The sequence below is a fragment of the Mus musculus genome, chromosome 10 (assembly GCF_000001635.26).
Source record: "Mus musculus strain C57BL/6J chromosome 10, GRCm38.p6 C57BL/6J".
Lineage (NCBI taxonomy): Eukaryota > Metazoa > Chordata > Mammalia > Rodentia > Muridae > Mus > Mus musculus.
This window is the reverse complement of record NC_000076.6, coordinates 26,160,157-26,448,514: the sequence shown is the minus strand read 5'-3', so window position 1 is coordinate 26,448,514 and position 288,358 is coordinate 26,160,157. Positions and strand designations below refer to the sequence as shown.

General features: G+C 40.8%; 2 protein-coding genes, 1 long non-coding RNA gene and 1 pseudogene across 26 annotated transcripts in view; 2 read left to right on the top strand and 2 right to left on the bottom strand.

Annotated features, from left to right (window-relative positions):
* The window catches only part of Gm30034, a 67,451-nt gene extending 53,798 nt beyond the window's left edge, over nt 1-13,653 (bottom strand). For 2 of the 5 annotated variants that reach the window (XR_871558.3, XR_871557.3), the window contains exons 1-4: nt 13,495-13,653; nt 10,974-11,019; nt 9,450-9,603; nt 6,236-6,305 (exon numbers count right to left, since the gene is read on the bottom strand). This is a non-coding gene — a long non-coding RNA (predicted gene, 30034). The remainder of the gene's footprint in view (nt 1-6,235; nt 6,306-9,449; nt 9,604-10,973; nt 11,020-13,494) is intronic. The other 3 variants (XR_871559.3, XR_871560.2, XR_871561.2) reach the window with 3 other exon arrangements.
* Gm5649 (predicted gene 5649) lies at nt 64,393-65,637 on the top strand (annotated as a pseudogene).
* On the top strand, nt 72,479-174,054 carry L3mbtl3 (L3MBTL3 histone methyl-lysine binding protein). Of its 11 annotated transcripts, XM_030245082.1 has the most exons (23): nt 72,479-72,604; nt 96,140-96,256; nt 100,621-100,770; nt 103,792-103,903; nt 104,264-104,338; nt 105,848-106,007; nt 107,475-107,607; nt 109,212-109,296; nt 110,656-110,747; nt 112,178-112,282; nt 116,560-116,695; nt 118,249-118,340; nt 120,677-120,828; nt 130,062-130,138; nt 132,938-133,023; nt 134,558-134,668; nt 144,778-144,892; nt 145,760-145,862; nt 155,722-155,874; nt 165,656-165,735; nt 168,102-168,577; nt 168,836-168,898; nt 172,252-174,054. In XM_030245082.1, exons 4-23 carry the CDS (start codon nt 103,843-103,845, stop codon nt 172,393-172,395), a joined length of 2,499 nt encoding a protein of 832 aa, XP_030100942.1. In that variant the 5' UTR covers nt 72,479-72,604; nt 96,140-96,256; nt 100,621-100,770; nt 103,792-103,842; the 3' UTR covers nt 172,396-174,054. The 11 variants fall into 11 exon arrangements, with proteins under 11 accessions (XP_030100942.1, XP_006512795.1, XP_006512798.1 ...); XM_006512732.4 differs by lacking the exon at nt 100,621-100,770 and having other exon boundaries at nt 72,481-72,604; XM_006512733.3 differs by lacking the exons at nt 72,479-72,604; nt 100,621-100,770 and adding an exon at nt 72,652-72,686.
* A 1,544-nt stretch (nt 174,055-175,598) lies between these two features.
* Nucleotides 175,599-218,899, bottom strand: Samd3 (sterile alpha motif domain containing 3). 10 transcript variants are annotated; one of them, XM_030245093.1, is made up of 12 exons: nt 218,701-218,757; nt 218,311-218,411; nt 217,498-217,687; nt 214,888-214,989; nt 210,229-210,304; nt 203,849-204,034; nt 202,887-202,971; nt 196,599-196,766; nt 184,533-184,733; nt 178,254-178,425; nt 177,027-177,109; nt 175,599-176,820 (listed from the first exon to the last, which is right to left on the bottom strand). In XM_030245093.1, the coding sequence occupies exons 6-12, from the start codon at nt 203,941-203,943 to the stop codon at nt 176,542-176,544; spliced, it is 1,083 nt and encodes a 360-aa protein (XP_030100953.1). In that variant the 5' UTR covers nt 203,944-204,034; nt 210,229-210,304; nt 214,888-214,989; nt 217,498-217,687; nt 218,311-218,411; nt 218,701-218,757; the 3' UTR covers nt 175,599-176,541. The 10 variants fall into 10 exon arrangements, with proteins under 10 accessions (XP_030100953.1, XP_006512805.1, XP_006512806.1 ...); XM_006512742.3 differs by lacking the exon at nt 210,229-210,304 and having other exon boundaries at nt 218,711-218,897; NM_001115154.1 differs by lacking the exon at nt 210,229-210,304 and having other exon boundaries at nt 176,343-176,820; nt 218,701-218,808.
* Between the last annotated feature and the right edge of the window lie 69,459 nt (nt 218,900-288,358).

Genomic DNA, 288,358 nt, shown 5'->3' with positions numbered 1-288,358 from the left:
ACAGCTCTCCATACCCAAATTCCTCCCGGAGAGAACTGGTCTTCCAGGAGTACTGACACACTGGCTTGCAGGAAGGACAAGCCACAGTTAGGGACAGCAAGAGCAGCTAACACCAGAGATAACCAAATGGTGAGAGACAAGGCAAGAAGATAAGGAACAGAAACCAAGGCTACTTGGCATGATCATAACCCAGATCTCCCACCACAGTGAGCCCTGGATAACCCAACATACCAGAAAAGCGAGACTCTGACTTAAAATCACATCTCATGATGATAATAGAAGACTTTAAGAAGGACATAAATAATTCCCTTAAAGAAATACAGGAGGGGGGCTGGTGGAGACATGGCTCAGAGGTTAAGAACACTGATTGCTCTTCTAGAGGTCCTGAGTTCAATTCCAAGCAACCACTCGGTGGCCCACAACCATGTGTAATGGGATCCAGTACAGTCTTCTAATGTGTGTCTGAAAACAGCTGCAGTTTATGCAAATAAATAAAAAATAAATATATCTTAAGAAATACAGGAGAACACAGGTAAAAAGCTAGAAGCCCTTAAAAAGGAAACACAAAAATCCCTTAAAGAATTACAGGAAAACACAATAAAATAGATGAAAGAATTGAACAAAACCTTTCAGGATCTAAAAACAGAAATAGAAACAATAAAGACATCACAAAGGGAGACAACCCTGGAGATAGAAAACCCAGGAAAGTTTTATTTCCAGCAAGAACTCTCAATTCTGAACATCTATGCCCCAAATGCAAGGGCAGATCATTGAAACACAAACTAAACAGAGACACCGTGAAACTTACAGAAGTTATGGACCAAATGGATTTAACAGATATCTATAGAACAATTCACAAACCACATGAAACTCAAGAAGAAGGAAGACCATAGTGTGGATACTTCTATCCATCTTTGAAGGGGGGGGGAACAAAACACCCATGGAAGGAGTTAAAGAGACAAAGTGTGGAATAGAAACTGAAGAAATGACCATCTAGATACTGACTCACCCAGGGATGCATCCCATTTACAATCATGCCAAAATGTGCTTGCTGACAGGAGCCTGATATAGCTCTCTCCTGAGAGGCTCTGCCAGTGCCTCACAAATACAGAGGTGGATGCTCATAGCCAACCATTGGACTGAGCGTAGAATCTCCCAATGAAGGAGTTAGAGAAAGGACCCAAAGAGCCGAAGGGGTTTGTAGCCCCTTAGGAGGAACAACAATATGAACCAACCAGTACTCCCAGAGCTCCCTGGGACTAAACCACCAACCAAAGAGCACACATGGTGGGAATCATGGCTTCAGCTACATATGCAGCAGAGGATGGCTTAGTCAGACATCAATGAGAGGAGAGGCCCTTTGTCCTATGAATGTTATATGCCCCAGTGTGGGGGAATTCTAGGGTCAGGAAGCAGGAGTAGGTGGGTTGGTGAGCACGGGGAGAGGGAAAGGGACAGGGGAGGGTGTTTTTCTGATGGGAAACCAGGAAAGGGGATAACATTTGAAATGTAAGTAAAGAAAATATCCAATAAAAATTTTAAATTAAAAATAAAAGAAAACAGCTATCTAGAGAACATTTCATCCTAAAATGAAAGAATATGACTGCTTCTCAACACCTCAGGGTACCTTCTCCAAAACTGACTATATAATTGGTCACAAAACAGGCCTCAACAGATACAAGAAGATTGAAGTAATCGCATGCATCCTATCAGATCACCACAGACTAAGGCTGGCCTTCATTCGCAACAAAAGCAAGAGAAAGCCCACATATACATGAAAGCTGAACAACACCCTACTTATTGATAACTTGGTCAAGGAAGAAATGAAGAAATTAAAGACTTTTTAGAATTTAATGAAAATGAAGGCACAACATACTCAAACTTACGGGAAACAGCAAAAGCAGTGATAAGAGGAAAACTCATAGTTCTGACTGCATCCAAAAAGAAACTAGAGAGAACATACAAGGCTGAAATCAACCAAGTAGAAACAAAAAGAAGTATACAAAGAATCAAAACCAGGAGCTGGTTCTTTGAAAAAATCAACAAGATGAATATACCCTTAGCCAGAGTAACCAGAGAGCACAAAGACAGTATCCAAAGTAACAAAATCAGAAATGAAAAGGGAGACATAACAACAGAAACTGGGGAAATTCAAAAAATAATCAGATCCTATTACAAAACTATATATATATATATATATATATATATATATATATATATATAATAAAACTATAAAACTATTCAACAAAACTGTAAACTTGGATGAAATGGGCAAATTTCTCGAAAGATATCAGGTACCAAAGTTAAATCAGGGTCAGATAACCCATCTAAACCATCCCATATTCCCTAAAGAAATAGAAACAGCCATTAACAGTCTCCCAACCAATAGAAGCCCAGGACCAGATGGGTTTAGTGCAGAGTTCTATCAGACCGTCAAAGAAGACCTAGAACCAATACTCCTCAAACTATTGCACAAGATAGAGACCGAAGGAACACTACCCAATTCTTTCTATGAAACTACAGTTACACTGTGTATTCTCATTTGGAGATGGAACTGATTCTGTCTAATCAGGAACCTGTCACAATTTACTTTCACAGAAGACTTCATAAGAGATTTTTTTTCTACTTTTATCATGTTTAATGTTCCAAATAGATATTTAAAACTGGTTGAGTGCATATTACTTTTAGCTTCAGAATACAGCATGTATACTTAAGAGGCATTTAACTATTATAAATTATTTTGATGACTTTAAAAAAAGAAAAGAAAAGTTCTCAGTCCAAATGTGATTCCACATGATGATCTTCACCTTCTTATGGCCTCCACTTACAAAACCCATTCAATTACTTTTGGCCTTTTCTCCTACAACTTTTAAAGTGCAAACAGTCTCTACACATGTCTATGTATATTGTGTATGCTAAAATGGATCTCTATGAATACAGACATACATATTTTATTAATATTTTTAGAATCACTTAAGAGAAATATGCCATGCCCTGTTTCACATAGACATTTCAATGTGCAGAGCTTCTGAGCCAGAACAATGTCTCATCTTATAACAATGCAGTTAGTTTATTTACAAACGACAGGAAACCTAACGTTAATGTTGTCATGTAGTACAAGCCAGCATTTAAATTCTCCTATTTCCCCCAGTCCAGGATCTCATAAGAGCAGAATTGCATTTAATTATTTTGCTTTCATATCCTATAATTCAGAGGACTTTCTTGGCCTCTGTGTTCTATGACTTTCATACCTTTTGATAATACAAGGCAGTTGATTTCTTGAGTGTGTGCAATGGCTCCTTATGAGCAGATGTAGGTTTTGCTTCTTCTTTTTTTTTTTTTTTTAGAATGTCATAGAAAGGATGCTGTGTGCTTTTGGGGACTTTGCATCATAAGGAATGAGAATATCATTTTGTGTGGAATTGATGGTGTTGACTTTAAACTCTTACGTAAGGGGGTGTCTGCCAGTTTATCTCTGGAAAGTCATCACTACCTTCTTTTGAATTAATAAGGCATATGTGGGGGAATATTATGGTAGTATTTACTTATTATTCTGATCCTCCCCTTTCACAATAGCATCTTTACCTCTGACTTCCCCAACAATGAGAACCCTGGCTCCCCCCCCCCCAAAAAAAAACAATGTATTTGCTCTCTGGCTCTGTCCTTCAAAACGAGCAATACATTATCACAAGTACCACCCTATTGTCACTTGTGGCAAACCACTAGTTACTGAGTAAAATTTAAGACTTCATAGTTCTTTCTTCTCTACTCTCCATTCTACTGAAAACACAGAGCATTGCATCTAAAGCTTGCTAAGCTATGCTTTTTGTGTTATTCTTTTATTTTGAAGCATATTTAGATTTAATTTTTTTTCTCCTACAATTATTATGTCATATAAATAACATCAAACCACACTTTCTGAATAATTATGTTTCGTAGAACTCTTTTAAGGTTCATATAGATCTCATCATTTTTTATAGCATCACATTTTTCCATTGCCATTGTGTGGCTGTGTACTAGTGTGTTCAACGCATTTCCTATATGAGGGCATTATCTCATTTCAATATTTTGCAAATAAGACAATGTTGTAATAAATATTGCATGTATCATTTTTTTAATTTTCGGCTACATCTTCAGGATAAATTTCTAAAATGTTATTTTTTATTAAAATACAAATGCAGAAGTAGTTTTTAAAGTTGTACTGAAGCTTCTATTACAAAGTTAGCACTATATTGAATTCTCATGAGCATATATGAATATCTTAGGCCAATATTTAAGGCAAGTTTTCCCCCATACTAAGCAACTAGTCTATAGAATAATGGGAAGGAATTAAGGATAGAAGGAAAGAAGGAAGAAAAGATAAAGAGAATAGATTGTAAATGTTTTGTGTGGGGATTTCTAACCAATACTTCCTACTGTATATAATGAGAAAGAAGTAGAACACCACAGAAGCTCAGAAACACATCAGTGTATTTATTGAGACATAAGTGTGGCATTACAAACCTGGGTGGGGAGCATGCATTTTTTTTTTTTTTAGCAAAGGTTGATAGGCAAATGGTTCATCATTTTCTCTGTGGGGTAAAATGGATCCTTGATAACAACTGTAGAACGGGCAGTTCAGATCAATTCTTGATGGAAAAAAACTGAAGAGCTTAGGCAAAACTGAGAAATACCTTTTTTAAAATACAATGTAGGACTGGAAGTGGTATTGCATGGCTTTATTGCCAGCACTCAGAATCCAGCATGGGCAAGGGGCTCATGGTGCCCTACCCCTAGCTCAGACATTATTGATAATTGGTGGCTACTGGAAGATAGAGTCAGTTCCCTTCAGGAATACAGCCCCTGAGAAGTTACTCAAAAGGACAGTTGACATGATGAAATATAGCTAAATAGTGAACTTAAAATTCGAGACCTATAAAAGTATATACACATTAAAGGAAATTCATGCCATACTAAGGAATAAAGAATGACAGAAATCATAATCATGTCAACAAATAAAAAGAATTTAAAATTTTAAATCCTTTAAAATAATAAACTAATAAATTTTAAAATAATCATAAATAATAAACAAGCTAAGAATAGATTATAAAGTTTCTAAAATAGGTAAAAATCTAACTGCATTGGAATAGAAAAATGATCTTAGATTAAGGGGATGATATTTAGTATTTGAAAGGAGACAAAACATAAAGGTTCATGTGATATTTCTATACAAAAATAAAAGCAGTGATAAATTACTATTCCATGTTTTAAAAAAAGCACATAGAAATGAAAAAGAAAAAGGCAAAGAACTAAGGAAACAAACAAACAAAAAACTATGTACTTATAGAGTTACTCTATGTTATTACTTTAAATGTAAATAGAATAAGAATTTCATTTAGAAAGCAGAAACTATAGCCTGGCGTGGTGGTGCACGCCTTTAATCCCAGGATTCAGGAGGCAGAGGCAGGCGGATTTCTGAGTTAGAGGCCAGCCTGGTCTACAAAGTGAGTTCCAGGACAGCCAGAGCTATACAGAGAAACCCTGCCTCGAAAAACAAAACAACAACAACAAAAAATAAATAAATAAAAATAGAAAGCAGGAACTGTCAAACACAAGAAAGTGAGACTGTCTGTAAAAGAAAATACTTACTATAACAAAGCTGGAGTAACAATATTACCACCAGATAAAGGTCAGATGACAAAGAGTATTAAGAAAGATAAAGGATAGTTCATAATGAGAAGGCAAAAATATGTGCACCTGGCATTCAAGAAGCTAAAGTAAGAGAGTCATAAATTCAAGGTCACTACAGGCCACACAGTAAAATTCTTTAAAAAATCAAAATGAAAAGAATAAATAAAGCTCAATTGTGTATGTAAGGCTGGAAATCTAGGATGTTCAATCTTACTGAGTGATCAAAAACAAAAATAATGGATTCTGATGTTCTCAGCTTAAGACTAAAAAAAAAAAAATCAAGAGTTCAAGGTCAGCTTTAGCTACAGTGGTGAAATTTGATAATTAGATAAAATGAACAAATTCTAGTGCAAAGTACCAAATTTCACTCAAGAATATCAAGTATAAAGAAATTTAGCCAGAATGCAGAGGGCTATTATCAACAGACTCATACTACTTGGTATTGATGGAGTACTGTATCAGATCAGTGCAGAACAACATTCTTTTGCAGAGTCCACAGAACATTTACCACATTCCCTGCCCCAGATGAAACCACTGGGTTTAAATAGATTGAAAACATACATACCATTCCCACTTTCCTTATTAGCTGGTGGGTTTGCGCTCTGATTTTTCAGTTGCCCTCAGACAACCATGGTCTAAAGATATCAAATGAAAAGCTTCAGAAGTAAGCAATTCATCAGTTTTAAATCCCATACTGTTCTGGATGCTGCGGTAAAACATGCCTCTGCCCTACTCTATCCATCCTGAGTAGGAAGCATCATGAGCCCAATGCATCCACACCATATATGATACGTACTATGTACTTGTTGGTCACTTGGTGTTTCTCTCTGCTTCCAGAACAACTGTCATGGTACCACAACTCTTGTGTTCGAGCAATCCTTGTTTTAGTTAATAAGGGTTCAGAAGTGCAGGAATAGCAAGGCTGGCAATTCAGATATGCCCAGGGGTCTAAAAGTGTGGCTTCTCAGTGAAAAGGTAAATGCTCTCAACTTGCTAAGGGAGAAAACTACAATGTATGCAGGGACTGCTGAGATCTATGGTAAATTTATCTTCATAGGCAACAATAAAGAAAAGGGGAAATTTGTTAGTCTTTCCAGAGTCCAAGGCCACAGAGCTTGATAAGCATTTAAGACAAAGCAGTGCAGCATTGTCTGTGGAGTCAGACAGCCACTTGGTAGGGACCCTCCATAGAATTAAAGAAGGTAAATGTTGTTTGCGATAGACTTGGGGATACAGAACTGTAATCCCAGCATTTGGTTAATGGAGTCAGGAGGATCAAAAGTTCAAAATGCCTTTAGCTACATAGTAAAAATTCAGTAATTAGGTAAGATGAAGAAATGCCATGAAAGATATAAAGTACATAAGTAGAGGAGCTAGGTATGGTGGGGCATACCTTTAATCTCAGCAATAGGGTAGCAGGGGCAGATGGGTCTCTGTGAGTCTGAAGCCAGCCTTGACTACGTAGTGAGTCCCTGTCTCAAATAAGTTAGTAAGTAGTTAGTAACTAAGTAGTTAGTATATAATTAAGTAAATAATTCGTATGTAGGTAGGTAGTGAGTGCATAGTCAGTAAGCAAGTAGGTGTATAATGTAAGTAGTAAGTAAATAAGTGAGTGGTAAGTAGTTAGTAAGTAGCAAATAAGTAGTTAGTAAGTCAGTCAGTAAGTAGGTTAGTAAGAAGTTAATAAGTAGCAAACAAGTATGTTAGTAAGTCGTAAGTATGATGGTAAGTAGTAAACTAGTAAGTAGTTAGGAAGTATGTTAGTAAGCGGTAAGTATGTTAGTAATCAGTAAGTAAGTAGTCAGTCAATAAGTAAGTTAGTTAGTAAAATGAAAGACTGGGGAGAGAGTTTAGTTTCTAAGCTGTTGCTGCACAAGGAACAAGTATGAGAACTGGAGCTCAAAGTCCAGAACTCATGCAAATAGCAAAGAGGCATGATCATTTGCCTGTGATTCAAGTGCTGAGAATAAAAGAGAGAGAAGGGGAGTCCCCAAGAGTAAGCTTAGTAGTGAGACTCACAAGCTAGATTCAGGGAACCCAGGTTTAACTGAGAGACCCTGACTCAAACAATAAGATGAAGAGAGATCAGGGAAGACATCCAACACCAACCTAGGGCCTACACACACACACACACACACACACACACACACACACACACACGTACAATTGTGAACACACACAGGGATACCAAGAGCTGCAAATATACAGACATACCATACATATACATACATAGAAAATTAGGAAAAGGTAGATACTTTAAACAAAGCTGTATGTGTGAACAAAGTGAATGAATAATTTCAAATTTCCCACAAAAGAACTCTGGCTACAGTAGCTGCAGCTACAGTAACTACTGCAAAATATCCCCCAAGAACAATAATTTTAACAGATTTAAATGGCTGAATGAACTATTAGCAGATATATGTAAAATTCCAGTTACTTGTAAATCAACTTATGAAAATGAAACCTATGTGCAAATATGAATCACAGGGAAATGAAAATGTTAAAACAACAAGTACAACTTACATGATGCTGCCAGATCAACAGTAGGATTGCCTTTAAATAATTATGCTGGAAAGAAAACCTCCACTAGGAAGCTACAAAAATGGGTCATCTTAAAAAAAAAAAAAGAAGAAGCCAATTCATAGGACAAGGAAGAGAGGAGTAGGGATGAGCAAATAAACTTGTAGATATCAATTAAATAGAAATGGTCAAACTACCAGGAAAATTAGCCACGTAACAGCTAGATCTGTGAAAATATGAATTAAATTTGTAAACTACTATCTAAGCTGAATAAGAAAAAGAAATTCAACAAAAGGTTAGATTACTAAAACTATAAATAACAGAAATAAAATAAGAAAACACTATAAAACCAACAGGTTATAAAGAACCATAATGTACTATGGTCAACTTTATATTTAATTTGATAATTAGACAAAATTAACAGCTTCCATAGAAGAGGCCAAAGTAAGAAATCACTCCAGAGTAAATAAAAATTCTAAGCAACACTATATGTCTTAACATACTTTATGTGTGGTTTAAATTTTTCTACAAAATAATACTGACTAAAACAGCTTCCCTGGTAAATTCTACCCAGCTACATTAATAATGATGATGTTGAGGGACCCTAAGGGTTTTTTCCAGTCCTACACCCTCCTTACAGCTTCTTACCTGGGGTCATGGCAAGTCCAAGTTTTATTCTCCACCCACTAGAACATTCTTGACTAAATAATTCTCAGGATGTACTGACTGATAATGACCTAACCCAGGTAGAGTTCAAAATTATGTCATGCTTGCTAGTGAATAGATTTAAAGTTAATATGCTTAGCCATTAAGTTTGAACTGTAACCTTACGATGTAACTTGTGACCCTAAAAAGTGTAAAAACTGTTTGTAATAGCCATTGGGGGGGGGTTGCTTTCTAGTCACTCGCCCTGAGGGACTAATTGAAGGTCGACCCTATGCCCTGGAAAATGAACCTCTTGGTTTTACATTGGTCTGCGTCTTGGTGTCTCACTCAGGGGCGCCTTGAAGTAAGTACCAATGACCAAGGGTTGGGTCTTACAATATGGTTCTAGACAAACTCAGAGATAAGAGAAGGGACACCACCAATTCATATTATAAAGACAGTGTTCTCCCCATACAAAAGTAAAAATAGTATCAGAAAAGAAGAGCACACATTAAAAAATGTTAATGAAATACTATAAAATAAGAAAGTGATGTTTATTAATAACATATCTTTCTATCAGGTATGTAAGGCTGGTTGAAGTTGTGAACACTTACCAAAAGAGAGGCTGATGAAGTGGCCCATTGCAAAGGCACTTGGTACCAAGTTTAACAACCTGAGTTGGTTGTGTGTGTTCCACATGGTAAGAGGAAAAAACTCTCATGAACTGTCCACTGACCTGAACAGGTACATGGGGCACATGTGTGAGCCCTCAAACAAATAACAAAGTATAATAAATTAGTCAAAATCAACTTATCAGGTTAACAGAAAAAGCAAAAAACCCTACCCTAATTCATCTCCACAGGCAGAAAAATATTCAAAAAGGTTAAAAAAAAACCCTCCTTAGCCTAGCAAATGAGAAATAAGTGGGAACCTTTTTAAACCCATAAAGGGTTCCTGTAAAAATTATCTGACCATAACACAGATTGTGCTGAAAGTCTTAGTCTCCTCTTCTCTAAAATTAAAGATAAGGCAAGCATGTACTCTTTTTGTAATTGTTATTCAATTCAATTAAACTGCTATTGTTCTCCAGTAATAAATTGTAAATGCAATTAGACAATAAAAATGCATACAACTTAGAAAGATGCAACTGTTCAAATATGTAGATGATATAATTATTCATGCCAAAATGGCAAGGAAACTATAATTCAAAGCAAAATACTAAGATAATATATTTTAATAATAAGAGTATGGCAGGATACTACACAAATATGATAAAATTGATAAAATATATTTCAGTAAGAATGTTGGAAAGTACATTTTAAAAAATATTATTTAGAGTTGGTGTGGAGGTGTTTGCTTTTAATCCTAGCACATGGAAGGATAAGGGAGGAAAAAGAAGAGTTTAAAACCAGTGACAGCTCTATGAGACCCTGTCCTCCCATCTTAGTTAGGGTTTTACCTCTGTGAACAGACACCATGACCAATGCTGTCTTATAAAGGACAACATTTAATTGGGGCTGGCTTACAGGTTCAGAGGCTCAGTCCTTTACCATCAAGGTGGTCGCATGGCAACATCCAGGCAGTCCTGGTGTAGACAGAGCTGAGTTCTATATCTTCATCTGAAGACTGCTAGCAGAATACTGACTTCCAGGCAGCTAGGATTAGGGTCTTAAAGCCCACACCCACAGCAACACATCTATTTCAACAAGGCCACACCTACTCCAACAGGGCCACATCTTCTAATAGTGCCACTCCCTGGACTGATCATATACAAACCATAACACCTCCCTCCAGAAAAAGATTGAGAATATAGGTCAATGTTAGGATACTGTCCAGCAAATACAAGTTACTGAATTCAGATAGCAATACTGTAGATAGATAGATAGATAGATAGATAGATAGATAGATAGATAGATAGATAGATAAATGATAGATAGATATTTGATAGATTAGATATATAGACACCTATATGATTGATGATAGTAGATAAATACATAAAATGATACAATAGTAGAAATATTAAAATGCATCCAATAAAATGCTGCAGAAATTATATGCACTAAAGAAAGAAATGAAAAATTTCTAAATATTTAGAGATAATACCATGGCAATGACTTGAAAGACCAAAACTTACTTACCTTGGTATCAATCTGTAAGCTTAGTTCCATAATAGCTCAGGAGTTTCTGAAAAAGAATATGGTGAGCTAATTCTAAAATTTAATTAAAAGGTTCGGCATGTAGATTGATAGGATACTCCATAGCATGTGTTACACCCTTGGGTTTGATCCCCATACCCAAAATCAATAAACAAAGCAAAATTCAGATAGCAATGCAAAGACATCAAATGGCCAAAATGATTTTGAAAAGGAAAATCAGCAAGGTTTTATTTCATGGTTCTATGATTTAGTAACTGCATTACTTGAAGTGAGAGGAACTGGTTAAAAATTAACTGAATGGGTTGATGAAATAAGAGAGAATATGAAGAAGAAAATCTCGCACATGCCATCAATAGATTTTCAAGCAAATGTCAGGGTGGCTCAGTGGAGAAGAAAAACTTTTCGAGAAATAGTATTGGTGAGAAGGAATGTCTACGTGAAACCAAAAATAAGGTTTCATCTCTACCTTGCTTTTATACAGAAATTAACTTAAAATAGATCATGGGAGAACCCAAACAATAGAACACACAACTAATTCCTCAAGATCCTTAGACAGTCAAAGACAACATTCAATAACTAAAGCCACAAAACTGGATGACTTAGACTTCATTGATGCCAAAAATCTTCTTCATCTTCCTATTGATGACAAGAATAAAATGCAATAAAATAGAGATTAAAATAAATCAAGATGTGAACTCTTAACAGTAAAAGAAAAACGAGTAAACCAGAAAAAATAATCAGTCTAGAAGAAGGGACTAGTCTAGGGGAAGCTCACTAGTGTCTACTGTGACTGCGCTTGTTTGGTAGTCCTTCCCACAGTTAGATAAGACCATGATGATCATAGTGCATAGCTTTGTGCACTGTGAATTCTGATGCTGACTGTTGTGCCCAGAGATGTGATTGCAGTTCAAACATTGGCATCGTCATGATATTTGAACCATCTCCCGTCTTGATGAACAAAAACTCTTTTCTAGCACCTCTGACTGGTTAATAAAGAGCTGATTCGGCCTATGGCTGGGCAGAAGAGCCATGCAAGAGAAAGAGCTAAGGAAGCCAGCCACCTAAAGTGCTGTCAGTCCTCAGAGTTGTGCATTTATGGCATAGATACAAAGTTGCAAAGCAAAAGCCCAAAGAAATTAATTGAGACACCACTTAAAGAAAGGAAGAAGGCAGCTGACCTCACCAAGGTTAATCGCCTACTAAAATGGAACGTCAGTAGTCTCAGGATGGTAACAGAATCCCAAATCTATAAATCCGAAAGTCACGATGTCCAGGATACAAAACCAAACTACTCAGAAAAAAATAGTAGAGGAGTATATAATCCATTTTCAAGAAAAATGAGAATTAGTAGATGCTGGCTCTATGGGTATCACAATAATGGTTATGAGACAAGATATTCACCATGGCTTTTGTAACTCACAGACATGAAATAGTGCATGTGGATATGAGTGAAGAAGGAAGACGGTCTCATTATACAAATACATCACACTTTAAAAGCACATAAAATATTAGAATTAAAGCATATAGGGGCTAGAGGTATGGATTGATGGTATAATATGCAATTAGCATTTCTGAAGTCTTAGGTTCAATTTCTGGAACCCCAAAATATGCAAAAAAAATAAACAAAATATCTACTGGATAGATCAAAATCAAAGTACAGATGGCAGAATAAACAGTTAGTGGACTTTGATGTAGGTAAAAAGGAAGAGAAATTTTGATTTTAAAGAAGTAGAAGAAGGAAGAAGAGGAAGAGGAGAAAGAGAAAAGGGGACTAAGGAGGTGGTTTAGCAGATATAAGCACTTGCCAAGTGTGGCCCTTGAGTAAGAATGGGCCCCATAGACTCCTATATTTGAATACTTGGTCCCTAGTTAATGGAACTGTTTGGGAAGGGTTAGGAGTTATGGCTTTTTTGGATAAGGTTTTTCACTGTGGGGTGGACTTTGAGGTTTCAAAAGTCTCTCCTTGTTGTGCTGCATGTTTGTAGATCAGAGTGTAAGCTCTCAGCTACTGCTCCAGGTCCGTGTCTGTCTGCCTGCTGCCGAGCTCCGTCATATGATGGTCATGGACTCTAATCCTCTGAAATCCTAAGGCCCCAGTAAACTCTTTCTTGTCTAAGTTATCTTGGTCATGAGGACTTGTCACAGCAATTGAGAGGTGACTAAGATACCATGTAAGCATGAAAACCTGAATTAGAAATAGAATCCCCACAATTTCTACATGAAATGGAACACAGACAGGAGAATCCACGTAAATTCATGGAGCAGCTATCCTGATGTACACAATGGAAACATAACAACGAAGCCTTGTGTCGCAAATTGTCGTGAATCGAGCTTAATGACAGAGGTGGAAAGTAAATTCTCGAACTCGGTAGAAAGGTTCTAACAGCTTTTTATTTATTCATAAACAGCAATAAGCAAATAAATGGAGAAATGGGCCCGCACTTGTTCACACACACACACACACACACACACACACACACACACACACACACACTTCACTAACCTTTCGGTCTGGCTGGCGTAGCCTGTCTGAGTGGCAACGTTTCAGGTGATCTTCAACTCTCCTGCTTTTGGGTCCTCTGGAGCTGAACCACAGCGGTTCAGGCTTGTCGGCTGCGAGCGGGAGTCTATGTGGGGTCCAGACTGGAGGCTTTTAAACTGAATTCAGCCAATTACAACTAGGGCATTTCATACATCACTTCATGGGTTTTCCTTATCATTTGCATGCACACATGTTCTCTATGGCTTGGTTTTCATAGCTATCTGGTGCCGCGGGCTCCCGTGGCGCTGCCCCACAGTGGACCTACCCTTACAGCATGAGCTACCCTTATCACTTGCACCCACTCTCTATGGCTTACTTTCCATGGCTATCTGGGGCTGCAGCCTCCACAGCGTGCTCAGGCTTGGGGGCTGCAGCAGCGTGCAGCTTTCCAGCACCTGGAAAAAGAAAATGCCTTCTCAGGCCATGTGTTCCTTACACCTTGTCTCAAACAAAATACAGGTCGAGGGCTGACATCTAAAGTGTCCCTGATCTCCATGACCACACTGCTCCCACGCACATGAATGTGCACACACAAAGACACTTTTAAAAGAATGGGCTGGGAGATGGATCATTGGCTGAAGTGTTTGTACAGGACCTTTAAATCTCTACTCTGCCCACCCCCCAGGGGCATTGTAGCACCCATCTGTAATGCAGTGCTAGGGAATGGAGACATGCAGCTAGTGTAAATGAAATGGTCAACAAGAGACCGATTCTAATAATAAAAAAATAACAATAATACTTATAAGGTGAAGAAGCCATCGAGAACGAAGAAAGACATCCCAATGTCAAATCTGACCCCCACACATGCCCTCAGAAATAAACACACCAGCACACAGGTGTGTGCACACATACTACACACCTCACCACGCACATACCACTGTACCTTATACGTGTTATCAAGATAGTCCATGACAAAAATAAATACATACATACACACACACACACACATACGTGAAAGATAACGCCTAGGAGACCTGTGGGGAAATACTGAAGGTCTAGTGTACATGTACATGTAATTAGAATCTGAGTTTATGAAAGATGAAGTTAGAAAAAAACTTAAAGCAAGTAATGATCAAAAGCATTATGAATCTTGGAAAGGACATAAATTAACAAATTCAAATTCAAGAGGCTCACAGAATCCAAGCAAGATAAATTTAAAGAAAAACTATGTCCAGACATATGATAATCTAAGTGATAAAAGGCCATTTTGTCCCATTAGATATGGTCATTAAAATGACATATTCACATGAAACAGCAGTGATTTACACAGCTGCAGACCTGTCATTATGAAGGACTGGAGCCAGATGACATGGACCAACATCTTTAAAGTGATGAATGAAAAAATTAATATCAGCCGAGTTTACATGACCGACTGAACATTTTCAAATAAATAAACTGTAAAAGAATTCACTGCCATCAGTCCTGAACTATAAAACATGGTCAGAAAGACGAACTGTAGACCAAAATATGTGATCGTATGGGGAAATTTGAATTTAAAAATCAAAGAGCAAACACCAAAAATAATAAAGAGCAAAATGAAAGTATTTTTTTTCTTCTTGGGTACTGTGGAATATTTTTTAATTCTTTTAAAAACATCTTTTATTCTATTGATCCATTTACTGATTTCTCTCTCTCTCTCTCTCTCTGTGTGTGTGTGTGTGTGTGTGTGTGTGTGTGTATACCTGAATGTATACAGTTCACTGCACAAGTTGCTTCTCTCCTTTATCATTTGGGTCCCAGGGCTTGAACCCAAGACATAAGTCTTGGCAAGTGCTTTTATCCACTGAACCATCTCAGCAGCCTTGTTTAGTTTTTGTTGTTGTTGTTGTTGTTTTGTTTTGTTTTTTTAAGATTACTCACAGCCATCCATTGGACGAAGCACAAGTTCCCCAATGAAAGAGCTAGAGAAAGTACCCAGGGAGCTGAAGGGGTTTGCAGCCCCATAGGAGGAACAACAATATGAACTAACCAGTACCCCCAGAGCTCCCTGGGACTAAACCACCAATCAAAGAAAACACATGGTGGAACTCATGACTTTAGCTGCATATGTAGCAGAGGATGGCCTAGTCGGTCATCAATGGGAGGAGAAGCCCTTGATCCTGTGAAGGTTCTATGCCTCAGTATAGGGGAATTTCAGGGCCAGGAAGCAGGAGTGGGTGGATTGGGGAGCAGGGGGATGGGGGAGGGGATAGGGGAATTTTGGAGGGGAAACTTGGAAAGGGGATAACTTAGTACTGGTTAGTTCATATTGTTGTATGTTGTTTTCACTGTATGTGCTGATAGCACATATGACATCTGCAACATAAAAAGTAGTATAGGACATATCCTACCCTGTTGAAAGTTTCCATGTTTTATATTAAATAGTTGTTATGATTTGGACACGAAGGGTCCTGTATCTCAGGCTTTGTCCCCAGCTGGCAGTGCTATTTTGGCGGTGCTTAGCCAGATGAAGTGAGTCACTGTGGCTTGCCCCAAGTCCCCTTCAGTCTTCCCCTCTCTTTGCCTTCTTTCCTCCAGTCATATACTCTTGACTCCACAATGCTCTGCCTCATTAGGGGTCCAGAATCAACAGATCTGGAAACTATAGCCCAGAACACTAAAAAGAAGAGCCAAAATAAAATGTTCCTCCTTTTATGTCTATCTGTTTTGTCAGGGAATTTGTCACAGATGAAAAGTCTTACACAGTAGGTAACACACTATCACCTTTATGTAGTAAAAAATAAGTAATTATTATTTAAAGACTTCATATGCAGTAGTCCTTAAATATGCAATATCCCTAAAGCAATCACTTAAAATACGAAAAGGAATTTATCTTAATATACTGCATTAAGGCTTGATGGTACATGCATGGAGTCCTACTTCTCAAAAATCTGAGGTATGGAACCATGTCTCAAGTGGAGGTGGGGGAGGAATCTTGAAGCCAATAGACTTGTTAAAATAAAATTGTAAGAAATGTTGAAATAATCCAAAGGTGAATAAGAAAGGGATGTCGGGAAGAAAAGAATGGGGCAGAAGACAAATAATAAACTGGCTTAATAAACTCAACCATATGAAACATGGTTAGGTGAAGCATAAACACTTCAATTCATACGCTGCCTTTAGGGGATCCATCTTCAATATAAAACACAGTCAGATTGAAGGGGGAGATTCTCTATTCAAATAATAAGCAAAACATGGGTAGCTGTCATGGTGCCAGAGGGTGCTATGCAGTCCACTGTGGGAGGAACTTCTAGGGTCTTACCCAGTGTTACATGGAATGTGCTACAATACTCTCCTTCTAAACAAGGAGCTCAGCAGTGCTATACCAGCATGAACATCATGGGGGTAACTACTTTCTAATCGCATTTGAGACCTGCTCCACAGGAAGGAAATCATACCTTCTGCTACAACCCTAGTCAAAAGTGTTTGGTTTCAGACCCTGAACCAGGGACTGAGGTGAGTATTTTACACACCAAAGCAGACCTGACCTCCAGGTTCTCCAGCATTCCTCAGTCCCTACCTTGCCCCAGAGGCAGAAATTCTTCCCTATATAATCCAGACATCTCTCTCTCTCTCTCATTCTCTCTCTCTCTCTGTGTGTGTGTGTGTGTGTGCGCGCGCGCGTGTGTCTGTCTGTCTGTCTCTCTGACTCTCCTCCTCTTCTCTGTCTCTGCATATGTCCTTTGTCTCTTTCTTCCCAAGCCCCCTCCCATCCCCAATGCCAACTTGCCTGGCCTCCTTCCTTGCTCCAAAGCGGCTTCCCAATAAACCTGCCTTTAATATGGTCTAATCTGGTTTCAGTTGGCTCATTTCATCGGAGGAGAGATAAGCTATCAAAAGCCCTAACAGTTCAGGAGGTCATAGGTTCTATGGGGGGACTTATTTCTATTGGTTTGCTAAAAATTATCAAGCTGCCTTCTAAATGTTTATGTTTACATTCTATACTAATAAACATTAGTGCTGCTCTCAGCCTTCATCTGAGATGTTTCTTTCTGCACTGGGCAGCAGTTAACAAGTCAAAACCAGTGATGAGCACTTAATCCACAATTGGTCCAGGTGCTCGGTTCTGAATGGGGCATTTATTATCCCGACTAAACACCCTGGCACATCAAGGCAAAGGAGAGCAGAATAAATGTGAAAGCTGGAAGACAGAGAAGAGTGCCTGTGAAATGCTGTCTTCTAGATGTGGTCATTGATGCTGCACACAATCAGCAGCTATAGACATGTACATCATCAATCAACATTCCAAAGAGCTGCATTGATTGGACTCAATGGGGTATAAATATGTATTTGGGAGAATTTGGAAGTAGTGGGGGGTGGGAAGAACAGGTTGCAGGGGCACTGGGGGAAGTTGAGAATAGATATGATCAAGACACAGTGCATACATGTATGTAACAAATAATGTTTCTTAAAGCAAGGAATAGCTAAAATAATATTGTATTAGTCAAGGTTTTATTGCTATGAAGAAACACCATGACCAAGACAACTCTCATAAGGACAACATTTAATTGGAGCTGGCTTACAGGTTCAGAGGCTCAGTCCATTATTATCAAAGTGGGAACATGACAGTGTGCAGGCAGGCATGGTGCAGGAGGAGCTGAGAGTACTGCATCTTCTTCACCTGAAGGCTGGTATGGAGAAGACTGGCTTCCAAACAGGTAGGCCAAGGGTCTTAAAGCCCACACCCACAGTGACACATCTACTGCAACAAGGCCACAACTCCGAATAGTGGCCCATTTCCTGGGCCAATCATAAATCAAACCACAACAAATGTTGAAATGGTTCTATTAATATGAGATAATCTTTAAGGAAAAATTTACTATCAACAACTAATAAGGGCATTTTATAATGGCAAAGGGGGGCAATTAGTTAGAAACAAACATGTATGCCCATAATAACAGAGCTTTAAAATACATCATCACAGAAAAACTTATGGTATAGACTCTTAGCAATAAAAATGTTCAGATGGAAGATAAGCATATGAAATGCTTGCAGTCATCAGCCATTGGGGAAATACAAACTAATCTATAATACAATACCATAGCCATTCACTCTGTAGCAGCTAAAGTGATGGTGGCTGATCACACAAAGCATTAAGAAGATGTGGCAATTAGAATGCTCATGCAAAATGGTATAGCCACAATAAAGAGTCATTTTATATTTTCTTACAAAATTAAATATGTAGCTGCTGTATAATCAAACAATTTCACTCCTAGATATTTGACAATAAGAAATAAAATAAAATACCTTCACAGCATTACATATGAATGATCATAAGCATTTATTTGTAAGTCCTCAAAATCTCAAGCTGAATCAAATGGTTGCGAATGAGCAAGTGGGTGGGACAATTAAGATATATTTATTAAACATAAAACTCTTGAGCAATGCAGAGAAAATGGCTGAAATTTGCACCATATATAAGTCTCAAAAACATTATCCTGAATAAGTTTAACAAGACAGACACACACACACAAAAAAAAATGCCATATGATCGCATTTGTGTGGAATTTTACAATAGGTAAAACTAATTTAAATTGACCGAAAGCCCATTCATGATTGCCTGGAGCTAAAAAGTACGACAAAATGGAACTTTCTATACAATAGAAATGTTGTATTTCCTGTTTGGAATGATGTACAAGAGATGTACATTTGTCAAAACTCATTAAATTATAGACTTCAGATAAGCACATTTGTTTTATGTAAATCGTCTTCTATAAAGTTGACTCAAGCATGGAGAATTAGATCAGAGTGTGGTTCTTACGAACACTCCTTGTCACTTTTTTTTTTTTTTTTAAGAAGCAGGCATAATTCCCTTTTCCTCCTCCCCAACCCATCCTAAATTCCTTGGAAGTCATTGTATACGATACAGAAAATAAGGCTTTCTTGCTACAGGTCTGAAAATGACCGTCCATGAGAGGCAGAAAGGCCTTTGTTAGGACTCCATGATTGATGTTAAATTTCACCTCTGATTCATTTCTTATAAAGTGTTGAACAAATTCTTTAACCTTTTAGTGTTTCCTGTTTCTTGCAGGTAAAATGGTTAGCATACTTATTTTCTTTGACTGCTAGGATCTAATGTCCCTGCTTGTGAAATACCTGTACAGAGGGGAAAGCTGGAGGGTATATTTTGTCCCTTTTTGAGAAGAATGGCAGGCCCTAAAGTTTTGGCATAAACGGAATTCCAAACGGCTCACCAACTCTCTCCCAGGATTGCTACTTGTTGTACATTACATTCTGTTTGTTAAAAGAAAATATGTGAACTATTGTTATTTTAAAAAGAACTTCAATGTGTGTTTTAATAATATTCACTTTAGTATCTGTAGGTTCTATGCAGTAATACTGAGGGTACTCATTAAGCCGTAGGAATGTTGGTAGGTGTAAGAACCCTCTTGCAGAGTTGAAAGAAGATACTACACTGTAATTAGAAACTCAGTACAGAAATAAAATGTATATGTGTCTGTGTGTCTTGTGAAGACACATTTACATAAACCTATATACATTATAGCATTTTGTAAGACACTGCGGTCCTGTTGCTCCAACAAGAGATAATGTTCATTATACATGTAAATTAGCATTCTCTTACCTATAAAACATGAGATCAGAACTATCATTCTTTCCAAATCTAAGACGTTATATTCTTTTCTCTTTTCTTTTTTTTCTTTTCTTTGTTTGTTTGTTTGTTTGTTTGTTTGTTTGTTTTAGACAGGATCATACCATGCAACTCTAACCGACTTGCTATTTACTATGTAGATTAGTCTGGTCTCAAACTCATAGAGATCTGTCTACCTCTGCTTCCTTAGTGCTAGGATTAAAGATATATACCATGTCACCTGACTATCTAAGATCTTATATTCTAAACACTGTTTAAAGTCCTTTTCTAATTTTCAAGATCATTCATTATATATATTACTTCTACCTCTGATTTTAGTTGTTCATTATTCTGTGTATAGTGTCTGTGTGTGTGTGTGTGTGTGTGTGTGTGTGAGAGAGAGAGAGAGAGAGAGAGAGAGAAAGAGAGAGAGAGAGAGAGTGCAGGGAGGGGTGTGAGGGGTGTGGATGGAATGTGGGTGGGTATGTGGGTATGGGTAGGTGTGTGTGGGTGTGTGTGTGTTTGTGGGTGTGGGGTGGGGGTGGTATGTGGATGTGGGGGTCTGGGGGGGTTGCAAGTGTGTAGGGGGGTAGGGGTGAACACAATCACACATCTCCTGTGAACATGTGAGAAAGTCAGAAACAACTTCTGGTTTAGGTCCTCCACCTCCACCTCCACCTCCTCCTTGTTTGGTTCATAGTCTTTTGGATTTCTGTACCAGGCTACTTAGCCTACCAGCTTCTGTGCATGCTCCTGTCTCTGTCTCCAATCTCTCTGTAGTAAATCTGGGATTGTTGATGCCTGTGCTCTGGGTCTAGCTTTATTTATTTATTTATTTATTTATTTATTTATTTATATTTTTTTATTTTTTATTTATTTTTGGTTTTTGGTTTTTGGTATTTTCAAGACAAAGTTTCTCTGTTTAGCCCTGGCTGTTCTAGAACTCACTCTGTAGACCAGGCTGGCCTCAAACTCAAAATCCATCTGCCTCTGCCTCCCAACTGCTGGGATCGAAGTTGTACACCGCCACTGCCTGGCTGGGTCTAGCTTTTTAATCTCAAGTCCTTATTTTCCTACTGAGCCATCTCCTTAGGACAATGGCACATCATTAAACAGTTATAAGTCCACAGATGAACAACAGTTTAGAATTCTGAATGATTATCTCAAACAAAAATGCATGAGTCATCACTCATCATTGTCTTAAATACTGAGCACTGTGCTAGGTCGAGTACAGCATCAAAGCCACTGTATTGTTTCTACACGGGGAGAAGGCAAACAATACAACTTACTGCTCAAATCTGAAGTGACTTGGGGAAGCCCAGTGGGACCAGGTTATATTGATAAATGAAAAATATAATTGGTAATATTTAGAACAATGAGCTTGAATGTAGTCAGTCTGAAAGGGTGGGACAAAAGAGATCATGGGCCTAGATTTTTAGGGATTTAAGATTTGGAAGTTAGGCACAAGAAGAGGAGCTAATGACAGAACTAAGATGAGATACGAGCAGAGCATGAAACCCAGGAGTGTAGAGCACCACAAACAGAAAACAGTCAACTCCATGGAATTAAAGAAGGAGCCACACAATCTGAAAAAGGCTGAAGCTATTGACATACTTGGCAGATGCAGTTGAGGGTTCATGGAAGCAGAGGTAAGGCTGTAACAATCGCAGAAGTAATTAAAGCACAAAGAAATGGAACATGTGGGGCCATGACTGGTTCAGCAAATAAAGATGTCTGCCACGAAGCCCAAGGACCTGAGTTCTATCCCTAGAACCCACTCACATTGTGAGAGAGAACTGTCTTCCAAAAGTTTCCCCTGACCCCTACACATGCGCACACACATTGTGGCACACATCTGTCCCAACACACATATAAATACGTGTAATTGAAAAATGAAAAAAAAAATGAAGAAGTTTAGACAATAGAACAGAAAACTTTAAGGCGATGGGGGAGATATTGATGTGACTATATCTATATATCTTGTTTCTTGGTTTTTTTGTTTTTTGTTTTTTGTTTTTGTTTTGTTTTGTTTTTTTGTTTGTTTGTTTTTTTCGAGACTGGGATTCTCTGTGTAGCCCTGGCTGTCCTGGAACTTACTTTGTAGACCTGGCTGGCCTTGAACTCAGAAATCCGCCTGCCTGAGTGCTGAGATTAAAGGCGTGCGCCACCATTGCCCGTATATTTTGTTTCTTGTTTTACTGAGATTTTTATTTTTAAGCTGTCTGATGCTAATGATGAGAGAGCTCTTTGAGAATGGACAACAAAGCTATTCGAAGAACAAGAGGGATGGACTTTGATTCTCGCAGGAGCCTGGACACAGTAGAAGACTGTGTGTGTGGGTCGGTTGGCACAGGAGGGTGAAGTTTAGGAACATCGGCTCAAAACCAGCAGCAAATCTAACTTGTGTCCACTTTAAGCATGGCCCAACAAGGCGATCTATGACATGCTAGAAGAGTATTACCCAGGTCATAGATTCACTATGTGGATTGTTAGGTTAATGTTTATATAAGAGTAGTTAGAATAAGCCCCAAACAGTAGCACATTCCTAGAATCCCTGTCCTTGGGACACTGAGGTAAAAGGATCTTAAGTTCAAAGCCATCCAGAACTATACAGCAAGATCTTGTCTAGCACATTCCATATGCTGTATAAAATGCCATATCAGTACGGCTCAGTAAAGAAGGTCCTGTGAGATGCTACTTGGTCAGAAGTCATATGAAAATTTTAAAATCAAAAACCTTTCTAAACCTTAAGAGCCATACCAGTAAACTGTGAAGACATTCCCATTAAACTGCTAAAGACTTAAAAACTATGACATCCCAGTATCGGTGATGGTGAGGTAAGTCAGGCCCCAGGCTCACACGGCTGAGAGCTTCAGTGTGTATACCCCCTGTGAACAACCAACCACCCCTGAGCAAGCTGCTTAGCAACTGATTCCATCCCTAGTTTCTTGATTGGTGAACTCTAACCTTCTCCGGACTTCTAATTCCCAGGTTTACAGTGGAATTAGCCCCAGGATTCATTTTGCTTATTGTCTTTGTGTCTTTTCTCTACAGTTCAGCTCCTTTACCAGTCTCTGATAGAAATCCTCCCCCTCCACATTGCCTCTGGGCACATAAAATCTTTCCCTATTTGCAAGGCATTCTGGTTCCTCAAAATAGCTAATTGCAGAGTTGCAGACAAAATTCTTAGAGACACCCTGGAGAGTACTCTAAGACCACCTGCTTCTAGAAACGTTGTCAGAAAAAAAAAAAAAAACAGCTTGAAAATGTTCATGTCCAGAACTTATCTAAAGAAATAAATATTCATTTCAGTATTGTAACCATGAAAACATTGTAAATTTAAATAATCTTCAAAGGGATAATAATTCACATGTATTATCTCACATATATTTTACAACTATAAAAATGGCATATTAAGTATATATATATATATATATATATATATATATATATATATATATGGTTACAATTGCTATGATGAAACACTGTGACCAAAGTAAGTTGAGGAGGAAAGGGTTTGTTTGACTTACATGCCCACATCGCTGTTCATCATCAAAGAAAGTCAGGACAGGAACTCAAACAGGGCAGGAACCTGGAAGCAGGAACTGATGCAGAGGCTACTGAGGGTGCTGCTTAATGGCTTCTTATATATTTCATGCCTGGAAACACCATGACTGGTGTGCTAGTACCAAAGATCTACGTAAGTCATGCCACCATCAAAATCACTTTGCCTGTGCTGACTGTTGCGGGTTAGGCTACTATGGACATTGCTTTGTCTATACTGACTGTTATGATAACCACAATCACCTTGCCTTTTGTGATTCAGTGCTGCTACCTGGTTCCTGCTGCTTCAGAGCCCTGCTAAGCCCACTGCATTTAATTCATCCAACTGAGTAGCAGTCCCTCCAACCCTAAAGTCTTGCATATGGAGACAGCGCACAAAATACCTAAAGGGTGTCAATGACCTTCTCACCATTTTTTATCCTATAGGATTAGTAAAGGGTGTGTCTTCTGGGCCTTTCCATTGTGGAGGTTCAGGTGTTACATCTACTCCAGCATTGCAATTTCCCTGAGTCTTAAAATACTTTTCAGTAGACCATCTTTTCACAAATGCTTCAGCCAACAAAATTTTCATTCCAACAAACTTTTCACACATTTTTAAGTGTATAAGCTTCCATCTTAAATCTAGAATCTCCAGTCGGTGTGCCCCTCTCAATAAACTCAGCCTGATCCAGTTTTAAGTTCTATCCAATATTATCCCAAACCCTTAAATTCCATTCTCATTCATATTCCCCAGATTTCTGCTTGAATAAACTATCAAATGCATTCAGCTCTTTATACGTGCAGTGCATTGCCTCATGGACCACACTTTCTATCTCCCCTCTAAGAACCTGCTCAGCCTTAAGTCTTGCTATTGATCTAGAGGCAACTATTGGTGGGCCCAGAAGAACATCAATATTGTCTTGCCTGGCATCTCCTTCTGAGAAAGTCACTGCTGATTTAGGAGAAAATGAAAGATTAATTTCCCCAGTCAATAGTGGAATATTTCAGTGGGTTGTGGGCAGGAATACATCTGCTGGTAGTGGAAAGACTACTTCCACCCGTGAGATAATCCACTGAGAAGCTGAGAGTTCAAGGATCTCAGCTTCAGTAGGGACTTCCCACACATTTCCATGCCAAGTTATAGGATCCCATTCTTTGCCAGCTAATGCCCTCACTTTATCTGCCAACAGCCTCTGAAGCTTGGACTTGAATTTTCACTGTGGTTCTGCCAACATTATAATGAGGGTTTCAGTATGATTGTTATGCTACTTGAGCTCTGTGACTGCTGGAGACAAGATTCTCTTCCAGGGCACCCTTAGGAACCTTTGTACTGTTTATTTGCATCTAAAGCTGGTCAATTTTATTGCTGAGATTATTGCTATCCCTCACTGAATTCTGAGACGCTAGAAGTGGGTTAATTTTATCACAGAGCTTATTCTTTCTCTCTGTCAGTTCATCCAATGGTGCTAGGAGCGACCAACCACAACCTCCTGTTTTGTTTTGTTTTGTTTTGTTTTTGTTTTTACCCAAACTGTCAAAAGTATTGTATACAGTCACCAAATCTGTTGCCTCTCACAGTCAGTGAGTCAAGATAATCACATGCATCTGTCTCCTTATGTTTGTAAAATAGTTTGTGCCCTGAGCTTTCAGTACTCTCTAAGTTCAACCTTATACTTTTGTTGCTCTAGAACCACTTCTGCAACCAACATCTGAATTAGTCAGCGTTCTTCAGAGTAGGAGGTTCTCAACTTGTGGGTCGTGACCCCTTAGGGGATTAAATGACCCTTTCACAGAGCTCACGTATCAGATATCCTGCATTACGACCCATAACTAGCAATATTACAGTTATGAAGTAGCAACGACAATAATTTTATGGCTGAGGCAACTGTATTCAAGGATCAAGGTTAAGAACCATGGCTATAAAGGAACAGAACTTATAGAATATATATATATATATATATATATATATATATATATATATATATCAGATTGTGGTCCACCTATTCCAATAATCTAACAACAGAAATCCAGTAGTTGTTCAGTCCTTGAGGCTGGATGTCTCAGCTGGTCTTCACTATACTGCAAAATCTAAAAGAAGAAGGCTCTAATGTCAGTATAGGAATTGACTTTCCAGTAAGAGCTAGAACAAGCAGGCTAAGAAAAGAACAAGATTTTTTTTTGTATGTCCTTTATATAAGCTATCAGAAGAAGATGTGGCCTGGACTAAGGGTAGATCAACTCATCTCAAAAAATATGAATCAAAGGTGTATCTTTCCTACCTCATAAGATCCAAATTAAAAAAAAAAAATCCCTCACCTTGTGCACTCTGTCACTTGGGTGTTAGCTAATTTTAGTGTCATCAAGTTTACAACCAAGAATCAGCATCACAGTATGAGTGTGTGTGTGTGTGTGTGGGGGGGGTTAAGGTCACGAATTTAGGGGGGTATGGGAGGAATTGGAAGGGAAAGGAAGAGAAATGATATAAATTCAGTACTAATCTATGAGATTTTCAAAGGAAATAATTCTTTTTAAAATGTGATCTCAAAACACTTAAAGTGAGCAGTTTATAAATACTTTAAGAAAAAAAAAATATATATATATATACATACCCAGAGAGGCTAGTGAACACAGCTCAAGAGGAGAACACTTGCCTAGCCTGTGTAATACCCTGGATTGAATCCTGAGCATTGTCAAAATAACTAAATAAATGAGTATCATACCAAGGTTTTAATAATAATAATAATAATAATAATAATAATAAGCTTTAATCTTACTTCACACCATAAATGAATTAGAAATGATAAAACATAGTGCAGAGTGTTACAAAGAGAATATGAGCTGTATTTCTCTCCTTCCTTACCACTTTCTTTTCCACATGCACAATTGCTTATTATACTTCCTAATTTAAAAAAGCATAAATCTGCATAAACTCATAGCTATCTTTAATTTCACACAAAAAGAAACATTTACACTTGCAAGAAAGACATTTACATTGCTTTATATTTCTACTCACTTAGGATCAGTTTTAGGGTTCTTTCAATATTAATATAATATTACATATATATACAGGTAGTGTCTAGTATGGAATATGTATTATATGTAATATTCATCATGTCCATATGCCCCAATTTATTTAACTAGTCCTCTATCTTTGGACACTCTGCTTACTATATTTTCTTTCAAACAATTGCTCCAATTCACACTTCAGCCTACAATTCTTCCACATTCTCATCCATGTTGAGCATTATCCAAAGTCATAATGTAAACTTAAAAGAAATAAAGCTTGATATAAAAATATAAACAAAGGAATTCCATTACCAACTGATGAGAACCTTCTATGTACACTTAAAAAATATTCCAGCACAGTTCTAGACTATGTGAGTTAACTTACTATAATGATTCTCTGTCTTCAACAAAATAATGTAGACCAGAAGATAAAGTTGTGAGCAACTCTAAATGAAGGGAGAGGAAGTGGATGTTGCAAGACATTTGATCACATTGTAAACTCCGAGACTGTGCTATTTACTGGAAAAAAAAAAAAAAACCAAAAACCTCAAACATCTGTTTCTAGTGGTTTCACTCGGTGCTTTGTACACACCCTTAATCCCAAACAATGAAGATAAAGTTAGTTTGTAGAAGGAAGCACCATGTTTAAAAGTGATGTCTAATTGAGTGGCAAAGTGACAAATTAAAATAAGATTTGACACCATAGGATATGCCCAATTCTCACAGGAACAGAGAGAAAAGAGGCTACCTGAGGGAGAGCAGTCCAAAGGAGAGAAGAGCAGTCCAAAGGAGAGGAGAGCAGTCCAAAGGAGAGGAGAGCAGTCCAAAGGAGAGGAGAGGAGGCAGTTTTTCTGAGAGTTTTACAGAGGCAGGTTGAAGAGAGAATAAGGTAGACACAGGTGAAGTCAGAACAAGCCACAAAATGAGAAGAAGCCAGAAGATCAGAATAGATTGACAAAGTTAGTATCAGGCCAAGCAGAGCAATTCAGTCAGAGGCCAAACGAGAAGCCAGATTGAAGAAGTCAGTTTGCAGATGAGTTGGAGCAGAACAGCTGAGTTGAACCAGCCAGCCAGAGTTCAGAAAGAACAAGAAAGGGTGAGCTTATTCACTAGTAAGCCTCAGAGGCTAAACACATTCTCGGCCTAGACAAGGTTGTACGTAGACTAGAAGCTTCCAGGACTAGGTCTAGGTTAGCAGACTGAAGCAGTAAGCCTCAGAGACAACAATTATATCAGAAGAATAAAAGTTACTTCAACAAGTAGAAGCGGAGGCTAATGCCCCTGGGAAGGTTGAGACAGGAGAACCACCATCAGTTCAGACCAGCTGAGGGTACCTTGCAAGAACCTGTCTAAAAAATAAGTAGAGAAAAGAATTAGGAAAATAATGTCTGCACTAAAATGGACTTGAAGAGCAGAGAGCAGAATAAGAAAATATTCATGTCGGGCACGCCCTTAATCCCAGCACTTGGGAGGCAGAGGCAGGCAGATTTCTGAGTTCGAGGCCAGCCTGGTTTACAGAGTGAGTTCTAGGACAGCCTAGGCTACACAGAGAAACCCTGTCTTGAAAAAAAGAGAAGAAAAAGAAGAGGAGGAGGAGGAGGAGGAGGAGAGAAGAAGAAGAAGAAGAAGAAGAAGAAGAAGAAGAAGAAGAAGAAGAAGAAGAAGAAGAAGAAGAAGAAGAAGAAGAAGAAGAGAAGAAAGAGAGGGGGAGGGAGGGAGGAAGGAAGGAAGGAAGGAAGGAAGGAAGGAAGGAAGGAAGGAAGGAAGGAAAAGAAAGAAAGAAAGAAAAGAAAGAAAAGAAAAGAAAAGAAAAGAAAAAAGAAAAGAAAAGAAAAGAAAAGAAAAGAAAAGAAAAGAAAAGAAAATATCCATTTAGGCAAGAAAGCCTTCAGAGTACAGACTATTTTACTTGGAATTACAACAGCTACCATTTGTCACTATTTAGCATATCCTAGGTATGGGGCTGGTAGACTTCAGGTGCATTCTCTAATTTAATCTCCATAACTTTTAGAGGTAGATGTGTTTCTTGGGCAGTTTATAGAAGACCAAACCTGTGTAAGATAGATTGCTTAATACTGCAGTTCTCCTCCACAGCCCTTTCCAAAGCTGAATTAATTATTCATCCCTGAAATGTTCCTAGGAAGTAAGCATTCCTACTGCCACCTTTTCAGGTGTTACAATTAAGGCACACGGGGCTTACATTCTGTGCTCAATGTCACACAACTAGAGGCTGACCGAATGAGAACACAGACCCACAACATTCAACTCAAAGCCCAGCAAGCATTCAGTGCATTAGTTGACTGGCCACAAGAGGGAACAGGATGCAGTCAGAGAGCCGCAGAAGCCCCGCTGAGAGATGGGCTGAAGGAGCAGGGCTCAGAGTACAGGAGAAGTGACCAGTGGGATGAGAACAGAATACAGTGAACGGATTGCTGCAGAGGTAGATAGATGGCTGACTGAACCGTTTCCCTCTCCAAAGCATTTCTCAGTCTCACAGCAAAGCCTTTATTCTTTCTCTTTTGATTATTTTAGGGGCCGTTTTCTGGATGCTACTGCTAGGGGAGTGATCATTCCTGTGTAATGTGGACTTGAGAAAGGGTGATGCTAACCCATTTTGAACTCTACAAAGTACTTCTCCATTCCTCAATAATGTATCAATCAAATAAGAACAAGATAGTGGTGATCAGGCAGATTGCCAGAGAGGAGCACCTACCCTCTGGGTTTTTCCCACGTGAACGAAGAGAGAAATGCAATTGATATGTCCCAGCCACCTTGCCATTTCCTTTTCCATCATCGCCATAGCTGATTGTTCCCGCCTGTAATTCCCTGCCGTTCACTTGTAACCGCGCCCTCACTTATTCGCGCCCTCGCTGATTTTCTTGTTCTCCTCTAAAGTGCCTTTCCATTCCACTTGAACGGCATCTCTTCCTTTGGTGCTCTTAGATGATCGTGGACCCGGGGATTTACTCGTCATCTTCTAAGTCTCCACCCCCGACCCCCACCCCCACCCCACCCCCACCCCGTTTGCTTCTAGTTCAATTTCAAATGTTCTTAGAAGCTTTCAGATGTCAAGTCTGCAAAAGTAAGAGGACCTTGTCCTTTTACTTTACAGTATTTCCATTTAGGAGGATATTGTTAAACTTATAACAATCTGACGTGCTTCTGAGAAGGTAGAGTGGGTCAGATCTACCTGCTTCCTCTTCTCTGCAGACCTGCAGCTTCATGCTGTCGCCTCTGCTCTGATCTGGGCTTTGGTCTCTACTGGTTTCATGCCTAACCAACCCTTCCTTGAACTACGTATGATACGTTCAGTTGCTATGTGGGAAATTCTCACTTAGCCCTATCTAGCCTGTGTCAGCAGTTCCTAATTTTAGTACACACTTGATTACACTGGGGTTCTTTAGAAAATACTGATACCTAGTTCCCACTCACCCTAGGCTTGATGTGAGATTGGTATGAGATAGAACATTGGGACATTAAATTTCCTTTAATTTTATTTGGGTTTTCAAGATAGAGCCTTGCTGGGTAGCCCAGGCAGGTCTTGACCAGGTATTTCGTTTTGTTTTGTTTGTTTTTGAGACAGGTTTTTCTCTGTGTTGCACCCTTGGCTATCCTGGAACTCACTTTGTAAGCCAGGCTGGCCTTGAACTCAGAGATCAGAGGCCTCTTCCTCCCAAAGGCTGGGATTAAAGGCATGTGCCACCACCTCCTGGCTTGACCATCATGCCCAGGCTGACTTTGAATTTTTCAAGAGCTGTAGTGTCCAGGTTGTAGCAAATGTGACACGTGGAGGAACTCCATTCCACATTGCAGTTATCAATAAAAACAGTTTTTATACAGAATTCTAGGTTCTCTCTTAGATGTCAACCAGTTGTTTCTTAGAAGTATCCTTTTCCTAATCTCAAGGCAAAAAGAGCTCCAGCTCGGGGTGGGCCTTCTTGGCTCGGTCACTACGGCCCAACCTCCTGCTCTTTGACTAGCTCTTGCAGCGTCGTCCCCTTGCCTCTGAAGGACAGTTCACAGCTTTTATGTAGACCCATGTTCTGAGCTCCAGATTCAAGTGCAAAGGACCTCACAAGGTTTTGGATTATTTTTTGGCTCAATATCAACATAGCCAAAGCAGAATGCATCACTGGAAGGTTTTATTCCCCGCCTCTCAACGGTGAGCACCAGCCTTATCCATCTAAACCCCTGAGAGAAGTTCCTCTTCCCGACTCCTCTGGACCTCCCAGCCGTGCTGGTACCAGATGGCTAGCCTTAAACGCCATCCTGCTGACCTTTTCTGCTCTGTGGACTGCAGTAATAGATCGAACATGTGGCCTTCCCCAAGATTAGCATTCCTAGTAAGCCAACTGATCTTCCACTGCCAAGATTTGTTTTCTCAAATCTGTTACTGTTGCCTGTAAACTTTCTTTATCTTTTATTTTTTTTTTTTAAGATTTATTTATTTATTTTATGTATTGAATTTTAGGACCTCTGCTCTCTCTGGTCAACTCTGACCACTCAGTCCAGCCCAAAGATTTATTTATTATCATTTTTACTATTTTTAATTTATTTATTATATTTATTTATTTATTTATTTTTGGTTTTTTGAGACAGGGTTTCTCTGTGTAGTCCTGGCTGTCCTGGAACTCACTTTGTAGACCAGGCTAGCCTCGAACTCAGAAATCTGCCTGCCTCTCCCTCCAAAGTGCTGGGATTAAAGGTGTGCGCCACCACGCCCGGCAGATTTATTTATTATTATACATAAGTACATTGTAGCGGTCTTCTGACACACCAGAAGAGTGTGTCAGATCTCATTATGGGTGGTTGTGAGCCACCATGTGGTTGCTGGGACTTGAACTCAGGACCTTTGGAAGAGCAGTCAGTGCTCTTACCCACTGAGCCATTTCTCCAGCCCGCCTGTAAATTTTCTAAGATGCAAATGTGATCTAGTTGTTACTTGTCTTTAGATCCTTGAATGGCAGCATTTTGCCTTTAGGATAAATATTGACATGTCTTAACCCTTCCTGAGTTCTAGGTTCATCTCTAGTCAGTTTCTCAGGACGTGAGTCCTCCTGGGACCTCGGTTTAAAAGAATGAAATCAAATTCCCTTGAGCTAAAATTTAACGAGCCCAGGATGGTTCTGTTATCTCACAAGTTTGAGAAACACAGCCCTCAGACACGCCCACAGTACTTAATTAGAGAGCCTTCTGGCATGCCAGAGAGTTACACTGCTCTGACTTGGTAGCAATGGTGGCCTGAGCCCTTCTGCCAGCCTTATTTCTCGTCAGCTTATAAGGTCCCCTTCAGCTCTTAAGGTGCCTAGCTTTTGTGTTCTCCCTTTCTATTCATGAATAGAAAAACAAAAAACAAAAAACAAAAAAATCCTCTTAGTTGCCATCCTTCTTCTCGATCTACTGATTAACCTCCCCTTATCTTTCTTCCCTGTGGAATTTGAATTCTTGCTGGGAGCTACACAGTCTTTTTTCTTTCATTGTTTTGTTTTGTTTTTGTGTTATTTTGAGATACTGTCTCAAGTAGCCCAGGTTGGCCTCAAACTATCCACATACTCTAGGCTGTCCTTGATCCTCCTGTTTTACCTCCTAAGTCCAGGGACTACGGGTGTGTGTTACAATACCAATCTTTCCTTTCCTCATGACCCTCATACATTGGTTATTAGAATAAATGTTTGTTGATCAAATTGCTACTAGAAAGCAAAAATGGAGGAGTCCATTATTAAGTTAGCAAAGAAAACAGGCAACTAGGCAGAATAAACGATATAGACAACTACAGGAATTTAAATTTAAGGCTTGAGGTTTTGTACCAATTATTTAAAATGCAAGTAGATATACAGAGAATATAAGCACATGATCAGTCAGTTTGAATATAAACAATAGACACTGATGTATGCAAATTGAAACAAATAAGAAATTTATTAAGGATGTCAGTTAGGCCCAGAATTACTGGGAACATCCAACAGGCAGGAACATAGCTAGAATCACAACCTTAGCTAAACAAAGGAGGCCATAGCTCTGCTTCTCAACCTTCCTAATGCTGTGACCCTTTGATACAGTTCCTCACGTTGTGATGACCCCCCAACTACAAAATTACTTCATTACTACTTCTTAACTATAATTTTGCTACTGTTAAGCATTGTAATGTAAATATCTGATATGGAGGATACCTGATATGCAACCCTAAGGGGTTGTGACTCACAAGTTGAGAAGCTATTGTAATTCTTCTGAGCTATCTCCACCACCACAGAACAAGAGTGTTGCCAGTACCACTGTGGATGCCACGACGAGAGTGGGTGTTCAGCTCGCACTCTTGATCTATCTCCCTCAACCTTTCCAGGCCAAATCAGACTGGTTCAGGTGGGCATGTTGAGGTCTGATTATCTGTGAATCCACAATGTACCATTCTGGGTTTCTATGTACTCTCCTTCATCCACAGAGCCAAGAATCATCTTTCAGTGAATTTTATAAACAAAGGCAAACTATGAGTGGTGGAGTGCCATTAAAAATCATCTCTAGTATTTTTCAGTATTATATGTAACATTATTAAAATAGTGAAGTTAACTAAAGTCTTGGAACCAAAACAGGAAACCAGAATACATATATCATCTCTCGGTGATTAAAAAGTCAATTATAAACAAACCCTAGGGTTCTGTTACTTCCTGGGGAGAATGTCAATATTCAGTATATACTAAGACATCAGGGGCAAAGACAAAAGGTGGTATAGGAGTATAAAGGCATCTTTTTACTGATGTGATTGTTGTCTTCGAGGCTTACTGCCCCTATCTGCTGCCCTAGGCCTACTTCTGGAAACTTCTGGTTCTCATACAATCTTATCTAGGCCTAGAATGTTTTCAGCCTCTGAGACTTGCTGCTGAGTGAGCTCATCCCTTCCTAGTTCTTTCTCATCTCTGACTGGCCCATTCAACTCAGCCATTCCGGTTCAAACGCCAAGCTGACTGATTACATCTGGCTTCTCTCTCAGCTTCTCCTAAATTGTTCTGCTTGGCCTCATACTATCATTGACAATATGTTCTAATCGTCTGTCTCCTTCTCATGTCTGTGGTTCATCCTGTCTTTACCCGTGTCTGGCTTGTTCTCTTTGCAGCCTCTCTCTATACAACTGTTCCAGTAAAACTGCCTCCTTTCTCTGCACTGCTCTCTTTTAAGTCACCTCTTCCCTCCCTCTTCTCAGGAGAGTTAGGCGCATACTATTCTACTATATCTTTCCCAGATTCATCACTCTGTCTGCCACTCAATTAGACATCACTTTTAAACATGGGGCTTCCTTCTGCAAACTTTGCCTTCTTTGTTTGGGATTAAAGGTGTGTGCTAAGGCTGTGTATGTGTATTCCAGCCAGATCATACTGGAATCCAGGGCTTTTCTGCATTCCAGCCAAGTAGCCACATTGCCATATTAAAATCCCTCTGCACAGTGGTCCTTGGTACTTTTGCAATATACCTGGAGAATGGAAAAAGAGGGTTCCGAATACTGGGGAAAGAAGGGACAGGCTTCCAGCTACAGGTTTGGACTACAGCATCAAGAGTTTGTCATCACTGCAGAGACAGAATTGAAGCAAAAAACAGTGTGAAAATAAGAGCAGCTTCTGAGTATCTGGCTTACGTTTGGAGAAGAGTCAGGGATAAGCAATTCAGATGAAATGCCACTTCTCTGTTCTTGATTTAAAGAGAAGTATTTCTTTTAAGAAGAAAAATAATATATAACTAAGATTTTCAGGCAATATAAGAAATACAAAGATAAGAAAGACAAAATACCACCTGACCACAAAGTAAACAATAGCAATCAGCATCTCCCTAAACACCCTTATCCACATGGGCAAGCAACACTGGAGCAAGGTGCTCCCTCCAGCAAAGGCTATGTATGAGACAGAAGCATGGAGAGAGGAGCTCTTTCATGGACTCATTTCTTATTATTATATCTAAGTACACTGTAGCTGTCTTCAGACATACCAGAAGAGGGCATCAGATTTTATTATGGGTGCTTGTGAGCTACCATGTAGATGCTGGGATTTGAACTCAGGACCTTCAGAAGACCAGTCAGTGCTCTTACCCGCTGAGCCATCTTGCCAGCCCCTCATTTCTTAAAGTAATGTTAAATGTGTATAATAGGATAAGAAAAAAAAAATAAAGGCCTTTCATGGTTTTTCACGTTGTTTTCTTACAAACACAACAAACAAAATCTCTCTACATTTAAAAGCTTATTAAGGGGATAAGGGAAAGGAGTAACCAACAGTAATTATACTGAAAATATATGGAAGCCACTATTTTATAAGCTTTGTGTGTGTGTGTGTCTGTCTGTCTGTCTGTCTTTGTGTATTTGGAGATGGGGGCAGGGAGAGAGAACATTTAATTGGAGTTTCCTTATATAGAGGATTTTCCTCCTCTTAAAAGTCAGAGATTGGGCTGGTGAGATGGCTCAGCTGTTAAGAAAACTGACTGTTCCTCTGAAGGCCGAGTTCAAATCCCAGCAACCACATGGTGGCTTACAACCATCTGTAATCAACAGCTACAATGTGCTTACATATAATAATAAATAAATAAATATTTTTTTAAAAAGTCAGAGATTGGGAAAGAATGAAAAAGAGAAAGAAAGAAAGAAAGAAAGAAAGAAAGAAAGAAAGAAAGAAAGAAAGAAAGAAAGGAAGGAAGGAAGGAAGGAAGAAGAAAGAGAAAGGGAGGGAGGGAGGGACGGAGGGAGGGACGGAGGAAAAGAAAAAGAGAAAGGATAGATATGAATGGAGAGATATGGATGGAGAGATATATAGATACATGGATGCAGATAGATAGATAGATAGATAGATAGATAGATAGATAGATAGATAGGAGACAGATGATGGATGGTCGGTCAGACAGACAGACAGACAGAGGGCCAGGTGTGAGATTCTCCCCTAGAGCTGGTGAGAGGCATCCTGGAGGCTATTGTTACTGTTCTTGATTGCTCACAAGAACTTGATGGTAAGACTCCATTTCTGAAGACATCATAAACATCTGTCATGGGACATAACAAATCAAGTTAATGTTGACAAGGAAGCTTCCTCCGTGTCCCTGCACTGCTTGCTAGTCCTCATAGAACTGGAAAGTGCTATGTAGGCTGCTAGGGAGAGAGGACGGTTATCAACAGCTTTCCCAGCCATGAACCCTGTGTTAGGAGTGTAAGCAAGTACTTTCTGATTATATTTAAGGACAGACCCAAAGTAGAAAACACATGCCTGGTATTATAAATCTGGCCAAGAGAACACGGTTGGAACATGTACAGACTCTAAGGGTGAACTGCTCTCCTAAATGGACATGGTATCAAACTGTCATGTAAATTTGTACCTCTAGACTTAAATGAACACAGCTCTAAGACCTCATTAGAGAACTTTCTTTTTACAGTGAACGTCATCTAATACAAAAACACACAACTAGTCCGAGTGCAGAGAATACATGTCAATGGTGTATTTTGCCACAAATGGGACATCTATAATACTCATTACCACCATCATATGGCTCAGGGGCCATCAAGGAAGTATGTGTAGAAGAGGCTGAGGTTGGGGAGGGCTGCAGTGAAACAGTGACTTCTGGGCATGAGGGAAGTGCTACACTTATGAACTCACAATAGCTCTGGTAGTCTGGCCAATGGCCTAGATCAAGCCAGCCAACATCCTAGCATAAACGAGAAGAGGTTTTCGACTCTCCACCCTTAGCTATTGAACAGGAACAGATGATGTCTTCTGGGTCAGTTTTCTTTAAGGGTGTGGCACTTGGTAGATGAACCATACTTAGTGGATGGCCCCATTCTCAGAAGCACATTGGCAACACAGAATTTGATGGTCATTAAAAAAAGAAGTCACAGACTGGAGAGATGGCTCAGAAATTAAGAGCACTGACTGCTCTTCCAGAGGTCTTGAGTTCAATGCCCAGCAACCACATGGTGGCTCACTACCATCTGTAATGGGGTCTGATGCTCTCTTCTGGTATGTCTGAAAAGAGCTTTGATGTACTCATATACATAAAATAAATAAATAATTCCTTAAAAAACAACAGCAACAAAAAAACAAGAGAAGTCACACAAAGTTGGGGTGGACACAAACATGGGGGTGGACCTCAGAAGAGTTAAAAGGAGGAGTAGGAAGCACATATGGTTAAAATATACAGTCTGCAAGTCTCAGGAAATAACTAAAAGTTTTTAAGTTTATTGAAATGAAAAGGTCAACATATTTTTAAACTTTCAGCTAAACACTTTAGTTTTAGGCAGTGTCCACTTGTTCACGGCTCTGAGAGGCAATGATGTCAGCTCTTTGTGCCTCACCTCTCACATCACGCGTGTGATGACTGTGGTTTTATTTTTACATCATCAGCACTTTGCTGTGGTGATTTGACCTGTTTGCTTGTATTCTACAGAGAACTAGATAAGGACTCAGCATCTATTCTTCCACCAACTCTTCTCCAAGTTACACTTTTGTTGTTGGCATCTTCCCACGGTACTAGGAATTGAACCCAAGGCCTTGCATGAGCTGAACAAGGGCATTACAACTGTATCCCCAAGTCCTTTTCAGATTTTTAAAATTTAATTCATATCCTTTTTTTTGGGGGGGGGGGGGGGAGTTCGAGACAGGGTTCTTTCTCTGTATAGCCCTGGCTGTCCTGGAACTCAAGTTGTAGACCAGGTTGGTCTCAAACTCAGAAATCTGCCTGCCCCTGCCTCCCGAGTGCTGGGATTAAAGGCGTGCACCACCACACCTGGCTCTTAATTCATATCTGTCTTAGTCAGGGTTTCTATTCCTGCACAAACATCATGACCAAGAAGCAAGTTGGGGAGGAAAGGGTTTATTTGGCTTACATTTCCATACTGCTGTTCATCACTAAAGGAAGTCAGGACTGGAACTCAAGCAGGTCAGAAAGCAGGAACTGATGCAGAGACCATGGAGGGATGTTCCTTACTGGCTTGCTTGCTCCTGGCTTGCTCAGCATGCTCTCTTATAGAACCCAAGACTACCAGCCCCGAGATGGTCCAACCCACAAGGGGCCTTTCCTCCTTGATCACTAATTGAGAAAATGCCTTACAGTTGGATCTCATGGAGGCATTTCCTCAACTGAAGCTCCTTTCTCTGTGATAACTCCGGCTGTGTCAAGTTGACACACAAAACCAGCCAGTACAATATCTTAATCCACCGAATGTTGACAACAAATTTTCCTTTCTCTGCAAGAACTTGGTGTGTTTCATTCCCAGGGGTCTTTCTTGTTTGAGTATGTTCTTTTCTCATGCCTATGGAAAAAAATTCGTGGTTCTCCTTCTTAAGTTCAGAATTCTTTTCATATTTTATCATCATATCTGGCATTGGCGGTGCTCTAGAGAGAAGTGAGATGCCAACCTTTTCCTCTTTGAGGTGGTGGCTTTTCTGCCTAAATGATGAACTAACTCGTTTTTATATTCCTAAGGCCAGTAAGTTGATCAAAGGTACTCTGATGTTGAACATTTCATATGTAATTTTTACTGTAATTTAATGTTTGATTATTGCTCTCGAGATTCTGGTAGGGCTGAGTAACTGTCTTGTGGCAACTTTGAAAAGCTAGACAGTGTGAATGTGTCATTTAAAACTGCCAGATGATTTTTCTCATTCTTATCTTGACTTCTGGGTCTATTGCCTTTGATTTTTAGTCTGGTTACGATCCAGTCCAGTGACTAGTCTCGGACATCTTGGAGTGGTCCCATGCATTCAAATGTCTCTGTGAAGCTGATGATGTACAAAAATGACATCAGCAAAATTATTTGTCCCTCAAGGAGGAATGTGCTCAGTGGAGATTTGTAGTGTGATCTGCACAAAGCAAGCAAGGTTGACCAGTTAGTTGTACTTCCACCAGAATTAGTTTTCTACCGGCTGTCTTCCTGCTTTGTTTTACTAACAGATGGATGATAGAGTCTGAAGAGAACTTCTTTTCTAAAATGGGTAGATGAAGCAGTTTGGAATATTTGGATTCCAAATGCTTATAGTGGTGAATAAATGAGAGTTTGGTCCTGTAACACAGATACAGTGAAAGTAACCTGGATGAGCCATGTGATGACACCAAGATGATATTGCACCTTAGAAAAGACAAGGTCGGCAGTCAGTGGTGAAATGCATGGTGAAATTATCTTAAGAGCAATGCAAACTACGAGGGTCTTTGAGTCATTGCTTCTAACTCCCCCAGATCTTTGTATGAGTAGCACAGAACACCAAAGAACAGTTCATAGGTGACTCGTGGGAATGTGTCTCTCAGGTAAGTTTGGTTAAGTAGTCTCTTTTCTCAGCCCTGAACCACACAACTGGGAATGTATATGAGGTGGTCCTAGGTTTTAGTCTAGTGTTATACAGGGAGTGGTGGATACCTTCCCTTAGATTGCATTTCTTTATTTTAAAGTTTAAAAATCACAAAGTTTACACATTAGAATATATCTTGTAATGGGATGTTATTTTCCATAGAGCAATGTGTTAGTGGGATTTTTTTTTAAATAATTGTGTCGCTCACAGTGAAATGAAAAATAGTACCTTTTTTTTGAAGCAAGGCAAGTTTTCCTGTGCTGCTCACAGGTTGGAGTGCAGACCTGCTCCTGTTCTCTGAGTCCCCTCTAATTTCTGTACTGCCAAGATGTCTTTAATTGCAAGTAGTTCTTCTTCTACACACATTCACATGCACCCACCAGGGAAGTTAGCCTTGCCTGGATCAAGCTGCCCTGAGGAAGAGAAACAGGTCATCTGTTGTGGATCTTCTTTGAGCTCGGATGGTATTCACCATGGTGTTAGGAAGTTAACTTAGATACATGATGTGAAGATCATGGATACAGGCAAAGGTTAGCACTTTTGGGGGGGTAGGGGATAGAGCTGGTATGTGTTTGTTAGCGCACAGGCATTTTTAGAGGGAGGAGCTGCTATAGTGTTTGCCTACATACAAATGCCTCAGCCTCCTCAAGAATTTTTCTCAAATACTTGCCTGTTCTTAAAAGATGAAAAAAAAAATGTCCCATAATGATTGAGATAGCTATCTTTTCTTGTAAAATGAAATCCATTGTAATCATACCCGACACATGTTTCTTTATACAAGTATATATGGGTAGATTGTAACCCCCATACCCTGTTCCTCCTGTTTTTTGTTCTTTTGGTCTTCTCTAGTTTTCCATCCTCTTTGTTCCCCTAGGCAATTTTATTTCTATTTCCATTTAATATACAAGCACAGTTTTATGTGATTTATAAAATCTAGAAACCACAAATGAGAAAAAGTCTATGATATTTGGCTTTCTGAAACTGACTGATTTTGTTTAATGTAATTATGTCTCATTGCCTCCATTTTCCTGTCAACAACATAACTTCACTCTTCTTCATGGAGGAAAAAAGATCTACTATGCTATGCTATGTTGATGTGTAGCCCTTTGGGTAAATACCCAAAGGTGGTATAGCAAGGTCATAAGTTAAAACCATTTCTAGTTTTTGAGAAACCTTCATAATGATTTCTATAAAGGCTGGAGTGGTTTGCATATCTCACCAACAGTCTATAAAAGTTCCCTTTGTCCACATCAAGGCCACTGTTTATTGTTTTTCATTTCCTTAATGACTGACAGGGGTAAGATCTCTAATAGTATCACTAGCCCATAGGCTGCTGAAGAGAGCAGGAGTAGGTACCCTCTGGGGACATAAATGGGTCCTCCAGGTCACCAAGGTCCCTATCATGTCCAGTTACCTCATAGACAGAGGCCCACTTTTATCACACTTGAAATTTTGTTTACTTATGATAGAGTCAAGAGGAACATGACATATTTCCTATGCTTTATTTCTATTGCAAATGGATATATACAGGACACACAGAGGACTGCAGGAGGGTGTTGTTGTTTGTTTGTTTGTTTGTTTGTTTGTTTGTTTTCTTGGCCAGTTTTACACATTGGTATCACCTGCGTGAGGCTTGTGAGAATCTTGATTTGTGACTGGTTGCTTTAGTGATAAAGGCACAAGGCAAATCAGGTTGATCAAGGTCAGCACACAGGTAACCATGTTTGCTTGTTTAGAGGAAATCACAGTCTATTCCAAATGACATGTTTGTACAGTTATGTGAATTTAACACTTGGGAGCATGAGTGGGTCTTTGGAGGAAAGAAAAATCAGTAACACAATAGCAACCAGAGATGACTGGATGTTCTTAATTGTTTAAAATTACACACAGCTTTCTGATTTTTCTTTCCTGAGTTTTATTATCAAATTGAGATGCAGTATATTATAAGATGCCTGCTAATACTCCACCTGTAAACTTTTCTCATTGTCGTTCATGAATGACTCTAGGCTAAGTAGGCTTGAGAGCTATGGGCCAAGAATTGTCTCTCTTTTAATTAATTAATTAATTAATTAATTAATTTTTAAACTCCATATTTTACTCCCCCCGCCCCTGTACACTCTCTGACTGTTCCACATCCCACACCTCCTCCCCACCCTCACTGTCTCCATGTGGATGTCCCTACCCCCACCCCACCTGACCTCTAAACTCCCTGGGGTCTCTAGTTTCTTGAAGGATAGGTACATCATCTCTGAATGAACACAGATCTGGAAGTCCTCTACTATATGTGTGTTGGAGCCTCATATCAGCTTGTGAATGGTGCCTGTTTGGTGGTCCAGTTTTTGAGAAGACTTGGGGGTCCAGATTAATTGAGACTGCTGGTCCTCCTACAGGGTTACCCTCCTGGTTAGCTTCTTTCAGGCTTCCCTAATTCAACAACTGGGCTCAGCTGCTTCTGTCTTTGGTTGGGTGCAAATATCTGCATCTGACTCTTTCAGCTACTTGTTGAGTCTTCCAGAGTGCGGTCATGCTAGGTCTCTTTTTGTGAGTGCTCCATAGCCTCAGTAATAGTGTCAGGCCTTGGGACCTCCCCTTGAGCTGGTTCCCACTTTGGGCCTGTTGCTGGACCTTCTTTTTCTCAGGCTCTTCTCCATTTCCATCCCTGTAATTCTTTCAGACAGGAACAATTATGGGTCGAGTTGTGACTGTGGGATGTCCCCTCTCTCCTTCATTTGATGCCCTGTCTTCCTGCTGAAGGTTGGCTTTCTAAGTTCCTTCTCCCTACTGTCGGACATTTCATCTAAAGTCCTTCCCTTTGCGTCCCGAGAGCCTCTTACCTCCCAAGTCTTTGGTGCATTCTGGAGGGTCCCTTCAACCTCCTACTTCCCAAGGTTACCTGTTTCCATTCTTTCTGGTGGTCCTCAGGGCTTAAGTTCTTTTCCCTCACCCAATACCAGATCAGGTTCCCCTCTTTCCCCCACTCCTTCTCCCCTCCCCCATCCACTTTCACTCCAATGTCTCTCCCTCTCTCCCCACTTGTGATTTCCTTCTTCTCCCTCCCAAGTGGGACCGAGGTGTCCTCACTTAGGCACATCAGCTTGTTGACTTTTTTGCGTTTTTGTGGACTGTATCTTGGGTATTCTGTACTTTTTTTTTTTTTTTTTTTTTTTTTTTTTTTTTTGCTAACATCCACTTATTAGTGAGTACATACCATGCATGTTCTTTTGAATCTGAGTTACCTCACTCAAGATGATATTTTCTAGTTCTATCCATTTGCCTGCAAAATTCAGGATGTCCTGGTTCTTAATAGCTATGTATTATTCCATTGTGTAAATGAACCACATTTTCTGTATCCATTCTTCTGTCATAGGACATCTGGGTTATTTCCAGCTTCTGGCTATCACAAATAAGGCCTCTATGAACATAGTGGAACATGTGCCTTTGTGGCATGGTGAGGCATCTTTTGGGTATGTTCCCAAGAGGGGTAAGGCTGGGTCTTCAGGTAGATCTATTTCCAATTTTCTGAGGAACCTCCAGATTGATTTCCAGAGTGGCTGTACCAGTTTGCAATCCCACAAACAATGGAGGAATGTTCCTCTTTCTCCACAGCTTCTCCAACATGTGTTGTCACCTGTGGTTTTGACTTTAGCCATTCTGATTGGTGTAAGGTGGAATCTCAAGGTCATTTTAATTTGCATTTCTCTGATCACTAAGGGCTTTGAACATTTCTTTAGGTGCTTCTCAGCCATTTGAGATTCCTTAGTTGTGAAATCTCATTTTAGTTCTATACCACATTTTTTGATTGGGTTGTTTGGTTTTGTTTTTTTTTTTGGGGGGGGGTGTGATTAGCTTCTTGAGTTCTTTATATATTTTGGATATTAGCCCTCTATCGGATATGGAGTTAGTAAAGACTTTTTCCCAATCTGTAGGTTGCCAATTTGTCTTATTGACTATGTCCTTTGACTTACAGAAGCTTTCCACTTTCATGAGGTCCCATTTATCAATTCTTGAACTTAAAGCATGATCGAATGGAGATCTGTTTAGGAAATTTCCCCCTGTGCCAATGAGTTCAAGGCTCTTTCCCACTTTCTCTTCTATTAGATTCAGTGTATCTAGTTTTATGTTAACTTCCTTGATCTACTTGGACTTGAGCTTTGTGCAAGGTGACAAATATGGGACTATTTTCATTTTCCTACATACAGACATCCAGTTATACCAGCACCATTTATTGAATATGTTTTCTTTTTCCATTGTATATTTTTGGCATCTTTGTCAAAGATCAAGTGTCTGGACATGTGTGGTTTTATTTCTGGGTTGTCAGTTCTATTCCATTGATCAACATGTCTGTCTCTGAGCCAATACCTTGCAGTTTTTATCACTATTGCTCTGTAATAAATCTTAAGTTCAGGAATGATGATTCCCCCAGCTGTTCTTTTATTGTTAAGAATTGTTTTTGCTATTCTGGGATTTTTTTGCCTTTCCAGATGAATTAAGAATTGTTCTTCCCATGTCTTCGAAGAATTGTGCTGGGATTTTGATGGATGTTGCAATGAATCTATAGATTGCCTTTAGAAGGATGGTCATTTTTACTATGTTAATTCTGCCAATCCACGAGCTTGGAAAATCTCTCCATTTTCTGAGATCTCTTTTGATTTCTTTCTTGAGAGAATTGAAGTTATTGTCATACAGGTCTTTCACTTGTTTGGTGAGAGTTACCCCAAGATATTTTGTGCCTATTATGAAGGGAGTTGTTTCCCTAATTTTTTTCTCAGTCTGTTCATCATTTGGATAAAGGAAGGCTACTGATTTGAGTTAATTTTATATCTGGCCACTTTGCTGAAGTTGTTTATCAGCTGGAGAAGCTCTCTGGTAGAATTTTTGGGGTTGCTTATGTATACTATCATATCATCTGAAAATAGTGATACCTTTATTTTTTTTCTTTCCCAATTTGTATCCCTTTGATCTCTTTTTGCTATCTTATTGTTTTAGCTAGCACTTCAAATACATTATTAAATAGATATGGGGAGAGTGGGCATCCTTCACTTGTCCCCAATTTCAGTAGGATTGCTTCAAGTATGTCTCCATTTAATTTGATATTGACTGTCGGTTTGCAATAAATTGCTTTTATTATGTTTAGGTATGGGCCCTGAATTTCTGATCTTTCCAATACTTTTTTATTAGATATTTTCTTCATTTACATTTCAAATGCTATCTTGAAAGTCCCCTATACCCTCCCCCTGCCCTGCTCCCCAACCCACCCACTCCCACTTCCTAGCCTTGGCATTCCCCTGTACTGCAGCATATAAACTTCGCAAGACCAAGGGCCTCTCATCCCATTGATGGCTGACTACGCTATCCTGTGCTACATATGCAACTAGAGACACAACCTCTGGGGAGTACTGGTTAGAGCATATTATTGTTCCTCCTATTCCCTTTAGCTCCTTGAGTACTTTCTCTACCTCCTTCATTGAGGGCCCTGTGATCCATCCAATAGATAAGTGTGAGCATCCACTTCTGTATTTGCTAGGCACTGGCATAACTTCATAAGAGATAGCTATATCACGGTCCAGTCAGCAAAATCTTGCTGGCATATGCAATAATGTCTGGGTTTGGTGGTTGTTTCTGGGATGGATCCCAGGGTGGGGCCGTCTATGGATGGTCTTTCCTTCTCTCTCAGCTCCAAACTTTGTCTGTGTAACTCCTTCCATTGGTATTTTGTTCCCCATTCTAAGAAGGAATGAAGTATCCACACGTTGGTCTTTTCAATGTGTGCTTTGAGCTTTACTAAAGTTTCTTTAATGAATGTGGATGCCTTGCATTTGGAGCATAGATATTCAGAATTGAGAGTTCATCTTAGAAGATTTTACCTTTGATGAGTATGAAGTGCCCCTCCTTGTCTTTTTTTTGATAACTTTGGGTTGGAAGTAGATTTTATTTGATATTAGAATGGCTACTCCAGCTTGTTTCTTCAGACCATTTGCTTGGAAAATTGTTTTCCAACCTTTCACTCTGAGGTAGTGTCTGTCTTTTTCCCTGAGGTGGGTTTCATATAAGCAGCAAAATGTTGAGTCCTGTTTGTGTAGCCAGTCTGTTAGTCTATGTCTTTTTATTGGGGAATTGAGTCCATTGATATTAAGAGATATTAAGAAAAAGTAATTGTTGCTTTCTGGGTTTTTGTTGTTGTTGTTGTTGTTGTTAAAGTTGGGATTCTGTTCTTGCAGCTGTCTTCTTTTAGTTTTGTTGAAGGATTACGTTCTTGCTTTTTCTACAAGCAAAGAGGGCATAATTCCCCTCCTTGTGTTTGAGTTTACCCTTTATTATCCTTTGAAGGGCTTGATTCATGGAAAGATAATGTGTGAATTTGGATTTGTCATGGAATACTTTGGTTTCTCCATCTATGGTAATTGAGAGTTTGGCTGGGTATAGTAGCCTGGGCTGCATTTGTGTTCTCTCAGGATCTGTATAACATCTGTCCAGGATCTTCTGGCTTTCATAGTCTCTGGTGAGAAGACTGGTGTAATTCTAATGGGCCTGCCTTTATATGTTACTTGACCTTTTTCCCTTACTGCTTTTAATATTCTATCTTTATTTAGTGCATTTGTTGTTCTGATTATTATGTGTCAGGAGGAATTTCTTTTCGGGTCCAGTCTATTTGGAGTTCTATAGGCTCCTTGTATGTTCATAGGCATCTCTTTCTTTAGGTTAGGGAAGTTTTCTTCTATAATTTTCTTGAAGATATTTACTGGTCCTTTAAGTTGAAAATCTTCATCTCATCTATACCTATTAACCTTAGGTTTGGTTCTCATTGTGTCCTGGGTTTCCTGGATGTTTTGAGTTAGGATCTTTTTGCATTTTGCATTTTCTTTGATTGTTGTGTCTATGTTTTCTATGGAATCCTCTGGACCTGAGATTCTCTTCCATTACCTGTTTAATTGTGTTTTCCTGTAATTCTTTAAGGGATTTTTGTGTTTCCTCTTTAAGGATTTCTATCTGTTTAGCAGTGTTTTCCTGTAATTCTTTGAGGGATTTTTATGCTTCCTCTTTAAGGACTTCTACTTGTTTGGCAGTGTTCTCCTGTATTTCTTTCAGTGAGTTATTAATGCCCTTCTTAAAATCCTCTACCAGCATCATGAGATATGATTTTAAATCTGAATCTTGCTTTTCGGGTGTGTTGGGGTATCCAGGACTAGCTGTGTTGGGAGTACTGGGTTCTGATTATGCCAAGTTGTCTTGGCTTCTGTTAGTAAGATTCTGTTTGCCTTTCGCCATCTGGTAATCTTTGGTGTTAGATGTCTCTGGCTGGAGCATGTTCCTCCTATGATTCTGTTAGACTCTCTCAGCACTACTGAGAGTACAACTGTCTCCTGAGTCCCATTGGTCAGAGCCCTCCCTGGATGCTGACTCTCCTCTGGCGGGGAAGGTATGCAGAGGTCTGGGTCTCAGCACTGTCTCCTGGCTGAGGATGAAGGCCTGAAGGGACCCTGTCCAAGAAGCTCTGTTGCTTCTGCGGCCTGTGTGCTCTCCTCTGTGGTCTCTGAGAGACCTGGGATACAGGATCTCCCCAGTACTTTTAACATGAAGGGGTGTTGCATTTTGTCAAATGCTTTTCCTGCATGTAAGGAGATGATCAAGTGATTTTTTTTCTTTCAGTTTGTTTATATATTGGATTATGTTAATAGATTTTCATATATTAAACCAACCTTGCATCCCTTGGATGAAGCCTACTTGATAGTGGTAAATGATGGTTTGGATGTGTTCTTGGGTTCAGTTTATGACAATTTTATTGAGTAGTTTTGCATCCATATTGACAAGTGAGATTGGTCTGAAGTTCTCTTTTTTGGTGGGGTCCTTGTGTGGTTTAGGTATAGAGCAATTGTGGCTTAATAGAATGAGTTAGGTAGTGTTCCTTCTCTTTCTATTTTATGGAAGAGTTGAAGAAAATTGGTATCAGGTCTTCTTTGAAGGTCTGGTAGAATTCTGCACTAAATTCATCTGGCCCTGGGCTTTTTTTGGTTGGGAGGTTTTTAATAACTTCTTCTATTTCCTTGTATGATATGGATCTGTTTAGATAGTTTACCTGCTCTTGATTTAGCTTTGGTATGTGGTATCTGTCTAAAAATCCATCTATTTCAGCTATATTTTCCAATTTTGCTGAGTATAGGCTTTTATAGTCAGATTTGATGATTTTTTTAAATTTTCTCCATTTTTGTTGTTATGTCTTCCTTTTCATTTCTGATTTTGTTAATTTGGATACTGTCTCTTGACCCTTTAGTTAATTTGGCTAGGGGGTTATCTATCTTGCTGATTCTCTCAAAGAATCAACTTCTGGTTTTGTTGATTCTTTGTATTGTTTTCTTTGTTTCTATTTGGTTGATTTAGGCCCTGAGTTTGACTGTTTCCTGTCTTCTACTCCTCTTGGGTAAGTTTGCTTCCTTTTTGTTCTAGAGCTCTCAGGTGTGCTGTTAAGTTGTTAGTGTAAGATCTCTCCAGTTTCTTTATCAGGGCACTTAGTGCGATGAACTTTCCTCTTAGCACTACTTTCATTGTGTCCCACATGATGTGTCAACATTTTCACTAAATTCTAGGAAGTCTTTAATTTTTTTCTTTATTTCTTCCCTGACCAAGTTATCATTGAATAAAGAGTTGTTCAGTTTCCACATGTATGTGGGTTTTCTGTAGTTTTTGCTGTTCTTGAAGACCAGCCTAAGGCCATGGTGATCTGATAGGATGAATGGTATTATTTCAAGCTTCTTCTTTTTTTTTTAATTAGGTATTTATTTCAGTTACATTTCCAATGCTATCCCGAAAGTCCCCCACCCACTCCCCAACCCTCCCACTCCCACTTCTTGGCCCTGGTGTTCCCCTGTACTGAGACATATAAAGTTTGCATGACCAATGGGCCTCTCTTTCCACTGATGGCCGACTAGGCCATCTTCTGATATATATGCAGCTAGAGACACGAGCTCCAGGGGGTACTGGTTAGTTCATATTGTTGTTCCACCTATAGGGTTGCAGATCCCTTTAGCTCCTTGGTTGCTTTCTCTAGCTCCTCCATTTGGGGCCCTGTGATCCATCCAATAGCTGACTGTGAGCATCCACTTCTGTGTTTACTAGGCCCCGGCATAGTCTCACAAGAAACAGCTCTATCTGGGTCCTTTCAGCAAAATCTTGCTAGTGTATGCAATGGTGTCAGCGTTTGCAAGCTGATTATGGGATGGATCCCCGGATATGGCAGTCTCTAGATGGTCCATCCTTTCGTCTCAGCTCCAAACTTTGTCTCTATAACTCCTTCGATGGGTGTTTTGTTCCCAATTCTAAGAAGGGGCAAAGTATCCACACTTTGGTCTTCGTTCTTCTTGAGTTTCATGTGTTTTGCAAATTGTATCTTATATCTTGGGTATTCTAAGTTTCTGAGCTAATATCCACTTATCAGTGAGTACATATTGTGTGAGTTCTTTTGTGATTGGGCTTCTTATATCAGTTGAGAGTTGTTTTGTGACCAATTATATCATTGATTTTGGAGAAGGTACTTTGAGGTGTTGAGAAGAAAGTGTATTCTTTTGTTTTAGGGTGAAATGTTCAGTAGATATCTGTTAAATCCATTTGGTTCATAACTTTTCACTGTGTTGCTGTTTAGTTTCTGTTTCAATGACCAGTCCATTGGTGAGAGTGGGGTGGTGAAGTCTCCCACTATTATTGTGTGGGGTTCAATGTGTGTTTTGATCTTAAATAAAGTTTCTTTTATGAATGTGGGTGCTCTTTCATTTAGGGCATAGATATTCAGAATTGAGACTTTCTCTTAGTGGATTTTCCCCTTGATGAACGTGAAGTTTCCTTTTTCATCTCACTTGATAACTTTTGGTTGAAAGTCTAATTTATTGAAGATTAGGATGGCAACTCCTGCTTTTTTCCTGGGACCATTTGCTTGGACGACCTTTTCCCATCCTTTTATTCTGAGATAGTGCTTGTTTTTGTTTGTTTGTTTGTTTGTTTATCTCCTCCCAAGTGCTGGGATTAAAGTCATGCACCACCACTGCCTGGCCCTGTCTTTGTTTTTGAGGTGTGTTTCTTGTATGCAGCAAAATACTGGATCTTGTTTGTGTATCCAGTCTGTTAGCTTATGTCTCTTTATAGATGAGTTGAGTTCATTAATATTCAGAGATATTAAAGAAAGATTATCATTGGTTCCTAATATGTTTGTTTTTGTAGGTATCTTTATGTTCTTGTGGTTCTCTCCTTTTGGCTTTGTTGTAAGATGTTTAATATCTTGTCCTTTCTTTGTTGCAGGTACCTACCTTGTGTTGGAGTTTTCCTCCTAGGATCCTCTGTAGGGCTAGATTGGTATATAGATACTGTTTGAATTTGATTTCTCCTGGAATATTTTGGTTTCTCCATCTATGTTGATTGAGAGTTTTGCTGAACTCGTGAGGCAGAGGCAGTTGGATTTCTGAGTTCGAGGCCATCCTGGTCTACAAAGTGAGTTTCAGGACAGTCAGGGCTACACAGAGAAACCCTATCTTGAGAGAGAGAGAGAGAGAGAGAGAGAGAGAGAGAGAGAGAGAGAGAGAGAGAGTGTTTGTTTTGCTGGGTATAGTAGCCTGGGCTGGCATTTGTGTTCTCTTAGAGTCTTCATGACCTCTGACCATGCTCTTCTGGCTTTCATAGTCTCTGTTGAGAAATCTGGTATTCTCATAGGTCTAATCTTGACCCTTTATTTTGCAGCTTTTAATATTCTTTCTTTATTCTGTGTGTTTAGTGTTTTGATTATTATGTGATGAGAGGATTTTGTTTTCTGGTCTCATTTATTTGATGTTCTATAGGCATCTTGTACCTTTATGGCCATCTCTTTCTTTAGGTTGGGGAAGTTTTCTTCTATGATTTTGTTGAAGACATTTTCAGGTCCTTTGAGCTGGGAATCTTCATTCTCCTCTATTCCCATTATTCTTAGATTTGGTCTTTTCATTGTGTCCTGAATTTCTTGGATGCTTTAGGTTAGGAGGTTTTGTTTTGAATTTTCTTTTACAGTTGTATCAATCTCTTCTATGGTATTTTCTACACCTGAGATTCTTTCTTCTATCTCTTGTATTCTGTTGGTGATACTTACATCTGTAATTCCTTACCTCTTTCCTAGGTTTTCCATTTCCAGGTTTGCCTCCATTTGTGTTTTCTTTATTATTTCTACTTCCACTTTTAGGTCTTGGATCACTTTATTCAATTCCTTCACCTGTTTGCCTGTGTTTTCCTGTATTTCTTTCAGTGAGATATTGATATCCTCCTTAAAGGACTCTATTATTTCCATGAGATAGGATTTTAGGTCAACTTCCTGATTTTCAGGTGTGTTGGTATATTCAGGGCTTACTGTGATGGGAGAACTGGGTTCTGATGATGCCCACACATATTGGCTTCTGTTGCTTATGGTCTTGTGCTTGCCTTTCACCATCTGGATGTCCCTGGTATTTGTTGGTCTGGGTGACTGTCTGTCATCTGCATCTTTTGTACCTGAATTGCTTCAGGTCTCCTGATAAGCCGGCAGCCTTGGCTGTAGCAGACCAACTGTGGGGCCTTCCAACTGGGGTACTCTTCACAGGGGTAAAGAAGTTGCTGATCTGTTGCCCTGGCTGCAGTAGATCTCCTGGGAGGCCTTCAGACTTTTGGGTCTACAGTGCAGCAGTCAAGCTGTTGTCCAATTGCTGTGAGTGCAGCTGATCCTCAACTACTCTGAGTACAGAGGGTCCTGTACTGTTCTGAAGGCAGCAGGTCGTCTAGGATGGGTCAGGATATTTTGTCTTCACTAGAGCAGACCAGCCAAGAGTCTGCCCCAGCAGAAAGGACTGGGTAGAAGAGACAGAAGGGACAGAAGGGGAGTAGTATTCAGGTGGGAGGGGTGATGGATGATGGGTCACAGAGTCCACCAGACTCCCAGCAGCTGTGGAACTTTGGGGAGGGGTAGGGGGATGGGATGGGGGTGGTGGGGTTCTTACCAACTACTCTGAGTGTAGTGGGTTCTCTAGGATGGATCAGGATATGGTGTCTTCACTGGAGCAAACCAGCCAAAAGTCTGCCCAAGCAGAAAGAACCAGGAGGAACTACATGAATTTTCTTAATATTGTCCCAGAAAATCACTTTGAAACTTTGTAGCTATGCCGAACACTCTCCACATATAAAGAACTCTGTCATCCTATTTTCCTGTGTCCAGCTTTTGAATTTCTTATGCTTTTAAAAAATCATATTAAGGGCTGGAGAGATGGCTCAGTGGTTAAGAGCACTGAGTGCTCTTTCCAGAGGTCCTGAGTTCAATTCCCAGAAACCACATTGTGGCTCACAACCATCTGTAACGGGATTTGATCTCCTCTTCTAGTATGTTTGAAGAGAGTGGCACTGTAGTCACATACATAAAATAAATAAATCTAAAAATAATTTTTTAAAAATCATATTAAAATTAATTTTAGAATGCCTAGTATATTCTCTTGGATCAAATTTAAAAGTAAAAGAGTGTGGAGTGAAATCTCTTCCTCTGACGCCTGACCCCTATTATCCAGTGTTCTTTGGTGACAAATAACTTTACCAGTTTCCATTCTAGTACTCAGAAACATTTTTATGCAAATGTGTCTTAATTTGCAAGCTGTGGATGCCTGGGGTATCTTTAAGGTATTCTTAGTTAGTTCATGACATCAAAACTGCTTTCATAATGATATAAAATATCACTGGTCATTTTCACCCATGTTTTCTCCAGTGACACAAAGGTGGTGTTGGGAAATCTTAAATGATCAAGAGTCCAGCTTTCGATTCTTCCCTGTCACATACTCAGAGATTGACACGTTCTGATTTCGTTGCAGAATGTCCTCAACAGAACAGGAACCGTAATGATTCCATTGCATTTCTCACCTGGGTGCCTGTCTTCTGAGTGTTCTGTCTAGTGCAACAGGCAGGTCAATGAAGCCATTCCTCTACAAATTGTCTTAGTGCTGTATTCCAAGGAATAATGTGTGTGTGACTTGTGACAGACTGAGAACACAGCTAGTGAACCATCCATGAGACATCACATTTCTACTCAAAGGAATGACAGCTAATCTGTGGCTACTCCCATGGCTGAGAAATACCTTTTTTCAAGGATTTATTTATTTATTTTATGTATGTGAGTACACTGTAACTGTACAGATGCTTGTGAGCCTCCATGTGGTTGTTGGAAATTGAATTTTTAGGACCTCTGCTCGCTCCAGTCAGCCCACTCGCTCAGTCCCTGCTCACTCCAGCCCAAAGATTTATTATTATACATAAGTACACTGTAGCTGACTTCAGATGCACCAAAAGAGGGTGTTAGATCTCATTACAGATGGTTGTGAGCCACCATGTGGTTTCTGGGATTTGAACTCAGGACCTTCGGAAGAGCAGTCAGTGCTCTTAACCTCTGAGCCATTTTGTTAGCCCTGTGAAATATTTTTTTAAATAAACAAAATAAACTGTTACTTAAAATATGTATACAGTGAAACACCTATTATGATATTTGAGCTTTTAAGCAAAAATTAAAATTTTGTAAAACATGTAGCCACCACCATGATCTCAACTAATTTTCAAGTTCTCATACATTTTTTTATTATTCTTAAATAATAATAAAAAGTGGAGACACCAAAATGGACTCTTCATAGTGTGAGAGATTTGTACTAGCACTCTGAAAGGCTACATAACTGAGCAGACAAATATTTTTAGGTGAATAGTACATGTTTTAAGACATCACCAGACTTTAAAAAGTTCTCCAAAGTATAAGACAAACAGGATTTTGGGGGTCCAAAGGACAGAATGGTACACAAGAGAGTATGAAGAGAACTTTGATGTGGTTTCAGAAGCCACACTACAGTTAATCTTTAAGAGACCATATAGGGGCTGGCGAGATGGCTCAGTGGGTAAGAGCACTGACTGCTCTTCCAAAGGTCCTGAGTTCAAATCCCAGCAACCACATGGTGGCTCACAACCATCTGTAATGAGATCTGACGCCCTCTTCTGTTGTGTCTGAAGACAGCTACAGTGTACTTGCATATAATAAATAAATAAATCTTTAAAAAAAAAGAGAGAGACTATATAGCTGTCAATATAGGGGGGATTTTAGGGGGATTGCAATAATGAGCATCCCTGATTAGCTGAAAAGATATTTTTCTCTATTTTGGAGCATTTTAGCTCTTTTCATGCACTTCAACCACAGCAGCATGGCAAACAGAACAAATCACAAAGCCTTTCTCTGATAGACAAGCATGCTGGGTACACTTTAAAGTCCACATTGGCCATTTGTGCTTCTTGACAACTATCTGCTGATTTTGTTTGCGCATTTGCTGATGGGCAGATTGATTCTCCTGTTTAACTTTGCTGGGTTTTTTTCTCAATATTTTAGATATTTACCCCATCTGATGCAATGCCGCACAGCTCCTCCAGTTCTATAGGCTGCCTGGACACTCTGCCGGTACCCTCCATCTCTGTCAAAATTCCAGCTTTTTTACCATTTCACCAACTTTTCCCTCTGTGTGTCTGACTTTCCTCTCTAAGTCCCAGATTGAGTTCATTTGCTTGATAGTACTTTCTCTCAGATCAGTGATCATTTTTACTAGTGAACTGGACATGTTTACCAGTTGGCACACTCAGTGTCTTTGAACTCAGTCATAGAGGAGGAATTATAGCCTGTGGAGGTTTTGTGCTTCCTTGTCTTTTCACACATCTCAGCTTTGGTTTGTCCATCTGTTGGTCTGGTCATCCTTCTGGCTTTACTTGGGTGGCTTTGCACCAAGCACAGCACTCTTGAGACCTTCGCCTTCACTCACTGCCTCTCTGAGAGGTGAGAGCCTCCTGCTTTTACAACGGATTTCTGTTCCCACCATGCTTACACCAGAGACCATGGAGGCTAGGGTTGTGCTCAGCTTGACTTCTTGGCTGGTACTTGATACTTTCCCATCATTCTCTCACTAACTTCATTAAGTGTCTAAGGCTTTTCTTCTTTATGTCTTTGGTTCAGAGTCCATGTGTTTTTATATTGACTCTTCTTGATGACCAACTCATACAGAGGCATGTTCTTAAGCAGAGCGAGCCAAGCTTCAATTTCTCATTTAGAAAGTAATATGAAAGATGGCTCACGCAAGACTTTTTTGTGCAGTGATCCTGTCATCAAAAAATTAAATAAATTTGAATACTCTTAGTCTTACACCTATTGCCCTGCAACTATCTGTATCTGTATTTCTGCAATGTATTCTCCTTTGAAAATACAAAATACTCTGTATACACTTTCTGCTGCTCCAGTATATCTTCAGAATTGTGCCATGTCTCTCTCTCACAGTTTCACTAGTCTAATAATAGACAAACTTTATTTTCCCTGTAGAAAGTTACTCTCTATCTCTTTATATATATATACACGCATATATGTATGTATATATGATATATGTGTATGTATATATGTGTGTATATATGTGTGTGTGTATATATATATACCGGAAGTTATTTTTTGTAAATATGATCTTTTTTTAAGATTTATTTATTTTTATATATGTGAGTACATTGTTGCTGTCTTCAGACACACCAGAAGAGGGCATAGGATCCCATTATAGATGGTTGTGAGCCACCATGTGGTTGCTGGGAATTGAACTCAGGACCTCTGGATGAGTAGTCAGTGCTCTTAACCCCCCAGCCATCTCTCTAACCCCACCAGAAGTTATTGATTAATGACTTAAAGGTGTGTGTGTGTGTGTGTGTGTTATTGAGTGGTACTGAACTACTGAACTTAGGGCCTAATGAATGCTATATATGTTCTCTACCACTGAGCCATATCCACAGTCCAAAAAGTTATTTTTTTCTTATAGGCAATGCTACACTGAATACTTTATACCCATCTCATCTGTAAGGGCCATAGGATGAAGGTATAGATGTTAATAAAAACTAAGTACATTCGTAATTTGTTATATATGTTGCAAAGGCTAAGTTCTTGCTTTTTTCTTTATAGGAAGTTGAGGAATATATTATAGTCTTGTAAAAATAGTCCATATCATTATCATAGGCAAGATCTAATGAGCACAATGGAATTAACTGGTAAGCAAGTTTACATGTATGGAATTTGCATATCTGGAAAAAATGAAGGTAAAGATAAAATCAAGTCATAAATTGTGTTGCATGAACTATTTGATGACAACCCTGTATCATGTGTGTTTTGGGGCATTAGTCTGGCTTATAATTGAAGCCATTTTTGCTCAAGGTTTTGAGCTAGTGGCTCTGGTTATACCAAAGAATGTGGGGTCTCAGCGTTCTAAAATTCCAGAATCAGAGTGGACAGCAGAAGAGTGACACTTATCACGCCAGAAGGTTTCAGAGTTGGTGGGGGTGGCTTCCATGCAGTTTATGTCAGATAAGCAAGAGAAACACTTGAGTTCTTGCTTGGATGTTGGAGGAAAGTGACCCATCTTTTCCATTCTGGTTTTATAGCTCTACTTAAATGTCTCATCTGAAAAGCCTCATATCATTGCCTAAAAATGAAAGAAAATTCTTTGTCTTTTGATTCCCACAGAGCTTCTGTGATATTCTGTAACTGCCACTTTTTTGAAGATAGCACATTGCTTTCTAAGAGTGTATGTGCCTTATTTAATGCTTTACACTTGGAAGCTAATCTAGTTCCTGACATATAGAGGGTTCTCATGAATATGTGCTGAATTATTGAATAAATAAGAGGACAGTTTGTGCTAGGGTATGGATTCTGTATATCTGACAATATTATTTTAAAACATTGTATCTCTTAGCAACTACTTTAACATTACTACGATAATAGTTTCTTGACTCTATTATGTAAAAATTTAACACTTAATAAATCATATGCCCAGATATTTATTATAGTTGAAAGAGTATAAACTGCTATTTTCTATTTTGATTTGTTTTGTTCTTTGGTGACCTTTGTGCCATTTGCCTTACTGTCCACCAGTAACATCTTTGCCCAAGAGAAAGAATAGAGTCCACAGGTAACAATAGAAGACATCACCTAAGAAAATGAGCTGTCAATAAATTAGTACACCATTCAGATTGTACCTCAGTGAAAACATACTTTTGAGTTAGACAGTTCATTTGCTATAGGCAACCTAAACTTTACTTCTTTTCCTTGGCTTCTATATTCCAGTACTTCTCAACCTTCCTAAAGCGCAATGTAAATATCTTTGTTTTCTGATGACCTTAAGTGACCCTTGTGAAAAGGTCATTTGATACCCTAAGGGGTCACAGTCCACTGGATGAGAACTTCTGCCTGAAACTAACCAAGAAAACAGGGTATGAGGTAATTAATCCCAATATTTTAATTAAGAAAACTTACTATGTGTTCAGTTATAAATGGCAATGGCAAAGTGAGGAGAAATTCCCTACAGAAAGAGATTCGGTTGCAAGCGTTGGCTGAAAGGACCCTGATATAGCTGTCTCTTGTGAGACTAGGCCGGGGCCTAGCAAACACATAAGTGGATGCTCACAGTCAGCTATTGGATGGAGCACAGGGCCCCCAATGGAGGAGCTAGAGAAAGTATCCAAGGAGCCAAAGAGATCTGCAACCCTGTAGGTGCAACAACATTATGAACTAACCAGTACCCCGGAGCTCTTGACTCTAGCTGCATATGTATCAAAAGATGGCCTAGTCGGCCATCACTGGAAAGAGAGGCCCATTGGACACGCAAACTTTATATACCCCAGTACAGGGGAATGCCAGGGCCAAAAAATGGGAATGGGTGGATAGGGAAGTGGGGGGGAGGGTATGGGGGACTTTTGGGATAGCATTCTAAATGTAATTGAGGAAAATACGTAATAATAAAAAATATTAAAAAAAAAAAAGAAAGAGATTCGGGAAACCTCTCTGCTCACCGTTCTCTAAGGTCAAATCCTTATTTTCTCTTCAATTTCTCTCTCTCATTTTAACAAAAAATCACTTCACTACTTTCTGTGCTCTCCTTCCCTCTCCTCCCATGTGTAGCCATACCCTTGGGATCTGTCTGTGTTTTCTGATACAAAGCGAGCTTCTCGAGGGTGATCGTGGGCTCTGTCATGCTTCCCGGCATGGTGATTCACGCATGTTGATTCTTGACATATTTGTTGAAAGCCTTGATATCTCTCATGGAGTCTTGGGGAAAAAAATAGAGTGTTGTAAAATAACTCCAGATAGGGTTGGGTGGTAAGATAGAGAGATCTTTTAGACCTCTGAGCAGACAGCTGCAAGGGACAGCCCGAAGGGGAAAGGGGACTTTGGTATTGTAATTGGCAGGAATGGAGTTTTTCCAGTTACCAGGTGGGCTTAGAACAGGAATGTAGGCCTTAGGGGAGAGCTTGCCTCTGTGAAGTCGTCAGCAGGGACAGTAGGATAACTGTGCCCAGACCTCTGGCGACGACGTAAACAGTGAGATAACAAATGTGCTGCTGTAAACACATGCCTGCAAACCTGCAAGCCTGCTCAGACAGCAATCAGAACAGAAAACTATGGCGGCGAAGTTTTAGTTTATAAGCAAAGATAGAAAAAAAGCCGAATGTATTAGAACAAAACCTGATAGACCCTAAGGCTGAAGGCGATACTGAATGCTGGACTTTTCAAATCAAAAGCAAACAGCATTCAAGAGCTTGGCTTGTGTATGCCGTAGTGACCGATCTACATCTCTGCCCTGGTTGGTCGCTGAGTCTAGGATTCAGATTATTCCAACAGAGTCTAGTTGTCCTCATTTTATTTACCCCAAACTTCTTTGTGGAGAATCCTGAGAAAGGACAGGCCCCAGGACAATTTGAAATGGGAAGTACAGCTCCCCGAAAAGGAAAATGTTAAGGAAACAAAACAAAACAAAACAAAACAAAACAAAACAAAACAAACAACAACAACAAAACAAGCATTCAAATTCACAGATTCAAGTCACTGTTGACACGTAGGTGGGTATAATTAACATTATCCGAGATTAGGAAGTTACAGATTCCCAAATGGCATTATGTACTTCAGCCCACGTCCCCATGTGTAAAGCCTGGCTTTAGATGTGAAATCTGGAACATTCACGACATTTGGCCCTATCCATTAAGCTCATGATACTCAGGGATCCCCAGTCAGAGTGATATGGTCCTGGTGGGCTTTGTTTTGTTTGTGGTGTTGGGGGGTCCAACCGAACGCCTCACATATGCTAAGGTGACATTCTACCCTGGGTCACATCCCCAGCCCTTGATTTGTTTCTGAGGTAAGGCTTTTCTGTGATCATTTTTGTTGGAGCGTGCCACTCCTCGGTCCACCCTTTAGGAGGAAGGTGTCATTTCTGGCTCTGAGCATCATTGATGGCTAGAGTTAACTTCCACTCCATTCTGTTCAACTTTGCAAGTATTTATTGAACACCCATTATGTGCAATGAACTGCACTAAGTGCTTTGATAGATTACATGGTGCAGATACTATATGGAGCAGGGTATGGCAAGTGCTAAAATAATACAGAACAGAGGAAATCTTCATATCTCAAGTGTAGTTAACATGAGTCTTGTCGAAGCACGGGTACGCCCAGAACTGTGAATGTGGTTTTTGTTTCTGGTTTCCTGATGCCTGGCATAATCCTAAATTCTTATTCTCTACAATTAAAACTTAGTTTAAAACTGTTTTAACTGTGATAAAACTCCACATAACTGTTTCTATTTTAACTACCTTAAAGCACAATCTAGTGATCACTTTGTTCTGGACCACTAATTTATTGAATTTTTTTGTTCTTGTAAACTGAAAATCTTACTCATTAAACAATATTTCTGTATAGTCCCTCTCATAGCCCCTGACAACTGTCTTTCTGTTCCTTGCCTCTAGGAACTTTCCAACTCTAGTACTTCATTTGAGTAGAATCAAACTCTTTATCCTTTTCTGATTGGCTTATTTCACTTAGAATGATATCTTGAAGAATTGTTCACATTGTAGCAATTGCCCAAATCCCATTTGTCTTTAAGGATAGGTTATATTACATTTATATGTATGTGAATGTACTCATATACACACATACACGTACACATGTTTTCGCTTTGTGTGTGTGTTGGGTCGGGGTATGTGTATATCTCCCCCAACACCCTCTCACACACACAACCTTCTGTTAATAGATATTTGGGTAGATTGTTCTCACCTTTTAGCTATTTATTAGATGTAGGTACTCAATCTCTATCTTGCTATTTTAGTTTCTAGAAATATGAACCAGGGATGATGTACAAGTATCTGACTGAATGAGTTAACACCTTCTCTTTGTGGCTATGTTAAGAGAGCAAACCCAGGGCTTTATGCAAAAGGGGCAGATGTTCTACCATTGTGCTACACTCCCAGCCTGGGACATAGACATTCTGATAGCCTGACCCAGGGCAGAGAGAAGGCATGGAGGGCTTAGGAAACAAAGACAAAGTTGACAGCACACTGACTTATGACGGAAAGGTCTCAAGGACATGGAGTACTGTAACAAGATGATAGATTTCTTCTCAAGTTTGGAGGACTCATTTAAGGGCTGAGGCAGGGAGATGAGTAACATTACTGAGGAGAAGAGTTGTAACCAAAATATAGCTATAAAATATAAGGTCATAATTCTGGCAGGAGACAAAGTAGGGCAGTGACAGAGGAAATAGTAAAAGGGGAGGAAGGGTGGGGAGTCATTATAGAGGAACAATCAATGGGATTTGTTGACCACCTGGATGTGAGTGACAGGAAGAGGAAGCCATTGTTAAATCTAAGCCTGAGAGCTCAGTGCCACCATAAACAGGGATGAAGAATGCAGACAGAAAAAGCAAGCAAGAACTACAGTTACCATGTGATAAGCTCATACATATTACCTCATGTAAGCTGATAGTATCCCAGGAAAGCAGGATTTATTGTAAATGGGAGGAAACAGTTTACATAGATTGTTATGACCTAATATCTAGTTAGGAGCTAAAATGGAGACTACAACCTAGGTCTAACTACAAAGTTCAAACATTGTTTTTCGTCAAATGAACTATCTCATTGTTTCAAATACATAGATGACTCATGGGAATTTATCTCAAGAAATTGGGAACATAATACTAAAGGTTCCGTAGAGTAATCATGGCATCACAGTCCAGTCCACAAAGATAAACTTGGATTTCCTAAGGAGATGCAAGGGTTCACTTAGGACAATGTCTGTGGTGGTGTAAATGAACACAACCACCATAGGCTCATAGAGAGTGGCACTGTTAGGAAGTGTGGCCTTGTTGGAGGAAGTGTGACAATGGGGGTGGGCTTTGTGGATTCTGAAAAAGTTAGGCCCACTCTCTCTTCCTGTTGTCTTCAAATTGGCATGTAAAAGTCTCAGCTACTCTAGTTACTCTCCAACACCATGTCTGCCTATATGGTACCATGCTTCCCACATGATAATAATGGACTAAACAGTAAGCCAGCCCTAATTAAATGTTTCCCTTTATAAGAGTTCCTGTGGTCATGGTATCTCTTCATAGCAATAGAAAGTCTAAGGCAGATGCTCATACTTGAGACTGGTCTCCTGCTATGAAAGGCTAGACCATGTTTTTGTTTGAAGAAACGTGGACATTGAGCCCTTAGATTAGAAAAGCAGCTGAAGTTTTAAGCAGAATTGAATGGGCCATACTAGTATAAGCCTGGAAGACAGTGGTGCTGAGGGTGATTTGAACTGTTGGAGCCTGGCTCAACATGTTTCAGAGAAGAATATTAGTATGTGGCCTGGAGACCATTCTTGTGATATTATGCTAAAGACCATGATTGTTTTTGCCCTTGTTTCAGCCCAAACAACCTGCCGAAGGCTAAATTGAAGAACATGGGTTAATAGCTTTAGGAGAGGACATTTAAAAACAACTTAGTATTGACAATGTTGTACGGCTCTTAGTGGCCAGTCTTACTCAGATTTATCATGAAGAGGAGCTAGCTGAGCAAGGGAAACAGTTGGAAGAGAAAACAGAGCACCACAAAGTGTAAACAGAGTAAAGAAAAGCCTGAGGCCAAGTGACCAGGGAGTAGACCAGGCCCAAGAGAAAAGAGATATGCTGCAATCAACAAAGCTAAAATGAGTCGGAGATCTGAAGGGCATTTGGATATTAAACATGGGGATGTAGAGTTGGGAGTTTGACCAGCTGGTTTTGCTCTTGTTTTGGTTCAGTGCTTCCTCACTAAGCTCTCTCCCCAAACTCTTGCAACAGTAAGTGTATATTCTGTGCCTTTGCATGTTGGAAGGATGTGATCTGCTTTTCGATTTTGATTTTACTGGGGATTATAGTTAAGAGATTGCAAGAGTCTCAGGAGAGACTGAATTTTGGACTTTTAAACAAGGTTCAGAGTGATAGACTATGGGGACTTTTGAAGTTGGCCAGACTACATTTCTGTGTTATGATATGGCTACAAGCCTATGGGGTCCAGAGAATGGAATGTGGTTTGAATGAAAAGGGCCCTCATAGGCTCATAGACAGTGGCACACTCAAGAGGTGTGGCCTTGTAGGAGAAGGTGTGCTCTTTTTGGAGGAAGTGTGTCACTGGGGGAAGGCTTTCAGGTTTCAGATGCTTAAGCCAGGCCTAAAGTCATTCTCTCTTTCTGCTGCCTACAGATCCTGGTGTAGAACTCTCAGCTCCTTCTCCAGTACCTGTCTGGAAGTCCATCTGCATGCTGCCATGCCTCTTGCTAAGATAATAATGGATCAAAGCTCTGAACTATAAGGCAGCCCCGATTAAATGCTTTTTCTTTATAAGAAAACATACATGGTTATGGTATCTTTTGATGACACTAGAAACCCCAACTAAGGCAATGTCTTGGATACTTTTCTTATTGTGACAAAAATGCCAGAAAAGGCAACCTAAGGAAGAGAGTGAGGCAGCAGAGCAGCTCAGTGAGTGATCTGAGTTCAATCCCTGGAACCTGAATAAAAGATAAAGAAAACCAACTCCGCTCATCCCCATCCATACACACACACCACGGTACACACCCCATCATATACACTCAAAATTATATATATATATATATATATATATATATATACATATATATATATATATATATATATATATATATATATATATATGTGTGTGTGTGTGTGTGTGTGTATGTATATATATATATATATATTTGGTTTTTCAAGACAGGGTTTCTCTGTATAGTCCTGGCTGTCTTGGAACTCACTTTGTAGACCAGGCTGACCTCAAACTCAGAAATCCACCTGCCTCTGCCTCCCAAGTGCTGGGATTAAAGGCGTGCGCCACCATGCCCAGCTTAACAATATTTTTAAAGGAAAGACCAGTTTACTTTTGGCTCACAGTTTAAGAGAATACAGTTCACCCTGGGCTGGGGGCAGGAAGATGAAGCAGCTGGCCACATTAAATCTACAACCAGGAGGCCGAGATGAGGGAATGCTGGCAAATAGCCTCTATTTCTTCTTTTGATATAGTCCAGGACACTAGCTCATACGATGCTACTACCCACCTTTAAAGCGGGTCTTCCTACCTTAATTAACCAGGTCTACCAATTTTCTTAGGGAAATACCCAGAAATTAGATTCTAAGGTGAGTCTAGGATCTGTCAGGTTCTCAGTCAATATGAATTACTACAGAGTAATTAGAAAGGGTCAGAACTTGGTTTCAGAGGCACATTAGTTCAGAGTTCTTCATAGATACAACAAAGAGGAGGGATAGATGATATATGGAGGATTGATGGATGGGTAGATCAATAGACAGGGTAGGTTTATTAAAAAATGAACTCAAATGACTATGAAGAAGTTTCATAAGAGGACGCTGCTATGTGTATGAGAATAAGCTGTCAGTACAGGGAGGTCAGTGGTGTTCGGAGGGTGTGGAGTGGGGGTGGATTTGGAGTGCAAAGATAAAAAGTCCTGGAATTCTATTGTCTAAGAACAAGAGAAGAATCGTGCATCCCCTCCCCAGGAGAGAGACACAGGAAATCTTTCTATTCTCTCTGGGTTCCCAGAGAGTTGACAGTACTTTACAATGTTGCCCTCGGGTTGCCTGGCATAGATAATCTGTGGGTCTTCCAACTCATGATGCCTCTTCTCTGAAAATACCCTCACAGATATACTCAGAAATAATTATTTACAACTCCTTGGGAGAATTTCTCAGTCTAGTCAGAATGCTAATTTAGATACCAAACACCAGATGAGAAGGGAAAGAGGGGGCTGGGCCTGTGGAACCAGAGAACAACAAAGTGACAGGGAAGTTACAGGAGAAGACAGGTATACAAGAGATTAGTCAGCACTGTCAAGTGTTTCCAAAATCTTAAATAGGAAGTAGCCTGTGGGAGTGGATTTAACATGTAGGATGTTGCTGGGGACTTTCCTCAGAGGGAAGCACACACAGAAATGTCCATGGTTTTAAAAATGACTAAGAAATAGGGAAATGAAGAAAGTAAGAGTGAACTACTTGTTCAAAAAGCTCAAGATGGGTAAGGAGATGGCTCCGTGGTAAAGGTACCTGCGGTGCAAGCTTAGAGACCTGAGTTCAACCCCCTGAACCCACATAAAGGTGGATTAAGAGAGCCAACTCAGCAAAGTGGTCCTCTGACCTACATGGACACACCCACACAACAAACAAACAAATGGATGGCTTGATAGATAATAGTCAGGTAGGTAGGTAGATAAATAGACAGACAGACAGATGTTTGGGGGACAGGAGGGATGGCTCAGTACTTCAGAGCAGTTGTTATTACTGCAGAAAACAAGCATTTTCATGACATAGCTTATGCTTGGCTATTTCAATATAGTGTTTTACACACACACACACACACACACACACACACACACAGAGAGAGAGAGAGAGAGAGAGAGAGAGAGAGATATTTACTGTACTAACATGACAAAGTCAGCATTTTCAAAAACCAGATACAGAAATTAAAAACTGGAAGCATGCCTCAGTTATCTTCTCACAAAAGATAATGTGGGAATATTTTAAACAAATATTTCTTTAAAATCTGAACAGGCCTGGAGAGTATAAAAGTATAATATATATGCTAAATAAAGATAATATATTCTTACCAGCAGGCTCCTTTGAAGTAAGGCCTCTGAGTCATAAGGTGCTCTGTTACATGCTCTTACTTTCAAGGTGTTCTTACCCACAAAGACCCCTATGCCATGACACCCATGACCTTGTGACCAGTGAGAAAGAAAGGGGCGAGAGGGTGATACAATAATATTTATCATAGCATCTCTTCTAGCAGCTAAATCAGTGTTTATTGCACAGTCATTATGAGTTACTGAGATTTTGATTTGGCTCATGGTTCCAGAGGTTTCACTCCCGAATGATAGGCAGTACAGAAACAAACAGATAGAAGTCTGACAAGACGTCCACAAGTACTTCTCAAACAAAGATACACAGGCAAGGGATTTTTAAAACAGCAAATATTCAACACTACTAATCATTTGAGAGGTAAAATTAATATGGAAGCAAGTTGTCACTGCACTCATGTTAGGAAGACCATTATCAAAAACTGGAAGGGCAGACATAGGCATCTGTTCTTAGAAAGATTTCGGCAGCAACCGTGGAGTACCAAAGCCAAGATGCCTAGTGTGTGTCTGGGCACCTGGAAGTCTCCTTCAAACCAAGGCAAAGAAGCTGTGAAAGCGGCCATTGATGCTGGTTATCACCATATCGACTGTGCATATGCATATTGCAATGAGAATGAGGTGGAAAAAAACATCCAAGAGAAGATCAAAGATGAAGTGGGAGGATCTCTTCTTCATCGTCAGCAAGTTGTGGCCCACCTGCTTTGAGAAAAACCTGCTAAAGGAAGCCTTTCAGAAGACCTTCATGGATCTGAAGCTGGACTATTTGAACCTCTATCTTATTCACTGGCCACAAGGACTTCATCCGGGATAGGAGTTATTCTCCAAAGATGATCAAGGCAATATACTCACCAGTAAAAAAAACAAAAACAAAAACAAAATGTTCTTGGAAGTCTGGGAGGGCATGGAACAACTGGTGGACCAGGGCCTGGTGAAAGCTCTGAGCATCTCTAACTTCAACCACTTCCAGACTGAAAGGCTCCTGAACAAGCCTGGACTGAAACATACGCTAGTGACCAATCAGGTCAAACGTCACCCTTACCTCCAGGAAAAACGGATCCAGTACTGTCACTCCAAGGGCATCACAGTCATGGCCTACAGTTCCCTAAGCTCCCCAGACAGGCCTAGCATCAAGCCAGAGGACCCTTCACTATTAGAAGACCCCAAAATTAAAGAGATTGCCGCCAAGCACAAGAAAACTTCAGCCCAAGTTCTGATTCGGTTCCACATCCAGAGGAATGTGGTGGTGGTCCCAAAGTCTGTGACGCCAGGACTTACACAGAATATTTAGTTCTTTGACTTCCATTTGAGTGACGAGGAGATGGCCACTATCCTTAGCTTCAACAGAAACTGGAGGGCCTGCCTGAGACAGTAAACATGGAAGAATATTCCTATAATGCAGAATATTGAAGCTAAATCAGCTCTTTGCTGATGTACACCTTACTCCCAAAGTCCTGTTTAATCCTAGCCTGCCTGACATCGTGCTGTAGGCAAGGCTGTGTTCAAATCCCCATACTGAATCAGGGACAGACTGTTGCAAGCAAATGTGCCTCAGAGACGTGAATGGACAGCACCTTCACTAATTTGCTCTGACCAAATGTTTGTCAATAATCAGGAAGTCTGGTAACATTTGAGGGTATAAAGATAAAATAATAAAGAGTCATAACATTAACAAACATTAAAAATAAAACAAAACAAAACTGGAAGGGCAGTGTGGGCCATGATATGGAGCATATCCCTGGACGCCACAGGAATGTCACCAGTAAAGACATAGAAGACGACCAGCACAGAGCTGCAAAATACAAACAAGCACAAACAAACAAAACAGCAAACCCTGCAACTATAGCTACTCATGATCTATCCATGTGTGAAGGAGACACTCACTCCCATGTTTATTGTGGCACTATTCATAATAGTTGACTAGTGCCATCAACTTGCATCCCTCCACCAATAAACAGGTGAAGACAATAGGACTCTGGGTAGTGGAATGCTAGTCAGCCTTAAAAACTGGGAGCTTGCTTCATTTGAGACAATAGAATGACCCAGAACTTAAAGCAACTTGGCACAGAAAGATAAGCATCAAATGCTCTTTTAACAAAAACCTGACACAAAAGCAGAATTGAACCTTCATTATCAGCAGGAGTACCACAGAATGTGGAGATGGGGAGGGGGTGTCGGGTAAATGGATACAATGTTTCAGCTAGACAGCTGAGACCATTCATAAGTGTCTAAAGCGAGGGAAACGCTAATTAGCCTGACTCCATCATCCCAAGTTGATACCCCTATTAGAATAACTTTGTAACTCATTGTATTAGACAGCTTTTCATTTGTAACAAAAACACCTGAGACAACAACTAGGGGAGTAGGTGGAACTGCTTGTAGTTTCTGAGGGTTCAGCTTTTTCTTTCCCCCACTCAGAGCTAGCTTTATTGCTCTAGGCCAGAGATGAGATAGAATAGGATGGTAACAGAGGAAGCTGCTCCCATCAGTTTAGCCAGGACACAACTAGACAGAGGGAGGAAGAGTCAGGTTCAAGACTGCATCCCACAGTGTCCTTAACTTCCCCATTGTCTATTCAACTATGAATTCATAAAAAGGTTAGCTCACTGACCAGGTCAAACAGAAGCATCCTGAGATCCAGTCACTTCTGCAATCCCTTCCTCTGCATGTTACTCTGGACACCAAACCTTTACCATACAGTTTTTATTCGAAGCATAATATCTATATCTCATATATGTATGTATAGTTATCATTTCCTAATATCTGGTAAATATACTAAAATTGGGCAAATCTCTAACATTTATTCATTACAACTGAATACTGAGGATCCTTTCTTGCATTCATCTGGAAAATTTTTCTAACACTCTCCTGGACTAGGTATTATCAACCATTTTATTTTACAAATCTAGAAAGAGGAGCAAAGGAGGAAAGGTAATTGCTCCAAACTGCTTGTTTGAGAGAGGATTCTGCTATGTTGCCTCTTCTGTGACCTCAAACCTGGGCTTTTCTTGCCTGCACTTCCTACGTGCCTTATGATTACAGATGTATGCTATAGTGGTTCGTATCTTATCTTTCTCTGACTGTGAATGATCTACCATTGTCGTGCCTACCAGCTACCTTCATCTCCGCTAGCTCTTGTTCATGTGGCTAAGTGTTACTGGAGACTGACAGTGGAGAGAGGTCTCTGATGACTCTTAGGCTGCCTTCTCCTTGCTTAGTTCCAAGGCTTTGGCGTTTAGACTTCCTTTTAAACTTTTATTTATTTATTTATTTATTTATTTATTTATTTATTTTTATTTTATTTATTTATTGTTTTTACTTTTACCAGTGCCCGGGATTGGATGGATCTTTTGTGTGGCAGGCTTAAGAGAGAGAGAGAGCTCTACCACTAAGATACTTGAATTTCATTTTCTTAGCTTTCAGACAGTCTTAGAGGTAGTCCAGATGGGTCTTGATTGATTTCTTGATCCTCATGCCTTGGTGTGACACAAGTGGTGGAACATCTAGAATGCTCTCAGAATTTCAATTCTAGTTCACTATCACAAGCTCTGTGCCAGTAACACATGCAGATGTGCCACAAGGACAAGAATACGGACTGGACAAACCTTTCACGATTGTGTGGACCTCATCTTCTTAAGCTATGGATTGCAGCCCTACATTGGGTTATATATAGCTGAATATGGACGTCATGTATGCAAAACAATTGGTAACAGCAAAGGCCTCTTGATCATGCAACAACCAGAGGTTAATTCAAAATAAAGCATGCAGTGCATCTAAGCCACTTCTGGCAGCGTTCTCCTGGGTTGTGTCTTGACTTCACTGAAGCCTTGTTTCTGGTCATACAGCATGTGCAGGTTGTACTGACCATGTGGCTACACTGTGAAATGTCTGCAACATTGTACTGACCATGTGGCTACACTGTGAAATGTCTGCAACATTGTACTGACCATGTGGCTACACTATGAAATGTCTGCAAACGTCACTCAAAACATTGAGATTTAGACTTGAGACATTGTATGCTTTGGCCTACAGTGTTTGGATTATACTTACAAAACGTTTTCCTCTTAAATAAGCCTAGTGGTATAATTATAGCAAACAAGGACCTCCAATATTTTGCTACCATCCATCAGCATGTATCTTCTGATTGTATCTTGTTAGAATGATTTTAAAAGTGACTATTTGCATTGTTGACTTGAGTTCTAACTCAATAAATAAAAGATATCATCAAATACATTTTGCTTTGGAATTAGGACATTTTCAAAAATGTCTGAAATGGCCCTAAACATATGCCTGCCATTTTGTAGTATGTATTTATGTAAAGTGGCATTCTCAACATTTATTGACTATAAAATCTAAACATCAATATCCTCTGAAAAATCATGAAGTTGCTGTACAGCCTGCAATAATAAATATTCAGATGAAACCGGGCATGGTGGAGCACGCCTTTAATCCCAGCACTCGGGAGGCAGAGGCAGGCGGATTTCTGAGTTCGAGACCAGCCTGGTCTACAGAGTGAGTTCCAGGACAGCCAGGGGTATATAGAGAAACCCTGTCTAGAAAAAACAAAAAATAAATAAAAATAAATAAATAAATAAATATTCAGATGAGATTTAATTCTTCGTGGTACAGTATAGAAGGAATTCACCTCATTAGCATATAAATGGTATAGTTATAATACCAAAGAATTGTTCTAAAACGAAGTTCTTTATGGTTTACCATAAATAAATGCTTTATTTGTATATCTATTCTATATACTCATACACAAGGTCTTCTAAAAGAATTTTTTTGGAGCAAAAATGGTTTGCAAGTGGGAAAAGTTCAAGAAGTTCTAACAGAATATTGAGAGGAACATCAAACTGAGCTCTTATAAACATCAGTTGAAAGAACTGAGGTGAAACCAACATTTACATTCTTGGGATAAGATGGAGTACACAATTATGTAGGCAAAACAAAAAACAACCAAAAACAGCAAAACAACAAAACAACAGCACAAAAAACCAACACACACACAAAAGAAACAAAACAAAACAAAACAAAATCACAGAATCATTCAGTTCATACTTAAAAGTAAGAGGTTTTAAAATCTTTGTTCACTTATACAATTTTTCTAGAAATACTCACTTTACCTCAAGACTGGTGACCAATTACACATATTACAGCATGAGGCCTTGGATTAGGAAAAGCAGTTTGTGGTTATAAAACTGATCCAATCTAACCGGCCCTGGGAAAATGGAATCCATGACTTTATCTCACTAGTGAAGGCTTTAGCCCAGGGAAGGAGCTCTCACTGTTACTATTCTGTTACCTGGAAGGTGGGTGACTCCTCACTCCTGACATAAATCACTGTCTGGGTTTTATCTCCTTTGTATGAAATGTGATGTATTCCTGTTACATAGGGAGGAGCAGAGGGGTATGGCCTTTAAAGAGGCTCAGAAAGGGTCTGTTTTCATTGTCAAACAGAGGAGAGAATGGAAGCCCCAAAGTGTGAATGGGCCTGCACAGGGTTTTCTGGCAGTTGTAGTACAAGCAGGAGAGAACACACATCTATTGGATGTCACTCTTGGGCATCTTTAAACTTGGGGAGATGGGGACAGGCTCATGGCTGAGGTCATCCATCTACCAAAGGCCTGTGTCCTAAAAGGCTAAGTGTTTAGGGACAGGGAGTGAACGGATCTAACTTGGAAGTTCATGGAGAGAGGCAAGTACAGTATGCAAACTCAGATGCTTTGAGGGACCTTCACTTGGGAGCTCTTGAGAAGCCTCAAAATGTCTTTGATGAGTGAGTGCTACAGTTTGTTTAAAATGTCTCCCACGTAAACATTGCTTGGACTTCAAGATATCGAGGAGTGTATATTTGAAGGGTAGGTACATTTGATATAAAACTACAAAGACAAATAAGGAACTATGGTAATCCCCTTGTTTGGGATGTCAGGGAGCAGTAGGCCTATCTGAAGAATGTGTTGGGTATTTACATCTTGTGGGGTGAGGCAGGGAGAAAGACACAAGGGAGAGAGAGAGAGTTAAGCGGTGTTGACCAGAATCATAAATCATTCACCAGCTAATGGTAGGTAGAAGGTGGAAGGCAGGTAAAGAAGTTTCTATTACCACGTTATTTCTTTGAGGAACAAGGGGTCCAATGTACTGATGGCAGTAACGATTTACAAAATTGTTATCTAGAGTTTAACAGCCTTTTTGTCTGTGATGGTGGTATTTAAGGAAAAAAAAATAAATTATTTTTATAGCAGATTTTAAAGTCCTTAATCTTACAGGACTTCAAGATCTTTAGTATCTCCATCTTGGGCCACGTTTTAGCAACACCTGGAGATGAAGTTTTCATAGTGAGTTCTGAAGCAGAGGTACATTGTCTGTATTGTATCAAACCTCGAGTCACGGCTATTTCTGACAGACCCTTGTCCAGGGCAGTTTCTATGCAAGGCATGCTCTTTAAACCCTTAGCATTATTAGGCCTTCTCTGATTGGCTGTCCTCTGTAGACTCTTCTGGGATAGTGGGTCAGTGCACATCCTGCATGTGCATCCTTACTGCTACCGAAAGTCCTCAGTTCTTCTTGCTACAGTGGTATTTACTACTTAACATAGTTGTTCCTAATGTTACATTTGGTCATCTCTTCCTTTCAGGTATCTTGCAGGAGGTAGTGGGTGAGCATGACAGCAAATACTTACTATCCCAGCACTTAGGAAGCTGAGTTGGAAGGACTGTTGTGAATCTCAGGCCAATCTTGGTTGCAGTATAAGATCCTATACCAAAAACCAAAGAGAAACAACCCAAAAAAAACATAATTTTTAAAATTATGAATTAATGTCTATGAAAACACAAACACAATAGAAATCTCACCTAAAATATCTAGTAAATGACTGAGAGATTTTTTTAGAAAGAAGAATTTGAAGTTAATTTTGATTTTCTTAGGGCAGGGTCTTAGGTTAAAACAAAACTCGTGGCCTCTCTTTCTTTCTCCTGTAGCCTGCCTTTGGACATTTCACATTTTGTTATTCAAGAGTTGGGGAGAAAAGGCCGGAAGCTGAAATTACTGTCTGCTAATGAAGTCGTCCTGGCACAACCCGGAAGCAGGTTAAACATAATGCGTGAAATCAGTCCTGAGGTGGTGGTCTGAGCTTATCTGAGCTCTCACTAACTGGACCTTCTCTGTTGCACACCCCTAAGCTGCTTGCTGCCCAATGCACGAAGCTTATTTTATGAACTCATCTAAACTGCACTGTGAGTTAGCACCTGAGTTCTGAAACACATGGCAAGTCACATGCCTCGATTTGGGGTTTGAGAGCTGGCCTCTACAGTAATGGAAGCAATAGATGGTCTGCTTCTCTGCGGCAATTTCACGGGCCTGAAGAGAGAATTTAAGAGTCTATTTTCTGAAACTAGTGCAAGGACCATTCCTTAAGTGAAAAAAAAATTTTAATCAAGAATAATCTTACATTTTGGAGGAAGGCTTTTTAATATGGAATTTCCATCTGTGATATATATTTAAGTCCTAGGCCTCAGGCAACAGTAGCAGGGAAAGGCCCCTGTACCCTTTATTAGATGCAAAGCAAACAGTCCAGGCTGGGGGCGGATCCTCCTTTACTTCCCCACTGCTTTCCCTTTCGAAGAAGTGCAGGGCTTGCGTTAGTGCTTTTTTCCTTTCACAGCAAACTCTCCTGTTGGCCTGAAGTATTTATCACAAGTTTAATTACTTTGAATTATCTTGTCTGCCCCCTCCCTCCCCTGAACCTTGTAGAAAAGAGGAACTGTAAACTCCCCCGAAGTCAGCTTGCAGTCCGTAAACAGAAAACTGCCAATATCAAATACAATAATGGCTTGATTCAGATTTGACGAACTGACAAAGGCAGGGTTTGCTATTTAAGCAGCTCAGCCATCTTGACTGAGTACATTAAGCGGGCAGTCCTCTCTTATTGCCTAGGCACTCTACCAGGGATTTCTAAGTTGAGGTAGAACTCCCAGCATCCCTTACAACAGAGGCCTAACCCACAGAAGCTGTCAATACAAATCTCATTTAGGATGCGGAAAGAACGCGCAAGTTTCAGACTTTATTATGCATTCTTCCAGTCCCGAAAAGGGCAAATGAAACTCTGTACAAGCGAAGAACTTTATTTCCCATTTTATTCTTGACCTGTGGCATGGATCTAGCCCCTGGTAGCAGTGGTGTAAGTCCAGGGCCCACTCTTTAATGGCTGAATGCACACGTTTAAGCAGCACATGGTGGATTCGCTGCTCTGCAAATTGCTGTAGAAAAAAAGTAAAGTGCAAAAGCAGACAAAGAAATCTATAACCTTCTCGGTCTTTCACATTTGTTTGGGCCGTTCTTTGAAGCAGCTCGGAGCAGCGACAAGGATCGCGGAGAGATGCACCTGAAGCAGTTGTGTGCGGGCGGCCGAGGCGGCCGAGCCGCTCAATCGCGGCTTTCCAGCGGCGAAGGCGCAGCAGCAGTCAGAGGGAAGGCAGTGCGAGCCTCCTCGGCAGCGGCGGCGGCGGCGGCACCGGCACCAGCGCAGTTTCCCCTCTCCCCAGCCCTGACTCTACGCGCACATGCGCACTGCGCCCGCAGCCCTGGACCATTTGTCAGGACTACTCGTGAGACGGAGAAAAAAAAAAGAGAGAAAATTTGGGGGTAAGGAGCGCTTGATCAGATCTAATCTCTAATTAATCTGCAGATCAGCCTGCGCCAGAGCCATTCATTGATTTTTTTCTGGGTGAGGATGAAAGTTCTGAGACCTAGAGAGGGAAGGAAGCGCACCCTCGTCTTGGGAAAGAGATCAGGGGAGGGGAAGGAAAGAAGGGGTTTCTCCCCCACTTCTCTGCGCCTCTGGGAAAGAGGAGAAAACTTAATCCCGGGGAAAAAAAGTGGGCAAGTGACTCGGAAGCGGCTGGAGGGGGAGTCTGTGGGCATCTCACTCTGAAGTAGTGAGTGCGAGTGCGAAAGAGGAACAAAAGAGCGAGAAAAGAGAAAGGAAAAAATGGGGGGAGGAGAGACTTGTATTTTTTCCTCCTTTGCGCGCACACGGGGAAGGGTGTGGGGGGCCGTGCGGAAGGGAGCGGGCCAAGGCGGCCGCGTTCGGCCGTCGCCCGCGCGCAGGCAGCGGGATGCGTGTGGGCCCCCTCCCCCCGCCCGGAGCTTGTCACTTTGGTCGCTTTTTTGACACCGGGTGCTGGGTGGCGGCGCTGGGGGGGGGGGGGGGAGCGCGGCACCGCGGGGCTGCGAGTCCGGGGCGGCGGTGGGGGGGAAACGCGGCGGAGCCGCAGCCTCCCCGGGGGCGCCGAGCGCGGTCGGCCTGAGCCTAAGGGGGGGAGGGGGCGGCTTCGGGAGGGGACCGCGGGCACGATCGGTGCGGCGGCGGGAGGACGCGAGCCCCGGCGCGCCGCCCCTGCGGCCCCCTCCGCCCGTGTGGCCTTTGTGCCGAGCGCGCACCGGGTGAGCGAGCGGGCGGGCGGGCGAGCGAGCGGGCGGGCGGGCGAGCGCGACAAGTCCAAGTACGGGAGACCGAGGCAGTGGGAAAAGAGGCCGGGCCACTTTGCTCGCCAGCCAGCTCGGCTGCGGAGAACCGACTGGTTGAATGTGGCAGAGGCGCGTCTCGCTGGCGCGGCCGTGTGTGTGTGTGTGTGTGTGTGTGTGTGTGTGTGTGTATGTGTGTGAGTGTGTATGTGTGTGTGTGTGTATGTGTGTGTGAGTGTGTGTCTCTGTGGCTGTGTGTGTCTGTGTATGTGTCGGTGAGTGTGTGTCGGTGTGAGTGTGAGCGCGCGCCGAGAGGCCTCCCTCCGCGACTCGCACCGCGCACACGCACCCGCACCCGCACGCACACCCGAGCCGCGGCGGGGCCGGCGGCCGAGAGTTTGCGTGTGTGCTCTCCCCGCTCGCCACCTCCCCGCTCCCCGCCGCCGACTGTGGGAGAATTTCCTAGAGATCGCCTCCAATTTCCGCCATTTTGGGAAAGTTGCACGGAAAAAAAAAAAGAAGAAGAAGAAGAAGAAAGAAATAAAGCCTCCGCTGGATTTTTTTTTTTTTTTTCCTCCTGCTGGAAGCAGGAAAGTGCTTTTAGGGAACGCGGCGGCGCGGGCTCGACACTGCCGTCCCCGCGGGGTGGAGGACGCGGGGCCGGGCCGGGCACCCGCACCGTCGCGGCGATCTTCTCCGCGCAGCGCCGCCGGTGCGGGCGCGGGCGTGCGAGCGAGGCGAGGCGAGGCGGTGGCGGGCTGCGGCGGGGGCCGTGGAGCCTGCAACTTGTTTACCGCCGCCCCGGGTGGCCGAGGCCGGCGGCCGGGGTCCGCCTCGCCACCCGTGCGTGCGCCGATCTGCGCTCATGGGCTACTGTCTGGTCCACGCTCGCGTCCTGGGCCCGGCGGGGCCGGCCTCGCGCAGCGGCGGCGGGGCGGGGGAAGTAGAGGCCGGCGGGGGTGGGGATCGGGAAGCGCAGGAGCGGAGGCATCCGCCGCGCGCCCCGCCAGCCAGCCAGCCGCCGGCCGGAGGAGGAGGCAAACTTGAGAGCGGCGGGGCCAGGGGCGCACTGGCGGAGGGAAAACTTTAATCGCCTTCTTGGGAGAATAGAAAAAGGGAAAAAGAGAAAAGGAAAAAAAAATCCAAAAGGCAAAAAAGTGCATGTGTGTGGGGGTTTCTAGGACCCGAACCTCACGATCGGATCTGATCCGATCACGGCCCACCGCGGGGCCGTGAGAGAAAGTTGACCAGCGTGGCGGCTTTCTTCGCGTCCGGCCGTGGTGTCTGTCTGTCCGTCCGCGCTCCGACCAAACGGGTGGGAGATCCAGCCGCACTGCCGGGTCGCGTGGGTCAGGGCTCTTGCCCCACCCTTCCACGGGGACACGAAGGTAAACTCGCTTTGGTTTTTCCTTCTCTGTCCTCCTGCAGCCACCGCCCAGCTTCCTTTTCCTCTCCTTTCCCCGCTGATTTATTTTTCTTCTTTTTTTTGTTTTTTTAGGGGGGGGGGACCCGAAAAACGGAGTCTCTTTCCTTATGCAACTTTCTCGGGCGCAGTTTGCTGGGCCCATCCCCCCCGCCTTCTGCATCCCTTGGCCCGCTCCTTTGCCACCTTGGGGCTACCGCCAAAAGCATGCATTTAAGATCATCCAAAGTGCCCAGGAACAAAAATAGATGTTAAAGAATTGTTCTAAGTTAAGGGAAACTGAGACGAGAAATAAGAAACCGGTTTGAGTGTGTGTGTGTGTGGGGGGGGGGGGGAGGTGCGTCGCCTGGGATGAGTGAGTTGAATTTTCATTTCAATTTTCGTAGGTGGTTGGTTATGATGCCTTTATTGGTGTGGGGAGCCCGGGAAGCTCTGTACTGGCTACCTCGGTTGCGTGGATTTTTGCGCAAGTTTTTAGAAAAACACTGACTCGAGTAGAGAGCCGGAAAGTTTCAAGTGCAGCAAAATAGTGAGCCTGCAAAACTGGCCAAGGGGGGACCTCTAGTGGTTAAACGCATCTTAAGTTCGAGAGACAAGACCAAAGTTTGGCCTTTACTTGTAGCTACATGCAGTCCGTTTAGACGTGGAAGTAATTAGAAGACCTGAGTTGCAGCCAGATGTGAGAAAGGATGCTAGTCCGAAATAGAAGTTTTGTAAATCAGAGAACAATGACGTCTAAGCTTGCGGACCCTGTGATTTCCATCCTTTCTTGCATACAGTAAGAAAACCAAAGCTTTTTATTCTGAGATTTGAGATTGACACTCCCTAGATAAGAAAGTTTGTCTTCTGTTTACCATCATCTGTACCTCCGTTTTTTTTTTTTTTTATTTCCCCTCTTACGACTCATAGCAGGTAGCTTAATTCGGAATGTTAAGGAAAAGTCAAAATGAAACCTGTGCTTAGCACTTTGCAAAAAACTGAAAAAAAAACAAACCTGAAATTAGCTTTTATATGAACTGATCATTTTGTATGTGTCTCTGATGCATATAATCTCAGGCTAACAAATTATTCAACAATTTACGTATAAACTTACATAATATATACTCATAAAATACATAGTATCTTCTCGTAACGGTGTAATTTTGATTCACTGAGTAAAAACATTTATTTCAGTATACTTTGTATAATTTACGATTTAAACCACTTTATATATGCATGGGTTACATAACTATTTCCCAGTGTGTATTCTGTATTTAAAAAAAAAACATTGAATTTTAAGGATAAAAACAGGAGGGATTAAGGTTGTATAGAATCATTCTTGTAATTACCACCTGTCCGTCACAGTGAAAGAGACAGGGTCCATCCATCTATGTAGCTCAGGCTGGAGTTGAATTTGTATTTCCCTCCTGGTGCTTGGGTAACAGTCTTATTTACAATGGGAATTTTTATTATGTGGTTTAGAGTACGGGAATGATGTGAGTGATTAAAATTAATTTCACCTTACATGTACCTAGTTAATTTGAATACACAGTGCAGTGTGGTGTGATGGGTGTTGAGTTTGAATTGTATATTATGGATGCGAGGGCTTTATGAGAGTGCTTTGAGGGTGTTTGTTTGTTTGTTTGTTTGTTTTCCTTTTCCTCCAATATAATCAATGCTAGATCCTTAAAAGAAGTCTTGGGGGTACACAGCAGTTCTGAAGGTCACCAGACAGATGTCTTTCACTGGACACTTGGTTTCCAGTGCAGCTGGAAATTAAAGAGAGTGTGTGACAGGGTTAGTAGAAAGGAAAACAACAACAAAACTTAAGTTTGTGGGAACTGCTTTGAATGTTTGAACAAGTAGACAGTAGGCGTGCTTGAAAAGGTGAAAGAAGCATTGGGCAAAAAGGAGTGTCCCGTAGCGTATGTGTGCCTTTGGTATGGTTGCATGGGAGGCCAGAGACCAGCTTGAGTTGTTACAGTTACAAGCTTTCCTGCTCTGCTCCCAGTCATCCTTTTTTCCCCCCTCCCTCTCTCCAAACCTGGCTCACTGATTGGCTAGACTGGCTGGCCAGTGAGCTGCAGGCCCTCCCTCCAGTGCTCAGGTTACAGAGGAGAGCGCTCCGGGATTTAGGGATTTAGGGAAGTGCTGGGGAATCTGAACTCGGGTCTTTGTGCTTTCTTGGCTGTCTCTTTATTGACTTTGCCTTCTCCCAGTTCCTTGTTACTAGATTTTGGGGGAGGAGACGGGTAATGAAGGGTTTCTCTGTGTAGTCCTGGTTGTCCTAAAACTCTCCCTGTAGGCCAAGTTGGCCTCCAACTCACAGAGATGCACCCACCTCTGCCTCAGGCATTCTGGGATTAAAGGTGTGTGCCACTACCACTCAACCATTACTGTATTCTTTTTTTTGTTTTTGGTTTTGTGTGTGTGTGTGTGTGTGTGTGTGTGTGTAGCCATGGCTGTCCTGGAACCCACTTTGTAGACCAGGCTGGCCTCAAACTCAGCAATCCGCCTGCCTCTGCCTCCCGAGTGCTGGGATTAAAGGCATGCACCACCACGCCCGGCTCATTACTGAATTCTTACTGGCGGTTCAGTTCCTTTTTTTTTTTTTTTTTCTACTGAAAACAATTGATTGATCGATTGAAAAAGTGGGGAATCCAGAACAAAGCAGTAGTGAATCAATTAATACCTTCTATAGGTGGATATACAATGGTAGGGAAGAGACAGGAGCTTTAAATGCCTTTGCAGCCTGAGCTACAATTTTGTAGCTAAAATTTATGACAGTTTGGGGGGGGGGGGGTTAATTAACATGTAATTAACATTTAAGTGACTCCTATGAAGAAGCCCTTCTTCTGCCAGAGACCATGTCTTAGGGATGTAGCATAGACTTAGGAATTTTTGAAAACATTTCTATGGGAATATAGAAATGTTGTCTAATAAGTTCTTTTTGGTTATCCTGGAGGGTACTGGTTTACTCCCAACAAATAATCCAGGACCTTCCTTTAGGATCAAGGCCAGTCGCTGATGAGGGAAGCCAACTGCTGGGATAGAATATCTACATAGTGCTTTCTGTTCCTTATGCTGGTTCAACCCGTTAGTCTTCCTTTCTTCTTTTCCACTGACTTTCCTGCCCCCTCTGTCTTGAGATTTAAAGAGTTTGCTAATTCTTATTTGGCAGAAACAAAAAGGAATGAAGTTAACTTTCCTTTTAAATTTTATTGTTAGTATTTCTGTGTGTGTGTGTGTGTAAAGAGAAAGACAGACAGACAGACAGACAGACAGAGAGCAGAGAGGTTGTAAAAGTGGCACACCATATTACATGCATGACAGTTAGAAAACATCTTTGGAGTTACTTCTTCCTTTCCATCTTTATATGGGTCCTGGGGGTTGAAGTCAGCTTGTCAGGTACCTTTACCCTCTGAACAATCTCTCTGGACTCGGTTTTCTGAGCAGAACTAATTATCTTCTTCGAGTCAGGTGGATTACAAATGAAACTGAATGATGGCCAGAGTAAAAGTGATTGTGAACACTAGTTTATTGTCACTTCTGTTTGTGGATTGTCTTAAGTAGAGCAGCCGGTAGAATTCATAGATTTAGTTTTTGTCAGTGTGTGGATGGTGCTGCAGAGACAGTGGGCAGAAGCAGCTATAAGCCCATGCAAATAAGAGCATGGGCCTGGGGAGAGCGGGGTGGCCAGTGTAGTTTCTGTGTGCTGAATTCCAGACAGCACTTGTGAGTCTTTACTGGAAGAGACACCGTGCCCATGGACCCGGAATCAGATAAGTGAAGCCTGCAGTCTATCATCTTGTATGACTTACTGGGTCACCTTCACCTGGATTTCCCCTTCTGAAAAAATGGAAATACTGACATTTGCTCTTTGTGGAAGGAAGTTTCAAACTAAGATTTTGGGAATTGTGAAGAGGTATTCAAGTAGGTGATGGCCAGTTTACCCTCCCGGTGTGGCCAGGTTTGTGAAGTGCAGGACAGAATATACTTGTCAAAGATTTCTAGCAGTGTCCCTCCCTTCCTTCCTTCCTTCCTTCCTTCCTTCCTTCCTTCCTTCCTTCCTTCCTTCCTTCCCTCTTCCTTCTACTCTTCCCCATCCTCCCCTTCTTCTTTTTGAGACAGGATCTCAGATTGGTACCTCTAGCCTGGAACTCTATGTAGACCAGGCTGACCTGGAACTCACGGAAATCCTCCCACATTTGCTTCAGGGCACTGGGATTGAAGCTGTATGCCATCAAGCCTGCTTTGTCTGTCTTTTCCTTCTCTTCCTTTTTTTTTTTTTTTTTTTGTTTGTTTGTTTGTATGTTTGTTTTTAGATTTATTACTAATTTAAATGTGTACATACTTTGCCTGCATGTATGTCTGTGCATATTTGTGCTTGGTTCCTTCCAAAGTCAGAAGAAGCTGTTGGATCCCCTAGGACTGGAATTACAGATGGTTGCAAGCTGCCCAGTGGGAGTCGAACTCAGGTCCTCTGCTTAAGCAACAAGTACTCACTAACCACGGAGCACCATGGAGCACCACGGAGCACCACGGAGCACCACGGAGCACCATGGAGCCCACTCTCCAGATTGATTGTCTTTTGTTTCTTAAGAAAAAATATATTGGTAGAACCGAGCTTTACCATACTGCTGGTTACAAGGCATGAGCATTGTCCCAAATGAATAGAAGGGCTAAAAGAAAAAAAAATGTTTAAAAATAATGCCTACTCATTGACGTGGTAGTGTAAGGGGAGTATGGATTGATGCGTGGGAAATTGTTTGCCGTAGTTAACACTGTGATGGTATGCTTCAAGTCTCTCAGAAAAATAGGAGAAAACAGAAGACTGGGAGACAGTGATGGAAGGTCCTGAGGAGGACAGGAATTGATTTCTGAGAGTGGCTAGTTTTAAGGAAAAGCCCAAGTGAGACTTTCTTTCCCCCATATGTTTTCTAGCCATCTCTGTTGTCGTGTTTCTCATTATAGCCAATTCTAAAATCTAAATATGAAAAAAGAAATTCTATTATTATTTTTATCCTAACGATACTCAACCTGACAAAAGAAACCATCAGGCTTCAGTTTTGTTAGTTTTATTTCATCTCCCTTTTATAAATTATCCAATTAGTATCCTAAGGGTCTAGGAAGTGAGTAGTGGAGGAGGGAAGATGTACTTGTCCATTTAGTTAATCCTGGAGACATTGAGAGGTAGCTCTGGAGTAAACTCTGCTTTTTGGTTTTGCTTAATTTAAAATTTATGAATATGGATGTTTTGTCTGTACGTATGTCTGTGAACCACTTGTGTCTAGGAGGTCAGAAGAGATTTAGCATCTCCTGGATCTGGACTTACAGATGGTTGTGAATCAACATGTAGACACAGGGAATTAAACATGGGTCCCCTGCAAGAGCAGCAAGTGCTGTTAACCCCTGAACCATCTCTTCAATTCATGGTATTTTATTTTTAGCAATTATGTGTTGTCATAGATAAGACACCTGTGATTTATGATAGATAGAGCAGAAGAAAATTTATGAGAAGTAACTTTATATGGTATGTCACAGTGGAACCCTTGGAGTCTCATGGATAGATAGTCATGGGATCTTCATTCAAGCAGTGTCTTTGGTTTCTTAAGTAGTAGCTACTGGCTTTTAACAGTGTTGAAATGTGAAAGTCTAGGTTTTGTTCCAGGGGAGCTCCCAGGATCTTTAGCCTAGAAGGAGCGATAACTGAGAGCTCTGCTAATTGTAACAACTGCTGGAGTCAGTTCTAGTGTATACATAGCAATAGTGTAACAATTCCACTTTGGGTCCTGAAAGAGTACACAGGCTATAGGTGCCTTAAGAAGCCAGCAGAGTCAGGAAACATGAACTTGGGTGCTAGCTTGTGATGCTATGCTATTCCTGGTTGTCAACTTGGAATATAACTTGACTATATCCGGAATGAACTACAATCCAGAATTGGAGAGCTCACCTGTGATCCAGATCTTGAGGCTGGAAGATACAAGTTTGTGACCTGGATCTTGGCATGGAGATCTTGAGGCATAGTGGCCTTGAAAAGCTTAAGCCCAGCCAAGGTAGTATATGCCTTTAATCCCGGGAGACTAAGGCAAGGTCCCTGAGTTCAAGGTCAGCCTGGGACAAAGCAAGTCACACATTCTGCTGGAGCCCTTTATAAAGACATTGGAAGAAGGAAGATTCACTCTTCTGGTGGCATTTTCTTGCCAGCACATCTGTTGGAATCTGCTTCTACAGAAGACTGAAGGCTGAAACAACAGCCTCGTGGGACTGAGCAACCACTAGCCTCTTGGACTCTTCAGTATTAGGGTGTAGTTACATGATCCGAGTTTATTGTCCAATCATTGAATGTTGTGTCTACAAAAACCACCAAACATCAGTCTTTAGCCTCATAAAGTGAGTTCATAATCTAGAGAGATAAGCTGTACACAGATGGTGGTGCACAAACAAACCCATGATTAAGTGTGAGTGAATGGAGGAGATAAAGTCACAGATTCATGGTATATCGCGCTTGTTAGCCACATTGCTGTCCTAGAGATGGGTGAGAGAGCATGCCCTATTAATAGCGTGTTTGTTTCTATCAGATTCTTCTGTAATCTTGAATTTTCTGTATTATTACTTCTTGTTTGGAGACAGTGTTTTACTGTGTAGTTCAAGGCAGCTTCAAACACAAATGTAGCCTAGGTTGCCCTTGAACTCTCACTTCTCTTGCTTCAGCCTCCTCATGTGTACTCCCACATCCATTGGTTATGTTTCTTTCAAAGTAAACTAGCCCAAAGAGATACTTAGTAACTTGTCCAGAGATATCTCTTACTATTTGAAAAGGCGAGGGCCAGAGAAAATGATACTATAGGCTAACAGTCCTAAGACTTTTCTGCTTTGTTTAGATTTCTGATTTGCTTTGCTTTGCTTTTCCTTTTTTTTTTCTCTTTCCTCTTCTCTCTTCTTCTTTCCTCTTTTTCCTCCTCCTCCTCCTCCTCCTCCTCCTCTCCTTCCCTCCTCTTCCTTCTTCCACAGGCTTTCTCTGTGTAGCCCTGTGTATCCTAGAATTTACTCTGTAGATCATGCTGATCCCAAACTTGGAAAACCACTGCCTCCAACTGTAGGATTGGGATTAAAGGTGTGTGCCACTACTGCCTGGCTAGATCTCTGTTTTTCACACAGTAGTGCCTAGAGTTAAAGTAAAAACGTCTTTCCAGATTAGTGTATTTTCTTTAATATATTGGCTCATATTAAAGGGTTGGTGGGAAGAAAATATTGATCCTTTTTGGTTTGTTTGTTTGTTTGTTTGTTTCCAAGACAGGGTTTCTTTGTGTTGCCCTGGGTGTTCTGGGACTAGCTCTGTAGACCAAGCTGGCTTGGCACTCAACAGCGATCTGACTGCCTCTGCCTCTTGACTGCTGGGATTAAAGACACGCACATCCACCACCTGATTCTATCCTTTGTACAAATTGAGACTTGAGGAAAGTTCAGTTATTGAGCTTTGCTGAAAGTCCTTTCTGTCTCGAGATGACACAACGTATTAGCAAAATAGTAGAAAGGAATTGTGGCTGGGATTGTGACTCAGTGGTAGAGAAATCATTGTCCTAGCATGTGTGAGACTCTGTCTTCAAACCTCTTTAGCACAGAAACAAGTGGCATTCTAGTTTACTGATATAGACTGAAAAGATAATGGAATTTACTCAGCATCCAGGGTTGTAAAAGAAAGAAACTTAAAGGATATATATATACACAATCATATATCCTTTCTGATAAATAAATATATATATATTTATATATGTATATATGTATGTGTATATATATTATATATATATATTTTATATATGTATATATGTATGTGTATATATATACACACAATCATATATCCTTTCTGATAAATAAATATATATATATTTATATTTATTTATCAGAAAGGATATATGATTGTGTGTATATATGTATGTGTATATATATCAGACAGAGAGAATATATCAGGCGGGTGGGGTAGGTGGGGTAGTATCCTACAATAAAAATGTATTTAATAACCTGTATTAGAAATATTTCAGCAACCAATGCTATAATTATGGTGCTAAATTCAGATCAGGAGGCCATTTGTGTGATGAGGAAAGAGACTGTTTCTTTATTTGTGTGGCAGTGGCCGTGAATATCCGCTATGTGAGTTGTATCACATCAAACAAGTCTTTAGTGTGACGTAAAGTTGTCATTTCTTGTGTTGATTATAGGGCAGTCGATTGTTCAAATTCGATGCTGCTTTTCCTCCCACCTACTGTGTGCTAGCTGAGCTCTAAGTAGGGCTATACCTTTATATTGTATATTGTTATGTTTCTTTTAAATCAAAATAGTTTAGCTTCGACAGTGTTTTGAGTAAGGTTGTTTATCCTGCAAAATCAACAGAGTATTTTCTGCATCTGTTTCAATATTGACTTCTGAACACTGAATTGGAAGGTCTGCATGGCTAATTGCACTTGGGTGTTAAATAATCTAAATAATTCACCCTGTTGGTATGGTCTTACTTGGTGGATGTATCTTAGCTGCTCAATATGTTGATAAGGGAGGCTGGCTACAAATGGTTATTGAGATAAGCCTGGAGGCATGACTTCTGTGTGAAAAAGAAAATCTGGTCAAATCTAATTTATTACACGCAAAAAAAAAAAGGAATAGAGTGTAAATGCTTCCATTTTTGCTCCATGTTCTATAAAAATATGAAGCAGAATTAGAAGGTACCACACTTAGCATTTAAAAAAAACTTATGAAATGAAATAAAAGGAGCAAGACACCACTTTTAGCTTTCTTTCTTTTAAATTTAAATCCATGCATATGTAGCAAAAGCCTAGAAGTGTCTGTGTCAGACAGGTTCTTGTTCTTTTTCTGGCCGGTGGAGCTCTCTAATGGTGTAAAGTTTCTAGTGTAACCATTCTAGGGTAGTATGCTGATGAGATGATGTCATTTTTAAGAACATCGTTTCTTTGCTCTGAGATGCCTTCTATCGGTACACTGAGTGTGAGCTCAGAAGCATCTATAGGAACGTATTAAATAAATAGGCCATCATCCGTTGTCCGTTAATGTCAGTTAATGAGATTTCAGTTTCTCTGTACATTTTTTTTCTTGAAAGACATTTTTTCATTTTCTGTTCCTCCTTTAGAGGAAGTAAATACGTTTTGGCCACAGAACCTCATTCTTTACCTCTGACAGGAACAAACTGAGGGGGCAGGAAGTTGAGATTTTGTAAAGGTTGTCAGGAAGACCTGTGCATCCAGTCTTCATGACTGCACAGGCAGCAGGCCACAGAGACACACTTACACTGTAACTGAGACAGGTCTTACTGCAATATAGTCAGGCAGGCACATGGGCAGAGAACGATAGGGGCTGATCATTCTAATTACAGAGTTTGTATTTAAAAGTTTCATAGGTTTTAAAGCCTCTTGGGTTTCTGTTGCCCAGGGCCAGGGGAGAATAGAAGACTGATAGCCTTAAGGATTGGTTCTTGATTGTTCTTTGGTTTCTCACATCATCATAATAATCTTAACGTTTTGTCTGCTTGGAATATGTGAACCTGGACCCTCAGGGCAGAAGTTATCATCTCTCCACTACAGATCCCAATTCCAATATGTGTGTAACTCAGTTCTTATCAGGCCCGGCAAGTAGAGGATCAAAGCTTGTGTCTGTCATGCTTGATTTGAAAGGGAAATTCTTCTTTGTAGGCAATATGTGTTTGTTGAGAGATGCTTCAAGTGCGAGTTTAGATCTCTTGTGTCCTTATTGAATAAGCCCATTTAAGAGGTTTGAATTTAACTTCTTTTGATGTGTTCTTCACTGACGCTTAAGTGGGGGTCGTTTCTTGGAGCACCAATGCTATGCCTCTGCCAAGCAGAGAAATAAGTACTTAGCAGCTGAGTTGTCAGCTGGGAGTTTTCACTGGAGGACATGACATGGGTAGATAAGTGGATTTCTCTCCCTCTGGTCTGTTGTCTCTCCACTCCCATCCCCCCTTTTAATTTTTTCAGTATAGAGGCTTAAATGTGGAGCAAGCACTGAACCTCTGTTCTCCTTTTTGATCACTGTGTGTGTGTCTGTGTGTGTGTGTGTGTGTCTGTCTGTCTGTCTGCCTGTGTCTGTATGTGTCTGTGTATAGGTGCACATGGATGCGTGCAGACAACCTCATGTATGTTTACCAAAGTACCTCACATCTTTTAATTGAGACAAGGTCTCATTTGCCTGGAACTTTCAGCGAGTAGGCAAGGCATTTAAGTAGCCAACACACTCAAGGGATTCGCCTTCTCACTGTTGCTGGGACTCTGTGTGCACTTTGTGCTTTTTATGTGCATTCTAGGGCTCTGAACCTAGCTTCTTCCTCTAGTCACCAGGCATCACTTTACCAAGTGATCCATCTCCCTCTCCAGCCCTGGGTCAGTCAGTCGAGAAACTTTATTTATACCTATCATGAGGGTCAGTCAGTCAAGAAACTTTATTTATACCTATCATGAGTCTTTGTGAGGGATTTAAAAAATTACCAAATCAAGTTCTACTTAAAAGCTTTCCTTTCCTTTCCTTTCCTTTCCTTTCCTTTCCTTTCCTTTCCTTTCCTTTCCTTTCCTTTCCTTTCCTTTCCTTTCCTTCCCTCCCCTCCCCTCGCCCCCTCCCCTCGCCTCTCCTCTTTTCTTCCTCTTCCTCTTCCTCTTCCTCTCTTCTTCCTCCCCTTCCCCTTACCTTTTCTTTTCTTTCTTTTCTTTTCTTTTCTTTTCTTTTCTTTTCTTTTGGTTTTGTTTTATGTGCATTGGTGTTTTGTTTACATGCACGTCTGTAAGAGGGTGTCAGATCTCCTAGAACTGGAATTATAGACAGTTGGGAGCTGCCATGTAGGTGCTGGGAGTTGAATCCTGGTTCTTTGGAAGACCAGCCAACTCTCTTAATAGTGACATGTCTCCAGCCCCTTTAAAAGCTTTCTCATGTTGATCAGGATGCAGGTTCGGTCCTCCAGGCTCTTCTCTTGCATCTCCCTGAGATGCACACATCCCACTGCTCATGCAGAGACGCTCCTGTACAGCCAGAAGTCCTCTCTCGGAAGGGCCCCTCCTTTCTCTCTTTTCTGCTACCTCTCCCTATAATGCATCCCATGCTTTCTGTTGCCTCTCTACATGCTCTCTGGAAGGCAGGTCTTATAACCACTGCTGTTGGCATGTGAGACACTTTTAATGTTTTCTTAGCACAGATTTCACAGGAGGGTCACCAGCCAGCAGCCACGTTTACAGTAGTTGTTCAGAAATTAGGTTTTTGTTATATTGTCTACTCTTGAATTGTTAAACTATCTTCTTCCTTCCTGCCAGCCTGCCTGCCTTTCTTTCTTTCTTTCTTTCTTTCTTTCTTTCTTTCTTTCTTTCTTTCTTTCTTTCTTTCTTTCTTTCTTTCCTTCCTTCCTTCTTTCCTTCCTTCCTTCCTTCCTTCCTTCCTTCCTTCCTTCCTTCCTTCCTTCCTTCCTTCCTTCCTTTATTTTGGATAAAGAATTGGCAAAACTATGTTACTGACCATCTATTTGGGAGAACTTAGAAACTCAAATTTTCTTTGAAATGAAATCTACCTGTTTATGAAGTCTCAAGCCATTGTTAGCAACAGCCTCAAGCCCCAGTGTCTGGACCTCTGAGTAAGTACAGAGGGATTCATCCAGCTGTGGCACCAGCCTTGGCACGGGTACCCCTGCCCTGCCCTGCTCTGCTCACAGTGTGTGGGATCCTTGGGCTGGGAGGAGCATGGGAATCAACAAATAGATTGCTTCCCTTTCTGCAGGATGACAGACACATCCAACGAGTATGTTGTTGTTGTGGTGGTGACCCCAAACCATAAAATTGACTTCATTGCTGCATTGTTACAGTGCTGCTGTTACAAACTGTAATGTGAATATTTGTGCTTTCCAAGGGTCTTAGGTGACCCCTGTGAAAAGGCCTTTTGACTCAAAGGGGTTGAGACCCACAGATTGAGAACCACTGGTCTAGAGTGTAACCATAAGGACCTCTTATGTAAAGAGCTACTTTAAAACAATTTTTATATAAGAATTTCATTTATGAGAGCTTTATTTACATTGTTTCCCTTCTCCTTCCAACTCCTTTCCTGTCCCACCCCTGTCAAATTCATGACCCTTTTCTATATTTATTATTGTTACACACACATACGTAAGTATTAAATACAATTTGCTGAGTCCATTTAGTGTTGTTCATCTGTGTATGCTTTTAGGGTTAATGTCCTCATATTGGATAACCATTTAGGAGCCACATCCCTGGGGAAGACTGAGTCTCCTTCTCCAAGCAATCATTAGTTGTCTGTAGTTCATACTCTAGGGGTGGGGCCTGGTGAGATTTCCCTGATCCATGTTGACATGTCAACTGGAGGTATCATTTTGTATGTCACTATGGCTCAGGCACCCTTATCATATCGTTGTGATTTCATGACTGTAGCGTCCCTGTAATATAGAAAACATGCAATCTCACAGCAGACATCCTGGTCCTCTGGCTCTTAGTATGGTTCTGCCTCCTTTTCTATGACACTTTAGCCTTAGGTGTAGAAGTTGTGTTGTGGATGCATTACATGGGGGTGGGCACCACCCAGTCAAATATTTTCTCATTTGGCCAGTTCTATAATGGTCTGTGTTTGAAAAGAACTACTTTTAATGTAGCCATCTTAGCATCTTCTAATATAGGTTTGAACAAAAGTGGTTCATGATAGTAGTAGTTGAAATAAACTGCGGGGGGGGGGGGGGGAACACTGATTATTTAGGTTGATTGCTTTTGTTTTTCGTTTTACACAGGTTCTCCTACCTTAGCCCTGACTGTTCTGGAGCTCACTATGTAGTTCAAACTGGTCAAGGACTTTAGAATCTCTCCCACCTCAGAGTCCCTAGTGCTGACATCACGAGCATGAGCAACCACATCTGGCGGGCTGTCTCTAAGATCCCTGAACAATTTTCACATTCTCTCCAAAACCTTATAAACTAAACAGTTAGAATAGGCTTATATTGTGTTTGACTGTTTTCTTGGGGAGATAGAGACCTTGCTTTCTAGCATATTACATGGCTTGCCTAATCTTCATAGTTAGCTAAGAAAAATGAGGAGCTGGCAATGTAGGAAAGGTGAGAGAGGAGGAAGGGGAGGAGGAGGGGGAGGAGGAGGAGGAGGAGGAGGATGGTCATGGTGGGCAAACAGTGAAGGAAAGACAAGGTTCACCTGTGGGGCCTGGAGGAGGCCTAGCATTTTCATATACAGCCCTGCTAGGTGAGCAGCACAAACCAGTTGCTAAAGAATGATTTCTTTCTTTCTTTCTTTCTTTCTTTCTTTCTTTCTTTCTTTCTTTCTTTCTTTCTTTCTTTCTCTCTCTCTCTCTCTCTCTCTCTCTCTCTCTTTCTTTCTTTCTTTCTCACTCTCCCCCTCCCCTTCTCTCTCCCCCCTCCCCCTCTCCCCTCCTCCCCCTCCCTCTCTCTCTCTTGCGAATGGGTCTCATGAGGTAGCCCCGTCTATCCCAGAACCTTTATAACTCAGGCTAGCCTTGAACTCCCAAAGATCCAGCTTTCTCTGCCTCTGCCCTCCCAGTTCCAGGATTAAACGTGTGTTCCAGCAAGCATGTTCATTGATCTTAAGCAGGCCTTCCTACCTCTGATGTGGTTTTTTTTTTCCACTGTACTGTCACTCTTTTACACAATTGTCATTCTGTTTGGCTCATGGTAATGATTTTAGTGCCCCTGATTCACGATCACATAAGGGATTAAGGTGTGCTATCTTTGTAACCAAAGCCTAGGAAGATAAGTCGGTCTCCATCAGGCAGTAATACGTCAGGCCTCTCCTGTGAGTCACACACCTTTAGTCATGTTCTCTGAATTTTAATGTGATTCTGCTCTGAAGTAATGTATCCCCCATTGAATAACCTGGGCTTACAACCTTAGCATCGCTGTACCTTAATTTTGAAATTGCATCTGTTAAATGAAAAATGTAGCGTGGAGCTTCAAACAAAGAAGCTATAACATGATAGTGGTCATTTACCTGACTCTTTTTGGTTTGCTTTATCGTTTTGTGGTCCTAGGAACATATAATTTTAGCCAAGCACCATACTGCTGGACTACACCCTAACCCTTATTTAAGTTTTGTTTTTTTTGTTTGTTTTTAGTTATAAAAATCCTTTGGTTTTGATTGTGTGTGTGTGTGTGTGTGTGTGTGTGTGTGTGTGTGTATGTGTTTTGTGGGCTCATACCATATATATGGAGGTCAGCGGTTGACATCCAATGGCTTTCTTGATTATTCTCAGCATGGTCTCTTGCTCGAGGTCCCAGCTTCCTCTGCCGCTCTCCGCTTGCTGAGTGTTAGGATCAGGGGAAGCAGTGAGCAGTGTGGATGTTGTGGATCTGAATCTAGGCCTCAGTCCTTTGGGACATGGGTTTTTCACCGAGTCATGTCCCCAGCCTCTGTCTCTTTCTTTACTCTATCTGAGCACCATCTTAGCGTTCCTCTCACTATAACTTCTAGAGACATGCCTTGAGCATGACTGGCCAGATGACATGGCGTTGATGTCATCCTGGCTGGCTCCTTCCACCTGCTGTTCCAGACTTTGGGTGGGAGTTGGGCCTCTCTTTTCTTTTCTTTTGTGCTGAGCAGTTGTGTTCAGAGGACTCTTATCTTCTCTCCATCTCGTCTCTTTCCTTCAGAGTCGGCTCCAGAAACTTCTGCCTGTCTCGCAAAGCCTCTTTTATCTGCTCATGGCAGAAAACAAACAGGTGGCATGAAAGACTGTCTAGTCAAAGTGAGATGAGTCGATCTATGACATTTGTGAGGGCTAGGTCCCAAGCCACCTTCAATTCTCAAACTACGTTCTGTGAAATCACTAAAAGAAGACCAGAAATAATCTCTCTAGGCCCTCACTACGCATCTCTCTTGTTGAGTGATCTTTATGGTGTCGAGCACTAACTGAAATAAATTTGCACATCTTTTCTACTGGTATTCTTTGGAAGGCTTAGTGGCTGTGTTCACACGATGTGTCTGAGTCATTGCATTTGACATTTCTGTCTTCAGTTGATCTTGAAATGTCTATCTTGTGGCCAGGAACTATGGCTTTCATAAACATGTCCACGTTCCCTTTATTCTGTCGTCAACACTAGACTCCACTAGTAGTTAATTTTGCTTGTATGATTTCTCTTAAAAAAAAGTTTTATTTTAAAAATCATTTTATTTGCAGTGTTCATAGCAGTTAAGAATAAGCTCTCTGACTAAGAGCCCTACCTGGACGTAGGCCAGGCCTGGCAATGCGCGCCTGCCCCTCAGCTTATGAAGAATCATGTCTCTGAGGAAGCAATGATTAGGAAGTCTCACCACAACTTCAGGGGTTGATCAGGATGGTGGGGCTGTAAACACTGGGTCTGGGGGTGTATATGGTCTTTGCCATATGTTATACTGATAAGCATGCACTTAGAGTTAACTCCTCTCTCTCAGTAACCCAAGAGCTTCACAGGGCTAATTTTCCCATAGCGACTTCTACACCATTTTTTTCTCTTGTTGACATTAGTAGCAAATATTTTTGTGGGAAGACATGCCTCTTATAATATACTTTTAAATAAGCGTGAAGTAGGATTTAACATTTATATATTATATTTATATCATAACCTTTTTTTTAAAGCCTACAGCACCTGGTATTCCCAGGTGCTCCCCCATCCAAGTATTAACCTGGCCAGACCCTGCTTAGATATCATAACTTTTGAATGTATTGTTTTAACATTAGTTTTAATTTTAACATGGAGAAAGCTCAATGTGGCTGTTGTTGAACACTGTCTCCCCTCCTTTTGGACACAGCTGGAATTTCCAGTTGCTGACCGATCCTTCTAAACATAACTTATGTACATACAGGGGACATACTCCATATCTCCTTTGGTTTTATACAAATGGTAGCGCAGCATTTTTGTACTTTGCTTAAAATTAGTCATATTAATTCTATCTTGAATTATTTCTACATTAGAATGGAGTTTCCTCTTTGCCTTTCCCTGTGGCATTTTATGCCATGGCATTGAACTGTTGTAACTCTCTACCTACGAAGAACCCACACACACACACACACACACACACACACACACACACACACGAGTATCTAGTAGGATCATTTTCTAGAAGCAGACTTCCTGAGTTGGAGGATAAAGTCTGGGTTGTTAGTTCATAGTACTTTTAACTTACAATGATTATTAGAGGCCCAACCACCTTCAGCTTCATAACATAAAATATTTGTTGTTTGTTTGCTTTGTCTTGGGCTTTCTATGCCTGAGTTATCTCCTCAGTCTCCTCACATGGGTTTTCTGAGTGTGTGATGCTACTTGAAGACAGATTTGCCTACATAGAAGCACTGAACATACACTCCTCCCAAAATAATCAAAAACAAAGGAAAAACAATCTGGTCTTATTAACATCTAATGGGACAGTGCTATTAACATCATGTGGGGAGGGTTCATTAGTCAGGGCTACCAGAGACTTGGTTAACTTGAGAATGTGAGGTGGTCCATTTAATAGGGAGATGCTCTCAAGGGAGGGTCAAGTTGAATAGCTTTGGTTTGGAGAAAAGGAAGTGTGTATGTGTGTGTGTGGAGAGAGAGAGAGATATAGAGATAGAGAGAGAGAGAGAGAGAGAGAGAGAGAGAGAGAGAGAGAGTGTGTGTGTCTGAGGATAGTGCCCCATACCATTTGTTTGCTGTACCATTCTAGCTGGCAGGAGAGCACTGGGAGACAGTACCATTGGTGATTAACGGCCATGGTCAGTGAGGTCACATATACTTTCTTTCTTTCTTTCTTTCTTTCTTTTTTTTTTTTTTTTTGAGACAGGGTTTCTCTGTATAGCCCTGGCTGTCCTGGAACTCACTCTGTAGACCAGGCTGGCCTCGAACTCAGAAATTCACCTGCCTCTGCCTCCCGAGTGCTGGGATTAAAGGCGTGTGCTACCACTGCCCGTGGGCACGTATACTTTTGGGAATCAAAAGTTGCACTGGTTTACTTGTTGACCCTCTGATCACCCAAACTGCCCTATCTGACATCATTTGTGGCTGGAAAGCATGAAAAGGGACTGATTCGGGAGGAAATACTGCCTCTTTCCTGGTAGCATGATCATGGGTGCACCTTTATGGTACTTTCTTAGGGAATCTCAGCATTATTTGCCAAGAGATTTGAGACCGGCATTTTGGCACCATGAGATGCTGTTTGTGGCTTATATGGCTCTATGGTACCTTCTGACTCCTGACATACATGGCAGGAACAAGAAGTAAAGTCTTCTGTGTGTTTGTGTGTTTGTGTCCATGTGCACAGGGGAAGAATTAAACAAGAAAGACTTGGGTGCCATAAAATAAACAGCTTTCCATACAGTGTTGCTGCTGGTGGGAAAACACTTCATCTGTTGTAGCTCTTCAGACTTCTGTGACAAAGTAGCCAGTGATTTCAGATGGAGATGTTAGGAAAGACAGTGTAGTGAATGTCCTTTACTATAACGGCTCAGAGGACACATCCATGGACCTGAGCGTGAAGGCAGTGGATGGGAACAGTGTTTACCAGTTTTGCTGGGGCTTTACAGGCTGAGTTCACTGTGTAATATTGGTGTCTTAAAGCAGAAGCACATTTACGCATTTCATAAAGTCCACAGTGAACATTTGCCACAGCTCTTGGAGAGTGCCAAGCAGGTTCTAGTGCTGGGATGTTTGTGCCTGCCTGCCGGCCTTAGGTAGGGGAAGGCCAAACACCCTGGTTACTCACTGTTTACCCAGCAGGGGTGTCAAGTTCTATCAGTACCACTCTTCTACAACACTGCCAGTGTCATCGAGATCCAGTCCGTTTCATGAACGAGGATTCATTCACCACTGAAGTACCAGTCTCTCCTGGCTTGTTTATTGTCAGTAGGGCATTTTCTTGATTAATGATTGGTGTTGGAGGGCCTAGCCCTCTGGGAGCAGTATTCCCCCTGGGCCTGTGGTCCTATAATATATAGTATAAGAAAGCAGACCATGAGGCATAAGCTAGGCTAGGAAGCAGCAGTCTTGCGAGCTCTCTGCTTCAGTTTCCTGCCTTGAGTTCCTGCCGAGACTTCCCTCAGTGATGACTGTCCTGAGAGTTGTAAGATAAAATAAACTCTGCCCTCCATGAGTTGGTTTTGGTAATGGTGTTTTATTACAGCAGTAGAAACAAAATCTTAACTCATTTAATATTTTCAATTTCCCTCACATAATTGTCCCCTGACCTCTCCTGCTCTGAGGATTAAGTCTTAGTAATGTATAATTCGGTCCTTGTGATGGACACTTCACACACTGAGAAATATCTTTTGGTTGATATTTTATTTAAAGCAATGAGGGGGAGAAAGAACAATGGCACATCTGGAAATTCTCAAAGGAAGAAAGTTTCTCATTCAAAGAAGCACAGAGTTTCTACAGACTGTTTAGGAATGCGCATGACATTGAAAGACGAACTTGCGAAGTCTTGAGCCTGGCATCATGGTGTGAGCATGTAATTTCATCATTTGGGAGGCTGAGGCAGGAGGATAAAATCAAGGCCAGCCTAAGCTTCATTCCAAGTTTTGAACAGCATATTACACAACAATATTCTGTCTAAAGAAAAAAAAAAAAACAAAAACAACTTGAAAATATGTAAGATCAAGAACATACATGATTCACCAAAGATCTGACCTACAGTTGGACAGTTCCCAGCACACTAATTTTATCTGGCCACTTGAGTTCCACTGATTAGTTGAAGACAAATTTCTCATATGCCTTTTTACTTATCCATTTTTGTCTGAATCACTAAAATATAAAAAGAGCTTTCCATTTAGAAACAAAAAGCAAAAAACCACATACTCCCTAGCTTGGTGGAATGTCCCTGTAATCCTAGCACATCGGAAGTAGAGACAGAAGACTCATGAGTTTGAGGCTGGCATAGTTGCAGGACTCTGTCTCTTGACCAAATCAAAATGGGCCAGAGGTGGCTCAATACCTCTGCATCTGATATCCCGAGGTCAACCCTCAAACCCACATGATGAAAGGAGAGACCTGAGTCCCTTCAAGTTAATGTCTGACCTCCATATGTGCACTCTGGCATGCAGGTGCCTCAACAGATACACACACAATGCATGCACATAAAATATAAATAAAATAAAAATATTTACTATTGCCTATCATCCCACCTTTAAAAAAGAAAAGCAGTGTTCCTCTAATACTCTGTCCAGTAATGTTTTTCTTAATAATTTGTGATTTGCGAGTTGGTGCCCCGTGACTGGGTACCATGTCTTCTTGTAAATATGCTTAGATCTAATTTCCATGTGCAGCTCCCGGTTGTGAACTCCGCCCCCCATTTCTTCTCTATGGGGGAAGCAAACGATTGTTCTGGACAGCAGCCACTTTTAGGCTTTTTGGTCTCAAATCTTAGTTATTGAAAACCCAAGTAGTTATTTTTTCTAATATTCTATGCATATTGATACTTACTGTGTTAAAAATAGGCTGATTGATTACTTACTTAAAAATAATGATAGTAAACTTACTGTATGATAATATACATAAACAATTTTTTATGAAAGGTAGCAAATATACAATAATAGCAGTCGTAAACGGGAGAAGTTGTAGCCTCCCACAGCCTTGAGCAGACTGGCTCAGACCTTGCTCCACTGAGAATGAGACCACCTGAGGTAGAGCCTTCCCACCTAGATGGTTCTATTGTTCTGTCACTCTGGAGCCGTTCCTCAAGACACTGCTACCTGCTGAGAGGCTGAGAGATTCCTGCGATGGCAGGCTACCCAGAGATTCACACCTTCCTGCCAAACTAGTGCTGTATGATGATAACTTGCTGTATGATAATATACATAAACACAATTTTTATGAAAGGTAGCAAATATACAATAATAGTAGTTGTAAATGGGAGAAGTTGATGTAGTTTTGTACTTGGGCAAACCTTTCTAATGTCTGACTTTAAGAGCGATAGCTGGATTCTTACCACTTCGCCTGCCTTTCATCTATTCCAGGCTGTTGTTTTGGCTAAAGTATATGAAAAAGGTCTGGTTTTATGTAGAGACAGGGTTGGAAAAGAGAGAGAGATTTTGCTTCTCTTTCAGTAATGGTGGAAATCTTTGATGTCCCAGCAAAACTCCACAAGGGGCAGTCTACCCTAAAGGTGGGTTGGTGTGCAGTTAGAAACCTGATGACTGAGGTTTCGCCCTCTGTTAAAATTTATTCATCTGAGAGTTGGAACCAATCCCTCCCGGGCTTACTGTTGTAACGCTATACCTTAGTCATTTGGAGAACATTTTTCCAATGAACTATGTAAATCTTCCAACTGTTGTCATATTTCATTAAGTTTAAAACACTTCATTTTCATTCCTGTCACTAGTCCATGTCCTTGGCAAAGTCTTGGCTGTTAGGAACCTTGTTAGTATCATAGTAAGTGTTTCAGCTGGATCAAACAAACTTGATTTCGTTCTGAAAAATCACATTCACATTTGCTGTGCTAGTAGGTCAGACATGTAATTGGTAGGTTAATATAGATTAATACAATAGACTAATACAGAATAATAGATTCAAAAATGGTGTCTTTTAAATCCACATTTTATTTTGTAGTTCCTTTATCTCAGAAAATTCCATTTTCTGAGAGTATAGTTAGGACAGGACTCAGTTACTTGAGGTCAGCTGTTCAAAAATATTAAATGGAACTGTCCAGAAGCAAACAATCTGTGAGTTTTGACGTGGTCCCGAGTCGTGTGAAGTCACAGAGTGTTTCACTCAACTCTACTCAGGAGTGAGTCCACTTTGGATCTAGTGAGCCTGTAGTGTGTGCACAAGCCCCTCCCCGCCTGCTAGGTACTTGGTGACTGTCATCTCAGTTATCAGATTGACTGTCCAAGTTCACAATGCTTATTTTCAAGTAAACCTCGTTTACTTCACATTGGCCCAGCTGCAATAGCAATGCTGTTGGTGACTTGATTAATGCAAAACAGAATGTTAATTGTTTAAATGAAAAGGTGGAGATGCTCATGCTCTGGAAAAAAGTGGTATAGCTCTGGGGGTGGCGTGTAGAGTGAGTGCTTCTCTTAATGCTAGCTGCAGTTTCTAACACCACAAAGTAAAACAGAAATGTAATCTATAGAGGGTTTGGAGGGCCTGAAACCTGCTGGGCAAGTACTCTCCCAGGGTCTCTATCCTCAGCCCCATTCACGATGCTTTGGAGCGGTTGTTTTTAGATGGATGAATCAAGAAAGTGAAGAAAGTAAAGGAAGCAGACGTGATAATGATAACTAAATCAGTGTGCATGTGAAGTATTTATACTCTCTCTCCCTTCTTCCAGGTTACACAATAAATCATGACTGAATCTGCATCTAGCACAAGTGGTCAAGAGTTTGATGTGTTTAGTGTTATGGACTGGAAGGATGGCGTTGGTACCCTACCAGGGAGTGATTTAAAGGTAGGCTTTCTTTATCATACACAAGTGTGTGTGTGTGTATATATATAATAAAAGGTGTAAATAAGTACATTTATTTATTTATTTATTGTATCTGCAGTCAGCTTGTTTTACAACGAAATACATGAAACAATGTACTTCAACGTATATACATGAAACAAAAATTCAAAGCAGTAAATAGAGTGTTCTGGCTTCATACAGTATGTGGTATTCTGTAGTAAATTTGCAAGCTACCTTATAATACTGATGGATTGCCGGGTTTTACCCCTTGGGCTAGGGGTCTGAAGAATAGTTTCAGTATGCTCTTAATCTGAGGAAGCCATCAAGACCTTTGAGGAGGATCGTCTGGTTTTGTTCTATGATGATGATAGCCAATATATATGGCAGTGCCAGACCTAGAAAGTCTAGCTTTTTGTATATTTTAGTAATGGCTTTGGGGGACCACATTCCCTGGGTCCTAGTGTCCTTATATAGAAGCTGGATAAAAAAAAAATGAAAACTTTGAATCGATAGAACTATTTACTATGCTATAAATAAGAATTTTGTATAACCACTTGTTCACCAGCATACTCTTCATGGGGTCCAGTCTGCCCACTGTATGTCTCCACTCTTCATGGGTCAGTCTGCTCATTGTATATATACTAGCCTACAATGTGTCTCCAGCCTTTATGGCTCAGTGTACACACTGTCTATGTGCTAACCTACTGTGTGTCTCCACTCTTCACGGGTCAGTCTGCCAACTAGCCTGCTCACTGTATATGTGCTAGCCCCACTGTGAATCTCTACTTTTCATGGCGTTCAGTCTGCCCCGTTGTGTATGTGCTAGCCCACCGTGAGTCTCCTGCTCTACTGAGCCTGCGTTAGGGCCATCTCTGCTGCTCCATGGAACACAGTTGTGCAAGCTCCCATCGGCCCCTGCTTCTCATTTCTAGTGTGATTTTTGCTCTGATCCTGTCTTTGGGACCTTGAACCTGTCTGTGGCCTGTGGCCTTTTAAACTTTGTGTTTGTATGCAGTCTCTCAGGTGTTTGAACTTCCTGTATCTCTAACAGGCTGTCACTTGGCCTGTCTCTATAAGACTTGTTCTGTGCTGCCTCAAATCGAAAATTTTGCCCCTAACTTAGGCTTCTTGAAATCTAATCCTTTTGATGGCTGCCTGACAAATATCTTAGCCCAGTCCCTGCCCTCACTGATCCTCAAGGGTACAATTTAAACATCTGCCTGCCGTTGGAAAAATGTTTGAGATTTTGGTTGGCTTAGGCTTAATTGAGCCGAAGAGCCAGTGTATGCGATTAGGGAAACAAAACCATTCCAGTGAGGGTTAGGGAAATCTGGAGAAGCTATTTTTAAAAGAGTACCAACATATAGTTAGAACTATTAAATTCTGGCAGTCCTTTATACCATAGGGTAACAGGAGTCTAAAGTAATATATGATCTACTGTAAAATAACTAAGAAAGAAGATTTCAAAGGTTTTTATTATGTAGAAATAGAAATGTTTGAGGAGGTAGGAATGCTAATTCCCCCATCTGAACATTACATATTGTGTATGTATATGGGAATAGCATATGGCACTCATAAGTATGCACACACACTTTGTATCCACTCAAAATCATTAAAAAGAAGATGTTTCCAGTTTTGGTTTTGTGTGATGAGAAGTTATAGACTTAGTTAATTCTTCTGGGTCATGACAGCTCTGCAGTAAAGGAAGTAAATACAAGAACAAATGGGACTCAAGCTGTTCTGACATTCTGCAGGTGCCACCTGTGTGACTTGTGGTGGGCAAAGAAAGCTGATAGCATTTAAATAGAAAAAAAAAAAGCTATTTTTCAAGCTCCAATCATGTCAGCCATATGTTAGCATGTGACCTTTGTCCAGTTGCCTAACGTCAGGGACTGCAGAGGTAGCTCAGCAGTTAAGAGCATGTTCTGCTTTGGTAGGACCTGACTCTGGTTTGACTGGACAGCTCACATTTCCCTGTAAAGCCAGTGCCAGGGGATCTTTATGAACTCTAAGGGTAATTATACTCACAGCCCCTCCCTCCATCCTTGCCACATAGACACAATTAACAATAAAGTAAAACCTATGGAAGAGTCTCTAAAACCCTTACATGTTGTAAGCTTTATCTGAAAAAATGGGAGTCGACAGAATCCATAAACTCACAGGTGTGAGACAGCGGTGATGGTGAAAGACTGCAAACTGATACAAGTTGCGCATTCTCTGACTATATTATGAAAATTACTCTCCTGCATTTTCATACATGATATGTTTTATATGTCAGGTACACGATGAAATTTATAACTTTGTTTTAGTTAGCCTTTGGCAAAAGGGGAGTTCCCATCCCTAAGAAATCTGGATTGCTTTTTAAGTTTTCTAAGCAATGGATTTTAGAAATTAACCTATTATTTTTATTAAGATAATCAGGCAATTAAGTCATTTAGGGTTTTAGTATCAGGCTTGTTAGATATGACTTTTACACTCATGTAATTATAGGGTAATTACCATGTGTCCAATCTACCTATGGGCAGTAGACGGTTGGATACCTTACTTTAGTAATTTAAAGAGTAGAGGAAAGGCACAGAGGCACTAAGTCTGAACCCACAGCACCCATGGACAAAGTAGCCCAGTGGCAGAGAGGGCTGGAGACAGGAGGCTTTCCGAAACTTTGCGGCCACCAACCTAATTTTAGGTTTAGAGAGAGGACTTTTCTCAGTGAAATAATAAGGTGGAGGGTGACAGACAGAACACAGACATTTACTTGGCCTCTGTATCGTATAGATGGTGTATGTAGCAGCATGCATGTTCATACAACACTCACACATACCTCTCTCTTTTTCTGTGTCTTTCTCACATACAGAATATATTATTTATAACCCTTCTTTCAATTTATAGCCTATAGTGTGAAGAGCAAAGGCCAGGCTGCTGCTCTTTAATGGTTTGTGTGTTTAGTGGTGCATGTCATAATAGTTTCCTCTGAAATTTAAACAGTCTACTGTGCTCCTTAAGGAGGAAGGTAAACCACTCAAAATAACTTAAGGAAGTCCCTGAAACTAAACAGATTCACTAGGCTCCTCCCTGCCAGCGTAAACAATAAAAGTTGAGAGTCTCTCTCAGAAGGGAAGTGTCAGGCTGCAAAGACCACTCCCATTCTAGCTGAGCTACGGAGAATTAGGCTAGCAGAGCTGCCTGGAGGTGCTTTGGATCAACTGAGTTATTTGGATAGGACCATTTCTAACCTGTGTGAGTAACTTGCAGACTGTAATCTGGGCTCCCGGTCCCAGCTTTGTGAGGTCTCATCTATGATGGGGTGAACTTTGGTGATTCAACTGCCTTTGAGTCTTTTTGTGCTCCTGTAAGTATCCCCAATAATAAATTTGTTCAACAAGTTGAACTGTGGTAGTATCTGAACTTTGGCTTGTCGTGGGCTTAGTATTGTCGTTGAGTAGATACATGTGTTGTGACTTCCCAAGGAAAGCTTTGTGATACACCATCTCACTGACTGGGTTACATAGGACTCTGTACATCAAAAATCTTGGTTAAGTAGTTAAACAATTAATTTTTTACTAAACCAAAATGCTGACAATTAGCGTAATTCATAAAATCTGCTTCTCTGCCCTTGTCACATCCTGGGCTAATTAAACATGATTATTTGAAATAAAGTACAAACATCTTTTTGGATGCAGAAGTGAGAGGAATAGGAAATAAACCCTCCGAGGGAGCGCTTTACCTGCAGTGTATCTCATCTTTTTATTTAGCATCTTCTATCTTTTTTTACTTAGTTATTGCAGCTCTGGGCCAGAGGAGACTGCGATGATTATCAAAACGATGTCTCTTAACACTGCCACAGTGCTGTCTAAAGACAGAGCATGCCAAGATCAACAGGCATGGGGAAAGGGTACACATTTGGAGAGGTTGAAACGTCCTTCAGCTGCAGGAACCAGGAAGCCTTTAAACACCACCAGTTACCATTTGAGCTGAAAATGCTCTTTGGGAGGACTTCTGGGTGCATGGGAAGAGAGCAGGAGCAGGGCTTCCAGAAGCAGTCACTTACTTCAGCAGGTCAAGTGCCCACTGCTGGTCAGGGAAAGACCATGCTCATCACCGCAGCATTTCTGCATAAATAAGCTTCAGAGGTTTTATGCAAATTGTTCTTTGAAAATGCAAATACGATTTTGTAGAGTAAGGGCTCTGGGCTAGCCTTAGGAGAGTTGCCACTTCAGAAAGGTGCCTGACAGGGCTTCCCAAGGCCTGAGAACTTTCTTTACCTGAATTAATTTTTCTTCTTTCCTTTCTTTCTTTTTTTCTTTCTTTCTCTCCTTTTTTCCTCTCTTTCTTTCCCATCCTGATCCCACCTCCCCACCCCCATCCAGACCCCTCCTCTTATTCCCCCTCCCTTTCTCTGCTGAGGAGGAAGCTTCCCCCCTCCTCCCCCCACATCCATTCACTGCAGGACTAGGCATATCCTTTCCCACTGAGGCCAGACGAGGCAGCCTAGTGCGAGGAACGGGATCTGCAGGACGGTAGGCAAGTCTACCTGAATTTCTAAGGTTGTCTGAAATATTTCTCCAGAGAGAAATCCGTCGAGTCAGAAGTAGCTCAGTCTTTTGGAGTCCTTTGGTACAATGTGGCTCCTCCCCTGAGAGCGATACTGTCTTATCTAGTGAGAGTAATTGCTCCTCAGAGAGCAGACCTGCAATGGCCCACTGTAGAATCCAACACCATCTTCTTAATGCATGGCTTTGCCTTCTCAGTTAATGTTTAAACAGTGTAGTGACCAGACATCTTTGTCCTTAAAACACATTGGTAATTGGCATTTAGGTTTTTTAGGTTTTTTTTTTTTTTTAACACCAAAAGTAATAAAATGAAAATGGGAACCTTGATAGTTCCTTTTAGTTTTCTAATATTAAAGAGACCCCAAAGAAGGTCAAGAGCTTCTGCCCCTACATGCAAAAATAAAGGACAGCATCAGCAAAGGTGGCTCAGGGCAAGCCAGATAAACAAAGCCTTGTGGCTGTGCAGATATCTGAAGCGTCATTCTTTCATTACTGACCTGGATGGATTCATACGTAGAAAAAGCTGCCATGCCAACCTTATCTTTGTCTCACTTAATTAATTGCTTTTGTAAAAGTTTATAATTTGGCCGGGCAGTGGTGCTGCACGCCTTTAATCCCAGCACTTGGGAGGCAGAGGCAGACGGATTTCTGAGTTCGAGGCCAGCCTGGTCCACAGAGTGAGTTTCAGGACAGCCAGGGCTACACAGAGAAACCCTGTCTCAAAAAAAAAAAAAAAGTTTATCATTTGATATACTCAGTTGGAGAGTGGAGCACTTGAGAAATTTTATATCACTCCAAAGCCTTCATAAAAACTTAGAGAACCTGCGAGTTTAACTGGGGAAACAGAAGGAAATGCATTGGTCTTTCTGGAATCCTGTCATTGGTCATCTAGTTTCATTAGCACATCCAAAATCTAGGAAGAGAACGCCACCAGAAACTTCAATCTATCTGCCTTTTTACGTAGAGTGAGCTGAGCACACTTTGAGGGTTTCATACCCGAGCTGAAGAATCACAGGGAGGGCAGATGTTGTCTAAGTTTTGGGGTTTTAGGGTACCTTTGAGGTATGGTGAAGCCTACGGATCCTAGCCCTGCAAGTGTGCATATAGCTTCCTCTTACACCTGTTTCAGGCATCAGCCCTTGGTGTCCATCCTTGGTCTCTGGCTCGGGGCTGTGTCCCCAAGTGACACCGCATGTCTGCTTTGTACTTAGGCTGTCCGTTATGGCAGTAATGTTAGCAGAGGAGAAGATGGCTAAGGTTAAGTGTGTTCGTAGAGATATTATTACCTTTTAGCTTCAAGAGTATTTACCCTTCCAAGTGTCGGACCTGCACTTTCCAACAAGAGATTCGGTCTGGTGTCCTTTTTGGGGTGTTTATAATGCAGGGTGGTTTGCAACTTAGCAACCATTAGGATCCCTTCTGTCTACTCTAAATGTCTGGTGCAATTTCTCACATCTTGCACTTGTCAAGTAAGAATATGTTAGTGTGAATTACAAGTAACAAAAGAATTACCCTTCTTAGTGAATCATTGAAAAACTGAACTCAGAAGTGATTTTTGTATCACTTTCTTTAATATCATTAAATAATGATTGTAGTGGCTTGTTTTATCTACTCTTGCCCAGTAGATGGTACTGTCAGCCTTACTTTGAAGAGTTGCTAGTTGAGTAATTCTTTTTTTGTGTGTGAACTTTAAGTTTTCTTTTTTCAAAAAAGTTATTTTTAGTTCTTGTCCATGAAATGGACTTTCACTATTTTCTGAACTGGCATGGACACTACTTATGCGATGCACATTGCCTGTGAATTTATTTTCAGAATACATAAAAGGGAGTAGACACTCCCATATTCCTAAACTATTTCAATTCATTCCATCTAGAAAGTATTTAATGATTTTATACAATGAGTGTGGAATATATATATATATATATATATATATCCTGCTAACAGCCATGAATCCTGATTGCTATTCTGTTTTATGGAAAGTATAAAGAGTGAAGAAAAACATTTAGATCCATGAATTTTTGAGTCAGAGAGAACAGAGTCCCTGCCATGGTACAACAGCAGTAATTTAAGCCTTCTTGAATAGAAACCGGTTGGTGCAGAAACCTGCTTTCTGTGCAGCTGGCATGGGGTGACCGGAAGCTTGTAGGGTCAGGAAGGAGAACTCCAGGACTTGGGAGTGACCTTTCTCTTCCGTGACCTGCTGGCATGCTGGCATGTGGTAGACTTGTTCAGTTCTTATGGTTATTTATTCATTTTCTCCTTGCTGCTTGGGAAACCTGGAGCTAAAATTGGTGGAGAATTTTTGAGAGTAGTGAAAGAAAATGGAAGTGTGGTGCTGGGGAGGGTATAGCTTATGCATTTTCATCTTGGATATAAGGAGAAAGGTGAAGGGCCATTATGTCCTTCTCTTTGAACTATGCCTGCTCTAGTGAGATGAATCAATTCCTAGGGGATAGAGGGGAGAATTCCCCTTTTGTAACTTTGCTAAGTAAATAATAGTAGGGGGCTGGAGAGATGGCTCAGCAGGTAAAAGCACTGACTGCTCTTCTGAAGGTCCTGAGTTCAATTCCCAGCAACCACATGGTGGCTCACAACCATCTGTAACAAGATCTGACGCCCTCTTCTGGTGTGTCTGAAGACAGCTACAGTGTACTTACATATAATATTTAAATCCTAAAAGAACCCTAGTATTAAATAAATAAAAATCTTAATAAAAATGTGTCAGAAGTACCAGTTAGAAGTGTTGGGCCACTTTCTATATGCATGGCTGTAGGGGCACCTACTGTTGCCTTCTAATCCCTCTCAGCCCCAAATTTATTTAAAAAAGGGGGGGGCTTACTGTTATTAAAAAACTCATCCAAAATAGAATTGTTCCACTCCTGGCAGGTGCTTAGTGTGCTAAAAGCCTGTGTGTCTGCAGTGAAATAAATAACACCCCAGGAGTTTCCTTATAAATTTCCGTGTTTTTCTCTTCCATGTTCTTGCCAGTTTCGAGTAAATGAGTTTGGAGCTTTGGAAGTTATCACAGACGAAAGCGAGATGGAAAGTGTTAAGAAAGCTACAGCCACTACCACATGGATGGTCCCAACTGCTCAAGACGGTAAGGCCACCCAACCGCTGCTTAGATCTTCGCATTGAGTGCTTTGAAACCAGACTTTTATAGGAGGCCAGACTTTGAAAGCCCTGGGTTACTTCTGTGTTTCATGTTCCTATATAATTTTTTTTTTTTGTAATGAAACAGACAGGAGCCAGACTTTCTATTTTAAAATAATTATAAACTGCCTCATTTCTAGTGCCAGATCTGTAATAGCACAAAGTTAGTTGCAAATTTTCAAGTAAACCCAAGTTGATAATGGCCTTCCTAGTTGATTCAGCCAAAAAGCCTGGCACTTTGTTATTTTTTTCTACTCCGATAGTTTTAAGTTACACATATATGCTGATGATTCCGATCTATCTCCAGCCCCGACTTCTCCCCCGAGCTCCAGGCCCGTATTTCCACCTGCCTACTGGACATCTCCACCTGGATGTCCCACAGGTACCTCAAACTCCACAAGTCTGAAATGCAATTTATTTTCCTTTTCTTTCTCCCTTTTCCTAAACCTGCTCTTTTCCTCAGTAACCCGTATTTCAGCCGATGGTAGCGCCATCTACACGGTGCATAATCAAGAAATCGAGGAGTCATCCCGAATTTGTTTCACCCATCGGTTTTCTAATGCTCTCGGTTTTTATTCCCTAAATGTGTCTCAGATCTGGCTGTCACTACAGCAACTCCCTGACTTTAGGCCTCTAACCCTCACTTAATCTATCATAGAAGGCTCTTAAATAATCATCGCTTCTAACTCACCCCTCCCCGATTTATCCTGCACCCTGACGTCAGCGGGGCTTATGTAGACTGCTCACTTGCTTCCTTGTTCATTTCTCCTTGCCTTTGCTGACCTAGCAAAGACTTCAAAGACCTGGAGGCTTGCTCCCACCTGCTTGCTTCTCTGTGCAACTTCTCTGCTTGCAACTCTGTCACCTTCTCTGTGTCTTGTGCTTATGGCTCAAGCAGTATGGACCTACATGTCACTGTCCCAGATCATCCTGTGGTTTCTGCTTCCCTGCCTTTGTTCATGCCGGATTTGGTTTGTTTGTTTGTTTGTTTCTGATTTAGAGGCCATTTCTTTCTTTGTCTTTTTTTTTTTTTTTTTTTTTTTTTTTGCCTTAAAAACCCTGATGAGGGGCTGTGTCAGAAACTTTTTCTCGACCTTACCCCTGGCTGAGTGAACCACTTCTTCCTCTGCAGTTCAAAAACTTCCTTGCACTTCTATGACTGCATGCATCCACACGATTATAAGCACCAGGTTTCTTGTGTGGCTTCTCTTCTAGCCTGTGAGCTGTCTTGGACAAGGTCCACACTGACATAATCAGTGTCCAGTATAAATTGGTGACTAACAAATGTTTGCTGAATGATTCGGGCAGAAGGGAATATGAGGTCCTAAATAATTCGGATAATTATGATCCAGGAGATTAATTACATTAAAATTGTATGTGTTAATTTAGACAACTAAGTAAAAACCGCTCTCATCAAAATGTTGTACACATGAAACAACACGCGTGAGCTTTTTAGCTTTATCCAAGATTGACGTGTAGATTGGAACTTGTAGACCAATAGTATTAAATCTAGTAACTAATTCCAGTTATTTTTATTCTATTTTGAACTCTATGGAGAAAGCCAAGTTCTCATGCTTATCCTCTTTGGAGATGTGTTACTGTTGAGATAGGTCTTACTATGTAGACAAGCAAATCTCACACTCAAAGAAATCTGCCTGCCTCTGCTTTCCCACAGGCCCTTTTTCAAGATTTTTTTTTTTTTTTTAGTAGAACTGATTCAACTGATTACTGCCAAGCTTAGCCCCTCCCCCCAACTTTATCGTTCAATCACTGATTCATTCAACAAACATTATTCTTTATTGTGCTGCTAACAAAATTAGTAGAAGAGAAAGTTTAAATATACATGCCTTCTAGCTTGGTTGTAATATTTCGTCTTCTTTTCATCTTCTAGTCTTTTCAGAGAAGACTGGGGTACCCTTCAGGCTGAAGGAGCAATCAAAAGCAGACGGGCTTCAGTTTTGTGAGAACTGTTGTCAGTATGGCAACGGAGATGAATGTCTTTCGGGAGGAAAGTATTGCAGCCAGAATTGTGCTCGGCATGCCAAAGACAAGTAGGTCCCTTTCCCTTCCATCTCTAAAGTGGATCAGAGACTTCCAGATCACAGGATCTGGGGAGACTGTGTACCATAGGACATCTGTTTCCCCCCTCAAACTTGTCTCTTAGACTTTCTCTCCAGTAACAGATGGGCCTTGACCCCTGCATTAGATGTAGTGCCTTCTCTCACACTTGGTCCATCACAGTAGTAATGTTCTGTCTCTGTGGTCGACCACTGTTGCCATTAATTTCATTGTTTCAAATAAAGAGTGCTCAGGTATTTCTGACCTATGGACACAGTTAGATGGTACTGATACTCATAACACACTTGTTTATATTTTTTGGAATCCTGAGGTAACTCTGTTGAAACACCACACAGAGAATAGAGGTACCACTGGTAAGATGGGCAGTCAACTCCTTGGAACTAGAGATAATATAGTAGGTCCTCATAGGATGGCTTCAGTGTGCACACAGTGTGCCACCAACCCATCCGAGGACTATTTAACAAAATGCAACCTAGGAACAAAAAGATGTGTTCCTTGCATATAATAGTATAGGACAAAATAAATGACTTGACATTTATTTTTAAATCTAGTTTAATTTTTTTTTAATGTAGTTATAGCTGGGCGGTGGTGGCTTTAATCCCAGCACTTGGGAGGCAGAGGCAGGCGAATTTCTGAGTTCGAGGCCAGCCTGGTCTACAGAGTGAGTTCCAGGTCAGCCAGGACTACACAGAGAAACCCTGTCTCAAAAAAAAAAAAAAAAAAAAAAAAAAAACAAAACAAACAAACAAAAATGTAGTTATATAGATATTTTGCCTACATGTATATCTATGTACCACATGCATGCCTCAGATGTCAAAAGGGGTCTTCAGTTTCCCTAGAACTGTATTTATAGACAATTATGAGCCACCAGGTGGTGTTTGGAATAGAACCTGGGTCCTTTGAAAGAGCAGCCATTGTTCTTAGCCATGGAGCCATCTTTCTAGTCCCTTGGCTTTTATGTTTCAGTGGAGATTCTCACATATCCTAATCAATGTAGAAATTGCTGATTGTTTTGTATTGGCAAACTGATTACAAATTTACCATTGGTCTTTTCTACTAGATTTGCCAATCTTAAAATTGCTAGGACTTTGGTTTCTATTTGCCCTGGAAACATATATCTGTAAATAATTGATTCTTTTATTATCATGGCAGACAAGCCATTATAAACTCATTAGGATCCATAGTATATATATTGCTAGTTCCCTTTTGAAATTAATATATAAAACAATTTCCAGTTTCTATGTATGCAGACAGATCTATGAACTATGATTTAATGTTCTCTATATGTATGATATGCTAATGCCTATGGACCACTCTTGGTAATTAAACATTTCCTTTGGAGAGCATTTTTTAAAAATAATTTTTGCATCGATAGTCCACATGTAGATGTTTGATGGGTGTTGTTTCCTGTCACTGTTTTGGGGTTATAAACACAACAGAGATCAAAAGGATGAACGGGATGGAGGCGAAGACAACGATGAGGAAGATCCTAAGTGTAGTCGAAAGAAAAAGCCAAAATTGTCTCTGAAGGCGGACTCCAAGGACGATGGAGAAGAGAGAGATGATGAAATGGTTAGTAGCCCTTATGTGTCCATTCAGAGGCATGCGCAGTCATCTTGGGCTGCCGCTGGCCACCAGATCTGTTCTGGAGTCAGTTGTTCGAGTTAGTGAATGCTAGTTAAGGGATCATTTCTGTCCCGAGATTCAATGGGTTGGCAATACGGAGGAGTAAGACATGTAGCTGGAATTAGGTCCTTCTTCCTGAAGACCTTGTGCTCTGGCTAAGGAGGCATGATATGCAAAAGAACCGATATCAGTTTCTCCTCAGTGCTATGTTGGCATTTAACATAGAGCATTAGGATTGGCTAACTAGCTTACGTTGGCTATTACGGGAGGGCTCCAAGCAAGACAGGAACGTTGAGATGTGAACCGTGAGGAGGAGCCAGCTATGTGCATTGAGCACTTTGCAAGACACAACCCAAAGTGAGTACAGCTGTAGCTCATTAGGTAGGAGGGACGGACATCAAAGTCACAGGTGCACAGAGGATTAGGGCAAAGCGGAATGAGGAAGCTGAGGCCAGTGTGACTGGATCAGGTCAACTTTATGGCTTCCTGAGTATAGTGGGAAAACACTGTGAAGTTAAAGGCAAGGGGATGCTGTGTTGGATTTGTTTTGGCATGACCAGTTTGCTTTGACCCAGATAAGTAGGGGTATAGTCAGGAAAAGCAGTTAGATAATCTTGCAGTGTCATAGCCCTTACGTGGTAGAGGGTCATGTGAGGTTAGATTAGGTGGTTTTTGTTAGAGTTAGGTAGGGTTCTGAGGATATAAGAAGAGAAGAATCAGGGATTCTAAGAACTGCAGATTTCTGGATTGAACAAATGCCTGGAATGTGAACTCAAGGGTGATGGAAAAAAAAGCTCTGCAGAGGCCTTTCAGGGGGTGCAGAGTTTGTTGCACTTGGTACCTCCACATCTCAAACGTGTTAGGCAGACAGACAGAAACATGAAGTCAGGAAAAGGAAGCTAGCGATAGAGGATGAGGTTATTTAGGATACAGATGATCTCGAGGGATGGGGGGATGGTTGTCAGTAAAGCATTTGCCGTGTGAATATAAGGACCTAAGTTTTGATTTCCAGGACCTGTACAAAAAGGTAGGGACCGTAGCTCCTAGTGGCTGTGGAGGCAGAAGGATTCCTGGAGCTCACTGACCTGAAGTGCTAGCCACTGGGAGATCCTGACTCACAGGAAGACTGGCAAGAGCTCGAGGAATGGCACCCAGGGCCTTCCTCTGAGCTCAGTAGCACTTCAAGTTGTTCCTACCCCTCCTCGCACCTCCAGGCTAGAGTGGAATAGAGGTTGAATGGGTGCAGGCATCAGCAGTGAGCCTGGGTAAGAGACCAGTAGGTCTGAGGAGAGCAGGCAGAGTCATGGAGCTAAGACCAGGATGTTTTAAGGAGGAGGGAGCTCTTCCAAAGAGCAACTGGAAATGCTCTCTTCCAGTGACTCAGTTCAAAACCAACATGCTCTCAAGCGGACCATAGTGTTTTCTTTAAGAGCTAGGAAGTGAAACGGAAACACAGATCCACAGCAAAAAGCTTTTTGACAGACCTCAAAATTTTCCTGGAGACCAACCTCATGATCCTGTAAATGTAAAACTTTTCTTTCTCGCTCTAGGAGAACAAACAAGATGGAAGGATCCTGAGGGGTTCTCAGAGAGCCAGAAGGAAAAGACGCGGGGATTCTGCCGTCTTAAAGCAAGGTGAGCTGATGATGGAAATGTTGTGCTGACTCAGTGGCCCTGAAATGTGTCACAGGAACGTCCAGTCTTTTATCGTACTCCACAGTCACAGAGAATTCTTTGAGTTTCTCCTTGGTGTGGTTTTTCTCCATAAAAACGAAGGCTTGACGTAACCGTTTAGGAAAGTTCACTAATTTTCAAGTTGTTACCATGTATGTATGGAATACCTCCTTTTATTTACAAGTATATCCATCAAGGGGGTAGTTCCTGCTTCTGCCCCTTTACCCATTTCCCAAGATGTTACATGTTCAATTGTGCTCTCTCAAGCACATGCTTCCAGAGTGGCCCTGTCTCTTCCTGCTTCCCTTAAAGCCAGAGCTTATAAACCCAGTCGATCTCAGGTCCTCTTCCTTGCTGGTTGGTTGGATAAACCCTCCTCCTTCTTGGGATTGGCTCTCAGGTCATTTCCACATAAGCTCCTCTCTGCTTTACTTCACATGGCCGGATGCTTGTGCCCTGCCGGGTCTTTGCTCGAGGTCAGTAGAGATCTGTGCAGCCCAGCTACCAACCTTCAGGCCTTCACTCTTCCCTGGAGGGGCTGTGAACCCAGTGACCCTGCATCCAGGCGCTTTAAGATACCTTTCTGTCTGGTTGGTCCTTTTGGGTGACTAAGGGAAGTATATGAAATCTCTAGTCACGTAGCGTGGTGTTGCCTCGCCCTTCAGATTCTGTCTCCTGTCCTCCGAAAGCCCTCAGTGTGAGATTCCAAAGCGGTGGCTCGTGTACGCCTTGCTTTCAGTCAGTATTTCTTTTTCGTAACCGTTCACGTTCCCTTCTGTTAATGTGCTCCAAACGGGCTTGACACATCCCTGGGGACTCACAAGCGCTTCCGGTGCTGCTACGAGCGATCCTGTCACATGCCCGACCCCCCTTCCCCGTTCGAGCACCTTCTGATCCAGAGCCATTTAATCCAGAGGCTTCTGATCTTTATCACATATGCATTGTTTTGTACCTAATGAATCTGCCTGTCACCACATCAATGTTTATTTCATCTCCAAGATGAGCAGATATTGGATAACCACTCAGTGGTTTCCTATCCCCAGCTGTCCATGGCGTGAGAACAAGCAACACATGACCATGTCGGTTCTAGACAATGTTACTTTCTGTAGCTTCTCTTCATGTATGCCAAGCGCGTTCCCTCGTGCGTCATCAGACTTCCCAGTTATTGTTCCTCTGGAACAGGGACCAGAAAAGGAGGGACATGTCAGCCACGGAAAGGAAGAGCCAGAAACCCCACTGGCTGCAGAAGACAGATGTCCTGGGGCATTTCATTGATTTCGTAGCTTTGGAAAGCCTCTTATTTGGTGTATTGTCTTTCAGGCTTGCCTCCTAAAGGCAAGAAGACCTGGTGTTGGGCTTCCTACCTGGAGGAGGAGAAAGCAGTGGCTGTGCCTACGAAGCTGTTCAAAGAGGTAAGAGGCCTTCCGCAGTGCTATGTGTAAAGGCAAAGCATCAGACACTCTACGTCCATGCTGTCATCCCATTATCTGCGCAGGAAGTGTGACTTGGGTGTATTTTTGTTATGAGTATGCATGTGGAAGATTCCTCACAAGGCAGCCGTTATTAGCTCTATTATTATTAGTGTGTACAGCACTGTGCACGCCCATGCATACGTGCTCACAATTTCCCCTCAGCATTTACTGGGATTCCCTCATTCTGCATTATAGGAATACTGCTACTGAGAAACTAGTAGATACCCTTTATGTCTAATTATGAGGGATCAAGAATGAGTTATTGAGTTATACATCCTATTAAGATGCTTTACCTCATATTCCTGATGAGAATATCCTATCATTTAAAATCAGTTTAAAGTGTGGATAGTGGGTATACCTCTGCATAGGATCTCTTGTCTCCAGATTAAGATAGGATTTCCTTTTTAAAGGGCATCTGGAGTGTGTCGCCACAATAGAACTTTTTCCATAATGTGCATAAAGGTAGCCATAGGTAATAGGTAAGTTATCAGGAGTAGCTGTCCTCCAGTAGGATCATATTTACAAAGCTCTGGTGAGTAAGATTCAGCACACAGACTGTACTTCTGTCCATGTAAGTCACTTCTTTGAGTTCGTTCTAGTTATGAATAAACAAAATAAAGGTGTAGTGGACATTAGAGGAATTGCATCATTATTGAGAATCTTAATTCAAACATAATCGTAATTACAGCTTGTTCTGGATAATTGTTTTCTGTACCTTACATAGTAGACTTTCACTCTACCCCACTCCCCACCTCTGAGACAGAGTTTGTCTGTGTGGCCCTGGCTGTCCTGGAACTCGCTCTGTAGACCAGGCTGGCCTCGAACTCAGAGATCCACCTGTCCCTAACTTATATTTCTAAAAGCAATTTATTTTCAATAATAAGTTTGGGTGCCCACGAGTGGTTGCCTGCAGAGGCAGAAGAGAACTGGGAACTGGGAACGGAAACTGGACCCTCCCTGAGGGAAGAAAGCACATGTTCTTGCGTACTGAGCTACCTCTCCATCCCACCTTTGCACATGTTTAAAAATTAGTATCATCATATGATTCAAATTGTCAGTATTAAAAGGCAATAACGTGTCACCCTTGTCACTGTGTTTCCCTAAGCACCAGATCTGTCTCTGCCGACAGGTCAGCACTGCTAGTTCTTGTGTTTCCTTCCTGTAATGCTATATGCACCTTTCTGCCCTGTCTCTCACCCCGTGGCAATGGCTGACTGACCTCTACTTTGTTAGACTATCATTTTAATATTACAGCTGGAGATTATTTCATCTCAGGTCATTGATCCCTCCATCTTTTTAGTATTTTAAACTTACATTTATTCCATAAAAAATTAACTCGCTCTCAAAGCTGCTGCTGCTTTGCATTTCAGCACCAATCCTTCCCATATAACAAAAATGGATTCAAAGTGGGCATGAAGCTAGAAGGCGTGGACCCTGACCACCAGGCAATGTACTGCGTCCTTACTGTGGCTGAGGTGAGCTCCGCCTTGTATTTGTTTGGAAAAAGAGATGATGGATGACCGTGGGGTCTTAATGATGAGGAAAAATGTCCTTGGCTGAATGTTTACAACATGTGAGGCATGATGCTTAGCATTTTTTTTTATGTATATTAACTCTCCAGGTGGTGCACCTGGGGTTAGAAGTGACGCCTTTGAGATACTATAGTCTTTGCCATGCTGTATGTTTCTTGACAAAAGGAACTGATATAGTTGAAATTTATCTGTGAAAGAAAGGACTTTGGGGTGGAAACTAACTCCTCTATTTACTTCTTTATGGTTCTGAAGCGGGAACCCAGAGCTTCCCACAGTGCTAAGCAACCAATGTATATATGTTGCTTACATATACATACACACACATATATAGCTATAAATACTTAATTGGTATTTTGCAATGTCTCTGTGTGTGAAGATTTCAAGAAGGAAGCAAACACAACAGACACACACACACACACACACACACACACACACAGTGTTTACATTATATTACTGAGAAGACTTTTAAAATTTCTTTTTCCTCCTGTGGTAGTACTCCTTCCTTTGAACTAAGGTTATGGATCTTTTAAAACCTTCTCCTCAAAGGAGTCAGGTCACGGTGTGGTGTGTGCCCAGTGCTGAGTGGCTGTCTTGCACTTAGGATCTTGGGAGAAATAGTGCAGTGTTAGCTGCTTTTGGAGGTGAGGCCCTGGTGCTGTGGGCCTGGGTGTTCAAGGGAAGGATCTGCAGGCAGGATTGAGTTTGAAGATTCAGTAAATAATAAATGCTTTTAAGAGATTTGTGTGTGAAAGAAAGAGTGTAGGGGCGGGGATTTAACTCCTGTATTTACTTCTGTGTGGTACTGAAGAGGGAACCCTGAGCGTCACAGAATGCTAAGCAAGCAGTCTATTACCAAGCTACAAAGCCCAGCCCCAACTCCTGTTTTTTTAGAGGTTTATTTTACTAAGTGTAGATTTTTAATTGTAAACTCTGTCTGCTCTTTGTTAAAATTTCGGAGTCTTAGAGTACTGATCTCTGTCCCATCTGCCTCTTGCCAAAATCTAGAGAGCACCTTTACAGTTATTGCTTGCTTCTAGATACCTTCCCTGCACATCAAATTAGATATAGATATTTTTCTTCCAGACATGTAAATGTTACATTATGCATAGTCTGCCTCTTGCTTCTGTGACATATATACACATTTACCATTGGGTCTTGTTGGAAGGGTTTTGTGGTGAAAGAGTATTTTAGTCATCGGAGCTGAGGAATACCACAAAAATCACACCAGCAACAGACCTCATGCAAGAGATTCGCTGGGGCCTTGGAGAGAGAATGGGAAAAAAAGAACAGCTGACCAGACCATAGTGGCACAGGCTTCATATGGTGGTGGCAACAGTGGAGACGTTGCATTGGCTGTTAGTGACATGTTGATAGCAACTGAATTGCATCTATTTCTATGATGCAGGAGGATGAATTTGAATCCTGACTCTGCATAGCGTCCACACCATATCATCAACTATGTTGTTGAATGCACAGCCTTTCTTGCCTTGTCTCGTCTCTGCTTGTAGATCTGTTAAGAACCAACCTGGAATGGCAGAATGAATGTTGTGGACATTGCTTAGGACATTGTGTGACAGGGAAGTCAGTGCTGCTGGTTCCTTCTTCTCCCTGAGGCCGTTTTAGCGTTGACTAGATGTCCTTGAGTTTGTCAGTTCTTAAATCTCACCAAGATTGTGTGAGAATTTGTTTACCTCAAGACTGAATAACAGTTGTGTCTTTATTTTAATCTGCTCCCCTGCCTTAAGAGGCCAAAAGAACTGATGGCTTCTGGATACCTGAGGGTTTGGGGCTTTACTCCGAGGAGCAGCCCCTCCCTTGGAGCGGAAGGAGGGGTAAAGCCGGAGTCCTGAGCACAGCAGGCTTACCTGTGGGAAGACCCGGGTGTTGAATAATTATCAAAGGAATGGAGATTAGTAGCTCTGGGGGGTGGCAAGGCAGAAAGGGTTGGCAGGAATGAGGAGAAAGGAAGCTAGATTCCTTAGGAACTTTCTTTTGGAGATGGCCAGCATTCCACCAGAGTTGCATTTCTTTCTTTCTTTCTTTTTTTCAGAAGTAGTCTTAATGTATAGAATATGGCCACCTTGCACATCCTCCTGCCTCAGTTTCGTGAGTGCTGGGATCACCAGCAGGGAGTTGATTCTTGCAGCTATTCTTATTCAAGATTCTTATATCGCTCAGATTAGTTTATGGGAAACCATTGCCCCTTGAGGGAATGCAGGCTTAGATTCCTCTAGTAAGAGTACTTTGGTGAGCGCGCGCGCGCACACACACTTACTTGTTTTTGTTTGATGACTCCTTGATTATTATTATTGTTTTGTAAAAAAAAAAAAAAAAAAAAAAACCAAAAAAACCCAAAACTGAGCTCTCATTCATCAGCAACTCCGCGGTGCACACATAAATGAAGCTCCTAGTCACATAAATGAACACTAGTCTGTTTGCTTCTGCATAGCATTCTGGGAAGTTAGAGGCTAATGAGTGAAATCACCAACTGAAAGGAAGAAGGTGTGGAAAATGGTACTAAATAGACAGCATACAGGGGGGCTCATTCACAGAAGGAAGTCCGAAGGGTCCTCGCTAGGTCCTGCTTTGTTACCACTGGCTTCACACTTTTTGGGTTAGAAAAGTTTCAACAAGCAAGTGAATTCATAGGTACATAATTTGTGAACGTTGGAAATCAACTTTATTAATTTATTTGTCCCAGAAGCATTTACTAGGCTAGGTTTGGGTACAGGCTTGGAAGCTTGGGAAAGGTCGATTAGCAAATTGGAAAGGACAAGTCTTACTTCCTAGGGTTAGTCCTTTACTGCAGGAGTTGAATGGCAGTACCTTGTGGGATCCAGGTTTATGGGAGCACATAACACACACACACACACACACACACACACACACACACACACACACACGAAATAAGAGAAAACAAAAGATATTTAAGTCCTCAGACCGGAGAGGAGGCACCAGGTGGGACTCAGGGTCTTGGTGAGAGGGAACATGATAAAAGTGCCTGAGGGTAACCAGGGTAAGAGATAGTGCACGTGGTGGTTCAAGCCCTGGAGGGGTCCTTAGGCAGGGAAGCTGAGACTATAAGAGGTTGTTGACCAAAGTTACATCACTGCAGAGGACAAGAGAGTTGGGGAGGAGAGGCTCCGTACTGACCACAAGGGACTAGAGGCTCTAAATGAGCTTAGCTTGTATGGGGGGAGTGGGGGCAGCTGCCTGCTAGGCAGGGTAGACAAGAGACCTCTGACCCCTCTGGTGGTGGAGGTGGGATTAGCCCTCAGCCCTCCTGAGACAATGCATTCCCCAGTGTCACTAGGACTCCAGATTCTGGGATAAGTGGGTTTAACTGTAAATTTGTATATGCTACATATTGATGAACTTTAATTAAAATGTAACATGAGTGACATTATTCCCTTTTTTTTTTTTTTTTTTGCTTCTTTTTTTTTGGCTCCCACTTCCCAGAAGAAGTAATTGTTAATATTTTGTTATATTCTTTAAGACTCTAATTATGAATGTATTACATATAAATAATTGTACATATATATGTATATATCCATTGTATATCCATGTAAATATGTGTATAAATGTCCATACATTTTTTTTAGAAAGAGATACACACATATATAAGGACACACATAGTTTTCCCACAGAATGCCTCACCTTGTGTAATTTGGTCTGCCACTTGAATTTTAATAGGATGCCTTTAATAGAGACCTTTCCATGACAGTAACTACCATGACTCATTATTGGGAGATCACAGTGCTAGCTCTTCACTAAGCCTCCAGCTCCTTGTGGGTCCTCACCTTTGTGTGACAAGCACCTTACAGCCAAGGCCATCATTTCCTTAACCTCTCTGAGTACATGTCACATGTGATACCTATGCTAATTTATTGTGGTGTGTGTGTGTGTATGAACATATATGTGTATGTATGTATATCTGTGTCTGTGTACATGTCTATCTCTGTGTGTGTATATGTATGTGTATCTATGGGTTTCTATGTGTCTGTGCATGTTTGTGTGTGTATCTGTATATGTGATTTGTATAAGTCTTTCTGTGTGTGTGTATCAGTGTGTCTGTGTGTGCCTGTGTGTCTGTATGCATATGTTGGTATGTGTATGTCTATATATGTATCTCTGTGTATATCTGTATGTGTGTATGTCTATATATATGTGTATGTATCTGCTTGTTATTTTAACTTACTCTACCTGATTACCTATTTCAGGTTTGTGGATATAGGATAAAACTTCACTTTGACGGTTATTCTGATTGCTATGACTTCTGGGTAAATGCAGATGCTCTGGACATTCACCCAGTAGGCTGGTGTGAGAAGACTGGCCATAAGCTCCGCCCTCCAAAAGGTGCTGCTACTTTGTCTCTCAGGCTTTAAATTCAGTACAGTCTTTCTTTCTTAGATGCCAACTCCGAAGCTTTAGGAGTTATTCCTTATGTAGATCAATTCAAGCTAATTGTTCATGATGTAAAGCATGCTTCTTAAAGTCAAAGAGATAAAGGAAAATCTAATTTAAGATACTGAATTATTTTCATGTACTTATTGCATATGAAATAACACCTGAATAATAATGATTCTTTACTATAAACAACTTTTACAAACAGATCTGTCTTCTCTGTATATATGTGTGAATACATATACATAGGTGTATATATATACATATATATACATATATATGTATATATATATATATGTATATATATAGTCTTGAAAAAAAACATTTCAGACATTAGTTTTACTGCTATTTTACTATATAAAAAAGTATTGATAATCCAGATATGGTGGCACACACCTATAATCCTAGTGCTAGCAAGGTGAGGGGATTGTTGGTTAGAAGTTAGTTCGGGCTTTACTGTAATTTCAAGGCCAAGACAGATTAGGGTAGGTAGACATTATTTCATTGGGAGAGGGACAGGTAGGAAGAGAAAGAGAAAGAATACTGAGAAACCCATACCTTGAAAAAGTATTTTACTAAAAATTACCATGCATAGTTAGTTGTTGGACTAATAATTATTTTTTGGACATAGGGATCAAGATGAAAGGGCTCGCTTGTGTGAACCACATGCTTCACGCTGGTTTTATGCCCCCAGCCATGTGGAGTTCTTCACTCTTTATTTTTTATTTTTGAGACATATAGCCTTTTCTCCAAATGAGCTCTTTGCCAGTTTTCCTGTCTCCCGAGTGCTTATAGGAGGCACTATGCCCAAAAGAGTTCTTTATATTATAATCTGTCAGAGTTTTTTTTTAAAAACTGTTTTATAATTATTTTTAAAACTTCCAGCAAAGCAATTATTATAATTTTCAGTCCATCTCTATGGATTTAATCACATTTCTTTTTTTTTTCTTTAAACTTCCTGCAGTGTTGGGGATAGAACTCAGAGCCTTGCAGCCAGTCATGGGCTCTCTCCAGCCCCAAAGATGTTATTTTATAGAAGTTCACCAACCCTTTATTCTAACTAAAGGTTAAAGATAATGTGGGATTTTGAGAAATATAAAAGTCCTTTTAAAAATTCACTTCTTGTGAGGAAATGGGAAAGTTAGACAAGGTCTTGGCTCTTACTGTAATTAGACTCATGGGGGCGAGGGGTTGGTTATTACTCTGGTTTGCCTGTCCTACTTCCGAGGCACTGGAACGGTTACTACGTTGATAGAAGATGCTTGACCCCACAAAGCATGTCAGGTTCAAATATATTTCCTTCCTTGTTCCTTTTCTGTACATTCATCATTATATCCATTTAGAGTTAAAAAATAAAGTTAAACGCCAGCTGTATCTAAAAATAATAAAGTTATAAATTATGGGTTACATTTTATTTATTGAAAAAAAAAAAGCCATTTGATTGCAGTAGGACTGGTGGTTCTTTGTAATGTTCCTAAGTCTGTCCACATGTGCTTTCACTCTAGGGTATAAAGAAGAAGAATTTAATTGGCAGTCCTACCTTAAGACTTGCAAAGCCCAGGCTGCTCCCAAGTCATTATTTGAAAATCAGAACATAGTAAGTGCATCTAACGTACTTTTCTTTCAGAATAAGTGATTTTTTTAAAGTGTCTCATAGGATAAATCACAAGCAATAACAAGGAGCTATAATAAAATTTATTGCCTTGGTAAGTAGAGTTCCCATGTCTTAATTAAACTTTAAAATTAGCTTAAATTCTTCATGAATAAATGTCAATTTATAACCATATTATGGTTGTCTTACTCAATGGTAGAAGACAACATAATATGAAATCCAGGTGTGACTTACAATTAAGATGGATAAAAATAAAATCGGTTGAAACATTATACTGTTACCTTCATTTAATTAGGAGCGCTGCTCAGCCGGAATTCACATGGTGTGATGGATGTAGCCCTGTTTGAGTTGCTGGCGGGAGGTCACTAGGGACTCTGCTATGCCTTTATTGAAGCTTATACCTTTGGTGGTCATAGTTATTGTAGGAAAAGCAAAGGCAGATGTGGGTGCATTTTCTGTTTCTTGTCTGTCTTTGTGCTTTCACTCTGTGTTCCTCCCGTGGCATATCCAAGGTGTCCTGATGCATTGCACCCTTCCCTCTCCAAGATATTATCTAAGCGCAGCAAATAAAATATGTCATTCTTATGGCTCACAAGGACTAGATGCAAGGGCACATACAACCTTTCACTGCAGATAAATGAACCTCATGATTCTGAACCCTGGAATTAAGGTTTTCCAGTGCCCTCAGTGGACAGTAGAACAGACTCTCTGCAGCCTGGGTCTCTAGTAAGAGTCTGAGCATCCTCCTGCTCTGGATTCATCCTTTAGGTAGCAGGGAGTAAAGAGGACAGAGGGGCAGCAGTGACACTCTCAGGGTTCCCTCCAGATGGAACAGGTATTAGCATCAGGGAAAACTTTCAGTCTGGGCAGTGATGTCAGGCAGCTGTTTTGAGGGTACAAATCTAATGGAAGAAATATGCTCTGATTAAATTGAACATAAATTATGTCGAATTAAAGATTAAAAGGAGAAAGAGAGAGAATATGGTCAGCCTATTTTATTATCTCTTAATTGGGCCGACAGCTTAATCAGTGGAATGTAAGTGTTCCCCCCACCCCCATAAGTGTTCTCTGACAAGATGTATCCCTGGAGAAAAGTCAGTGGGGTGGATGTGCAGCAGCCTGTGTCTCTGCCCCATAGCTGCTCCTCTAGTAATGACTTGCACCATGTCGTGATTAACTGCCCTGAACCATCACTAGATTCTAGACATGGTTAACACACAACCTAATCTTAGGCTGTGTTTTGGCATTGGAGAGTTAAATCTATGTCTACATTCTCCACCTCAGAATAGTCAGGTATTTATGGTCATAAATAGATATTAAAATTATGTGATAAATATTATAAATATATAATTTCAGGGTTCAAATGTATGTTAAGTGCTCTGTATATTATTTGCATGTGCCTATTTAATTCACTTAGGTCTTAACAGCATTTTCAGATATATTGGGCTACATTTTTGCAACTCTACTTGTATAGTTTTACTTTGTAGCATTTACTTGCTTAAAGCATTACAGTGTTACCCATATGCTTCGGTTTGAAATGAAGGATTTTCACTGGAGGGTAGAAATGACTTACATTGTTTTGTGGCTGACATAAGGAATATTCCAGTATCGTACTCTGAGATTACGATATTTTTCCACAAAAAATTGTGAGGGTTACTTACACATTGGTTTCCCTCAAGCACTAGCTTAGTGAACTTTTATGGCTGATACTATGTGGATTTCCTTAAAATACTTAATATTCCTAATGACAGTGTATGTTGACAGGGAGCTCCGCTGCAGCTGCTGTGAACAGAACTTTCTGTAGTAGCAAGCCAAACTTGTAATAGCTTGAAGCTTTTCATATAGGAAGGTGACCTACTTTCTTGAGCGAGTACTTGAGAGATGTTCACAGAGCTAAAAGTGAATTAGTAATGACTCCACATTTTTAAGAGAATTAAGTGCATCTTTTCTGTGAAATAATTTTCATTGTCCGATCTGAAATCAAGGAAAAGAAGGCCAAATAAGCCATGTGTTGACTCAGACTTGCCTGCCTAGTATCCGTCTCCTAACTAAGGTATTAAAGCACGTGCTGAAATTAATTATTTTAAACTCTGCAAGCTTGGGGGTGTTTAGTTCTGAGGCCCAGTTAATTGAATGTAACGTAGAGCTTTGTTTGTCTTTGTTGCCAGTAGAAAGCAACCCCACTGTGAGGCGGCCAATAGCGGTTCTAAATGAGGTGAAAGAAGCTGTGAATGCCTGTCCTTGAAGCAGGGTACAGAGTGTGTAGGTCTTTGCTGCTGAAGTGCGCGCTCATCTCTAATTAAATCTGCGTGTTTCCATAGACAGTGATCCCGTCAGGCTTTCGAGTTGGGATGAAGCTCGAGGCTGCAGACAAAAAGAGCCCTTCTGTCATCTGTGTTGCTACGGTAACAGATATGGTGGACAATCGTTTCCTGGTACATTTTGACAACTGGGATGAGAGCTATGACTATTGGTGAGACAGTTTCCATTACAACGCTTTTGAAATTTTAATGCTTATCTAGGGAAAAAAATCAGTACACAGTTCAAAATAAGGGACAATATGAAGTTCATAAGAAGCCCAAAAGTTCTAACTATGACTGACGTCAGCCTCGCTCTTAGGAGGTGGTGCAGGAGGATCGGGGCTCAAGGCCATCCTCTGCTACCTAGGGAATTGTGAGACTGTCTTGAAAAGAATAACAGTGCTCACATGGCAAGTCATGACTACCCTTAACTTTGTCTCTGGGGAGTCAAGTGCCCCCTTCTGTTGTCTGAGCACTGCACACACGGTACACAGAAATATAAGCAGGCAAATTACCCATACACAGAAAAATAAAATAAAATACTATAAGAGAAAAGAAAGAAAATAAAAAGCAAAAATTAAATCAAAATTCTGCTCCACTTTTTTGTATTACAGGTTTGTAAGCTTGTTCTACATTATATTTTTAAGCATGTCCCATGCCAGGAGTGGTGGCCCACACCTTTAATCCCAGCACTTGGGAGGCAGAGGCAGGCGGATTTCTGAGTTCGAGGCCAGCCTGGTCTACAGAGTGAGTTTCAGGACAGTCAGGGCTACACAGAGAAACCCTGTCTCGAAAAACCAAAAAAAAAAAAAAAAAAAAAAAAAAGAAGAAGAAGAAGAAGCATGCCCCATATTGTATCTCTAGTACAATATATTTCTAATGAAATCCTTTGAAATGACTCAGGATGTGTATTTGATTTAACAAACATAAAATTTGTATTCCTGAATTCCCAACACATGCCTCCATGTCTGAGCATGCACAGGCTCATTTTCTTCCTCATCTTGAGAGTCTTGTATAACTCTTTGAGAATTTTAACTATCTTTCCATATATTTATACTCAGCTAATTGAACCATTCAGATAGCTGAATACAAATGATATCATTTAAGGAATATTTTTTATTATTATATTATCTTACCATTTTCATAGTATGATGCTCTTAAAGTACAAAGTCTCTTTGTATTGCCCTAACTTTCCTGAAACTTGAGGTGCAGAACAGGGCTGGCCTTGAACTCACAGAGATCAACCTGCCTCTGTTGTCCAGGACATCACAGTGTTTTAAAGCCATAATTACTTCTTCAGTATGACATTGACTCTGCACATGGATTTCTGGAAGAAAGTAATGACCATGGGAAGCTTTTCACAAGTGCCCTGGTGAATAAACAGATAGAACCCTGCTTCCTTCTGATAAATGCAAAGGGAAATCTGCTCTCTTATAACTCATTCTGCATATTTAAAAGCATACACTAATGCCTTTATCTTCAGACTGGGATGTCTTTGAGGGCTACTTATGTTTCTATTGACATGAAATGATATTTTGTTAATTGTCAGCAAAAGAAAGTGTGTTCCCTTCCTTAGTGTGCAACTAAGGCACATTTAAAATTGCTTAATGCTGGACTGTCTCTATTTCTCTAGTCTTTTGAATTTGGGATTTTTTTCTTCCTGTATAAATTACTTTGGTGTGTAATTGAGGTTACATATTTCCTTTCCTTTTTTAGTTTAAAGTAGTTTTGAAATGAGAGCTCCCAGCCCCGTAGTATAGAGATGCTGTATTCCACTTTATACAGAAGAAATGAAAAGCATGTGTCTGTCTACATCAAGATAGTGTGTGTTTAGTTGTAATGAAGAATTTCTGCCTTCTAAAAAGGAACATGAGGAAATTGTGTGCAGGACTGAGGAAAGGAAAAGAGTGTATGCTAAAAATAAAATATACCTCTGGGTTTCCTGATAGTTGTTCGCCTCAAGGTCAGTCTTAATATTCACAGAATATTCAAACTAGACATTACTTTAAAGATGCAGGAAGGAAGCCGGGCAGTGGTGGCACATGCCTTTAATCCCAGCACTTGGGAGGCAGAGGCAGGCGGATTTCTGAGTTCAAGGCCAGCCTGGTCTACAGAGTGAGTTCTAGGACAACCAGGGCTATACAGAGAAACCCTGTCTAAAAAAACCAAAAAATAAAAAATAAAGATGCAGGAAGGAAAGTGAGGATTGTTACTAGGATCCTACCAGAGATGAGTCAACAAATTGAAAGTCTTCACTCCAGTAGCCTTGGACTGCACTCAGGTATTCAAGACCCAAAGATAGCACCAAGTATTTCGGGTAGGGGTTTTTAAAAGGTAGAAACCACATCCTGTATGTCTTGCTCTGCAGCTGCAGGGAGAGGTTTTGCGCAAGAAAATCTTTTAACAGATGCTAAGATAAGCAGTTAGATGGAGGAGGGGTTTTGTACAAACAGTCAGTTTAGCAGAAGCTAAGGTAAGGTAGCTGGAGTGTTGTGACCTTGGGCTCCTAGAATAGGGTTTGCTTGTTGTCTATGGGATTCTCTATCAAAGGGATCAAATTCTAGTTTAAACTTGAAATGGCCACAACAAGAGTACAAGATAGAGGAACCTCTGCATTGTCTTGCTCTGTTATAAGCACCTTAGGAATACTGTACCCTACCCCCTATTGCATACGCAGCCTCTTTCCCTCTTCCCTCCCTCTTGCCTGATATTGGGCTCCAGAGACAGAACATATGATGAGAATTGTCTCCTCTTCTTCCCCCCAGGCACTGGGAAATATTTTTCCTTGGAAAGAAATGCTATTTTAGTGTGATCGTGTCTTTGGGGATCCAGCTCCAGGACAGCATGACCATGGGACTTAATATGTTTAGCACAAAGTCCTGAGTGCGTGGATCTGCAGCCTCAGCCCCTTGGGTTTCAGTTTGTTGTGATGGATCTCTTGGTGAGTTAGGGCAAAAGTCAGCAAAGAGTAGATCTGTCGAAAGGGAAGCATCAAATTGGTGACGTGGAAGAAACCACCTTTCCCCAGCTGTTTCTGAGTAACTACAAACTGTGCCTCAAGGTCCAGCTCTTTAATATTTACAAGTTTACAATAATAATAACTTTAGTTTTCTCATAATATAATATTAACTGATTTGTAACATGGGTCTTAGAGTGCCATGAACTTTTATTACTAAGTTTAGTTGGAAGTACACTGAGTGGTGTTTTTGCAGAAGGGCATGCAGTGAATGGAACTTAAGTCTTGAACTTTGGCACTGGGGACCTGTGTTCTCAGGTAGGAGAGAAACGTGCCCTCAGTCATTGGTGCTTAGGGTTTAATTGTGTACCCACCTCCAACCCCACCCCACCCCACCCCCACCCCGTACCATCTGTTGCTGTCTTGTGTGGCATGTGGAATGAAGGATTGATTCAACCTCACTGGAGGGTTCATGAAGAAAGGCAGAAGACATGGGATTAGAGTTACACCTGAGGGGATGTTGAGTCACTGTCAGGCATGCTCTGTGGAAACTGGCACCTTGTAGCTTACTTAACTCTTGCGGCCTAGTTGCCCCTTCTGTAGGGGTCAGATAATACCTGCTTCATCGCATGCCACAGGATTCAAATAAAAGTTTCAGGGGGCAGAAATCAGTTCGCAAGTACTTGAAGCATGGAAGGGGCAAGTGCGGACATCATCTTCTAAGGTTGTATTCCTGCACTTAGAGTATGTTGAGTGTGGTTTCTGGGCTAGAAGAAGGTCTCAAAGCACTGTGAAGGAAGGGAGTGTAGCTATCTGACACGAGATGACTGGTCACATTAATCACGTCTTCTCTCTCAGCACAGAGAAAAAGAAGAAATATCCTTGCTTGGCTCTCATGCATACACATGGAAGTTGATGTAGTTTTTGGGAAAAGGAGGCTGGAGGATCAAAAAAGTGAAAGTCACTCTCTACACAGCAAATTCAAGGCTAGTCTGAGCTAAACAAATACCCACCTCCAACAAAGCACATCTCCCTTTTAACCCTAGGGGCTGGGGTACTCACTTAGCCTGTTGGAATTTGTATAACATGATCTTGCTCACTTTATAGTTAAATCATAAATATTGAGGGGTTTTTGTGTTTGTGAATTTGTTTTCTGAGCTTTTCAGAACCACCCACGATTGATCCACAGGGATCATAGCAGTCTGCTATTAGTAGTTCACCCGTGATTTGCATAAAGTCCTAAATGATGGAGATAGGGAGAAGAAGTGAAAAGTGATTGGTGCCGGTCACTTGTCACATGTCTGCCTTCGAACACTGGATGGGACTATGATGACTTGTTCGGTGGCAAAGGAAATGAGTTTGGAGCCTTCCAACTTTTGAGTGGGGCGCTGTGTGCTACTGACAGAGTATAAGGAAAATGGGTCAGAGTGGGCTATGCTTATTTTCTTCATTGAGATGGTGGCTTTAGCTTCAATGGTGACTTAATAAATACTTATGATGGACTTCATGTAACATTTAGGCAATAAGCAGTATGGTGTAGATTTCCTTAGTTGTAATTTATAGATAAATCAAAAAAATCTAAAGTTAGTAACATTTATTTTTGCTTTGAAATAATCAGCATGACTTTGGCAGGTACTTTACCGTTACATTTGATTGACAAGAGAAAGAATTGAACCACTGTATATGTATTATTTTTTATGAAGCTATTTATAAGTACTACTTCCTTTTGTTCCCCCTACAGAGTACTTTTATTGGAAAGAGAAAAAGTAAATGACTAAAACATTATAGTCATCTAAGAGTATAGAATGACACAAATATTTTAGAAAGAATAATTATTTCATATATTGAAATATTATGTACCACTGCATAAAATTATACTATTTTACTTTGTATGTTAGTTATATAATTTTGCTTCGTACATTAGTTATAAGGCTTACTATAATTTAAAAGGAAGTTGTTTCAGTTTCATTTTAATATCAGATTGGTTTAGAGAGGAGAAGTGTTGAGTCAGAGCAGATGCAAGTTCCAGTTGTGTGGTGTGTTGTCTCTAGGCTTCTCTCTTAGGTGATTCTCTGAGGAGAATCAACTTTTTTCATCCGATGCAACAACACATGATTTGCAAGAGCCATGCTTCTGAGGTTTCTAAAACGTGGAGTTCAGAGGAGGGGATGTAGCATCGTCATAACTAAGGAGAAGAACAAAGTTCTCTTGTCTCTCAAGGGAAGCAGAGTAGTCCATACAGGCTGCAGAAATAGGAGTGTTTCATGAGGACAGATAAACTTGATATTAGCCTAGCTTTTTATGCGATGTCTGTGTACCATGTGCATGCAAGGCTTGCTGATGCCAGAAGGGGGCGTCAGATCTCACTGGAACTGGAGTTCTAGGTGGTTGTGAGCTCCCTTGTGGGTTCCTAGGAGATGAACCCAGGTCCTTCCTCTCCAGCCTGAAGCTAAAGTGTTTTCTTTTGAAGTAAACTCTGCGGAAAACCAGCTTGAAGTAGTGCTCTCTGTCTCAGTGTGTGCTATTGCTGACAGTGTGCACTTGAGAAGCTATGCTAACCTCACTCACTTAGAACATTTCTTAGAAAGCTCTTTGGGTTTGACTACTTAATCAGCATTTCTTCCTGATTGGTAATGCCAATTTTTGTTACTCCCTGGCTATGAACTTCTAGTTTTCTGTCTCTCTCCCCTTTCTCTTTCTCTCTCTGTGTCTCTCTGTTTCTCTGTCTCTCTGTCTGTCTGTCTCTCTCTCCATTTATTATCTTTGTGAGCACAGGATCCATGCTGTGGTATGCCTATAGGCCTCTTGTCATTCTGTGATATTTACTGGAACTCTTCCCTGGCAAATGTGGTCTCTATTTATCTATTGTATGTTTACCTGACTCCATGCCAGTCTGGGTTGAATCCACTTCTGCCTACTGTATCTGTGCCTGACCAATGACTATAGCTAGAAATGGGTATCACATGCTGATTGCTATGACTTTGCATTTGTGGCTATTAATGTGAAGGTCAGCTGGACCCTTAGTCCTTGCCTCTCTTTGACTGCTCTTCCAGGCTACTACATTTCCTTCTCTTCTTTTTCCTTCCTCCTCCTCCTCCTCTCTCCTCCTCCTCCTCCTCCTCCTCCTCCTCCTCTTCTTCTTCTTCTTCTTCTTCTTCTTCTTCGAATAAACAAGGAGAAATATATGTCTCCCACTTGGCTTACCTTCTGGCTTTCCACCTGGGTGACTAGCCCAGGCCATCCCTGAGAGCCCTACCCTGACTCTAATTTTTGTTCTGCCCTCTGTACCTGCACATCATGGTCTCTGATGAATTGTTTTTTTACCAGTGCACACATGAGGGAAGAGAGATTTGATTTAAAACCTGATGTATCCCTAGCAGAAAGGAAGTATCCTTAATATATAGGCTATATCCTTAGCATACAGGATGCCCCCATCACAAGATTTGCTCAGCAACTCCTTCTTTTCTGGCTATTGTGTACTTGTTCAAAAAAAAATTGTTTTCAAGTAATTTTAAACTTAAAGTAGCTTAGAAAATAGAAAATTCCTATATACTCAACTTCACATCTTTCAATTTTTTAATAATCAATAAAGCAAAACTTCAGGTTTTTTCTTTTTCTTCTCTCTTTTGCCTCATTTTGCTGCCTCCATTTATACCTGAACTTTTTTTTTCCTTTGGTTTTTTGAGACAGGGTTTCTCTGTGTAGCCCTGGCTGTCCTGGAACTCACTTTGTAGACCAGGCTGGCCTTGAACTCAGAAATCCACCTGCCTCTGCCTCCCAAGTGCTGAGATTAAAGGTGTGCGCCACCACTGCCCAGCTTACCTGAACTTCTTAAGTCAATATGCTTTCTCTGACACCATCTTCGCCATTTTTAACTTCATTTTGTTCCAGCTGTTGTGTCCTGTTTGTCAGTGATAACTAGAGAAGTTTCTGTTGACAGGTCTCATGATTAGTCCTCACTTCTCTTTAGACCTGTAGCACCATTGATTCCAGTTGATTTCTTCTATTACGTCACTTACAAGTCACCTGACATGGACTTTGTCCCTTTCTTCAGGTGATTAAGTGTCAGCCCAAATGCTGATAACGGCAGAATGGATACTTTGAGCCCTGATCTTCTTTCTGTGTGATCTCTCTCCAGGCTTTTGTGTCCATGGTGTATTTGACAGTCTTTCTTGTTTGCTAAACATGCTCAGAGCAGGCGTTCTCACTTGTCACTGGAAATGTCCGAGGCACTGATAACAGTTTCTCCTAGCCCAGGAAATGGCAGTGCATTCCTGCTGCCTATACCCATAACCTTGTAGTGTCCTGACTTCCTCAGTTCACTCACATCCTATGCTAAATGTACCGACCAACACTCTCAGTCCTCTGTTTACAATGTTCACTCAAAACTGATTGCTCTCTGTTTTCACTGCCGCCACTGTGACCCGAGCCTCTGGGATCATTTGTGGTACTAGTACCATCTAACTGGCCTCCAGCATGGATTCCTGTTTGCATAATAGTTAAAATAATTAAAACATAAATTGGAGCTGAATGGTGGTGACACGTGCCTTTAATCCCAGCACTCAGGAGGCAGAGGCAGGTAGATCTCTTGAGTTTGAGGCCACGCTAGTCTACAGAGTGAATTCAAGGACAGCCAGGGCTACACAGAGAAACCTGGCTTAAAAAACCAAGACCAACCAAACAAACCAAAAGATATAAATCAGGCTAAGCTCCTTCTTTGTAGAACACCCTCTACGATGTTTTATTTACATTGCTCTTTACTAAAATCCTATACTTTGTTACGTCTTGTCCTTCTATCCCAACACCATTTTGTATTGTCTGCTTCCTCTAGTCCATCCTTTCCTATCCCTGACACAACACTACTAGGGTCTCCCTTCTGAACCCATGGGCAGAAGTTTCCTTTCTGTGTCTGAGTGGCTCACTTCCCTCTCATCACACGTAATGCCTTGTAAGAGGCAGCCTTGGCTAGGCTATAGAAAGGGACACCTTTCCAATCTCAACCCATTCTTTTACTTCATCTGCATTTCCTTCGTGCCAACCACAGCTCATAAATTTAATTAGGCTTGTGATGGCTGCATAAATACTAAACATGCACACGCTTAACAAAATTCATTGCCCTATAACAACTCCCTAAATATTTACATTGTACTAGCTAAGTAAGTACTCTAGGAGTGACTTAAGTACCCGGGAGAATGCAATACCACAGATGCAAATGCCACACCATTTATATAAGGTACTTAAGCATCTCTAGATTTGTTATCTTAAGGGTTCCTGGGCCCCAATCTTCTGCAGATACAGGAGACCGTTATCTTTTATTCCTACAGTTCCTACAGTTCCTTTCTGCAATGTCGTAAGGGCCATTAGAACCAAGAAACTTACACTTAACTTTACTGAGGCCATTTCAGGGTCTGTCCAGTGCCGCTGGCTGGACACATTACTTTTTAGCATATTATCTTCACTTGATCCATAAAAGAATGACGGCATAGATAAATGGGTGAAACGAGTTCCATGCTGAGATGAGGGATTCACAGAACAAATGTGCTTAGGTGCACGGAATCAAAAGCACCAGCTTTGTGTGCTGATTATAGTAAATCTGTGCTTAATTACAGTAAAGATGGTGGGCAGGGCAGAGCAACAGAGGAGGAAGTGGCTCGTTTGAGTCTCTGGTATCTGTAATTCTAAAGCGGAACAGAAATGGCATGCTGTTGCTATACATATTATCTATTTGCACTGGGCCTTTGCTAGTCTATAGGACTATAGTATCTAGAAGTATTGTCTCCTTGCTCCATTATAGGTTAAATCCACTTATACTCAGTGTGTGTGTGTGTGTGTGTGTGTGTGTGTGTGTGTTTATTCTACTGTTTTAAGGAAGTGCCAGAAGCAGTACGTTCCCACTTTATATCTTAAAGTTTCATGCTAGTTATGCCTCTTTGTTCCGTTCCTTCCCCCACCCTACAAACACACACAGTAATGAGCACTCTCCCTGAACATTCCCATCCCGTGACCCGCGCTAGTTCTCTGACTTCCATGCATACTCTAGCATGCTGAGTTTTGACAGTGGTCTTGCACGCGTGCCTTAGAGATGCTAAAGTAATTTTAGCTTTCCTTTCGTATGATTTTCTCCCGTGATTCTTGGAAATGATGCTCTCTTTGTACTTTTTCTGCCTTTGAAGTTTTGGGCTTTTAGCGACACACACACACACACACACACACACACGCACACACATATATATATATTGGTGTGTGTATGAAAATAAAACTAGTGTCAGAACCATGTAATATTTATCTAGCAAAAATAAGCTATAAACTTTTAGCATTTTTTTTTTCAAATTAGATAGATTGTAATAGAACTCTTAGATGTGTTTATAATCGCTAACTAGTTTTCCTCTCAAAAACTCCTGGCAGCATTTGCCTCTCTAACCCCAGATCTTTAATTTATATAACCTGCAGGTGTGAATCAAACAGTCCACACATTCATCCAGTCGGCTGGTGTAAAGAGCACAGAAGAACCCTGATTACTCCACCAGGTTTGGACATATAATTTCTCTATTATAATTTCTCTATTATAATTTCTCTAATGCTTTTCAGATACTTGATGAGCTGGCCATGGTTTGGTTTGGTTTTGTTTTGTTTTGTTTTGTTTTGTTTCTTTAAGAGAATAGATTACTTTAAATTTCGTGTGCCCTAGAGTCCCTGTCACAATTGCTCAGCTCCGTTGCAGTACAGAAGTGGCCGTAGGGAGAGAGTAAACACATAAATGTGATAGTTACAGTTACATCTTACAAAGCCCAGCAGTGACTGCAGGTGCTAACTCGCTGACCCTGATAGAGCTTCAACTGTAAGCAGTAATATGGGCATCATTTGTGTCACAACCGTAGATATCATGTTCTTTGACAAAGTGTGCAAAAAGAACTTGAAATTTATTTTTGGACTTAATTGTTTTAGCGCACAGTTGATAACTTGAGCAGGTAAGAAAAGTGAGTGTGGTGTTGAAGGTTGCATGGGCTGCCCGGCTGGGGTCAGCAGTGTGTATTGCTAATACATACAACTTTTTTTATTTTGGGTTTTTAAAGTTATAACTTTATGTATGTTTGATTTTAAGTTCAGAGTGAAATAGAGACAGCCACAGTTTTCAATCTTCGTAGTTTAAAAGTTTATGAGCTTTTCCTGTATCTAGTGTCTCTTTTTAGAATGTTCTGATAAGTTAAAATGTACAAGGTAGATTCATTAGATGTGCTTTAAAATGTGTGTGTGTGTGTGTGTGTGTGTGTGTGTCTGTGTATGTGTGTCTGTGTGAGTTCACATATTTTGTTTTTACTTACTTGGAAACAGCATCTGGTGTAGAGAAATTTTAAGAGTATTTACAAATTAATATATCTTTCAACTGGATCCAAAGATTCATGCTTGACAGCTGTCCCCGAGGTGTCTGTCATGCAAAAGAATCCTGCACAGTTACTCGGCTACAGATCCTCTGGTCCCCAGTGAGTCTCCTTGACAATCACAACCGTAGTATCTGTGAGACTTATAGACTAATTATTTTGTACAGAGTGATATTATTTGAGTGTGATTGTCATTTCCTAATGACTAGACCCAAATTATACATTTCCTTTTTTTTTTCCTTAGTTTTGTTTTTGAGACAGTCTTATCAGGTAGCCATGATAAGCCTGGAACTTGCTTTGTAGACCATGCTGGTCTCAAAGTCAGAGAGATCCACCTGCCTCTGGTTCTTGAGTTGTAAGACTAAATGAAATCAACCCCATGTCTGTCTCCAAGTTGAACCTTTTTTTCCTGAGGTCTGCCACAGTGTTTTTCTTGTAAATCTCGCAAGGGCATGACATTTCGGTTTGTCTTTTTGCCATCAGTTGGTCAAGGACATATTTGCCAGTCTTCTCTACCAATACTTATTTCTAGAAATATTTGAGATTTCATAATTACCTCCTGTTTCATCTGTCTTTCAGTTATACCATCTGCTAATATTTCTATTTGGAACTGATTACTATTCTAAGTTGACAAATGTTAATGGATAATGGTAATTTTTCTCATTCTATTTTTGTATGTTTAATTGATATTCTTTTGCAAAGATTAGCTTTTTCAATTCTCAGTTATTCATCTAGTTAATTTATTTATATCTTTGTAGAACTGTAGATTACTAACTTTATTATTATTATTATTTATTATTATTTTATGTACCTGAGTACACTGTCAGTGTCCTCAGACACACCAAGAGAAGGCACTAGATCCCATTACAGATGGTTGTGAGCCACCATGTGGTTGTTAGGAATTGAACTCATGACCTCTTGAAAAGCAGCCAGTGCTCTTAACCACTGAGCCCTCTCTCCAGCCTCTACTAATTTTGTCGGAGAGTTATTATTGACCTTTATTTGGTGTTTTAAAGGTGTACCAAGCAACAGCCCCCTTATGGTGGTTGTTCAACTTCCCTTTCCACGCTTGTCGCGGGATCTGCTCTATGGAGCAGCTACAAGTACTGAACATTCACTGGTCACCACACAGCCCTGTAGCCATTTTGTCAAGATTTTTTTTAAAGTGGTGAGCACTATCTAGTAATCAAGGTCTGGTTGCTATTTGCTTACTCCTAGCAGGATGTATCAGGCATCTCACTGGCTGAAGGGAATATGCATCTGTAAGCATATGCAGAACTTTTTATTCTTTTCTATTTCATTGCTAGTGTATGTTAAAATTAAAACAAAACAAAACAAAACAAACAAAACAAAAAACCTTCCATTGATATCACTGGCCCTGACTCAAATCTCAAACTATTGGCTTTGTTTTAGTTTTCTTCTGTCTGTGTCTATACATGTTTCTCAGGTGGGTAGAAAGCTGACTTCCATTACAGCTAATGGACTCACAGATTTTGTAAGTCTCTTTCATGTGGCAAGTTTTGCACCAAGTAGGCTACTATCATGGCTGCCTAAGGATTTGGGACTCTTGAGAGAACCAAGGCAGCAGGGTGGAGTCACAGGGGGTTACCTTTACACATTGTTTTCAAAATACTCTGTGACTTGAGCATGTATCTTTATTTGGCCTAACAAAAGAAGGAATTATCTGTAATATTTCATCAATAATGCTTGTAAATCCTACTTCTATAATCACATCTAAACAGTGATAGAGTCAGAATAACTGATCAGAAAGGAACTAACTAATCATTACAAGCAGTAGCGTTGGAGGAGCAAACAGCTTCGAGTTTCTCTGTGGAGCTGAGCGTCCTTTCCTGGGCTAGCCTGTTGCCGTGTCATGTTTTTTTGTAGGACTATTAATTAGTTCATTTTCATCACACTGTCATAGCATCCATGTTCTTTATTTCACAGGCTATTCTCATGTGAAACACTTTTCCTGGGATAAATATTTAGAAGAAACCAATTCTTTACCTGCTCCTGCAAGAGCTTTCAAAGTGGTGAGTGAATTTGCTGTGCACTGTTTGATAAACATGTACTCATGACGACACTGTTTATCTGTGGACGTCTAAGAAACTGATCAGCTGACTTAGCCATGAGGAGAAAGTGAAGAGCGAGGAAGATGCTTCCAAAGCCTTTTGATTCTGAGAATTAACATTGTTACTGTGTTTATGTATGTGGATACAAATGTGTCCTGTTGGGGAGGAGGCAGGCCTAGGAACAGGGCACAGGAGAACCTTGACTGCTTTTCCTCAGATGCTGTAACTTGCTGGTTAGGCTAGGGTGGCTGGTGTGAGCCACAGGGATCTGCTTGCCTCCACATCTCCAGCTGGGGTTACAAGGGTGCGCACCGTGTTTACTTTATAAATGTGGGTTCTAGGGAGTTAACCTGCAAGCTGAGCACTTTACCAGTGGATCTATCTCCCCAGCCCCTCAAATATATTGTTTTATACTTCATATTTTCTCATGAATTTAATGGGTAAAATAAATATACTAAATAACTTTGTAAGACTCAGGCATTAGATACATGTTTGTATTCCTCGTATTTGAGAGGTGATTGGGGAGCAGCACAATTCAAAGCCAGCTCAGGCTACGTACAGATATTCTGTTTCAAAAACAAAATAATATAGTCTTTTAAACATGGCTTTGTCTTCTGTAGACAGTTGTCTCCTTTAGATGATACTTTCATACAGAAATTATTAATTAATGATAGACTTAACCAGTAAGAACAGTTCACAATATAGATAGAAGGAATATCATGGATTTTTTTAAGAGGAAAAATCATAATAATGGAGAGAAAGCTTGAGCGAGAGTTTCTATGATACCACGTGACAGACAGATGGCGAAGCTTTAAGCAAGGTAGGGCTGGCGGGCTGCGGTCTTTGCTGCCTGCTCTCAACCCTTCCAGTGTTCGGGGTTTTAACCAGATACATGGGCAGCCCACAGCCTGCGTGTCTGCTGTTACGTGAGAGGGTGAGAGGTAGGACGTAGATTTTTTCCAGATGGTTGGCAAGAGTCGCGTAGCAGTGAGCGTTCTGCTCATCACGTTACTTTATATAACACACCAGTGCCTTGTGGAAAATTCGCCTTTTCTTCCTCGGCCTATGACTTTCTCAGAAACTTAGAGGTTTCCTCTGAGTGTTAAGCCCACCATGTTCAGATGGATTGCCAACTTGTTTTAAATTATCTTTTTCCCTTCCCCTATTACCACTTCTAGGTGCTTCGTAATCAGTCACTTTGTTTTTCCATCTTTTCTAAAAACAAATTTTACGCCTATTGCTTTTACCATGGCACCTTGGCCAGTAAGGAAAATGTCTGGTCTATTTTTGTGGTTGATCACATGGCTACAGTATCCCTGCCTCTCTCTTTCTGTCTGCTCTTCAGCTAGGCAGAAGGCTGTCCTTCTGTATGTGTGTTTTGACCGGAAAGTGTCACTCACTGCTAGGCTGAGAACGGGTAACCTAAACAGTTCAGCTGTTAACCTGTTGTTACCAGCCTGCCTCTCCTCACTGTAGCATCTTTCTTGTATGGCAGAAACCTCCACATGGATTCCAGAAGAAAATGAAGCTGGAAGCTGTGGACAAAAGAAACCCGCTGTTCATCAGAGTAGCAACTGTAGCCGACACGGATGACCACCGGATAAAGGTAGGCCTTGTTCTGCTCTGGATTGCTCGCCTTTGTTCATCTACACCTTAACTGGAAACTTTCCTAGACAGCGACCTTCATCACTACAATTAAATTAGTAAAATCAAAGGACTATGCAAAGTGGCTCTGCTTCTTTGTGGGTTTGCACCCATCCAACTTTTTCCTATAATTGCCCCCAAGATATTTTCTTTTTAACTATGAGGGTAGTTTAACATTTTAAATGTGTACCGGAGAAAGTAGACACAACATATTAGGGTAACATTCTCTTTAAGAAGGAAAAGAACCCAGGTGGTGATGATGGCACAGGCCTTTAATCCCAGCATTTAGAAGGCAGAGCCAGGTGGATCTTTGTGAGTTCTAGGGCATCCATGGCTACTGTAGAAAGGCCTGTCCTGAAAAACAAAACAACAAGAGAAGAAATGCATCATGTCCTAATAGTACAATTTTAAGAGACTAAGAATTTTTGTTGACTCAATTAGTCAGAGTTTATAAAGGATAAGTAAAGATAAATAGCTTTATAAGTAAAATCGGGTTTTTACTAGAATTGGATTAATTCAATTACTTCTCCTAAGTTAAGTCAGTGTCTAAAAGATTTGGCTGCCCCACCACCACCACCACCACCACACACACACACACACACACACACACACACACACACACGTAGTATATTGATGTGTTATTCAGAAGCAACTCCCAAAGGCCTCATAGGTTTCTTGCTTTGTCAATCATTTCTCTCCCTAGCCATAACAGTGCCCATCCTACGTTCTTGCTAGGATCAGTTGACTTCTCTGTTAGGAATAATGATATCTCATTAAGTGACCAGTCATTATCAGCACATGACATTTTTTTGAGGTTCTTGTTCATGTTGCTGGACCTTGGCAGTCGCTGGAGTGGGCTAGGCCTGTCATCAGGTGATGGCATACTGATGAGACTGAGACTCAGGCAGATTCGATGAAGCACTTTAGTCATTACTAGCAAGGAAAGAACTCAGTGCCACGCTGCAGGAATCGTGACTGGGTGCTCATTTTTCAAAGCAGTAGTGAATCAAATCATTCACTATAACTTATCAAATATATAATTTATTTTTATATGCATTGGTGTCTTGCCTTCAAACGTCTGTGTGAGGGTCTCAGATTCTGGAAATGGAGTTACAGACAGTTGGGAGCCGCCATGTAGGTGCTGGGAATTGAACCCCAGGTCCCCTGGAAGAGCAGCCCGTGCTCTTAACCGCTGAGCCATCTCTCCAACCCTCATTATTTCTAATGATAATTTATAAGTTAATAAAACATAAAACACCCTGAAAAAATACATATAGTACAGTTTTATAAACTGTTATTGATATACAATAAACCTTTATGTTTACCTCAGTATGTTTAAGAACTAGCCAATCATAAATTTTTCAAACTCATATAAAAACTGTAAAGTGTGTGTTGTCCATTTTCTAGTACACTTTTTTGTTTTTGTTGGTTTTGGATTTTTTGAGTCAGGGTTTTTCTGTGTGGCCCCAGGTGTCCTGGACTAGGCTGGCCTTAAACTGTGATTCACCTGCCTCTCCCTCCCAAATGCTGGGACTAAAAGTGCGCACCCCCACTGCCCAACATTCTAGCACACCTTCTATTCATTATAGTTGGTTGTGATGTGGAAGTCATGGAAAAGTCAGAGCTTTAGAGCTAGAGTTTGAAGAAACATCTAATAGTGAACAAGCTTCCATAAATCTGCAGATGAATCTGTCAAGTATATGATTTTCACAGCAGCCTCTTCAGTGTGTGTGATGGCAGCATTTTAGTTTGAGAAATGAACTTAGCATCCTACAATGGTGGATAGGAAGATGAAGCACCAAGAGGTCACTTTGACATCAAAATGTTAGAATGTTGTGTGTCCTTCTGAGTGTTAGTCCTGGTAGCTTAGCGAAGCAACCAGAAGGAATGTGCAAAGAGAAAAGCTCAAGCAAAGGAAAGCCCAGATGTGCTGGCTCTGACATTAGAGAAAGAGCAACCTCGCTGGCCCACGGGAAAATTAATTACTGTGTCTCCATTACATTAACAGAGAATATTTCAATAGGGAACTTAGCATTGGGAAGCAAAATATTCAGGTTGAAATTAGTATGTAAAATATTTGTTTGTTTGTTTTTTCCAAAAGTACAAATCCATGATGGATTCTGTAAAGAGATATACTAAAAATAATGACAGTCCTGAGACTATAGAGTGTTGGGCTTTATATTAATTCGAAATAATATCTTTGTGTGTGTGTGAGAGAGAACTTAGATCCAGAGGAATGAAATACTGTGAGACGCAGATTCACTAATTAGTGGGGAAGCCTCAGACTGTCCCCCATCCCTTAACTAGTTACTGAGCCCCAGTCTTAGGAAACACCTTGCTTACTCCTTCGTCTCCAAAGAGGAGCTGGCTGTGGCCATGTGGAAGGTGATCATCTTTGCCTAGTTTTTAGAATGAAAGTCACAAGCTGAACTTGAACCACTGTGCAGGCGCCCTGTTTCTAAACCCCTTAAAGGGCCAGCTGACGGACAGGGACTCAGTTCCAGATTCAGCAGAGGCGTTGGGGGGAAAAGGGATCCAGCAGCAGGAGTTTCTCTTCTGCCTGGTGAGATGATATAGCAAATTGGATTGTTTCTCTTCTGCAGAAAAGGAAGAGGAGCGCACACTTACCTGTGTAGTTTTCTTTATTGTTGCTGGTTTGTTTGTTTGTTTGTTTATTTGTTTGTTTTCGAGACAGAGTTTCTCTGTGTAGCCCTGGCTGACCTGGAACTCACTCTGTGGACCAGGCTGACCTCGAACTCAGAAATCCACCTGCCTCTGCCTCCCGAGTGCTGGGATTAAAGGTGTGAGCCACCACTGCCCGGCGTAGTTTTCTATTTTAAATCAACTCTGTTAAATGAGATCAGCTCTTCAAGTTTTACGATATGAACCATTTCCACCTTGAGGCTCTCTGGTCACGGTAAGATAGCCATTCTTGCTGGGCGCTGTTGAAGGCAAGGAGCAGAACGCGGACCTGCTCTAACCTGCTTTGGGCAGAGGACATGAAGTATTTAGTGCCACATCCCTCCAGTCACACCTGTTGGCTTCAGCTGTGCATGATAGTTTGTCTCCAGTTTTTAAAATCATTTCTATGCACTGGTATTTCTCAGTTCAATTTTCATCCCTCTTGAGGCAGTGTCTTACTATGTAGCATTCCCTGGCTGTCCTGGACTTCACTATATAGACCAAGCCAGCCTCAAACTTACAGATTCTCTTCTTGTCTCTGCCTCCCTAGTGCTGGGACTGAAGACGTGTGCTACCACCACGTGACTTGTCCGCTCCATTTTAAGTCTGCTTTAACTTCTCTGTGTTACGGAACTGGGGATCTACATGCCATGTTTTGTTTTGGTTTTTGTTTCACCGGTCCCTGTTATTAGTATGAATTCTCTTGTTCATTTCTAAAGTCAGCTCTTCTGAAACTATCTTTTGGTTTTCCAGTTGTAAATGATCTGTTTTTGTTGTTGTTGTTGCTGGGGTTTTTTTTGTTTTTTGTTTTTTGTTTTTTTTATTTCTATATTATTTGATTTTTGGAAGTGCTACAGTAGTTTTGATGTTTTCAGAGTCAAAAGTGCTAGAATGTTTTTCAGCAAAGGATCTCTTTCTCTTTAACCGTTTTCCCCACAACTCTCCAGTCACCTGCTGCAGCTGCGTGAGTTCACACTCTCAGCCTGCCTGGTCCACAGTCTGCATCCCGAGGTCCTTGTTTTCTGAAACACTAGATTGCATTTCATTTCCCTGAAAATTGCAAAGTATGACAACATGCCTTGTTTTGCTTGGTATACTTTTGTCCCTCTGAAACATGTCCCTCTGAGACCTGTGTCTCCCTAAGAAAGGGCATTTTTAGGACCGTAAGGGAAAATGTCCATCTGCTGGATTTGTCTTTGATGGTTAGTGTGACTGGGTGAGCTGTGTTAAGGAGGGAACATTTGTCTGTAGTGTACTGTGTTGCTCTGCAGCCTCTCCTGAAGCTTTTGCACATCAAAGGACTCTGATTGCATCTCTTTGGGCAGTGGGCATGTTTCTGGAGCACTTGAGGGATGTCTGTCTCTGTGGACTCATGCTTTGTGATGCTGTCTTTGTTTGTCAGAGTGGGTCCTCATGCTTTCCCACGATGGCACTTTGTGTCTTGCCGTCTCGGACATATTCCACTTCTGCTTCCTTAGCTCTGTTCTCTCTTTGCCAGTCACTGCTCTGATACTGACTGGCAGGTTGACACTTTTGTTTTAAAATTCTCTTTGCTTAGAAATACCTTCCATCTATTTTTCAAACGTTCTGTTGCATTTTTAATTGCATCTGTGATTTTTTTTTCAAGAAATTAAAAAAAAAACCAACCCAACAACATTATTTAGTCCCTGCTTCTTTTAAAAAGCATCTACAAGCTGGGCAGAGGTGGTGCACACCTTTATCGATAGCACCTGCTCTACACAGTGAGTTTAAGGACAGCCAGTTTCAGATAAACCTCATCCAGGAAAAAAAAAAAGAAAGAAAACAAAAACAACAACAAAGTGATTGGATGGATCGATAGATACATACATACATACATACATACATACATACTACTGATAGTTTTCCTCATTTTCTTTGATTATTTTCTCAAATTCTTTTTATAACATTACTTGGTTTTGTTTGCTTATGTACTTACTTACTGTGTATGTCTGAGTATATTTGTGTGCATGTGTCTTTGGAGGCCAGAGAGGCCATTTGGCCCACGGAGCTAGAGCTGGTGGGTGACTGGGAGCCAACTGATGTGGAAACTAGGAAGGACCCAAACTGAGGTCCTCTGCAAGAGCAGCAGATACTCTTAGTGCTTTGAGCCATTGCTCCAGCCCCCAAATGTCTCTTAGTTAGCCTGGCCTGTTTTTATACTGGTTCTTGCTTGTCAGGTGATCTTCGATGCCTGTTCACATTAAGAAAAAGGTACCATATACGGGATGTTTTTGTGAAAGGGCTTATAGTCATATTCTCTTGTCTATTAGGGATATCTTCCAAGATCCCTAGAGGATGCCTGCAACCACACATAAAGTCCCATATACACTGTGTATACATATATACATACTGTAATAAAGTATAATATATGTACTAGATATAGAGAATAACAACAATTGCTATTATACAACTATAGCAATATACAATAAAATGGTGTATGAAACTGGTCTCTTTACCACAATATGGAATTTTCTATTAACATTTTTATACCATAATTGACCTCAGGCAACTGACAAGTATAGAACAGTGTTTCTCAACCTGTGGGTTACATATCAGATATCCTGCATATTAGATATTTACATTACCATTCACAACAACACTAACATTACAGTTGTGAAGTAGCAATGAAATAATTTTATGGTTGGAGGTCACCACAACATGAGAAACTGTATTAAAGGGTCTCAGCATGAGGAAGGATGAGAACCACTGCTCTAGAGGGTGAAATCTTGAGGAAGGAGAGGATACTGCTACTGGTAGGTCTTACCGTAGCATTCGAAATCAAGATATCAGCTGTCTTAGTTTAGGTTTCATTGCTGTGAACAGACACCATGACCATGGCAACTCTGATAAAGGAAAACATTTCATTGGTGCTGGCTTACAGTTTCAAAGGTTTGGTCCATTGTCATCCTGGTGGGAAGTATGGTGGCTCGAAAGAGCTGAGTTCTGCATTCAGATCATCAAGCAGCAGGAAGATCAAATGGCACTGGGCCTGCCGTGAGCTTCTGAAACTCAAAGCTGCCCCTACAGAGACATATTTCCTCCATCAAGGCCACACCTCCTAACAGTGCCACTCCCTATGGCCAAGCATCCAACCATATGGATCAATGGGGGCCATTTCTCTTCAAACCACACCAGCCTTCCCAGTACGGGAAACCTTCTTTGTCAGCATCATCAAAACAGAACCTAGGATGTCATACCTAGAGTTCAGAAGGTTTCTCTGTTTTCTGGAAAGTAGAATTCGCCTCTGAAGGAACTGAAAAGGGCCTCGCCCTGGTATGTTTGTGGAAGGGTCAGGCCTCCTTGCATCCTGACTTCCGTGGGGAAGAAGGGAACCTTCTCAACTCCTTAAGCTTCCAGGCTGCATCCACCTTCTGGTCCTGACTCGTCTTTTAGGATGTATGTTTCAACCACTCACTCACTTCTTCACCTGTTTCTGTCCTCCAAGTACAGGACTCATCTCCTTTGCAATATGACTTTAGGATCAGAAGATATATAATGTATATTTTTCTGAGTTGCTTTTCAGATTCACAAAAAAGTCCACCCAAATCTTCTCTTTCCAAGAAATAATACCTTTCATAAAAGTATTAACTGTTTTTAAATCTTAAAATTATCAGTAAAATATGGAGTCGTTTTTATAAAGACTTCAGATCATGCTTTTTGGTGAAAGGTGTGGATCCATTTCCCTTAACTGCAGTTTTAAGTAGGAAGAGTGTTCTGTAGTAGTAGTAGTAGTAGTGCCTATTTTCTTAGAAATTTATTTAAAAAAAAAAAAAACAAACACAAACAGCATTATTACTGACTTGTTCTTAATGTAGTGCCTTAATCATTTTCCGATTGCTGTGAGAGACACTGTGACCAAGGTAACTTATGAAAGGAAACACTTAATTGGGGTCTTGGTTATAGTTTCAGAGAGTTAGACCATGACTACCATGGAAGGGGGGCATGGCTATAGGCAGGCGTGGTTCCAGAGCAGTAGAATTTATATCTTATCCTTAAGTTGGAAGCACAGGGACAGAGACAGGGCCTGCGGTAGGCTTTTAAAACCTCAAAGTTCACCCCCAGTAACACATCTTCTCCAACAAGGCCACCTCTTCTAATTCCTCCCCAAACAGTTTCACACACTAGAGAGGGACCAAGCATTCAAATAAGCGAGCCTATAGAGGCCATTCTCATTCAAGCCACCACTTGTCTAACTAGATCCATCATGGGGTGGCATCATAGAAAGTCTCATAGTTCTCTTTTGTTATGTAAATTTTCCATGGTATATGTATTTACCTTATTATTATTCCTTTTTGGAATTTAGTTTTTTTGTCTTTTACAGTCTCATTCATGTAGATGTTGATTCTGTCATTTAATCCCACTTCTTCCCAAGCATTCCTCCTTCTGTTTTTTATGTCCTGCCACACAGTGTAGTGGCAGGGGCTCGTGAGTCCTTACCCTTCCATGATAAATGGCGTTAGGCACAGTCTTGCCAGTTTTTCACTGCTACAGTGAGTCCGTGAGTCCAATGCACATAGTATACAAAAGACATACCTCCTCACTCTCCAGTTTTTCTACTCTTCCTATCCCATATTCTTTAATGTTCCCTGACCTTGGGCTGGGTTATAGGGAGGTCCCATTTAGGGCCCACCACGTGACTGTCCTATCTTCTCAGCATCTTAGCCAGCTATGCATCTCTCTATTAGCCACCGCCTAGCATAATAAGCAGCAGCTTTTCTGATGAAGACTGGGAACAGTGCTAACTTATTACCAGTGTTTAGAATGTGCCTGGCTATTTAAAAGCAATTTGACCATAGGTTCATCTAGCAAAATGGTAGTAATGGATGTGCACCCCTGGGGCTCACCAGCTCTTGATGGCATTTACTGCAATAGGCATTAATTCCCTCCAGGGGATCAAACCTTGAATCCAAGAAGAAAGTAGTTGGCTACCCCCATGATATTCATGCTACTACTTCAACGATGGGCCGGGCTTAGACACACATACCCTTCCTCTTCTCCTCGGTGTTCACAGGTAATTATGGTGTTCCTCGTGTAAGAGGAGCCAATTACCCTGTGGCGAAAACACTTGAGAAAGACAGTAGAGTAAACATGAATGTAGAGTCTAGTGTAGACAGAGAAGTCTGGGGAGCACTGCAAACGTCAAAGCTCTGTGTGTGAAGTAAGGCAAAAATAACCTACTCCCAACTTAGCTGGAAACCAGAAGGTTTTAAAGGAATTTAACATATAAAGTATCGTTACTCACTTTGTGATGTAACTGATATAATAACTTTCTATTTTCATCAAATGATGAGTATCATTTTTAATGTTATTTTGACATTATTTTGATAGGGAAGAAAGGAAGCTTTGAGAGCTAACTAGCCTTAAATGATGCTTCACATTCTTTGTATGTGAATAATAAATGACTTTATTTCTGATTCTTGGCCTGGTGCCTTCTACCTATCTGCTTATTAGGTAGGCAATGTGTCTCTGCGAGCCCTATTCATCCCTTTAGTGTGGTATCCATGATTTCTCGCAGGCGAGGTATTCTTTAGGACTTTAATTCTAGGAAAACTGATTTGTAGGATGGAGAAACTGCACTATTTTGAACCCACATGCACAAGTCTGTATTTTTAATAACTGCATGCTACCTTCCTTGTAAAAAACAAAGACAATGTATTCTGAATGCTTGTTGCATTTAGCAAGCGGCTCTTCCAGACATTATGGTCATTGTCGATAGTCTGTGCGAATTCCCTTTAAGCTTCTCCTTCAAGCATTAGGGCTCAAAAAAAAAATGGCTATTTTGGGCAGGCTGATCTTGTACTTTTCATTTGTATGCTTCCCATTGCAATTAAATTAATCGTCTCTTCAGAGACTTACCAACTCTCTGTGTTTATATTCTCGATGACCAGCCATTGCATCTCTTTGCTGTCTTTCTGATGCAGTTCTCACCCCTTCTGGATAGACTGGGCTTAGTAAGAAAGAAAGGGCTTTGTCATTTGTATAGTGAGTGTATTTTGGGTGTCTTTCATCTTGCTTATAAACCGATTCACTCTCTGAAGCTTTACACTTTTATATAATTAAATTGATCAGTGTTGTCTTTTATGGGCTTAGTTTGGTCTCTTGTCATGATTATACCGTGTTTCCTCAGACATTCTTCTAGAATATTTATTGTCTTGTAAAGATTGAAGGATTCATACACTTCAGAAGAGTCAAATTGACAAACAATCTAAAAATAAGATATATAAAATACTTCAGTATAACATTTTATTGTAAAAAGTAATATATTACATCTATTATAATATGAATATATGTGATATATAACCGTTTAAAGTATATATGTATATGTGTGTATATATATAGTGTGTGTATATTATATATATAGTGTGTATATATATATATATGTATGTATTTGTATATATGTGTGTGTATATATGTATATGTGTATATATATATATATATATATATATATAGAGAGAGAGAGAGAGAGAGAGAGAGAATATATCCACCTAAAAGATAGGTAGCTGATAACTAGTAATGTTCACTAAAAGACCACTTCCCCTTACCTTGTTGACCCGTAACAATATGAACTGTGACAACTTTAGAATGTATCTTAAGAGAGATTATGGTTATTTATAAGAAAAATTGTTTTGGAGCTCAGTGGTTAAAAGCACTTGATCTTCTTCAGAGAAGACACATGTTAATCCCCGACCCTCACACAGAGACTCACAACCATCTGTAACCACAGTTCTGGGAGATTCAATGCCCTCTTCTGGATTCTACAGACAGTAGTAGACATGGATGTGATGCATAGACATACATGCAGGCAGAGCATCCATATGCATAAAATAAAAATATGTAAATTAGAAAACATGAAAGACTAATTTTAATGGTATGGTTCGGGGATGTGTTCCTAGCAAGGCAGTATACATACCAAAAAAAAAAAAAAAAAAAATCTTACTTTATATTTACTTCAAAGGTCTTTCTTTCTGCTCTTCCCATCTTCCCTTCCCCCTGCTGCCTGATTTTTAAATCACCTCAGCAGTATCTGTGAGTGTCTCGTTTGCTGTTTGAAGATGTTGCATAGAGCTCTTCTTTTTCATTTGCTGACAGTATGAAACTATCAACAGTATATATAATAAACCTGTTGATGCATCTTTAAGAAGGCAGTTCACTTCTGTTTAGATAATTTGTTGATAGCTTCAAAAGAATCTTTTATCTCAGGTTGTGAGTGATGTATCTTAAAGAACTGAATTGCTTTATTAGATATTAAATATACTGTATAAATCAGAAGAGAGGGCGAAAGGCTTGTGCAGTGGGTTGATTTTTTTATTTTTATTTTTTTCAGGAGAAATATTCTTGTGACTCTGTGTTCTCTTTTCTGTTGCCCAGGTTCACTTTGATGGCTGGAGCAGTTGCTATGACTACTGGATTGATGCAGACTCTCCAGATATTCACCCCGTGGGCTGGTGTTCCAAGACCGGGCACCCTCTTCAGGCTCCGCTAAGTAAGATGCACTAAATTAACATGATCGGTGTTTTCATTTCTTGAATAATGCGCTTTAGTTTTGTCTCCACTATCTCTACTTCTTTCTGTTTTTCTGATTTCTCCTCATTTAATTGCCACCAGCAAGCCTATACACATACATGCACACAATTATAAAAGAAAAAAATCTATATTGCCCTAAGAAGGATGATATTTTGAGCTTTATTTGCAAGTAAACACAGCCTTTTGAAATTAGTACTTATTTCTAGAGGATAATTTATCAGACAATTAAAATTTTATATAGTCATGGATTGAAATGTTGGAGCCACATCTGGGAAGGCATTCACCTGCACACGTGGATGAGGCCACGGATGGTCTGAAGTGCAGAAGAGCTGCAGAGATTTGTAATGGTTCTGTGCATTCCAGCCTGGGCCACTTAGCTGGCTCAGGCAGTTCCAACATGATGCTTGCATTTCATATTCGACAATCTAGTGTTTGACGTTTTCACATTGAATACTCTTGTGCAATTTTTTATTTGATAACAGTTCTTTCAAATGTTTCTATCAATTCAGATTTAAATACCTCTGTAGTCTGACACCTTAAAAGAAGGTTATTATCATTTTAGTATTAACAAAAACTAACCTTTGTGACAAAGTGAACCATGGGGAAACCTTATAAAGACAGTGATGTCCAAAGCATTTTAATTTTTTACAAGAACTACTTGTTTTTCTATAGTATACATTGTTTCAGAAACGAATTTTTGTTTTGTTTTCTTGTTTTATTTTTTCCTCTACCCTCTTCTCATCCTACACAGTTAGACCTTTAGCTTTCGCTTTAACTTGGTCATACTTTTCTTTTTTAACTTCTCTTTTTATCACGTTTGCTACAGGCCCTGCAGAATTAATGGAACCATCAGAAACCGGAGGATGTCCAACTCTAGGCTGCAGGGGTGTTGGTCATTTTAAAAAATCGAGATACCTGGGCACTCAGAGGTATGTGCTTGGCGTGGAGACCTATGCATGGGCATGTGGACCGGGCTGTCCCTGAATGCAGGAAATGCTTTCCTTCCATAAGAAACAGATGTGAGCTGATTTTATATTCAGAACCCCAAGAAATGTAGTTACCATGGAGACTGTGCAAAAATGAAGGATATATCTGAAGTTAAGCCTTCCTGAAAGAACACACATTCACTGTTCAAAATAGATCTCCTTTAGTTATTTTGGGTTTTTCTTTTTGTTTTTGTTATGTGTTTTTTTTTTTTTTTTTGCAACTTGGTTAGTTTTACAGATCCATGGCTTCTAAAATAGTTATTTGAGGTTTGCCATTAATAATAAAATGAGGGCAGACCCTTTTGAAATTATTTAGCCGAATGTCACGTGATTGGGTGACTTTACAGTTTGAGTAAAAAGATAAGCAGTGAACATCAGAAAGCGATACCATCCAATGTAAGAATTTCATGGTCACAAAAATGATATTTTTCCCATTATTTCTTCTCACCTGTATGTAACTTAAAAAACAAAACAAAACAAAACCAAAAGTATAATTTAAAAAATGATGTCCAGGTGATTTGGGGAGCTTCATAGATATTTAAAAATATTACTGAAATACTGACAAATTCTTATGATCTAGGGGGCTTTTCGGGATACAAGCATCTCCCATCTGAGTGTGTATAAATGGTTAAACATGCTAATTAGATTACTCATTGAGAAAACTTTCTTATTTATCTAGTTCATAGAGGGACAGAAATGTGGTTTTTTTGTTTGTTTGTTTTAAGAATTATTTATAATTATACATAGGTACACTGTAACTGACTTCAGACACACCAGAAGAGGGTGTCAGATCCCATTACAGATGGTTGTGAGCCACCACCATGTGGTTGCTGGGATTTGAACTCAGGACCTGCGGAAGAGCAGTCAGTGAGTGTTCTTACCCGCTGAGCCATCTCACCAGCCCAGAAATGTGGTTCTTACAGTTTTGAAACTGCAGCTTGGTGAGGTGCCTCCGTAGGTCCCCATGAGTCCCCATGGCAGGAGAGGACCAGATCCTGAAGGTGGCCCCTGACCTCCACACACAGGCGGTGGCACCTGTGTGACCTACCTGTAACATGAAAAACACTCAGAAACGTCACTATCTACTCCTCGAAGAGTTAGTGAGAATTGTGAAATTTGTGTATTATTTTCACTGAGTGCAGAGAGCTTTCCCTGCATCTCTGCGTCTACAAATGTTACTTAGCTTTCTTTTTTGTTTTTTGTTTTGTGGGGTTTTGTTGTTGTTGTTGTTGTTGTTGTTGTTGATGTTGTTATTGTTTTAAAGAAAAAAGAGGTTCATCATGTTCCATAATAAAAAGTACACAGAGACGGGATGATGATCCCATTTGCAGACACCATTTTTAAATCCTTTATGCTACTTGCATGGCTGCAAACCAAAGATATAGCATTAATTTAAACTCTACTGGAAATGTCTTAGGAGTAATCAGCTATGCCTCATGAAGACAGCTGGATCATCTTTCAGCTAATAACATCAGGCTGAGTGCAGGATATGGCTCCCAAGTGTGCAAACCTCCCATTCTAATTTCAGAGATCTTTTTGTTCAGTGGCTTCTTTTGGAGAACATTTTTTTTTTTCAGTCAGAACATGTAATATTTATTGAATATTCACCTACTTTATGTTACAGGTTGTTCTGTTGCCTAATGGATTAGCCAGCTTTCAGAACAACACTCTGCTATTACAACTGTTCCTTTACCACAAGCTGTACAGGAAGTGGGAAGCTTGTAGTATCCACAAGGACAGTGTAGTATTTCATGTGCATAATACCTTGTTTTCTCTGGCCACTGGTGAGGGGATCTGATGAGTCTCATCTTCATCTCTTCCATCTCAGTGCCCCTCACATGCCCCATCTCAGTGCCCCTGCTCCATGAATGCCCCACACTTAAGATCCTGACTACACAACATCATTTTAAGTATAAGATACAAAAATCATAATGAAAATGAAGATCTTTGGTTCATCTACCATATAGTCCCATAATGTTCATCAGACCAGAGGCAATATCCTCAAATTATGAAAAAGAATTTTTTTTCAATTGGGAAAATACTGGGGCTGGAGAGATGGCTCAGCAGTTAAGAGCACTAACTGCTCTACCAGAGGTCCTGAGTTCAATTCCCAGCAACCACATGGTGGCTCACAACCATCTGTAATGAGAGTGGATGCCCTCTTCTGGTCTGTCTGAAGACAGCTACAGTGTACCCATATACATGAAAGAAAGAAAGAGAGAGAGAGAGAGAGAGAGAGAGAGAGAGAGAGAGAGAGAGAGAGAAAGACAGAGAGACAGACATGCATGTTGTTGGGATACAGGTGGCTATTTAAAATGTGTTCTTGGCTCTGGAAGGAAACCCAACATACTGCACTGTGCATAGAGTCATGGACATGTCCTTAGGTCCATGTAACTAAGTGTGGCAGTAAAGCCTAGAGAGACAACCATGTCACATCACCTGGCACTCGCCATGATGACCTTCCCCTTAGTCTCCTCCAGGCCAGCTGCTCCCACAGTTCAGTGGTTGTCTTTGGGGAAATTCTTGATGGACTGAGTATTACAGGTGGTGTTGTATTTGTCATTAGAAGGGATGAGTTATGACTTATGTAGAAATGCGCTAAGGAAACTTTTAGACTAATTGAGACCATGCTAGAGAACTGTTCATCCTTTTTGAAGAAGTGGGAGAGTATAGTTTATAACTGAAAAGACAAGGCTTAACCACAAAACTATTGATATCCTTGTGCTTGCAGGACATAGCTACTTTGTCTTGTGCAGAGTTGGTGGGCTGGGTCTCTGGACAAAAAAAAAAAAAAAAAGCTAGGAGAAGCAATGGCAGCTCCAGGCTCTGCTGTTCACCTTTCCCATCCTGGGCACAGGTGTTCTACACTCCTTGGACAGTCTGTACAATTTACAATGTGCAGTGCTGCCTCCTTGGCAGCAACTAGTCCTTAGCGAGCCCAGCCTGTTCTCCATCTCATCCATCCACTTGTGGACTGGCTTGTTGCCGCATACATATTCTCTGAAAGGTTCATTTCACTGGCAATTATCTCTGTCCTTGCTGAGAATGCTGTGCTTAGAAAAAAAATAATGAGAAAAAATCTCTTTAGATGAATTTACTGAGAAGGTGAATAAATCAAAACATGCATTCTTTACGTAGATAACCAAGAAAGTTGCTCTTTCAACAAAGATAATTCTACGAGCACATTAGCAAAAGACTGGTTTGGCTAGGATTGCTTGTTAGTATTTCTGAAGATTACAGATTATTATTACTATCTAAGAAATGTTATAAGCAGCATAATGCACCTAGTAACATAGTTAGAGGTGGCAACTTTTAAGAATGAAATACGATCAGTAAGAGTTGGATGTGTGGTGTGGAATTTTCATCTCTAGAGATACTCAGTAGCCAGAGGGCTTGACTCCATCTCTCCAGAAGAGTGCCCAAGTGGGAGCTAAGCATTAGCATTCTTTTGTTGTCTGACTCAGAGGTCAGAGAAAGAGAGCGAAGTTACAGAGAAGTAGGTGTGCTATAGATTTGTCACCTTCAGAGGTACATCTTTGATGTATACAATTTGCTCTTTCAGAAATTAAACGAGGGGTTATTTCCAGCAGCCTCGAGAGAATATGTTTGGATTCCATGAAATGTTTTACAAATTAGTAACTGGCTGCACATCTGCAGATTGGTTTTCATTCAGCATCCATCCACCTAGCTTTTGCATACTGTAGAGTGTTGAGTGCCTGCTTGGTGTCCCCGGGCTTTGGTGGCTATGCAGAAGACGGTCCCATATCCCCCACATGGACGGGAGTGTGTAGTAGTCAGGGAGGCCTTAGCTACCTTTGGAAGGACTAGAGCCCTGCCAAGGATGTTTTATGGAGTTTTTCATATCGATTGTTTTTGCTGACCTTTCCTTACACAGTGGAGCTTAAATACCTTGTTCCTAAGGTAATAATAATGTGCAGGATATTTGGCATCCTCTGCCATAACCACTGTTCCAAGGACCTATGTATGACCGTATTTAACCCTCACAGCAAGCCTGTGAATTAAACTCCACTTATAGATGATGAGGGAAAGTTTGAGCGGCTGAGGAAGTGCCCTTAATGGTGCGTTGCTAGAAGCAGAATTCAGTCCAGCCCAGGATGGCCTTCCTTCATGTCTCCTCATCTCTATCAGGCTCTTGTACAGAGCAGCCACTTGATATAGCCTCGCTTGTAAGTTTGTCAGTAGTGTGTGAGGGTAACTATTAGGTGCTTAACCTGGATGTGCTGCCTCATTTTTAAGGACAGATATTTATCATTAAAAGGGCTTTAGTATGACAGTGAATAGGAGTAGACAAGGCAGCCTGTTTTTACTTACAATCTCAACAGGAAATGCCATTAGGAAAACAGCCCCCCGAGACGTTCTGGGAGCAAATACCTGTCACGTGCCCGGTGTGCAACAATTTGCTAATATTTGTTTCATAATAAAGAGACCCACAGGATCTATACTTTCTTTTCCTGACAGGACTTTGGATGAATAACTGGAGGGGAGAAGGAGTTAAGGCAGGAGGGAAAGAGAGAGAACGAATAAGGAGGAGAGATGAATCCCATGATGGAGTGCTTACATTCCCCAAGGAATCAAACCTTACCAACATTTAGTTGCTAAAAGCTTAGTACATGAAAAACAAGAAAATTTGGTAATGCCAATGAGAATCTGCTCTCTCCATAGAAGTGATAAACTGATGAGTTTTCAAACTTCGTGTACAGTTTTAAAAGTTACTAAGTCGGAGCTGCAGCCACCTGGGGGCGCTCATTCCTCTGGACTCTGTAGGCATCTGTACTCACATGGGCACAGCCCAACACACACACACACACACAGACACACACACACATACACATACACACACACACACACACAGACACACACTAAATCTTTTAAAACTTCGTGGCAGAATAGTTGGGAGAAAAATTGAACGGAACACCCGGTGATTCTGCCAACGTTGCAAATTTTGCAGCTCCTTTGTTCCTTTCAACAACAGACTTGAGATAACTGCAAGTCCTTGAAAGCATAGCTACTTATGAGTTTCACTGAAATTCATACCCCAAGGGGTAGATAGTGGGAGACAAGATGGGGAAAAACTCACATCTGTAGCTTGGCTTGCCTTGAAAGACATCAGGTAAAGCCTTGGGAATCCTGGCACAGTACTCCATCTCTCCCTGCCAATGTCTTCATTTGTAACATAGGTGGTGATGGTGTGCGTAGGAGTGCCGTGGTGAAAGAATCAATTCATGTAAAGGACTTGGAACCCTGCCTAGCAGAGAAAGCTGCAACACAGAGCTGTGTGCAGGGCAAGAGGCAGACTGTCACAGCTCTTTGATGGTTCTTTCAAATCAATTTCATTGTCATGGATTAGAAATGAGGAAATTCTTCCATAATTCGGACTAATATTGTGTAGCAATTTAAAAAGAGCTAGTGTTTATGATCAAACTCCACCAAGGACTAAGGGACACTGTACAAGTCCTCCTTGAAGCCTCTTTTTCTTTTAAAAAAAATCTGTCAAGTGAGCGCCCTCTTGGAACTGCTACCAAGGTTGTATGGATGAGTGCTAGGGAAAGAGATCCGTCCCCTAGTCAAGGCATCTTCATTTTCCGACCCTGTGCTTGCTCTTCATATGTATGGATGAGACAACAGAGAGCAATGCTAGGCAACACCCGACTCTACCTGAAGCATTTCTCCTGCTCTTGCTCCAGGGCTTGGCTGTGTGTGGTCACATCCCCTTTAGTCGTTGCCTCCCACCTCAGGAGCCAACTGGCATTCCTCTCTACACTGTGCAGGTGTGAGGATGAGGCTCTCTCAGGGTTGGAAGGCAGAGAGAGGCTGGGCGTACATCTGTGGCTGACCACCACATGGCAGGCTGCCTTGGTAGGGCAGATTTTCTCACTCGTTGGGGAATTTCTTCAGAAAGCCGGTTTATTTCTCTTTCAACTGATTCAATGAGCAAGGGCAATCTGTTTTCAAACAAACAAACAAACAAACAAACAAGAGGCATTTAGACAACAAGGCTCATGATCAACAGCTTGCCTTTCTCTGACTATCTTCAAGTTTTTCATCTAGTCAACTGCAGAAGTGAAGGGCTGTTTTCAAGGGGCTTGAACACAGTTGTCTGCTTTGGAAGCCGTATTTTACTAGAAACCTAGACCATTCCAAAATTCCTCTTGGTTTTCCATTGTGGGAAGCTGGTAGCGTGTCCTTCAACTCAAGAGCTTGGGAGGCACTGGCTATCTGTAATTTTTGATGGTTTTAGGGAGAATTGCCGATGATGATAAGTTGTGACATTTGAATAGGACTTCAGTGGACATTTGTACCCTCCCTGAACTGAAGCTCAGCAGTAAAGAGAGTGTTGTCCCTTCGGGTCGCCACACAGCAGCACAGCACTTTTGCTTCCTTGGCAGGTACAGGGTGGCTGAAGAACCAAATGCCCACAGGATGCTGCCTTCCAGGCGTTTCTGTCTTGAGGAAAAGAGGACAGGTCAGGGTTTGTGTTTGTAGTCCCTGAAACTGAGAAATGTAGTTGGCAGGCTAAGATGAATGCTACATGCATGCCATACCCAACAACCTCCTCGTGTTCAGGTAGTTCCGGGGACTCTGTCACTCCAGCCGGTTTCTGCATCCTGCCCACAGCTGGCTGGCTGCCTCCTTACTAAGCTACCAGTTGCATCATTCAGAGTCTCTGTTCACATGAAGCAAAACTGGCTTTGGAAATCTGTACTCATGAATTCTTGATTAGTTCAGGCACCCCAGCAGGATCCCATGCAGTGTTTGAATTTTGAATGCGGTCAGATTTTTTTTTCTTCTTAACTGGCTGAAGCAGTATGCATGTTATCAAATGAGTAGACCTATTTTGCTGAGCTATTTCATTGCCGTGTGCCCTGAGGCAAAAAGCATTTTTACTTAAATATCTAATAGTAAACGGTCCAGGATTATTGCTTTGCTTCAGATTTACTTATCACTAATCATTCTTATCTCAGAAATGTGTGTGTGTGTGTGTGTGTGTGTGTGTGTGTGTATTTGGTGTCTCTTCTCCCTCAAGTTCTTGAAACACAGAGCAATAAACCTGCCACTCTGGCTTCTTGCATATCACAGACTTTTTCTTGGCCTGCAGGGCATCATGGGATGGCAGAAGATGTTGACCATCTGTTAACCCTCCCTACATTTCTGTCACCTACACTCATGTCAATCCTTGTCACTTCTCTAATTTAGAGATTACCCAAAGGCTTCAAATTGAATCCAAGATAAAGCTTTGAACTACTGACTGTGGTCTACTGGGTCAACCTTGAACTACTGCCTGGTGCTTCCATCCTTCCCTGTGTCTCCTGCTTCCAGACATCTCAGCTTCTAGCCCTGCCAGACTCATTCTCTCATTTGTTGTACTGCCTCCTCCTAAGTGTGGAGAAGAGATGTGGACAACTTGGTCCTGACCCTTAGGGGTTTGTTCTTCTCCTAGGGAAGCCCTTCTTCACTGCCAATGAAGCATCCTGTGTGTTCTCTCAGTGTACGTTACATCACTTGTTTGTGTGATTAGGCATTGCCTATCTTCCCTACACTAACACTCACTGAGTAGTGAGGTATCACCTCCTCACGTTATTGCATTTTTTTTCTATTTTAATATTTTTTATTACGTATTTTCCTCAATTACATTTCCAATGCTATCCCAAAAGTCCCCCCCCCCACTCCCCTACCCACCCATTCCCACTTTTTGGCCCTGGCGTTCCCCTGTACTGGGGCATATAAAGTTTGCGTGTCCAATGGGCCTCTCTTTCCAGTGATAGCCGACTAGGCCAACTTTTGATACATATGCAGCTAGAGTCAAGAGCTCCGGGGTACTGGTTAGTTCATAATGTTGCACCTACAGGGTTGCAGATCTCTTTAGCTCCTTGGATACTTTCTCTAGCTCCTCCATTGGGGGCCCTGTGCTCCATCCAATAGCTGACTGTGAGCATCCACTTCTGTGTTTGCTAGGCGTAGTCTCACAAGAGACAGCTATATCAGGGTCCTTTCAGCAAACTCTTACTAGTGTATACAATGGTGTCATCGTTTGGAGCCTAATTATGGGATGGATCCCTGGATATGGCAGTCTCTAGATGATCCATCCTTTTGTCTCAGCTCCAAACTTTGTCTCTGTAACTCCTTCCATGGGTGATTGTTTCCAATTCTAAGAAGGGGCAAAGTGTCCACACTTAGGTCTTCGTTCTTCTTCAGTTTCATGTTTTTTGCAAATTGTATCTTATATCTCAGGTATACTAAGTTTCTGGGCTAATATCCACTTATCAGTGAGTACATATCATTTGAGTTATTTTGTGATTGTGTTACCTCACTCAGGATGATGCCCTCCAGGTCCAACCATTTGCCTAGGAATTTCATAAATTCATTCTTTTTAATAGCTGAGTAGTACTCCACTGTGTAAATGTACCACATTTTTTGTATCCATTCCTCTGTTGAGGGGCATCTGGGTTCTTTCCAGCTTCTGGCTATTATAAAGTTATTGCGTTTCTAATGCTTGCAAAGGTCAGTAACATAATAGCTACTGTATTGATAGGCACTTGCTGATGAGGAGGTAACTGACGACTAAAGTCACTTAACCATTTTAAACCCTAGTGTGTCATGTGAAGCGTCTTTTTTGTTGGGTGTTGGGAAGATCAAATTAGTGTGTATCAGTACCGCACAGTGCTTAATATATTGTACGAGCTCCATCAAGATTTCTTTCAGTCAAGTTCTGTTTTTTTGATGTGGTATATTGACATAACATGTTAGTGTGTGACTGTGTGTTATCAGTTTTGCTTAAGGCACAAGTGTAGAGCAACACATACTTACTAAAGTCTGCATTTTGCTTTCAAGGTATCTGTGATGAATTTTGGGTCACTCTTAGAGTTAGCAGGGAGCATTTCAGACTCTTCTTTCCTCAGGAGAGTACCTCAGCTTCTCTCAGTTGAAAATATATACACCGTATTTAAAAAGGTCCCCTGGGTGATTATTAATAATTCCACTATCATAGAAACTGGGAGAAAAGGAAACAAAAGATACTAATATAATGTACCTAATGTTTAAACCACTTCCAGACTTAAGGAGGCCTCTCTCAGCAAATGGGGCAAGATAGGAAGTCAACAGTAGAGCTTGATGTATCAAGAAACCTGGTGCCCAGATGTCTGAGAGACTGAAATGCTAAGGCTCAGGATAGGTATCTGCAAGCTAATGCCAAGTTAAGACTTAGTGACCTCAGTTTCTTCTGCCTAGGTCGCAGAGAACTGAGACTACATGACCCCTGAGAGTATAACCTCTAACTATAGATAGAAAAGGTTGGCCCATGACCCCTTTACACAGCAGGGTTAGAATTAGTACTTGTGTATCCTCTAGGAAGTCTGCTGTAACTGAAGTCCCAGGGGTAGTAGTGTTCCGTGGGGATCTTGAAAGTTAGTAAGTGTTACAAAGGAAATTAAATAGCTATAAAAATCTCCCAAGAGTGGCTATTTCTTGCAGCTGATTATTCCCAGAGATGTGCATAGGCCTTGTCTTTGAAAAGCCCAGATGACTCCTCTGCCTGTTCCTCGTCTTAAAGCTTGCAGCAGAGTCCTTCTTGAAATCAAGTGCAGATATGTTCTCTATCAGAATGAACTTAAATCATCTGGGAGGATATATCTGAAGTATCTTTAGCCCTGCATTTATGTTAGTGTGTGATACACACATACATATGTAACATACTTGGTTCAACTTTCATTCACTAGCACACAATTCTAATTGATATAATTATGATCTAATGGGAGTGCGCTTTTCTCTTCTTCCCATCGGTTAGTGGTGCCAACTGTCCCTATTCAGAAATCAACCTGAGTAAGGAACGCATCTTCCCAGACCGCCTAAGTGGTGACACCTCTCCACCTACTACTCCCTCGTTCCCAAGGAGTAAAAGGATGGACACCAGAGAAAGTTCCTCGTCTCCTGAAACCAGGTAATCAAGTGATGATACTTACATTGTTCAGAAACACCCTCGCTGACTATGTTGTTATCTTATATGCTTTACATTTGGTGGCGGTATTTTCCTGTGGTAGAAATGTAGCCAGGTTGGCGATGTACTCCCAGAATCCTAGCACTTGGGAGTTAGGGACAGGAGATCAGGAAGTTAACTACACAGTATAAGGCCAACCTGATCTACATGAGATCCTGCCTCAAAACAAAAGAGAAAAGCACTTGATTTATTGAGAAACAACATAGACATCCATACTTGGATGAGGCCTTTCATCGGACCAAACATACTTGACCGAGAGATCTAAGAATCTAATTTCCTAAGATCCTCGAGTTCTTATTTATTTATTTATTTATTTATTTATTTATTTATTTATTAGATGTTTTCTTTATATACATTTCAAATGCTATCCTGAAAGAAAGTTCTCTATACCCTCCCTCCTCCCTGCTCCCCTACCCACCCACTCCCACTTCTTGGCCCTGGCATTCCCCTGTCAAAACCAAGGGGCCTCTCTTCCTAGTGATGGCCGACTAGGCCATCTTCTGGATCCTTGAGTTCTTAACTGAAGTTGGCAGTGATAGCATTCACCAAGCTGCAAGTGAGAGTAAAGCCAGAGAATTGCTTAGTTCCAGATCCAGCTGAGCAGCATAGTGAGGTTTCATGTCAAATAAACAAGTAAGCAAGTTCAAGTTCAACCCTGAGCTGAGTGTCGCTCGGCCTGGAAGGTGTTTCTAGAGGAGACAGAAGACACTCTGCTTTTACTCTTTGAAGAAACTGCCAAGCTTTTGTAAAACTCGTAATGTTATGTTTTGACTTGTGTATGTGTGCATTGTTATTGTTTTTGTGTGTCATGCTTGACTATGAGAGAAATGGCCGGAGGTACTTAAGTCCAGCTCTTGCAGCCACAGTGATCTACTTCAGGATGGCGTTATTCAGGAGTTAGTGGTGGCAGAGTGCACTCTTGTAGTGTAGACAGAACTCTAGCCTTCTCAGAGCCCTGAAACTTTGTTCTTAAAACTTCAGACTTTGTCTTAATTGGCGTTTCTATTGCTGTGATTAAAGACTATAGACCAAAATCAACTTGGGGGCAAAAATGTTTATTTCAGTTTTCAATTCCACCCCATAGTACATCCCCGAGGGAATTCACGGCAGGAACTCAAACAAGGCTAGAACCTACACAGTCAGGAACGGAGCCAGAGGTCATTGCAGAAGGATAGATACTTACTAGCTTGCTCCTTGTAGCTTGCTCAGCTGGCTTTCTTATACCTCACAAGACTACCAGCTCAGAGTTGTCACGAGCCACAGTGATCTGAGCTGTCAATCCAAAAAATGTGCTGTGAGTTTGCCCACAGGTCAATCAGATGTGGGGGCCATTTTCTCAGCTGAGGTTCCCTCTCCCCAAATACCTCTTACTTGTGTCATAAAACTATTCAGCAAAGAGTTGTAGATTGTTCAAAAGCCTCTTTGCTTTGGTTGCATCTTCTTGGTTATCCCATTCTGCACTAGCTCTGACCAACATCCTAGTTTTAATATGTAAGGGATGAGAAAGAGATAGAATTCATTCTTTATAAGTCATTGTATAACTCTTAAAATGTTGGGCTTGCTTTTTTATTAAATTATCATCACCGTCCACTGTGATAGCAAGTCTTTTTGTATGAATATTTGTCTTAGCGTTTTACTGCTGTGAACAGACACCATGACCAAGGCAACTCTTATAAGGATAACATTTAATTGGGGCTGGCTTCCAGGTTCAGAGGCTCAGTCCATTATCATCTAGGTGGGAGCATGGCAGCATCCAGGCAGGCATGGTGTAGGAGGAGCTGAAAGTTCTGCATCTTGTTCTGAAGGCAAACAGGAGAAGACTGGTTTCCAGGCAACTAGGATGAGGGTCTTAAGTCCACGTCCACAGTGGCACACCTACTCCAACAAGACCACACCTCTAATTGGGCTAAGTGTGTACAAACCATCACAGTTAATGAGGATGATAAAGGTAAAGAACATAACTGAAAAGCTCTTCAGGCTGTACCTAATAAGAACTAAGCCCCATTGCCATGGTTCTCAGCCTTCCTAATGATGTCACCCCTTAATGCAGTTCCCCATGTGGAGGTGATCACCAACCATTAATTTATTTTTTGTTACTACTTCCTAATTATAATTTTGCTATTGTTATGAATCATAATATAAATATCTGACATAGGATCCCTGTGAAAGGGTCATTTGGCCCCCAAAGGAGTCACAACCCACAGACTGAGAGCCTTATTAAATAGTCCTTATGAGTGTTTCTGAAAGAGGACTAGGTGCTTGTTCACTTGTTTCATGGGCCTGGCTGACCATCCCTTGTGCAAAACACTTGGGATCATACTGTTTCAAAAATGGAATTTAAAAAAATTTATTTGCCTAGACTTTATGAGTGAGCATTCCTAATCTGAAATGCTCCAAGAGCCACTCAAAAAAATCTGCTTTGGGCACATTTTAGATTTTGATATTAGAAAAATTCAACAGGGAAAGGTTTTGTTGTTGTTGTTGTTTGTTTTTTGTTTTTAATAGAAATACTCAACCCGTGTTCCTACAAGTAAGAACATGGTTTGTCAATTTCTCTAATACTGTTGGACTACATGAGATAGATTGCTTAACCAAGATGGTTTTCATAACATCCGTGGTCCTTGCTCACCTCACGTGTTTGATGCCCTTCGCTACTTCTTTGGTAATGTGCACTCCCCTGGGCAAGCCATGAGGTGGATTTGACTGCAGGTGGTTTATTTGGGAGCTGAAGAAGCATCATAGGGGGGCAGGAATAAAGTGGGAGAGGCCATCAGAGGCAGTTAAAGTTACAGGCAGCATGGCACAGACTTGCTGGGAATATTCTGGTAAGTGTGTAATCCACACATTTCAGAGCCCGCTTTGGGTACGGGCAGGGGAATAGAACTATCCCCACACCAGTTTCCTCCTAAGTCCTCCAGATGAGGCAAGTGAGCCTCAGCCCTGTATGAGTATCCTATGTGAGCATCAGGAGGAAGCCAGTGGTCAGGGATGTGAATGGGCCATGTACTGATAGGAGCTATTGCACCATCTTTGTACCCATTCACCTGTGCCAGGCGCTACATAGTCTACAAGTGATGCGATTTTGAATATGTGTGTATTCCTCTGTATGTTTTAATAAAACTCAGGTCTGGAACTTTGATTTGCATGGAATCATCTGATTATTTAAAATGGGACTTTTGAGTCCGGAAATACAAAGTGCACTTCAGGGATCCTTCCCCTCGACACACACTCAGCAGGTGGTTTCTGTGTTGGGTTTGGAAATGTTTACTTGTAAGCAACCCCTGGAAGGGAGCATGAGGTATCCTCTTCATGTAGTCTGAGTCTCATCAAGTCTGTCTGCAGCTGCACGTCCGTTCGCCTAAATCAGACGCTCTCTCTATTAAGGAATCTTTGAGTGTTTTAAACCCCATTCTGCCGAAGCCTGCTTAGATAGAATCGTAGAAGCACAATGAAGCATCTTTAAAATGCCTGGCAATTGTTTCTATTCCTTGTAAGGCAAGTGGCCACTGCTAAATTTAATTTAATGAAACAATTCAGTCCGTGCAGCTCATTATAGGCTCTTACAATGGCTTCTCAGTTGTAGGCCTTGTGCTTCTATCCTGAGAATTAGAGTGCTTGGTAGAAGAATCCCTGCCATCAATCTGGTTTATGTTTTTCACATAAATTGCCAGTCGTACCAAAACCTCATCTATACCCTATTAAACAGATAGGGAACCAGGAAAACAAAAAGCCTGATGGTGTGTGTGTATCTGTGTGCGTTTTGAATGTTCACACCAAGCAGTGTAGCGCTAATTAAAGCCATACTTTAAATGTTTACAAAATGCTAATGAGCAGTCTTGGGGAGGTATGGCTTTCTGGTCCTGGGGCCTGGTGTGGACTAGAGAGTTATCTCTCTGAGCAGCATTTCCAAGCTCCCGGAGCCTCTCTCCTCTGGTTAGAAGTCTTCTGGGTACAAATTAGGAGCTGTGGAAGTTTTCAAGTGTCCCAGCTGTTGGGAGCTGAGTCTGAACTGTGTAGCTGTTGTGTGCACCAGAGAGAAACTCAGTTTGAGTTGAAACACTTACAGTCCTGATGCCAACCCACTGTGACACCAAGGCGACCACGGAAAGTGTGAGAAAAAGATGAGTGTTATTGGTAGTGTCCGTGAAGTTGTCGGAACAAAATTGTAACAGATCTCATTTTACCTCTTGAACATCACTAATTCATACTCAAGAGACTTTCCCATTAGGAGCAGAGGATCGGCGATGTCTGTTGTCTTTTCTACAGCAAGCCAGTGCTGAGGACTCAAGAGTCCCCATGAGAGTGCATCTTCCTGAGTAGAACTTTCGTCTCATGGGGAAATTGACTAATTAAGTGTCAATGTGTTCATTTGTCTAGTGATTTTTTTCTTGGGTATCTTGATACTACACCTTTGATACTCGGTACACTTGCTATTTATTATGTTCCCTCGCCCACCCATGTTCTACATGTTAAATTATAATTTTAGAGGACTGTTGGTCAGACTGCTTCAGTTTTAGTCATTAGAAAATTCATAAGCCACGTTTATCTCCTCTCAGTCTTGTTTATGGAGCCATGGTTCATTAAAACTATTGCTAAGCTATTACCAATGAAGCTTAGCCCTAAACATTCTGTGTTCCAAGGTGGACCCAGAGACAAGGACGTAACCTGGTGTTTCAGTCACCACCTGTCTGGAATCCCTTTGAAGGGAAACCGTCTTTGTTCTGCTGCTTGACAAATATCTACATCGGTAGAAGATGTGTTGAGGCTAAAGGCAATAACCTGAGGTTCTTAATCTTTGCTTTTTATCTATGAATGATTTTAACCCAGAAAATTTAAAAAGTCCTAGTGGGTTTTAACTTTTTACCATTCAACCCAGTTTTTATAAGTGATTAACCCAGACATATTTCTATTTACGTCTCACATCCTGTCTTCCTGTACTGGATTTAGAGAAGTGGCTAAAAATAACAATTCCCTGAATGGAGGCAAAATAACTTACTGTTTAATATTTTTCAATGCCATTCTCAGTAGACTGGGGCTGGCTTAGACATACCTGCAGTCCTCTGGAGGAAATAAGCTGCTTGCCCTCAGTTGCCACCTGTCTTCCTGGGCACGTGAGCTCCCCATGTTTGTCTCCCTAATATTTACCACAGGCGTGATTCCAGGGAAGATAGTAAGACACCGAAAATGGGCCACATAATTATAGGGAAAGAGGTGTCTGACTCAGGAAAATCTGCTTCCCCAGCAAAGCAGCTTCTACTGTCTTAATTAAAGCTGAGCGGGCTCTCTTGAGGAAGCGTTTGCTGAGGCTGTATTTAGCTTAAGCTAAAGAAATCTTATAATAAACTACTTCTTGAAAATTCTAACACCCCAAGAGAAACAACTGCCCGCTCAGGGTACTCTTTGAGCTTATTGTCCTAGGTGCTGAAGATGCCGGCTACCTTCACAGCCTTTACCTTTATTTTTTGTTTGTAAGCCGTTGCTAACCTGGACTCACTATGTAAGCAAGGCTGGTATTGAACTCAAAGATACCCCTGCCTCTGCCTCCCAACTAAAGCCTTGTGCCACCATCCCCTGTCTTGGTTTTAGTTCACACAGCTAGTCAAGACCTGGCTTATAACCCAAGCTGTCTAGCTGTCTGGCTATGGAAACCATTACTTCAAGGTCTGCTGTATAAGAAAGCATCTCTCCTAAAAATTGCCTAAGCAATTTTATCTTAACAGAGAAGGGGATGGTAGCTAGGGAAAGCTGTCACAGGTCAGCCTCCCGCTTGGTGTATGGCCCTGTGCTAGGCACGTTCTACATACATTTTATTCAGTCTTCAGGGTGTCACATTAGTATTGATTATCTCGATTCTGTCAGTGGTGCAACTGAGAATTTGGGAAGTTAAGTCACTTACTGCTAATTCCCATGCAAAACTAGTTAGATGAGAGCTGAAACCAGAACAAGGTCCGTTTCCCCGCCAAGGGCACACTTGGAACCACAGCGTGTGCTTTTTACTTTAGTCACACTGTTGGCCCACATGAGAATACAGGTCAAAAAGCTTTTGTGCTAAGCAACATCATAATAAAATATTTTCTGTTATATTTTTTAATCTGTCAAGAGTCCATCTTGTACTTGGCTACAGAAAATATATTTTCCCAGAATTTTCAAATTGTAGTATGGTCATATTCGTCTGTCCTAGGAGTACCACTACACAGGTAGACGTATTCCTGGGTCTTCTTTCTTTTCCACAGACTGTCTTTGCCAGTCCACAAGTCACAAGTGACCACTAGTCTCTGAGCTGGGTATTCCATTCTCCCTTCGTCTGTCCACTCTGTGGCACAGATCAGGCAGGAAGAGTGTCCTGCTGAGAATTCTGTAACGAGGATTTCATCTCTGTATACAGGAAGAAACTTAACAGAGGTCCAGAAATTGGGATAGAGGGATTCCTCACCTCTTAGAGGAGAGGAATACTGGTCCCCCAATTAAGAAAAGAAATTTTAATAAAATGTAAGGTAATTAGGAACGTGAAGGCAGAGACTTCCTTCCCAACGTTCTCAAGGAAGGCAGGTTGAGAATAAGCATGTGGCATGAAGCATACTCTTTACCATCCTGGAACAGGGGCATGCATTTGATTTTGGAGTACCCATGTGTAAGCATTAAAGAGTTTGGTTCTATTTATAGATTCTTGGTGTTTGGGGAGACCTGGTTCTGTCCTTGCCCCTGTAAATGTAGGCATGATGTTTTAGTGTATAAAATACCAGACCTAACCCCAGGAAGTGCTACAGACCATCTAAGCTGCCAGCTACTCCGCTGGTGTTTGGCTTGTAGCGTGTTCGGAAGGATGCTGCCCTACCCCTCCCTCATGTCTGTATGCGCTCTCTCTTGGGTTCTGTTGACCTCAGTTGCCTCATCTCATCACCGGTTCTGTTTGTCCATCGGCTTGACTGCTTTCGTTCTAGCAGACTGAGGCTCCATCCACTCCCACTGCAGCTAAGGAATCCGCATGTGAACCCAGGAGAGCCTGTCACATAGTTACTTGTAAGGCTTCTGTGATTCTCACTTGATGAACAGTCACGGGTTATACTTGGGAATTGGAAAGCTGGTCATTTTGCTTTTCTTTCGGGGTACAATTTGGCAGATTTGGGTATAAAGGAACTTTTTAGCTCGAAAATACTGTTTTTCTTTTCTACCTTTGCTCTTTTTAGAAAGATGTTTTTGTTGCATTTTAAGACATAAATAATTGACATTGTATTGAACATAGACTACAAAGGAGTTTTTCATATGTTTAAGTAGCCTTTTTGTTGTTTTTGTTTGTTTGGTTGTTTTTGGTGTTTCAAGTCAGGGTTTCTCTGTGTAGCCCTGGTTGTTCTGGAACATACTCTGTAGACCAGGCTGGCCTCAGAGCTCTACTGCCTCTGCCTCCTAAGTCCCAGGACCAAAGGTATTTTTACTTTAAAACAACTTTAACTTTTTTTTTTTACTTTGAAGAGTATTTATGCTTTATTAAAACAATAAGAAGGTGACTTTGGTTGTCAGGTACTTCTGCTCATGAAACCATACAAACTCAGAAAAGTCCAATCAGTTTTTAAATCTAACTTCCCTTCCTAGCTCCTACAAGAGCTAGAAGTTGTGAATTTATTTCTTTGATTCTAATTTTAATTATTTCACGATAGTGTGTGATTTTTTTTTCTCTAACACTATTAATATAGACATCAAGTTACTCTTTTTTTCACTAGTCACAATATTGGGATAGATTTTGTAGACACAAAGAACTATTTCTGGCTTAGTTCAAACAAGTTAGAAATTTGAGTCCATTTAGCATGTAGCAAGTTGACTTTGACATGTCATTGGAAGTATGACTTCATTGGCCTAGTTTTATGGGTCTTTTACTTTGCTTTTGCTTATTTTTATGGTACCAGGGATTGTAGTACCAAGTATCTGGCTGAGCTGTACTTTTGGTGGTTTGGTTTGCTTTAGTTTGGTGGTTTGGTTTTTTTGATTTTCTTTTTTTTTATGGGGGTGGCGTGGGGTCCTCACTATGCAGGTCCAAGCTAGCTTTGAGCATACTCTACAATGTAAATCTCCTGTCCTGGCCTCCTGAGTAGCTAGGATTACAAGTGTGTGTAATGGTGCTTGGTTGCTCCACTGTTTCTGTGGAGGACATTTTCCATCAGTACCTCGGGCCCTTTGTCAACCATCAGCTCACCCTCTCATGGGTAGTAAGAGCCTCTAGCTGGCAACCTGGCACAGTACTAGATTGAACAGGTTCAGGACGTTCTGAAGGAACGTGGGTTCCTCAAAGTCTTCATTCGGAGTTCTCTGAATGTCTTGGGAAAATATTTGCACCACATAAAAACTGATTCCTCCTCATTTTCAAACAGGTGCTAGTCTTCAGTTACAAGAATGTCAGAGTAGAAACTAAGCCAGGAGCTCAGGTTCAAGTGAGATTTCATTTGTATTCTTGAAAATGATCTTTGTAGAATGTTGTGAACATTTATTGCATGCTTCTTCTGACCGTTTCGTTGTGTTACTATAGCAGACTTTCAACTGGAGTTGTGCCTTTGCGAGATCTAAGAATTTGTTTTGTGTTTGACTAATCTGTTTAATTGTATTTGCCTTGTTCTTGGACCTTATTAGTAAGGCTCTACATTGTGCAACCAGATATCACACTACAACACTGTAGACTATGCTTTATGGTGACCGTCGGAAAGGGATACATTACACTAAACGATTTTAGATCCCATAAATTTCTATTCTCAAAAGTGTATGTACTACATACCCAGCTCCTTACTTTAAAAGAACCAAATTTTGTCCTTAACTTCAGGGTCGGAGTTTCAAATTAAACTTTCTAATAAATTGTTTCCATTTAGAGTATTTAAGGCCTGTTTATTTAAGAATTAATTCACTCCTGCTCAGAAAGAGGTGAATTCACTGCAGTGGAAATGACCTCACCAGGAAAAGCTGCCCAGTGTTGGAATCCATGCCAGTGGGCCAGTCTCAGCTCCAACCCCAGATGCTTCTTTTAAAAGATCTTTTCTTTATTTACATTTTAAATATCATCCCCTTTCCTGGTCTCCCTCTGAAAACGCCCTGCCCTTACCCCCTCCCCCTGCTCACCAACCCGCCCACTCCCGCTTCCTGGCCCTGGCGTTCCCCTACACTAGAGCATAGAGATTTCACAGGACCAATGGCCTATCCTCCCATTGATGACTGACTAGGCCATCCTGTGCTACATACACAGCTGGAGCCAGGAGTCCCTCCTTGTGTACTCTTTGGTTGGTGGTTTAGTCCCTGGGAGCTCTGGGACTGCTGGTTAGTTCATATTTCAACCCCAGATCTTAGTGCTGAGGAATGTAGAGTGATTTAATTAAATACATGATACAGACTTGAGACATTTTGTTTTTTGTTTTGTTTTTTGTTTTCTGAATCTTACCAATGAGTACAAATGTTATTCTTCCTGAAGGTGTAGTCCAAGCTGTGGTTGGAATGTGTAGTAGCCATGTCTTCCTGAGTGGTTCATCTTCATAGAATTCTCACCATTAAAAAACCTACCTAAGTGAACATGAAGAAAGTGGGTTCTTAAGTCTGCTGTTGGTGTCAGTTGCTTTAGCCTTTACTTTAAGAAAAACAGTTGCGCCGTCAGAATGGCCGAGTGGTCTAAGAAAAACAGTTGCTGAGATGCTGTTCTGAAATGCTTTAAAATTCTTCTGTCATAAAATACTGACATAGCTGTTTTTCTCAGGGAAAAGCATGCCAATAACTTCAAAGAAGATTCTGAAAAGAAAAAAGAAAATGAAGTAAAGACATCAGCCGAAGCCAAAGGTAGCCATTACATTACCATGACATTGTTGCTTACTGCCATAAATATTCGAGAACCATAAATTGCTCTGTAGCCCAGGGATGTAGTTCCAAGACAGTGGAGTATCTAGAATCCATAGGACAATGGGTTTGACTCTCCCATACCACAGAATAAGCAAAAGTAAATAGAAACAACTGGAACACAATAATCACATTTTACTGGAGATAAACTTGGTTTGTTTTTCCCTTCCTGGAAACCAAGAGAAGGGTGTTGCTCAGGATGCAGACACTGAGGAACTTGCAATAACAGATTTACCTGTAGCCTGTGCTTATAGTTTCTATCACACACTGGTTCAATAGCAGATGTAAGGTTTGCAAAGAGGTTCTCTTTGATTCTTGCCACACTGCTAGCTACACTTGCTTCAAGTGTATTTTGAAATCTAAACAGACTATGGTGTTGCTGTAAAAGAAGCACAAAATGAAAAGGAAAATCACATGAACAAGTGTCTGCTTGGAGTTAGCTGTCACAGCATTAGGAAGGTTAAGTCGCACTGTGCTAGTAGAATCAGAGTGGTATATGTTTACAGTATCATCTTCAAAGACTCCAGCAGCCATCCCTAATGCTGGAACTTCATGTTAGCTACCTGACAGAGTGACTGTTGGTTTTCCTATGAAGCACGCAGAGCCCTAGCAATGAACTGTGAGGCACATTATTCCCCATTTGAAAGTAGATGGAACTGTATTGATGGAGTGAGATGCCAGTGTTAACGTATCCAAGCAAGCAGAAGGTGGACTAGGACACACACCTGTAAAAGACTTACATATGGCAAGCAATCAGAACACAAATTATAGAGCAATCTATCCTGTTGCTCTAGTATAGAGCAAAACCTTGCCATTTGTCTAAGCCACCCTTGTGTATATATTTAGTTCAAGTGCTTGCTAAACTCTTGGGGATATCTGGGATTAAGTTTTTAGGTTATCTACCTTCTTCCACTTTTCCCTTAAGTATTGGAGGTTAAACTGGTGTTTTTGCACTTTCTAAGCAAACACTCTGCTACAGAGCTTTGTCAAGCCCCACATCCTAATTGCTAAGCAAAACAGTTTTAAATAATTTAAAAGGAATAAAAATTAATGTGGTGGCTTATGTTTGTTCTTTGCCTTAAGTAATTTAAAAAGAAGGATAATAAATGTGGTGGCCTAAGTTTGATTTTGATTTTCTATAGAGATACAGCAGAAGTAAGATAACCCAAAATTCAGTGAAATCTGGAAAAAGTATTATAGAGGCTGTGATTGTGCAGCCATCTTCTTGTAAATGACAAATGTCATCTTTCTTTAAATTTCCATCGTGCATACACTCCACATTTTTCTTAGCCCCTCCTCTGTTGCGGGACACCTAAGTTTGTTCCATAGGTAAGCTCTTGTGAACAGTGTTTCAGTAAACACCAATGTGGAAGTGTCTCTAATGCGTCACCTGGTGTCCTCTGAGTAATAGCCAGTGTGGGGCCATCTTTAAGAAAACTCCATACTAAGTCCATAGGATTAGCCTGATTCTCACCACAGGGTCCAAGAGCTTCTTTTTGTCCACACTGTGCCTGGATTTGTTTTATTTGTTTTGTTTTGTTTTGTTTTGTTTTGTTTCTTAATAACTGGCATTCTGCACAGAGTGAGATGAAATCTCCATGCATTTTTGACCTGCATCTTTCTCATGCCTTGTGAGGTTCGGCATTTTTCATGTCCGTGTCCGTTTGGTACTTTATTTCTTCCTTTGTGAATTGTCTGCTCTTTTCCTTTGCACATTTATTAGCTGGATTTTTGTTTTCTTATGGCCTGGGGTTTGTTTTTTGTTTTTTTTTTGTTTGTTTGTTTGCTTGTTTGCTGTTATTATTATTTGTTGTTGATATTTGTATAATGTAGATATTTTCTGTCAGTCTATGGGTTGTCTATTTTTTTCAGTTAACTGCTAAAAAACTAAACAGCTGATGACTATATAATGACAATATGAGAATTAACTTCTATTAAACCAAGGCTGGGACAAGTCAGAAGTAGCAACTGCCTGTAAACAGAGTTGCAATACTGCAGATTGGCACCGTTACATCATCTAATGTATAGATGGAACACAACAGAATTTTTCAAGAGTGAGGTTCTGTTCTGAGTCACAATTATCTTGAGCATTAAAGATAATGCACCATTGAGCAACACGTAATAGCTGTCAGTAGTGTGTGTACATTGAACATATCATTTATTTATCATGGCAAACATCAATAGACTACCATTACTCGATGAGTGTGACATTGTCCACCTCCCTGGTCTCATTATTCAGTGGGATGCATGACACTTGGGGCCGTTCAACTGCCTTTCAGACACAGATTTTCTCTTTTTCCATTTACCAGTTGTTCGGGAAGAGCCTACCCCTAGTGTACAGCAGAGTCAGCCACCTCAGCAGGTGCAGCAAGTGCAGCATGCTCAACCTCCTCAGCAGGCACAGAAGGCTCCGCAGGCCCAGCAGGCCCAGCAAGCCCAGCAGGCCCAGCAGGCTCCACAGGCCCCACAGACTCCACAGCCCCAGCAGGCGCCACAGGTCCAGCAGGCCCAGCAGGCTCCACAGGCTCAGCAGGCCCAGCAGCCCCAGCAGGCCCAGCAGCCTCAGCAGGCCCCACCCGTCCAACAGCCTCAGCAGGTTCAACAGGCTCAGCCCACCCAGCAGCAAGCCCAGACCCAGCAGCAGGCCCAGCGACGCTCAGCAGTATTTCTCTCCTTTAAGCCTCCCATTCCGTGTCTGCCCTTGCGCTGGGAGCAGCAGAGCAAGCTTCTTCCGACTGTCGCTGGTATCCCAGCTAGTAGAGTTTCCAAATGGAGCACAGACGAGGTATGCTTGTTTTTGCTGCTTGGTTTCATTGCCATATTTTTGTCTGCAGGACCATCTGCAAGGATATTGGCATCTTGAGTGTGATAAAGGCTTAGATTGTAGGTAGTATTTCATCTTTCAGGGTTTTGTTTCTCCTATAAGAGAAATTTCATTTTGAGGGAATTGCATTAGGTGTATGGTTTAAATATTTTTGAACCTGCAATATTTGGATCCCAACTTTTTTTTTTCAACTTGGAATTTTGATATTATTTTTGACAGGTGTCAGAATTCATTCAGAGCTTGCCTGGGTGTGAAGAACATGGAAAGGTGTTTAAGGATGAAGTAAGTATCCTACTATATTACAATATGTTTCTTGATGGGACCAAAGCACAGAGATGTGTCAGTGGGGAAATGTGCTAAATTAACAGTCAGAAGGAGATAAGTTCCATCAAAGTAGACATATGGTGTGTAGTTGCATTACAAGCAGCATTAACCACTTAAGTTAAAACGTCTTACAGAAGCTCCAAAGGAAAATTTGTATGAGGTATTTCATGACCACACACAATCTCCCTAGACTCCCCACAAAATGTTACAGCATGTTCTTATACAGTTTGCAGCACTGAACAAATCAAAGGAAGACATTAGCAGTGTTTTGATAAGGTGGTAAAATTTTCTCATTACTTTAATTTCAGATACTATCTATCATCTTAACAATATCAACATGAATTCTATCTAATACTCAGAATAAAGAGTAGTGCTAAAGCCAGGAGCAGTCTTGTCTCTCTCCTGTGTCTCAGCAATACATGTAAGAGCAGGAATTTATCATTGTCTACCTCCCAGACTATCTTTTCTAAAAGTATTTATTTATTTCAAATTAGTATTCAAAATAAAAGGTTTCCTTATGGCCTTTTCATATATACTATTGGCTGATGCCTCTCCACACAGGGTCCCCCATCTCCCTGCTCACCCCCAAACCGGAATGTCCCATTCTACCCCCAGTATTGCTCATTTGGCTTTCATGTCACAGGAATTCTATGACCCTTTCTGACCTGCTTCTTTGATACTTCTTCAGATCACAAGCTAGGATTGTATATTTGAGAACATGCAGTATTCAACTTTCTGGGCTAGGTTACATTACTTAATTTTCAGACTCAATGGCTTTTCCTGAAATTTTTATAATTTTATCTTTTGCTGTGGCCAAATAAGAGTTCACTGTATGCATGTCCAGCTTTTAATTTCCCATTACTTTTTGATGGACATATAGACATTAGGAGTACTCAACAATATATATTTGCAAGTATCTCTGTTAGGATGTAGAGTCCTTTATGTACCCAGGAGGCTTGTAGCTGGGTCTTAGAGTGATTATATTTTTATCTCTGTCGTGAGAAACTTCCACACTGATTTTCAATATGGCAGCCACCAGTCTTCACTGTTGCCAGCTGTGGGTACTGGTTCCCACATCATCTCCAGTATTTTTTGTAATTTTTTCTCTCAATAAAAGAATGTAGGTGGAAGTTAAAGGACCACATGAGTGCATTCTACTTTCCATGTGGTCCCAGAAAAGAAACTTATGTTGTTAAGCTTTTCCAATGAGCCACTTCAACAACCCTTTCTTCTATATTTAGTGGAATGAGGAAGATTACAAAAACAAACAAACAAACAATCAAAAAAAAAACCACCGCTAAACCCAGCTACTTATATGCTTGTAATTAGTTAATTAGTTCTGGGGAATTCAGAATTGTAATAGCTTAGTGGGACCACCATGGTAAAGCATACCACATTATCATAAATCGTAGAAGTGTATTGCTTCACAGTTCTCAAAGCAAGACTAGAAACCAGCCTCTAAGTTCTATGCTAGCCTCTCCTATGACTTATAGATAATTTTTTTTCTGTTTTCCTCTGGGCTTGTTTCTGTTTCCAGTTTTAGCTCCTGGACCCGGAGCTCAGCTCACCTGTGTGACCTTAGCTTAGCCAATTACTACTTACAGTTGCAATGACACTATTTCTAAATAAGTTCCAATTCTGAGGAATTCAAGATAAGAATTTGCAAAAGAAGGGCTGGTAAGGTGCCTCAGTGGTTAACAGCACTGCTCTTCCTGAGGCTCCTGGGAAGGTTCCCAGCACCCACATGAAGGTGCACAACTGTCTGTAATGCCAGTCCCAGGGGACCAGACACCCTCTGCTGTCCTCCAGAGCCTCTGCACACATGTGGTGCACAGGCATACATCATCAGACAAAGCACCAATACACATAAGATAAAAATAAAGATTTTATAAGAATTTTCAGCCTGGCATGGTAGTGCATACTTTTAATCCCAGCACTTTAGAGGCAGAGGCAAGTGAATCTCTGTGAGTTCGAGACCAAGCTAGTCTACATAAAGAGTCCCAGGATAGCCAGGACTATGTAGAGAAACCCTGTCTCAAAAACAAACAAAACAAGACCAAAACAACACAAAGAATTTGAAGAAGACACAGTTTAGCCACCATTAACCAATCATGATGGTTAGAGCTTCTCGTTACTCTGAGGCAGAAAACAAGGCATGTGCCATGTCTTAATTCAAAATAGGGAAATTGAAGGAGAAGTTAATTAATGTGCTATAAGACCATGCAATTCCCTAAAGGCTGAAAGTCATTTTAAAAACAATGCCTGTTTTGTTTGTCACTTCACTAAACCAAATTTCATTTTCATCAAGTTGTGGCTTTGAGCTTCAAAGTGTCCTAGTCTGTAATGAAACTTTTCATCTAAGGAGGGGACCGGAAAGAAAAGCATTTGCATGATAACCACTGTCATTTAAAACTGGCCTCATGTTCCTCCAGTCATGCTCCTGGTTTCTCTTCTGTCTATGAAGGCTGATTATGGTCATGCCTTTCTTTCTCACTGCTTTCCTTCATGGTGGAGTGCTAAATTTGTTAGGTATTCATGTGTAACTAGTTCTTTGCCCAAATTATTTTGTGTCCAAAAACATTGTAATCTTCTGTAACTTAAATCAAACAAACAAAACAAACTATATATATATATATATATATATATATATATATATATATATATATGAATGACTCAGTACCTAATTGAGGAGAACACAAGAAGGTTTGGGGATAGGAAGGTGGTTTGGTTCATGAAGTGTTTGCAGAGTAAATATTATGACCTTTGGGTCCCCACAACTCCCATAGAAATTCAAGCGTGGCAGTGCATAACTGTAAAACCAGCACTGAGAAATAGGTGTGGGATCGCTGTAACTTTCTGGCTAGAGAGTTGAGCTGGAACGGCAAGCTCCAGGTTCAGTAAGATACACTGTCTCAGAGAATAAGGTGGAAAGCTAGAGAGGTTGACATGTGTAACTGAACTCTGGCCTCTCTCTCTCTCTCTCTCTCTCTCTCTCTCTCTCTCTCTCACACACACACACACACACACACACACACACACACACACAATTTTAAGTTATAAGAAAATGTGACCACTTTCCCTTCTTCTGTGGACTGCAGTTTCAGATAACTGAGCTTTACAATGCTGGATGTGTGGTTTTAGGTAAGAAAGACCCATGGATCGGGGATGTTGTGTTTAAGAGCTCCTGTGTATGCTGTGTTAGTATTGCTGTATAGAATTCAGCTGATAATACAGCATAAAGCTTGGAATAGTCTCACAATACTCCCTCTGGTTAATCCACACTCCTCTGTTTTTTCCCCCCTTTATTTCAGCAAATTGATGGAGAAGCATTTTTACTCATGACCCAAACAGACATTGTTAAAATCATGAGCATTAAGCTGGGCCCAGCTCTCAAAATTTTCAACTCTATTCTGATGTTCAAAGCTGCGGAGAAGAATTCCCACAATGAACTGTGAAGACGGTGAATTCTGGCACCATTGGCTTCTGCTTTATAGCTCATTATGTTCCTTCAAAGCACAAGGACAGCTCTAGCTCCCAAGTGAGAAGTCTTCAGAATTCACCGGAGCAGCACTCCAGGGCTCCATCTGTCCGTCCAGCTGCATATGCATTCTTAGGAAATGCCTGAGCTTCTTACCAGCAACTGTCCAACAACAGTCACCTTTTGGTTCCGCTCACTGAGCTAAACTTACCTTTGTAAACTTACCTTTTTTGGATGTGGGAGGAGGGTGGGGGAAGGAGGCTTCTTTATTTATGGATGGGGCACAATCAGAACTTTTGGCATTTTGTAAACATTGTCGGAGTCTCTTTCATGTACACCTTCTTTTTTTCAATACTTTCAGAAACCTTTTTATATAACTGAATATCAACCTAAACCAAATCCTTTGAACCTGGCTGGGTTAAGCCTCGGACTGGTGTCAGTCATGTTCGCCCTGTGCCATATTTGGAATTGCAGCATTAGCCAAGTGTAATGTTGTGAGTCACGATATTGCCTAACTGTGTGTCATCCTCTGTTGGGACTGAAGAATTGTAAATACGACCTTTCTTTGAATCCACATTTTTACTTTTGCACGCATCATGAATTGTTAAAGTACTTTTCACCAGCATCTTTACTATTATTATTACCAAAAAAAAATGTATATAAAAGAGTGGAGTTGAAGAATAAACTATATAAACCTACTTAGATTTGAAGGAAGTAGCGTATCGGGACAGAATCAATTTTGTACATCGTGGTGCCCATGTGTTTCCAGCAGTTGGCATTAGAGGATTGTGCAGTTACACATCCCAAGGGATGTTGACGAGGAATTTGATCTGTGAAGTTCTTGTGTGCATCTCTGTAAATGACGTGGAAGTTGCTGGTGCTGTACCGAAGAGGACTCACTTGTTGCTGGAAACACTAATCCTCCAAGAGCTCCCATCCGTGCCACAGGTCCTCTAGGCCCAGAGGATTTCCTCAGAGTGAGCTGAGAAGCAGAGTGAGCACCTGACTGCACAGGCCTGCTGTGACCCTCGTAACCAGCAGCCGCAGAATTTGCCACGCTCACAGATTGAGAAAGTGGTTCCCAAAGCCATTACTCGGGAACCTCCGATGATGAAAGAGTCCTTTTCCTATGAAATATTTTGCCTTGATTTCTAAGCATCTGAATGCACTTTAAATGAGAGCCCATGGTTATTTATAAACTCATAGCTGGCAGTGTTTTGTTTGTAAGCGTGTCCTCCTAAGGGGAAGGTAAAATATTTTGTCAGTCTTTGGATGTACTTTCTAATTCCACAATTAGACATTTACTCAAGGACTGATTTAAAAATATAAAGTTTAGTAGCATGCTGTCAGAACTCTGGGGGAAAGTCCCACCTCTTTCCATGAACTCTTTAATGTTTTTCTGATGTAGGACTTCCTTTGATGTGCCATAGTTGGAGTCCTTTGCATTTGTCATGATTCAAGGTAAACAGGGTCCGTGACATCTGCAATGTCCTCTTTCTTCATTTCTCTGCATGAATCTGCTAAGTAAGCTTTTTATTGTTACTCCCCCTTCTTTGTTGTGGTCAGTATTTGTACATTAACTTGCACTTGTTACATGTGATATGAATGAAATAAAATCTTAATTGCAGATTCTTTTTATATATGTATGATTTTTAAGGAGGTTATTAAATAGGAGAGGTTAAAAAAACAGGAACAAAATCATATCTAACAAAAGTTATGTAAGGCTTGGTTATATTTTAGTATTAGAATACCTACCTGGCAAGGTTTGATCTGCTTGCCTACAAAGCAACAACAAATAAATAACATGTTAAAGATACTGTAGGACTGGGGAGATGCCTCAATTGCTAAAGTGCCTGTCACAATAGCATGAGGCTCTGAGTTTGTAGCTCTAGCACCCATAGAAGAACCAAGTGTACCTGTTACCCCAGTGAGGTTCATTGGCCAGGGATCCTCACGGCATCATGAGCTTCAAGTTTAGTGAGAAGCCATGCCTCAAAAGACATTAAGATAGTGAGGCTAGAGAAATAGCTCACTGGTTAAAAGTACTTGCTCAATTTTCAGCACCTACATGGCAGCCCACAGCTACCAGTGACTGGTTCAAGGAGATGCAATCCCCTCTTCTGGCCTCCACATGCCTTAGGCACGTGCATGGTGCACAGGCATACATGCAGGCAAACACTCATACTTGGTGGTTTGGTTTCTTGTTTGTTTGTTTGTTTTAAGGGAATTGGTGGAGAGAGTAGTCATACAGGAAGACACAGTGATACTGGAAATGGATCCCTGGTGTGCATATATATATATATATATATACAAACATGAACAAGTACACAAACCACAAAGAAGGTGTATGTGGCTGGAGGACAATGTAGCAATCTAATGACTCTAAATTTGAATATTTTTGTCAGTGTACTTGGTAGGATAAACATTTTTTAAAAACCCTCAAAAGTCACATTTTTAGCTCATGTGATTCCCATCTACAGTGAGAATGTTTACCTTTCTTATTTAAAGTGAATGCTGTAATGAAGGAGATTTTGAAATTTCCCTTCTAAACAATGTGCTCTTCTGGAAGGAAAGGGAAGTCATTGACCATTCTGGGGTGGCATGGCATTCATTGTACCTCAAGCAGGTGATCTTTTCCACTGTCCCAACACTGGGACATGGTCTTTGTGTTAAAGGAGAAAATAGGGGAGGGCTGATGGCAAGGGACTCCTGGAGCAGGATTAGGAGGAGACAAAAGGAAGGAATGTGTGTGCGGGATGCACAGTGACCATGAGCTATTCTGTGTAAGGCAAAGGAATCCTGTGTGCAGGCTCATGTTTACCATAGACAGCATGGCCTTCTCCATTCAGTGGACTCATCTCAGGGATGACAGTGTATTCATGTCAAGCAAAACAGAGTATTTCCCAGGTTGCAGTACCACACCAGGCTCCGAGATATGAACCTTGAGATAGGCATGATCCTACCATGTTGACATTCTCCTTTGTAGGTTGAAAGCCCAGCTGGCCCAGAACCCCACCCTGTCACCCTGCTCAGCCTGAGTGACAACGGGGACACTCAGTCTTCCACAGAGATTGTAGACCCTATAAGGAAACTACTTCAGGAACTGGTAAATCCAAATTTAAGGCAGACTGTGGACTTTTTAAACAAGGGATTGTGGGGAGTCATTTGAGTAGTAAAAAGTTTGTAAAGGGGTTACTTTATTATAGTAAAAAGGAAAATAAATATTTTAAAAAGTCCATTTGATGAAATAAATGAGGCTTATCTGATTGTGTCACAAGTATTAACACATTAAAATCTCTACAATATGCAGAATGACCCCACACACACACCCCAACTCCACCCCTATCATTCAGAATTAGGAAATAACATGATATTTTGATGATAATATCAAGTCATGCTACTATTTTACAGTTTCTTTTTCTTGTGAAAGTCCTCAGAAAACAGATAGTGCCTAGGTCCTGTTATTCCAGAAGTAGTACTGTCTCACCATTTCATGAATGAACAAACAAATTTCAGTGTGACCCTGGAGCACGGGCTGAGTCTCTATGGAAAGAACCTTGTGCCAACAAGATGGCCTACAAGGAGGATATCCCAAGATTGCAGCTGCTCTCTCACTATTGATTTTTTCAATATTGATTGAAGAAAACCAAAACACATCAAACCAAACAGTGTGTCTGGGATAAGGAAATTGAGGACTATATATCTCTTTAAAATACTCAAGTTCAAGATGTTTCCAACCAATGCTCTAACCAAAGAAACTAAAGAGGCGGCTGTTCAACTCATGGTCTTTCAAGCAGTCACACTGAGTTAAGTTTAGGGTCAGACCCTAACTGGGAGGATTTTACCTCATAATGTCTTTTATGCCAGGTAAAACTGACACTGTTGAAAATGAAACCTTGACTACAGAACTCAAATCAAATTGAGAACCTTTAAGTAGCATTTTATTACGGAACTTCACAAAGAACTTAAATATCTAAGTTAAAGAGAGAGGCTTCAAAAATACATTGATGCTGGAGACAACATGACTTTTCTAACCCCTACCTCCAAGGCAATAGATATTCTAAGATGAATCTGCAATTGTTGATGAAGCTTCTGTCACCCTAGAGAGTTCATGCAGTTGTTCTTAAGTGATTGGAGGTTGAGATCTGATTTCCTTTTCTTTCAAAGAGGGAAACTGGGGACTCTGCATGTCAAAGATCAATGTCTCTAGGAAGTTGAAGGTTTGGGACAGTCTTCTTGGACACTCGATCCCAAACACACGGAAAGCAGACACCAAAGCAGCCAGAGCTGTGACACAGTCATCCACCTTTGTGAGCTTCTCTTTGTTCAAATACAGAGAAAACTCACAGCCATTGATGTGGAAAGGGTTTTTAACTTCCAACACAGGCGTGGACACGTGCACCTGAAAAAGAGGAAAGCTGTTACTACTGCTCATATGTAAAAGAGCTAAATGATTAAGCATGCCTGAATGTCGAACAATATTACACTAAGTGAGCTAGTTACAGTGTAGCCTAATCATACAATAAAACTACTGAAATAGGCCACTCACTCACCTTGTAAGGAACCATATGAAGGTATAAAATGAATGGCCATAAACATACTGCCTACCTTCCCATTCACAACGACAAAAAGGCTGGGCTCATCCCCAAAAACATGTGGAAGGAGTAAACACGTGGCAGTCATCTTCATGTCTGTCAAAGCAAGCATGCCCAAGGTTTAAAATGATGGGTGGGGTGCCTTTGGAAAACTACAAAAAGCTACTCTTAAAATGTTGGGCTTGCTTTTTATTAGATTATCATCACCTTCCACTGTGATGTGATAGCCAGTCTTCTTGGATGAATATTTGTCTTAGGGTTTTACTACTGTGAACAGACACCATGACCAAGGCAATTCTTATAAGGACAACATTTCATTAGAGCTGGCTTACAGGTCAGTTCAGTATCATCAAGGCAGGAGCATGGCAGCATCCAGGTAGGCATGATGGAAGCAGAGCTGAGTCCTACATCTTCATCTGCCGGTCTCTTAAGAAAAGACTGACTTCTAGGCAGCTAGGAAATGGGTCTGATAGCCCCTACTCCACTTCCTGAGCTGAGCATACACAAACCGTCACAGTATTTTACAATCATTTTTTTTGCATGTATATGTGTGGCCTATGTACATATATGTATGCATGTTTGCATGTGTGAGCACATGTGTGTGGGTGTGTGGAGACCCAAAGTTAACATCAAGCATCTTCCTCCATTGCGCTCCATTTTATTTATTGAGGTGGGGTCAGCTGCTGCACCTGGAGCTTGCACATCAGCTAGTCCAGTTAGCCAACTTGCCTCGGGATCCTGTCTCTGCCTCCCAGGTGCTGGGATTACAGGTGCCCACCATACCTGCCCGGCTTTGACATGGGTTCTGAGATCCAGAAGTCCAATCCTCATGCTTGCACAGCAAAATATTTAATCTGGTCATCTCCTGACTGTCAAAGCCATTTTTAAACAAGATTTTCTAATGAACTCTTCAAAACTTCAGGTGATCTACTAGGCCGTGGCCAGCACAGTTAAGAGTTCTGTGCTATGCCCATCTGCCAGATCTTAATGGTGGTCAGCTTTGTGATGTGTATTGTAAAAGTGAAAGGGACCAGTGCCCATAAAATAACTTTATAATAATGAGTGTACTTTTTTAGCCTAGGCTTTTTCTCCCCTCATTTGATTTTTTTTTTCTGTCTTCATTGAATTGCACTTAGTGTAATTAAGCACTTCTGTCTGGAGTTGCGGAAATGCTGGAAATGGCGGAAATAGCTGAGAATCTGCTCCCAATCCCGGCCCCCCACCCCTGGGGTTTACTAACACTTCAGCACCCCTTCGTCAGTGTAGTGTTTCATCTTCTCTTGCAGGGCAGTATTGATTGGATTGTCCAGCACTGAAAAGGCAGTCAGTATATTTTCCGAGTAGGATTCCAGGATATGCCTTGTTTTCTTATAAATATCTGTTTTTGTAAGAATTTGAACTTCTCTGAACATCTGGTGGAAGAGAGAAATAGATATTCCAGGTCACAAGAAAAGGTTATTATCTTTTCAATATCAGGGGGGTGGATAGCTGGTTAGCATCATCCTAAGCTTCCATGAATGACATGATCTATCCCCGAGTTATTAGTAGCTCAGCAGTGGACGCAGGACAAGAGAGGAAAAGAGCAGAGTCTGAAGTAACAGCCAAACAAATAATGGATACAAAATTAAAATTTTGGAGCTGGGCAGTGGTGGCAGAGGCCTTTAATCCCAGCACTGAGGAGGCTGAGTCAGGTAGATCTCCTGAGTTTGAGGTCAGCCTGGTTTATAGAGTAAATTTCAGCACAGATAAGGCTACACAGAAAAACCCCATCTCAGAACAGAAGAAAAAGAGGAGAAGGAGGAAGAGGAAGTGGAAAAGGAGGAGGAGGAGGAGGAGGAAAAACTTAGGGATACGTTTGTTCTATTTTATAGAATTGGCTGTTCTTCAATACTAGGATGGAAAATAAAGCAAATTACAAATTAAAACTTTGGATATAAGTTCCACAAAATGAAAATCACAAAACGTCTATACACGTGGATACTGGCTGTTTGGGTTACATCATCAAATTCTTGGCTCATTTCTTTATATAAACCACATTGTTGTCGTTATGGTTTGTTTTTCTCAACCTGCCATAAATCTAGATAGAACAGAAAAGAGAGGATCTCGTCGGGCGGTGGTGGCGCACGCCTTTAATCCCAGCACTTGGGAGGCAGAGGCAGGTGAATTTCTGAGTTCGAGGCCAGCACGGTTGACAAAGTGAGTTCCAGGACAGCCAGGACTATACAGAGAAACCCTATCTCAAGAAAAAAGAAAAGAAGAGAAGAGGAGGGGAGGGGAGGGGAGGAGAGGAGAGGAGAGGAGAGGAGAGGAGAGGAGAGGAGAGAAGAGAAGAGAAGAGAAGAGAAGAGAAGAGAAGAGAAGAGAAGAGAAGAGAAGAGAAGAGAAGAGAAGAGAAGAGAAGAGAGGATCTTGACTGAGAAATGGCCTCTACTAGACTGGCCTGTGGGGGTGGCTGTGGACATCTTTGGAATTGCTAACCTACATTGGAGGGCCCCTGCCTGGACAGTGTAAGAAAGGCCAGGGGAGCAAGCTAGTAAATAGTATTCCTCCAAAGTTTCTGCTTCAGTTCCTGCCTCCAGGTTCCTGCTCCAGGTTCTTGTTCTGGGTTTCCTGACTTGGCTTCTCCTGACCATGGACTATGGAACCTGTAAGCCAAGCAAACTCTTTCCAAGTTGCTTCTGATCTGTGTTATCACAACAACAGAAACCAAGCTATGGTGGCTATGTTTCAGCAGTGTCCAACAAAAGGCAAAACTGGAACACTACTGGCTTTTCAGAAACAACTCTTGAAAAATACCCAATCTTAGGGCCCTAAGGGCGTGTTTTAGAGACTGTTAGATGAGTTTAACAAAATGTATGTGAAGAAGACGGGGCCTCCAAGGTAAAGCAAACCCAATAGAAGTCTCTTGAACTCAAAACCACTTTTGCCTATCTTTTCTAGAATTTCCTAAATTTGGCCCCTCAGAGAATTCCACCCCTACTGTTCTTTCTCCTTCATTGACAGAATGAGGCTATCAGACCTCCTAGTTATCTACACCAATGTGAATTAATTTAGTCACTGTTGTCCCTAAGACTGTACTATTTAATGTTGACCATGGGGCCTCATGGGGCCTTAGAGATCTGGGTTAAACCATAAATTGATTGAGGTCTGAAAGCTAAGGCATTTGAAGCTGAGACTCACATCCTCATCACGGCGCAGTGCTCTGGTCAGGTGGCTGGAAGCAGAGATCTGAGCTGGGCTGGGTATTAGGAAAGGTTTGCTCACTACACAGGCAGGGAAATTAAACGTGAGGAAGATCAAGTTAGCTTCTTCCCCGGGCCCAGGGCCCATTGTTTCTCTTTATTGTGATATAATTTCAATTTGATATTCAAATTTAAGTAAATAGAACTTGTGGATGCCCTTAATGAAGACCTACTAACAATAACCTGCAGACAGGATGCTCCTTTGCTCTTAATCTTTCTAAGTACAAAGACACTTACAACTGGGAAATCTAACTTTCTGCCTTGCTCAGACTTGCCAGGAGTTTCATATTTTTTTTTTTTTCCTAGATCCAGGGTTGCTAGAGAGATGCAAATACCATGTCTCAAATTGTGTCTCTTGCCTAGAACAAGGCTTCTTGGGCATTTTTGAAAAGTGGTTCATCAGTATGTATCCCTTCCTCTCTGTGTGATAGTCCCCAGAGCTTCTGCATTTGAGGTAAGAATCAGGAACACTAAATGGGCATTTGTCCCTGTGTTAAAGATACTATCTTTTTCTTCCTTTCTTCCTTCCTTCTTTCCTTCTTTCTGTTGTGCCCTGAGTCCACGGGAAACCCAGATGAGCCCAAGAATTGCGAAGTCCACTGCAACTCGCAAAAGAGTATTTTATTGTTTCAAGTTCAAACTTGGATCAACTGCCTCACACTCACCCCATGAATGCTTGCAGGTAGTGCCTGAGTCCAGAAAACACTGGGTTTATACAGAGTATCTGTAGGAATCCCTACAGAAAAGGGGAGTAGAGGGCTGTAATGATTTGGTAGAATGGTACTGAAGCAGGAAGGGAAGTTTAGATGGGTGTCTGTTCAGGGACTAATTTTATAGCCAGTCGTAACCGTCTGTGACTTGACCTCTGATTACCTTTTCTCCATGATCTAAACAAGAGACCCTAGTCTCCCTTCAGCTTGTTATTTCTCTAGGGTCTCAAGGACAGGCACCTGGAGAGTTCTGCTGCTTATCAGGAGTACTGGTTTTGGAGATGCAAAGGCAGGGAGGACATCTGGAGCGGTCTCCTCAGGATGTCCTCATTAAGGGGGAGTTCTATAGGTAGTGCCATTCTAATGCTAGGGGAGCAGCCAGGGGGGGAGAGGGAGCCCTGGGCTTGCTGCAAGAGAAACCAGCTGTCTGCATATGGTGCTTGCCTCAGGTTGGAGGGAGGATGGAAGAGCTTCTGGCAGGGGGGCAGGGAACAGAGAGGCAAACTGAACACAACACTGAAATCTCTCTAGTATCAGTAATTTGGGGGTTGCAACACTTCCTTCCTCCCTTCCTCCCTTTCTTTCTTTTCTGGTTTTTTTTTTTTTTTTTTTTTTTTGCTTTTTGGTTTTGTGGATACAAGTTTTCTTTGTTCCTTTGTGTAGCTCTGGGTGTCCCAGAACTAGGTCTGTAAACCAGGCTGGCCTTGAATTTACAGAGAACCACCTGCTTCTGCCTGCTGAGTGCTGGGATTAAAGGCGTGGGTGACCACTTCCATCAAAGATAATAACTTTTCTCAGTTGGTTAAGCTGGAGTCTACCAGCTCTTTCCATTTCTCCATGTCTGAACTATGTTGTATTTGATGAGCAGATATACTGAGAATAACTGTCATATGGATTTTTGACTGAAGGGTTTGCTAGGGAGGCTATACCTCCCAGAATGATTTGGAACTCAGTCTGTAATCCAACCTGCCTCCCTCCTGCCCCCCTCCTGCCTCCCTCCTGCCTCCCTCCTGCCCCCCTCCCGCCCCCTCCTGCCTCCCTCTTTGGAGGGATTACAGTACCAGCACACCTGGCTAGCTCACATAAGTTTATCAACAAGATTGAATACCTGTTGATGCAAATGTCACTGTCTTCACTGCCAAGTGGCATTTGGCTTATCTGAATATTCTAAAGGTATCAGTTGGCACTCTACTTACCATAGGGTAGAGTTTCCTCTACTCTCTGTCTACATTTACTTATTTGTAACACAGCATACTAATAAATTCCTATTTGTCTCAAAAGGGTACAAATACGATTCTCAAAAATATTTATGTAATTTTATATTTTTATGTTTTCTAGATTTTGTCGGTAGAGGACTGTCCTGTTGACATAGCTCAATAGTCAGTGAACATTTCCTTAATTATGGTATTTCCCAATATTTTAGGCTTATCATAAACATTATATATATACATAATATATACACATATATAATGTATATATATGTGTGTGTATATGTATGTAAATATATATACATATATATATGTAAATATATATACACACACACACAATATATATATATATATATATATATATATATATATATATATATGTATATTGTGTGTGTGTGTGTGATAGTGTGTTTCTTAGCCACTGAATCCATTTGTCATTTAAGTGACTGACCAAGCAGTGAAACATAAATATCCGTAACTGCTTCTGTACCTCTCTATATAGATAGAATCCACTCTACTGATGCACTTTAGCCTAGTGCACAGGCTTTCTCTCACCTCTCTCTTTCTGTGCTTCTCACTCTGCAGTAGTAAGGCTCACTACTATCCTCAATGCAGACACTAATGGACACCAAACGCCCAGTGAATGACATCAGTGATGAAAGAGCCCTTTCTCCACAGCTTAAAACATTTTCCTTTGTCTGCTGATCAATCGTAACTCCTTGGCTTCAGAGCTTCTCCTGCCTCATCTTTGGTAGGCTGGGACAACAGGTTCCTACCACAGCACCCACTTTAACTTAACTAAGAGACAATTGTTAACGCTGCTTCTCAGAAAGGAAAATATTGTAGCACCTCAGAAGGTTTCAAGAAACTTGAGGTATTTAATTTTTACCTCCTCCCTCCTAAATCTTGGCCTCATTTGTCTTTTGTTATATCCATAAATCCCAGAGATAGAATCCTAGTTGAAATTTTAGGCAGTCAATAAGTGATTTAAAAAAAATTAAACTTTCTGTTAAAAGAATTTTAAAGGAGGTAACACGGATGTTTGTGAGGTAATGAAGGGTCAGGGTGCATTGCTGGGCCCCTTCCCTGAGTGCCAGTTCTCTTTCTCAGCACCTACATCCTGAGCACATCAACTCTGAGAAGGTACAGAACAGCAGGGCCGTAAGATCACTTTATGCCATGGCTGATTTTTCACAATTTGATCCAAACCTGGTCATCTGAGAAGAGGGAGACTCAACTGAGAAAATCCCTCTCTCAGAATGGCCCGTAAGGCAAGCCAGCAGAGGGCAGCTTCTTGATTGATGATATGTGTGGGAAGGCCCAGCTCACCATGCGCAGTGCCACCCCTGGGAAGGTGGTTCTGTGCTTTATAAGAAAGCAAACTGAGCAAGCCAATCCATGGCTTCTACTTCAGTTCCTGTCTCTAGTTTCCATACTCCAGATGATGAGCTATGATATTACAGTGCACTCCAAATAAACCCCTTTTTCCCCAAGTGGCTTTAGGCTATGATGTTTCATAGAATTAGAAATCTTAACCAAGACACTTTAAGAAATGATTTGATGTTACAAAAGAAATAGAAAAATATTACTTGGGAAGAATTCTGAGCATACTGTCTTAACTGTCTGTACTGGCTGGTTTTGTGTCAACTTGACACAGCTGGAGTTATCACAGAGAAAGGAGCTTCAGTTGAGGAAGTTTCTCCATGAGAACCGGCTGTAAGGCATTTTCTCAGTGATCAAGGGGAAAGGGGAAAGGACCCTTGTGGGTGGAACCATCCCTGGGCTAGAAGTCTTGAGTTCTGTAAGAGGGCAGGCTGAGCAAGCCAGGAGAAGCAATTCAGTAAGAAACATCCCTCCATGGCCTCTGCATCAGCTCCTGCTTCCTGTCATGTGTGAGTTCCAGTCTTGACTTCCTTTGGTGATCAATACCAGTGTGGGAAGTGTAAGCTGAATAAACCCTTTCCTCCCCAACTTGCTTCTTGGTCATGATGTTCTGTGCAGGAATAGAAACCCTGACTAAGACACTGTCTAAATGAATACAACATGGAATTATTCATGTGAGGAAAAAAACCCTAAACTAGAGACACCTCATGCCCCTCCCCCCATAGTGTGCTGTACAGGGAACTCCTAAAGACAGCAGTGCTGGCTCTCTTGAAGGGACTTTCTGCAGTTCTGACTCAACTGTCGGGCTCACACCCTACTGAGACTCAAGTGCACTGTCTTGCTGGGCTGAGTGGTCACTACTTTAGAGGAAAAGGAGGTGGAGTGGGGTGGGGTGGGTGGGGTGGGTGGGGTGGAGGGTCAGGAGGGGAATGAATTTGTTCCCAAGAATAGACAGTTTTCTAGGTGAGTCACTTACCTGGTAAGGGCACTTCAGGAAAGGAAACATCTTAAGAATGTCCTTGAGAGGTGTTTGGCCGCCAATCATCTTTCTTCTTATTTCCAAAGTCTGGCTCATCCTCTTGTCAACTTCTCTCCAGTCCCTTTCTGTTTTCATATACTCTTGCTGGAACCAGCTGATGTGTTCATCCACCTCCGAGTCTAAATGAGCAGATTCTTCCTGCCAAAGATTTTCAAAGTGTCAGTGGCTCTCACATTTCAGGGCAGTTGAAAACTTCATGAAAACCTGGCTCTCCGTGAGGTTGAATAGCCCTCTTCTTGATATATACCTAATTGGGTCTTGCCATGCATATGTAGTTTCACTTGTCCTTGAACATGGTTAGCCAAGGGGCAGTTATTTATGAAAGCAAATTATAGAATTACGTACAATGTAATTCTAATCTATATATTTTTAAAAAATGTATTTATTTTTATTTGTGGGTATGTGTGTGTGCCTATAAATCTGTATATATGCTATGTGGTCCAGGCAGGTGTGAGCTATTCAACATGGATGCTGGAACTGAACCCAGGGTCTTGGCAATAGCAGCAAGTGCTGTTAGCTTATAAGTCATCTTTCCAGCCTCCTAATCTGTGGTCTTGACAAATTTTAAAGAGTTACATTAATTCCTATTTACCTGGTTACATAGAGTCAGATTCCCCTGAAAATTTGCAATTTATCAGAGTGTTATTTCTATGCGTTTAATTCTTAGATGGCAAGAAATGACTTTAATTTTGGTTTTTTTTATGCATATATTCTCTCTCATGTGTGTATGTGTGTGTGTAGGGTACATGTATATGCATATGAGTATGAAAGTCAGAGATTGACACACACACACACACACACACACACTTCACTGAACCTGCAGCTTACCAGCTGGCTTGACTGACTGACAGAAAGGCCCTGGAGTCCTCTTGTCTTTACCTTCCTTTACCTTGGATTACAGCTCATGTCACCATATCAACAGGAATGCTGAAGACTGAAGTCAAGCCCATGTTTGTGCTATAACCACTTCAGTCACTGAGAAATCTACCCAGCTCTGTCTTTTTTTAAAGTGACTTTTTCTAGATGCTGAACAACTCAAGGCCACCAAAAAATGCAAACCAACAACTTTTTTATGTGTGAGAAATCATCTCTGTGCCAGTCCTGAGCACTATGTGCTGGGTGGGTTGGAGTAGTTAGAGAAAATCTCACATACCCTTGGTAAAAACTTATAAGAGAGCTTTGAGGAAGCAAGAAGGAAAACTTTCTATCAATTTCATTTTGAGGAACTCAGTTGAGGATATATGAATGAAAACTAACCAACAGGCTAGCTCACCAGGATTACAGATGGTACCTGTAATTGACCAAAACCATATCAAAGAGCTAGTGGCCTGTGACATCAAATCATCACAAATATTAGGGAGACGCCATGTCCATCCCTATGTCTTTGAGCTCAGTAGAACCAGCCAGACATAGATTGAGTCAGTTCCTAGAGAAATTTATCACAATAGCTTAGAATAAAACTTCTCCCACCTTAATTTCATTAGAAGATAAAAATCATTCCACAAAAAAAATGGATTTTAGTTCTCAATTATACTTAACATTTGAAGTTGGATGCTCTAAATTTATATGAATTCAGAGAGAGAGAGAGAGAGAGAGAGAGAGAGAGAGAGAGAGAGATCGAATACCTCTAGCCATGCCACAATGTCTTTCTGATGTGACCCTCGAATATAAAAAAACAGTGTGGGAAAGGGGAATTCAGATCACAATGACAAAGGAGGTTGAAATACCAGGAACCAGGGACACTAACTGGGGCTTATCCCTGGAAGCACACTCTGTTTGACATTGCAAAGGAAGTAGGAAACTGAAGAGAAACGTGATTGATTTCTATGGAACATTTCACATGTTATTTTGCTGAAACCTAATTTGGGAGGCAGTATTGTGGAAAAGTTTGAGACATAAGATAAAAATGTAATGTACTAAAAGCTCCATAATTTACTTGGCCTGTCCAAATATACATAAACTTTGCATAGTGTATGAGGCAGTTTGAAATGAAAAACAGGATCATTTCAAATAATGTTGAAAAGCATCTCATATAGTTCCATAAGCATCTATGATTTACAGAAAAAATTAATCAAAATAAAAGGTTAAATTTAAAATTATATTTATTGAACAAAAAGATCTCAAGCTAACATCATTTTTGAATGGTGAAGTTTTAAAAATGGATGCTCTTTAAAACCCTAGATGTGTCAAACATGCTGTATTATATTCTCATTTTGCTGTCTACTGAGAACAAGGAAAGAGAAAGAGGTGACAGAGAGATGGCTTAGTGGGTAAAGACACCTGCCAACAAACAATCTGAGATCCATCTCAGAATCCACACAGTGGAAAAGGGCACCAACTCCATCAAAGAGTTTTACCATGTAGCCCAGGCTGGCCCCCAACTCTACAGTCCTCCTACCCAAGCCTGTTAAGTAATAGCATTACAGGTATGTGCCATCTTACTCAGCTAGAAAATATTTTTACTATTTCAAAAAATAATTATAAATTGCCTTTAATGTGATGTAAATCTATAAAAAGACATGCAGGATGTGCATGAAGAAAACTTTATAAATAAATGTATGGGTTGGTCATTTACAGTTAAAAGATTCAGCTTGTAAGAAGTCTTTTTTTTTTTTTTCAAAAAGAGTTATAGATTCAACAACATACCTGCTAATATATAAACTATCTGGAGCTAGAGAGAAGCTTATTTCAGAAGACCCTGTTGCCTAAATCTGCCCCTTACAAAGATATAAAAGGGGTGCTCTTTCTTTGTTCTGGGTCTCTCCTCTGGCCTGTGTGCTGAGATGGGGGCTCCCAACATGTTGGAATAATAAAAACCTCTTGCAGTTTGCAATGATGGCGATCTCTGTGGTCTTTGTAAGTGAGGGTCTCTTGATGAACTACAACAAGTGGAAGGTATCCAGATGTTTCTCAGCCATATAGTCAAAGAATGCAGCTATTGTATCAGGAGTAGATGGCCAGAGTATCAGAGTACAACACACTTTCAGACCAGAACTAGGAGCAACAAAGGTGTGCCACCGGCTCCAGGAAGAGGAGAAGGGCTGTTTCACAAACATATAAGACATTATTTTGCTTAAAAAGAAAGAGTCCTTTGTGGTTTGAGAACTTTCATGTTAAAGGCAAAACTTTTTTTTAATTAAAGGAAATTGATGAATAATTTTATCAGTTCAAAGTGGAAAAAGATTTTCTGAAGGCATTAGATCAAAGAGAGAAGACTGATAACCATAATTGCATTAAATGACAACTGTGTCTGTCAAAACACAAACAGAAAGAAGTTTAAAGGAAAAAGCACTGACTGAAAGGAGATACTGACAATTGATATAATTGATAAAACTCATATAAGTGAAATACTCATAAAAATATATACAGTTATGATTCTTGCAAATAAAAAAGCTCACAGAAAAATGGTCAAAGACGTGAACAAAAATTTCAAGGAGAAGTAAATGCAAACCTTTTATAAATATATGAAGATATACTCAATTCATTCATAAATATATGAAGATATACTCAATTTGTAAATAATTATAATGAAAATCAGGACTAATTAAACAATTTATTTTCAAGTTTGAATATGAAAGACATCCAATAATAAGTCTTGCTTAGGGAGTCAAATATCTACAATCATTTATGAAAACAATTTAACTCTGCCATGAAAAGTTGTGTACTTGTATAATCTATAAACCAGCAGTTCTGCCCTATGCAAAAGTCTTTGCCAAAAGCTCCTGCGTGTGGGCCAAAGCAGCATGTCCTAGAAGTCAAAACAGACACACATCAGATGGCGGTGGATAGGCGAGCAGCTGTGGGGTTTCCTGTCACATTAGATTACTAAACCTGTGGTGAAAGAAAGAAAGAAGAGCCTGATTGGATCCCAAAGACAGACGTCACAGCAAGTGAGGAAAGGAAGTTATCCAATTCAATCATCTCATGACTTCATATCTCAAAAATAAGCCACATGAAACAGTAGATTCATTTTATGCATAGGTGACAAAAAAAATCACTGTCTTAAAAACCTGGTAAATGATAACATAAAATTCCAAGGCATGGTTACTTCCAGACACCATGATGTTGGCAAGGTGAGCACTGAGGTTGGGGGAAGGAAATCTCAGGTCCATACAGTGGCACCAGCAGTGATCCAGTGGTAAGCTACATGCCAACCTTGGTGTCTATTTTGTCTCGTAGATTGTGTACATGTCACAGTGCATCGGAGTTTTAAGTTCTCAATATTCTTGCCTTTTGAATGATTTATCTGATATTAGATGTATTATTAATGACCTTTGCATTTTCCGAGTTCAAAGGAACTTAGAAACTGGTTGGTCCAGGTCCGTCTCCTTAGGACGAAGAGACTTCTCAAACACCAAGATGACCAGATTCTCTGGATGCTTCTTCTAGTGTAGACCTGCTTCTCTTGTCCCCTGATCTCATTTTCTATCAGTGAACACTGGGCAGGGGAGACTCAGGGATGAGGCCCGTCTGTTTCTTACAGAACTGCAGCTGAGTTGTCTTTCGTAAAGAATATGAAAAGAATATGTCCTCACGAGAACAGAGTGGAGGGGACAGGAAGGAGGAATAAAGGCTAAAGACACCAGTCCTGTGCAGGGAAACAGGAAATGACAATACAGTACAGTGGCCTCAAGGGAATCATGATGAATTAGCCAGAAAGTGAACTCCTGCTAGATTCAGGCAGAGCAGATCTTTCCTTGCTGCACTGATACTTGTGGAGTGGCCTCTCCAACCCCTGGAGATTCAGCTGGAACCTCAGAGCTCAGTGCTAGCTGACTGACGTCTAGGCTGATGGCTGAGACAGAAATGAGAAGATAAACATGTATAAATTAGATGTCAACAGACAACTAAACCTGCTTCTGAAAAGGGAAAACACAGAGTGGTTAAAAAACTATAATTAAACCTTTTCTCTTTCTCAGAGGTGAATAAACTCAAGATGGGTTTTACTAAACATAATCTTGTTTTAAACTCTACAGTCTACATGATTCTGCAAAGACAGTGTCTTGTTATAAGCCAAGTGTGGTGGCACATATCTGTCACCCCAGCACTAGGAACATAGAAGCAGGAGAATGGAAATTGAAACTCATCTTTGGCTACATAGTGAATTCAAGGCTAAACTGAGCTTCCTGAGATCCAGCATCAAGAACAAAATTGAGGCTGGAGAAATGGCTTAAAGGTCAAGGGTTGGTCTTTCAGAGGACCTAAATTCGATTTCAAGCACCAATAGAGTAGCTCACAACCCTGAGCAACTTTGATGCCAAGTTATCCAATGACCTCTTCTGGTTTCCAAGGGTACCAGGCATGCATGTGGTATACAGATGATCAAGCGGGCAAAACACATACAATTTTGAATGACAATTAGGTAAACATTAAAGCCTTGATAAGATCAAGTGCATCACTGTTATGTAGCTGACATATAGTATATTACCTTTGAGGCTAGTAAACTATACAGTTTTAAATATTAAGCGTTGCTACAGGATTATTTATATAATGTGACATTATTCTATACTGACAGACATGAAGTAGTTTTTAAAAGTCGTGCTATTTTCATTCCAGAAGTTAGCGGATAAGAAGGAAATGTGATCTGGCTGTGTTTGTCTTCTGTACAAAGACTGAAGTGCTTATGTTTTCCTGGCTAATAATTACAGAGAGCAAATCCAAAGCTTTCTGGTAAAGAACGTTCTTTTCAAGTTACTGTGTGTTTTCCTATAGCTGGCACTTGCTTCCAGAGTAGGTAAGTACTTTCACGTGGAGTAGTGCAATCTGTATATGGGTTACAACATTTGAAGACGCTTGAACTTGCACAGTTTTTAAGTCATTCTTAAACCATACTTAAACTTTGAACTCATGAGCTATCTAAAAGAAATCTCAATTTCACAGTAATTTCTACTCTTTGTCCACATATTGATATCTTAATGGTAAAAAAGCCTTGTTTCCAATAGTGTTCTCTGTTGAGAATATTTTCATGGAATAAAGCCATCTTTTCATGGTCAAAAAAAAAAGAACCTTTAAACATCTTATTTTAAAATTTTCATTCTCTTTTAGATATATTATCAAAACTACTTCAATGGCTCTGTGTAAAATAAAGTCTGCTGCTATGGCATCATCTATTTAGTGTCACCTTTTTCTCTATTGTTTTTCCAAGGTTAAATAGACTTGAGGGACCCAACATGTTAGGCACTAGGCACGTGTGGCTTTTGATCAGCTTAAGCATGGGTCGTTAATTTGAAGGTTGTGCTGGTAATACTAGATTTCAAAAGCAAGAACAGAATGAAGACTATATCATTGATTTTATAATGATTACACATAGAAATGTTGACATGGCATTTCCAACTGGTTCAGTAAAGGTACTGTCATCAGCTGGGCAGTGGTGGCCCACTCCTCTAATCCCAGCACTTGGGAGGCAGAGGCAGGGGGATTTCTGAGTTTGAGGCCAGCCTGGTCTACAGAGTGGGTTCCAGGGCAGCCAGGGTAACACAGAGAAACCCTGTCTCAAAAAAAAAAAAAAAAACAAAAAAAACAAAAAAAAAAATAAAACAAAACAAAAGCTACTGATGTCAATTTCATGCTTCTTTTTGCCTTTTTATATGAGGCTCCTAGAAAACTAGATATTACCCATGTGATTCATGTTGTATTTCTATTGGAGGGTGCCACTTTGGAAGCTGGGGGGTTTGTTTAAACCAAATTCCAGTAGTATGTGTCTTGAACTGTATTGTTCCTAAGTAGAATTTGGGAATGATGCTTTCACTATTGACTCTGATCAGCCTTTGGGTTTAGCACGTAGGCCTGAGCCTCAAGTAGTCAGCAAGCAGTTTGCCCTGTACAGCTTTACTCAATGCTTCCAAGCATTCAGCTGACTTGTAAAACTTTCCAGCATTAGTAAATTAGCTGCCCGAGATGGCAATCATTGCAGTCTACTTGGAATACAGATAACTGTCATCATTTTTCTTCATTTTCTGCTGTCTAGCTTGGTTTTGAACCAAGAGAGGAACATCTGTGGAAAGGATGTAAAAATAACGAGTATTTATGCAATTAATCACCATGTGTCAGCTGCAGCATGAAACAAATAGCCACGCCCCAAGAAACAGCCACAGGGGCACTGCAAGGATCCCCAGACAGACTTGGGCACAACTCACAAGCTACTTTAATTCTGGGCCAAACCAAGAAACACGAAACATCACTCCCCAGCTTTAAACTCAGGAAGCGTGTACATACTAAAAAAATAGAAAAGTGCTTTGGAGAGAGAGCTAAATGGTAAATATAGTGTTGGTAACTTAGCAAGTGGTAATTAGTTAATTTTCTTATTTATTAGCAAAAACCTGGAAAGCTTTGAGATATGAGGGCACAACTAAAAGCATTTATTGAATTCTGATGTCACTATCCTGTAAGTTAAAAATAAGGTTCAAATTCTCAAGTTCCTCTCCCTCAATAAACTACCATGATAGTTGACAGAACATTTACATCCCAATGGGACACAAGTTCACTTCAGTTCTTCCATGTTTCAGACACTGGAAAAATGTCCATTACAAATGCCTTAGGAAGGGAAATGAAAAGCGCATGTGTTTAGGCAGTGAAATATTCTCTTTCACACTTTTAAAGCAGCTCTATTCCAGCCTGTGCTCCTCACAGATCTCCCTCACTGGCTACAGAACAAGACACAGACAGCAGAACCAGCCAGCCCCTCAGGAACGTTTCCATCACTCCAGGAGGATGACAGAGGGACGGAAAAGTTACAGAGAAGCAAGGCCAAAGCCTGGAGTCCCCGGAGCTGCTCGGCCTGGGCACGATTCTGCCACCTGATCATGATTTGAGAGTCTGCTAGCTAAAAAGGAGTTTGTGTGTTTGTTTTAAGTTTTCAGGAGCAATAGAAAAAAAAGAACAATGTGTCAGAAGTGTATACTGTCCAAGCCCAGTGGTCTCAGACGTCTCCCCATTATCACCACAAAGATGGAAAGAGAGATCTGACTTCACAAAGTTCTCCCCTGACCTCCACACATGCACCACAGCAATGCACATGATCACACACATCATACATGGACACCAATAATTAATTTAAAAAGGATAGGAAGCATAGTTTCCAATGCATGGAACTATAGATTTACCCGATTCTGGATTATCTAGATGCATTTCAAGACTCACAGCAGGCTACCACTACCCTCTTCTCAGGCTATCTCCTGTTTCATCTTATTTCTTTTGACACCAAAAGTCAAGTGTTTAGTAAGTGGTGGCATAGCTCCTGCGTCGATACAAGACTGGGCAAGCAGCCTCATGAGATCTGGAGGTTGGAAAGACATTTTGAAAGATGGAAAAACACTCAGCTTCTTGAGGGAGTGGTCTGGAAATGGAGCCGAGAATTCTGGCAAGTGAGCTAGCCTTCAAGTACGGTGGGCATGTTCTTAGTGGAGTGTCAGAGGCACCCAAGTCCACAGATGCACAGGTAGGACACTAGCGCTGCACTTGCTTTGGGCACTATAGCTAAACAGCATAGTTGTGCAAAGCTAAACTATGAAACTAGAGAAGGTGAGGACTAGGAACAAGAGGTTCCTGCCCAGAGCCACATAGGTGATTATAGATTATGAGTTATGGATTGTGGACGTTCATGTGAAAGGACTAAGAATCCCACATTTGTTGCTTGAGATACCTTCCATTCTTGTGCCCTATCATCAAAGAAAGAAGTAACTGCAGAAAACAAATCAAATCACACCAATTCTCTCCTCCTGCCTCCCTTCCTCTAAGGGACCAATCCCTCTTTCTCTGTCTTAGACCACGTGAGTGGCCTCCTGCCTCTTCCCTACTCCAACATTTTGCATCTCTACAGCATATAAGATAGATTTTTTTTTCTATAATGTCAACATATTGTACCAGCCAAGGAACATTTAAAATATAAGAATTACCCAACAATATCAAAGACCAAACATCTTTGTTGTTCAGACCTTAAGAGAGCTATCAGAAGGTCAAAGTGGTGATTGAAAGTAATTTAGGCAATCAGTACGAGGTACTAAAATCTATGACATAAATCCAGTGTATCGAGGTTCTGCCAACTTCTACAATCATATTCATACAGTTTTTATCACCGCTGGAGCCAGAAAAAAATATATATAAATACACGTATTTTGTGTTTCATTCCTTAAATAGACCACAAAATCATACAGAGAGGCCCCAGAGTTTAAGAAAACAGCAATTTACAGCTCCATTTGAGAAGGGGAGATATGTAAATAATTCCAGTGGGATTTCCTCACCAGGAAAGATGTCATTACTTAGACATAAGCAATCTCCTTTTAGTTTAGACAGCAGGAAAGTAAAAAAAAATCTCTGTTTAATTACAAAACAAAGCCTAGCCCTGAAAAGTTCAATTCCCTGTTCTTTTCTTTTTAAATCAATGCCTCTGTGTAGGCCTTAGAGGGATCCACCACCCCCCCCCCCCCACACACACACACTGTAGCTCCAAACAGTTCTCAGGTGTTTGGACAAGTGACAATGTACAAAGAGGACTCAAAGATGTTCTATGAACTGAAGGAAGACATCAACAGAGAGTTGTGCCTCTCAGCGTGACCTTGGACTGCAGGAGACATGAATTTCAACTCAGGGGACAATTGCTATTTATTCAACTTTATCAGTTATTAGTTCCAAAGTGTTTCTGTGTGATATGAACCACAGGAAACATGGAATGGAACTGAATTTATTTATTTTTAATTAACTTAGGAAAGAACTTAACTTTCAGTGTTGCAAAAATCTGTATTTTGAGGGAGGAAATAAATGTATGCACAATTCTTATCCAGCAGTGCCTGTGAGATTAAAACCTTTCATCTTGGGGGAAAATTTTAGTATATATGATGTTAAAGTGGAGGTGAAATGCTTGAAACAGAATGTTTACAGGGAAGGGAAACAACAGGATGTCATAATGAGAAGTGAAACATCTTATATTGCAGGGAAGTTCTTTAAGATAGAAAATAAGCAATTCATAATAGTTCAGGAAGTCCCTGAAACTGGTAAGATTCACTAGGCCCCTCCCTCCTCAAGGGTAAAGATGACCCAGAGAAATACTCAGATATGCCTACCTATCTGGGAGAAGCAGAGATCAGTTGACATGCTAAGAAAGCTCTCAGTCGAGCTGAGCTGCAAAGAGGAGGCTCAGACTATCCAACTCACCTGAAAAGAATACCATCCAACCTCAAAGAGGAGCCCACAAGTTGTGCAATAAGCTCTAGACTCCCAGCTTTGGTGAATTGTCACCCATGCTGAGGTGGTGGGCTTTGGTAATGCAGCTGTCTTTGAGTCATTTCTGTTCTTGTAAGTGACCCTCAACCATATTCCTGTAAATAAGTCCAGTAACACTCACTGGCTTTCCAAGTTAGACGCTGATAGTCTGTCACCAGTGTCTTGTCAGGGGTGAAATCTCCCCAGGAATAGTGTCACACAGCAATAATGCAATATTGTTCTTTTCTAGAGACATTTTAAGACTATGTGCACAATTTCTTAAAAGCATATAACTATCTTATCATAATTTTAATTCATTTTCTATCCTTTTTCAAAGGTCAATGTCTCATTCTACAGCTTAGGCTAAGCTTGAACACTCTGTCCTCCTGCTTGAGCCTCCTAAGTGTGTGCTTACAGGGGTGTGCTTCTATAGCTACTATGTTTTTAGTGTATATCTGTAATTGTACAAGGAAAATTTCAAAAAAAAAATCTTCCTACCTGAATTTAGGGTACCCTTCTTGTCATGTTGTCAAAGAAGATGTATAATTAATAGTATCTTAACTGACTTAGCACACAAAAGTCTCATTTACAGTTTTAATAAAATATTTAACCAATAACCGTCTGGAACTTTACATGTTGCACGACACTGCAATGAATGGTTTACAAAACATGTTGAGCATATGTCCTTGAGCTGGAGCTCCCAGAAAAATACTATTAAAGCTGATCTGATCAAATAGTTTTCTCTATTGATAATAGACAAACATACCAGATGAAAATAGAGTGTTTACATCACGTACATTCTAAATATTAATGTGTGAAAAATTAGGATTTATAATATTCCTGTAGATTAAAGTGAAAATGTAATTGGGAGGGCAAAAGATTCATCTTCGACATTTAATAATCTGTACAGTGTTCTTAAGAGTTCAGTCTATTACATTTAGCAATTAGCAATTTAAACAGAAAATGTTTTTCTGAGGCCATCTGGGGCTCTGAGTAGTTAAAGAACACTTGTTAAGACTCACATGGCCTCTCCTTGGTGGAGAAGGAGTTTTAGGCTTTGCCTGGTCCTCAGCTTAAAGCTACTCACAGCATGGGGTTGGAAGCCTTCTGAACCAGCAGGTGAAGGAAGCTAATGTAGAGCTCTGTACCCAAGCTTATGGATAACTGCCTCTCCAGAAACTTAGGATAGAAGACTACCTAACGGGAGCATTAAACTGGTTCTAGGTGTAGGAGCACAGTTCAGTAGAAGAACGTTTGCCTAGCACGCACAAGACTCTGGGTTCAATCTCTGGGACTGAATATCAGAGACTAATTTAATATTAAGATTATAACTTTCCGTAGTGATGTGAACATCACAAGACGAGGTGTAAGAGGCTGTGATGGTGCAGGTCTGTAATCCCAATACTTTGGAAGCAAACACAGGAGGATCAGGAGTTCAAGGTCATCTTTAGCTAGATAAGGATTTGAAGTAGGTTTGATCTCCTGAGACATTCCAAAAACTAAGAGGAAAAGAGAATTGTAAGTGCAGTGTAGAATGAGAAGAAGAGAGACATTTCAAGAAACCAGAGTTGTAAGAGGTTTTTCCAGTTTCTTTGAAGGCTGTGAAGAGCATAGTCATGAAATGTATACTAACATCCTGGTATCCAAATGATTACTGGCACCCTTTAAGAAACATTATGTCAGCCATGCAAATCATTGATTTTATTAATAACTTTAAAAGGGTATCTTGCTTTGCTATCATGCTACAATTTATTGTCATGCCATTAATCAGCCAAAGTTGTCAGAGTGTTTAAAATTCAGGCTTACTTTGATCTGCACAATTTTAATTTCATTCGATTGTATGTCAGCAAGAGACTTCCTTGTCTGGCCTCTTCGGTGTCCAAATTTACACTTATTCCTCATTACTTGTTCATCATCTTCTATGGGTCTTCGAATATATTTAAAGCGATCTTTGAGGGCTCGTTTCCATAAAAACTGTATAAAATAATAAAGCAGGCCAGTCAGTCTTATAGAGCTTTGCATAGTCCTGTAGAACAATATGATTTTTGTATGAGACCCTTAGGGTTGAAATTACTCTCATCATATTATAATAGAAGCAATGAATCAATCCTTAGACTTATCCTGATAACAAGTTTGTGTTCAAATTAAAGTCCCTCAATTAGAGTCACGAAACTGAACACCACAAAAACAAACAACAAACAACAAACAAAACCCAAGCCAACAAGTGTCCGTTATCTTCTTGTGAGCATACGGAACCTTCTAGAAAACATTAGAAAAGGTGTGGCATTTACTTGCTGCCATTGCTGGTTTCATGGCTCAAGTCTCACAGTCCTTGATCTTTAGAAACCCCTGTAGCAAGACAAAGTTTGGAGCTGAGATGAAAGGATGGACCATCTAGAGACTGCCATATCCAGGGATCCATCCCATAATCAGCATCCAAACGCTGACACCATTGCATACACTAGCAAGATTTTATCGAAAGGACCCAGATGTAGCTGTCTCTTGTGAGACTATGCCGGGGCCTAGCAAACACAGAAGTGGATGCTCACAATCAGCTAATGGATGGATCACAGGGCCCCCAATGGAGGAGCTAGAGAAAGTATCCAAGGAGCTAAAGGGATCTGCAACCCTATAGGTGGATCAACATTATGAACTAACCAGTACCCCGGAGCTCTTGTCTCTAGCTGCATATGTATCAAAAGATGGCCTAGTCGGCCATCACTGGAAAGAGAGGCCCATTGGACTTGCAAACTTTATATGCCCCAGTACAGGGGAACACCAGGGCCAAAAAGGGGGAGTGGGTGGGTAGGGTAGGGGGGGTGGGTGGGTATGGGAGACTTTTGGGATAGCATTGGAAATGTAAATGAGCTAAATACCTAATAAAAAATGGAAAAAAAAAAAAAAAGAAACCCCTGTAGCCTAGGTCAGGAAGATTCGGATCCCAGCACTGAAGCTACTGTGCACTAACGAAATACTTTGTAATAAGTAGCCTCTTCGGCCTAGGTTCTTCAGCTACCAAATGGAGCAGCATGATCTTTCCTGACAAATGTGTGTGCATGCCTGTGTGTGCATGCATGTGTGTATGTGTGTTTATGCATGTTTGTGTGTGTCTGAGTGTGTGTGTGTGTGTGTGTGTGTGTAGGTGCATCATATGTGTGTATGTGTATATAAAAGCCAGAGGTCAACTATGGATTTCGTTTTTTATGGAACCACCTATGTTGATCTCTCACTGGCCTGGGGCTTAATGACTAGGCTGGGCTGCTTCAGGGATCTGTTTGTCCCTGCTTTCTCAGCACTAGGATCGTAAGCATGCATGCATCATCATGCTATTTATGTGGGTGATGACTATCAGACTGGAGTGCTCAGGCTTACGTGGCAAGCATTTTACTGAGTTCACACACACACACACACACACACACACACGCACGCACGCACACACACACACCACTCCTAAACTGTGTTTTTTATGATGTTGGGTGGCGGTAGCAGATCATACCTATAATCCCAGCCCTTGAGAGGCAGAGGCAGGCAGATCTCTGAGTTGTAGGCCAGCCTGGTCTACAGAGCCAGTTCCAGGACAGCCAGTGCTACACAGAGAAACCCTGTCTTGGAAAACCAGAGAAGGTGGGGAGGGGAAAGAGAGAGCATGAATCTTGGGACTAGCTACTTGTGAAAGATGCTTACAAAGTGTTATTCCTAAATCATCCTGGCATCTGTCCAGTCCTATGGAGGCGGTCCACAGGCCCAGTCTGGAGCTGCTTTGTGCCTAGATTAAGCTCCTGGGCATGGTATGACTCAGAGATGCTCTGTCATCTCCCCCAGGCTGGGATGTTCTGCTATTGCTGTCTTATAACAGCATAAAACCAGTAGATGGTTTGTGGTTTTTCCCAGTCCTGACATGAACCAGTTCAGATCGATTTGTTTGTGTTTCCTATAATTCAGAAGGGACAGGAGCTCTGCTGCACACATAGCCATCACCTGCTAGGATGTCATGAAACGGAACACACAAGTGAACCAATTCTGCATGCTCATCCATGGGAGTGAATAGAGTACCTGCTCTGTGCCCTGCCCTGTGAGCTATCACATAACAGTATGAGTAGGTGGATTCAGTAGAAAACAATTGTGCTGGAGCACAGCCATCCCCCATTCCCATAGTCACCAGCTAAGGATGGGAGAAGTCCTACACAGACTCGGCTTTCTTAATCAGTCTGAAATCACCCGCTCTTTATGACGTGACATAATTTGCAGCGTCTGGCAGGTACATACTTTGTGTTGCAAACCCAAATATAATCATTGAGAAACATCAGATAAGTGAAGTGTGCACATCACTTTACATGATGCAGGGGGAAAAAAACCAAAAACAACAACTTGACCAAAAAGTAAAAACCTTTTCGCCTCCAGAGAAAACAGAAAATGACAAAGAGATTAAGTTAGAAAGAAAGAAAGAAAGAAAGAGAGAAAGGGAAGGAAGGAAGAGAGAAAGATCCAGAAACAGAAGAACCAAATGCAATGCAAAATACCGATTGTATGGGACACTATGCAACTATTATTAATTTTCATGGGCATAAAAATAATAATATTTTTGCTATACAGGAAACTGCCATGTAAAGGCCTTTGCTAAAGACTGGGAGGTATGGCTCTGTGGTAGTGAGCTTGCTTACAATGTATGAGGCTCTGCGTTCAGTTCTCAGTATGGTGAAATTAACCCCCAAAGCAACAATAACAGCAAAAAGATGTTTAGGGTAACTTGTTTCTAAACAGTCATGTACCACAAACAACATGCAGGAAGAAGATAAATACCACAAAATCTTATAAGCTAATGGACCTGGAATGGCAGCCTGAGAGTGCTCCTCCCTTCTCCTCCCTGAATCTCATGATATTTGAAGACACGTGATATAACTAGAGTGGACAGGAGTTACACTCACCCAGTGGGCGCCAAGGGTCCCACTCACGGTCCCATGGTGCTCATGAGGATCCACACCACAGAGAACTAGGAATTATCTAGCACCAAATGTAACCTCGGGAAGAGAAATCTTGGTCTTGAATACCTACCAGAAATCACTGTATAAATCTGAAAAATCTCGACAGTTTAAAATAAAAATCAGCCCTAAAAGTAACCAAGTACTTGCTCTCTTCTACTTTTTCATCTTCATTCCCTTTTACATACACACCCATACACACCACGCACAAATGCATGTGCACATACATGAACATGTACACCCATAACACACACACACCATACACACATGCATTGCACATAAATGCACACATAGAATCATAACGCGCGCACACACACACACACACACACACACACACACACACACACACCAATGGCAGCTCTCTCAGTGTTTCTGGGCATTTTCTTTTTTTCTTTTTCTTTTTTAATTTTTAATTAAATTTATCTATATGAGTACACTGTTGCTGTCTTCAGACACACCAGAAGAGGGCATTGGATCCCATTACAGATAGTTGTGAGCCACCATGTGGTTGCTGGGAATTGAACTCAGGACCTCTGGAATAGCAGTCAGTGCTCTTAATCTCTGAGCTATCTCTCCAGCCCCCTTGGGCATTTTCTACATCATGGAATTAGCATGAACATAACTTCATATAGAGATGTGGTGAGAGTTTGGGTAAAGACCTATACATGCACCAACCTTCTCCATGTATATCTTTAAGTGTGCAAATGAGGCCGCAAGCTGCTAAACTATTTTCCATGTCTTATATTATTTTTGCATAATATATGGGAACATATGTAGATTAGATGCCCACGGGTGCCCATGGGAGCCCACAGGGCATTAGTCCTTACTTCGTAGGTATCTCACTTCAATAACCATAGATTTGAAGTTCAAAATGTAATTGAATGGCAGGAAATATGGCTGAGCAAGTGGAGGCACTTAGCAGCTAAGCCTGGTGACCTGAATTACGGAGAGGCAGGAGGTGGGGGTGGGAGTGCACAGAGAGAGACAGAGAGACAAACAAAGACAGGGAGAGACAGAAGAAGAGAGACAGAGGAAGAGAGAGGAAGAGAAACAGAATAGAATTTAAAAATATAGCTATTTATTTGCTTATATGTGTAAGACTCATTAGGAATACTCCCCTTTATTTTCAAGTATCTCTGTGCCCCCTGGGATATATGAAACAGTGTGCTAGGTAAAACCTGTCTTGCTTGGGGACCAGTGACATGAAAGCAATCTGTTCACATTCACTACAAATGCATCACCCTGCGCCTAACCACATAGTGCAGTGTCAGAGACTGAAGCTAAGGATGTGGGATTTACAGAGATAGAGACATGCCTAAAATTCTGTACACCACATCACTGATCAGATGGACATTATATTGTATCTTGATGTAGAAGAAGCACAGAGGGTCAGTATTACGTACAATGCCATGACTGGAGATGTCAGAATCCTAGACTTTTTGTTGTCGCTTGGTTACACTATTTTGATTTTAGTAAGAGAAAAATTGAGTCAGTTTATAGCACATCGTACATGCAGAATCGCAATTTTTTTAAAATGATGGCATCCTTTGTGAGCAAGCGTGACTGAATTCTAGTCTTGACTCGCTATTATTTACAGATATGGGATGCCACATCTTTTCTGAGTTTGGAGGGGAAAATGAGACTTTTTAAGGCCTTCTGTCATTCAGAATCTTCTGACTTGGTTCATATATATTAAGCCTTTACCTGAAAATGGGACAATGATAGAGAGAAAGGGAAAAGGGAAGAAGAGAAAAAGGAGAGAATGATGGCGGGGGGGGGGGGCGTGAGAAAAAAACTCCTTGCCTATGTGTACTTAAGACAGTAAGATACCGACTCTATCATGTTAACCATGTTCACCAAAGTGGATTTATATAAGGACAGACACAGGTGTAGCAATATATCTTCAGCTCCACATACCTCCAGTTTCTCATGGTTGTTTCTTATATCATACTTTTCTTGTGATGAACATTCAACTCTTTGTTACAATTTTAAAGGACTTTTTAGGTGTACAGTTCAATAATGTTAGGCATGTTTCCTTTGTACAATGATGACATGAAGATTCCCCTCTTGTTTTGCTTGACACAGCAGCAGGCTGCCTTCAAACTCCTGGTCCTCCTGCTTCAGCCTGCCAAATGCTAATATGTCTGTTTGTATGCCCAGTTTCTAAGCATGCTAGAGCAGCAGTCCTCAACCCTTGTTCTCCTTAGAGCTCTGGAATCTTTCGAAAGCTTTGGTGGCAGGATCTATCTTCACATCATTTACCTCAGAATCTCTGAGGCTCCTGAAGGGTAAACTCCATGGAACTGTTTTGTGGAGCTTCCTTAGAGTCTACCTAATCCAGACAGCAGAGTTAAAGAGGGAGGATGAGGACAAGACCGCAAAGCCCTTCAAGGGCTTCCAGACAACTTCCCTTTGATTAGATCAGTAAGCAAGAAACACTCCCTCCATCATCCACTTCTCTGATGTAGCTATGTTCTCCTGCTGGGCACTTTCAGTCACATAGGACCTCCCAGATGGCTTTAGGAGAGGGGCAGAAAGATGGTGACTCACAGCTGAAGGTAAGAGAGAACTAAGACAAAGAAATGAAAGATATGGAAGCTAAGAGAGAGAGATAGATGCACAGGCAGAGAGATACATTATATATATATATATACACACACAAACAGACACAGGCACACACACACACACAGCGAGAGAGAGCAAGTGAGAACACAAATTCAATTCTACACAAAGAACTACAAGCAACTAAGAAATTCTGAGAGTGGGAGAAATAGTCTTTGCCGGGAAAGAGAGCAGTAGCTGGTTTTTCAATACGAAGTGGACAGCCCTGAAAACATATGCATGGCAGTATCATACAGACTGAGCAGTTGTATTTAGGAATATATATTCACATATGAATATGCATGTAAAACAATAAAAATGAGGCCACGAATCTGAGAGTGCAAGGAGCATATGAAAAGGGTTGGAGGGAGGAAGGGAATCAATGATATAAATATAATCTTAAAGTTAAAAGAAAAATTAAGAAAATGAAGATATTAGAGCCAGAGTGGAAAATGCAAAGCTCCAATCTCAAATGGATTGCGATGAACAGTGTGGTGGGCCCATAGTCACTTACAAAGCCACAGCCGTCCTCATCCAGGAAAGGGTGGGCCTGCAGCAGAGCATTGACCACGTCGTTGTACTGCTGGGTGGTGGGGTACCTGTTTACCACAACAGATAAGAGAGAATTCATTTCCAGCAGCCCCCAGTTAAGGTGAATCTAAAGCACACACAGGTTTCTAAACTTTCTCTTACTATGGTATCCGTGTGTGTGTCCGTGTGTGTCTGTGTGTGTGTGTGTGTGTGTGTGTATGTGTGTGTGTGTGCGTGCGTGCAAGGAGTGTGCATATGTGTGTGTATGTATGTGTATGTGTGTGTATGTGTATGTGTTTTGTGTTAGTGTGTGTTCTCTCTCCCTGTGTGTGTGGGGAGAGTATACGTGTATATATGTATGTGTATGTTAGTGTGTTGTGTGTATGTATGCGTTAATGTGCATTCCCTCTCCCATGTATGTCTGTAGTGTGTGTGTGTGTGTGTGTGTGTGTGTGTGTGTGGTGTGTATGTGTTAGTGTATGTTCCCTCTCCTCATTTTTGTGTGTAGGGTAAATGCATATGTACGTGTGTGTGGTGTATGTATGTGTGTTAGTATGTGCTCTTTCTCCGTGTGTGTATGTGTTTCTGTGTGCAGATCTGGAGGCCTTAAGTTAACATTGTTCTCATGTGTGTCCACCTTGCTGTTGAGACAGGGTCTCTCATTGGGACCTGGGTCATGTTAGATAAGATTGGCTGGCCCTTCAAGCCTATAGCAATAGTTACAAGCATGTGCAGTCATGCCTAAATTTTTATATGGGTTTTGGTACTATGCAGCAAATATTTAACCAACTGAGATAATAACCCCAGTCTGTCTCCTAAATCTGCACATATTGAACTTCTATTTGCTATTTCCCCATAAGCCAAGAGAACTTGGTTCCTAACAAATTCTACTGTTCGCTGTGCACAGCTCCCTCCTCCACTCAGCATGTCCTCACTGTTACTCACAGCGAGCCTTCCAGGTACTTAGTCATATCTGCCTGGAGAAACTCAATGATCCTTATCCGCATGCTGTGGTCGGGGCGCTTCTGCTCCACCAACATGCACTTGACATCATAGGGAAACTCCGGTAAGATGTAGGACTTAGTCCACTGTAATGCTTTATGCCTTGCTAGAACATGTTTTACATTTCTTCTGTAGAATAAAAACACAAAGAGTAAAATTTTGTTTCAAATCTATATGTAATATATTATTTCCCTATGCTCTGAAAATCTAGGCTATAAACCACTTCCCTAACACCTAAATAGACCATATAAATACTTCTCATCCTAGAAGAAATGCCATAATCACATAGGCTTTAAAATTAAGCATAATGTTGGAGAATATTACTCCATATATCTTGAAGAGCCAAGTTGTGATGCTTATCTAGAAATCAAAAGGAATACTTAACAGACAGAAAATGTAAACTGCAATTCTGCCGAGCAAGAGAAGCCAAATGCATTAGTTTTAGTTCCCAGTTAAGAAAAATCTTATCTACTCTGCTGCTATTTGTAGCAAAATACAAGATCACCTGATTCGGTTGGTCCTTGGCTATTTCAGTATGGGGAAGCTGGTCTCTACACTAAAATAAGGTTAAATGTTTTTACTCCAGTCATAGGAAGATACTACGCAAAGGGACAGACACTATAATGTTTTGTCAGTTATCTGCTGTGGCAGGCTGCAGGCAACCACGTGGAATGTGATAATGCTGATTAAAATCTGCTAAACATACATTTACTAAGATTAACTGGCTGTACCCTTGAAATTTGTGGATCTTAGGCCATATGAGCTAAGCATCAATAAGATGGTTTATAAAATTGAGCTTCAGACCCACACTGAAACCTTAAATCAGAGGTTGGTCCTTAGATATGCAAATGCGAAGAAGGCTCTAGCATAGCATTTAGAAGCTACCACTAATCAAAGGCAGTTGGGGGCTGTCAACCTAGCTCACTAACAGGATTAAATGAGCTGCAGGTGAGCGACAGTGGCCAGCAGAGTACAGGGCAAGAGAGACATGCCTACATGAGTCTCCGTAGGTCAGTTCTCTGGGCACAGCTGAAGCCATGCTTCCTTTAGTACCATAAGCCATGCTTTATCAGAATGCATGTGCATAGAAGGTGGGAACTGGGGAAGCAGAAGGCCTTTTTGTCTCTTTTTATGGTAATCTCTGGCGCATATCCTCCCTTTGGCATTCTCTGTACCCATGGAGAAAAATGTTCTGACTACACTAGGCATACCAAAAATTTCATACTGGACTCAATATAGCAACAAGCAACTCTGAGACATAAATTTCTACTTCAGCTCAAATTATTTCTCAGTAAGCTCCTCTCTCATTACATTCACCCACTCTGCCAACACGTATGCCAGCTGCCCTATACCGCCCCTCTCTCTTCCCATGATCTCAATTCTTCCATGGCCAGACTCCTTGTCTCTTACATACATAAACAGGGGTAGAGGGTGTGCAGATAAGTGTTGAGGACTAGTCTTTATGCTGTCCCCACAGTCTTAGAAGGCCGGTGATATAGGAGTCTTCAGTACAGCTCCACACCAACGGCTTTCTCCAGTAAATTTTTAGTGACAAACCCAGTCACAAACTCTCAGTGGCCTTCTAGTCTTGCTGTCACCTTTGCTCACTTCATTCCATCAACAGAGAGCTTCAGTATGCCAATGGTATCAAATAGAACTTAGTACAATTTTTCTTTTTTTAGCACCTATTTTTTTTCTGTTTCTTGTCCCCTTGTCCTCATTATGGTAGGGACTATAAGGCATGAAATTATTCTGTCAAATATTCAGACATGTGAGGCTGAAAAGATGGCTCAGCATTTGAGTACTGACTGCTGTTCCAGAAGTCCCGAGTTCAATTCCCAGCAACCACATGGTGGCTCACAACCATCTGTAACGGAATCTGATGGCCTTTGGTGTGTCTGAAGACAGCTACAGTATATATATATATATATATATATATATACACATACATATACATATACACATACACATACATATACATATACAGAATAAATAAATTAATTCTTTAAAAAATTCAGAATGCAGCATGACTCAGACAGGATCCACTGAAGATAATAGTCCCTCATGTTTCAATTAGACAGATTAAGCAAATCAAAGACACCAAAATTTTTCCTTTCTTTCCATTCAAGCAACACATTTTTGGTCTGAATATAACCTAAGCAATGCAAACAAACACTAGAGAAAATGACTATTATGCAAGAAAGAGGACTTTCAAACCCTAACAAATATATTCATAATGGGAAGTAGATAGCTGCAGCTACAGCTACTTTCCATCTATAAAATTATATGTAACGTCTTAAAAGATGTTAAAGTTACTCCCAGTGCTTTTAGCAACCTAGAGTTTAGCATAGCACCAGCAGGTTGTCCTGTACTAAGACTCCCAGGTTAAAAGGACACTAATATTTCTCTTTTGACTTTGAAGTTTGGACTCTCTGTCAAGCTTATCACCACACCAATAGCTCAATTTTCAATTCTGGGTATAAAATAACCCCCGAGCCATTTAAAATATGTTAATGTGATCCCAGCTTGACAGCATACTGCTTACTAACTGCTCAGTTCATACAGTGATAAAAATATATGGTCATAATAAAATTTACAATAAAGCCAGCAATTTGACAAATGACAGTATCATTGCTACAGTTTCAAATTTGTTTCAGATACTGACAAATAATAATTGTAGTATATGTTTATGAGATTAAAGTGATACTGTGGTATACCTATAGAATATTTAGACAATGTGGAATCATTGAGCAAGCAGATTGACCTATCCATCATCCCTATTTCTTATTGGTAATCTCACCTGCCCCACGGAAACATTACACTTTTAAATTTGCATCCGTTTTTTAAATGATGAGATGAGAGTTCCCATAAAAGACTCATTGGCTTTCTAACTTTGTCTAAGCGTGAGAAGAATGAAAACCCATTCAGCTATTCCCAAAAAGCAGACTACCTACACTTTAGTGGGGTTCACATAGGGTAATAATGCTATTTCAGTGCAGAACAGGCTCCACGGAGTATCAGCCTGCTAGGGAAAACCTTCACAGAAAATGCTGAGTATCTCTAGAGAGCAGAAGAGACTTAGCTGTTACATCAAGACAGGGATTCTTTCTTTGAGTGGGGCAGACACATCCCTCAGCAAGGTTGATGTACGATGCTTTTGTTTAAAAAAAATGAGAAAAGTGAATGGAAAAAATTTGCATCCAACTCCCCACTTAAACTCCAAGCAATGCATCCAGGCAGCGCTGTGCCTTGCTTTCAATCCTATTCACTTCCCCTCAATCCTTGCTTTGAGAATGCTCCTGTCACCAAGTCTCATTTTTTGAAGATTTATTTTTATTTATGGGTTATGTGTGTATCCATGCCCTGTGTGTGTGGATACACAAGAGGTTTCGGATTCTCTGGAGCTGGAATTACAAGTTTCGAACTACTCAATGGAGGAATTGGGGACCTAGTGTGGGTCCTCTGGAAAAGCGGCAAGCGCTGTTAACTGCTAAGCATTTGTCCATACCCCAATACTCGCTCTGTTTTCCCACCTATTGTCAACAGTTTGACACGGTTTACCTCTCTTTTCATGCATCTGAAATAATTTATCATCTTAAAAAAAGGAACTTGACTCTCGTTTTAGATTAAAGCCCGCATTTATCTTGGCTTTGATCATAGATTCCTCTTCTCCCTAGATTCCATATATTGAACCCATGTGACATGACTGTGTTCAGAGTCAGGCCCTGTGCAAGGATCTTGAGCTAGATGAGGCACAGGAGGTTGAGTGAGACTCATTATTCTCTTATGAAGAGATACTAGAAGTGCATCTTCTTTCTCAAGGTCATGTGAGGAAGTAAAGAGAAGGTGGATCTCTTAGTTAAGGTCACCACTGCTGTCATGAAACTGTATAACCAAAATCAACTTGGGGAGCAAAGGGTTTTATTTGGCTGACATATACAGAATCAGGGTCTATGGAGGGAAGCCAGGGCAAGAACTCAAACAGTGTAGGAATCTGGAGGCAGGAGGTGATGCAGAGGCCATGGCAGGGGGGCCGCTTACTGGTTTGCTTCTCATAGTTTGTTCAGCCTGCTTTCTAATAGAATCCAAATCCACCAGCCAAAGGTAACATTATCCAAAATGGGCTAGGTTCTCCAACATCAGTCACTAAGTTAAAAAATGTTCTCCAGGTTTGTCTACTTACAGCCTGATCATCTGGAGGCATTTCCTCTACTGAGGCTCCCTCCCCGCATATGGCCATAGCTGTGTCAAGTTGACATAAACCTAGCCAACACAATGGCCGTTCGTAGAGCACGAATTGGTTCTTATCAGAGAATGAACTGGTCACCACTCTGACCTGAAATCTGAGACTCTAAAATCAGAATATAAATGTGTGCTGCACAAGCTACTCCGCCTGTGATAACTGATGTGGCTAACACAATGTCCGATTTCATGTTACATTTACCATATACTTTCCTCTTAGAAAAGCCTTGACTTCTTTCATCTTTACTCCCCATCTCCAGTTGTCATGAAATTCTCCCATGTTGCATCTCTTGTATCATCTACTTCTCACGGTGGTGGTTTATGCTGCCACATTAATCGGGGTTTTGATTGTATAACTTCAAGTATCTACTAGCAGAGATCTGTGTTTAAAATAGCAAGGTATGACCCTTACAAAAACATCTGGAATGCCTCACTCCAGGGTGAAGGAAAGAGATGCTAATTTATCTATTTAACTTTAACTCCCACTTCCAAGCTTAGCTTAAGCCTCTCCTCAGGTGGATGCTCTTCCCCACTCTGGTAGCCCTACTGTGTGCTTCCTTACCCCAATTAACAACCCTACCTGCTCTAGAACCCACCCTGTGGACTTGGGAATATTCTTTCCTATCTTGATGTCTGTACTGTATATCAGAACTCCTTGCAAATTAGGATTTTAAAAATTATTCTTTTCTTTTCTAGGTCAACAGGGAATATTGCCCTGAGAGCTGAGAAAGGACCCCATCACTGAAGACCAGGCCCCTGGGTTGTAACAAGAGCCTGAAAAGTAAGAACTGTGATTTTTGTGACCTCTCAGTTCATCTCACAGGGACTCACAGCTAAGTTAAATTTTGTGTGTGTGTGTGTGTGTGTGTGTGTGTGTGTGTGTGGTCCCATTCTTTCTCTACATATTGCTGTGGAAAAGGAGATACAGAAAAAAGTTCTCTCCTTATTGGCTCAAATGTAAGAATGAAAGTCAATCCATTTTATATATTTTACTTCATTTTCCCTGTGTGCAAAGCCAAGTTTTTGTGGCCAGAGGCTGCAGTAACATTCTGCCCTCACTGTGTGGAATGGATTGTGATAGCTATGTTCCAGAAAGATCTAGGAATGTGTGAAGGAAAGAAATGTTAAACATAAGATGATGTAAAAACTGGGCATGATTTTTGCAAGCCTGTAAACCTGGAACTTGGGAGACAAAGATAGAGGGGAGTAAGGCATCTTTTCTTGCAGAGCAGGTTTGAGGGCAGCCTGGACTACACGAGGCTCTGCCTCCAAACAAACAAACAAACAAATAAACAAACAAAACTCTGACATTACAGATAGAAACTCTTCTAGAAACTTGTGGCTAAACACACAAAATTCACATCTTTCCAAAAGCATGTTTCCATTGTATTAGAACAGCCCACACCCAACAAGGGAGCCACTGACTACTAACCCACCAGAATGCCAACGACAAAAAGTGTCACCACCACCAGAGGCAGCACTAATACGACTTCCCAGAGAGGAAGGGAGACAAAGTTCATACTCCCCAGGGACTGAATGGAATGACCAGATCCCACAGGCTGCTCTGATCTGAAAAGCCCTCATGCCTGTTGAAAACCCCAAGGGCTTTCAAAGTGACTACAACTTCGTAAATATGGGGTGAGACTGAATACTGCCCACCTGGAGCCAACCGTTCTTAGCTAAGTCTCCTTCACAGTCATTTGTTTCAAACTTCTCTGTCTGCCTTAACATCTGTGTGACTATTAAGTAAAGCCTTTGGAATGCATTATTAAACTTAGCAGACCACACTAGCTTCCAACAGCCCTTAAAGACAAGACAGTTACGACACCTAAAACCTACAGATGAGATTATCTTGCTCTGTGTAGCCCAGCTAGCTGTATTTCTTTGTTCTGTTATTAAAATTTCCATAACATCTTCCACATATCACTCAGAGTAACTTGGATTTGTGCTCTAGGCTATAGTTACTCACGCTGGCTCTGAATTAGCTACCGTTTGTTTATTTGTCAATTTATTTATTCTTAGTTTTGAGATGGAGTTGGTGCACGGTCTCTCTGAGTAGCTCCAGTTAGCCCATAACTCACTGTGTAGCCCAGCAGGATACAAGGTCAACGAAGCAGATGTCACTTCCTGCTGCTTCTTCAACGCTTCCAACAATACCTAGCATGCAACAAGCACTCAGAAACATTGGCATATTGGAGGGTTAACTGATGGTTTAATCCTGACTTAGGTCAGCAGTCTTAAGTATTTTCTATTTAATGGAAATAGCAGATATTACACAAAGAATTATAGGTTTATCGGGTAAATTTATTTTTTATCTACAAGCTCCCTCATAGTTGTTATTATATGATTTTACACTGGAAGTTTTTCACCATGAAAAAAGTAGCCTTACTCCCTGCTAATAGGTCTCAAACAAAGACCTTTGGGTAGGAGAGCCACCTGTGGATGTGCTCTCTGATGCCCTTGTAATGTTTTCAAGGTCTGACTATGAGGTCTGGAAGCTTCTCCCTTCCTCTCTTTGGCCCATAGGACTCCTTGTCCTGCTTTCTGCCATCACTCTCAGACCTTCCAGTGTTAAGTTGCCTTTTTTGTCCCAGATCCTGAGTCCCAGGAGGCCTGGCTGCCCAAGCATCCTGGTGTAACCTTGCTCTTCCACCTGGAATCACAACCTGTGAGAGCTGAGACCAGAATCTCATTAGACCCACTGTTTGCTAGATAATATAAAAGATACGTGAATCTTATGACTGCCATCTGTATGCCAGGTCCTAAGAACTTTTCATACAACACACCATTTACCATTCTATTCATTTTACAGATGACTTCAGGCTCACTTATTCCGGGAAACATCTCACTCAACTGTTAAGTGACAAAGCCAGGCTTCAAAACTGAGCTCTCAATTATTTGCTTGTCCCGGTCCCCAGCCTTACTAACCCTGCCATCTCAGGGTTAACATGCTAATATAATACTTACATTTACCCCTCTCTCAGCTCATAGGTCTTGCAGAGCTGTGTGTGAACCACCTGGTATGACAGAGGGCCTCAAGACCTGCTCTCTAACTACAAGGGTCTCCTGCAAGCCTTTTCAGTCTTCTAATCTGGTCACACAGATTTGACCCAATGGAAAACACACACACACACACACACACACACACACACACACACACACACAGAAAGTACATAAAGAAAGTACTTGTTCTCTTAAATAGTGAACATTTGTTGACACTACACAGGGATGACTAGTCTCTGGTACTCACCTCCCATGACTCTTGGACAACAGAGCCAAGGACAGAAGCATATAGGAGCTGAGAATGCTAATCACAAGACTGAGACATAGCATGGTGGTAGTGCTCACGTAGCATGTATGAGGCCCTGGTTTTATTCACCAGCATTGCTGAGAAGTCTCACTGCACATCTGATCAGAACCTGTGCTAGAAACTCTAACCAGGCTGGCATGCTTTATTGACCCCTCCCTTATTACATTCTGGGGTAGAACGCATACACAGCTGTGTTGCTGTCTCTTGTCTGAGATACCCGCATGATAACAACTATAACTAATATATCAGAAATGTTGATATTTGCGTGGCAGAGTAGATGCAGAAGCTCCTTCTAGTCCATCACACAGCAGTAGCCAGACCACGAGAAAAGTCATTAAAACAATCTCTAAATATGCTTGAAACCATGACTAACTTGTAATTATGCCCCAAGGCAGAAGCAGAGCGTCTGCCCATGTCTTTAAAGTTCAAGTAGAGAGTCTTTAAAGCAACATGTGGGAGACCTCGGTTTATCCGATCCCCTGTCTTATTGGGCACTGCAAGAGATTTGGGGTAGATTTTAAAAAAGAAAGAATACCACTGCAGAAGAAACCATTTCTAGCACATCACTAGCACATGATGCCGATGTCTCCTAATGGTCTTTGCACATAGAAAGGTATTTAAACCATTCAGTAACTGGCACAGGATCACCCACCTGTCACCCACGAGACGTCTGCTGCACCAGACTGCCACAGTGTCCCACTCCCTGGGATATACATCTGATTTAATTACAACCACAGACTTCCCCAGAGACAAAGCCAGGAGAGACTGAAGCCTCTCAAGGTCAGCTCTCATGTGCAGAGAGTCTCCGTGGAAAACACAAGGGAAAAGCAGGGGAGTACCCCCAAGATTGTCAGGTGCCTCAGTGGGACCTGGTGGCAAGTACTATGTGCTTAGCTACGACGGACACCACTGAGGCCTCACGGGTGCCATGTGGTGTTACATTCCAGGAAGTCACAGACATAATTCTGGGGAGGCAAGTAGAAGGGAACCGAGCCCTCAAATTAGCACTTGCTCTGTAACCTGTTCCTACCTCTTGAAATCAGTTGACTTCATGAAAGTCCAGTGGGTAAGTACTTTTGAATGTATTGCCTGTAATAAGTTAATGGGAAATAAACCCAGAAGTGGTTTGGAAGGATCAGCATATTTGGTACTGAATGCTTCAAAAGGTCTAAAAACCAAGTTATTGCTATTCAAACATATATCATGTCTTCCAGAAGTCTATTGCCTTTCTTCGGTTCACAGTCATCAGCTCAATTTTGAAAGTCTGATTGGATTTTAAGGTGCCAGAGGCTAAGATAAATTCTGTTTATAAAATAAAAGGATCCAGTCACCGTCTCTATGGTTGTTATAGTCTGAGGAGGGACTATAGACTTTAATAAACCAAGGTCATTGTCTACTTTTGTAAGCAGGGTACAAATTACAGAGAAGGTACTGCTTATAGAAAGACTGAACCTAGATGGTCTGTCTGTCACTGGATGGGGCTAACCAATTTTAAAGCAGCAGTTCTCAACATGTGGATCAAGACCCCTTGGGTTGCCCAATGACCCTTTCACAGGGGTCACTTAACATCATGGAAAAACATAGATGTTTACATTATAGTCCCTAACTGTAGCAAAATTGCAGTTATGAAGTAGCAATGAAAATAATTTTATGGTTGGGGGTCACGACAACATGAAGAACTGTATTAAAGGGTTGACGCATTAGGAAAATTGAGAGCTACTGTTTTAAAGCATGGGCAGGTTTTAGTCAGGTAGGCATATGATGGGACTGTACGGACTAACACAAAGGACATATAAGAGGCCCTTGACACATAACTATCAAGTGTCTAGAATAGCAGAAGGACAGAAGGAAAGGATAGAGGATAACTTTAACTTTTTCCTTTTGCATGGCTGGCTGGTATTATCACTGTCTGCGATGAAGCATGAGGTGAAGGCATCTTCTCTCCTACCCAGTCTTTAAGACCACAGTGGCCTTATCTTGTCTCACGGAGCCAATTGCCTAGAAGGAATCTGTTAGTTTTCCTTCCCAGCTACATGAGTGAAACAATATTGAATAACTGGGTCAGATGGCACTGGAGATCTAACCTATTTTCAGAGAGAATTTCTTTGGAGTTTGCTGGGTGAGGCAGTGCAGAGGGAACTCAGCATCTCTAACTGGCGGAACAGTGCCTCCTCCTAAGGAAAAGCAAGGGAAGGAGGCAGGCAGGGGCACAGGAAAGGAGGAAAGCATGGAACCAGGCCCTCAGAGCTCGGGGAATTTAAGGATTCTGCCTCAGATTTTGTTGGTTGTTTTGCTTATAATAAGCCTGTTTTGTCTTTAATTTTCATGGACTTTTGCTTCTTACATTCAAGCGTATATGAATATGTGTGTGTGTTCATGTATACACATGTGTGCACGAGCATGTGTATGTACGTGTATATAACACACACACACACACACACACACACACAATTTGAGGTTCCTTTCTAGAGAGAGGTAATAGGTGATCTAATACATAAGCCCCTGGACAAATGTTGTGGGCATGTATATTCTGGTTTCTAAGCCTTTCTGTCCCCTTAAATTCTAAAGCAGTCTTGCTTTGACAAAGGCATACATATACAAACATAGACACACACAGATGCACACAGACACACACACACAGTCACAGACACACAGAGACACATACAAACACAACACACATACACATATACAGACATAGCCAAACAGATGCATAAAGACACACATAGGCACACACACACACACACACACACACACACACACACACACTGGTTGGTTGTTTTGAATATTTCCTCCATACCTGAAATGTTTTACTCTGCAGGGACTCTTCCCATGCATGGTGGATGCATGGACTCCCTGAACTGGGAGACTATAATAGGCTAGAGAAAGATGCTGAAGTATCTATTACCTGCTACCCCTCTTCAGTTTTGTCTGAACACTGAATTCCTACATGTGGTTCTCCAGGTCCATAGTTTGTTCTTTTTTCCCCTTATGATGCAATGGAACCCAGACACTGAAGTATCACAGTGTCAGGTCCAGGGTAGGACACTTGAGAAACTGCTTAGGAAAACAGTTTCTCTCTCTGCAATAGTCGAGTTAAAGCTGCCCATAAACTAGAAGGCAAAACCAAAGACTGTACTCCATTCAAGCTCTACAGGACATTATTTTCAGATTAGTTTGGTTAGATTATGATGGATGAATATACTTTTCCCCACCTAAGAATAACTACCTGAAAGAAATGTTTAACATCATCAAAACTTTTTTGTCAATTCAACATTGGTACTTTACTCAGCATCTCCATCACTTGATAGAAGCTTACCTTTTAGGACAACAAAAAAAGTTTTAAATTACAGTATATTTAAGCACACAAAGTCTCATAAAAATAAAGACAAACATCACTCGACTTTAAAATATTATAAAGTTGGTGTCTCACCTCTGCTTCAATACTCTTTGATCAATGAGTCTATTGTCAAGGACGGCTGGATACAAAGATGTCTGGTCCCCGTGGCTGGTGGGACTAGGGTTTTGTTCGTGCCTGGAACAAAGAGCCGTGTAATAGTCATGGGATGTTAAATAGAAGCAATAACCATTGATCTCACAATGTTTGAAGGGGAAGCTTCAACCCATCTTCATCCTATCCAAGCTCACATGAAACTCATGGCTAAGAACACTGCAAAGAAGATCCTGTGCCTCACCTCACACAATGAGGCTGATGTCAGTTCACCGTACTGCCTTCATCCATCTGTCAGAGGGTGTGTGTGTGTGTGTGTGTGTGTGTGTGTGCAGAAGTCAACCTCAGATGTCAGTCCTCGTGAACTATCCACCTTGTCTTATTATGATCTGGGGCTTGCTGATTTTCTAAGCTGGCAGGACAGCAGGCCCCAAGAGTCTGCCTTTCTCCATCTCCAATCCAACACTTGTCACTACACCTGCCCTTTCATGTGGGTGCTGTGTAATGAACTCATATTCTCAATTTTCACAACTGAGCCATCTCTTCACAACTGAGCCAGCTCTCAATCTGATATATTGTCTGGCATATTTTTGAATGCTGTTGAGGTGAAACTTTCTTTTGTTAAGTAGAGTCTGTGTTTCTCAGCTAATAGTCTACCAAGAGTCATTCAATAGTCATTCCATGGTATGTATTCATGTCTGACTATTATCATTCTCAACTGACAACATACTTTTCAAGTGACAATATCCTTGGCAAATATAACCAGTAAGCAAGTTGTGATTTCATACCAAATTACTTTCACCTAAAAACAAGACTACACTAACCCTTAAAGTCGAACGTGCTAGCTAGAGCAAGGAACCTAACATTCACAAATCTCTGGGCTACCAGAATGCCTAGTCTTGGCTACAGTTGAAACTACTTGTCATAACCTTGTTTTAAAAAATTGCATAATTGACAGAGGACTGTGTTGGTCTGTTAAAGGGAGGGCAGATTCGCCCCAAGATTGTGGTGTTTCATGATGTGAATTCAAGCAGTTCAGAGTTCAGAGGCTTTCTTGATACGCAGATGAAGAAACAAAACTTCCAAACATTGAACAGAATGAATCTAAGTCAGCCAATAAAACCAAGAATGAAGTCCTAGCTCTTGGCAGTCCAACAACTTCTAGTGTGCTACAGAGCAGAGAAGTGGATTGATGGCCTGCCAGGGTTTTTTTTTTTTTTTTATTTTTGATTTTGTTTTGGTTTTTTTTTCTGAGCTATGCCCAAGGCAAGATCAAGATTCCAGTCAACTGGGGAGGGACTTCCAGCTCACCCAAATGTTCTTGGAAGTGACACTGCAGTCCCTTTGAAGCTCACCCCTCCCTTTCTCTAGAGAGCATTAAAAGGTTACAGTGAGAACTTCACACAAATGTCACAGACCCAATACCCTGCTTCAACCAGGGTCATAAAGAAAGAACTCCTTCAAATAAATCACTTGGAAGAATTTCCGCTTTGACTTCCTTTGTAACTATTGTTATTATTTTTTAAAGACAACATTTATCTCTGTACCTTAGACCAGCTTCAACCTCATAGCAATCCTTCTGCCTCGACCTTTTAACTGCTGGGGTTACAAGCTAACCCCATCCACATCTTTAGCCCTTCATGGCTACCAAATAATCCAAGTACACCAAGTAGAAATTAAATTACTTAAGCCAAGTCTCTCTGATGTTATATTGTTTATCAAAAAAGAAAGAAATACTTATACTTATAGGCCTAATTTCAGAAAAGGAAAAAAAATAAAATGATACCATTCAATATCACATTTTACAAAAAGAAAAAAAAAAGAATGGTGATTGGTTAATAGCAAATATTTAACCTTAAAAGTTATGACCAGTCTCAGGTGTGGAAATAGTAAATCAGAGTGCCTGAAAGAATCTTGATGCATGGATTTGTAAAACATTTTAATTGATGAAGCTCGTTACCATTCCTTTCCATTCCGGAGTTAAGAGATTAAAAGCAAACTAACAAACATAGCCACCCTCCAACTTGAGAGCTTCTTTGTGACACTGTGAATGTTCTGAATGATGTCTCGGTGTTTCTGTCACAGTGGTCTTTACTTTATGATCAGTTTTCAAAGAAGTATGAAACTCAGTTGTGACAAAGGTGTTAGCAATTGCTATTGTGAAAGGCCTTTGAGAAAAGTATGAATTAGTTACCACAGGGAGACCTATGCAAATAAACACACAAATGAACAAATAGTTTGGGACATGGCAAAGGACCAGCCACAGGTCCTTGTAGTAGCCCAGTTACATCATACATGCAGTTTCTACACCTAACGCATTCGTTCTACTGTGGGCTCCAGATCACGTAGCATAGGAACTTCGTGCCTGCAGGATTGCCTTAACAGCCACTGTCGGTTTTTAAAGAATAGTGGAAAGAAAAACAACAAATTCTGACTCAATTCTTCATACATGCTGGTCAAATATTAGAAGTCCTGTGCATACCATCTAACTGAAATTTGTCCACAGTTTTAAAAGCTTTGATTCTTTGACACAAGGCAATAGCCGTGCATAAACAGGGACCAAAAACCTAGCCCGTTCTCTGGTGTACTCACTCAGGGGCCGCTTGTGCCGGGGTCAGCGTGGATGTATCTGCGGGGCCTCCCGTAGGCTTCAGCTCTTGATTGCCCTGCTTGTATTTCTTAATGAAGTCCATCAGAACAGCCTGGTGTCCAATTTTCTTTACCAGTTGCTGTACCATCCGATCATTAAGGGCCAGGAGTGTGGCCCCACTGACTTCTTCCTCTGGGAAAAAAGAAAATTAACTTTCATATCACTTTCCAGGAAAACATGGGCACAGAAAGAAGATAAAACTAGTTCTGGTTTTAAAACGATTATCTAAGCTTGAGATGGCAGTCACTGCATTATCTGTCAGGGCTCTAATACAGCATAGTTCCAAACTGAAGCCTGCTGCTAAGAAATCACCAGACCGCAAGTCCCAATAAAAACTGCGTTTGTTTGTTTGCATATTAATACCCCTTTTCCAGGCCAATTTTTACAGTCAACAGAAATAGAAGTCTTTCGGGGAAGCTATTTTTATAATACCTCCTACTTGCTATTTAACACTGGCACATCCCATACTGTATAGAACACGAGTGATTATGTAAGACAAAAGAAACACACAAAGTCTATGTCAAAGGTAACTTCCAAGAGTTTGCAATCATCTGGAAATAACACTCTCTTCAGAGGATGCTAGGTAAACTGGAAACTGCCTCAGTCTGTGGGAAAGAGATGAAGTTCCTCATCAGAACAGCTCCTTATCCACAAACAGGCAGACCCTAGGCAAGAAAAGCAGCTTTCACAACAGAGCGCACCCGCACGACTGCATGGCTCAAATAAAATCCACACAAAGTATACAAACAACTTACCTTGAAACCTGGGGACTAGCTCACCTAAGTTTTTTTCCACCAACCATTTGCAGACCTGATCAACTGACCACGTTTCCATTGCTGGATTCTTGTCAATACACCTGTAGAATAAAAAGTGGGGATAGCTTGCCTGCTTGCCTGTCTCCCTCCCTTCCTTCCTTCCTTCCTTCCTTCCTTCCTTCCTTCCTTCCTTCCTTCCTTCCTCCCTCTCTGATTATTAGTCTTTGATTAGATTTTTAAACAGTCAGCTTTCTCTCCTCTGCTAAACTCCTTTCAATACATGGCTTTAAAAAGAAAATGTTTCTACAATGCAACATGTAAAAGTTGCTAATAAATCAAATTGTTGCTTAAAGGTGGATTTTAGCCTATTTCTCAGTCTCATTTCTTCACCTTCTCCTACTTGATTTCCGCAGGCATCCGTCAGCTTCAATAGCAGACAGCCGGCACATACAATGGTACCCAATGCTGTACCATTAACACCCAGGTTTCTTCACAAAGAACAGAAAGGTGTGAAATCATCAGGAAGTGGTTGACATTTACAGAGGGGTGGGCAGGGGAGAAAGGGAGGAAGGATCAGATAAAAGTCTGACTGAGAGACGTAAGTAAACCAGGATGCCTTAACCCCTTGCTTCTCCCAACTAAGAGAGAGATGACCCACTGTCCTCACAGCTCTGGGCCAGCAGCAAACTCTTTTCTCAGGGGAAACTAGCCTCATGTGCCATTCTCCTGTCGTTCCAATGTTACTCCTACATACTGGAGTATGCTCTCAAACAGTACCAAACACTATTGTAACACATCTATCTGTCTGTCTATCTATCTATCTATCTATCTATCTATCTATCTATCTATCTATAGCTTTATCGGTTATAACATATATGTATATACACATATATGTATATACAAATATGTATAATATACACACATATGCATATTTATACATATATATGTATATATGCATATATATACATGTGTATACATATATGAAGATATAGAAATATGAGGATACATACACATGGGTATGCATATATCTTTATATATCTATATCTATGTAGTTAGTTGTGCAGGTCAAGTTAGGACATACCTGAAGATGTTAGTGTTGTCAAAGTGAAAGAAGCAAACACAGATTTTGCATGGATCACTCTTAACTACCCCCACTAACTTTGCACCAACAGACCAGTCTACCATCTTCCATAAATTTGTAATTTCCTCGAGGAAGCTTTTTTTCTGCATTTATAATTCAACCCAGGAGACTTCTAAGGAATTGATAGAAACAAAGTCAAAAACAGTCTTAAATTATTTTAACCCTTCAACATTATTTTCAACATTGACTTTTATTCCAGATGATTTATCATTTTTCTGTATGATACCTGCTATTTTGTAAAGACAAAGTGAGAAGGTTCCCTTGGTGGAATTGGAATATAGATGTGTTTGTGTGTGTGTGTGTGTGTGTGTGTGTGTGTGTGTGTGAGAACATCTTTGTAGTTTTTAATTTTGTGTTTTTAACTAAATTATAGTTACCAACATCAGAAAAATAATCCCCAGTAGGAAGAAAAAAAGATGTACCCAACATTCAAGAAAACCTGACAATAACAGCCTTCAAAAGCAGTTTCCTAGAAAACAAGAAACTTCAAAGTAATGGGCCACACACTCCTAAGTATCCACAAACACTGACTGGAAAAACTGAAAACAAGGGTTAAATACAGAGGAACACCTTTAGAATTTCAACAGTGGATTTAATTTGCTTCAACAAACAGTAGCCACAAAGCTCCTCCCCAGGCTAAGCAGCAATTGCAGGGTGTGAAAAGTCATTATTTGCAAGACTCTGGTGTAAATTAAAAATCACACCTTTCTGTCACACTTCTGGCTTCCTTGTGAAGAGTAAGAGTTAGAAAAAATTGAAGAGAGAGAGAGAGAGAGAGAGAGAGAGAGAGAGAGAGAACACATCTTAAACACCAAGGTTAGACAATATGCAGAGTAGGAAGACCTGCCCTGCAGTCAGCCACTGAGAGAAGAAAGGAAATCAGAAAGAAAAATAGCAGTTGGAAGCATAGGATCTTTTTTTCAGTTGAGGAAGGCTTTCTCCAATTTGCCTTTGGTAAAAACACAATAATTATCCGATAATGAGCTTGGACAAACATAAGAAAATAAAAACTTGTAGTTTTTCACTCTACACTTTCTGAATATTAAATGAAATACTGTTGCTGCCTAGTCAGTTCAGCATTACCACAAAGGGAAAAGCACTCCTCCATTCAATGAGGAAAATAAATATTTCAAGTAGCTTCTTGTTGAGGTTCTGTAACCTTGAAAATATGTCCAAATACTTTGCACAATAGCAAGAAAATAACAAAGGAGAATTAGTACCATGTGTGAGCACACCAGCCAACAACTCTAAGTGGATTAAGTTTTGCTTCCATGAAATAAATTTGTATTAAATATTAAAGGGGTAGGTCCATCTAATTAAAGCCACACAGAGAAAAGACTTGAGGTAAAGCACCTTACATAGGAGGGAATTTTATTTAATAAATTTGTTAAACTCCAAGGGAGATAATAGGGTAGACTGCTGTGCACATGATTTAGAATTTCTAATATAACACAAAAGGATTAACCACAAAGGAACAGTTATTTATAATTTAATAAAATATTAAAATATTCTCTCTCTCTCTCTCTCTTTCTGTTTCCACTTTTTATTCCCTGCAGTTTAAAAGCAGACAAGAAGACTCCTAGGACCTTTGCTGACAGCATGTGGGCTCACCTGGACCAGTCCCTCATCCCAACATGCATAGAGCTTCTATCTTTATAGACAGAACAAGCCATGGAGCAGAAGTATCCAGTGTCTAGACCGCTGTGTAGAGTTAGCAGTCTTAGTGGCATCTGAGGTGATAACATTGTGGTATTCAGTGGGCATCAGCTTTGTATCTATAATGACCCATTATTTATCCCACCCATCACTAGACAGGATGGATGCAAACTGGAATAATCAAGTAGAATACCTTGCTTACTTTAGTTATCAAGATGTTTGCTGCAGATAGCCCAGATCTGGGTGAGTGAATGTCCAAATATCTGCAGCCTTACCAGGAAAAAAAAATAAGTCATAGGTTACCAGAGCAAGACAGAGGCAATCAGGGTGGGCAGCAATGTTGGGAAACACCAGGCTGCTGGATTTTCCCTTTGCGCCTGGGAAGAAAAGCATCTTGAGCTGGAATGTGGTGACAGATGTAGTTTAAACAGTGGAGGGACTGAGAAAGGTGGGGTCTCTGTAAGTAAGTGGGTGCTGCTTCTGAAATGGGAACCACATGGCAGGCAGTATTTTTTGAAGCTCTGAGCTGAGTTTGTAGATAGGGCTTAAGCTCACGAGTGCTATTGATTGATTGGGTGTTCCATGCTTTCAAAAGATTATTCAGGCAGCAAAGTCAGAAAAGCTGCAAGAAAGGATTCTTTCTTGAAGTAAATGTTGCATGAGATTATTATTATTATTATTATTATTATTAATAATAATAATTACTGTGTGTATGTGTATGCATATTAGTAAAAAATATATAGCTTTTTTATGTAATCATATTTTTAAAGTATGTAAGAACTAGGTTTTTACAGGCACTGATATAAGCATCACGTTTCTTTCATCTTTTGAAAGCTCAGATTTTGTTTTAAATACTAGAATTCTTCAGGGGAATAACATTTCCATTTTTTTCCCCATTAGTTTTTGCCAGAAAAACATCAGCAACTACAGAGCTGGCAGATCCCGAATAAGACACATGCACTCAATGATGCTGCCCATGAGGCCTAGGAACTGGCTGATTTTGGACACCTAAGACTGTGCGGTTGAAGGGGTCGGTGAGACTGGTAGGCAGAAGCTCACTTGTATAGTCTGCACAAGATGCTGGGCTAAATTTCCAGCATGCCCACCCAAAAGTTTACAGTGAGTAAACTGTATGATTACAAATTACGATTGTCTTGATTTTGTAAATGACTCCATCTTCGATCTTTTGCTCCAGGAAGTTTATTTCAGAGGGATCCATAATCTACCACTCCAGTGAAACCGAGGAAGAGGAGAAAGAGTAAACACAACAGTAGTTACTGAATTTTACATTTTTATTATTGTGTGTGCACCGTGGGAGCAATGGGGAATGAGCCCATGCTGCAGTGTGCTGCGGAGGTCACAGAACAACTGTGTGAAGTGGGTCTCTCCTTTCACATTTACATGGATTCAGGATTGATCTCACATTGGTGGCCTCATCCTTAACTATTATATTTGCTGAGAAGCAGTCTGAGGATTTTAATTAAAATAGTAAATTAGAGCTGCCATGCACAGAGTTGCCAGTCTTTCTTATTCCCATGAGTCCAGTATTTCAAGGACACCTGGCTCACTTGTCCTCTTAATCAAACTTGTTTCATGCTTGCTTCTGGTTACTTTATGGTCAGAACTCAGGAATCAGGGATCTCCGAAGAAATCTACCTGGCTCTTGCCAGAAAGGGTAACTTCAAACTGCTGTTATAACTGTCAGTTCTTGCAGAATTCATTTATAAATTCCAAATAAAATTAGTGTTTTAATTTCTACAATTCTAGTACACATTAATAAAAAAGAAGTGGTTCTCCTCCCACACCCTCTCCCCCTCCCCCCTATGAGCTGATCCTATGCCACAGGACCCAGAGCTGATCCTGTGCAACAGCTCTCCATACCCAAATACCACTGGGAGAGAGCTGGTCTCCCAGGAGTATTGACACACCTGTGAGCACAGGTAAGACCACTACTTCTGCTAAAATTCCTAGCCCAAGAGGGACCCTCCCAGAGCCATAGTGACCAGGAACTAAGGAAGAGCCAGGGACAGGATACTTCTGGTTTATGTCTGAACTCCAGAGCCTACCATGTGCCACAGTTCTCCATACACCAATACCTCCCTGAGAGTACTGGTCTCCCAGGAGTACTGACACAAAAACTTACAGAACAGAAAAACAACCAGTCACAGACAGCAAGAACAGCTAACACCAGAAATAGCCAGAGGGCAAGAGGCAAGGGCAAGAACATAAACAACAGAAACCAAGACTACTGCATCACTGGAACCCAGTTCTCCCACCACAGCAAGCCCTGGATACCCCTACACACCAGAAATGTGATTTAAAAATCATATTTCGTAATAATGATGCAGGACTTTAAGAAGGACATAATACAAGAGAACACAGGTAAACAGGTAGAAGCCCTTAAAGAGGAAAAAAAAATCCCTTAAAGAATTACAGGAAAACACAACCAAACAGGTGAACAAATTGAAAAAAAAAAAAAAACAAAAAACAAAAAACAAAAACCTTCCAGGATATAAAGACGGAAATAGAAACAATAAAGAAATCACAAAGGGAGACAACCCTTGAGATAGAAAACCTAAGAAAGAGATCGGGAGTCATAGATACAAGCATCACAACGGAATACAAGAGATAGAAGAGAGAATCTCAGGAGCAGAAGATACTATAGAAAACATTGTCAAAGAAAATGCAAAATGCACAAAGCTCCTAACCCAAAACATTCAGGAAATCCAGAACACAATGAGAAGACCAAACCTAAGGATAATAGGTATAGAAGACAGCAAAGATTCTCAACTTAAAGGGCCAATAAATATCTTCAACAAAATTATAGAAGAAAACTTCCCTAACTTAAAAAAAGAGATGCCCATAACCATACAAGAAGCCTACAGAACTACAAATAGATTGTTCCAAAAAAGAAATTCCTCCTGTCACATAATAGTCAAAACCGCAAATGCATGAAACAAAGAAAGAATATTAAAAGCATTAAGGGAAAAAGGTCAAGTGATATATAAAGACAGACTTATCAGAATTACACCAGACTTCTCACCAGAGGCTATGATAGCTAGAAGAGGCTGGGCAGATGTCATACAGACCATAAGAAAACACAAATGCCAGCCCAGTCTACTATACCCAGCAAAACTCTCAATTACCAGATATGGAGGAACCAATATATTCCACAACAAAACCAAATTTACAAAAAAACCTTTCCACAAATCCAGTCCCACAAAGCATAATAGATGGGAAAACACCAACACAAGGAGGTTTCGAAACTACACCCTAGAAAAAGCAAGACCCAAAAGAAGATGGCCACACAAACATAATTCCACCTCTAACAACGAAATAACATAAAGAATCAATAACTATTTTTTAATATCTCTTAACATCAATGGACTCAATTCCCCAATAAAAAGACATAGACTAACAAACTGGATACATAAACAGGACCCAGCATTTTACTACATACAGGAAATGCACCTCAGTGACAAAGACAGACACTACCTCAGAGTAAAAGGCTGGAAAAAAATTTCCAGGCAAATGGTCCCAAGAAACAAGCTGAAGTAGCCATTTTTTAAAAAACAAGATCGCTTTTTAAAATAAAATTTATTTATTTCATGTATGTGAGTACACTGTAGCTGTCTTCAGACAGACCAGAAGAAGGCATCAAATCCCCATTAAAGATGGTTATGACTCACCATGTGGCTGTTGGGAATTGGAATAGCAGTCAGTGCTCTTAACCACTGAACCAACTCTCCAGCCCTGGAGTAGCCATTCTAATATCGAATAAAATGTACTTTTAACCAAAAGTTATCAAAAAAGATAAGGAAGGATGTTTCATACTCATCAAAGGTAAAATCTACCAAGATGAACTCTCATTTCTGAACATCTATGCTCCAAATGCAAGGAAGGCTCCCACATTCATAAAAGAAACTTTATTAAAGCCCAAAGTATACATTTTACCTCACACAATAATAGTGGGAGTCTTCAACACCCCATTCTCAGCAATGGACAGATCATGGAAACAGGAAGTAAACAGAGATACAGTGGAACTAACAGAAGTTATGGACCAAATGGATTTAACAGATATCTGAGAACATTTTATCCTAAAACAAAAGGATATACATACCTTCTTCTCAGCACCCCATGGTACCTTCTCCAAAATTGACCATATAATTGGTCACAAAACAGGCCTCAACAGATACAAGAAGATTGAAATAATCCCATGCATCCTATCATATCACCAAGGACTAGGTCTGGTCTTTAATAACAACAAAAACAACAGAAAGCCCACATACACATGGAAGCTGAACTACGTCCTAATCAATGATAACTTGGTCAAGGAACAAATAAAGAAAGAAATTAAAGACTTCTTAGAATTTAATGAAAATAAAGGCATAGCATACCCAAACTTATGGGACACAATGAAAGCAGTGCTAAGAGAAAAACTCATAGATCTGAGTACCTCCAAAAAGGAAAGTGGAGAGAGCATACACTAGCAGCTTAACAGCACATATGAAAGCTCTAGAACAAAAAGAAGCTAATATACCTAAGAGGAGTAGATGGCAGGAAATAATCAAACTCAGGGCTGAAGTCAAAAAAAGTATAAACAAAAAGAACTATACAAAGAATCAACAAAACCAGGATCTGGTTCTTTCAGAAAATCAACAATATAGATAAACCCTTAACCAGCTAACTAGAGGGCACAGAGACAGTATCCAAATCAACCAAATGAGAAATGAAAAGGGAGATACAAGAGAAACTGAGGCAAGGCTGGAATGCAGCTGGCTTTGGAACACATGGAGAGGGAGGAGGGAGACAGAGGCCAGAAGGAGAGAGGAGAGAGGAGAGAGGAGAGAGGAGAGAGAGAGAGAGAGAGAGAGAGAGTCTTTTTATAGCAAGCCAGGCTATATTCCTGACTGTTGCTAGGTAAATTTTGCAGAGCCTAGAAGAAATGCTAACATGTTAAAGTCCGTAAAGCCAACAAAAAGATAAATATGCCAAATGTTAAAAAATAAGAATATACAATTTATGAATTAAATTTTAAATCTAAAATATATCATGTCCTTTGAAATAAAAAGTTAATTTTTGTTCTGCTTGAGAGTAAGTGCAGTTCAGGTTCTGAGTGAATCCTGGCTTGTTAGGGAAGTAGAGATTGGTAGAGCTTTTCTGTCATGTTATTTCTGTTTTATGAGTGAAAATCCGAAAACTTTCAAAAAGATTCATGTAAATTCTGTAGCTTATGAAAGGATATTTGTCTTTGAATTCTAATCTAATTTAAAAGGCTTTCCATACCCCCTCAAAATTTCAAAACATTTCCACTCTGTGACACCCACTTAACATTATATAACATATATATATATGTATATATATATGTATGTTTATATATATACATATATATGTGCATATATATATACAGACACCAGGCTGTGTGCCATAGCCCATGTGAATTAGCCCCTGGATGGAATAGTATGTACATCTCAAGTACTTTGAAGAAGCGTAACCTGGAGAAGCAGCCAACAGCAATCCATCTGAAATAACATGACCCAATCTTATGACAAGAATAAAGTCAAAGTATGACAACACCCTGAGCTCTGCTACTCTTGCCCTGGAATAGGTTCCTCCCGTCAGATTGCTTACTCCGGGGTACCAAGATCCATGCACCAGGACAGAAGAACTTAGAGCAGTGGTTCTCAACCTGTGGGTCGCGACCCGTCAGGAGGTTAGCCACCCTTTTCATGAAGATCTTCTAAGACCATCAAAACCCGCAAATATTAACATTATGATTCACAGCAGGGGAGAGATATCGTTCTGAAGTAACAATGGGAAAGATTTTACCGTTGAGGATTATACATCATGAGAAACTGTGTTAAAGAGTCACAGCATGAAGATGGTTGAGAACCACTGACTTCGAGTCTCAGGCAACCTGAGTTTCTCCAGAACTGAGTTCAGTTTCTTTTGCTGAATTTTTTTGGGGGTGTGTGTGTGAAAAGGCTGATATTGCAGCTGGGGAGGGGAGGTGATATTGAGGTGTCTGGTTGCTATTGATCCACAGTGTTTTCTTTACTAAATTAAGAACTTTATTTTGAAAAATGTATTTTCTATCTCATTCCATATGAGTCATTCCATATGGGGCTCTTCACGAAAATATTGACTCCCAGGCACTTTCCCAAAGTAGTCTGGCTCCATTGAATTGGGGTTAGTCCTGTAAATGTCCTTCAAGTTTTATAACCCTAGATATGCGATATGTACACAGGAACCAGATTATCACTGTTTTAACCCTTTGAAATAAATCCACATCTCGTGTCAAGCACCACTGCCCATTGTTAAAACTTGGACAACACGAACACTGCTCTCTGACAGCAGCTCTGAATTTCTAGCTTTTGGTGACAAAGTTTTATGCCTTCTGTTCCTATGGAGCTTAATTTTAAGTAAACATTGTTTTTGACAGTTTTACTCATGTGTGCACTTTGGACATTCTCAGCCACCATTACGCTCCTTTACATCATCCTGAAACCCTCCTAACTGACTCACTTGGTTTAATCGTGATTGCTTGCAAAAGGAGGGGTTTCTTTCCCAGAACATGGGCAATTGTTCAGTGACTACACTGTTTAAAGCAGTGACCCTTTTCTCCAGCACCCACTAATAATAATAAGGATAGGGCCTCATGAGCCCCTCCCCCATGCATAATGAAACAGAGAGAGGACCAATTTTATGCAGGTCTTGTGTGAGCAAACGTAACTGCAGTGAATTCATGAATTGAACTTGACTATTCTAATTCAATGAAATTAGAATCATATGCCTACTATCATTGTGTATTTAGCCTCTCTCTCTCTCCCCCCCCCTCTCTCTCTTCTTCCTGTTTGAAATAGTTTCTGCCTTAGTCATTGTTCATATTTCTGTGAAGAGACACCATGACCAAGGTAACTCTTATTAATAAAACAAAACCCCACAAACATTTCATTGGGGGCTTGCTTATAGTTTCAGAGGATTAGTCCACTTCTGTCATGGCAGGGTGTATGGTGCATGTATGCAAGCACTGGAGCAGTAGCTGAGAGCTACACTTTAATCCACAGGCAGAAAGAGAGACTGAGCCTTGAATGGGTTTTGGAAACCTCAAAACTCACCCAATAGTGATTGACACACTTCTTCCAGCAAAGCCAGGAATCTTAATCCTTTAAATCCTTTCAAATGGTGCTACTCCCTGGTGACTAAACATTCAAATATATGAACCTGTGAGGGCCATTATTATTTAAACTACCACATTATATCCCAGACTGATCCCAAACTATATAGTCCTGATGTTCCTAACCTCCTGCCTCCACCTTTCCAATGGTGTGCTTATAGGTATATACCACTATGTCTGGCTTATGTGGTGCTGGGAATTGGTCCCAAGGCCTCATGATTGCTAGACACTCTACCAACTGAGCTATGTATGCTCCCATCCCTAGCTTACTTCACTTACAATAATTTCTTCAAGCTTTATCTATGTTGTTAAGTTTAATAGAATCTCCTTTTTTTCCCCCCAAGGAGTATCTAATAGCCAATCACAACGAGTCACCACATTTTGGCTGTTACTTAGGCAAGACACAATCGGGTTGGGCCCCTTTTTTATGTATAAAGCTGCTACAGACACGCTCAGCATGCATCAAGCTTCTGCTCTGGTAATCTGACTTTATATGTATTTTAGTTTCCGGTTTTGAAGCAGCATCTCCCCTGTGAGCCCAGACTATCCTGGATCTTATTGTGCAACACAGGGTAGCCTTGAAATTTGCAGCAATCCTACTTTATCTTTTGAGTGCAGGGATTAAAGTCTGAGCCAATGTAACTGTCTTCAAAATCTGAATTGAATGCTCCAGAACTCAGAATATTCACTGGCACATTCCATTTCATGTTGTATCATCAGCATAAGAGAAACCATGCAGATGATCTGGTAAAAATCCTCTCACTTCCTAGATGAAGACAGAATTTCAGGAGTGCCAAGTATCTCTACACATAACTAGTGGAGTAAAAACATGCTTTAAAAATCTTTGAGTATGGGCTCATGGTGTGTTTATGCCTGTACATATGTGTTGTGATCATGTATGCATGCATTCATTTTGACACACATGTGTAGAGACTAGAGGTTGGCTTGGATGCCCTCCTCTTTCACTTTCAGCCTTATTTATTTATCTACTTTTTAATTTGTTTATGAGGTGGGATCTGGCACTGAAGTCTGGACTTGCTGGCTAATTAGGCATCTACCTGTGTCTACAGCTGAACCTTGTGTTGGTGGGATTATAGGTGTTTACTACTAACACTGACTTTTATTGGAGACAGGGCACTGAACTCAGCACTCATGATTGGGTGATGAAGTTTTAACCCACTGAGCCAAAGATAAACTTTTACTGGGTTGGTAAAGCAAATAAAATGAGTTGTTTTTATGATACCACCCAATAAGTTCTTCTCAGTGCAAATGAAAGTCAGAAATGCTAATAGGATGATGACCATGTAATTCATCTTTGTGTCTGTGTGCTCAGCTCTTCAATACACTGTGGGCTGGCAAAGAATCTGCTCAGTATCTGTTGTTATTCCAATAAAACACTGACAAAAAGCTACTTAAGGGAAGAAGGGGTTTGTTTGGCTTTTACTTCCAGGTTACAGTTTAGAATTAAGAGTAGTTAGGACAGAAACTCAAACAGGTATCTGAAGCAGAAACTATAGAAGAATGCTTTTCTACTACTGGTTCACTGGCTAACACTATTGACTTTTTTATATACCCTAGGTTCGGGTGCCTAAGGATGGTACTACCCACAGTGGGTAGTACCACAATCAATCCACATCAATCATCAATCAAGATCATTTCTTACAGATGAAGGCAATTTCTAAATTGAGGCTCACCTCTTCTGAGATGACTCTGGGTTGAGGATTATACAACATGACCAGGATTTTTGCTGAGTTAACATTTCAAGCAGAGACACATGCTGGGTCATTGTGCTCTGAAGAAGTTTCTATCCACGTCCTGTATACTGGACCAGATACCTGTTTGACCCCAGAAGTGCCTGAACCCAGTTCACCAGGTAGAAGTGTGAGGACTCCTCCTTACCTGATTCATTGTTACTCTGTACCTACAATGCTATGCATACCCTGGAGGGCTCACTCTGTAGAAATTCCCTGCCTATAGTGGGGGTTGGATGAGAAAGGGGAGGAGTTATTCAAGGAGAGTCTGAGGTCAGGTAGGCCACCCAGGGCACCTCCAATCTGAGGCCATTTTGAGAACTGGAGTCTTCTTGTACCCGCCATTGCAGCTTCTTGCTATAATTTAAACAATTATGCTCTAATTTTTTTTCCTGTATATTCCATAATAAGATCAACTTTGAAAAGCATAGCTCTAGGCTGGAAAAGGGAGCTTAGGAACACAGAAGGGAGGGGCACATGATAACACACCTCTAGCTGCTTGTCAATCTCCAGGGAACCACAAAAAACGGACAGGTACCATATCTTCCATTCCAGCTGCTAAGTGAGTCACAAGCACTAGTTTTGGAAAAAGCTCTCCAGATGAGAATAGTATAAGGTAGAGTTCAGAACTGCAGGTGTTAAGCAGGCCAGAGAGAGGCATAGACATTCAAAAACAGACTTTGCCGGGCCTTCAGGTAGGCAGTGTGAGCAATGGTGCCACATAAAGGCCCTGTTCTGTGTATCTGGGCCATTGTGTCCACACTTCTCCTCGATGTCTTCTCTCTCCTGGATGGGCTCTGGGCTCACTGCCACTGGGAGCAAAGTTGTAGCATAGAAACTAGAAATGACTGTGGATGTTTCTGAATGTTTTTTAAAAAAGCAAAACTCAGAGCACTAAGGAAGGTTTAAGTACTTGTCCATGTTAGTGAATACTGACTGGGAGGATCTCTGCAAGAGTAACAGCATGGCCTCCTGGTAGTACTTCGAAGGAGGGAAAGTTCCCTGATCTTGAGTCTGCACAGGTCAGTGGTCCTGAGGCCTTAGTTAAGATTTTTTGTGCCTCAGGCTCAAGGCAGATGGAGCCCAAGTGTTGAATTGGGTTGAGATGGGAAGGTGGTCATGGGCTCCCTCCTCTAGCCAGGAAGCTATCTATAATTGATACCCACTTGCCAAGGAAAAAACTAGTTTTCTTCAGTGGAGACTCACTGAGTATATTATCCACAGTTTAAGGGCAGGCCCCATGTCCAGCAGTAGATGGACAATACAAATTGAAGTCAAGGGTATTTTTGTAGATTTTTTTTTGTTTCATTTTTGTGTTCGGGTATTTTTTGGCCTTATTGATCATTTGTTTGTATATTTTGGTTTCTGACTGATTTTGTGGGATTTTGGTTGTTGTTGTTGGTGGTGGTGGTTTTTCTTTTTCTTTGTGAGTTTCTTGGGTGTTTGCTTTTTTTAAAAGAGAGAGAGAAAGAGAGGATATGGAGTTGGGTGGATAGGGAGGTGGGGGAGACCTGGGGGGGTGGTGAGGGGAAAGTGATATTGTATGAAAAAAGGTTTATATAAAAATAAGTGCCGGGCAGTGGTGGCACACGTCTTTAATCCCAGCACTTGGGAGGCAGAGGCAGGCGGATTTCTGAGTTCGAGGCCAGCCTGGTCTACAAAGTGAGTTCCAGGACAGCCAGGGCTACCCAGAGAAACCCTGTCTCATAAAAACTAACTAACCTAACTAACTAACTAACTAAAGTAAAAAAAAAATAAGCTTCTTGAGCCTAAACAGGTAGCAGTGAGGTTCGTTAGGGACAGTGGGTATTGTGACTGAAAACTATGTCCCCAATGACTAAAACCCAGATTGTGTCCTGACTGCTACCTCAATGCCAAGTTCATGTCAGGGAATGCATATAGTGATAGGAGTGAAAGCAGGAAAATCCCAGGAAGGGAAGCTCCTCTTCCTCCTCCTCCTCCTCCTCCTCCTCCTCCTCCTCTTCCTCCTCCTCTTCTTCTTTTTCTTCTTCTTCTTCTTCTTCTTCTTCTTCTTCTTCTTCTTCTTCTTCTTCTTCTTCTTCTTCTTCTTCTTCTTCTTCTTCTTCTCATTCCTTGGCTCAAACAGACTCCAAACTTCATACTAAATTGCTATGAGATGATGGCAAGATGTACGACTTGCACGTTTATGTTATTGGAATGAGATTTATACCTGTGTGCTGATGCGTCTTTAAAAACTAATTCACTAAATACTAGGGGAAATGGGAGGTGACACAGCTGGAATTGGGTGCTCCATAACACCGTGCTGTGCTTCTGTGATGACATCCCTCCTGTTGCAGATCTATGATTTCCCCATCAAGGTGAGTTCATCCTGGGTAAGCACTATTTGTTAGCCAACAATTGGATTCTAAGTTATTACAGCTATGCCTGGCACCAAAAAGCCATCAGCAAACACAGCTAATGGCCTGCACAGAGAGGAGCTCGACAAGGAAGCTCAGCGCAGAAGAGTCAGCAGACCTTAACCAATGACAATGTTAGTGGTTCTCAAGTGCCTAATTGCAGACTCTGGAATTCGGGCAAGCTTCACAACTGGGGAACCCCATTTTGTCTCTCCACAGCTCACAAAATAATCATGTAAGTTTGAAGTACTATCAGATGTTTACAATATAGTGTGATGCATGGTTGTCTGTCTTTCTTGTATAGTATAGTTGTACGGAAGAATGCTGACGGTCAAACCACTAAAGTAAAATGCAGATTTACTTACATAGAATTTTGGAAGAGGTTCTTTCTTTAACAACTTTGAGCCCACCAGAAGAAGATATTATATTGAGACTGGAGTGTATGTGTGTGTTGGGGTTGGGGCGGGTTGGGGGCAAAAGTCAACTTCAGGTTTTTAAAGACAGACCTTTCTCTGGTCTGGAATTTCTCAAATAAAGCAAGGCTTACTGGCTCAAAGATGCAGTGATCTGTGCTTACCCAGCTTGGGACAACAAGTACCATGCCAACAATTTTGTAAGGGGAAGGTGAGAGGTTCAGGTCCTCATGTTTTCAAGGTGACAACTTTTCTGACTGAGATACCTTCTAGATCTTATTCTGGAACTCTTTCACTCAAAATATTTGTACCACAATTTCAAGAGGTTTCGAATCACGACTTTAAGAGGTACATCCATCATACATGTGGCAGGCTTGGGATACCCCAGAAGAGCTAAAACAAAGAAAGAGACTGTGTCTTACTACCCAGATTCTGCTCGAGAGGTGACTGGTAATTCCATTAGGACATCGTGGTCAAGAAAGGAAGTACAGGTTGGGTGCTAACACAGAGGAAATTTATACAAATGAACTGACTGCTGAAAACCTTTGGAATGTATTCCACGGAGTCCAGGGAAAGCCCTTCAGTGTCTTCTCCATTAACTCAGCCATTGGTAGATTTCACTCAATAGTACTGGCAATGGCTTAGATAAGAGAACAAAGATCTCAGGGAGGGAGGGGAAGTTGTGGTCAGGATGTATTGTATGAGAGAGAGAGAGAGAGAGAGAGAGAGAGAGACAGAGACAGAGACAGAGACAGAGACACACAGAGAGAATCCCAAAGGACTTACAAGTGTTGAATATGAATGTGTGCATTCTTAAAATTTTCTACTTATCACCATAGAAAATGGGTAGGATGTTCAGAAAAGTATTTAAACCACAACATATCTGTTTAAATATAGTGAAGGTTACAATGCACATTTATATTTATATTTTACTTTGAATACTTTTTTGATAACAACAACAACAAAAAGATAAAGAAGTGATTACATCCTTCTTTAGAAAAACATCCTAAAGAAAAACATCCTAACAACCTCTGGCCTTCACATATGTCCACATGGGCACATGCACACACACATGCACATACATACACCACAACACACTAATAATAATAATAATAATAGTAAATAATATGGTGACTATCCTGTTCACAGATTGCTCATAAATGTTTTAACTACTATTTAGGTAAAATAATTATTTATTTGTTTATTTTATTCTTTGATATTGTGTGCCTTTTTGGAAACAGTGTTCCACAGAATGATCCTATGTGGTTGTATAAATTAAACTCACAGACACAGTGGGGCCGTCTGAGCCATGAGAATGTTCTCTACCTGCAGTGTCCAGCTTTGTAGTCCGCGGCCACATGTGGTTGCTGAGCACTTGAAAAGCGGGTAATACGACTGAGGGAATTGCTGTTTAACTTTATTTAGTTTATTTATATTTAATTTATTATTAAGTTAAATTATTTTATTATATATAATTATATATTATATATTTATTATTCAATTAAATTATTATGTTAAGTGTATCACTACTGCAGCAGCCACTACAGGGGGATAATTTCTGTGTCATTAAAACTTTAATTACAAGGAATGAGTAACAGGGCTTGTTACTGTCTCCCATAACCTGTCAGGCTTGTGAGAAAGCCTTCTGTGACATAGTGTAGGGGAAGTCATGCAAGTGTAAGGTCTACTCAGATTGCACGAGGTCCCAAGCAGGACCAAGCTGAGGCATCTGCGATGGGGCAGGCTCACTCACTCACACTTCATTGATGTTTCTTCTCACTTAATGTCCCACAACTTTCCTAGCCACTCTTTAGACCTAAATTCTCTAGGAATGTGGTTCTTAGGGTATAGAAACTGAGAGTGCAACCAGTGCCAAAGCCATACCAAGCTCTCTATAATTTGGAAATACTATGTTCCAAAAGCAAAGAGGTCAGGAGGTCAGGTAATGGAGACAGACAACTGAAGTTCAGATCTTGGCCACCACCATACCAGGATGTGTGGCTTGGGAAAATTATACATCCTAAGGCTCAATATTCTTATCTGTAGAAACAAAAACAACAACAATAAAAATACCCCTAATAACTTTGTTTGGCTCTCATGACTGTGGTAATGCCCCAACTCAGTTATCAGTGGCACTTAGCATATGTTGATATTCTGGTTGATTATTTACGTTAGCAATGATGTAGAGGAAAAGAGGCACCCCGTGACATGGTCTGCTCTGGTATCAATGTGGGATAATAGTCAAAGAGCATTCAAAAAACTGAATCATCCGGTCACTGTCAGATGTTTTTGGTTTTGTTTGTTTTGTTTTGAAATAAATACATGTGTGCATAAGCATGGGGCGGCTGGCTGACAGTATTACCTTCAAGAATGGTGTCCATCTCCTTGGAGGCCTGTCCTTTCACTCTGTGTAAGAGAATCCATAGTGAACACACAGCTCATCGATTAGGTTAGACTGTCTGGTCAATGAGTTGCAGAGACCCTTCTGGCCCCACCCACTGCTATGGTTACCATGCTTTGAATGTGTTGGGGTGGTGGGGATTGAACTCAGGTATGCGTGTTCCCAAAGCAAGTGCTTAAACAACTGAGCCATAACCGTAATCCCTAGAGTGGTTTTGAGTTCTGCTTAGGTAGGCATTCTTGATTAAATCACAGCAAAGCTACTTCTGCCATTGGAGGAAATCCAAGGGTTTTTAGCAGCTACCATGCAGGGACATAGGGTAACCAAATTCTCTGTGAATTAGATAGACTAAGTGCACGCCTGAGGACTGTAAATTCTTTAATCCCTGGGGCAGTGGGGCGTATTGTGTGCACCTCGGGTCTTCATTCTTTTTTTTTTTTTTTTCGGGCCTTCATTCTTTATGCCTCTTTGAATGCTTTGGTTAGTAAAGTCAAAAAGGAAAATAAACATGAAGAGAACTCTATTATCAATAACAAAGCGTAACTATAGAACACCAGGAATTTTCTCAAGTGAGACTTTTGCCATACTACATACGGCTGAGCTAATGCAGATAAGGACAAGGGAGGCCATGGGTATGAGAATCGTTTTTAAACTGCGAAACCTAATTTCCACCCTGTATTTGAGAAAAGGCAACGGACAAGTGAGGGGCAAAATAAAGAAGAAAATATTTCCTTTCTCCTGACTTTTTTAAAAGGTGCAAACGACTGCAACCAAGATTGATTGGCTGCTAAAATCCAAGAGGGTCCACACTGAGTAAACAAGGCAGTTTACCTTGATCTAATACCCAGCATTCACCTTTTCCAGAGGGGCTAGGGCCCAGAATGGCACAAGGGATTATTCTTTTTGTTGTTGTTGTTTTGTTTGGTTTTTCAAGACAGGGTTTCTCTGTATAGCCTTGGCTGTCCTGGAACTCACTCTGTAGACCAGGCTGGCCTCGAACTCAGAAATCCGCCTGCCTCTGCCTCCCAAGTGCTGGGATTAAAGGTGTGTACCACCACTGCCCCAGCATGAGGGATCATTCTTAGTCAGTTCTAGATGAGAACAGAGATCACATAGGCTGGCTGGGAGTTTTGATTGGCCGGCCACTGCGAGCTGCCAGGAGAGAGAAAAGGTCCTTAAGAAGGTTTGTCATTTGGGTACAAAGTCCTTGAAAATTAGGCAAACTTAGCTCTCTGTCTTGATTGCTAATGATCATTCAGGATTTAAACTTCAAGCTAAAAATGGAAAGGATTTGATGTATATTTCAGATTAACATTGTCCTCCCAGCCATATGGCACCTGAGTGAAATGCAAATGAGCCATGGGTCTCACGGTGAATAGGAAAATAAATGTCAAGAGTGTGGTTCAGTTTCTATTCAACAGCTTCATCTTCTGAAGGAATTGCTTTAAAAATCAAGATTGGCTGGAAGGTGACACTTGGCCTTAGGTGTATGCTGGAACATTTTTAAGCTGAGAAAAGGAAACAGTAGATAGAACTGCTTAATCTCTGCCACCGCAGATGCTAACTTGCCCAACACAAAATGAATCCAGTGTTCAAGGGGCATATAAATTTTATTTTGTAGTTTAATTTTATAGACCATTAATCTCTAATATAAGCTAATTGCTTTTATAGTAAAGTGCATGATGTTTTCTTTGAAAATGTCAAGCTGAGCAAATGAGTAGTAATAAGTAGGGTTTGTGGCTATCTTTCTATACTACTTAAAATACCGATACTATTCCGGCTCTTTATAAGTTCTGTTCATGACTGTTTAACAGCATTTGGTTTGGTTTGGTTTGGTTTTGGTGGGTGTGGAACTAAAACTTATTTTATTTCTTATTTTTAAGTAATTAATTATATTTCAATATAAATATAGGCATGTCCCTTGCTATAGTTTCCAATTGGTTTGTCCCCACAAGCATTCATATTGAAACATAGTTTCTCACCATGGCAATATTGCAAGGTGGAGTCTTCATGAGATGTGTCAGGAGGGCTGACGAGTTTCTCCTGGAGTGAGATCTGGCTCCAGCCGTGCTGCGTTGGTTCCTGAGGAAGGTTCTTAGAGAGGAAGACTGCCTTGATGGATTTGTCTCTTTTGCACGTGCCTGCCCGTACATTATGCTTTCTGCAGCAAGTTGTAGCAGCTTGAGATCCCTACCACAAGCCTGCCTCCTGTCTAGGTCCCCAGTTCCCAGAACTTTGAGAAAAAAAAATCAACTTCAATTTCTTATGGATAACCCAGTTAGAATATTGATATCTCAATAGAATGATATCCCTTAAAATATCTGAATGCCTAAAGAGAAACATTTTGATCTAAGATTATAATTATGTGAATCTTTCTGACGGGATTAGATTATGCTTTGTGATTATTGACTGTGTTGGTGGGCTTTCCATTACTGTAATACAAGTCGGCGGCGATAATCAACTTTGAAGCAGAAGGTCTCTTTTGCTCCCTGTTGGGAGGTTTCGCTCTGTGAGGGCTGGCTCTGTCACTTGGTGTGTGCTGAGTCAGAATGACAATCTAGAGAAAACATGGCAGAACAAGACTACTTACCTCATGTGCAGGAAGCCACAGTGAGAGAGGAGGACGCTCGAGGGTTCCACAGAGCTCTAAGCTCAGAGAGCTAAGGCTCTCACTGGGGCCTGCTTCTCAAAGCTTCTGCCACCCCTAACAGTGCTCAGTTAGGGACCAGGCACTAACACATGTACCTTCTAGAAACATCCAGGTCAAAAGTAATACTAAGAAACCCACTCATAAACACAATGTAAACTATCTTTTAAAAAAATTAATAACAGTAAAAATATTTTAATATAGCCATTTGATTAAAAATAATAATAATAAAAAGAATTGGGGGTGGGGGGACACTGCGAAATGGCTCAGTCAGCAAAACTGCTTTCCTTGCATGCCTGTGGACCTGAGTTTTATCCTTAACACTCATATAGAAGAGTGAGGTGTAGCGTCCCTTGCTTGCAATCCCAGTGCCTGCATGGCCAAGACTCGCAGATCCCTGGCCCCAGTGGGCCACTAGCCTAGCATAATGGGAGAACTCCAGAAAAGCATGAGACCCAGTGTCATGAAACACGGTTCCTGAGAAACAACATCCAGGTTGATCCTTGTAAGCAAGTATGGTGAAACCATTGAACTAGACATTTGAGTGTAGAAAAACAGTTTACTGGGGGACAAATTGCCAGTCTCACAAGAGCAGAGAGCAATGGCTTGAAGAGAAAGTGTTGTGTTAGAAGCGCAGCTCTCATCAGGACAGACCACACCAGGCTAAAACAAAACAGTTCCACATGAGGTTTATTGTGGGAAAAAAAAAGGGCAAAGGTGGTGGTGAAGGGGCAGGGGAGAGGTCAGAGGGGTCTAGTGACATAACTGCTCGAAGGTAAAGGTGGGAGAGGTGAGCCAAGTCAATTCTGGTAATGTATGGCGGTTGCCTTGGCAACAGATGTGTGGGTTTCTGTCTCCGATGTGTGATGTCCCTGGGTTTGGAGCCAATCTACAGAGCTGATACCCTGATACCAACATACCTCTCTTTTTCCTATCATAAAGAGAAGGAACAAAAGGGAGGGGGAAGCCAATGGTGAAAAGGGAATGGGGCATCCTGTCTCTTAAAATACTTCTTGCTGTCTAGGAGCCTAGTCAGTTTTGGGGTGTAGCTGACTTTCACCATCGGGGTCCACTTGGTAAACGGTCATATCAGGTTCCTCTGTGGACAGTGGCTCCTCTGTGGACAGTGCCTGGTAATCCTGTAACGGGAACTGATTAATAGTTTGGTTAGAAAATTTTTCTATCTGTTGTTGAAGGACTGTAGAAACAAGATTAATGAGGCAGGGAGCAAATAATAACGCCAGGAGGATGACTAGAAAAGGCGTTACAAAAGGGAGTATCCACTTCCATATAGGATTTTCGAAAATCCCAGACCTGGGGGTCTCACATTCCCTGAAATTCTGTATATCTGACTGTAGCTCCTGGATTTTATTTCTCACTATCCCAGATTGGCTGACGTAGAAACAGCATTCTTCTTGGAGGAACAGGCAAAGACCACTTTCTTTAGCTGTCTGGACATGAAGCCCCCGTCGGTTCTGGAGCACCACAGCTGCCAAAGAATCAATCTGTTTCTGGATAGTAAGTATGGTTTCAGACATTTTTTGAAAACCGCTGTCCAGCTCAAAAGTGAATTTATTATATTTGGCTATGGAAGCTGTTATCCCTGCAGTTCCAGTACTAGCATCTATGGCTATTCCCACAGAGATCAAGGGTGGCACAACCTGAACTGCCCTCTTATGTTGGGCAGCTATCATATCTACAACTGGAATTGGCAGGGTCTCGTTTCCCTGGATTACTCCCAGTTCAGGGAAAAGGAGTACCAACCTGCAAACTCCTGACCAGCGGTGGGTAGGCAATGATATACCTGAGTGCCACAAAGAATTGACATGTTCTGGACTGCAGGGCATTGTGGCAGAGATGATATAACAAGGGCTGTGGTTCTAGTGCAGTCTAGGGAGCTTAGCATTTCTACAGAAGGTGTCCCAGAAGTCTTAAAACAATTTGCCACACCAAAAAGAGGGATAGAGGAAGTCAGGGCAGCTGACAAGAGGTGAGGTAAGATTACCTGGCACTGTCACTGAAGAAGCTGTAAGTGGCAATTGTGAGTTAGTTCCAATGGGTATGCATAACCAGAAATCTTTAGATCAACATTAAGGTCTGGTGACATTAAGGAGTTGATATGCCAAGCTCAAGGTCTGAAGCAAAAGGCAAAATGAGAAGTTAGTGCCATTTGTGAGGGATGATGTCAAAGAGGTAAGGACTTGGAGGAGTGTTTCATTACTTCCCCTGCTTTTCTGATATCTAGGGGTTGGGTAATTGAGACATATTTTCTCTAGATAAGGATAGTACTTACTGGAGACCCGGGTTGTTATTTACAGTAGAGTTTACCAACAATTCCTGTCTCCCACCTGGAATCCCATGAGTCTTGTATGTAGAAAAAGAGTGTCTTGTGGTGTTGATAGAAGAAATGATTGGTCCATGATCTTAGCATATGTATCTGACAAGACCAATATGGACAGCCCCCATATTCATCTGGCCGTTTTCTACAATAATCTTTTGTCTGATCAAAGAGAAAGCAAGCATAGAGATCATAATATTTAGATGGAATAACAGATACAGGGATGACAACAGTTTGGAACAGTTCCTGGCATCAGTCTATGGAGCAGTTTCCTGACCCTATTTGGAAAGACTGTGGGAGTTTCTTGAATCTCAAATCTCCAGATGTAAGGGCTGCCCTGGATGGAAATGATCAGCAGGGGAAGGACAAGAAACCCATGCCTGATCCAGTGAGGTCGAGCATGGCTGCCAGAGTGGAGTCTCATTTTCCGAGGTTGGGGACAAGGTGGGTGGTCTCAACATCTTCTGGAACGTAACAGATCCTGTTAGGGTCAACATGTATGAAGAAGAGTCAGTTTTAGGTAGAGGAATGAAAGGTTTGAGGTGAGACAGATGAACCCAATGAGAGAGTCCCTCAAGTTTAGCAGTTGTAGGGGGCACAAGAATTACCTTAAAAGGGCCCTGCCATTTGGGAGAGAGGGGTGAGGGCTGATGGTCTGGAGTGGACAGAAGGACTTCGTCTCCAATGTTGACAGACAGTAGACAAGAGACAGTGTGCAGCCAGGGTAGATTGTGGTCATCAAAGTTCCATAGGAGAGGGTGGAGGTGGCAAAGTAATGGGGTGAGTAGATGGTGTGGGAGGGGAGAGCATTTAGGGGAAAGAGCAGAACATCCACACATGAGTTCAAAGGGCGAGATGAGGAGGGGTCACTCTTTAGGCTTGTAGCCTGAAAAGAGCCAGAGGTAGGAGTTTTACCCAATCCAGGTAAAGTTTCTGTGATAGCTTAGCAAGAGTGGTTTTTAAAGAATGGTTAGTTCTTTGTATCTTATCTGAAGGTTGAGGGTGGCAGGGAATATGAAAACGACAGGGGATGTCTAGGGGCTTAGACAGAATTTGAGAAATCTGGGAAGAAAATTCAGGACCATTGTCTGACTAGAGGGAGGCTGGGACACCAAATCGGGGGATGATCTCTCAAAGGAGGAGATCAGAGAGTGTCTGAGCCCTCTTGTTAGTTGTGGGAAATGCCTCTACCCACCCTGAGAAGGTGTCTACCAAGGAGGTACTTGGCACGTTTGACAGTGGGCATGTGGGTAAAATCAAGTTGCCAGTCAGTTCCAGGAAGGGAACCTCTAGCCTGATGGGTAGGAAAAGGGGTGCTACAATACCTAGAGTGGAGTCAGACATCTGACAGATTTTGTAAGAAGCAGTGATGGATCGTAAAAAGTGTAAGTCTTCAGGAGCAGGTTGTCGGTGTGTCTTAACAAAAGAAGACAATGCTTGGCTGTTAGGATGAAAGAGTTGGTGGAAATAGTAGTTTGATGAGTGTCAAGGGGTGAAGGTGGGGATGTGGGTTGTAGCGTAAGGAAGTCTTGAGGAGGGTGAAACGAGCCTAGGCCCCCAAGGGCCGCAGCTCCAGCACTATTTTATAGCAGAATGGCCTTGCTCCTACCCCCTTTGTGCTGGGTTCTAGGTAGAGCCTAACCTATGAGAATGAAACTGCATGCTGGTGTGTTTCATTTATTTTAAGGAAGGGAATTTGTAAAATGAATCCCACAGAACACAAATGCTGGATCAAAATTAAATGCATTAGTCATTTTGGCAGACGTTTTGGAAGAATCCTCTAAATTACCATCTCTGGGTTTATGTATTTATTGGTTTATTGGTTTTTATTATTAACAGAATTATGGGGCAGTAGCTCACCATCTTCATCCTTTCTTGTTCTTGGAGTTTTCCGAACCTTGAGATTGGAGGCTTAAAAAAATGTAGTTTGCAAAGATTTAATTATTTCACTATGATAAAATTAATCATGTGTTTATGTATTCAAGAACTGTTTCTATTTATTTTTATATAGTCATACACCTCTAATTGTGTGATTATTTCTTTTTTAATATCAAAACAATGTTTTTAAAAGTAACTTTTTAAAAGCTTACGAGTTATACAATAAACTGCACACTCAGAGGACATACACGATGGGTTTTAATGCCCACAGTTGATGTCCATGAGTGTTTTATCTACATCTTCATGAAGTTGTCACCATCACCATGACACACCCATTCCCTGGACTGCTCTTGAGTCTCCATGACCAACCTGATCCAGGAAGGAAGGTGATTGTCCTGGAGCTCAAGCAAGAACAGTGCTTTCAGGTTTGTCCCTCTATCTGGCGCCTTGCCCACCCTCAGATGGCTGTTAGGGGACTGGTGCCTTCCTATTCACTTGCTGTTAGGCAAGGGGTTAAAAACTAGTCGTATGTAGAATGCAGTCATATTTTTTTTATAAACTGTTTGAAATAGAAATGAATTTTAAGAGAAAATGGAGAGATGATAGTTTTTGAAATTGACCAACCAAATTTCTATTTTGGTTTTATCATAAGCATATTGAAATATCTAAGAGTTTTTTCTTTTGACTTAAATGAGCTGCTGCTGGAAAAGGTATATACACATGTATACTTCTAAATATATACTTCTGCCTAGCAACACTGTATAAAATGCTATGAAATGCAGTTTTATGCAAGCTGTATTACTTGCTGCTATATGCAATCATATTACTTTCTGGCAGAACTAACTCATATTATATAGTGCTCTGTGCTTTCTACAAACCAACTCCAAATTTCTATGTTTAATTTAAAAAACAATAATTTGATTTTCCACTGTGCTCAAACATGGTGAGTTTTGAATTTAATATTTTCCTCTTTAAACAATGTAAGTTTTCTTTTGAATTTCTGTTCATTGATCCAAAACTTTGACCTATGAGTATAAGTTCTCTGTTGGGCTGCAAATAAGTGAATAAGTGAATAAGTGAATAAGTGAATAAGTGAATAAGTGAATAAGTGAATGAGTGAATAAGTGAATAAGTGAATGAGTGAAAAAGTGAAAAAGTGAATAAGTGAATAAGTGAATAAGTGAAAAAGGAAGTAAATAAACAATGTCTTCTACTTGGAGTATAACCTTAGGTTTACAAAACTTCATGTTAAAGCTATGGGGTTTGAGGTCTAAAAACATAAAAAGACTTTGTAATTATCTGTGAATTGGTTGCTTCCTCAGAAGCAAAGGAGGTACTTCTTGATGCTTGAAAACATTTGAAATACAGATACATGGTTCTATATTCAATTTATGTAGTGAAAGCTATGCTTTCCATTTCACATTTAAGAATATTCATACTTTATAGGAATAACATTTGCTGAGTATATCCAGAGTTTCATGTACTTTGAAAAGTGATTTGCAGTTATTTTGCATTCAGTAATTTAGGTTGGGCTATGACTATGTTCATTTTATAGTTGAGATGTTGTGATGTAGCCAACATAAGACCCAACAAAGAAATCTTCTAATACTGAACACATATCAGTAACAACTATTTGAACAATTAGCATACTAAATAATAAACTTCAAAAATACTCAGAGTAATAAGATAATGCTACTATAGATTTAAAATAAGCACATTACTTTTATTTTTCCAAATTTGTATGTGAAAATTATTTATACACTTTTAAAAATTGCAAGCCATTTTTTTCATTGCATTTGTTTTTGTTGTGGCTGTTTTGTTTGTTTCTTTGTCTTTTCCTTTTTTCCATTGTTCATGTAGGTGTATGCACATTTTTTTCATATATGGGTTTTTGTGCATGGGTGTGAGGATGCGTGTGTGCATGTTCATATAGAGGCCCAGGGTTGATGTCAGCATCATACTGATCTTAGTATCTTAGTGACATTCCTGTCTTATTCAATTAGGCTGTATCTCACTCAAACCCAAAGCAGATAAAAATGGCTAACCACAGTATCCCAGGCTAGGCTCACACTTGCTATATAGCCAACTTGGTCTAATGATATCCAGCCTCTGTCCTCCTAGGCTGGAATTGCAGGTAGTCCACCATGTTTACTTAGAATTTACATGGGTTTCTGGGAATCCATATTCTGGTCTATGTACACCTCATGTTTTAGTGGCATGCTCTTAAACAATGTCTCCTTAATCTGTTTTGGTTTTGTGAGACAGGTTGCATATATCCCAGGCTAGCCTCAATCTTACTATTAAGTTGAAAGTAACCTTGAATTCCTGTTCCTCCTGGCTCTCTCTCTCTCTCTCTCTTTCTTTCTCTCTCTCTCTAGTGCTGGCATTATAGTTATGGACTATCAAACTTTTTAGCTTTAAAAGTTATATAGTGGAATATTCAAGTTTGTTATATATAAAATATGTATGGAATATTCACATATGTTAGTCTCTGTAAAACAACCTGTACTATTTTCTTATTGTAGTCCGAATTTCAGGATACTTTCCCTACCCTTGACTTTCTTTTAAGAAAAGCAAAAAAATACTTTTTTAAAAAATTGGTACTCAGGCTGGTGAGATGGTTCAGCAGTTAGAAGCACTGGCTGCTCTTCCGGAGGTCCTGAGTTCAATTCCCAACAACCACATGATGGCTCACGACCATCTATAATGTGATCTGATGCCCTCTTCTATCATTCAGGGGTATATGCAGATAGAGTATGTATGCATTTACAATAGGTAAAATAAATCTTTTTAAAAAATTAATACTCAAGTTACCTCTGATATATTACCTCTGTTACCTCTGATATATTTTGGTTACATTTTAAGGATTTTCTATTCATTGCTGTATAATTATTTACAGACTTTGTATGCACCATTTATGAACACAAACATATAAATGCACCAAGAACATATTAGCTTTCTTATTACGTTACAACTTGTCAAATATTGCCTGATTTTATTTAGCCCTGGTAATAGAAAAAAAGTCCTCAATCAGTATTTTAAAGCATTACAAAATTTGAAACAGCATTGTCAGAAGAGGCATTTCTTCTTAATACCATATCTCTATTAAATATAGATTCAGTTTACACAAGTGAAGAAGATGAAGATCTTAGGAAGTAGCAACTACATCTATTTTAGGCAACGGCACTGTGGAGGCTGTAGGCGGGGGTGAGAGAGAGCACAGGCGAGAACCTCAGGGAGTTATCTCTAGTCAGTCAGTGGAAATCACCACAAGCCAGCCCACACCACTTTCCAGAGTGACAACCCCACACTCACTTCTGTACCACAGAAAAAGAGAAAATTTTATTATGAGCACCCCCCCCCCCCGTGTGTGTGTGTGTGTGTGTGTGTGTGTGTGTGTGTGTGTGTGCGCGCGCGCACAGACCAGAGGAAAAAATGGCATGCCACTAGATACATGCAGGGTGGGTGGCCTGGATGACAACCTAGTTGGGATCAGAGCCTCTTACTCAAGTGGAGAAGCACAAGAGTGGTAGAGTGGAAGGACAGATGGCACGGGTGGGTGAGCAGTGTTAAAGAAATGTACTCCTTTTTCTATCAGTAGGTTAAATAAGACAAAACTCCATTATAAAACCACCATGTGGCAGAAAGTCAAAATCCTCCAGGGTCAGAACTTCTTGACATCAATATATGTGCTCAAGGTTGCACATGGCACTCATAATTGCTTTCTTCTTATCAGCTGAGCCCCTTCAGATCAGCCAGTCATGTGAGAATATGAGGTTGAGCTCTGGCAACCCCGAATGAGGCACAGGACCTCTTTTCTGTTGGGAATACAAATCCAATGAGCTTTTGGCCCACTGTGCCGGCCTGCTTGCAGGCTAATTGCAGCTAAGTGCCCTACTGCAGAACATCATTTTAGCCTTGCTGAAATACTTTGAATTATGTGGTCCTTTTCTTGAGACCTACACAGCCCATTCTAATACCATGGACAGCTGGCATCTTATAAATAGGTAGCTTGCAAATCCCTTCTTTATTAAGCTACTTTTATGTTAACCCAATGAAAATGCACAGCACAGGGGGAGCCTTTGGCATGTGACTTGTTCTCTCTATCTCAGCATGCTCTCCTCTGAAGAAGAGAAAAGGGCCACCATACTCCTTACATTTTCTTTCTGACCCTGGCTTTGGAAGTTGCCTGGTCCTCCATCATAGCATTTTGGTTTACCAACACTATAGAAAACTGTACAAGTTTTCTGGTGCCATGGGGTACCTCCACGACTGACTCTACCTTCCATAAACTAGCAATGAAAACAGTGTCTCAAGATGCCTCATAAAACATCTACAGGATCAAAGAGGGACATTTGGAGGGAGGTTGAGTACTTTTTTGTTTGTTTGTTTGTTTGTTTGTTTGTTTGAGACAGGGTTTCGAGTCTGAGGCAAAGAAAACATCTATCAGTTAAACTTAAAACTCTATCAGTTAAATGAAAAGTTGTATCATTTTAAATTATTGTGCCATATCAATTATGAATGTCCTGAAGTTACTTATGAAGAATTTATAAAAAAACGGTCATAGAAGACTAAGGTGCTCGATCGCATTCATCCCATTGCAGTTGTGTTGGGGAGGTGTTTAGGTTGTGCTGTCTCTGCCCTTGTGAGTGAATTTGTTCTGACCCAGGAGGTCTTCCCAGAGTCTACTCATTCTCTTTTACTCTTCTCCCATATGAGGACACACTTTGTACCTTTCTTACCCTCCTGCCTTTTGCAATGTACAGATGCACAAAGATCATTGTCACATTGAAAATGCCTTGACCACAGGCATCCCACCTTCAGAATCATGAGAATGTATTTCATTCTTTGTAAGTCTCCGAGCCTCAGGTGATCTATTACAGCAGCACAGAGTGGACTAAGGCAGTGGATGTGTGAGTCTCACTTCTTCCTGTGTGTTTTTGGTCTCCTCAGCTCGGTTCCTTGAGGCGTGCTTTCCTTCTGTGCATTCATCCTCGGAAGACTGTCAGACAAGATGCTCCACACTCATTTTGGTAGAAATTAGAACGGGAAACAGAGCCTAGGAACAGCTGCAGCTCATCTGTTCCTTGTCTCCCTAAGATCCTCTTCTGCTCACTATGCAAACTTCCATTTTATTCTGCTTAAATTCCCAAAGTTTTTTAGTAAATTTACTTTTTGACTTAATAGTCTCCACATCCAAAATTGTACCAATAAAACCCTTATTAATGACACACAAGAACATGCTAAAAATTGTTGAAAAATCTATGTTTTAATATGAAAACAACTTTGAAAAAATTTTAGACAAGGTTCTGTGTAATGTAGGCTGGCCTTGTATTCTTGGGTTCATGTATATAGCTGAGGATGACTTGAACTTCCAATCCTCCTGCTTCTACCTCCTAAATGCTGGCATTACAAGTCTTGCACCACCAGGCCCTGTGCTATGATATGCTGGAGGTGGAAGCCAGGGCACTGTGCATGCTGGGCAACCCCTCAACCAGATGAATTCCATCTACAGCTTGGAAAATGTGTTTTTATAGTTGGAATAAAGACCATCCTTAAGAAATGGGATAGATATTATTTTTCTTCCCCCACATTTTCAATAGTAAATATATTTATTAACTTTTAAAATGAGCTGTAGAAGAAAATAAATTTACTTAAGAAATTGATACATTGATCAAATCTACCTATAAAATGTGCCTCTGAAAATACAGTTAAAAAGGCAACCCTCACTCCTTTCCAATACCTCCAGCTGCAGCAGCAAATAATGTTGGGAACTGTTTCTAGTGCTTTGTCTTAATTTGGCTCCCAAAGCCACCACTTCCAGACCTGAGGGTCCCTGGCCCCAGGAGGCTTCGATTAATAATAAAGAATTGCCGTACAGCCAATGGCTGGGCAGAAAGAAGGAGATGGAACTTTTAGCTTGTGAGGCAAGGAGGAGAGAGAGAGAGAGAGAGAGAGAGAGGGGGGGGGGAGGAGGAAGAGGAGGAGGAGGAGGAGGAGGAGGAGAGAAGGAGGAGGAGGAGGGGGGAGGAAATCACCACGATGCAGAAGCAGGGGGATTGACATATGAGCTGTAGGAAAAAAGCAACCAATCATGTAAGAATTCAGAAAGTGGCCCTAGGGGCCACTCCCCCCCCCCCCCCCTTGAATCTGGGATAGCAGAGATGAAATGTTGATTTAGTAAGTTGAGTTAAGGAAAGTTGGAGGAGAGAATGTATGCTAGCCTCAGGGAGGATTAGAAATGCCCAGCCATTGAGCTAGAGTCAAGCATACCAAAATTAACTGGTGCACGTGGCGCGCGCATGTGTGTGTGTGTGTGTGTGTGTGTGTGTGTGTGTGTTTCATGAATCTTGGACAGGTAGAGCTCATGCAACCTGCGGGTAACCAAAGCCGTTTAACTAACTCAACGCTATAAAATAGAACAAAGGTTTTTCTAAAAAGTGAAACTATTAAACATTTAATCTTTCTGTTCCTTCTGTTAATACGAGTTTTCCATATAACTGCATCCAAAAATGGAGAACTTCTCTGTTACATTGGGACTCACATCTATCTCTGGTGTTTATTTATTGTCTACTATGAACCAAGGACTGTTCTACTCTTCTTTGATTTAAGCAGAAAACACGCTGGCCAACTTTTCTAATGAGGGGTCAGATAATACGTAGTTCAGGCTTTGTGGGTTAGATAGGACCCGTTTCAGCCACTCAGCACAGCTGCTCTGCACAAAAGCTCCAATAGGCATTGTATTTGTAAATAGCTGCGGACATATTTAGATAAAGCTTTATTTATAAAAACAGGCATTTGGCCAGATTTGGTATATCTACATTCTAACTTGCCTACTTAGAGTACCCCTTCTGTAGAGAGAGAGGAAAAATAGTCACTCCTAAAAGAGTAAAGACGTTTTGAACAGTGGTTAAAGCTGAAGGGAAGGCGAAGCAAGCAATGTGATTTTGTACCTTCAGCTCAGGAAACATGGTTAGCTTCGCTGGCTGAGTTAGCACCATTTGATGGTGTAGGTAGTACAAGGTGAAAGGAAGGAGTCTGGGATCAACAGAATGACAGCTGTGGCACTGGCTGCACTCTCCTTAGCTAGAGTGACAGTGACTATTTAACACAACATCACAATTCAATGATATCTGCCCTCTGCTCTTCATTTGCTCTAAACAGAGGCAAGGTTGTTCCACACATCCCCAAATCATCTTCTTGCTTCATGGCTTCTCCATGTAAAGGGATAGACTCTTGCCAGTCACGACTGTGCCTGAATCCCTACTTTGATGTCCTGGTGACCTGGTTGGATGGATACTGCAGGATTTCAAAGACCTATTTTTTTTCCTTTTCCTTTTCCTTAAAGCATCTTTTCTTAGGACTCTACTCTTTTCTACATCTTTTCTGGGTCCACTAGGCTTTGCCGAGTCCTTTAGATATTCTCTGAAGAGGATGGAACCCTAGCTCCCCAGTGACCTCTACTTTCCTAAGAGAAGAAAAAGGCAAGGCAGAGTCAAGGAGAACAGTGCTGTCGACAGATGCATGTGCATGTTAGAGACTATGCATTTGTGTGGAGATCACTTCCTCTTTAGCCCTCTCTATAAGGTAATTTATTGCTATGGTAAAAATACTACCTATATAAGAAAGGGACTATTTTGGTTCTGGCTTACAGTTCCAGAGGGTAAGAGTTCATTATGGCATTGAGACATAGCAGCAGGCTGCAGGCACGGAGGCAGGAGAATGACACTGCAGGTGCACATGAAGAACCTCAAGCACAAAGTAGGGCTAGTGAACGCGAAGTAGAGAGCTGTGCATTCTCAAAGCCCACCTCCAGAGATGTGCTTGCTCCAGCAAGGCTCTTAAGTCTCCCCAAACACTCCTTCCAACTGAAGGATAGAGGAGTGTTCAATACTACGCTTAATACTATGGGACATGTCATATTTATACCACTGCTTTCTGGGAAGACGGACAGTTACCTACTTTTTCAGGTTAAGAAACAGGCTCAGTGTGGTTTCTTATGTAACTACTCACCACAGACCTGGGATCTGACTAAGATTTACAGAATTCTGGATCCTTTAGGTATAGGAATTTTCAATTGGTAGTTGTTCTTAGTCTTTTTAGAAACCCAAGACTTAATGAATCTTGACAATTTCCCTGTAGGTCTAAAACTTGAGGGGAACAAGGCCTCCAGCCAGTGTGACACAGGTTTGTGTATCCATGGGTATAAACATGCTTCCACATATCACAAATCCACCATTTGGTGGGTAAGAAAAAGTTTGGAATTTATCTCCTGATATTTAAATGCTGCTTCCTTCTTATGTAATTTCATGAATATTTACTTTTTTTTTTAACTTGGCTTTGAATTTGTTTATGATGCCAGATAAAAAGAATAGGTGACCATTAAATTCTCATTAGGTAAATAACTAATAAAAGTTTAACTAGTTTGTGCATACAAAATAAAGGAAAGACTTCAGATAATGGTTTCTTTCCTGTGTGAGTGAGGTTGGTATACTTGTTCCTACTAAGTTAGAAGTGTATTTTAATTGGACTGTGTAATTTATTTTTATTGGATGATTTGATTTAGAGGAAAATATTTTGTGCCTTTGACAGAGATGAATAACACTTCTATTCTTTTGTAAAGTAATTTATGGCTTCACTAACCTTGTAAGACATGCCATTATCAAGTATAAGTGATTTACATACTAATCAGAAAGCCCTTTCCATTAGGATTAGAAATAATGAAGTAGTTGAGAATGGGCACAGAAGCCATAGTGATTGGGTTTGACTCCTGCTTCCTCTCTCACTACTGTGGAATCTCAGTGAAAGTACTTAAAAGTTCTGTGTTCCACACATAAAATAGTACAATGGAGCACACATTAGAAATAGTCATTTCATGAATCTTTGTGAGACCATGTTGAAGAGCTGTGTAGAACTGAGTTGTGGAATGGGCCCTGGCATTTACTGAACCCCAATGTATACCAACTAGTTTCACTTCTAGAATTGCTAGTTTTGGTTGTTTACTTAACAAAAACTAGAGTCATGTGGGAAAACAGTCTCAAGGAAGGATTGTCTGTTGGGGTGGGTCTATAGGGATGTCTGTAGAGGATTGTCCTGATTGTTTTAATTGGTGTGGGGAAACCACCCTAAAAGGATGGTGGCAGCCTGGCATGAGGTATGAAAGGAAAGCCATGATCTTATGATCTCTTGGCTTTCAGTCTTGCTGGTGAGTTCATCTACTTGGTGATTGCTTCTCTGATTCCTTTGTTGATAATAGATTCTTCATGCTTGTCTTCAGGAAGTTCTGCAGATCTTCAGGACTCCTCCAGGCCTTTGATACTAAATTGGAATTGTTAGGTACAAAGTCTTGTGGACTAAGCAAATACTGGATTCTTTGCCTCTCTGGCATGAAATAACCATTGATGGACTACTCTAACTATATCATGTAAGCCGATTCTATAACCCCCCTTTGAGTACACTTTCGTCCTATGTTTTGCTCCTCTAGAAAACTCTAATACACTTCCAGGGTCTGGTTTGAGGCATCACTGGTGGACAGCATGTTCTCACATGATTGGGAATTAATGACATGACCAAAAATGTTCTGACTTATTTCTTGGCTCTGTAAATTCTCATAACAAACTCTTCATAGCACTTCTCAAATTCAGAATTCTGAATTCTGGAATTCAGAATATTTTTGTCATAGACTTGTGACAGCTCAGAGGAATTCTAGTCTAAACCATTACCATCCTCTATGACAATAAACATTACATGGAAAGTTGGAGAGTAGTTTGTTGGTTATAAGGTATTTCTGTTGCCAGAGACCAAGCAGAAAATACATCAGGATTGGAAGTGTCTAGAAAACTGTACAAGGACCATTCTCATGAAAACGGAGCAAACAAGATAACTTTAGCATTCCACTTGGTTATTTTTTTCACAACTTCCCATTGACAGTGTTCAGACTCCTCTTTTCTCAGATACGATATACTTCTAGCCAGGGATGAGAGAGAACACATCTCACAATGTCTCTGGGAGCACTCTCAGTTCATACTCAGGACTTGAAGAGAGGAGCACTCCAGTGTAAGGTTCCCCAGTTACTAGGAGAAAGGGCACTGCTGTTCATCAGAGGAAACCACTGTCTGAGATTATACTGCTAGCCACTCTTCAGGAAGGAAAGGCTCTCTTTAAATTTAAGGTTCTCAGCCTTGCTTGGGCCAGAACCATGAGAAAGGTTCAACATGAATAATGAAACTCTTGTCTCATATGTAGCTCTGTGTATAAAGGAAAAGAAACAAGTTATATGAGGAGCCATCTGGGAAAAATACTTGAACATTATTCCAGCCTTCCTGACATCTAGAAGTGAAGAGAAAATGTTATCTGAAACGTTTTCCTACGGGGACTGTAAGGCTCAGGGTTACCAAGAACGGGTCAAGGGAGCCTCAACATCTGACACCTCAAACATGAGGACTGCAGGAGTCAGCCATCTCTTCACTCCCAACCTGGCACTATAAAAGCAGTTTCCCCATCACACCAACTCCAGGAAGAATTGACTGCCTGACAGTCATCAAGTGTCTCTCTTTGTTTGACCTTACATTTGTTCTCCCATACATTCACACTCCAGCCTCTGAGTATGCAAATGAAGTATCCAACACTCCTGACCTGACCATTGGATATGACCACAAAACCCTTGCCCCTAAGACCCTGACCACTTCCCCAGGGGTATCATTACCCATCCCCCACCCCTCAGAAATGAACCAGTTCTCCGAAGCTGTTTCTGATTGTGTTCTTTGTCTCAGCATTCATAGTAGAGACCAAAATCCTGCACTGCACTTGCTAAGCTTCCCTCCCTCCAGTCAGCTCCATTTGCAAAGGGCCTGGCAACATAGAGGGAGAAGTGGACACTGGGCAGTGTTTTTCTTTTTTACATGACAAATCCCTTGTTTTGTTTTTTCTTATTTAAATGAATGTTAATGAAGAGGTGAGCATACTGCATGTTAAACTTCAATAGCTTCAAAATTTGTCATTATCTCATGTAGTAAAGCCAGTCCTTGACCAGGTAGGTTGGTGGGCATCTCCACTGTACCCCACAGCTACCTTCCTGAACCAAACTTTAGTGACAGGAAATAAAAGCCAGCTTTAGCAGAATTAGTAGAAAGAGAGTTTATTTTAAAAGTCATTCAGTAGCTTAAAGAACCACTAATTCTCTAGTCCTAGAGAACCAAGACTGACAATAAGTTTCCAGCAATTATATTAAATATGGTGGTGATTCGAATATGCTTAACCCAGGAAGTAGTACTATTAGGAGCCTTGACCTTGTTGGAGTAACTGTGGCCTTGTTGGAACAGGTGTGGCCTTGTTGGGACAGGTGTGGCTTTGTTGGAGTAGGTGTGGCCTTGTTGGAGTAGGTGTGGTCTTGTTGGAGGAAGTTCCTCATTGTGGGGATGAACTTTGAGATCTTCCTCTTAGCTGCCTGGAAGTTAGTCTCTTCTCCTGGCTGGCTGCCTGTGGATCAAGATGCAGCCTTCTCAGTTCCTTTTCCAGTACCATATCTGCCTGGACACTGCCATGCTTCCAGCTATGATGATAATGGATTAAACCTCTGGACTAAACTTCTGAAGCTGTAAGCCAGCCACAATTAAATGTTTTGTTTTGTGGGGGTTGCCTTGGTCATGATGTCTCTTTACAGCAATGGAATCCCTAAATCAAATATCATGAAGTGAGCATAAAATAATTTAAATATATAGTTCCACCCTATTTTGTAGATTTAAGTTAGAAACTTTATAAATCTGTTGCACAATCATAAATGAAAACAAAACCTTGAAAAGCCTTTAATGATAATAATAATAAAAAAAACCTGACAACAAAGGAAAACAAAAGCCATAATAACACGATCATCTCAAGTGGGTTTAAAACACAGTGCTTTGACTTTACATTATTATAAGTCTACAAACCAAAACAAAAAATTCAAAAAGAGGTTATAAACTGTTCTCAGTAATTATGTCTCTGCTGGCAGTATGTGAGCTTTTCTTTGTTTTTGAGATTACTGTGTATTAAGTGGATAATTATGTTGATGTAAGAAGATGGAATGTTACTTGCACAATGGATAGATAAATGTGAGATTAGGAATTCTAAGTACAACCCCCCTGCTTGTAACTTTTAATTAAGAATACTATTGTGAATTCATGCTTTATTTTAAGTATATTATTTTAACCATTTAAAAAAGGAGTACAAACATGAGAACTTCTAAAATTTACTTTAAGATTTCTAAATACAGTTTTCAAAGCAGTTATGTCTCCTTGGAGAAATTGACTGATGGCTTGACCTGTGGCAACAAATGGACGAAGTGCATCTGAGGTGTGTTATTATTTCAAAAATTGAAGGAGTTATTACAAGTCACTGTTGTCATGGCTCAAAGACTCAAGAGCAAATTTGAAATGGATACCAGTGAACAGAGATGGTGCAAATTAAGCATTAATATAGATAATAGTTATAATGGATTAGAATACATAAAACTCAACCATGGGATCTGTACTGACTGGTTTTGTTTATCAACTTGACACAAGTTAGAGTCATCAAAGAGGAAGGAGCCTCAGTTGAGGAAATATCTCCATGAGATCCAGTTGTAGGGCCATGCAATTAGTGATCAATAGGGGATGGGCCAGCCCATGAGGTATGGTATCATCCCTGGTGGTCCTGGGTTCTATAAGAAATCACACTGAACAAGCCTTGGAAAGCAAGCCAATAAACAGCACCTCTCCATCACTTCTGCATCAGCTCCTGCCTCAGGTTCCTGACCTGTTTGAGTTCCTGTCCCTACTTCCTTCAGTGGGGAACAGCAATGTCTAAGTGTAAGTTGAATAAAACTTTTCCTCCCCTAACTTGATTTTTGGTCATAGAGTTTTGTTGCAGCAATAAAAACCCTAAGATAGGACCAACAATGAAAGATACTCGGTGGTTAGTTTCTATCGTCAATCTGACAATATCTAGAGTCATTGGGGAGAGGGACCTTCAACTAAACAACTGACTAGATCAGATTAACCTGTGAGAGATTGTCTTCATTGAAGATTGACAGGTGATTCTGGGCTAGATAAGAAAGCTAACTAAACATGAGCTAGGGGGCAAGTCAATGAGCCACATTCCCCAGGAGTTTCTTGTAGAAGAATATCTTGTGTATTGTGTGTCAATTTAAAAGCCCATGGCCTATGGCTCAAGCAGGAAATAGAAGGTGAGGTATCTGGGAGTAGAAAGGATCCTCGGATAGAGCCAGGTAAGGTAGATTTGTAGGTAAGATGTAAGGAGATGAATACATGGCACCTGAGCACAGGTAACCAGCCATTTGGCAAAATGTAGGTTCAAATAATTGGGTTTACTTTAAGTATGATCTAGTCAGAGTACAGCCTTGCTATATAGCCAAGGCATTTGTAAATATACTTTGAGTGCGAGTCTTATTTCTGTGAACATGAGACTGGGAGGAAGAACCAGGCCTAACTTCTACAGTTTCTGCTTCAGTTCTCAGCTTGAACTACTGCCTTATCTTCCCTCAATAGTGGACTACGACCCGGAAGTGTAAATTGAAAGAAGCCCTTTCCTCTCCTAAGTTGCTTTTGGTCATGACATTTATCCTAGCAATAAAATTCAAACTAGAACAACTAGTTTGAATGTTTAAAACTGCTGAACAAGAACAGCAGCAACAACAGAACCCAACCAGGAACTCATCATGCCTCACAGTTTGGGAGGTTCTAGAGTGTGGTACCAGGAGGGGTCCTCCCTGTTCTTGGCTGTGTGGAAACATACAGGGCAGCCATAGTCAAAGTACATGTCTGAGCAAGGAGATGATCGTGCCTTGAACCCAAGCACCGAATGAAACAAGCTCAGGCTTTTTATAACAATCGTCGTGGGAGAGCTAAGTCCCACCAGACCTACATTTTGAGGACTCATCAAACAACCTAAAGACATTCATGAAGATTCTCCTCTGAAATTCCCACCACTGATACCAGCACCCCTCTGTGGACAAATCATAACAAGACCCTTCTGGGGCACAAAAATCCAAGTCAAATTTTGAGCACTTTTATGTCTCTTCTTAGTTCTTGACCAATACATCCATCCTACTCTGAGGAAGATGCACCACAGCCATTTATTTCTGGAAAGTGCACTTCTGTCTTTATCTGTTTCCCTTATGATTATTGAACTTAAAGCTTTTGCCTCATAATTTTCATATCTAATGTGCAATATACCCCACAGCATTTTATATTGCTCTTCACTGTGTTAAAATTGTTGGCAATACTTTTACCTAGCTGGTATTAGTATATGCACACATTGATAGGTTTTATAAAGTGTGGTATGGTGCAGCCAAAGGAGGTGCCTTAGCCAGGCCCATGCTGAGGCATCCCCATCCCCCAGGTACCAGCTGTACGATGGGTCTAGTATAAAATAAAGTTTATTTGTGGTTATGGGAAGGGGGGTCGAGGAGAAGCGAGTAGAGGCAGAGAAAGAGAGGTGACAGAGGTGGAGAAAGCAGGGAGAGAGGCCAGCTAGGAACATATGGAGAGACAGAGAGGGAGAGGGGAAGAGGCCAGAAAAGGAGAAAGAGACCAGAGACAGCAGAGGATCATAGAGCTAAGAGAGTCCAAACAGTCCTTTTTATAGCAAGCCATTCGGCTACCTGTCTGCTGCTAGGTAACTGTTGGACAGAGCCTAGAAGGAATGCTAACATGCTAACACACATGGCTTCTTTTAATACATTCATCTCATATATCTTCCCCTACTCTGCCCATCTCACATACTTTTGCTCACTCTATTTTAAACTGCTATAGATTGCAGCCTCTGTTAATCATGAACTGCAACCAGTGGCCTCAGTAAGTGAACACTTAGTGTCCACTTTGAAGCCAGGATTCAGGATGCAGAACTTGCTCTTGCTCTGTTGCCTGGGTGCCTTGAACCCCACTCTCTCCTTTTCTCCTACCCCACCAGCACCCCTGAACCTTATAACATGCACAGAAAGAAAATCACTTTAAAGAGTTTGGGAACCTAGCTCATTAACAAGGAAAGGTATTTGGAGTCTGAGAGACTAAGACTTGCTGCCACTGTGGGGGGAGCATCAAGCTGTCTACTGTACCTTCCTGTACCATCTTCAGTCTGTCCATCACCAAGGTCCTGGAGGGGTCTCAGCATGCAAAGAAATGGAAGGAAGATGGCCGGAGTGTGAGAATGTCTCCCACTAGGGAGACTCACATATCTACACTGACCCAGACAGTAGGCAGAAATCTGGAGTAATAAACCAGCCTCCCTTTAGAGTCAGGGAAGGACTGGGAGAGAAAACAACATTGGAGAAATGACCCCAGCTCCATTTCTAAGACACTTGGCTTAGCTTCCCCCAGAAACTTTAATAACAGATCCCATCCAAGAAATTCTAAATTGATATCAGCTGGCTAGCAGGGCAAAATTTGATTAAAACCAGCCCTCAGGGCCAACATTCTTTATGAGTCTCTATATCAGTTCTTAAAAACAGGGCAGAATAGGGAACTTTGGAAAAGAGAGACAAAAGAAAACTTCTCTAAAGCTAATGTCACAGAAACCTGTCCTTCCTGAATACATCACCCCTTCTGGAACAGCTTCCAGCATGCAGTGGGGAAAGTGGCCCAGGAGGTACCAGCATTGACCTGCTGATAAGCATTCCCAGGAGATGAGGGGCAAGGGAGAGGAGCCTGAATATTTAGCATGGTTTAGATTCAAAGTCTGTACTCTAGCTCCCTTTTGTCTATGTAAGTCTCATGTTGCTCATTCTGTGTATATGAATTCCACAGCAATGATCTTCTCTAATACTGGCAGCATTTTTTTTTTAACTTTGTTCTCATTTTTACTTGAATATACCTAAAGCCGAATCTGTGAAAAAGAACGGTGTTTGGAGCTTCGCATGGGGAGGTGATTTTACTCTTGGCAGCTCAGCATCTTGAGTACTGGCTGGAGTTCTGACACTAAGGCATCTGCTCTGGTAGCAGTTTCTGACCAAGTATTCATCAACAAACACACATGTAAACATATATATATATATACATATATATATATATATATATATATGTATATATATATATATATACTATGTGTATATATATGTTATATATATAATATATATAGTATATAAACACATATATCAATAAGTTTTGAGATTTGATTTTTTTATTATTATTTTATGTGCCCAAGTGTTTTGCCTCTATATATATCTGTGTACCATGTGTGTGTATGTATCTATGGAGGCTGAAGCATTTGCCAGGTCTCCTAGAACTGGAGTTACAGATGGTTGTGAGCCCCATGTGTCTTCAGACAATTGAACCCAGGTACTCTGTAAGACCAGTGTGTTTAATCACTAAGCCAAATCTCCAGCCCCCATTTTTAGTACGTAAAGCTACAGGGAACAGAAATCAGAAGAGTTATCCTATTTAAGCATGATCACCTGATGAGATATGTTATTGGCTTCTCACAGTTCGCAGACTAGAAGTCCCATGAACTCTAACCTGAGAGGACATCACATATCATGAAAGAGCGCAGAGCGGAGAAGGCATACACTGGCTTGTAGAGTCAATTATGTGCACCAAACAAGATCTCCCTTTTATGGCCTTGTTAGGAGAGATCTCATGGCACTGAATTCACTCATTTATGTGTGCTGTATGATGATTTTTTTTTGTATATTTAGAATTGGGAAATTATAAGTTTAATTTCAAAAACATTTACATTATCCCCAAAGCAGAAACTGCATGTGTTAGCAGTCTTTCCCTCTTTCTCTCTATCCATAATCTCCTCATCTCTCTAAGAAACTTCTAATTGACCTTCTTTGTCTTTGGTCTTAAATATTCTGGAAAAGCCATACAGCAGATGTAGAATACAGCATCCTTTGTTCTCGGTCTTGAGGAACCTTAGAGGAATGGTTTCCAGGTCCAACCACACTATAGCATGAGGCATTGTTTCAGTCTTTTCTATGAACACACAATGCCCTGTTTGCTTTATACCACCTCTTGATAGACATTTGGGTTGTTTCTTCTTTTTGGTCACTGTAAATAATGCTGCTATAAAGATGCACACACTTTTAATGTAGACAAGTTTTCATTTATTTATCTTGGGCATATAATCAAGTTTGGAGCAGTGTGGTAACATGGTAACTCTGTGTTTAACCTTTTGAGGAAATGTCAAATAGTTCACTAAAGCAGCTGAGACATTTCCAGTTCCAGCAGCAGTGGATCGGGGCTCTGGTTTCTAAACATGCATCCTTGGTTAAGGTTGCAGTGAGCGCGGAGTAGAACCCCATTCTTTGAATTTGGATCCTCTCTGGGTTCACAACACCAGGCATCCTTTCAGGCACCTGTTGGCCACCTGCCTATCTTCTTTGGAGGCATGTCTATACAAATGTTTTGCATATTTTCAAATTACATTATTTATTCTTGTATACATTAACTACTTATAAAGCCTTAGTTCTAGACTCTTTCACCTTTCTTGACAGTGTTCCTTGAAATCCACGTATTTTTAATTTTGATGAAATTCAAAGAAATATTCTTCCCCTTTGGTTACATATGCTTTAGATGGGATAACAAAGTCAGTAGTTGTATAACACAACTAGATTGTTGGCTTCATCGAAGATGGGTTTGGGCATATCTTCCACGTGCTTTAAATCTCAAGCTGATTTCCACTAGTTCTCTTACCATCCTCTAGCTAAACTCTTGCTTCACGGTCCTCAGAAGCACTGCTTTAATTACAAATGTGTGGAGAAAGACTGTGTAGGGAAGGGGTTTCGTTCGCTACTCTAGGCAGGCTGGAGTTTGGGGTACTTTGTGTATGAGATTGTAGCACTCTAGTCTTTCTTCAGACCGTGGATAAAGGCAGATTAATCAAGGGTGAAGCCTCTCCCTCTGCCCAGATTCCAACTCCTTCCTGAAAACAGGTCCCTTGTGTTTGAATTTGCAATCTCACCCTATTTCCTGTGCTTCACAGCCAGAAAGAGTCAGTGATGCTCTTGGCAGCAACTTCTGAAATCTAGGGTCCGGAGTGCAGGAAACAGGATCTCCCTAGCTCTTTAGAGCGGGCTGGCCTAAACCCACAGAGATCCACCCGCCTCTGCCTCCCCAAAGCTGGGATTTGGGGTGTGCAGAACCACAGCAGCTTTTGGACTTTTGACAGTAGACTTTTGTAGCTTCCTTAGCATAAGAAACGTCTTTCTTTTTTTGTCTATTAGACCATGAGGAGGTAGAATTTCCCAGGGATCTCATGCTGAGGGAAGGGAAAGCTGAAGCCTTGTATCAGCAAGAGCAGGGAGAACTTTTGTACATTTCCCATGACTTTCCAGACAACTTTGCAGGACAGAGTCGGAGGTAGATAAAGAGCCAGATAATGACAGGTCAGTGACAGATGCGACCACACCCAAACCAGGGATGCTTCATTATGTGTGCCTCTTACCCTCTGTTTAAACCTAAATTTCATGCCAGCCCTTGAAAGATGGACTTAGAAGGTTCTCCCTGCACCTCATTTGCTCCTCTCACCAATGTGGCCATTTTGAATAAATCTCCTTTCTCTGCCTTTCACTATAACATTCTTTAATTAATTGGCACACTTAGGTCAAGTGACTGAGCTTGGCTTAGTGATATTGGGGCCCATGTTTGGACCCTTAAAACACTAACACTTTCAGCTTCGAGAAATATTACTCGGGAGGCTGGAAGATGACTCAGAGGCTGAAGCACCTGCTCTATAAATCTGAGGACCACAGTGTGGTTCATCAGAAGTCACAGAAAAGCCCACCTGAAAATGGCAGTCTGTAATTCTAGCACTCACGACTCAGAGAAATAAGACTCCCAGGGCAAGCTGGCTAGCTAAAGTAGCCAATAAGGTCAATCAAGTGACCTTGCTTCAATAAAGTTGAGAATGATGGAAGGAGATGCCCATGTGGACAGGCATTACACATGTATACATAACACACATGTGCACATGTATAAACACACACACACATGCACACACACGTGCACATACACACATGCACAAAGATGCATATACTCGCTTAAATGGAAAATATAATTCTCTTTTTCTTGATTTCTTGAAATTCTAGTATCTGCTTATTCTTCTCTTTCTCTCTGGTATCCTTCCTTCTCTTCTCAAGATATATGTTCAAACCCAGCTGGGATCTGATGCCTTTGCAGTTATTTAGAGCCTGGAAAAGTTGGCTTCTCCGGGTTTTATTTTAAAACCTGTGAGTTTGAGCTGGGACTACAGCTTAGTGGTAGACTGTGTGCTCAGCAACTTGACAGACCCGGGCTGACCCCTCAGCACCAGAAGAAGCCAAAATGTGGTTACTTTTGTTACCCATTTTCTTTTGTGTTCTGAGATGATTTCCAGGAGAAAGGGGAGTGTACAATAAGCCCATAACAGTTCCCGAATTAAATAAATATTTTGAAGTCATTAGTCTCCTTTAACTCAGTACCCAGCTGCAAGCCCCAGGAAAGCCATTGGTTCTCACCAGCCTTATTCATTTCCCTGGGAGTATTGAACACCCACTATGTATTAGACCTCTTGGTACAATGTAGTTTTGAATTTCTAGTAGTAATATTTCATTGTACTTTGATATATGCAGTTATCAACATAGTATGTTAAGGTTTTTTTTTCTATATAGCAACTTATCTTTTGATGTATATATAGCAGCATATAAACACATTAACCCTAGAAATTAGGAAACCTTTAAGGGTATGTTCCTGCTACTTTTGTGCTAATAAGAGCTGTTTTAATTCAATGAAATGTAATGATTTACTGAATGTGCTGTAGATAAAATTCTAGACAAGGCTTGCATATATGTTATCTCTTTTATGGCAGTTTTAAAATTTGCACATTATTTGTTCTTTTCGTAAATGAGCAAAGCATATTATCAAATGACTAGTCTCAGGTCACATGACTCATCTGCAAGTGTGGAGCCAGGCTTCTGTGGGTACCATACCCATGCCCAGCAATGTCATGTTTTCTCATACTCTGGTAACAGAGATTGCCTCTCATCAGCAACATAAAGTCTCTCTCCTTCTGCTCATTTCTTGCAAAGGACCTGGGGGTGTGACTACCTCTAGTTGAGGAGACTCAAGAGCTGCTAGGACATTTCTGGAAAAGGATTTGCCTACAAGTCAAAAACAACAAAGTGGTGCATGGGAGGAAGAAATCTTTCCTTCTATTCTGTGTGCATCTCTAGGCTAGAAACAGTCAGTTTCTAATCATGAGAATAGGTAGGTGCACCAAGCAGATGAGTTAAAAGAGGACAAACAGAAAAGAATGGATTCTTGATTTCATTCATAGACGACTTCTTCTTCTCCTCCTGTTCCTCTTCCTCTTCTTCCTCTCCCTCCTCCTCCTTCTTTATTATTATTTTTGTTTGCTTTTGTTTTTGAGACAGGATTTCTCTGTGTAGTCCTGGCAGTCCTGGAACTTACTCTGTACACCACACTGGCCTTAGATTCAGAGATCTGCCTGTCTCTCCCTCTTGGAGTGCTGAGATTAAAAACATGCACTACCACTGCCCGGTTTATTCATGGACTTCTTATCTATGGAACCCCAGACATCTTGCACTTTAGCACAATTTTGAAATGAGGTCCTTACAACAGTGTCTTCTGTAGCTGAAAACTACAGCATTATAACACGGACCCACTTGTTATTCTGAACTGATCATAGGGTTAAAGGCTTCACTCCAAGGCTACTCTGTGAACTACACCAGAAGGCTTTCAGGACCAACAAGGATTCACTCCACCCTTAAATGACTTTGTCTGACTTTCATGTTGAATTCGTAACCATTATCATTCTCTGCAGACTCTCTTTTTGAAAATAAATTTCCTTGATCACAGATCGCTCTAGCTACTGCTCCTGCAAGTCACTCTGCTTCTAAGGTAGTGGAGTCTCTGTCCCCAGTGTATCTGCTCACGATTGCCAGTTTTATCCGTATGAATTTCTCCCCCAATGTGTTCCTAGAAACAGATGTTGCCCAAGCTCTTCTCCCACTGAAATGCAACAGGACTGCAATAAAGACACAACTCATTTGCCAGTTTCAAATTATTTTAAACAGCAAAACCAGATGTCCCGGCTGATCCAGATTCCATTAAATAGATGAGTTCAATTTTCTATCATTATGTAAGACATTTACACTTGTGAAATGGCATAGAATGAAGGTATTTCAGAAATACTCGAAATTAGTGTCTCACATTCTATTAGAAGTAGCAGCTCTGTAAATAATTATCTGAGTCTCTTTGTCCTTGCTGTGGGTTCACTTGTGATGGTAATATGACTCTAACTAAGAGTGGGAGTCTCTAAGTGGTAATTGAGACATAAAGCCCTGGGAGAGGGTCCTAATCTGATGGGTGGTAGCCTAAGAAGAAGAGGGAGATTTCCTCTTCCTTTCCCATGTGAGGACACAAGCACAAACAAATCTGTAGGGTTTAGGCCACCCAGTCTCTAGTATTTTGTTATGGCTTCCATGAAGACCAATCCCAATATTAAAGTCTTTTAGATACATGACCACATTGACCTGATTTAAAGCAGCATAACGATAGTGAGAAATTAGATACCTATAACTAGTTTTCATTCATCAATTTCTAAAATAAGTAAGAACAGTTTAACTATTATAGACTAAGACTGATAAGTCCTAGTTTGTAATCACCTGGTCTTATTGACCACTGTTGCCATTTTTTAAAAATATTTTTATTAGGTATTTTCCTCATTTACATTTCCAATGCTATTCCAAAAGTCCCCCATACCCTCCCCCCCACTCCCCCCCCCCACTCCCACTTTTTGGCCCTGGCGTTCCCCTGTACTGGGGCATATAAAGTTTGCAAGTCCAGTGGGCCTCTCGTTCCAGTGATGGCTGACTAGGCCATCTTTTGATACATATGCAGCTAGAGTCAAGAGCTCCAGGGTACTGGTTAGTTCATATTGTTGTTCCACCTATAGGGTTGCAGATCCCTTTAGCTCCTTGGGTACTTTCTCTAGCTCCTCGATTGGGGGCCCTGTGATCCATCCAATAGCTGACTGTGAGCATCCACTTCTGTGTTTGCTAGGCCCCGGCATAGTCTCACAAGAGACAGCTATATCTTATAGACTAAGAATATAAGTCCTAGTTTGTAATCACCTGGTCTTGTTGACCACTGTCGCCATTTTTTAACATCAATATTACTCCCCACTTATGTTTGGAATCATTCTTATGTAATTTGCTCAAAAATTCCCTCAAAATCAGGAATTTTAATTTTTTGTGCTTTATTGAAGTCACACATAAGAAAAATGTGTTTTATGAATATAAATCAATGAATTTTAAAGCTATACACCTCACAAACTAGCAATCAAGCACATAAAGATGTAGACCATATTTAACTCCCAGGACAGTTTTGAAACCAGTCCCCACCGGCCACCACTGATCACCCTCAGGTAACTGTTCTGCTGTTTTATATTCCCGTAAATTGTTGTTTTTCTTCTTACAAAAGAAAACAAATCTTACCTGACAATTTCTCTTTCAATTCAAGTGTATAATCAATTGCATTTATGTAATTATTGACTTGGCAATGTTAGCTTAACTTGGGTAATTGTCATTTATTCATTTATTCTAAAACTCTCACCTTTATTTATGAGAAAGTCATACACACACACACACACACACACACACACACACACATAATTTTATAACTTTAAAAAATGTACCGCGAACATTTTGTTATATCTGTGTCAATTTAACCACATTTCAAAAACATGGGCCAAAATTAATTTAGTCTGTTTTGCAGTGTAGGACACTAAATTTTTCACTGTTATTTTGATATCATACTTAGCTCCTTATTCAACAATTGAAGTGGTGGATGGCTTGGACTGGCACCAGCCATTGCTTTACCTATAAAGTCTTTCTTCTCTTGACATTTTTACAGCAAAGTACTCAGCCCAGAGGGCTTCCATAGTCCCAGTTTCTAGTTTCACCTAGTTCCTTCCATAGCTGTAGAAAATCTGTAGGGTCACAAGTGATGGTAAATATTTTTTCCCTTTTCCTTTATGATCTTATTAATTTGGGTACTGTCTCTGTCCCCTCTGGTTAGTCTGGCTAAGGGTTTGTCTCTGTTATTGATTTTCTCAAAGAATCAGCTCCTGGTTTCCTTGATTCTTTGTATAGCTCTTTTTGTTTCCACTTGGTTGATTTCAGCCCTGAGATTGATTATTTCCTTCCATCTACTCCTTTTGGGTGTATTTGCTTCTTTTTGTTTTAGAGCTTTCAGGTATGCTGTCAAGCTGCTAGTGTATGCTTTCGCCAGTTTCTTTTGGAGGCACTCAGAGCTATGAGTTTTCCTCTTAGGACTGCTTGGAAAATTGTTTTCCAGGCCTTTGCCCTAAGGAAGTGTTTTTCTTTGTCACTGAGGTGTGTTTCCTGTATGCAGCAAAATGTTGGGCCCTGTTTATATATCCTCTTTAAGGGCTTCTAGCTGTTTACCTGTGTTCTCCTGTATTTCTTTAAGGGAGTTATTTATGTCCTTCTTAAAGTCCTTCATCATCATCATGAGATGTGATTTTAAATCAGAGTCTTGCTTTTCTGGTGTGTTGGGGTATCCAGGGTTTGCTGTGTTGGGAGAACTGGGTTCTGATGATGTCAAGTAGCCTCAGTTTCTGTTTCTTATGTTCTTGCTCTTGCATCTCACCATCTGGTTTTCTTTGGTGTCAGCTGGTCTTGCTGTCTCTGACTGTGGCTTGTTCCTCCTACAAGCCTGTGTATCAGTACTTTTGGGAGACCACTTCTCTCTGGCAGATGATTGGGTATGAAGAGCTCTGGCACAGGGTCAGTGGGGTGCAGACATAAACCAGAAGGATCCTGTCCCCCCGGCCATTCCTTAGTTCCTGTGTCCTGATGTCTCTTGGAGGGTTTTTGTTGGGCCAGGAATTTAAACAGAAATGGCAGTCTTACCTGTGCTTACAGGTGTGTGGGCACTCCTGGGGGACCAGCTTTCTCCTGACAGTATTTGGGTATGGAGCTCTGTGATACAGGATCATCTATGGGTGCAGAAGGAGACAGGTTGGCTCCTGTACCATCATACGCACTTTAATGATTGAAAGTATCCCTTTGTGTGACTGACTCATATATCAAGCCCTTTACTAACAGATCTAGCAGTATCATCAAGACCAATCCCATTGTTATATTAAAATGACACCTTAGTAAAGATTTATGAGCACATTTTTTGAAATATCTTTATGAATATATCTTATAAAACATTCCTACAAGTGTCTCTGCTGGGTTAAATGATAGACATTTTTAAAATATTGGGAGATACTGAAAAAAATTACCTTTCAAAACCAAATTTCTAGGACCCAGGAGAAAATTCAGTTGGTAAATTGCTTGCCTTGAAAACATGGGGACCTGTGTTTGGTCCCCAGAATCCTCATTGAAGATAACAAGCCTCCACATTGTACTCCTGGTGTTGGGGATGTGGATGTAGGCAGAGCCCCATGACAAGCATGCTTGGTGAGCCCCAAAACATACACACATGAATGCATACACATGTGTGCATACATATATATGCACTACCAAATTGTCCCACCTTACAAATTAGATTTGATTACTATCTTTTCTCTTTGAATTTTTAAGGATATATTTATTTCTCACTATTAGGGCTTACATCCTCTGCCTATTTTATAATAGGTGTTTTGTTTCCACAGCTTCTTGGTTTGCAGACCCTCCTAACATCGTTAGAGGATAACCTTCAGTCTATCCTGTGCACTGCTAACATCCTATCCTCACACATTTTGCAATTGAAAGTTGTCATTCTTTATGTTTACTTTTCATTTGACAGAATTAAAAATTTTCTACACAGGTAGATTTATTACTTATCCCTTTCTTTGTGGTTTATTGTGGTTTGTTTGGCCTTAGGAGGTTTTATTCTTTCTAAGGTCATAAATAATTCTATGATCCTGTTATGCTTAAATTTTTGATCTCCTGTAATTCAGTCCTGCAGAGGAATAAGGGAAAAGGTCAGTTGATATTTGTTTTGTAAATCACTGACCATTACTCCATCTCTGTTTTCTTAGCCATATTTTCTCTGTTTTGAAATGCCATCTTTTTCCATATGTTCAATACATTCGTGCAAATAATGATTTATCAATATATACTGCATGGATTAAATTAAATATTTAAGATCAACTATTTCTATATATTTTCTTAAAGTTGGGAGCCACAATGGGGCAGCCATAATGTAAAGTGACTTGTTTAAAATTATTTCCTATATAAGTTGTGTCTTTATAGTGCCCCAAGTGGCTAGTACCCAAGAATAGATACACTAGTTCTAATTTATGCATATAACAAATAAATAGCTAGAGATCCAGACAAATAGTCTCTTAACCTATAGGAAGACAGTTGGCTGACAATGAGAAAATAACTCTTTAAATGATAATCAAATACTGCCAAGCTTTGTGAAAAGATGGGTCACATGCAAGAAGAGAGTAATTTTTATTTCTTTAGTTAGTATAAATATAAAGTCTCAACTTTTATTTATGGCTGCTCATCTGTGGTTGATTAGCATAATGGTCTGGTGGAAGAGAATACTGTGCTGGTCAGATTTTTGTCAACTTGACACAAGCTAGAGCTATCTGGGAAGAGGGAGCCTCAATTGGAAAAAAAAAATGCCCCATCACATTGGTCTGTAGGCATTTTCTTGTGGGTCCACAGATGGTGGTGACAGCATGGGCAGGTTGTGTCTAAAGCAAGCTGAGCAAGCCATGGAGAGCAAACTTATACACAGCTTTCTTCCATGGCTCCTTCTCTGGTCCTGCTTGAATCCCTAACCTGAATTCCCTGCACATAGCATTGTGATCAGGACATGTAAATTCAACAATCCCTTTCTTTCAAAGTTGCTTTTGGTAGCAGTGTTTATCACAGTTACAGCAAACTAACAAGAGTCTCGTCCTTAGCTTCCATTCCTCTTGGATTTTTTTTTTTTACCTTAAAAGTATTTCTATATAAAAGTTGGAAGGAAATGAAATGATGTCTATTTATCCATCATTAAAACAGTACAACTACTAGTTTATAAATCCTCATTTTCCTTTTTAAAGAGTTCACTCTTATGTACATCGATATGCATTTCTAGTAGACATTGTCCTTTATCACTACAGAGTCATGGCACTATAGAACAAATCTCACAAATTTGTTGGTAATCCAAAATAACAGCATAAAATCAAACCCAATTATCCAAGAAAGCTTTTATTTATACATGTCCTATTTGCTTAAGTCAGAATCCAACCAAAGTTTGCTCATCACATCTAGGCATTTCGTATTTTTTATTGGGTTTATATTAAAAAAACCATATTATTTGGGTTACTATCATAACCCAACATTGTTACATTTTTTTACATTGAACACATAATGTTATTCATGCTAAGCTCACTGAATGGCATGTCTAGGCTTAATGTGTGTAATTTAATGAGTGTGGCCACATCCTTGTACATGTGACTCTACCATGATAGTCATGTTAATCTAGTTTCTACCTAAGTTTCCTGAATGTTGTGTGTGTGTGTGTAGAACACTTAGCACAAAATATAGGTTCATACCAACTCTTATTTTCAGAATGCCTTATTGCTATGTTGTACACTATGTCTCTAGAATTGATTTATCTTACACAATTGAAGCTTTAAACTTACTTAATAAGAATTTGTTGACCCCCTCCTTGCCCTCCGTGTTCTTCTAAGCATATTCCTATGGTGTATTCACCTCTGAGTCTCTTTGTTTGATTGTGATGTTTCATTTTTCAGTTTCTGCTTTTCACATTCCTTGGCCAGCCTACAACAATCTTCCTTTTCTTTTCCTGTTTACAGAAGCCAGCCCCTCACAAACTCTAATCAGCCTCATTGTAAATTATTCCACTTTGTTTATTATTCCATATTTCAGATGCAGGTCTTTCCTGTGGCCTTCCAGCTCTTGTTTACATCCTGGTTCTAGTGATAGAACAAGTTCCATGCCTTGCCTCCACTTTCCACCCTACACCTCTCATTATTTAGTCTTTCTTCCAGCTGCTACCTCAGATCCTTCTAGAAGAACATCTCCTAGCCTTCTTCTCTGTTCTCACACCTTCCCCTCAGCGCTCAATAATCACAACCAAAGCTTCAGAATATGGTGTGCATGGACAGCCTCAGACTAGACTTTGACACCAGCCTACTGGATGAGTTCTTTTTCAGCCTTCTGATGCCTAACCAAGCTGCCACATGTGGCATTGTTCCTTCATTTCAAAGTCACTATATCCTAGATTTAATTCTGTGACTATATTGCAATAGTTCATGTTCATATTTTGGCAAAATGTCTTGGGTTGTGCTATGTGGGACATTGCATTACTGATTCCAAACCCACTGGACAATGAGTTGTAGATTATATCTTCAGGTCTCCAGTTCAGACTCCTTTTCTCTTCTCTCATCATTAAAATTCAGCAACCATTTCTACAACAATCAGGAATCTGTCTGATATGTTGTTCTAATATATGCAATGCATACTTCAATATAACTGTTAACATAAAAATGGGCTATAACATAACTGAGCATAGCAGGAATCAGCCTGCATCAAAAAGAGATCACTTCTCATTTGTTTGACTTCATGCCATCAGATTATTTCACTTTTATTTAAGTTGCAGGGCCAACAGACACACACACACACATACACACACAACTGTATATATTTAATTAGGGTTAGGTGTATTTAATTGGATCAGGCACCTGCTGCTTCCAAGATGGGGAAGACAGCCTGTATTTTCCAAAAGAACACAGAAACTCAGCAACAGCATTCACTTCCTGGAATCCTGCCGGTTGGAGCTCATCATTTGGTATAAAGTGGTTTTTGCTTTAAAACTGGAAGACTATATCATCATGCTGTTTCTCCCTTTGGAGGAGTAGGAATAGAATGATAAACACCTGCTGGGCATCTAGAGATTTGCCAGACTCTTCTTACAAAGCAAATGGAGAATCAAGACAGCCCAGCTTGGTTCTTCTGGCAAGAACACTCTGGCCATGCTCCCACGTGATAGGCCTATCTCTGTGCTCACAGAGACACAGCTTAACGACACTGCATTGAAAAATTATCTCTCACAGGTCAAAACACGGGATGTATTATTTATAAATTTGTTTTTGCCCCCTTTTAAATTGTTAATTGTATTTTAGAATGAATTTTCCGTCCTGTTAGTAGATCAGAGAGCCAGTCAGAAAGCAGTGGCTATGTGTGCTTGTTATGTGAATAGGAGCAGACAGATTTAAAAGCTGTATCATTATTCACACAGTACACCACAACAGCACCGCCTTTTAAAATTTTGTTCATGGCACCCACTGGTTTGGGCTGTTCTACATCTTGTTGACATGAATTTGTTAGTTTCACACTAGTCACTGTGGGACATGATTCAGCATCTCTCGAGCTCCACACTCCCTGCTTCTCACCTGGTTGATCTTCCTTTGTTTTTTCTATACATTGCTGTTAGGTATTCTGGACACACTTTTTGCATCAGGACCCTGGCCTGCTCTGACAGCATCTGCCCATGTGGTCCTTTATGGTTGGGAGAATCAAACCTGAGTGCAATGGTGCCCTTCCTGCAGCTGCTCTCCATATTGGTATTCTGCAGAGAAAATCTAATTGTGCCACTTTTTTTTTTCCTGTTGGAAATCCTCCAGGGCCTCTTAATTGTCTTTAGGATAAAGCACAAGCCTCTTAACATGGAATTAAAATGGATTTACATGATCCAGTCTTTGACTTTGACCACTTTTTTTTTTCTTTTTTTTTTTTTTTTTTTTTTTTTTTTTTTTTTTTATGGCTAGCTTAGGTTCTTGTAGAATGGACCATTCCATAGAACCCAAACAATTCGCATTCCTTTAGGTCCCTGGGCATTTGCATACAGAATATCTTCTGCCTTGTTCATGAATTGGCTCCTCACAAAAACCCTTTTTTACATGCAAGTATTGCTTCCCATATTTTTATTTGCACAAGGTATAAGTCACACATGAACACATGTACACATGCGCACATACACAGAGACACAGATACATAAACACACACGTATACACACACAGACACATACACACACAGGCACATACACACACATACACACATATGCACACATATACACATGCATACACACACAGACACATAAACACACATACACAGAGACACATACACAGAGACATGCACACACACACACAGACACACACACACACACACACACAAGTTTGACCTTACTCTGTATCTTAAAGTTAATTTCTATAACCAGGGATTATAAACAGAGGAGGTGCTGATACTAAGGTCTGGTTCCCTAATTGGTTCTTGATTTGGTCAGTACAGGAGGCCGGAAGCCAATTGCTAGGCAGAAGGAATAGTTGGAACTTCCAGGTCCAAGGAGGAAAAGGAGATGAAGCGAAAAGAGAGAGGGCTTTCCTGCCAGGCATTGGGAGGAGAAGCACACAACAGTCATGTAAGATCTAGAGGAAGCTAGAACCAGTGGCCTCCACCATTGTTGGATAGCCAAGGAGGTTGGTGGAGGCTAACTGATATGAGCCACTAACATTAGAGCAGGAGGAAAGACAGGAATAATAAATTGTTAAGGGCACACATTTCCAGGCGGGAGGTATCTGAGCCCAGCAATTGTGCTAGTAGATAAATTCTAAAATAATAAAGCTGGCTGAATATTTTTTTATCCACAGAGCGAAAGTTGTAGAGAGAAGCCATATTAGTGCTGGTGGCTTGGCAAAACTAAGCTGGCAGGAGCAAAAGGGAACTGGAATGGGCCAGAGTGCATACAGCAGCTCCAGAGTCGCAGTTCCTGGGAAAGGTGGTAGCGTGTTTTTAAAACACAAGGAATTATTCCAACATTGAAGTGATATGCCAGTCTTAAAGAGGTGCAGGCTGAACTCACTCCTAAAGTCTGCAAGCTTAATGGCTCATATCAGTTAGCAGCTGAGGCAAGAGGATTGGCATGAGTTTGAGGCCAGATTGGACTAGAGAGTCAGATATTGTTTCAAAACAAAGCCAAACAAAAAAACTGACCACCACAAAGGAGAGGTCATAAGTAGAAGATAAAGACAACTATAAAATGTTACACCTATAGATACCAAATAATGGATATCATGCAGATATACAGATTGACTGATGCTATAATGTTTTAAGTACGAAAGTATGATAATTAATATTGATTGGCAAACTGATAAGATTTAGAGTCATCATGAACAACAGAGCTCTGGCATGCCTCCAAGGAATTTTCTAGATTAGGTTAGTTGAAATAAGAAGACTCGTTCTTAGTGTGCATGACACCATTCCACAAACTTGAGTCCTAGACTGGATAAGGGTAGAGAGAAAGCTGAGCATTTCCACTCCCTGCTCTCCTCTTCCTGACTGTGGTTCCTGCTAAGCCACACCCTACTGTGGTGTAATTGTACACTGTGAGCCAAAGACACTCTTCTTTTCTTAAGTGGTCTATGAGAACAACTAACTGAATATGTATATTTATATTAAATATGAATATGGTTAAGTATATGAATATTTAAAAATATGTGTCTATGTTTGTCTGAACATAAAGGGTCAGGGACTATTCTGGGGGCAGTGAAGCATTGGCAGTGACGAGCACCCATGGCTGCCCTGGGATAGTCTTGGTTCTGATAGTCTGCTCTGCCCCAGACTGATAGTTAGGCATCTTCAGAAGCCACATCTAGACCTTTGTACTCAGAACAGGAGGCTGAATTGAAAACCAAATAAATACCAAAAACCTCAAAAGAGCAGGCCTAGGGGAATACTCACAAAAAGGGATTATAAATAAAATTGACAGCCACCCACTGCACCAGCGAGATGATGGATGTGTGCAGTGTAATTGCATGAAAGGCTACAATGTTGAGAACCCAGTCCCTCAGCACATGAATCACATGACTGAAGGTTTAGAAATATCTAGACTTTTCACAAAGTATAGATTCTTAATAAAGAAAGAAGTTTGACCAAACACTGAAAAGCAAACTGTTCACAGACACACGCCCAGTGTGATGTCAGCTGCTGGAATATTCTAGGAAAGCATACAAAATAGACTGGGCCCAGACGAATAAAGCATAATACAGGCAGTAGTTGAAATTGTAAGAAAATAATAGGACACTGTGGAAAAACAGGCACATTTGAAAATTAATCAAGTCTGGGAGATGGCACAGAGGGCATCACTGCACAAACTCAAGGGTCTGAATTCAAATCCTGAATCCCATGTAAAAACTGGATGCAGTAGTGAGAGTCTGTTATCCCAGCATTCCTAAAGGGAGCTGGGAGGCAGAGACTGGGTCAGCTAGCTCAACAAATGCAGCAGAAAACAAGAAAGAGATGGTGTCTCAAACAAAGTAATTAAACAAAGTAAAACATTAATATCTAAGTTTGTCCTCTGACTAATTCAATGGCATGTGTGTACTTGAATCTCTCTCTCTCTCTCCCTCCCTCCTCTCTCTCTTTCTCCCTCCCCTCCCTCCCCCTCCCTTTCTCCTCCCTCTCTTTATCTTCTCTTTCTCTCTCTCTTCCTCCCTCCTCCTCCCTCCTTCTTCTTCTCTCTACAAGAACATATGCAAGATTTTGTTAGCAAAAGTAAATTGATCCCCTAAAAGACAACAAGGGTAAATAAAGGGTAGTGAATAGATATTTTCGAGAACATTTCAAGAATACCATGGATAATTAAACAATTAAATGGCAGAAAGGATAAATTAGAAGGTATTGAGGTTAGAAGGAGAGAGCTGTGCAGTAGAAATTTGAGAAGAAGGCAGCTGAAAGGAGGGAAACCATATTTGTTAAGGCATTGGCTAAAAATTTCAGAATTAATTAAAGGTAGAAATCCCTAAGGAAATATTATGAGCCACCAAGCAGGCTAATAAAATGTCATATAGAAACCAAAGGATACAGTTTCAGAGTCCTAAATAGAAAGATAATGTCTTAAAGACAGTAGAAATGAAAGGTAAATTGCCTTAAAGACAAATTCTGCAGATGCATACTCAAGAGCAAGCAGGGAAGCAAAAAGGCAGTTCTCCTATCCATCTGCAAAGTCCTAAGGGAAATTTAGTTAGGTTGAATAAGTGGTTCAAACTCACATTTGTAAAAGGGGATTACAAAACACATTTTTATACAAAATTGATGGGTAAGCGCCCTCAAGGATGCAAGAAAGGAGCCAAGAAGAACAGGCTGCAGGTAAAGACAGGGTGCAAAGGAGCAAAGCCATGGGGCAGTGGAAAATACTTCTTAGCTAGGGCAACAGGGGCTACTAGCTCAGGAAAGGAAGCAGATGTAATATAAATGACCCATAATATCTAATATGGAAGGTGAGTAATTATCATCTACAAGATTAGAATTAATTTAGCTTCTGCTTCAACAAATGCATTAATAATTTCAATGTAACATTTAAATAACAAAACTTGATCGTATAATACTCAAATAATCAGAGGAGCTGAAATATAAAGTCTAACCAGCATGGTTGCCTAAACATGAGCTGAACAGGGAAGATACTATAAACATGTCAAAGTAGATGGAGAAAGCCCTTACATGTAAGTTATTTTTGGTCAAGTCACCAAAATGGCTTCGGCCCTATACAGAGAACCAGAGGTAGCTAAGGGATGCTGAGAACAGAAGAGGTGGTTTGCCTTGGGATTAACAAATACCAAATGGTCAGCCTTGAAAACATCCACTTCAATAAGTGACATTGTACAGACGGAGCAGGTCATATTTAGGTACACACACACATACACACACACACACACACACACACACACACACACACACACACACACACAAACAATGACAGTTAATGAAAAAAAGAAGCCATGAGCCTGAAAGAGAACAAAACAGTATAACAGTATATATGGGAGGGAGAAATGGGAAGGAAGAAATGACGTAATTATATTATAATCTCAAAAAAAAAGAAAGAAGAAAAAAATAAATATGGATAGCTTTGCAAAAGCAAAGGTAGGACAATATAGAAGTCTTTTACAAATCTTTCTAAATCACAACAGTGTATACTCATCATGTAGAATACATACAGAGAGACACAGACACACAGGAAGAAACACACATGTACACAAACACACACAAACACACAGAGACACATACACAGAAACAAACACATGTACCCAAACACACACAGATGCTACAAACACACACACACACATACACATACTAATGTAATCACACATAAACACACACACACACACACACACATACTAATGTAATCACACATAAACACACACACATACTAATGTAATCACACATAAACACACACACATACTAATGTAATCACACATAAACACACACACACACACACACACACTGGGAGAAAAGAAAACAAAACAACAACAACAACTGAAATTGGAACAAAACAGCCTCATAGGTGTTATCCAATACAGGATACAGACAAAGCACTCTCCTGCACCCTCTGAATGCATCCTGCTTTGAATGTGGTCATAGGTTCACACAAGCCCAACAGCAATCTGTTTGGAGCCAGGAGAGAACATTGGAGGAGGAAAAACTGTGTTGAGGATGGAGGGTAGAAACAGAGAAGAACTGGCCACTGTTGAGCCAGATTAATTTGGTAACATTACTATCAGAATTTTGTTATAGCAGGTGTATCTATCCTGTAAAGCTGTTTATAGAGACATTTTCTATTATGTGGTACTTAAAGCATTCTCTGACTCAGGAACAATTTAACAAAGCCATTTATTTTACAGAAAAAAGAGAGTTGGTACCTGATGAGTGTGTCAGCTAGTCACTGAAGTTGCTAAAGTGACCAAAGCCAACTTTCCACCCTGGAGATCATAGTATAGAGACGTTTGCATTTATTAATTTACAGCCTTTTGGGCTAAGAAGTGTGAAGACACATTTATGTGTCTTGTGTCATAATAAAAAGGATTGGGTACCTCAGTTGCCTATACATATCCTTATGTGAGAGTTTATTTTATTTGAACCCTAAATCAAATCAATAAGGTATTGACTATATTGGGTGAAAAAAGTCGAGGCTTCTGTAATTAACTGATTTTGTTCAGGGTGAAAAAGACAGGTGTAAGATTGAAACCAGGAGTGTTTAACTGGAGGTCAGGATCTTACCACAGTGGCTCCAAAGATCTGATACATCCAGGGAGTTCCTTGTGTGTGATCTTAACTTTTTAATAAACTGCACCAGGTACAGTAAGTGCTATCTAGCCAGCACTTGACCAGTTTTTGTGACATTGAATTAAGTCTGGTTTTAGAATAGGTGGCAATTAAAAACAATATGGCAGACACTTTGAATTGAAGAGAAATATAGACTAAAGAGTTTTGAGTTTCTTTATTTGGATGGAGCCATAGGTTTTGTTTTGTTTTTATTTATTTTATATCCAACCTCACTTGCCTCTCCCTCCTCTTCTCTGAGCTTCATCCATCCACTCCTTCTCTGCTTCTCTTCAGAAAGGGACCAACCTCTATGGATATCAACCAGTCCTGGCATATTAAGTTGCAGTAAGGCTAGGCACCTCTTCTTTTTGTTAAATCTAGGTGAGGCAACTCAGTAGGGGGACCAACTCTGCACTGCTTTTTTTTTTTAATTAGGTATTTAGATCATTTACATTTCCAATGCTATACCAAAAGTCCTCCATACCCACCCACCCCCACTCCCCTACCCACCCACTCCCCCTTTTTGGCCCTGGCATTCCCCTGTACTGGGGCATATAAAGTTTGCAAGACCAATGGGCCTCTCTTTCCAGTGATGGCCGACTAGGCCATCTTTTGATATATATGGAGCTAGAGTCAAGAGCTCCGGGGTACTGGTTAGTTCATAATGTTGTTCCACCTATAGGGTTGCAGATCCCTTTAACTCCTTGGGTACTTTCTCTAGCTCCTCCATTGGGAGCCCTGTGATCCATCCAATAGCTGACTGTGAGCATCCACTTCTGTGTTTGCTAGGCCCCGGCACAGTCTCACAAGAGACAGCTACATCTGGATCCTTTCGATAAAATCTTGCTAGTGTATGCAATGGTGTCAGCGTTTGGATGCTGATTATGGGGTGGATCCCTGGATATGGCAGTCTCTACATGGTCCACCCTTTCATCTCAGCTCCAAACTTTGTCTCTGTAACTCCTTCCATGGGTGTTTTGTTCCCACTTCTAAGGAGGGGCATAGTGTCCACACTTCAGTCTTCATTTTTCTTGAGTTTCATGTGTTTAGCAAATTGTATCTTATATCTTGGGTATCCTAGGTTTGGGGCTAATATCCACTTATCATTGAGTACATATTGTGTGAGTTCCTTTGTGAATGTGTTACCTCACTCAGGATGATACTCCAGGTCCATCCATTTGGCTAGGAATTTCATAAATTCATTCTTTTTAATAGCTGAGTAGTACTCCATTGTGTAGATGTACCACATTTTCTTTTTTTTTTTTCCATTTTTTATTAGGTATTTAGCTCATTTACATTTCCAATGCTATACCAAAAGTCCCCCATATCCACCCACCCCCACTCCCCTACCCACCCATGTTGCGCGCACTCAACAGGCCAGGAAGAACGACGCTGCTACAGGATCCTTCTGCACACATTTATTCAGTCCTGTTTCTTCTTTCTCCATATATCTCCCTTGTTTATATCTCCCCTGTTTATATCTCCCCTGTTTATATCTCCCTTGTTTATATCTCTCCCTTGTTTTTATATCTCCCTTGTTTTTATATCTCCCTTGTTTTTATATCTCCCCTGTTTTTATATCTCCCCACTAATAGTAATCCTCTCTTGAATAATAATCCTCCCTCTAGCCTGGGCCTCTCACTCTTTTATACTTTCAGTTCCCATCCACGCACAGCAGGCCACGCCACCTCACCAGGCATGCAGCTTCAGCTAATCAGGGCAGCAGGGGCAAATCTCCACCAAATTGGATTCACCTGTATCCTGGTACACCTGCGCAGCACTCAAGATGTTTGTGTCTTATATGAGGAAGTCAGGTGCAAGTCATATGACTTAGCTGCAGTCCCTGGCGCCTTTGGGACTGCCGCCACACCCGCTCCCCACAATTCCCCCTTTTTTCTTTTTTGGCAGAGAGAATGTCTGTAGATAGCCCCCCGCAGCCATGCCCCTTACCCGTCCTTGGGTGACAAACAGCATTGGTTTGATCCCTGTCTTAGGTTGGTGACATGCCCAGGGAGTCTTATCACTGACTACCTCTCAATCATGCCAAGCCACTCCTGGGGAGATTGTGTTTTGCTTGCGGCAGGTGCATCAAAAGGCCAGGATGTTAATTAACTTATGGCCAGATCTTAATTGCTGCAAGCAAGCCTCATGGGTGAAGGTAGAGGTCTGATCCCCAGTGTGCAAGCATAGGGGCCCTACACAAAACCATCCCTTAGGCTCATCACCCAGAGAGGTCTTGGCCAGCTCCCGTGTCGTTTTTCCTAGGGGAAGGGAACTAGGACACTGAACCTTCATGCAATCAGACGTGCCTTCCACAGGATGCCAACAGCAAGCTATCCTCTGTGCAGTGCTTAGCCTCGCACCCCACGGCATAACGCAGCATAATTTCTTTTAGAGCGGCAAACCGAATCTGAGGAGATTGTCCCGCCTCCACTGCAGCAAAAGCCTACGCTACCATGGCGAAAGTGCGGGCCGCACACTCTGCACCTAACACATGTGCCAAACACAAAAAACACACACACTATAACAAGCATACATCCCAGGGCTCTCATCCCCGCTCATCTTCCCTGAAGCAAGGGATAGATGGCCAGCGGGGCTATCTCTTTAAGGGGAATTCAGGGATCAAAAAGCGTGGAAAAATTTGAATGTCATGTCGAGCTGGTATCGGCTTCTGGAATACCGAAAGGATCTCTCATCTCGGCTCCATCCTTTGTGCTTGTGGGATCATCCACCACATCCACAGGGGCAACTGGATCAGGAGCCTCATTCTTGCAGCGTCTCACCAATCTCTCCGGCACCCAAAGAGGTTCCATCTGGTCCTGTGGAAACACACAAACAGACCCTCTCGCCCACGTCAACACTGATCTACTCGATCCCCAGGGGGGATGGACACAATACCTCGTGGTGATGAGACCATAAACTCAATCACCTGTGTGTCCATCTGGGGGGTCAATACGAGAGTCAAGTTTTCACTGCTGAGGAGGCATAGGGAGGAGGCACAGAAGCTAATTCGCTCTTTTGTTTCGTCCTTTCTGTTCACCTGATTTTACTGTGTCTCCTTTCTTTTTCCTTTTTCTTTTTAAGCCCTTCTCTTCCGACATACTTTCTTGTTGCTCTGTAAGGATTTTCTGACCTGTCTTGACTGCCTCTACACACAGTTTCAAACAGTAACAGAGTCCATATATCAGAACAAACAAGACCAAAACTATCAGACCTACCCACAAAGGGTCAATGGGAGAAAAAAGCATAACTACACAGCGAGGATCTATTGATCACTACACTGAGGTTATCATAGTTCCTTAACTTGTCCCCAAACCGGGAACCTTAACTTATCCCAAAACCGGGAACCTATCGTTACTTTGTGCCTGCTTCCTGGCAACTTTATATTCCCCTCTATTTTATCCGAGGTCCTTCCCAAACTCCTGGGTTACTTTGTGCCTACTTCCTGGCAACTTTATGCTCACCTCTATTTTATCCGAGGTCCTTCCCAAACTCCTGGGGTCGCAAGTTTCACTCACCGTGAACTTACCCTGCCGGCAACCACTGACTGCTGAAAGTTCTGAACTCGGTGGGGGAGTCGGTTCCCCGTACGGGCCACCAATTGTCGCGCCCGCTCTCGACCAGCAAGAACGACACGACCACCAGTCCTTCTAACAGCAGTTTACTCAGTCTTCATCTTTCTTCTTTCTCTTCATCAGTACCGTTCCCCAGCTGAATAGTTCTGAATCCACGCCGGATCCTTCTCAACAGTCTGTTTCACAGGAACCTTTATTAACCCCTTCTTCCCCGTTATGCAGTTCTGAATCCTCCCTTCGCTCTTGCCTGAAGATGTTTCTTTTCCCGGGTTTCAGCACCACTTGTTGCGCGCACTCAACAGGCCAGGAAGAACGACGCTGCTACAGGATCCTTCTGCACACATTTATTCAGTCCTGTTTCTTCTTTCTCCATATATCTCCCTTGTTTATATCTCCCCTGTTTATATCTCCCCTGTTTATATCTCCCTTGTTTATATCTCTCCCTTGTTTTTATATCTCCCTTGTTTTTATATCTCCCTTGTTTTTATATCTCCCCTGTTTTTATATCTCCCCACTAATAGTAATCCTCTCTTGAATAATAATCCTCCCTCTAGCCTGGGCCTCTCACTCTTTTATACTTTCAGTTCCCATCCACGCACAGCAGGCCACGCCACCTCACCAGGCATGCAGCTTCAGCTAATCAGGGCAGCAGGGGCAAATCTCCACCAAATTGGATTCACCTGTATCCTGGTACACCTGCGCAGCACTCAAGATGTTTGTGTCTTATATGAGGAAGTCAGGTGCAAGTCATATGACTTAGCTGCAGTCCCTGGCGCCTTTGGGACTGCCGCCACACCCGCTCCCCACACACCCACTCCCCCTTTTTGGCCCTGGCGTTCCCCTGTACTGGGGAATATAAAGTTTGCGTGTCCAATGGGCCTCTCTTTCCAGTGATGGCCGACTAGGCCATCTTTTGATACATATGCAGCTAGAGTCAAGAGCTCCAGGGTACTGGTTAGTTCATAATGTTGTTCCACCTATAGGGTTGCAGATCCCTTTAGTTCCTTGGGTACTTTCTCTAGCTCCTCCATTGGGAGCCCTGTGATCCATCCATTAGCTGACTGTGAGCATCCACTTCTGTGTTTGCTAGGCCCCGGCATAGTCTCACAAGAGACAGCTACATCTGGATCCTTTTGATAAAATCTTGCTAGTGTATGCAATGGTGTCAGCGTTTGGATGCTGATTATGGGGTGGATCCCTGGATATGGCAGTCTCTACATGGTCCATCCTTTCATCTCAGCTCCAAACTTTGTCTCTGTAACTCCTTCCATGGGTGTTTTGTTCCCAATTCTAAGGAGGGGCATAGTGTCCACACTTCAGTCTTCGTTCTTCTTGAGTTTCATGTGTTTAGCAAATTGTATCTTATATCTTGGGTATCCTAGGTTTGGGGCTAATATCCACTTATCAGTGAGTACATATTGTGTGAGTTCCTTTGTGAATGTGTTACCTCACTCAGGATGATGCCCTCCAGGTCCATCCATTTGGCTAGGAATTTCATAAATTCATTCTTTTTAATAGCTGAGTAGTACTCCATTGTGTAGATGTACCACATTTTCTGTATCCATTCCTCTGTTGAGGGGCATCTGGGTTCTTTCCAGCTTCTGGCTATTATAAATAAGGCTGCTATGAACATAGTGGAGCATGTGTCCTTCTTACCAGTTGGGGCATCTTCCGGATATATGCCCAGGAGAGGTATTGCTGGATCCTCCGGTAGTACTATGTCCAGTTTTCTGAGGAACCGCCAGACTGATTTCCAGAGTGGTTGTACAAGCTTGCAATCCCACCAACAATGGAGGAGTGTTCCTCTTTCTCCACATCCATGCCAGCATCTGCTGTCACCTGAATTTTTGATCTTAGCCATTCTGACTGGTGTGAGGTGGAATCTCAGGGTTGTTTTGATTTGCATTAAGTAGCCCCTCTTTCCTGACTGTTCTAAAGAGAGTTGGGCATATCCCATCTCTGACTCATTCTCAAATTTTTCTCTGATTCATCACTTCATCTGCTCCTCAGTTAGACAGCACTTTCAGACATGGCTGCTCCTTTCTACAAACTAACCTTATGGTCGTTTGGAATTAAAAGTGTGTGCTAAGAGTGTGTTTGTATTCCAGTCAGGTCACACAGATTTTTGGATGTGATCCCTTGCCAGATTAGCCATGTTACTGGATTAAAATTCCTCTCCACTACACAAATGTAACACATGTTCTGAGGGCTAGGTCCACCCCATGTAGGCTCCCTGGTCAGCAGTTCAGTCTCTGTGAGCCACAATGGGCTCAGGTTAGTTGATTCTGTGGGCTTGCTTGTGGTCAGAGTTTTGCTCCTTGATAAGTTCATATTTACATGTAAGTTATTTTTGGTCAAGTCACCAAAATGGACTTGAGACATATGTGAACAATATCTATTAAACTTTTATGAAATATATGTATATACAATCTCTTCATAAAATTATTTCAGCTCTAAGCAGGATAAACGATAAAAATTTAGACATATTCAATATTTAATATCTCTCTTCTGTTGGTTGAAATGTTGATTAACTTGTCTGTCTTCCTGGACACTTGTCCAACTGTCTTTCATTAATCTATGTTCTTCATGTTCATCATGAGCCACTTTATTCAAAACAGAATAGTATTTTAGCTCAATTGTAAAAGGCAAAGTAAGGAGTTGTATATTGTTCCCAGGCAAATTATGGCCCATTTTCATTCTCTCTCTTTTTAAAATTTAACATTGAGATTGCATAGATTCCTTTGCAAAATAAAAACATAATTATACAACTGTATTTTGTTCATTTATTCTTTGTTTAATTAATTCAATAAAAAAGGATGATGGCACAAAAAAAGTAGTTAATATTTATTGATAGCCTTGTCGTCTGTACTCTCACAATGACAATCTAGCTTCTGCTTTAAATATTCTTTTCCTTCGAAAAATTACTAATTTTTATTCATGTGTTGAATGAATGCCAGATATGTGAATGCCAGAAAGGCTAGACAAGGACACCAGATTTTCTGGAATAGCGGATACTGGTGGTTGTGAGCCAAAACAGGGGCAGAGATCTGATTCAGGTCCTCTGTAAGAGCAATACATGCTTTTAACTTCTAAACCATCTTCTCCAATTCCAGTTTCCCCCTTAAAGACCACTCCCCTCAGGTTCAGTCTTTATGTAGCAACTGAAAATTGCATCCGTATAGATATCAGTGTATCTTTTTTTTGTATTCTCTCAGATGTTTTTGAACCTTTTCATTTTTTTTTCTTATCTTCTACACGGAATTGGATTTACCCCTAAAAAGGAGGCTTTAAAAGTTTCACCCTCAGCCAATTGCTTTCTGATATCTAGAATTATTCCCAGATGCCTTGTTTCATATTCATGTCTACCTTTATTTTTTTTTTCCTTTAGACGAATGTTTAAAATATGCTATGCATTCCAGTGTCTTCTCCTAAGCATTTCTCCTAGAACTCTCTGGAACAATCTCTGCTTTTTTTCCCCCCCCCCAGATATTTACCATAGTTTGTAATGGGGTCTGATTATATCTGCTTATTTACTGATATTTGGTTTTTCATCTTTGTTTAGTATATTTTTGCAATTTCTGAAATTAAATTCCAGCACTTGCTCTTGGCAGAAAGCAATCTACCTCTGAGCTTTATTCTCAGCCTCCTTTGTTTTAAAAGGAGAAACATTGATGCTTTTCCTGGTATCCATAATGCCTAGCAGTCTTGTATTTCACATGCTTCATCTATTCTTATTCCTTTTTCCTTCATTCAGAAAACAAAAGGGGAGAAACCAAATTACTATAAAAAGGGTGAAGCAGAAAAGAAACTAAGGTGCTAATTTAGGGAGAATATGAAATTTTTATTTTTTTAACTTGGGAGCTTTAGATGGCTTAATACCTAGTAAGAAGTAAGATACACAAGGGAGATAGCAAAGGGGCAAGTAGGAGTTCTAGGAGACATAACAGACAATGACAACATGGTACTGAAATCATAGTGTCTTCAGCTCTGGGTGCCAATAGCTTCTGCGTGTGGGCTGCTAGTGTGTTATATAAATGCTGACCTACTTAAAATAAAAACTGAGGCATGTTCTCAATATGAAACTCACGTTGGCTTTTAATTCAACCCCAAGTAGCTGGTATTACAGATTTGTGCCATGGTGTCTGGCTCCTAGTACTATTTTTGAGTGGATTACTGTTGGGACTAGTGTTGAGATGCCCAGCTAGGAGGGTCCAAAGAAAAAGAATGCACACTAGAGTTCTCCAGAGAAAGAGAATGAGCAGGCTCTGTTCATCTATCATCTCTGGGTTTACCATAGATGTTTATCATAGATGTTTATCATAGATGACCTACCTATCTATCCATCTATGTATCATCATCTTTCTACCTATGCATTTATATCTAACCTGTATATCATCTCCCTCTTATTATATACAAATATCATCCATAGATATGTCATTGATTGACCTATCTATATGATCTATAGATCTGTTTATAGATCTATCCATTTATTGATCCATCCATCAATAGATTATCTATCCATTTACCTTACTATGGATCTGTTTACATATCTATATGGGAGTTTATTTGTATGGGCATGGAGGCTGGTATGTCTGAAATTTGAAGGGCAGGATATTGGAAGGCTGAATTTGGGCAGGATCCAATGTTGAAATCTTACTCCAAAGACACTCCCTAAGTGTATTCTTGTTCTTGAGGTAACTAACCTCTCTTTTAAGGCCTTTAGCATATTGGATGAGGCCTACCAACATAACATGTCCTCATTGGTTTCACTAATTTAGATGGTAATGCTAAATAGACATTCACTGCAACAGTGATATTAAATAGATGCCATAGCCTTAGCCAAGTAGATCAATAAAGTAGATATAAATAAATCTGACCTTGGGTAGAAGCAGGAACTGTTTCTGAGGTGTAAGTGGAGAAGTAAGGCTGTGTGTTGATGTGGCTAGCGAGGTGTTGAGGTTTTGTCTTTTACTGTCTATCATAATGAACCTGTGATCCTGCCCCAAGTTACTTCTGATTGGTAAATAAAGATGCCAACAGTCAATAGCTGGGCATAAAAGACATAGGTAGAGTTTAGGTTTCCTGGACTTGGGGTTGGAGGGTGACAACCAAAAGGAAGACAGGAAAAGACCATGCAGGTGGGAGATAGGAAACTACCATGGGTTAGGAATCAAGAAGACATGTGCGCTGGCCAGTTGGAGTTAAGAGCAGCACAGATAAAACATAGTAAGTAGTAGTCAGGGTCATCAGTAGGAAAGAAGATCATAATAGCTATATAGAGAGATACCTGCCCAGCTAGTGTGCTGTTTAAGGCACATCCAGGAACTCAATGGTAAAATCAGGGTAGAAACCTGGGGCTGGGTTTAAAACATTTCTACAACAGTTAGGGAGTTCCATGTTGCTGGTTTTGCTTAATAAGAGAAAAGGACTGAAGGTTGAATGACAGTTGATATATTGATAGAATTGGAAATGGGCCATAGAACAAGTTCTCCAGAGCATCAGATTGCTGAGCAGAGCCTGTGACTACAATATTATGAATGACTTAACCCTCATTAATAAATTCTCACTGCACAGCGATTTCTCACCATCTCAAGTTAATGACTGTGTCCCCCCACCTAAATCTCTTTTCAGTAGTGTTAACTGTGATGTGCTTTGAGGGGACTCTTGCTAATGTTTCACCTTCAGTTTAACATTTCATATATAATAAAAGGTAAAACTATATGGTATACGGGTAAGTTGGTGAATCAACTTAATGCAAAGAATGCTATTGCCGAGATCGATTTCAATGCTAGATAAACTAGACATTAAGTGTATACCCATTGCTGCATGACCCAAGAATCATAAATTGTTGTGCCACCATTTGAAGGGCTAGCTTATAGAGTGTGCATTCTGTCAGTGTATGCATCTAAGTGAAGAGATGAAAATTTTGCTTTCTTGATTCTCTTTCCTGAATATCTGTCTTTTTCCATGTTACATTAGCCCCAGAAAGTGCCTAGGAGGTGGTATTTATCCACAGCTTTAATTCATTGTTGTTCTTTTCCTCTTAATTATCTAACAACTAGTATATGTTCATTTAAGGAATAATAAGATTTAACAAGAGCAGATCCTCTGCCACAGGGCTCCATATCCAAATAGCGCTGGGAGGAAGCGAGACTCCCAGGAATATGGACAGGCCTGTGAGTGCAGGTAGGACCACCACTGCTGCTTAGAGGAACCCGCCCAGAACTCCAAGGACACAGGGGTGGTCTATAATGGGAGCCTTCCTATTCAGAGAAATCCACCCAGAACCCTCAGGTCACAGGAACTGAGGGGTGGCCTGGGACAGAGTCTTCTGGTCTCTGTCTATGTCCAGAGCTGATCCTGTGGAACAGAGCTACATACACAGATACCACCAGGAGAGAGATGGTCTCCCAGGAGTGCCTACACACCTGTGAACCCAGGTAAAACCACCACTGCTCTTCAAATTCCTGGCCCAAGAGAGACCTCACAGAGCCATCAGGAAACAGAAGCCAAGGATCAGCTGGGGACAGGATCTTTCTGATCTCTGTCTGCACCCCAGGGCTAAACCTATGCCACAGCTCTCCATACCCAAATTCCTCCTGGAAAGGACTGGTCCCCCAGGAGTACTGACACACAGGCTTGCAGGAGGGACAAGCCACAATCAGAGACAGCAAGACCAGTTAACACCAGAGATAACCAGATGGCAAAAGGCAAGCACAAGAACACAAGCAACAGAAACCAAGACTACTTGGCATCATTAGAAACCAGTTCTCCCATCATAGCAAACCCTGGTTACCCAAACACACCAGAAAAGCAAGACTCTGATCTAAAATCATATCTCATGATGATGATAGAGGAATTTAAGAAGGACATAAATAACTCCCTTAAACAAATACAAGAGAACACAAGTAAACAGGTAGAAGTCCTTAAAGAGGAAACACAAAAATCCCTTAAAGAATTACAGGAAAACACAATGAAGCAGGTGAAGGAATTGAAAAAAACTACGCAGGATCTAAAAATGGAAGTAGAATCAATAAAGAAATCACAAAGGGAGACAGCACTGGAGATAGAAAACCTAGGAAAGAGATCAGGAGTCATAGATACAAGCATCACCAACAGGATACAAGAGATAGAAGAGAGAATCTCAGGTGCAGAAGATACTATAGAAAACATGGATACAACAGTCAAAGAAAATGCAAAATGCAAAGTGCAAAATGCTCCTAACTCCAGGAAATCCAGGACACAATGAGAAGACTAAACCTAAGGATAATAGGTATAAAAGAGAGTGAAGAGTCCCAATATAAAGACAGACCTATCAGAATTATACCAGAATTCTCACCAGACTCTATGAAAGCTAGAAGATCCTGGGCAGATCTCATACAGATCCTAAGAGAACACAAATGCCAACTCAGCAAAACTCTCAATTACCATATACAGAGAAACCAAGATATTCTGTGACAAAACCAAATTTACAAAATATCTTTCCACAAATCCAGCCTTACAAAGGATAATAGATTGAAAAGGCCAACACAGGAGGGAAACTATATCCTAGAAAAAGCAAGAAAGTAATCTTTCAAAAAACCCTATAGATGCAAATCAAAACAACCCTCAGATTCCACCTCACACTGGACAGAATGGCTAAGATCAAAAACTCAGGTGACAGCAGATGCTGGCAATGATGTGGAGAAAGAGAAACACTCCTCCATTGCTGGTGGGATTGCAAGATGGTACAACCACTCTGGAAATCAGCCAGGTGGTTCCTCAGAAAATTGGAAATAGGACTACCTGAGGACCCAACAATACCACTCCTTGGCATATACCCAGAAGATGCTCCAACATGTAATAAGGACACACCCTCCTCTATGTTCAAATCAGTCCTCTTTATAATAGCCAGAAGCTGGAAAGAACCCAGATGCCCCTCAACAGAGGAATAGATACAGAAAATGAATGTGGTACATTTACACAATGGAGTACTACTCAGCTATTAAAAACAATGAATTTATGAAATTATTAGGCAAATGAATAAAACTAGAAAATATCCTGAGTGAGGTAACCCAATCACACACACATAGACCCACATATGGTATGCTCACTGATAATAGTTATTAGCTCAGAAGCTCTGAATACCGGAGACACAATTCACAGACCACATGAAACTCAAGAAGACGGAAGACCAAAATGTGGATACATCTAATTCTTAGAATGGGGAACAAAATACCCATGAGAGGAGTTATGGAGTTACAGAGACAAAGTATGGAGCAAAGACTGAAGGAAAAGCCATCCAGAGACGGTCTCACCTGGGGATCCATCCCATATACAGTCACCAAACCCAGACACTATTGTGAATGCCAACAAATGCTTGCTGACAAGAGCTTGATATAGCTGTGTCCTGGGGGGGGGGGGTCCTGCCAGTGCCTGAAAAATACAGAGGTGGATGCTCTCAGCCAACCACTGGACTGAGCACAGGGTCCCCAATGGAGAAATTAGAGAATGGACCCAAGGAGCTGAAGGGGTTTGCAGCCCCATCGGAGGAACAACAATATGAACCAACTAGTACCCTCAGAGCTCCCAGGGACTAAACCACCTAC

Coding starts and splice junctions, on each gene's coding strand:
- L3mbtl3 (XM_006512732.4), top strand. CDS start 96,155: ATGACTGAATCTGCATCTAGCACAAGTGGTCAAGAGTTTGATGTGTTT. Junction 155,875..165,655: donor TCCTCGTCTCCTGAAACCAG/GTAATCAAGTGA, acceptor TGTTTTTCTCAG/GGAAAAGCATGCCAATAACT. Junction 168,578..168,835: donor CCAAATGGAGCACAGACGAG/GTATGCTTGTTT, acceptor TATTTTTGACAG/GTGTCAGAATTCATTCAGAG.
- Samd3 (XM_006512742.3), bottom strand. Junction 202,972..203,848: donor AAGTACCTGGAAGGCTCGCT/GTGAGTAACAGT, acceptor TGTGGTAAACAG/GTACCCCACCACCCAGCAGT. Junction 176,821..177,026: donor TTGTCGTTGTGAATGGGAAG/GTAGGCAGTATG, acceptor CCTCTTTTTCAG/GTGCACGTGTCCACGCCTGT.